Raw genomic sequence first — 288358 nt, forward strand, 5'->3', positions numbered from 1 at the left:
ATTTATTTAAAAAAACTCACTAACCAAGAAACAAATTAACCACTGACCTTAGGTTCTTGAGTATCATGCTACTCTCCATAAAACACTTCAAAACTTCTTCAGGGGTAGTAAGCAATATAAAAATGCACAGTACAATAGAATACAATGTTCTGTTAGTTTTACTTGTTTGACAAATCATTGTGCTGTTTCTTCTGCTGATGCCACTTGCTTTTATTATGTTTCATAATCTTTGTTATTCAAATATGAAATAAACATCAGCATGACAATTCATAATATAACATAATTTATAAATGTTATGTTTATAATATAGCTAGGATTAAGCTAAAATGTAATAGAAAATAAAAGATGTGTCACTTGTCTTGTACCTATTGTTTAAGTTATGGAAGCTTGCACTACTACTCCTTCTTACATACCAGCCCTGTGGGTCAGATAATATATCTATAAAAATGCCCTCTATTGTAAAGGCAAATACTAGCATTATTCTCCAGTCTAGGATTTTTTATTTGAATTCTGGGACTTGTAGTTCTGGTTTTATACCTGGCAAAAACAAGATCAAAAGTCCCAGAATTCAAAGAGAAGAAAAATGGGACTGGAGCAGCTAGTCATGCATGTACCTGTGAAACTTGGGAGGGCTTTACTTTTGGTATTGATATGAAGTATGTAGTTTGTTTGAGAAATGAATTAGACCATGATGTAAACATTTAAACGCAGCTGCTGCATGCCAAGCGTCAAACCTTCTTCCAGCCTGGCTTTTAGCCAACATCTTTTTTCCCTGTTTTTTAGAACCCATATTTGTAGTGTTTAAACCAAACCTACAAGAACCAGAATGCAACATAGAGTTGGTTGAAAAGCCAGTACTGTCCAGAGGTGGCCAAACCAAAAAACGAATGGGGAAGCCAAGCAGAGCAGAGAGAAGAGTCGGTTCTGGTTCTAAGAGCTTGTGCACGAACCAAGCTCTGAAAATATTTGACATGCAAATCATGCAACAAAAAGCATGTCACAACATGGTAAGGTATCTTCAAAATTCAGTGATAGCTCTTAAACGGAAATTTAGAAACATTATTGCCCCTGCAGTGATGACAATGCTTTCGGTGAACTAAAAGGCAAGTTCAGCTGTCAATTGTAACCTATATATATATCCCAGATTCTTATTATACCCAGGGAAACATTATAATAAATTAAGTGAAATAACAAGATACTTTTTGTACAGCATCAGGAATGCGTCAGGATGTTATCAAACAACTGGCAAAAAAGTCACTTTTTAAAAAAGAATTGTATTGTCCTCATCCCCATACCTGCTTGACCCATTTATCAATGACAGCCACTCCAGCTCTTCCACCCCCACTAAGGAGTAGGAACAGATGGAAGCCATTCCTTTTTTCTAGGGTTCTTGGAGCACTGCTTTTGCCCAAACCATCAGACATAGTGTGCAAGTGGTGTACTTAATCATAGAAATTCTTCATGCTTAATTTGTAGCCATTCAAGCACAGGGGACCATACTTCTGCCTTATTCTTGCACTTTTGCTTTCCTGAGTCCGTTAAATATACTATCTTTCCTTGTGTCAACCAGTCCAGTAGGTCAGGAGGTTCTTGATTGACCCATTTTCTACAAATAGTATGCCTTGCTATAATTATAGCTAGCTCTTCATCTACCTCAACAAAACCAGGCAGGCACTCACGTTAATCTCTTTGTTGATAATTTCAAATATTGATGCAGTTACTTTCTCCCAGAATGTTGTCAATCTCGAGCATTCAACATACATATGGAGATCATCCATCTTGGACATGTTACACTTCTTGCAGCAGCATACCATAAATGTTTGAAAGATTTAACGGAGTCCAATAGGCCCTGTGTAAAGTAAACAAATGATTCCTTTTCGGTGCAGCAGAAGTAATAACCTTGTAGAAAGTGCAAAAGGAAACTTGCCATAATGCTTCCCACTGGTCACTAGGCAAGCATCGTTCCCAGGTTGAATATAGTAGTGGAAACTGAGGGCCTTCTGCTTGACACATCAGTCCATACCACCTTGCAACTTTTTTCTTAATCCCGCCGAGTTGTAGAATAGCTTCATTATTTTCTGGGGACCGCAGTTCGCCTCTCTGTGCCATTGTCCATGAGGCCAATTGCAGATACTTAAATTTAGACAGGCTCCCAACTGACAGTGCTTAATTCCACTCATGATTTTAAAGAATTTCCATCCAACAAATCACCCATTTGTGGATTCCTGACACTCGGAGCAGAACTTCATGTTGTCTTTTAAGCACTCAGGAGTATCAGGCAAGTTCCAAATCGGGGCAAGCAGGGAAACCTATAGAGTTGACCATAGCTTTTGGAAACTCATCCACACAGATAGAGCTGCTACTAAAACTTTCAACCTGACCTATTTGTAATATTTGGCATCTCCAAACTAATATGAGAGGCAAACTTCATCCTTTCATGATCCCAAAGTAGCCTCAAACATCCTGTCCATGTCATCACAGCCCTTATTAACTGATGTACCTAAAAAGGACCATGATGCGCCTAAATTGGAATGCCATGCAATAATATTTAAAATCTGGAAACTGCAGACCACCCTTCTAGAGCTTTTGTCATAGCCTTTTCCTTGATATTCCAACTCCTCGTGATGCCCAGATGAAGTTATTAATGCTATCCTGAACCTTTTGAAGTAAAACCTTTGAAAATGTTAATGGGATACAACTAAACAGAAAAGGAAACTTGGGGAGAATACTCATTTCAACCGAATATCATGAGAGGTAAGTTCTGCCATCTTTTCAGCAGAATCTTCTAAATTACAGCCGCAGGTGATAGTATTTTATCAAGTTTTAACTGACTAAAGGATTTATTATTAAAGTCATATTGTTTAATGTACAAGGGGAAGGGTTTATTGATTTTTATTGTATTTTCACCTGCGGTCCGTGTTTAGAGGCCATTGGTGGTAAAACTGGTTGCTGAATCCCTCCTTCCCTCTCCTTTCTTGAGCACCTCAATTTTAGCTGGCTTACCGGTTGCGCCCTCTCTCCTCCCGGTGGAGTATTGCATTGGCTCGTTTCGGAGCACATAGACAACAGCCATTTTTCCACTTCCACATTAGCACAATCACTGATGCCATATTTGGCGGTCAGCGGTCTAGCTGCTTTACTCTCCTGAATTTGGAACACATTTAAAGCCGGCGATGCTGCGGTTGCGCAGCAGAACCTTCTAAATTACAGCTGCAGGTGATAGTATTTTATCAAGTTTTAACTGACTAAAGCATTTATTATTGAAGTCGGATCTTTTAATGTACTAGGGGAAGGAATTATTGATTTTTATTGTATTTCCACCTTCGGTCCGTGTTTAGAGGCTGTTGGTGGTAAAACTGGTTGCCTGAACCCCTCCTTTCCTCTCCTTTCTAGAGCACCTCAATTTTTGCTGGCTTATTGGTTGGGACCTCTCTCCTCCCGGTGGAGTATGTAAAATTTTCTAGCATAGGCGTCAAGAATTTTTAATTCTATTAAGGACACGGAGGCAAGGATTAGGCTTCTCCTTCTTTGCTGTTTACTAACGTAACCAATGACAGCAGCCAATCAGAAGCATATTAAACAAAAAAACTACAAATCCCAGAACCCTGAGCTGACATCACTTCCTGCACGTCAGCCCCAATGTCTCCAACTATATAAGCAGCGAGGAATCATAACGCGTCCTCTTTCTTTGCTCTGAATATCAATCGAAAATCACTAATCCCATAAAAAACTGTGGCAAATAAAACAGGAGAACAGTCTCAGAACTTGTTGCGATGTAGAAACTTGCAGTACTGCGTAGACAGCCTGAAATCTTCCCATCATCCAGTCTTCTGATCTGGGGCTGCAAAGAGGAAAGAAATATTCTCGTCATAGACATTTGTTGAATACAAACCACCACCAAAAAAACAATCAAAGCCACTTAGGCAAGCTATCCTTAATTGATCACATCAATGAAACACATGCAACATAAAAGAGTAACCATTCTTTTGTATCAACCTGCAGCACATAAGACATCAGACCGGTTAATTACCCATGACAAAAAAGAGGGCGGGTATGAATACTAATAGGGCGGGATAATCCTCGCCTCCGTGTCCTTAATAGAATTAAAAATGCTTGACTCGAATGCTAGAAAATTTTACATTCTATGGCAGGACCGGAGGCTCTGATTATGCTTGTTTAAAGCTGGTGTATTACAATGGAAGCCACATCAAGAATAGGTTTATAATAAAATCTCTTAAAAGTGGAATCCGTCGACCAGTCTGACGCTCTCATTATGTCTTGCAATTGAGAACCAAGGCTGAAAGATTTGGATGCCATTGCTCCCCTGACAGAGTGTGCCCCAAAAATGGAAGTGTCGATACCAGCTCTGACAAAATCCACTTCACCCAGCGTGACAAGGTAGCCGATGACACAGGATGAAATGGCTTTTGAACAGCAATAAAAAGTTGACCCCCAGCAGGTTGTCGAAATTCCCTGGTGCGATTTTCATATTCTCGCAGACATTGCACAACATACAGTTTAGGATTGTCAGAAAAACTAGAACAAGTTACTTGCCTTGAGAAAGTCTTCGTCCTCCGGGCTATGGAGAAAGTTACACCGTCAGGAGAATATACTCTACCTGCAATATCCAGAGCGCGAACATCTGACACTCTCCTACAGGAGAGGAGGCATAAGAGAATAGTCAGTTTAGCGGACAACTGCTTCCTGGATAAATCTGCATTGCAAGGCCATTTATGCAAAAATTTTAAGATGATATCCACATCCCATAAAAATGCATACTTGGGTTGAGGAGGATTTGACAACCGGATACCTCTCATTACCCTGCTCACCAAGGGATGTTCCCCCACGGGTTTCCCGTCCACAAAAACGTGTCCAGCAGATATAGCTGACCTGTAATTATTCACAGAACAGTAGCTCAAACCTTCCGAGGCTAGTTTGGCTAAGAAGTTAATCACATCTGTAATGGGGACCGCCAAGGGATCCAGGTTCCGTGGGTTGCACCAACCCACCCACCTGCGCCAGGCAGATAAATATCTTATATGAGTGGAGTCTGCCTAGGAGGCAGAGATGAAGGAGATAACGCTCTCCGAAAGGCTTGGCAAATACCAGCGTATAGAAATATTACAAACTGGTCCTCCGCCAGTCTTTTCATGCTTATCACGGCCAAGAAAAGGCTAGCAGAGAACAGGGTCAGGGGCCCCCTGCACCGCCCATGCATTTGGCATGGGCAGTGCATGGGTCCCCTGCCCACACCCTCGCAATGTTCACTGTTTGCTGTGCAGACAGTGAGCATTGCGAGGGTGCTGGTGCCCCCTGTGGCAGTGCATTGCCACCTGCTTGATTAGGAGCCGGCGACAATGCTGCCGCAGCTTTCCCCCTGGGCTGAAGGGTGGAAACCTAGTTTTCTGCCCGTCAGCCCAGCAGGAAAGTCGTAATAGGTCAGCAGGGAGGTAGCCAGTATGGCGGCAACCTCCCTGTCGGACGTCCAGCACACATGTCATCCTGGCCGCTGAACTCCTATTCAGGCCCTTAGTTTGTTGCACCGGCTTCCTCCACCTTCTTTCTTCTCCTCTACTACATCACCACTCCCTCCCAGCTCATTCCACCTCCCTGACCAATCACGAACCACCCCCTAAAGCCTCATCCAGATCTCCTGTTTTGAACCATTCTACAGTCTCTGTCCACTCTCTCCTCTTGCACCAGCCCTGTAGTTGCAGATGGAACTGACTACACATTTAATACTAGGGCAACAGCAGGTATTCTGCAGATACCTTAGTAGAAATATGTGTATGTTCACAAGTATTCATCCGTTTTGCGTTTGTAGTGTAAGAGGTGCACTCACATAATTGATGGGCGCAGCGAAAACTGGGAGCGCAGTCTAAGTGGTGTGAGTTCAGGGTGAAATGTGTGCCCATATGAGTGTAGAGTGAGACGTGGGCCCATGTGAATGCATTTTGTTAGGAGTGTGTGCAGGGTGAGCAAGGTGACTGTGTGCAGGAGTGTTGGAATTCCTATAGCCTTTCAGGACATATTGTTTGGGGTCAAGGACAACAAGTTTTCATGTTTATTTTGTCCTTGGGACAAGTGGGCCCAACTCCCTGTCACAACCTTCTTTGGCTCATAGTTTACAGGGAAGGGAACTGTCTGCGGTTGAGGTAATATTTAACTTGTCTTTATTTATGGTTCATTAGTGCAAAGCCTTTATTATTAGGGTGAGCACTCTAAATAAATGTATTGAGGTCACACTGCACTACTGACCGTGGTCCCGGTAAAAAAAGTGTACACACGTTTGAAAAGTTTATTACGAAGCTATGTATAATGCTCCCAGAATGCTCTCTGATTAGATGCAAATGCTTGAAGAAGCTTGTAAGCAAGATTGATGATTCTTAGCTTTCAAAATAAAATATTCAGGAAAAAATGCAAGTAGAAAAAAAAAAAAATGTTGAATTACAGTGACATTTTAGGTACTATTTATTTGAAGCATCATTTAGTAAAATGTATTCATGTATGCTAGTATTTCCCAAAAATAATCATAATGAAAATCAGTGTAACCACTTTCAACATGATTATGGGAAACATGAAAATAAACAGCACTGTCAAAGCCAACCAATCCAACATTGGTCGTCAGTCCTTTGGTTTAGTCATTTCGTGTCTTGTTTTGACATGGCTTTTGTGATACTTTATTGTTGTGGGAGCTGCCAGGCCCTCAATATTGTAACAAACATTAGCAGAAAGCAAAAAAGGTTTTTTTGGTCTCGAAAAGCACACATTTCCACAGTAGTTCCGGGTACTCAACAAATGTACTTTGTGTGCCAATATGCTGCTTGTGGAACAGCAGAATGCAATCACTCACAGTAAAGCCAACCGATATATAGATAGAGAAACAGAATTATAATAAAAACAAAATGTCTTGGTTAACGCCATACCTAATTAGGGGCTCAATTCTTACAGAAAGTCACAAAAGTGCACCCATGGTATATGTCTTTGAATTAGTGGCTTTCGTGAAATCACAAAAATGTACAGAAATAGATTAGGAAATCATACCCCAGAAAATATTTGTGAACTGTATTTTAGCACAAGCAAATATGTATGTGTAGTTTTGCTCATGTGAGAATCTATTGAGTGTTTACAAGTTCACTTCTCCTCTTACCACTTTTTCCTAACCCTGGAAGAACTTCTACTTCTGCCCTTGCCAGAGATAAATTTCCAACATTTCTCAGTATGGGAAAAGATTAGAGAAGAGCTAGTGAAAATCCTTCAATCATGCAAGTTAGTAGGTTTTCACAGACTCAAAGGCATTCTAGCTCTGGAACTATTGTTTACTGTTTGCTCCAGCCCCAGTGTGTAGATCAGTTAAGCGTGGAAAAATAAGGAAATTGTATAGTAGGGCCTGAGATGGCATAATCAGGGAGGCTATTATCAGGGCGCATACATAATGAAATTGCTGCCATAATTTGTCGCAGCTCTACATGGCACCAAATAGACAAATATAATTTTTACAGGACAAGTAGATTTAAGATGCAACCTGCCCCATGGAGAAGTAGATATTTTATTAAACTCCACACCCCTGCATGTGATGCCGGGTGATTAGTGTGTGAGGTGAGCATGCAGGATGAGAAGTATGGGTGAAGTGTGAGCTGTATGACAGACAGGTGAACTGAGTAACCTTGTGTGTGCAGGGTGAGCGGTGAACGTGTATGATTGCAGTGACAGGAGTGAGTGCAGAATAATTGGTGTCAGTACAGGATGAGGGCTGTGCCCATTAGATTTTGACTGCAGAGTGAGGGGTAAGACTGTACGATGAGCTGTGTGTTCTTGGGATTTCCACCAGACCGTTGTGCCCATATGTGAGTGCAGGGTAAGCTGTGATTGTGAGGGATGAGCAGTGTGGGTGATGGGTGAGTGGCGTGCTTGTGTGAGGAGTGGTAAGCGATGTGCCTATCTGCCCACTTGGCTTTGCCTGCCTGAGATGGGTACCACTTTCTGACACTAAAGGGTAATGAATCGTCCTTAATTCTTGGAACAGGAAATTAGTGTGTGGGGAACAGACGGAATCCACATTTTATTTTTGGCAGTTTCGCAAAGCGCAATTGTTGCCCGCTAATGTTCACAACAGGTGCAGACTATACGTTTTTTCTTCCTATGACACATTTAAAATTTGTCAGGATTTAGAGAGCCAAGACTGGGATTTAACCTGGTTCCCAAAGTTATATGGTCGCAATTTGTAGCCGTTAAGACACATGGCCTCCTGTGAACGATCGGCTCGATTTGGGTTCTAATTTCAAGGAGGACCGTGATGTGAAACAGAGCTAAGTGTCTGGCTAGAGCCTGGCAGGGGCTTTCAATGACTCTAGTACTGACTGATATCGCAAATATCTATTGAAAAGGAAAATATACAGTTTTGTGTAATTTCCGGATTCTTCTGGGACTAAAAAAAGGCTACTCAGTTAACTTGGTGAGAAGGCTGAAATTGTAGTGAAAACGCTTCAATCCCTGGATAAAATGCGAACATTTTACGCTAGTCTGAAACAATAATGCGTCCTACTAGGTGTTGTAACCGAACACTCGTAGAACAAAGGGAGTCACATGCAATCCCCACCCTCCTGTGCTCACACGTTACAGCAGAGAAAGCAGTAGAACTAGCTGTACGTGGCGACCCCAATTTTCGAGCCAAACCCAGAGTTTTGCCAATGTTAATGCACCCGGAACATCTTAGAGACCCACCCATTACCTGAACTAGTGCAACAAGTGTAGCACGTGCTGATCGACAAATAGCATTCCTTAACACACCATATAAATACACTTTCCTGGAAGAGAGGAAAAGTAAGAATGAAACGCAAACATAGAAACAGAGATGACAAATAAGCAAACGAAGCCTCCAAGCAGGAAGCGGATTCGAAGGCGAAAACACGAGCACGTGACCCGGAGGCATGTGATCAGGAAGCGAGCGGCTGGTCAGTTGCAATCACAAGTCGCTCACACGCTAGCGGCTTCAGGAAGATCGCAGGGTGCCGGGTACTCTGAGCCCCGCGCACCGGCATCGGTGAGTAACACAACGGGATGTGTGGCAGAAATGAACGTCCCGGACACTTTACTGAGTGTCAGCTCGGGAGAATAGAAAAATGATTTTCTCCAAATTTGCATTGTTTTTAGGTACCACACACTGCTGTACTTTTATTTGTAGTTTTAAAACCTCATATAAAGGCTCATTTTATTGCTTTCAGAATATACATCTGTGTTTGGAAAATGTTCTTGGATGTTGCACGGTACGTGTGTTTACGAGCAACAGTGTAACTTGTACCTTGTTCGACTTGTGACTTTTTAAGATGTGAAAAATAAGTAGTTTTCATTCCGTATAGAGTAGCCGTTACCATGGCATTTCAAGACATCGATTGCACGGTTTCAACAAAAAGGTGATATGGGCCTGTTGACTGAAAACGTACTTTCTTTGGGCGTTCCGACTATTCCCCTTGATTGGAAGTGCAAACGAGTTGAGACCTTTACACACTAGATTGGCAGTTGCCTTACTATTCACTACACCCACCCTCTTCCGGATTCGGTGGCTCAAGTCTTCCTAGATGTCCCAGCAGACCTCTTACCTCTTCTGACCCGTCATACAGGACAGTCGTGATGCGGCCAATTTGAAAATTCACTGCTGCTTGGACACACCACCAGTTCCATTGGCCAGAGTTGCCATTTGCCGTCAAACGTTTTTCTTCAGTGAATGTTTGTAAGGAAATGCCTCTTTTTTTTGTCATTGTCACCCACCCAAAGTTTTGGGATCGAGCTGCTGGTTTCTTGACTCAGAGTGCACTGTGGCCTGCTAACCAGACTTCAGTACCAGTACGTTTGACCCTTAAAAGTATAATAGTAAATTGGTTATTCCCAAATGGCGAACCTTAAGTTACCTATACATCCCCAGTCTAAGGTACTAAAGGTACCCAGGGCCTGTAAGTTGTCAGAGCCTGCAGCACTTGTGCCTCATTGAATATGACAAAGTGAAACATGTCTCCCAGCCTGCCACTGCAGACTGGTAGCACTGTAAAACTATCGCAACTTTCAATTTAAAACAATGGCAAAGCCCAAACCTCCCTCTTTAAAATGTATAACTCACCCCTACAGCAGGCTTATTGTGTCTTAAGGCAGTGTGCAGCATATTAAAAAAACAGAACATGTATTTTACCTTTTCAAACTCTCAATTGCTGTTTTTACTGTGAGAAAGGCCAGTAGGCCCATTGGTGAGTATAGGCAGTGCTTAATTTGTGCTTGTTGTTTCTGGTGCAGAACAATAGCACTTATTTTTGAGGACCTGCACTTATTTTTCTTCCTCAAGCATTTACTGCGAGCAAAAGATATATGGGAAAGGCGAAGGAAGAGAAAAACAAAAAAGCGTCACATTGGGAGAAAGCAGAAAGGTGCAAGAGTGAGCTGAAGGGGCAGGGAGTGGTTTTAAATGGGTTGAAGAGGCCTGAGATGGCTTCAGGATTACGCTGCCTCAGCATTCTGTGTTCAAACATTTAATTGCAGCAGCTGCATGTTTAAGAGGAGGGCTTTGGGCACCGGCACGTCTTTATTTACAAATTAAGCACTGAGTACACATGACTACTGACCAATCAGCAGTACTACTTCTTAATAGGACTACTGGAGTTGGTACTTCAAGGTATCAAACAACTTGCTATATTAAAGTTGGCTTGATACCCAAGTCAAATTTAATGTACTGTTTACTACACTACACTTTTGGAAAGTTGCCACTCTGTTGCCCAAGTTTCTCAGTGGACATTTGCAGATGCTGGCCAAGAGACAGTATTCTGCCCGCCTTGGGAGATGTTTAACCCTCTCCTGCAACAGGTAACAATAGAGTCCTGCCCCTGGAGGAGGTGTTGCCTCCTTCTACCAGGAAGCCCTATGGAGTGTTAGCCCAAAAGGTGAACTTCAAAGGGGAAGCTGCCTTGAAGGGTAAATGTGAACATTTGAGAGTGGCTGCTCTTTTGTCTGGGTTAACAGGTTGTTGTCGGCGTCAGAAGGGAGAAACACTGGGCAAACTGTTTTTTCCATGGACCTGCACACCAAGAGAATGGTGCAGACATCTTGAGAGTGGGCAGAATGGAGCACTCTGGGATAACGGGATGCCACACTTCATAGGGAGTTGTCGTCAAATGGAATTGAACCAGGGAGCCCCAGTGGCGGTGGCTGCAAATCTCAAGGGGAGGGGCTGGGGGAGGAACGGGGAAGGGGGGGAATAAATAAAAAAAAACAAGTTTTAAAAAAAAAAAAGTACCTTTTCCCATTGCCGCCTCCTGCCGCATTGCTCCTCTGGTCTTGTGGTGTCGCAGCATTCCCTGGGACACCAGCACAGGCTCCCCAGCAATCGTGGTGCTGCTTTCATACTAAACCTAGCAGGAAAGCAGCACCAGGATTGCTCTGAGCAGCTTGGACTGCGCTTAGACACACCCCTGGGGAAACCTAAGTGCGAAAACACACATGCGCACTTAGTACAATCCACTCCTTACCATTCCCACCTCCAATCCCTGAACCTGCTGTTTGCTGAGCTAGCGGATGAAAGATAAAACAATAATTAAATATCGTTTTATCTTTCATCTCCTGGCTTAGACAGGGGTTGCAAAGGAGCTGCCCCTGGGTAGCCCATTGGCAAGTGACTGCGACCTCCTCTAAGGGTAAATTCGGGGCATAAAGGAGAAACTCCTGGACTCCAGAACTTGCTCCAACTGGAGCAGAGAATCAAACAAAAACTGCCCTTGGACCTGTCAAAGAGAGACTGCACCACAGTTGGGCTGTACCTGCTGCTCCTTGGGATAGCAAAGGAAAGGACTGTCCCTGTGGTGTCCTGTGTGAGTAGAAGTCCTCGGGCCCCAGCCAGAAGAGAGACTCCCATAGTCAGCTGACTTCCTGTTGCAGCCCAGGGCCACAAAAGCTGAAGAACTCGGGCTGGAGAGTTGGTAGCTGAGATCACAGAATCTTCAGTCCTCACCCCAGGGCAGCTTTGAAGCCCAAGACCCGACGCTCAAAAGTTGCCCCTGTGTTTGCTGAATTTGGGGAGTTTTAGGATTGCAGTTTAGTCACCCAGGAGTTATTTAAAAAAAGAAAGGAGCTGCCGACCTTGTTTTGCCTGGCGACTGGACTGTTGATGATCCTGAGAGGTGTTTGAGGGATGTTGGACCCTGTGGCCAAAATCTCCCCACCAAGACCATGGGCTAAGGAGTAGGCTCAGGAAGACCACTGTCAAGCTCACAGGAGTTTTAACATCTCAAATATCCTTTATCCCATGCATTATAACCACTCCATAGAAGTTAATGACAACTGGCCACTAACCCTGGAAGTGTTCTGGATTCTACTTTTCTTGCAAATATAACTATTCCTTTGGCCCTTTGTTGGCTTCCTTGCCTAGCTACCTGCCGTAGTTGGTCGCCCAATGTACTTCTGAGTAACTGCATCTATATACGTTTTTGCTGCTAAAGTTTGTCATATTTGTTGAATTTCCAGTGCTTGTTCACGGTTGTGTGAAAAATATTGATTTATTATTTTTTTAAATTGATATCTCCAGAGCCCCCTGGTTTATCTTTTTTGTTTTGGTGTTCATAAATTCATAAACAGTCTATTTTTACAAATTGCTTTCAGGTTTCTTGAGAGTTGAGATTCTTTCTTCAATTTGTTTTTTGTGCTGTTTAAATGCTTTACACCTGTTCCTTTGTGTAAGTTAATTCAATTCAGTTTCTTCATTGCATGACTTGTTAAACCGTTGCACTACAATGCACAGTTAACCAAAAAGAATTGCAATATGGCAACCTGTTACCCGTCAGTTACACATTTGGTACTCATTCCTTACAGAGTTTATTACACTGTTAGGACTCCTCTAGATGTCGTCGCTTTTACCAACTTATGCCTTTTTGTTATTTTTATATGTTAAAATTAGTTAACACTCAAAGTAATAAAAGGGTACGTTATATCGATGGCAAATGTAAATGCAATATAACTGAAATATAATAAATACTAATATTCCTGAATCAAGAGCTAACATTGCGTCAGCAGAAGCACAAAATCAAAGATCTGCCAAGGGTCAAGACCGTTGTCTCGATTGGCCTAATTGTTAAGCTCTAGCCTGTGGGCTGAACTCTAGGGCTACACGGCAGAACCCAAAAACAGTATCCGGCTGCTCACACCTCTTTCCCTTTCTCTCCTAGGGCCGTGGTCTCTACTCCTTTTGAAAATCGCTAATGGAATTTCCCCAGAGCCCAGAGGTCCCTGGAGTCAAAGCAGGCCAGGACTGCCTTCCTACAGGACCTTATGCCTCTGGCGTTCCACCCTCTTCGTAATAGATCTCCCCGATCCTGCAATAGGGTGGGTCATAGGCACAGAATATGAATAATATCCTCCTGCCCTAAGTGACATAGCTGGCAGCTCTCTTGCTCTTCTCCTCGCTTCCATGCCAGATAGTAAGCTGTGACGGGTAATAACCCTAGCCTGCACATCATTAACTGTAATCTTGTCCTATCCTTAGAAGGTTTGCTGAGGTAACTCTGAGGTTTGAGCTGAGTGTAGGTTTGAAGAGTGATTCAGCCATGTTTACATAGTGCCAGACTAGCCTTATCCTCAAGCAATGAAAGCCATTTACTGCTCATTATTACTATCCTTGTGAACTCCTGGTAACTGATAGGTAAATCCCAGGCAGTTGTTAGATTTAAAGAGCTCAAGGACTGCAGCAAACAGTTTTGTTCTTGGGAACTATACTTTAAATCTGATTCGTACCATAGGTAGTGGGCCAGTGAATCCCTCTTTGCAGACCTGAAGTTTTGACAACACAAAGTAAAGGCTGTCATCCATGCCTGAGCTTGCTTAATGATCCCAAAATCCAGTCTGATTTGGGCAGGCGCTAAGTGGGAGGGGAGCTGGAAAATTGCTCTGTAGATCTTAAGAAGCATTTGTCCAGTAAATCACTGTCCCTCCCCTTGAGACTCTCACCCCCATGCACCAATGTTGGCAGAATCTTTGCCTGTGCTGCCAGAAGGTTCTGTGACAATGTTAGCCTTTTTTAGTTTTGTAGCAAGGGACTTAAGGCCTGCATTCAGTGGATTACTCTTCCTTCTGATTTCTCCCAGTTGGTCACAATATCTTCTGTTCCCGTTGAAGTATACTCCAAGATATTAAAAGCTGTTGGTTGACTCCATCCTTTCCGCATCTAAGAACCACGTTAGATTGTGTGCTCTTGGGCCTTTCATTGAAAGAATCTGCTTTATTTGTATTACCAAGCCATTCTTAATTGAGAATGCAGATGTGACATCAAGAAGGCACTGCAAACCAACCTTTGTGATGCTTATCGGAACTAAATCGTCAGCATTCAACAGATTTGAGAGCCGAAGGCCCCCCAACTTTGGTGGATGGGAGTTAACTAAGTTTAGTCTGGAGATAAGAACAGATTGAATAATGTTGGTGCAAGGGCACAGCCCTGCTTTTGACCCTGCATGGTTTTAATTCGCCTGGGTAGGTGAGGGCCATCCCCAATTTTTACTCGGACCCATGTGTCTTTGTGCAGAAGAGCCAAGGCCCTTAAGAAGGCTGCCCTGTATACAGAATCAGGCCAGTTTTCGCCAACGTTTTCCCCTATCGACTTGGTCAAAAGCAGACTTATAATCGATAAACCCCAGGTAAATTGGGTGCCTGTTTGCCTCTGCCTGATTAGATAGTAAGGAGAGTGCCATAAGTTTAACTGAGGTCCCAGTATGTTTCATATCCCCCGTCTGACTTGGGGAGGATAATATTGTTGGCCTCTGCTCACAACTGTAGCCCCTCTCATAGAACTCCTTTGAAGTATTTCACATCATTGTCAGTGAGAGCTACCAAGCAATAGTTCCCAGTGTCTCCCTTATCTCCGACCTTGTAGATTGGTACAAGAATCGAGCCATGCCATGATGATGTAATACAATTCACAAGGAGAAAAGTAGCAAAAAGCGGAGCCAGGTGACTAGATCAGAAGATTGGATCCTCTTTATAAATGGCTGGTGGAATACCACCAGGGACTATTGCCCCCTCTTTAGGACCTTTTGCTATTTGCTTCTGAACTCTACTGGGAGAAGTGGAACACCATGATGCCAGTGATTGCAGCTGCTGAGGTGGGGTGACGATAGATCGATCACTGCCGTAATCACCCAGTATGTGTTGAGATTAACTTTCTGAGACTACAGTGTGAAATGATGGAGGTATTGGTACCAAGTTCACTCTGAGGTGTTTGAGGAGGCCACTTTGGAGGTGGCTATGCCCAATACATTTATTGTACCCCAGAATTTAGCAGAATTGTTGGACTTACTATCATACAATTATTTGGCCCAAAATGAGTTCCAGCTTGCCACTCGGAGGGTCTTTTTCTTTGTTTTTAATTTCCTTGCCTCCCTCAATTTATAAAGAATTCTCAAATCCGTAGACTACCTTTTTAGGCCTCTCCATAGTGTGTTTACCCTCTTTTTAGCGCTTTTTCTCAAATTATTGCTTACTCCTCCTGAAGAGAAATCTGTGATGTTTAAGCTTCTCTAACTCCTGGGATGACCCTGTTTCCCATTGTAACAAAAGGTCATCTTCAGAAGTGTGAAAGAAAAGACTTGTTTAGCCTCTGCTGCTAAAGGTTTCAAAGGTATTGGTGGTGCACCTAATGAACTTGAGGTCAGTTGTGTGCTCTTTTGAAAAATAAGTCTGCTGTGCAGTCAAAAACATCCACCCTGGCGTTTATAGTAATCTCCTATTGGCAGTGGTTGTTGTCCAGTCTAGCACCAAAGCCAAAGGAAGATACAGTTGCCAGAAGGGGAAGACTGGCAAAGGTATAACCGATTAATGAACTGTTGCTGTTAAAAAGGAGAGGCCCTGCAGCTTGTCCAGGGCAAAGCAGCCTTGCTCTAAGGCCAAGGTATTTGTGGTTGCTTTGTAGAACCCGCCCTTTGTTGTCAGCTTTGCACCTCCCAGGGTGAGCTTGAGGTGGTGTCATCCAAAGGCTGTCTTGTGCCTCTGTGACCTCACTCACATGTAAAGTACTCATTAGCCACATATTAAAGCCGCCTGATATCACAAGGTCTCTTCTGACACCTTCCGACGCTAAACCTATTACAGTATCAATCAACTTGTTCATTAATGCTGGCCTTGCTGCAGCATTTGGATGAATATACACATTAACCAAGGTGCTTTTCTTTAAATACCAGTTAGAGGTTCTCAGAGATAAGTAGACTACTTGAAGGCTGGCCGAATCACTAGTTTTCTCCCAAGATTCAATTTGGCTGTTAATAGATACATAAATAGCAAGACCACCCATGCTACACTCCTGTTTTAGTTGCTGGATTAAAATGGGTTACATAACCCTTCAAATGTTGGGCCTCCTCGGACCAGGTCTCTTGTAACAGAATGATATGAAAAGTGCGAAGGTATCCTAGAGTATCTGGGTCTCCTAATTTATTTGCAAGCTCATTGATGTTCCAGGAACAAACTTTAAATGACTGAACAGAGGCGGCTCTTAATTTGAAATTTTGTCAGCATAAAAGGCTAGTCTAATTTAAGACCCATATTTCAGCCACCTCCGTACCAGGAGTGTGCTCCTCATCACGCATGCTGTGAAGCCAAATCATTATGCACTCTAGTTTGCTGTGAAGTCGAACAAGGGTTTTACTTTGGGCATTTCTTAACAGTGAATAAATAGATTTGTAACACCTCAGTGTGGAAAACTCCTTCCTCCTGCATTCCAGGACATGCAGGTATCCAGGATAACTTAACATAGTTATAGTAATCTTCCAATGCTTAAAGATCACAGTGCAACCCAGCACCTTCTGTGCGAGATCCACAGATCTCCAGGTGACTTTAGTTGTTTCATTAATCTGACTAGGCCCTGGGATGATAAATTCTAGGGAGGCAATGTCATGCGTTCTGGCTTCTCTATGTGGACCAATTGGTTGAACAAGCTTGAGGATGTTGCACCGATTTAAAATGTCAAATAAACCTCTAGACACATGTTCTGGATGGAAAAGCATGCAAGGTGATTCAGTTGTTGCTTGCAGGGCAGCTTGCAAACCAGTACCAACTCTCTGGGTTTAGTGGACTCCCCTGACCTTGGGGAAGGGGGCTAATGAAACTCTTATCGCCACGGTTTGCATCGCCTGGCGGTTTTGAGGAATCTCATAAGAGTAACAGTTATAGCTGTAACATCCAACATTGTTGCTGGAGGTCTTGCTTGAGGAGGCAGTAATGCCCTCAGGATGAATAAAACCTGACGACACAAGCGTTATATTTGAGGCCAGAATGCTTTTTGATGTGGGGGCTCACATGGTTGATGGGGTTGATTGCTTGAGGATTTTGCGCTGTTGTGTTAGTTTGATGCACAGGTGAACAGAGCCTCTTAGATGTTGCATTTTTAGGTGAAAGAGGGAGGCTCTCAGTCTGAGTATTTGATACTAAAGTTGTTCTCCCTTGTTTGTAATTCGTAGGAGCCGTTGTATGGGGAGCCTGTTGGTCGCACTTTCGATACAGCACTGGCAGTAGAGGCTACTACCGGATCAAATGCTTGGGCCGCAGAGTTGGTCTTCATGTTCACACCCACTGAAATCTCCTCTAGGCTGATTCGGGATTCAGATCTAGTTGGTCCTGGGCACCATGTACTAGCTGTGGTTTTTGCCTGAAAGGTTGGGTACATCGCCAAATTTTGAATCAGAGTTGCCCCTTTGTTACGCCCCTTACCTTTTTTTGTATCTCTTCCTCTTTTGCTCCCCTTCTGTAGTTGAGCCCTCTGCGCCCGGGACCTGCAAACCAGATTGAGGAGGATGAATATTGTCTGAGACACTGCCGTTGCTTAACACCGTCTGGCTAGAGGTAGATCTGAGACGCCCTCTAGGTGAAGTCCCTCCTACACCATCAATCGGCACCTTGGGGTCATCGTCCAAACCATCCTGAGTTCCAGCATCATCTATTTCTTCTACTTCTTTATTCCCCAGTACTTTGGCGTCATTGCTCAAACCACCCTTCGTTCCAGCATCATCTATTTCTTCTACTTTTTCAATCCCCAGTATAATTTTTATGAGTCTTTGCATTGACAACTACCTTCAAGTCGCCCACTAGCTTTGACATCACCTCTGGGAGCTGGTTAATTTGTCTTGTATCGGTGAGCATCTACAACCCTGAACTGGCCCCTGAGCATCAGACTGTGCCCTTATTATCAGATCATTAAGATCTGTGATCTTTTCGTCAATGCTTGCAACATACATAGCTAAGGTGTTTAGGAGGCTAAACTGTATGTCCATCTTATTAGCTTAGTAATTCATTGCCTCCACAGAGTTCTGTAAGATGCCAAGTGCTTCAACCCATTAAAAACTCTTGAGGCCCCTGTGGATCCTCACTATCAACTGTAGAGGGGATAGAGTTCTTCAGTGCTTCATTGCCATGTTAGGTAGCATGAGCTCCCATTCTTTGGAATGCAGTTATTACATATCTTTAGCTGGTGTTCGTAGTTCCTACTCAGCGCAAGCCGACTGAGTTAGACCATTTCCCTGTATCTTTTTGCATTCGCTGTGGTCTGTTTCCTCAAATGTTAGGGGCAATCCCTTCAGTTCAGTTTGTACAGTTTGACTAGGGCCACAACATCGTATCTGGTGGGGCTTTGGGATCTCTGGCCCAAGAAAGACCCGTTTTGTTTCCTCTTCTTCTGTCTGTGAAATTAAATGAGACAAGTCTTCGCCTCCCAGTGACGAGTTGAGAGGGGCGTGCTGGGTTTCCCCCAGTTGCAGATTTGAGATCCAAATCTCTTGGTGCTGATTCAGGCTGTTTAGAGTGCCCTTTATGCATGCCGCTGATAGAAGCGCTCTTGTAAGGTTCGTCAGGCTACTCTACGTCCCTATGCTGATCAGAGCTATGGGAGGGCAGGTTCCAGTTGTTTTTTGTGGGGGGCCTTATGGGAGGAGCGGGGCAAAGTCATGGCGCTCTGCCGTCCAAGCAGGAGACAATGTCCTTGTGTGAATGATCACAGTAGGGCTCAATTGGACAGGCAACACCTTAATGTTGGCATTGGTAGAGAAGATGTCAGCACCAACTTCATTTAAGTAGTTTTATTTGGAGGTGATTTTTGGCTGGTCAGGTTTTAAAGTTATCCCTCCTGGAACTTTGGCAGCCCTCCTCACTGGCGTAGTTGCATCAGAATCATGTGGTATTGATGGCATAGTTGGGGTTAGTGGTGGAATCTGTTCTCGGGAGGCTGTATAGGCTGCTAATTGTCCTCTTTTTCCTCCTGTTTTGTGTCAATACAGGCCCTCTGGGCTTACCGGATTTCATTATGTGGATTTTGTCAAGGTAGTCACTGTCTAGTTATCCAGCCTCCGCTCCTTGGCACTTAGATGAGGAGAGGTAGACCCCCGCAAAACGTGTGATAATCTTTGAAGGGAGAGGATGAGGGTTCCGTGAGGTAACAGGCTGCAGGGAGAGATGCAAGCCCCATCAGTGGGCAACCAGGTTTCCGATCACCTGGGGGTTCAGGGAGTTTGATCCTTAAGGCGAATCTTTGGCCGAACCCCTCTTACAGCCATTTTGACCCCTCTTTGAAGCCAGTTGAAATATAAGATTGGAGTAAAACTATCATCTGACGGCCTGGAGTCTTCCACTCCCTCTTCTGCTGACCCACTGTAGCTGTCCATGGGCTGAGTCAACTGCGCCTCTTCACACCTCCCTTGCGCCATTAGCATACCGCAAAATAAATATGTCTCGGAGGGGACATGAGCATGCAAATGAAGGATTTTGCCCCCTCGTCCTTCTTGTATTCATTTTATGCCCCCTTTTTTTCTGTAATCCACTTACTTCCATCAGCTCTAGCTGTTCTGCTTTTGTACCGCGTCCTGCGACACCACACCCCCTTATCAATCCATAAGGTGATCCTTGTATTGTATTCCCTTCTATAAATCTTGTAAACTTAGAAGGGGGGGCATGAGCACAGAGACACAAAACCATGCAGCACCACTCACAACTCCCCTTTTCAGATATTTCAGAGACCCAGAGTGTCCAATCTAAAAGGATTATATACCCATTTATTTGTTCCTTTAACTGTTCCTTTTATTTATTGACTTCTTTTTTTCAATCAGTCGGGTTTCAAGGTGGCACAGGGAGCTGTCTCATGGTGAGCAACAGATAACCATCCTCATAAAACTTAATACTAAAATGTGGGGCAAGCGCAGTGCATCTGGTGCGACTGAGTGTCCACCGTCACTAGACTTGTGACTTCCAAGAAGGTTTTTGCCGCAGGAAGGGGGGCTCAAGGTAACAACGGAAAGCCAAGAAGATGGTAGCGGGCCCCTGAGGTTGCAAACTTCACTGGCTTGGTGCTGGTTACTTCCGCCCCACTCTAAAGGGACCCATGACTCCGAGACTCACCTCCATCAGTCCATGCTGAGTTCTCCTCGCTGCATAATTTTGGATGGCTGTCAGGATCCTGTTTGTCTGCCCTCCTGGGTCTGTGAGGCACATGGGATGCCCTCCTGGGGCTATAGTGTCTATGGGGCCACCTTTAGGGATCATGTGGCAATAACTCACCCGATGCTGAGGGCCAAAGCCAGGCAGATAGTGGCTAGGCGGAAAGGTCAGAGCCTCCCCTACTGCAGCTCCCTCCGCGACAGCCTCCACACCACCTCACGTGAACTCTCCCGTAAACAGCAACACACTGTTGCCAATTAACCAGTCCAACAGTCATTAGCACAAACCACTCAATTTTGGAATTGAACTATGATTTGTGCAGGTCTGAGTGCTCAAAGCCACAGCTATGCAGGTTTGAGCTTAGGTTCCACAAACAAAGCCTGACTGGTCCAAAAAGGGTTGAAAGTGTATTACTTGGTGAGCATCTCACAACCACACCATGTGATACACCCCATTTCCTCACAATATCCAGTCTATTATGGACATGCCTTTTGACAGGAATCTCTTGTTTGGGGACAAGTCAAATTCTGCTACAGAGTGGCTGAAGGAGCGCAGGGCCTCAACACGCCACCTGGGCTTATCTGCTCTTCCTCGCCAGTCACATCGGCCCTATCGCTCCTTTGATGGCTTTGGCAGAGGTACCCCATGCCCTGTGCCAATTCAGTCCTAGTTGGTGCCCAGCAATTATATGGCACCCACAGCTCCCGCTGTCAGGGTCAGAAAGCCACTTGATCCACTAAACCTTCTCCAACGTCCTACTTCCTACAAACTCACCTGCTAAATCCTGTAATTTAGCAGAGCCACCCTTTTGGAGGCAGGATCCGATGATTCTTGCAGGGTTGGCACACTATCACATCAGACAGATGGGTCCTGCAGATAGTGTGGAAGGGGTGCACCTTGTCCTTTATTTCCACTCAGCCGCACCTTCCACCATCCTCAGAATGACTGATGAAGGTCCATCTGTCTGTTGTATGTCAGGAAGTGCAAGCCATATTATCCAAAGAGGCTATTGATAGTGCCTGTGCCAGAAGTACGTCGTGGTTATTATTACTTCTACTTTTTAGTGTAAAAGTAAGGAGGCCTTCATCCTGTTTTAGACCTGTGCCCTCTGAAAACCTTCCTTCGGTGATGCTCACACTGGCCCAGGTCTTGGCAGCCCTAGACCGTTGTGACTGGATATTAGCATTAGCCCTGCAGGATTCTTATTTCCATATACCAGCCTTGCAGGCCCATTGTTGCTACCTGTGGTTCAGGGTGGGACAGAAGCATTTTCAGTTTGTTGTGCTTCACTCTCACAAGTGCACATCGATTGTTCAGTAAAGTGATAACTCTAGTAGCAGCGCACCTTCACAGTTCGGGCCTTCTAGTCTTACCCTACTGGACAATTGGCTGCTAAAGGCGAGTTCACTTCAGGCACTCATCAACCATCTACAGACTATGGCAAACCTCCTGTCATCTTTAAGAATTATGATCAGTGTGCTGAAATCAGACTTGACTTCTTCTCAGACACTCTCCTTTATTGGAGCCATTCTAACATGGTTCGGTTTTGAAAGAAGAGTGCAGGATGGTTGCCCAGTGTCCTGATCTTTCAGCCTCTGTCATGGATTTCACTGAGTTCTAGCCTGAGGCTAAGGTGACTTATGGCCTTCTGCATTCTGCTGGTTTAGTACACCAGGTGGAAAATGTGGGCTCTGTAATGGGATCTGAAGTGTAAACATCAATAGGACATCTCCGACCATGTCCAGATCTCGGAGGAGGCTGAAAAAATATGTTGTGATAGTTAATGAACTGCGATCGGGTTCTGATGGGCACCTGGGAGAGATGGCTATCAGAGGACTGTAGTCTCCTGCAGAAACCTGGCTCCAAAACATCCTTCTAGCACTGCGGGCCATCTATTTGGCATTGAAAGTCTTCCTTCTATTCATCAAAGGTAGGCTGGTACCAGTGCTTAAGGACAACACAACTCCCAAGTGGTACTGCAACAAGCAGGGTAGAGTTGGGTCCTAGGTCCTCTGCCAAGAGTACATATGCCTCTGGACATGGGTGGACCACCACAAAATCTTCCTGATAGTAAACACCCTGGCAGGATCTTTGAATGCCAGCGGAGACAAACTCACCCGTTGTCACCTAATGGATCATAAGTGACAGGTAAACCGAGAGATGGCGCAAGGTCTCTTTTATGAATGGGGAGCACCTTGGCTCGATCTGTTAGCCACCGTGGAGAACTCACACTGTCAGCAATTCTCTGCATTGGAATTTCGAAGGCATCTTTTGCTAGGAGATGTGTTCTACCTAGAGTATGTGTCAGGACTCGTGTACTCCTTCCTGCCAATACTCTTCTGCTCCGAGCTCTGAAGATCCGGTCTGACTGGGCGCACATCAATTTGTTTTCTATGCGTGACTGGTTTACAATCTGTCCTAATTTCCCCTGTATTGTGCTTAAGCATACAGGGGCAACCCTCTTTCCCCCACTCCCTTTGCGTCTTTTAAAAGTTAAAAACTCAGCTACACCCTCAGAGGGTAAGCAGAGTATGTTTTTGAGACTGCTGAATCTGCTTTAAGGTCTAAAAACTGGGTTTAGAAAGTGTATGTTATCCTTGTTTATTTTTTTTTTTGGGGGGGGGGGGGATTAGAAAAAGGGATTTGGTAAAGTGTGCAAAAAGCAGTATTGAAGTGGGTCAGATTTGGGCCTAACTGCAGGCTGACCTAGGACCAGCAAAGTGTGGATTGAGCCTGTCTGTATCCAAGGTGATTATGTTCTTTAGGAGCAAGTCACTGCCCCCTGGCCATCAGCGTGTGCATAAGGTCACACAGCCCTTATATAAGGTACTATTGGACGTTACATCTGTACTCTGATACTTATTACTAAAAGATAAAACATCAAATTAGAAAGCTGCAACACACCTAGCTTGAAACAAACACCAATCAAGAGAAACTTCAACTACATAATTGGAACAGATTCTACAAGTCAGCTATTAAAAAAGCTAAAAAAAAATAAAATTCAGACAGGATTCAAAATGCTAAATGTGCAAATAAAGAATTCTATAAAATTCTCAATGAATTTTGTAAACCAAACTGCCTAGAATGGGCTCATCCCATTACTCAAGAATTCCCAAACTGGCAAATTATAAAAAAAAAAAAACAGGCACATGGACTACTACTTAAAACAAAGGAAAACCACCAGAACCCACCTTTAAAAAAAAAAAAAAAAAAAGAAAACTCCAAGAATAGACTAGCCCAGCCTCTGCATTCCTTCCAACAAATATCTCACAATGAATTTATGGATCTGGTCAAAGTAAGCAGGACTGCTGGCAGCCCTTCTGACCCATGTCCACCACAAACCTTGAATAAACTTCTTCTAACTAACTATGCTGCCACACCAGTAAGAAGAATCATCAACAATTCCTTATTTACAGGAATATTTCAAGAAGACCTAAAAATATCATACATACGCCCTTTACATTACGAAGAGAACAAACCTGGACCCACTTAATCCCGACAACAAAAGACCGATTACAAATGGCTCTTTCTTGGGCAAACTGAAAGAAAGAGCAGCATTTAGCCTGTTGTCACAAATCATTGAAGATAATTCTACATTTTAAGACTTCCAAACAGGATTTGTTGTGGTAGAAGTACAAAATCTGCCCTCATTGCCATCTGGGAGGTTCTAAAGAACACAGTTGACCAGAACAGGGTTGCTGCACTACTTCTCTTGGACCTCTCGGCTGCCTTTGACACAGCTGACCATGAGCCTCTGGTACAGAGACTCTACGAAATTGGCATAGAGGGCACTTCTCTCGATAGGAAGTGATCCAATCTTCAAAACAGAGCAAATGTTATCTATACCCACCTGTCTCATCGAAACCGTACTTCCCAAAATCAGAGGTCCCTTAAGGCTCTATCATCTCACCCATGCTTTCCAGCATCTGCATGAAGTCATTACCGGCAGTGATCAATGATTTTCACCTCACCTGATACAACTATGCAAATGACACAAATACTTCTAAACTGGAAAGCCCTAAAGACATTGGAAACTCACATATTTTCAGTTGCCTCAGAGCCTTTGATCAGTGGATGACATAGAGCCATCTAAATTGAATGCTTCCAAAATGAAAATACTCACATGTGGAAAATGGAAAAATTATGACCTATTCACCACCTGGCCTGACGATGTGGGAACACTTCCTAAAGTATCTAAGAAAGCAAGAAATCTCAGAATTACCATAGACTCCAAGCTATCAATGAATGTCCAAGTGGACAAACTAGCAAGATCAAGCTTCATTACTATAAAAACTCTGCGATGCATCTCCCCTTCTCCCCCCACCTGAGATTTCCACACAAGATCCAGGCTACTATCTCTCATGTTCTGTCTAAACTCAATTATGCCATTAGCCTCTACCAAGGATCTTCTTTAAGAGCTAATAAAAGACTACAATGGATTCAAAACTCTGCTGCCAGACTACTCCTGCATCTAAAGCCTCAATCCCACATCTCCCCTGCCTTGAAGGCCCTACATTAGCTACCAGTTGCCAGAAGATCCACATTCAAGCTGCTTTGTATTACCCACAAAGCGATACATGGAACAGGGCCACTCTTCATCAGGAATAAAATCACCAAATACATTCAACAAAGGCACCTCATGTCAAAATCCTACCGTACAAGAAAAAAAACATAGGTGGCACATCCTTCTTTGTTCAAACAGCCAACCTATGGAACTCTTTACCCCCAAAAATAAGATAGCTATCTTCAGAAGACTACTCAAGAGTTGGCTCTTCCCCACATAACCACCATACTCATACACAAACATACAGCATATCCCTACGCATATAAGCATTTATTTCGATTATATGTGTGTATCTAGATATGTGTATAACCCTGTATAAATGTGTATAGTAATTATGTTTATAAATAAATAGGTATTAGTTATTTCTGCTTAACAAATGTACCATATTACTTATGGTTATTATTCTATGTTCAACGTATACAGGTGACTGCATAAAGTAATTGTTTAATATAACTATCTACAATTACTTCACTATTTAACTAATACAAAAATAAGCTTAAAGTACATCAACACTTGAAAGTCTGAGTTTATGAAATGCAACTTAAATCTATATATATTACCTTCCTTATACATTTATACCTTCCATGTATGTGTGTATGTATCTTTATATTCATGTCTTTACTCCTAATTCAGCATCTCCAATGTACTATCGTATCTCACCCTATTCCTCTCTCAATATATTCTCTAACTACAACTTCAAATTCATCACAAACCTCATTTCCCCCCAATGCACTACCCTTTTTCTCACCCTATACCTCTTTCAATATATCCTCTACCTCTACTCTGAGTCTTGCCAAACCTTTCTACTACCATGATCCCCAAATTAACACTTTCTTGACTATTCCATCCTCTACCCTGCCTTGCATCATCTCAAACCTCTTTTCATATTCAGATCCCCAAAAACGCCTTTCTAAACACTTTCCTTTGACTCCTCCTCTCCTTTACTCGTACAAAACCTCCTCCTATTGCAATGATCTAAAATTTAAACACTTTTTAAACCCTTCCCTCTTCTATCCCTCTACTATCCTTTTCAATCCAACTAGCAGACTCTCATTTCCACCGCTCAGATTAATTTCATATTTCCCTATACTAATTCACCACTAATCTTTTTTGATTTTTTGTTTTTAGTTCCGGAGTAGCATGCCACTCACTGAAAAATACTTTGATGCCTTGTCAGGGGTAGTAAGCGCTATATAAATGTAAACCCTCCCCTCTTCCATACCTCCACTCTCCTTTTTTCAAGTCACCTAACACTCACACGTCCACCGCTCAAATTAATCTCATATTTCCCTATACTAATTCACCATTAATCCTTCTCGGGTTCTGGAGTAGCATGCTGCTTGCCGAAAAGCACTTCAATGCCTCATCAGGGATAGTAAGCGCTATATAAATGCAATTACGCAATCCAATTAAAGTGTTGTGGATGACTCAGAGGTGTTTTAAGGCATAGGCAAGTGGGTGATTGCCCAGGGTCCCACCGTCCAAAGTCCCCCCCCACTTCCCCGGTAAAGTGAATTGGATTGATGAGTAACGTTGCCCATAAAAACAGCTTCTTTTTCTAATTTGGTAGCAGAGTATGCTTAACAGAATCTTTTCTCTCTCTTCATGCCTCACCTTACTTCCTTTTTTCTTTATACCTTACCGCTCTTTCTCTCTCGCTATGTAAACTGTCTATTCACCGCACTATTAGTTCACTACCTTACTGCTCTCTCCTTCTACATCAGTTCCCTTTACTTCGCTTCTCTAAATATATTCCCCCTTTTTTTCTTCTATCAACTCCTTTGTCTCTGTGAGAGACAAAAAAAATATATATATATTTCTCTGGACTTCCTTCTCCATTTCAGGTCACCCCTCCACCTCGGCTATCTCGCTTAACCTTTTTCTTTATAGATCTCACTATCTCCCTCGTTCTCTCTACACCAAGTTTTCCTTTCTACCCTTCACTGCACTGTCTACATTTCTCACTTCCCCACTCTCTTAACTCCTGTTTTTGTATACCTCTTCTCATTTCTTCTCTCTCTATGCTGCATCTCTTTGTTTTAGCTCAAATTTCTCTATTTATGGCTGATTTAATATTTAGCTCTCCCAAATTACCCCCCTTTTCTTCATTACTTCTTTCTCATCCTCACTCAGAGGAAAATTGTACTCCTCTGCCCCCTCTACATTTCCTTTTCCCTATCTCTTTCTCTCTCTACTGCACTTGTTCTCTACCCACATCCTCCTCTTTCTACTTATCTTCATCTTTCCTTCTGGCTACATCACTTTTATCAATTTACTTCACTTCTTTCCCTAGCACGCATGTTCTTCTACATCTTCTCTATTTATAACCCTTCTCCTTATACCCACATCTCTTGATTTACTGTTCTCTGTACATTTCCGGCCTGCTCCTCTTCCCTGACACATCCATTTCTCTTACTTAGCGTCGTCCCAGGTAACTATCTAGCCAGAGATGTGCACACATAAAAAGAGGAAAAAAGTGACAAGGCAGGGAAAGAGAAATTAGGAGAAAGTTATTACATTTTAACCAATGGAATGGTGGAAACCCTAGGAGCAGCACTTTGATTTTCAGTGTTGCAGCAAGAAAGCCACGAGTGAAGGGAGTTAATTAAAAAAATGTGCTGACTAAAGCTGAAATTTGAGATGCTAAGTGCTGCCTTATTTTAATTATTTGCCGTAGTCCAGTAAACATTTCGCAACCCACCCATACCATGTTTTTCCTATGATGGGAGTAACAAGTTTGTTTGCCACTGATCTAATAAAAATCTAGATCCAGACTTAAAAGGAAATGACTTTATCAATGCTTGTTCAAGCTTCCTTTTGGTCCTTTTTGGCTGACAGACACCATTCAGTTTTAGCGTCCTGTTGTGTTTCATGTGTACCCATTTTTGAAGGTTTAACATATTACTCAATATTGTATGTCATCATGAGGTCTTGAATGAACCAAAAGATGGTAATACATTTAAAGTTTTTCCAAATAGGTGGCCCCAAAATAAATATTACCCGGGGATCCACAAATTCTTAAGATGTCACCAAGCGGACTGTCTTTCGTGCTCGAACTTACCTCATGATCAGTCTTGTGTCACACAGAGCAAACCCTCCCTTCTCAGCATAGCAGAAGTTGCAGACTTTCTAAGTAAACAATCTTGGCTGTGTTTCTTGCTGTCCTGCCAGTGAGGAACCAGAGAGAACACTGATATTAAACCAGAATAAATGTTAATGACATTTAAAACTGTGGTGTAATAACCAAAGCAAACACGGACCAATAGGTGATTGGGAGCTTTTGTAAGCCTTGCCTACAGACAACTATAGATGTTGTTGAAAACCTTTTGTCACTAATCCATAAAGTTATGTAAATGTAGAGGCCTTAATGCCAGTCCCATATCATTGGATTGTATTTCTTTCATGTCTATCATTTACCTGCTACTCATTCTATTCCATTCCATTCATTCTTTTTTATTTGCACCACCTCTACAGCATTTCTTCTTTTTTTTTTTTATTTTTTATTGGATAATTTGTGTGTTTCCACAGCTTGCATTCAGAGAACTACTTTGTTCAGCAGTCTAAGGGACTGCATGCGTTTTCTTGCTCTCTACTTCGTGTCCTTAAATACCTGCACTGCTCATAATTTGTGATCTTTTCTCATCAAACACCGCTCGTCCATTGGTTTGCTTTTATTTTATTTTTTTTCCCTCCTCCTCCGTCTCAGTCTCCCAACCCTTGTCATGTTGCTGGCGTTCCTAAAAAAAAAAATATATATATGTCTAAAGCTTTTTTGAATGGTTTGGCAACTGCAGTTTCCTGCTGGACCACGTCTTTTTCAAAAGGCACTTTTGTGTAGGTTCAAATTATGTTTTAAATTTACCTATCCAAGATTGGCCTTCACTAGCTTACAGCAGTAAAAAACAGAAACTAGCAACAGCATCAGACTATATACCCACATGTGTGGGACGCATGCACACACATAAATCATCACACTGGGCCTCCGTAGTGTCATGTTGCATACAATTGCACGCATGATGATGCATATGTGCGCGGATGTGGGAGAAAAGCTGGCCATAGAGGTAAGAGCAAGACAAGGCATGCACTGCCATTGTGTGCGTAAAACCAATTGAAAAAATGTAGTCCCCTGGGCGTGGAAAGGTACAAGTCATACAATTAAAAGGATGGCAAAGAAGGTATGCTACAAATGAGGGACAACTAGAGGAACAGAAGAAACGTCATAAAATATAATGGATGCAGTTTAGATTGACAGGAATGCCACCCAATGGAAAAGTGGTAAGCAATGGACTGACCCTAAGGTCAATGTAATTATTGCTGTTGCTCACAAGGAGTTGTTTGACAACAGACCGCTACATTATGTTTGCAGGCAAGTCCTAAAATTAGACCATGAATTAGTGATTCTCGGATTTGCTTCTAAAGCATGGAACAGCATTCTACCTTCCATATGTATAAGCCGATGTGTAATAGCCTTCAAAAAAGAGCTTAAAGAACTCCTTCTCCAGCAACACATTAATCTTTTCTCTCTCTAATTTTCACATTTCTTTATCAAGTGTTATATAGCTGAATTTATACTTACCCTCATCACAGCTTTATGTTGCCCTCGCTTCAGAACATAGGTTTCCAGAACTGTATGCTTACTACCTGGAAATTGCAGTGTATACAACCTATAAACGTACTGTCTTTTTATTTTTGCATAATTGATTTTTAAAGTTTATATTATTGTACTTTTTTTTTTTTTTTTTTTTTTTTTTTTTTTTACAAATGTCATGTTTTTTTTTTTTTTCCTGCGTGGATGTCTTTGTTCATGCTTATGTATGCCCTGCTACTCTGGCTCGTATACCCTTTGACTCTCATGGACCTTGTACATTCAGTATAAACCACTCAGCAAATAAATAACCAAGTAAACTCTATGAAAGCTAACCAGATTTTCAGTGCATTCCCCTGACCTTTTCTCTGCCACTGTGCATCCCCCCCCCCCCCCCCAACACACGCACACATACTTCGAACTGGGGCTCAGTCTCCTCTGAGATCTCCTGCTGCCAGACTTCGTCTGCAGGTAGATTTAGATCCATATTTGATGTTCTTTCAAACTTCACAGTAGAGCTCGTCAGTGTGATCTGTTGTCCATCTGGAATTTTAATCACTGAGTTTAACTTTTCCTGCACCCACCTAATCCTCTGAAGAAGCCTCTGAATTAATCAACCATGTCATCTTCCGCTGATTTATCTCAGGGCTCGTACTTTATTAATTTCAGGTTGGGGAATTCAGATACCTGAACACTTTAAGTCTAACAGGTCCAAAGGTGTCTATTCCCCCGACTGGAAGATAGACCCCCAGGTGGTACTTTACAGTGATGAGATGTTCCCCAAAATTGATACAGTGCACCACCTGTCAAAGGTAAGTAAGATCTTGACTGCGTTACACCTGGCTAAAAGTACTGAAAATAATTCTTCACAATGGATGACTATTGGAAAAGGGGATTGGATGCTGGCATAGCTACAAAAGGCAGTCGTTTAAAAAACTTGGATAATATGATCTCCAGATACATTTTTATGCACAGTTTTAGTAAGACTTCTTTGGTCTATTTCCTCTGTCTACCACCACACACTCTACACTCATCACCTAGTTTATTTTATCATGTCCATCTCTCTTGCTTTATAGTTGGGAATATACTATATGAATCCACATACTTACAAATGTACATTCAGTATTTTTTGTTTCTATGTGAGTTTTTATACACTTCTACTGTGTGTTAATAGACTGCTGCCTCTTAGCTACTGTTGTGTGTTGTATTGTTCATGAACTCAAAAGCTGGTGTTGGATTCAAGAAGATTTTTTTGATAAACAGAGTTTATTGAACAAGTGACAAAGATGCACAATTGACACGTATATTAAATCACCAAAGAAGAGGCTGCAATTGTACAAATCATCGACTCTCCAATAAAACAGCAGAATTATAATAGACATTGTCAATTCCAACCCCGTGGCACTCTCAAACAAACTGATGTTTGAACCATCCACAATTGAGAGGAAATAGTAAGTTCTCGAGGGTCCATAAGGCTGCCTCGCAAATCCTTATCATCCTTGGGACCTATCTAACCCCCCCACCAGGATCGGAGATGTTGCAGAGTGTCGGGTGAGTTGATTATCAGAGTACGGTAGATCTGTGAGATTCCTCCTCATCCAAGGGTTCCTCATTAGGAGTTTGGCTTCCAGAGGACTACGTTCCGGTAGAGTTTCGGATGTCAGAACATAAATGTGGGGGGCATGCTGAATTTGAAGATATTTATGAAATTGGGTAGTTGTAAGGACATATGTGTCTTGAAGATCTTGAAAGGAGTGTGAATGGGTCCTGGAACAGATATCTCCCAGCTGTGTAATGCTAATAAGGTCCCATGCATTAAAGCTTTGAAGCGTTGCCCTCCTTCAACCAGGTATTGTGCCAAAGAGGGGTCCGTTGTGTGAGTTTTGTGTCCCACTGCATGTGCCGAAGAGCCACCCGCCAGGCTAGGAATATCACTCTAGTTACCTGAGGCATGGAGTTAGGGACTGGGGAGCTATAAAGCAGGGCATTTAAGCTTTGAAAACTCAATAATGACAATTCTAGACTGTAAGTAGGGTTGAACCACCCCCCCCCCCCATTAAACCAATCGTGAATATCAAGAAGGTGGGAAGCCAAGTAGTAAAGATAAAGGTTGGTCATTCCCAGGCCCCCGTAATAAGGACTGGATGACAGTATGGGAAGGCAAGACGCATTCAGGACTCATGCCACAGAAATGTTCTTGCAGTCCCCTCCAGTTCATGAAACCAGGACCAGGGCAGGTGGAGCAGTAAGTTCTGACATGAATAGGAACTATGGAAAAATCCTTATCTTGAGTGATTCACCCCATAACATTCAAAGGAGGGGGTTGCCATCTCGTGAGATCAGCTTTAGCCTTACAGACTAAAGACTGGAGATTGAGAGTCCAGGTGAGTTCTGGGTGTAGAGTGACCCAAATGTACAAATATTTGAAGCTGAGCCGACGAATGGGAATATTCGTCTGCCAGTCAAAACCGTCCCTAGATGGGGCCAAGGGAACCAGTACTGTCTTGGAGGGGTTCATCCTAAGACTCAAGGCTGCCTCGAAGCATTTCAGCGTTTGAAGACACTGGGGACCACTTATGGCAGGGTTCGCAAGATATAGAAGGACCTCATCCACATATAGAGCTATGCGGTCTTCCTGGCCATCTCCACAGTTACTTTCCCTATACTGGACATCTGTACGAATTAGTTGGGCCAGTGGGTCAACTGCCAAAGCAAAGAGGAGTCAGGATGGTGGAAAACTTTGCCTAGTCCCTTATCCTAGTGGAAAAGGTGCAGAAAGGACCTCATTAATCTGGACACGAACTATGGGGCTGGAATAAAGGGCACAAACCATGCTGCGAAATCCAGGTCCAAAATCAGGCAGGGGCAGCGCCAATTGAAGATAACCCTAGTCCATTGTATCGAATGATTTTTCAAAATCGATAAACCAGAGTACTAAATCATGGGTCAGTTGATGATGGTGGGCCAGGGCCACATGGAGCAGTTGAAGGCAATGTCTTTAACTACGGAAGGGCATAAAGCCACACTGATTCAGATGTATTGAAGTTGTGAGGACATGTTTGAGGCGATTAGCCAGTGCAGTGACAAAAATGTTGACCTCAGCGTTGAGGAGTGAAATTGGGCGGTAGTCCGTTCATGAAGGATTCGAGAAATTTAATTCAAACTGCAGCTTGGGATGATGTACGAGCAGGGAGCCTGCCTATCTCAGTACACTTGCTGAGTATTCTTAAATGTATGTAGTCTCTTATTTTGTCATCTATCTTCCTTGCTAAAACCACAGGGTTCACCCATTCAGATACTTCAATTGGGTCTTTGCACCTTATTCACACAGTCAATTTAACTCTTCTCTTAATGCCCCCTCAGGTGATATTGAACACTCCTCACCTTATTGACACACTGCATTACACCCACCGTAAGCATAAACCCTCCCAAACATCCCAGCTTCCTTTCAAACACATCCGGAAACTCATCCTCCACTTAAAGCCATTTTTTTGGTCATAAGAACTTGATCATGATGATGAAGTTCCAACACAATTCCAAATGACTGTTATTTTTTCCAACCCTGTTATCTTTCACCTTTTTGAACCACATTTATTATTTGCTTAATGCATGTATTAAAACTTCCCAGCAGAGCCACTTTTCTCCACAGTAACTCACCCGAGACACAGTGACAACATTTAGCTTCACACTTGTGAATCATTTAAAAATTCTATTTTTTTATGAGCTTATACGACAGACAGGATTTAGCCCATATGTCCACCTCTTCATTAAATATTGTGACATTATATTTAGGACTGCAGTTTTCAATAACATGAATCACTTTGGTATGATTATTCTCACTCATAACCACAAATTCATCTTCTTAACTACTTCCATTTGTTCTCCTTGCACCATTGTTCACATCCTTAGTTTAACTATGTCATATCTGTATTCCTGAGAAGAATGCGCCGTTTTCCTGAATTCAAAACAATTAATTTGTATTGCCAGTCACTGAGTGTAGTTGATTTCTAAATGCTACTACACCTAAAATATTTTACCCTGTTAGATGTAGTAGGCTCTAAACTTGATTTTTGTTTGTTTGTCCTTGTCAGTTCCTATATCTGGTGTTCTTTTCTCCAACCACCACACTAGCATCATCCTGCAACATATTCACCTATTTGGCGGTACTCTCAATCTTCTTAGCAATTCTTACATCTTTGTCCAATGAGGGTTAATTCAAACTTGGAAGCGTTTCTAGGATTTTAAGATTGTTTGTCCTATTTATTAATGGATCTCTGTTAATTTCCTCAGATAGATTTTTAAATTTAGAAGTTGATGCAAGGGTACACAGGACAGAAACATTGTTTAGTAGACTCACCTGGTTACTATTTGCTTGAAAGAAGGTCTCTCCACGAACACGTTTATGTTGGCGTTATGATTCTCCACCAAAGCCCACATGGCCTGTATGTATTTGTCTCCTTGATTCTCAAGGCCTGGATCAGCCTCACTTACTATATCCCTCTTTGGTAGTGGAATTTGCTCTAAAACATTTCTCCCTTCTGGTCATAGATTGTGTCTTAACAATGCTGATTTACTTTCAGGAACAAACTCTTTCACACCCATCTCCTTATCTTCTCGAGTTAAACTTCAAATGCGTCCCCTCTGTCCCCTCAATACACAATGGTTCATCAGGGTCTGAAGAAAAATGGGATCTGGAACTCCTGAGTCTTTTCTAACCATTGCGATATTCTAGTCAATTAGGTGTTGCAGAAGTATCCAAAACCATAAAACTTTCCTGACAATGCATTTTCCATGATTCTTTTCCCTTCAACGTGGGTTCCATCAAGGAGAGGCTTCTTGAAATAAAGGTTTTGAAGGCCACATAATATCCAAATATCTGTTTCAAAACATATTGTTTTCATAATACAATGCCTGGGGGATTGCAATTTTTATTCCTCCATGCACCACCTGTGAAGACTCTGCTTTGAGTGATTCCACTGCAGAGTAAGAGTGAAATTGCTGTCAATCACATGTCATGTTTTTTGATCTTCAAACACAAGAAGCTCTGTTCTGCGTATGGGAGAATACTTTTAACTTCATTGATGATGATGATGTCAAGGTGCACGTTGTGCAAGTATTTTTGTCCCTACGGTGCCAGGCTATGACTCTTCAGGAAAGCCTTGCTGGATTATGTACTTGTCTTTGACGTCGGACAAAAGCCTCATAGCTTGATCACCAAGTCCCAGTTTTCACCTCACAAAATTGCTTACTGAAACAGAGTGACTTCCATATTCTAACACAGACATAAGTTCACTGCTCAAGACAGCTTCCCAGGATGCTCCTTACTACCAAAGCAGCTTCCACAGACTGTCTTTGCTGGAAAATTATAATTGCTTGTTGTCATTCCCTATACTTGTCACCAGTTTCATAAACTTCAAAAGCTGGAATGTGGTTGAGAAGTTTGAACTCCATTGGCACACCCAGCACAGCAACAACAGCCATCTTTCCAAATTCCTTCCAAACTTTGTTTTCTCCACATTCTAGATCCCAGCTACTCCCTACTCTTTATAAACACATGAAATGTAACAGAAGTGTGCATGGTATTGTATGTTTTCCTTAAATGTTTTTGATCACTTTTTACATTTCCTTTAGCCATAATGTGGGTTTCTTTTTTTATTGTTGACATCACAACTAATATTTGCAAGTGTGTTTGAACTGTTAAAACAGGTAGTGGGAAAAATCCAATAAGTCTGGCTTTGATGTGCTTTTGTGTGTCCCTCTGTTTGCATGCATTAGTACAACAGACAGCAGTTGTTTTGGTCTATTTGTAATGTAATAAACCTTAAGCATACTTGTTCCTGGATCCTACACATTGTCTATAGTTAAAGTCACTTTGGAGAGAGCTTGGTGCCAAATGATGTGGCCGTTTTTGATGACACTCTTGAGACTCAAACATTAACTGGGCTGTCCTGTAGCCTCCATTGACTTTTTTTTAAATACTTTGCAAAGAGTAGTTTAATAACTATTGAAATGGGTTTGTGTTACAGATAATATTTTTTAGAATGAAAACTCTCCCTATACAAAGTTTGAAGTGAGCTTTTGGACTTCTCCCATTTGCATCCCCATTACCGCTCTGGGACCCATTAGTGATTGCTCCTTTTAGGCATGCTTATGTTCATCCTTGGGCTCATTCCTCCTACTTTTAGGTGGTTGTGAAGTATTGAAAAGGACCAGGTGCTTGCACCTAAAAGATGTCACTCCCTGAACCTTGTGCGGCAGCATAGGTGAAGTCATGAATTAGTGCAGGATCAAAGGTGGCCTGGTGCATGGTGACTTATTGATGTCATATGCATTGGTGGCATTCACCTTATTACAGAAGCACACTTGGGACCACCAGAGACTCTCGCAAGGATACATTTATTTCTTCGTATCTGCTTGAGCAGTCCATATTCCACATCCTCAAGAGTCAGCCAAGACAGCCCCTAGCATAAAGGGTATCCATTGTTTTTTTTCTTTTTGCCATCTCATGTAAGTTCTTTGCAAACAATTAAATGGGGGGAAAGTAATGAAAGCAGAGAATTCCCGCCAGCTTTGGTGTTGGAGTGCCTATGTTTTAGGTGGATGTGCTCAAGCAAAATGCTGTTGCATGGTGAAGAGAGCCAATTGTTGACAGGGGTGACTCACTGCCCCTCGTGGTGGGCTTTGGTGGCCGAATATAAATTGAGTGACATTTGAACAGAATGATGATTGAAGAGGGAGACTGAAAGCCCGTGTGTGTAGGCATTTGTATCTAAATTGGACTTTGTGTCATCAACACTGCACTAAACTCTGCATCATCTACACACTCACATTAAGATTCATCTGCAGCAAAGAAGATCCTTGTAAAGAAAACCTACAGGATCTTGCAAATAAATGGCTATCCTCTGTATATCGTACAACAACAAAAATGAACAAGTTTTTGCAGTTACTCTGGGAAGTATTTATTTGGAATACCAACAGCAGAAACAAAATTGACAGAATAACATTTGTAGTTGATTATCATCCATCAGCTCCTAATTACAAAAAATAATGCAAGAAAACATTTCTCTTATTATCCAGCTGGTATAAACTAAAACAGGTTATTCAAAATCGCCAGTAATTGCTTATCACTTAGCTCCCAGTTTATGAGCTCTTACTGTGAGATCTGATCTAAAACAAGCTATTAAAAATGCAGAGGTTCACTGCTGTGATTCTAAAATTCACATCACATGTGAATATCTTTTACAAACATCATTAGTAATGAGTTGTGTTTTACGCATAACTTAAAGCATAAGACAGCATCTTACATGTCGAGCAAAATGCATTATTTGTGATTCAGTGCTAAATCTGTTAACAAAAAAAAAAAAAAAAAAACTGTTTGTAAGCCATACTGTAAATTACCTCTGTACAAGATTCAAGAATGACAAATCTGCGAAAATTAATAGGAAACTAGACCGGACTGTAGCCCATCGTTTTAGCTTTGTGGACCATTTGCTGTCTGAATTGAAGATTTTCGCAGAGCAAATGGAGCAAAATAATACTGCCAGAGAATGTGCTGCATAATCTGCCTTTTCTTGCTGTATAATTTAGATTTCTTTTAGGTAACCTTTTCACATAATCTTAGTAACCCTGACAAAGCTGACAATGTGCATGTGATTTGTGGACTGTTATTGTGATTATAAAACCTATATCATACAGTAAAAGGTGCTATTTTCTCCATATTCCCTGTGAAATATGGTCATTTAGATAACAAAAGTCTGTACAATAAAGGTACTCAAGCATGTAATATATATGTGTGTGTGTGTGTGTGTGTGTATGTATATATATGTGTGTGTGTGTGTGTGTGTGTGTGTGTATGTGTATATATATATATATATATGTGTTCAATGGCATGTGTAGCTGCAGATACACATGCTGTGCACATCCCGCCATCTAGTGTTGGGCTCGGAGTGTTACAAGTTGTTTTTCTTCGAAGAAGTCTTTTCGAGTCACGAGATCGAGGGACTCCTCCCCTTTCGGCTCCATTGCGCATGGGCGTCGACTCCATCTTAGATTGTTTTCTTTCCGCTATCGGGTTCGGACGTGTTCCTTTTCGCTCCGCGTTTCGGTTCGGAAAGATAGTTAGAATCTCGGAAAATTCGATGGTATTGTTTGCTTTCGGTATCGGGTTAGTTACAACAGATCGACACCGAATTTTGAAGAGCTCCGGTGGCCCTTCGGGGTTTTCGACCCGACCACGTGCATCTTCAAGGCTAATGGAACGGACCCCATTCCGCTTCTGCCCCGAATGTCACAACAAGTATCCTTACACAGATCAGCATCTGGTCTGTAATTTGTGTTTGTCTCCCGAACACAAAGAGGATACCTGTAAGGCCTGTCGAGCGTTTCGGATGAGGAAGACATTAAGAGACCGAAGGGTGAGAAGACTACAAACTGTGTAGGTGCCGACAGGACAAAGACACTTGGAGGAGGAAGAAGAAACCTTCTCCATCGAGGATTCGGACTCGGACGAGGTCGATCCCGAAAAGACGCCAAAAACCGTGAGTAAGACGTCGACACACAAAACACACGGAAAGTCCAATAAAGCCCAGGGGACGCCACCGCCAGCAGGCCATGGCTTAACCCGGAAAGTAGGTGACCGACCATCGGCAATGAAAAAGGGCACGCATGTGTCGAAGGCATCCGACTCCGGTCGAGATACAGGCACAGAGCAGACTCGACCCCGAGAAAGCGGGTCAGAGCAATTTCGGCACGAGAGGGCAGCACCGAAGCAAGTCAGCATCGAGAGATCGGAGCGCCGAAAATTAAAAAAGTGGCGTCGGAGCCAAAAAAGACTGCCGAAAACGTTTCCATAGCGAAACATCCGGCCTCGGAACCGAAATAAAGTTCCTACACAGAGGAACAGGGACTGTCCTCACAAATGCAAAGACATAGCTTCGGACAAGAGCTAGAGTCAATGGAGCCCGATTACACTCAAAGAAGGCTCCACATCCAAAAAGACACAGGGAAGATAAGTACTCTTCCCCCAATTCGGATGAAAAGAAGACTTGCCTTCCAAGAGAAAGACAAGCAGCCACAGGCAAAGGTGGCAAGACAAGAAACCCGGCCACCATCTCCACCACGCTCAACACAACCATCACCGATAGCCACTCCACCACTGATGCAGTCTCCAACTCATACTGGAATGAGTCAGGATGATCCCGACGCATGGGATCTTTATGATACGCCAGTATCAGATAACAGCCCAGACTGTTATCCAGCGAGACCGTCGCCACCTGAGGACAGTACAGCCTACACACAGGTGGTGTCAAGAGCAGCGGCGTTTCATAATGTCACCCTGCATGCAGAGCCTATTGAGGATGACTTTTTATTTAACACACTATCGTCCACACATAGCCAGTACCAGAGTCTCCCTAAGCTACCTGGAATGCTAAAGCAATCCAAACAGGTGTTTCAGGAGCCTGTGAAGGGCAGGGCCATAATTCCAAGGGTGGAGAAGAAATACAAGCCGCCACCAACAGACCCTGTATACATAACGCAGCAATTAACACCAGACTCTGGTAGTAGGGGCAGCTTGCAAGAGAGCGAACTCACACACCTCAGGAGACGCACCACCTCCAGACAAGGAGAGTCGCAAATTCAACGCTGCGGGGAAAAGGGTTGCAGCACAAGCAGCCAACCAATGGCGCATTGCCAACTCACAGGCATTGCTGGCGAGATATGATAGGGCTCATTGGGACGAAATGCAACATTTCATTGAACACTTGCCCAAAGAGTTCCAAAAAAGGGCCCAACAAGTGGTGGAGGAAGGACAGAGCATCTCGAACAATCAAATACGCTCTGCAATGGATGCAGCGGATACAGCTGCTAGGACATTAAATACAGCAGTGACCATAAGGAGACACGCATGGCTGCGTACATCAGGATTCAAGCCGGAAATACAACAAGCTGTGCTGAATATGCCATTTAACGGACAGCAGTTGTTTGGGCCGGAGGTGGACACTGCCATAGAAAAACAAAAAAAGACACAGATACGGCCAAAGCCATGGGCGCACTCTACTCCCCACAGAGCAGAGGCACATTTCGAAAATCACAGTTCCGAGGGGGGTTTCGAGGACAAAGCACGGAACCCACAACCTCACAAACAAGACCCACTTATCAGAGCCAATATCAGCGGGGAGCGGGGAAGTTTTTGGGGTCACTATAGAGGGGGACAGTTCCCAAAAAGTAGAGGGAAGTTCCAAAGTCCCAAAACTCCACAGAACAAGCAGTGACTTCAACGTCACAAATCCCCAACACATAACACCAGTGGGGGGAGACTAACCAAGTTCTACAAACAATGGGAGGAGATAACAACAGACACTTATGGTCCTAGCAATTATCCAGCATGGTTATTGCATAGAATTTCTAAAATTCCCTCCAAATGTCCCACCGAAAACACACAATATGTCAAAACAACACATGGATCTTCTACAACTGGAGGTCCAAGCGTTGTTACAAAAACATGCAATAGAACTGGTACCAATTCATCAGAGAAGAACAGGAGTTTACTTGCTGTACTTTCTCATACCCAAAAAAGACAAAACTCTAAGACCTATATTAGATCTCAGAACATTAAATATCTACATAAAATCCGATCACTTTCACATGGTGACACTGCAGGATGTAATCCCATTGCTCAAACAACAAGACTACATGACAGCACTAGATCTAAAGGATGCATACTTCCACATACCGATACATCCTTCACACAGAAAGTACTTACGGTTTGTATTCCGAGGAGTATATTACCAATTCAAAGTGTTGCCATTCGGGATAACAACTGCCCCAAGAGTTTTTACAAAATGCCTGGCAGTAGTGGCTGCTCATATCAGAAGGCAGCAAATAAACGTGTTCCCGTACCTAGACGATTGGTTAATCAAAACCAACACGCAAGAACGGTGTTCACAACACACAAAGTATGTCATAGAAACCCTCCACAAACTAGGTTTCTCACTCAACTACAACAAGTCACACCTTCAGCCGTGTCAAACACAGCAGTAGTTAGGGGCGACAATCAACACAACAAAAGGGATTGCCACTCCAAGTCCACAAAGGGTACAAGCATTTCACAATGTAATACAGGCCATGTACCCAAAACAAAAGATACAAGTGAAGATGGTGATGAAACTACTAGGCATGATGTCCTCTTGCATAGCCATTGTCCCAAACGCAAGATTGCACATGTGGCCCTTACAACAGTGCCTAGCATCACAATGGTCACAGGGTCAACTTCAAGATCTAGTGTTGATAGACCGCCAAACATACACCTCGCTTCAATGGTGGAACAATATAAATTTAAACCAAGGGCGGCCTTTCCAAGACCCAGTGCCTCAATACGTAATAACAACAGATGCCTCCATGATAGGGTGGGGAGCACATCTCAACCAATACAACATCCAAGGACAATGGGACACTCAGCAGAGACAGTTTCACATAAATCACTTGGAACTACTGGCAGTATTTCTAGCGTTGAAAGCATTTCAACCTATAATAAGCCACAAACACATTCTTGTCAAAACAGGCAACATGACAACAATGTATTATCTGAACAAACGGGGAGGAACACACTCGACACAGTTGTGTCTCCTGGCACAAACAATATGGCATTGGGCGATTCACAACCACATTCGTCTAATAAGACAGTTTATTCCAGGGATTCAGAATCAGTTAGCAGACAATCTCTCGGGATCACCAACAGATCCAAGAATGGGAGATTCACCCCCAAATAATAAACACTTACTTCCAAAAATGGGGAACACCACAAATAGACCTATTTGCAACAAAAGAAAACGTAAAATGCCAAAACTTCGCATCCAGATACCCACAGGATCAGTCTCAAGGCAATGCGTTATGGATGAGTTGGTCAGGGATATTTGCATACGCTTTTCCCCCTCTCCCACTCCTTCCATATCTGGTAAACAAATTGACTCAAAACAAACTCAAACTCATACTCATACTAATAGCACCAACTTGGGCAAGGCAACCTTAGTACACAACACTTTTAGACCTATCAGTAGTACCTCATGTCAAACTACCAAACAGGCCAGATCTGTTAACTCAACACAAACAACAGATCAGACACCCAAATCCAGCATCGCTGAATCTAGCAATCTGGCTCCTGAAGTCTTAGAATTTGGACATCTAGACCTCACACAAGAATGTATGGAGGTCATAAAACAAGCAAGGAAACCAACCACAAGACATTGCTATGCAAATAAGTGGAAAAGATTTGTTCATTACTGCCATGATAAACAAATACAACCCTTACACGCATCTGCTAAAGACATTGTCAGCTACCTACTGCAATTACAAAAGTCAAAGTTAGCCTTTTCATCCATTAAAATACATCTCACCGCAATTTCAGCTTATCTGCAAATTACGCACTCAACATCACTTTTTAGGATCCCAGTCATAAAGGCTTTTATGGAGGGTCTGAAAAGAATTATCCCACCAAGGACGCCACCAGTTCCTTCGTGGAACCTTAATATTATCTTAACACGACTCATGGGTCCACCGTTTGAACCCATGCACGATACAATATTTAACATGGAAAGTAGCATTTCTAATTGCCATCACATCTCTAAGAAGAGTAAGTGAGATCCAAGCATTTACTATACAAGAACCCTTTATTCAGATACACAAGCATAAAGTAGTTTTACAAACAAATCCAAAGTTCTTACCAAAAGTCATATCACCGTTCCACTTAAATCAAACAGTAGAACTACCAGTGTTCTTTCCAGAACCAGATTCTGTAGCTGAAAGAGCACTACATACATTAGACATCAAAAGAGCGTTAATGTACTACATTGACAGAACAAAACAAATTTTAAAAACAAAACAATTGTTCGTTGCTTTCCAAAAACCTCATACAGGGAATCCAATATCCAAACAAGGCATTGCCAGATGGATAGTTAAATGCATTCAAACCTGTTCTCTCAAAGCAAAAAGAGAACTGCCTATAACACCAAAGGCACACTCCACTAGAAATAAAGGTGCTACCATGGCCTTTCTAGGAAACATTCCAATGACTGAAATATGTAAGGCAGCCACATGGTCTACGCCTCATACGTTTACCAAGCACTACTGCGTGGATGTGTTAACAGCACAACAAGCCACAGTAGGACAAGCAGTACTACGAACTTTGTTTCAAACAACTTCAACTCCTACAGTCTGAACCACTGCTTTTGGGGAGATAACTGCTTACTAGTCTATGCACAGCATGTGTATCTGCAGCTACACATGCCATCGAACGGAAAATGTCACTTACCCAGTGTACATTTGTTCGTGGCATGAGACGCTGCAGATTCACATGCGCCCACCCGCCTCCCCGGGAGCCTGTAGCCTTTTGAAGTTGATCTTGAACATTTGTAAATTTGTAAATATATTGCTTTTAAACCACATTATGTACATACATATTTACTCCATTGCATGGGCACTATTACTATAATACACAACTCCTACCTCACCCTCTGCGGGGAAAACAATCTAAGATGGAGTCAACGCCCATGCGCAATGGAGCCGAAAGGGGAGGAGTCCCTCGATCTCGTGACTCGAAAAGACTTCTTCGAAGAAAAACAACTTGTAACACTCCGAGCCCAACACTAGATGGCGGAATGTGCACAGCATGTGAATCTGCAGCGTCTCATGCCACGAACAGATGTACACTGGGTAAGTGACATTTTCCATATATATATAATTTATTTTTCAAAAACAACACTGGTGAGACATTCAAAAAAGTCTATAAGTTAGATTAAAAAACCTTCCACCATCTTTTTGTGCACACATACTCTCATGTTGGTCTATCTCTACACATTTTCATTTTGCTCTCGTACTCTCACAAGTTTACCCACTCTCACACTGACACACATTTATATGCTCCTTTACACTTTCTTATAGATACATTCAGACCTGTACACTTTCATTCTTTCATTACCCAATCACACACTCATTCACTCCCATTCAAAAAGTGTGTGATATAATTTTACTTTCTTAATTTTCACCTACACAATCAAGTTACCCCTCTTTCATCTGTGTTCATTGACACTCCTACTCCATATTCTTGCTTACACTTGACATAGTTTCACGTGCATCCTTTCCTTGTTATTCTTGTATTTTCATGCTCTCAACTATTCACTAACATGATCAATTTTCCTCTGTCACTCAACTCTACACACATTAACATCCCCAGCAAAGAGCACATACTCAAATGGTACACCAATACATATGTATCTACTAATTCACACACACATTGACATACTTCGAGTCATTCACACCCTCATTCGCTCCCACTCCTTGACACACATTCACAATCACTCCCGTTCATAGACCATGGTATAAACACCTACACAGACAGATTCACATGTGTTCACACTATTTCACTCTCACGAAGTTGCGATTCACTGGAATGTCCTGTAATGTTGACAACATGGGAAGCAAATTAATGTGGAAAGTTTCTCTTTTATCTCATCTACAGTGTTGAAGAGGGTAGCTCTTTGAAGCCAGTAAAGATTGAAGGCTGGCATGGGTGGAGTAAGCCAGTCACCTATTTTTCCTGTTGTATGTCACCCATTTTCCTGTTATATGTCGCCCACGTAGTGATGTTACACAGGTGTTTTCAGCAGAGAATGCACAAAACAATGTAAAAAGTATCACAGTGCCAATTAACAACTTCTTTTTGCACCACATGTGCTCTTGCAAACGGCTAAGCTGTCTCTAGCAAGACCTAAAAGTATTTCAAAGGAACTAGGCATTTCCATTAAAGTAAATACGAACAAAATCTTTTAAAGTGTATCTTTACTTCTGAAAGTAATTTTGAGGAACAAATATTGACCCAAGTTCCCTTGCTATTTAGGCGGTTCTGCGCCGGTGATTCTAGTCCTTCCAGACCGCCTTTGTGCCATTAATTGTTCAGTTAGTCTGCCAACTAATACGTGCTCACCAGAGAGTCATTGTGTGTGTGTAATCATGCGACCATTTCTTATTCTGGTGAAAACACGGGTCAAAACAAACTTCAGTTCGTAACTTACAGTAATGCTCCTGATAGCATTAAGATTGCTGCTAAATGTGCTGTTTTCTTTTATTTTTTTTCGAATTCCTTCAGAACTGAAAATCAAGAGTTTATAGTCTGTCTTGTTTTTATCTATTTAGTGGAAAGGAAACCCAGTGGTGTTTCGTTAATCGTTGCAGCATATGCAAACAAACAACGTTTTTAGGGTTTTTTGTAGTTTTGCTACAATGGAGCAAGAAAGAGACTTTCACAAGCAAACCACTTGGCTTCGAATACTGGCCAGCAGGAAGGTTTGAGTACATCAGGTAATCATAGTACAATGTAGATTTTCCTAGTAATTTATGACGGAAAGTCTTAATTTTATTAAAGACACGGAGGCGAGTATTATGCTTCTCGATCTTGCTTTATTTTGAATAGCAGCAGTCAAGAAAACTACATTTCCCATGAGGCTAGAGGAACAGACAGCCAATGGGAAAAGAAAACGTATCGGCATGACCACCAATAATAACACCGAACATACTATAACCACTGTACTTGACTGCAACCAGCCCTCTTTCTTGATGCGAGGAGGCTAGTCTGTGTGAGAAAATAACGGAATAATAGAAACAACAATGGCAACTGCCAAAATGAGAGAACACAGTTCTTGGCAAAAGTTCATCCATGGCTTGAGGAGTGGGAAAATCCAGGAAGATGAGTGCAGCTTGTGTCGAACATTAGGTAGATGGAAGCTCAAACTTGGCGATGTTGGAGGTATCATCCGACGATCAGGAAGAGTTCTGAGATTGGCTGGATGTTGCTGTGGGAGGGAAGAAGAATCAACAATGATTAAAGAATCTGAGGTGGGATAATACTCGCCTCCGTGTCTTTAATAAAATTAAGACTTTCCGTCATAAATTACTAGGAAAATCTACATTTTATGGAAAGACCGGAGGCTCCTATAATGCTTTTTTAAAGCATGTTAATTATTATTGAAGTTGCTGTATGAATTGGTTTACAATAAAAAGTTCTGAAAAAACATAATCATTAGACCAGTCAGCCGATCTCCGAATGTCCTCTAGTCTGGAACCTACCCAAAATGCTTTGGAAGCCATGGCACCTCTGTAAGAGTGAGCACCAAACACTGACGTGTCTATACCTGCTAAAGTCATGACCCAGCGCACCCATCTGGCTAGAGTAGCGGATGATACGGGTTTATGGGGTTTGCGGAAAGAAATGAGGAGTTAGGATGAGGACGTTCTGAGGTTGGCTGTGCGGTCTTCGTAGACTTTGAGACATTGTCCTACACATAGTTTGGGTTGGTTCGGAAAATAAGGGTAAAACACTGAACTTATATTTGTTTTGGTACGTCTGTTAATAGTAAACAAAACACCTGTAGGGGAAAATTGACGGGGTGAAATATCGAGCGCTTTGACATCTGATAAACGTTTAATAGAGACTAAACATAGCAACATTGTGAGTTTGGCTGAAAGCATTTTTCGAGAAAGATTTGTATTGTCCTGCCATGAAATAAATAAGTTTAAGACAACATTGACATCCCATAGTTTAGAATATTTGGGTAACGGAGGGAAAGAAAACTTTACTCCCTTAAGAAGGCGGCAGATCAAAGGGTGTTCCCCAATCGGTTTTCCGTTGATGTGGGCGTGTTGTAGGGAAATAGCTGACCTATAAAGGTTGACTGTCCTGTAAGACTTACCTGCACCGGCCTGGGCAGCAAGGAAATTTATGATGTAATTTATATCGGTTGAAAAGGGATCGATATCCCTTCCCATAAACCAGCTTGACCAAAGAGACCATGCGGAATTGTATGCCTTCCTTGTGCCGGGAGCCCAGACGTTATTAATGAAGTCTGAAGCTTCTGTCGAAATCGCGATGGGAGGTTGGGAATGCCTGAAACCTTCCAGGCTGATAGTGGGAGCGTATTGTTGAGGATGGGGAGAACCAATAGGATTCCGAAGAAGCGAAGGGAAAATCGGAAGGAGAACTGGAGAGTTGATAGTTAATTCGAGGAGGGGGGAAACCACGCTTGAGATTGCCAAAAGGGAACTACCAGAATTAAAGAAGCTTTTTGGCGTCTGACTTGGGCGAGAACTCTGGCAATCATTAGGAATGGAGGAAGGCGTAATTGAGTGTGGATGACCAGTCTTGAAGGAAAGCGTCGGAAGCCAGAGCCGAAGGATCCGGGTGCCAACTGAAAAACAGAGGGAGTTGGGTATTTAGACGAGACGCACATAGGTCTATTTTGAAGGGACCCCATTTGTGAAAGAGAGTTTGGAAGACTGAGGGGTGACGTTTCCAATCGCTGGAATCTCTGAGAAAACGAGAATGCCAGTCTGCAACATCGTTGAGGGAGCCGGGAAGATACTCTGCCAACAGGGAAATTTCATTGCGAAGGCAATATTCCCAAAGGCTTTTTGCCAGATCTGCTAGGGGTTTTGATCTGGTGCCCCCTAAATGGTTTATGTAGCGGACAGCTGACACATTGTCCATGCGGAGGAGGATGGTACACTAGACTCTGTTTTTTGCGAGGCTTTTGATTGCAAAGGAGCCCGCAAGCATCTCTAAATAATTTATATGCAATTTGGACTTCTCTGAAGACTTGAAACCTCCAGTCGAGATTGCGCCACATCGGGCGCCCCAGCCCGTCAGACTTGCATCTTATTCTAACACAAGATCTGGGGCTGACGGAAAGATAGTCTTGCCGTTCCAGGCATCTAAATGGTCTATCCACCATTGGAGTTCTAAGCGGGACTCTTGGTCGAGATTGATGGTCTCTGAATAGGAAAGTCCTCTTCTGAGGCTAGCGCCTTGAGACCCGCACGGGTGAGTATCGCGCTTTATAAATGCTAATGATTTGATTTGATTTGAGGTGTCGGATTTTTAATCTTTGAAGGGCCCGATAATGAAGTGGACCGGGAAAAATGGCTTGAATTGAGGAGGCGAGGAGACCCACAACTCTGGCTAGGGAATCTGAGAGAGATTTGAGAGCTCTGAAGCAGTTCAGGATCTCTGATTTCGTGGATCTTACCTTTTGTTGTGGAAGCTGAAGGATAGCAGTCGAAGAATCGATTGTGAATCCCAAAAATTCTATTCTTTTTGAAGGAGTAGAGACAGATTTTTCTTTGTTGATAAGAAAACCCAATTGGGATAAGAGAGAACAGATAATTTAGAGGTGGCGTTGAAGGGAGGGACCGTCCTGGTGCATTAGCAGAATATCGTCTAGGTAAATGAGCAATCTGATTCCCAGGGACCTGAGGTGAGCCGTAACCGGTTTCATTATCTTTGTGAAGCACCAGGGTGCTGAAGAAAGGCCGAACGGAAGGGAGGAAAACTGGTATGTTCGTCCTTGCCATTGGAATTGGAGGAATTTTCTGTGGGATACGTGGATGGGTACGGATAAGTATGCATCTTGAAGGTCCAAACGAACCATGTCATCTTGAGGGAGAAGAATATCTCTTAAGTGAATAATGGTTTCCATTTTGAAATGTCTGTATACAACAAAGCGATTTGAAATTTCTTAAGTTGATGACTGGTCTTGATTTTTTGTTCTTCTTTTGGACTAAAAAGAGGGTACTGAGAAAACCGGAAGGATCCGGATGAGAAATCTGTATGGCTTGTTTGAGAAGAAGTGACTGAATTTCTGCTGAGATTAGGGGCGCCATTTCTGAAGAGAAAAAGAGGGGGGAGGAAGGGACTGTTGATGGAGAACTGAATAAAGTTCTATGGTGTAGCCCTGAACTGTGTTAAGTACACATGGGTCCGAAGTAATACTTTTCAATTTTTCTATGAAATGGCGGAGAAGGCCCCCTACAGGAGGAAGACCATAATTGGGGCTTACCTTGTTGGTAATTGAATCTGGAGCCACGTTGTCCACGACCACGGGTGCCTCTGCCACGCTGGGGATAGAACTGAGGTTTGTAGGATTGTGAGTCGTAGTTGGAATTCTAGGAGCCTCTAGATCCTTGTGATCGGAAAGAACGGCCGGTAAAGCGGCTCCTGCCTGTACCGGCCTTTCCAAAAACCCGTTGGTGGAACACTTTTTTAATAGATTGTTGTGCCTTGTCTATGGAGGCGAAAGTGGAGACAAATTTCCCTAAGTCTTTTATGAACGAATCCCCAAAGAGGAGTCCGTCTGCCTTTATGCCAGGGTCGATGAAAGCTAGATTGGCCAATTTAGGGTCTAATTTAAGTAAGAGACCTGTCCGTCTCTCGTGAATGATGGCTGAGTTGGCGTTGCCGAGGAGGCAAAAGGCTCTTTGAATCTACAAAGACAATTCCGAAGGATCAATGTCTATATTCTCGGTTTTGGCTGATTCCGCCATATCAAAGATCCTGGCCAACAGACCCACCAGATCTAAAAGTTTGTCCTGGCAGTTGCACCAGGCTTTATCGACGCCCTTGCGGGGATCTTTACCGAATTTAGAGAAAAAGGTAAGAAGGGATTGGTCAATAGAGGGGGTAGAGGTAATATTAGAAGAAAGGGAAGGTCTAGGACATTCAGATTTTAATTTGGCCCTTGTGGGTTTGTCTAGTGGGAGTCTTAATCTGGAGGAAATATAGTCGGCTACGTGAGAAGAAGGTAACCATTCAGAAGAGTTAGGGTGGTGAAGGAAAGAAGGGTTAAACATGGGATTTCCGTCTGGGTCCAGAATTTGTTTGGCTGTGAATGGGTTAGTAGGCAAATCAAATTTAGTTTTCTTGGGGGGAGGGGAGGATTGAGATTGGGAGCCCCATATATCTGTGTCATCATCTAGATCATCTAAGTCACCCATGTCATTGTCTGTGTCAGAGATGTGAGAGACAATAATCTTTTGTGGCGCAGCTAAAACATGTTTGGTCTTTTTGGAACATTTAAGTTTGGATTTCCCCTCCTTAGAAGGAGGCCTTGGAGGAGACTTGTCCTCAATCTGGGGTGAAGAAGTTTCACCAGTCGAACTAGCGCCATCAGGGGTGACTGTATTGTGGGCATTTTGGGCAGATAAATCCTTAATTTTTATTTTTCTGCATTCCCCCGCAGAATGGGCCAGTAAGGGTTTGGAAACCATATCCTGTATGGAGGATTGAAGGTTTTTAGTAATTTTGCCCATTGAATTAGTAATGGATTTTGCCACTGAATCATTAATAAAATTGTCAAGGTCTTGGTTAAAGACGTCGTCTTCATTATTTGAATTATCAGTCATGTTGTTGTGGGTGTAATTTGGAAGAGAAAGGGTTAAAAGTAGGGAACAGAGGCAGAAACAGAGAGAACACGCCCTCGGGGCGTTACCGGTGCGAGGTGGCGGGCTAGTTGTGAAGAGGTCGACGAGACGAGGCAGCTGGTGAAGCGGCACGGATATGGAGCAAAATGCTGCTGTTTTTCACAGAACGCACCCGTCTGAGGTAAGAGACGGAGCAACGGTGAAGCGCTGAACAGCAAAAGGCCGTTAGAACGCTTGCGCGTTCCTCAGAAAGGCCGGGGAAAGGGAGGCAGATACACGGGGGGAGCGCTATGACGAAGTTTAAGGTACAACGCGGCCGCGCAGAAGCAAAGCGCCATACAACAAATATTAAGAGCAAAAGCTAAACAGTAAATACAAAGAGAAACGCGCACATATAATAAATGCGAAAAGACTTAGAACACTTATCTTGGCTGCGAGCAGCAAGAAAGAGGGCTGGTCGCAGTCAAGTATAGTGGTTATAGTATGTTCGGTGTTATTATTGGTGGTCATGCCGATACGTTTTGTTTTCCCATTGGCTGTCTGTTCCTCTAGCCTCATGGGAAATGTAGTTTTCTTGACTGCTGCTATTCAAAATAAAACAAGATCGCGAAGCATAATAGGAGCCTCCGGTCTTGCCATAAAATTTACAAATCACTGGCACCCGCATAAGTGTCAGACATTTGAATGGCTAGGGATACTCAAGATGGAATGAATTATTTTGAGATCAGATTGTGTATTAGATTTATTAAATGCAAACCTAGTCTATACAGTTTCTACCTGTTTTCAATTCCTGTCCTTTCTCCTTTCTTTGCTTTTGTTGGTCTTTCAGTGGGTCAAACAATTATGCTAAAAAATAATCTCCGATCTGTAAAAGAGTGCCGGGGTCTACTGTAACGATGTTACAAATTGAGCATTGCTCCATTTTGGATTTGAACTCCATCTGCAGCAGTGTGAGGGTATCAGGCAATTCTACTTCACTGTTTAATAAAATGTTCACCCTCAGCACCGAACAATTTTGCAAATAGATTTATTGCCTCATTTATTATTTTTTCTTTCCATTTTTGTTGTCCTAGCTTTTTTTTTACTAGGTATGTATTTCACATACTCTGATCAAGAACAAAAAAATAGTGCCCATTGTCTCTGTTTCCATGGTAGAACGATCCTGTCAGCGATGTCCCCGTCTTCCCTGACTGCCTTGCTGCTACTGGCTGTGCCTTGCTTCTCATTGGATAATGGGCTGGTTCGAACTCCACCAATGGGGTGGATGTCTTGGGAGCGTTACAGATGCAACACCGATTGCAAGAGGGACCCTGAAAACTGCATCAGGTATAGTCTTTGTAAACAAAAAAGTTAATTCGAAATGTAATTGTCAGAAAGCTGAGTACTAGGTTTGTGGATCAGAGTGGCATTGAAAACGTTGAATTTTCTCAGTAGAGCAGCACACCCGACGAACAAGAATGCCATTTTTAATCTACACAGAATTATCTTCTCTCCTCTCCTTTTTCATTCTGAAACGGTGGTTTTGTGGTTGATGCATGTGATGGTGAGTCACACATCGTTTCAGACACTGGGCCTGTTAGTTACCGCTTTATTCACTCAAAGTATTCTCTGTGGATTTTTTTTTTTTTTTTTCTTTTTTTTTTTTTTTCTTTTCTTTGGTTGGTTAACAGCCCCACAATCCAATACAAGTCATTTTTATTTAGACATTTTTAACGGAATACACACAAAATATTTTCTTGCTGTTATGTATCTGTTTTTGCATAAATCCTGTTTATTTGGAATTATAGGAATTATTTTGCCATACTACATTGTTCTTTGGCACAGGTCAGTTGTATATGTGTGCTCTCAGTTGATTACATGTTAGTGACTGCATGTTTTTTTTTTTTTTTTTTCCCCAAGCAGAAAAGGTGGTAATAAAATCATATTGGGGCATTTCACCAAAACGTCTGTATTGCAATTATGCATTGGGGAGTTTGATGGCTACTCTGAAATGTCATTTGAATACATGCCCTGCTCATTGTATTTTTTTGTCCTCCTACATCACGGATAGGTCTACAAATTTCATGCTGTGACCCACGCTACATCCATATCTTTTTTTTATTTTTTTTTATTCATACAAGGCCGCTCGACCCTGGATCGAAAAAAATGCTCCAAGGTGTAATCATTGTACCATCTCATTTTGTCCACCCTCCAGTGCTCAACCAGTGACCATTCCTACTCAATGTACGTCTAGCCACATCTAATGAATATGTGTATCTTACAGAAACTGTCCAATCAGCAGTTGTTGGGGGGGTTCAGTTCTTATCCACTTTTACAAATTTCTCTTCTTGCTAACAGTATCAGATACAAAAGCATTTTTTTCTCATCCTTTCATCGATCTCCCATCATTTAAAAAAGACTAGGGTAGGGATTACCTTAATCTAAAATGTGAAGATTTCACTCCATTCAACGCTTACCCACATCACTCCAGTACATTGCCAGCTTTGGACAGTTTAAAAATGTGTGTATTGTCTGCTGTTGTTAGGCCACTCCTCCTGCACCTCATCTCCATGTTCTCTTTATCCTTTGACATCCTCGTCGGAGCCCAATAGCATTTGTGCAGGGTAAAGAGATGATTCCTTCTTAAAGTAGCTGGTCTGACAGTGCCATAAAGTAAGTTTAAAGATACTTGCGATACTTCTTCCAAATCCACATGTGCAAGTCCTTCTTTCAGAGCTCATCTGCTGGTTTCTATCTCTTTGTGGCAATAACCAGCTGCCAGTACCAGGATGATGCTTCATTTGTCCTTGATTTGGTGATTTGCAGATACACCTCCATCTGACATGTTCTACCTTCTGCCCTTTCTTGACTCCTTAGCCAGGGTAACCTTGGGAAGGACCCTTCAGATTTCTCCACCACTTGCCTCAATGGCAGCACCTCGATTTCTTACACCAGGTACCCCCAATGCCTAATCTTGTCCTTCCTGATTGGACAGCACAACTTGTCCTTCAAACACTCTGGCTGTCTAGGCAAACTTGCTGTAATAGGTGATCGCCAGCATCGCTCTGACTTCAAACTGCAATCTCGCTGCTGCCTGTGCTACCTTTAACCTCACTTTCTTTAAAAAATCTACGCCAACCAAACTTATACAAAAAAAAATCAGCATTCTTTATCATGCTGTTCAGCATCCTCCCCAGTGCATCCTTAACCAGCCTGTCTATCAACACCCCTGCATTTTTTTCAGCTGAATGTCCCATCAGTATAGCTGCAAGTCCAGTAACCCTATGCCCCTTTTAGTTAACTTTTCCCTCTGCTTTTTCCAGACTATTCTTTCTCCCTTGCAACCCAAAATAAAACTCGTAATGTTCCTTTGTGCTCTTTTCAGGGTATCCTTTTCAAAAGTCTAAGTTATATATTCAAACAGAAAAGTGTACTTTGAAAAAATCATCATCTTCTCTAACTTCATTCACCCACACAGTCAGTGGGAGATTCATACATCTTTTTAACAACACTCTAGTTTCCCAGCTGCAATTCCAATTCATGAGCTCTGTTTTTACATCATTCACCTGAAACCCAGAATATGACCCAAAAATCGCCACTTCCTCCTTAATCTGTTTCAGTGTCTCATCTACTTCGACTATATACACCATGAAATTGTCTGCTTATACGGTTACTTTCATCCCAAAACTGTTATAGGAGAATGGTAATATTCTTTTGTTGAGCCTCAGACTTTGTGCAAATGGTCCTATATACAAATTAAACAGGACTGTGGATAATGGACAGCCCTGTCTAGTACCACTTGCTCTGTTAATTTCCAATTGACCAGGAACCTTGATTTAGGTACTCTATAGATTGACTAGATAAACCCACAAAACTTATCACACAGCCTGATATGTTTAAATACTTCACACAAATAGCACCAATTCATCTGGTCATAGGCTTTGGCCGCGTTTTAATGTTCTTACCGCCAGTGGTAGTGAATTAGCCACAGCCTTATCGGTTGCCCCCAACAGCATGTGAGTTAGTTCAGGCAAATGCCTCCCTGGCACAAACCCCTTTTTGTCCTCCTCTGTCAACTGAGTCACTTGTTGAGCCAGCCGCCTTGCCATAACAGCAGCAAAGACTTTATAGTCACAATTCAACCGAGATATAGGTCTCCGTGACTCACAATTAACTACTGACTTCTTAGGCGTCAAAATAAGTCTGATGGTGGCCTCATTCCAAGTTGTTGAAGTCTGCCCCTTCCCCTCCTAAATTTCATTAAAAAGTTTTCTCCATACTGGAACTATCACCTCTCACATGCTAAAATATAACTAAGTTGGTATCAAATCTAGACCCTCTGCCTTCCCTTGCTTACTAGATATTATTTCCTGGGACAGCCTCTGCTGCAGCTCATTACTTAATTTCTTAAAGTTTTTCTCCTCAAGCCACTGCCTAATTTGTACTCTGCCTGGTGATTTCTTTTCCTAATATACATTCCTAAAAAAACTCAACAAAGACTTTACCAATTACTTCCTTTGTATTGCAGACGGTACCTGTACTTTCATCCCTTACCTCTTTTATGTACTACATATTCCAGTTTGCCTTTGTCTTCCACGCTAAACTTTTCCCACTCATCTCTCCATACTCTAAGCAACTAAGCTTACTTGCCTTCCACTTCTGTAAGGGTTCTCTTTCCCAAAAACATCTCAAGTTCCTCCTGAGTGGCTTGAAGTTCATCTTCTATTTTTTTTCGTTTTCCCATTACCAGACCGCTCTTTTCCAGCAGCCTTTGTAGCTCCCCAGGTCTCACTTCCATTCTACACACCTTCTCTGTTCTCGCCTCCTTACAATGACACTTCCAACATGTAATCTGCCCACTCAGAAAAGCTTTGTACACATTCCGTATTACATGGGACCTCGCTGAGCTTAGATTTACCTCAAGAAAGGTCCTTCATTTATATTTTTAATTCTGGATTTCCTCTTCCACACTCAGTATTTGCCTGCCCATCAGACTTCTCCTTTCTACCCTCTCTTCTTCCACTCTAAGTTCCATATATGCTATCGAATGATCAGATATATGCATTGGTCGGTGTTCAAAGCACCTCACCTTATCCATCGCCCTGCTGTCAATCAGGAAGTAGTCTGTGGGAAAAGTGCCCATCTTCCTTGGAATAGTATTTATACCCTCTTATCTTTCCTTCTCTCACTCTCCATGCATCCAATAGCCCCAAATCCTCTAACATGGAAGACAAGAAAGCATGAGATTTGGGAGAAGTCAGCATGAACTGGGGACCTGTCTAGTCCATTGTTCATCAGGACATAAAAATCCTCTTCTATCAATATAGGGGATTCATAATCCAATATGGCTCGAAACGCCTCCCTCATCAGATCCAGATCATTTACATTAGGCCCATAAAAATTACCCATACAAGACCATTTGACTTTTTCCTTACACTCACAATTACCCATCTCCTGTTAACATCTCAACCCCTGCGTCCTCCCTTACTAAACTCATCACTCCATTTGTGCAGCATGCCTGATCAGTGGAAATAACTTGCCCTACTCCGGGCTCTTTCTTGAAAAGTGGCAAAACATTCTTTCCTCAGGAGATTAGTTTATTTTAACATTGTAATCACAGTTGCATGGTCTCTAAGATCCTGTATCACCAATCGTTGTTTTCTGCGTACCCTCAACCCATTCACATTCCACGTCAGTAATGACCCTACCTGGTTTGCTGTCATACAGAGACAATCTGATCTTCTCATCCCTGTGTGTTCAATCAGACACATCCTAATTTGCATACATATATCTGGAGACTTTTTTTTTTCCTTTTCACCCATATGCTCCCCACACTGTGCACCCCATACCTCCACCTTACCCAGGGCCCTGCCCCCAGGGAACCCTCTAAATACTACTTTTGGCATTTTTCCGAATGTCAAATCTGAGCCATGTCTGTGGAGCTCTTACAGCAGCATATACTAACACTTGTGGGCCGCTCACTAGCTCTTATCCTTAATGTCTGAAATAAACTGGGCGACTTCCTCGGGTTCCCTGAAGATGTACATTGTATTTTTATACATAATCTTCAACAACTTTGGGAGCTTTATCTGAGGCTTTGCTCGCCTCTGTCAACTCTTGCATCTTCTTCCCCATTGTCCAGAGTCTGTCTAGAGAGGTCAGACTGTATACTGAATTTTACCCCCTACACGGGGAACATGCCAGCCAGCTAGGCGCTATGTCGGGAGGCTGTGTACAGGACTGGGCATGAGTGCAGAAGTGGGGCACCTTACATAATTTTAAAGGTTGGATGAGAAGTTGTGGTAAAGTGGAGTGTGATGAGCAGAGTGCACAAAGGTGCGAGAGGAGGCTAGAAGGGTGGCATCCTTACCAGCTCCCACGATGAATGAGCCCAGATGCTGGTCACTTGCAGCCCGCTTTGGTGCAGTGTGTCTCACCACAAGTCAAGCCAGACAGCGTCAGCACGTGTGAGCTGCATTGGAGCAGAAAGAAAGTTGTTGATAGAGACATGTTTGGCAGGGAACGAGTTGTTTAAGAACCAGGGTATCGATACTGTTAGTCAGCAGTATCCTGTGGGGCAGATGGTCGAAGGAGTGTAGAATCTGACTGGGGCTTAGAGTGGAGTGTGGAAAAAGGGAACGTTTGCTGATGAACCTTGAAGAAAACGTAGGAGAAGGTGAAGGTGGAGGTATAAAGACTGCAAAGTTGCTTGAGAGCACAAAGAACTGGCAGTGTACTCAGGTACAGTTTGAGGTCCGGAAATGTGGGGGAAACCAGGCTGGATAACAGTTGAGGGCTGTGAGAGGTAGAGGAGGGAACGTCAGGGTGGATAATGAGATGCAGAGACCAACACAAAGACATTCCAAGTCAGCCAGTAAAAGACAGCTAGCTCAGAGGCTAAATCAGAGAATAAGTAGTTCCCTGATTAAGAAAACTGCATCCCTAAGGTCCTGCTTCAAAGTTGACACAGAGTCCAAGAGGGTTAAAGGGCTAGAGGGTGTAAAGATCAGGGCAAAGATGGTGGAAATGGCTCAGAAGGGTACAGAGAAGAGAGGGAGTAGTGTGGGCCCAGTATTGGGAATGACATAAAAGTCAGAGAAAGGCTCGGGAGGGCAGAGTAGTAAGGGACTCAAAGATTCTGACATTTCTGTTTCCAAACAGAGGGGAATAGGTTTGCATTTCTTCTAGGGGAGGAGGCGGGTGGTGGTGCATGTCAACCAGGAAGGCCAGGAGGGTTGAGAAAAGCAGGGAGAAGGTGAATTGCGAAAGGTGTCCCTTGGTGCGTGGAGTTGTGAGGAGTTTGGAATTCATATGATTCTGCAAGATATTTCCCTGTAAATGAAGAAGGGATTTGAGATCCCAGTGGCTAATCAGAAAGGGATACAGGAGACCTATGAGATACTAGAGGAGAAGCTGGACAATTTGTCAGTGAGAACGGAGGTTCTTGAAAAAAAGGTTTGTGAGCTTAGTAATTCGACTGAGGCAAATACATCAGAGCTTCAGGCAATGAAACAAAAGAATACAGAGATGTTGGATAGAATGGGAAGACTAGAGAATAATACAAGCAGCAACCATATAAGGATTTTAAATGCAACTGAGGGGGAAAGAGGGGGGGGGGCTTGAAGGTGTTTGAGTTGCTAAAAAGTACAGTACTACCAGACAGTGCAGGATTTGACCTCAGCCATGAGATTCAGAGGGTCATTGGGATTTATTTAAACTGATGCAGGGGTGGGAGAAAACAAAGATAGATTCAGGTTAATTTTTTGATCTATCTGATGAAGGAGCAGATACCTGGTGCAGGGTTGAAAGCAAAGTCTCATGCTCTGCTCATTGTGGGTGGATGAGGAGTAATTACTGCTTCCTAAAGACCACTTCTCCACTTTCTTCCTGTGCACATACAGATTTGGACATTCCAAATTCAGTGTGATCGATCGACTAAACTAAAATTAAAATTGAACTCTGAGACAGTAAAAGACAAACCAGTTATCCCACTAATTTCTTCTTCTATGGTGGTGACATGGTGGTCAGGGTAGAAAGTTGTCTTGAACATTTTCTTTTATACAAAGAAAAAACTCACATGTCCAAATATTAGATCTGTAACCCAAAGCAAATCTGATAAAATGAATTAGGAATTACATATGGCTTAGGTGTTGTAATGGTGTAAGAAAATACCCCTTTTTGCGTGGTCACCCCCACATTTTGCTAGGTTCTATTGCCAGTTGTTGGACTCTGCATTCAGCATATATGCTCTGACCTCAGAAAATATGTTTCATTTGTATACATCTAATTGGCATATTTAACTTACCTGTAAGTCCCTAGTGTATGGTACAAATTGTACCCCGGACCTGTAAGTTAAATATCACTAGTGGACTGCACCACTTATTCGGTTACCACAAAAGTGAGAAGGTAAAACAAGTCTCCAGGCCTGTTTTAAAACTACACTTTCAACCTGTCTAGATAAACCTTTTGACAGGCCTAAACCTTCCTTTAAATACTTATGTCACCCCTAAAGTAGGCCTTAAAACCCCATGGTAATTTAAAGTAAGTCATGTAAAACAAAGCTTTTTTCACTGTAGCAGGTCTGTCTCTCCCATAGGCTCACACTGGTTTATACAATTCCATATAATACATGCTAAATTCTGCATGGGAGTAGCTAGAAAAGTTGTTCAATCCAAAGTTACGATAAACTTGGGCTTTATACTGATATTAAGGAACAGACACTTTAAAAAAGTATCCCTTTCTGCCCAAAACCAAAAGGCTTTCCTGCCTGTTTCCAGCTGTCACCCAGCTCCCGATGACTCCACTGAAGTGAGATGTGGATTACTCCCAGACAGTGGACAAAGAGCTTTGCGTACGTGGAGATGTCTTCTTTGAGTAAGACGGCCTGGTGGCAATGCCCGGGCCTTTCCTGAGCTTCAGTGGATGCCTGCAATGTCCCTGACAGATGTAGCTCACACTGGGGCCTACCTCCCTTTTGTCTTTTTAGTCAGGCTGGCTCCAAACCCAGTGGGAAGAAGAACGGCCTCAGTGCTAGTTTAGAGTGACTTAAGGGAGGGTTTGCCCATTTTGATTGCCAGTCCTCTGTGTGGGTATAAGGAGCTCTGTGCCAAGGGAAGAAGAGTTCTGCCATGTTGGTTTTGGGTAGAGAAGTGCAATGAGGAATACTTTGCTGCCAGGCAAACATGAACCCCTGCCATAGTGAGTCAGGTTGTCCTTTAGAACTTTTTCATTATTGTTTAAGGAGGGATCAGGAGAGCACCCTACCCGTAAGCTAGTGCCAGCCTTAAATGTGGCACCCCGAAACACATTTTTTAGGACACTACTGGACCTGTGACAGACAGAGGAAGGGCTGGGCTGCCCTTGCTATAAAGAGACCTGTGGGGAGAACCCCAACTATTAGACAAGTCCTATTTGTACCGAGGACAAAGAAGTGGACTGCAAAGTTTGGTTGCCTGACCTCTTAAGCTACAGAGACACAAAAGCTTCAAGAAGCCCACTTTCCTGAAGGGACCTAGCTGACCAGTTTCAACTGGACCTGCCCTGGACCCTGCTAGTGCCTTCTGTTGGAGTGAGTGCTGATCCTCAAGTGCTGTTCCTAAGGTCCTGGAACCCTTGGATGGTGTCCGACTGTTCTCTTCCTGCCTAAACGTAGAAATCTGGGACTTAGAAACTTTTTGCAAACTTTCTGCCTGGAGAACCATCGAGGGACCGTAACCAGCCCGCCAACTAATCTGCCTAATGTGCATCGCCAGTAGACCTGACTATGTCAAAACTCTTGCTTAGTTCTTCTCAGTAGCAGTAAATTAATTTCCGTGGGCCAGAAGTCAGTCGGAAGCCAATTATGTTTTCTGCTACAGCCAGGAGAGTTGGTCCACTGAGTCTTAAGTCAGAAGGTAGAAATCTTCAGAGAACCTGACGCCTAGTAGCATCTAATCAAAAGCGATGACTTCCTGTGCTTGAACTCTGGACTCTTCCCACCTTCATCAGCGACTTCACTGAGACTTCGTCAATCCAGCTTCCATGAGCCAGTCTTAGGATCCAGTCTACAGTCTTACCCCGCTGAAGATTTTCCCTTCTCTAAAATGTTGTCAGATCATCCATAGTCCTTGAAGCTGCAGTGATAACCAAGTCAGTGCTTAATTTGTGCTTGTTGTTTCCGGTGCGGAGCACTGGTACTTAGTGAGGGCCGGAGCTTAGTTTTCTGCATCCGGCATTTACTGCAAACGACTCATATGGAAAGGTGGAGGAAGAGAAAAATGAAAAAGCGTTCAAAAGGAGAGAGCAGAAAGCTGCAAGGGTGAGCTGAAGAGGCAGGGAGTACTCCGGCTGTGAATGGATTGAAGAGGCCCGAGAAGGCTTTAGGATTATGCTGCCTTAATGTTCTGTGTTTGCACATTTATTTGCAGCAGCCGCGTGTTTCACAGGAGAGTTTTGGACACCGGCTCGTTTTTATTTACAAATTAAGCACTGAACCAAGTGCCATCATAGGTGATAATGATGGGGTTCCCCATTCCACAGTACAGTGGATCTGTCTGCTATGGGAAGGAGGCCTCAAATGCTCTCGACTCTTTTGGAAGACATAGGAAGAGTCAGTGCATAGGTTAAAAGCGGCGGAGTGAATGTGGAGTCTGTGTACAACACCATTATAATAAAATGTGAGAGTCCTACCAAAGTTGTGAGCCTTTTTGTTTACAAAACCCTTCAGTAACATCTCAGAATATACATACAGTAGAAATGGGATCAAAAGTATAAAAAAAAAAGCTCAGTAATTAAGTACAAAACACTGACAAAGCCTGGGTCCCGATTGTGAAATTATATCCTGTTTGTTCCTAAAAGCGAGAAAATGCTAAATTATGCCAATGCAGTTACAACAATGGACAGGTTGAAATAATTGTTGCCGTCTGTACTGGTTAGGATTGCTAACTCAGAAAAAGTGACAGTTGAATGTAGTGCGACAGTGACTCGAAATTGCAGTTTGGGAAGTGGAGTACCAGGTTCCAGGAAGTTCAGAGTGCCTGCTGGTGTAGGGTTAGATGGTTGTGTTGGTGTCAGTACCTTAGAATGAGGGTGCCTAGAGCATGTGGCTTTAGAGGCTGTGGGTCACTGACACTTCCCTGCTGGGGAACCAGTCTTAATGATGAAGGAAGATGACTGCCGGCTAACATGAACGTGCAGCCTCTGTTTATCGAGGCAGCCCTCCTCTGGTATTTGACGGATAGGTAAGGCAAAGGGTTTGTACCTTTTGACCTGTTGAGCTGCCTAGAGGTGTGCTTGAAGACAAAGGCAGCAGGGTGGACCAAAAGAAGTGTAAATGAGCAGCCCTCATCTCTGTGTTCTGAAAGCACCAGTGGATGCGGGTTTCAGTTTTTTTGTGGCAAAGAGGTGTTTATAAAGCTGGAGGAAAGTTGCAATTTAAATTTGGGAGAGAATGAATACATACGACTCGATTCCTTGTGTGCAAAAGGCCGCTTTATTGGAACAGGTGCCCCTGACCCCCCCTAGGCCTTTGCCTTACAAAACTAAAACCTCACTAGACAATGAAATAACCTAACCCCTACCCCACCCTCCACCCCACCCTCGTTCTCTCTTTCCCTTCTCCTCTTGTTTCTTTAATTTTCCCCATCCTACCCTCTACTTTGAACCTGTCCTCTAATGAGCAGTCCCCTGCCTATCATGTCTAAGTAATGCTCCTTCCCCCTCTATTACCTAAATTGCCCTGCCAACTCCGTCCTCCACCTGAGCTTTTAATATCTGCCCTGCAGCTGCCACCGCCACCAAGAAAAGTCCCCGACTTTCCTGCCCCCCCAGGGCTCCTTAAATAGTGCTTTAACCTGCTCCTTCAGCTGCAACAAATAGAACTCCATCCCCACAAATGAGAGATGAACCCCATCGTCCCGAAAAAACTCTGAGTCCTCGAAGTGTAAATCCGCGTGTTCCAAAAAGGTAAAACCTTTCTCCACGCAAAAGCCTTTCATTTCCTTGTTGAATTTCCTCCTGGCCCTTTCTATAGCCCCCGGCTTCTTGGCCCCTCTCCAAACCCGACGCGGAACAAAACCCGTGAAAATCACATGACAGCCCCTCCACTGTTCTAACAAGACCTGCAATTCTCTCTTCATAACTTTCATAAGATTAAGCCCTGTGTTGACCACTAAGTCGTTTTCCCCTAAATGAATACACACCACATCAGGACAATGGCCCTTCCCCTTAATCGCCTGCAAGCGCGGCAAAAGCTCGCTCCATTTCATCCCCCCCTTTCCCAAACCAACGGACGCGGTATCTCACTGGGTCCAGACCCAAATTGTCCCCAAGAACAGTTCTCCTCGCTTGGCGCTGAGCCCATTTAATAAAAGAGTGGCAGATCATCCATATGGACAGGTACTCCGCTTCCGGACCCAGGACCACACCTGAAAATAAAAAAGGAAGTAAAGACACATACCCATTGCAAACCAGTCTCCATTCCTCTCACATATCTCAGAAAGCAATCCGAACGCCACCTGCTCAAAGCCTTCAACTCCTCCCGGCCCCAACCTTTATTTCCTGCTTCTGTTGCATCCCCTATTCGAAAAGAATGAGTTCCAAAACGTGAGGCATCCAACCCTAGGCGAGACAAACCCTTCCGCAATACGCCTAAAAGCTGGAAAGGCTGTAACCCGAGTCCCGTCGGCGTGACAGAAAACCGGACCATCTAGAGGCCCTCCCTCCATGCGCAATTTCCTTTCCAATAACCCCGGACTTATAGACCGGGCGGGATAGCGTCGTAGAAAAACCGTTGCCCCGCCACCTTTCTGGTCCGTTTTCGACTTTCTAATACCCACAACCACACCTTCCTCCACCGGCTGAACCTCGCTCCACAGAATACCCAAGCGCCCAGGAAGTCCCAGCAACTCCGAAACCCTGAAGGCCCCAAAAAACAACCAGGACATTAAAGTCTGGAAAAGCAGTGCTTCGCCAAGTTGTGGCATATGTCCCCCAAAACCGGGAACAGCCGCTTTAACAGCGCCACCGATATTGGACGTCTCACTCGCCCAGTAACCCCTAATTCCCTTGCCCATGCGTCGAGGATCCTCTGTCCCAACTCCCCCCGCAGATGGAGGGTACCCCCACAAAAGCTTACCCATAAACCCCAGCGCCGCTAACTTACCCGCTATTGTAACTCTTGTTTGACCTTTCTCGATCAAACCCATAATAAATTGAACTACATCCTCTACTACCTCTTCCTGCCTCACCCGTCGCCGTGCCCCGGATCCTAGGAACTCCTCCCAGGCTCGCGCATGCTCCTTCCTTGTAGACTCCGCCAAGGAATTCATAACCAGTCATAGCATCCTGCCGTACCTACTCCCCACATCGACTCGGGCATGCGAATCCTGCGAAGCGCCACCCCCGTGGCTAATCCATGGAACCGGTCCCACTGGGAACGAGACAAAGCATCTGCAATGTCATTGTTAACACCCGGCACGTGCCTCACTCTGAAATATATATCATTTTGCAGGCATTGCAGCACGAAAACGCGCATCAATTGCAAAACTCGCGCCTCCTGCGCTGTTTGTCGGTTCACCATCTATACAACCGCAAGGTTGTCCACACAAAAAAGAACCCTCGAGTGTCTAAGCTCAGATCCCCACAAGCACACCGCTACAACCAGCGGAAAATGCTCCAGAAAAGCAATACTGTGACCCCCATTTTTCCATTCAATCGGCCACTGCTCCGTACACCAACACCCATCCCAATAAAGCCCAAACCCCGACGACCCCGTCGCATCGGAGAACAGCTGTACATCCCACTCACAGTCTCTCCACTTTCTCAATGGAATTCCGTTGAATGACTCCAAAAACTTGACCCACATTCGCAGGTCCTTGCGGACCCCCACCTGTAACCGCACGTGATGATGTGGCAACTCCCGACCCGATAACGCCAACGCTAACCTTCTGCAAAACGTCCGTCCTGCTCTTACCACATGGCAGGCAGAATTCAGATGTCCCAACAACACTTGGACACCCCGCACCGTCACCTTCCGCTTGCTCAACATTTCATTGATTCTGTACACCATGTCTCGTTTTTTGTCCAATGGCAACTGTGCCTGCCAACCTGCCCAATTCAATTCCTAAAAATGACAGCGCCGTACATGGCCCCACTGTCTTGTTGGGAGCCAAGGGCACACCTAGGTCTCCCATAATTTCCACAAATTGGCCTAGCACCGCCGCACAACGCGGGCTGGCCACCGGTGCCGCAAAAAATAAATCATCCAAATAGTGTGTCACCCCTTGGTGACCCGTTATGTTCACAAAGATTCACTGTAACGCCGTACTGAAACATTCGAAAAGTGCACAGGAGCTTGAGCACACCATGGGAAGCGCCTTATCCACATACCACTCTCCTTGAAATTGTATGCCCACCATCTCAAAATCTGCCGGGTGAACGGGAAGCAGCCTGAAAGCAGATTAATGTCAGTTTTTGCCATCAGCGCCCCTTGGCCCAGGTGTTCCACCATAGCGACCGCCACATCCACGGATGCGTAAGATACCTTAGTGTACGCTTCCGGTATGAAATCATTGACCGACGCACCTTCTGGCCACGACAGGTGATGTATCAGCCTGAACTGGCCACTCTCTTTTTTGGGCACTACTCCAATAGGTGACACGATGAGGTTCGGCATCGGCCAATCTGAAAAAGGGCCAGCCATGCGACCCTCCGCCACCTCTTTCGCCAACTTTTGCCAAACCAACCCCTCCTTAACGCATACCGAACGCAGATTCTCAGCCCACCGACGCTCGCGAGGCCCCTCGTACCCCAGCCGAAATCCGACGCGAAATCCCCGGAAGAGCAAATCCGCATCCCCCGCTCTGTCATACTGCGCCAAGTAGGATTCGAGCCGCTTAACCGGAGTATGAGCCCTTTCCCACAACCCCTTGCCGCTGACCATCCCTGCCCCCCATAGTTTGGGGTTTGCCCGCTGCTACCGTACTGCCCCTGTGCCCCACCCATGCTGGCGGCACTCTGCTGGCCACTGCAGCTTGTAACCGGATGGCGTCCTGCGCACTTCGAGCACTCGTGCCAGAACTTACAATATTCCCTAGTGCAAGCCCTTTGTTGTAATCCCAACATGCCCCAGATCGACGGGACCTAGAAGTGTTGGATCTCCCCGGGCTAGAGCCCCCAGACCCCCTCTCGAAAGGGCCGATAAGTTATAGGCAATCCACTTGCCGTGAAAACAGTTTTCCCAAATTTTGCCGGGACCATGGTGTGTTGCCACAGATCTGAATCAATCTCACCCCACTGAACCCCGGGGTTCGCGGCCATGCGTGCCCGGAACTCCTCGTCGTATTGCCTCCACGCGTAACCCCCATAATTGAGGTGAGCTTTCCTGATAATATCCATATACTTAAACAAGGCCACCGCCCTCTCAGGAAAACGCTCACAGTACACACTAGCAAAAATCAAGAAGGCAGCCGTCCAATTTTTTATATTAACCGGCACCTTAGGCCTTTTTTGAGAGCTCCCACTCCTCTTCCTTAGAGCCCTCCTTCGCCCTCACCTCCCGGTGCAACAGTTTTAGCACATCCACATATTCCCCTTTCCAAATTTTCTCCTTTGTGGATTGCATCAAATGCGCCCCCAACGGCTTCGCTGTGCCCATATAAGGCAACTTAACTCTTTTGGGGGCCGGCTCCCCTTCCTTCTCGTCTTTCGCCATCCCCATTTGCCCTGTGCGTTGAGTATCGCTACCTGACGGTCCGTCCCTACTCCCTTTCCCCTGTTCAGCATCTGTCCCCCCCCTCCTTGACAGCACCGGCCTCCGTGATCACCCCGTGTCTTGCACGTACACACCTTTCACCAGGCGCACCAAATCCTCTCTCGCCTCCGATGCTACAGAAATCAAAGAACACGATGACTGCTTACCTGGAGAGAGCAGCGGTGGCCGCTCCTGAACCGACCGCGCCTCCACTCCAGCCCGTTCCTTCACTCGTCCGCTCCTCTCCACCTGTAACGACTTAGGGACAGGGTTAACGTCCCCCCGCCCCTTCCCGCGCTCCCACCACTCCACCTCTGTCTCACTGTCAACCAGCTCGCCCTCTTCAAAACTCACATCCGACTCGACCCCGTGTTTCCCAACCTCACTCTCAGCACCATTCTTACTGCATCCACTGCAAACTTCACAGCTTGCCGACCCTACTCCCCTCCGCCGTCGCATACCTGACGGGCCCGGACGTTGTTCCCCCCGGGCACCTCTTTGGGGGGCGCAAGACCTACTCCACCACACCACCCTGAAGGAACTTCCGCAGCCTCCTGCTGTTCTCCTCGCCATCCTGCAGATGTGATCCGGCCGGCCGCACCAGGCCTCACCTTCTCTTCTTCCCAGGGTGACCGAGCCGCGCTGTGCTCGTCTAGGTCCTCTTCATCAAAATCCAAAGTGTCCTGCCATATAAGGTCCGGTGTGCCATAAGGTGAAAAATCCTCCACTACCCCCCAGCTCCTCAAAACCCCCTCCTCCTAAAGGATGGATGCCCCCCCACCAGTTTTGTCACCACCCACTGCTTCCTTCCTGCCCTGGCCCTTATACACCTTCCTAGCCCCCCTGAATTCCTGGCTGCTAACCCTTCCTCGTCACTGCTGCTCCATTGCAGCATAGTCGGCCATTTCTGGGAAATAGGAACTTTTGGGTCCCTGGGGCCCCTCATCTCGCCACCTAATCCTTGGCCCCCATCCCCCTCTGCTTCACTCGAACTGGCCCCCCCGCCCTACACCAGCAGTACGGGGACCACTGATGGAATCACCCCGCTGCCCTCCCCCTCCCTCCCCTTCCTTGCTCCCACAAACTCCTTGGGCCTACCGGCCCTCGTATTACTTTTTGAAACTCCCACTTTTGTGGGAGAGCGCACCGCTATCGGGGAACCTCTCCCCTTGTGCGCCAAACCCAGCGGCTGCAGCGTTGCCCGAGGGCACCCCGCCCCCGGGGAAGACCTCGGGCCTCCGCCTCCATGATTCCTCTTCCCGTCCCACCCATGTCCCTCCCAGGGCGCGCCCTCCCTACTCGAGCTGCCCGCCCCTTTCCCACCTCTCCTCACCTTCAAACACGCAGCTCCAGCGTGCAGTGGCGAGCACGCCATAACTGCCGGCGCGACAGGCGGCCAAGCGCCAGGGCGTCCTCCCTCAGCAAATCGAGACGGCCGGCCTTCCGAAGCAGCGCCAGGGCCGCTCGCACCTGCTCATCCTGGGACATTACGCTGGACTCCCACGATGCTGTGAAGGCCGCAGCAACAAGTAAGTAGGCACCGCAACCCCACAATCCTAGGCTTCAGACGGTTTTGCACCTACAGCGCTTACCGCGATCGGCTTCGACTATTCTTTTTGATCGTTGTTTTTTTTTTTTTTTTTTTTATATCTACGCCCAAACCGACAAAAATGCAAAAAACACATGCAGCACTGCGAAAAAGAACCCTGATGCACTAGCCCACCCTGGCCACCAGGTCACCTTTCGCAAAATGGTGACGGTGGCCACAAAATGTCCGGCTTTATTTCTGGACCACCCATCAAGGTAGACAGCCCCGGGGCTCAACCGAGTCGAGGGAGAAACCATCTCGCCCAAAGATCCCAGGGGGGTGGGGGGGGCTCCTCGTTCCTCCTCCTCCCCCCCGGAATCCCCATTCCAGGACTTTACAGTTCAACAGCGGCCTCTGTCATTCTGAATGTATAGAATCCTTGGAGTCACAAATCCTAACAACAAAGTTGGATTAGAGTTTCCTCCTCAGAGCGTTTTTCTTTTGGAGGAGGGTGGGGAGGAGGCCCCATCCTATCTTCTTACGAGAATGCATTGTGTTTGCTATTGCCGTATTGCAGTTTTCCACGTACACCCTCCAGGCACCTGCTCAGACAAGGCCAAGAAACGAAAGAAAAGTGACAGTTGGCATCAGGCATTCTCGACCCTTCATATGGTACCTTCGCTAACACAGATTTTTTTGCCACCAGGCAAGAGTAACAGCAGCATGTTCCAGTGTTTCCAGTGCACGTTATCCTCACAAACATTCCCAAGCATACCAAAAACAAACTCAAAGTGGCCTCCAACTGATTCAGTTGACTGGATTTCACCTGTTGAGGTAATTAGGCTTCACCAGTAACCACAGTTACTGTGCCTCCCCACCTGGAACTGCGGACACCAGCCAGAACCCGTGCAGGAGAGGCTGAAGAGTGGGGGATACAATTTCGAGAATACAGGATGTAGAGAGCAATGGACTGTCTCTCGTTGTTGGGAACACAAAGGGGTGTCCCTGAAGAGTACCAGCGTTGCATTTTGAGGACCCATTGTGACCAAGGCCCCACAAATGGGTGTCGACAGCAAAAGGACGAGACACTGTCCAAACAAAAGAAAAATGGTAAGCTGGCACAATTGCGTAGGTGTCGGTCCGTTGTCCTTAATGCTGTTTATATAGTAGGCAGGTAGGAAAAACTCTTTAACTAGTGACATGCATAATTGAAAAAAAGTGCAGAGGAGTGTGTTTTCTTTTAGTTCTGCGTTAAGAAGGCAGTTAATGTGCAATATTTATGAAACAATTTATATATGTATGACCAGGTATCAACCTTGCATTCCTTATCAAGGGCACACCAGAAAGCGCATGCCACTCACACCCTCGCATTGCACAGTTTTTTCTTCAATAATTTAACTTCCAATGTTTCATTAATATTTTTATTGAAGTTATAAAAGTTGTCATGAGTGCTGTAATATTTGGGATAATTAGCAGTGCATTGCGAGGACGCGTAGCTATAGTTACCTTAGGGTGCGAGTTAGTTACTTGAAATAAATCTTACTCAATTTTTTTCATCTATTTCTTAACTATAACGTCCCTTTAACCTTTGTTTTTTTTTTCAGTGAATTTATTTTTTAAAATGTTTTATTGTTAAGTAATTTTCCTTACTATACGTTAATCCAACCTCCGCAGCGCACGGCCATGGATGTGCGTGCCTGGGGTTGGCCACAGGGTCGGGTCTTTTCTGTGGGCAGGATGTTCAGCCCACCCGCTGAAACTACCCAACCCCATGCGCAACAGGGATTGGCCTCGGCCTGATTTAAAACCAGGCCCTGCAGCCAACCCTTTATAACTACCCAATGCCGCACTGCTGGGGTTGTCCCTGTGGCCAACCACAGTAATAACCCAACACTGCGCTCAACCTTTGACCTTTCTGGAAGCGGAGCTTCAACTAGGGCACCTGCTACGTTTATATTTGTAACTGCTTCCTGTTGAGGCATGGCGCCCCTCCCCCAGCCGGTTTCGGCCCCAGGGACCCCATCCCCGGTGGCCCAGCACCAACATCGAATTTTTTTTATTTTGTTTTAAGGGAGAGGGGTTGCCGTACAGCCCCTCTCCCCAGCCTATTTCAGCCCTGGGGACCCCATTCCCCGAGGCCCGGCCTTTTATTATTTTTTTATATATTTATTTGCGGAAGGGGGGCCATGGGATAGGTTCCAGAGGGCCAAATTTGCCCCAGGGAGGCGGGGTCATGCGGCACCCCCTCCCCTTTCCTAACTTGGCTGGGCCTCATGGGATAGGGTTCCTGTGGCCAAAATCGGCCTGGGGAGGGGTTCTACACAGCCCCCCTCCCTTTTTAGCAATGCGGAATTGGATGCCTACGGGGGGTTGGCCACTGGGCTTGGCTGCAGGTCAGGCACTGCGGCCAGCTCCTTACCCGTACAGCCAAAGGCCATGCACCGCAAGGGTTGGATTAACGAGTGATACTGAAATGTATCTTAACGTTAAAACAACCCTAGAAATTCACTCAAAAAAAACAAAGGTTACAGGGTTGTAATAGTTAAGAACTGGAATTTAAAAAACTTAGAAATTAACCCCCAAAAAAACTGAAGTTTAGAGGCACGTTATAGTTGGGCTCAGGTTTTACATGCAGACAACCTTAGAAATTCAACAGGTACAGTTCTACTGATCTCAAGACATTAATTACCCTTTGGAAATTGGTTAGGTTTGAAACAGCATAGGTTTTGGTTAGTGTACTTCATGTGCTGGTGAGCTGTTCAGTCCAATGCGTGCACAGTTGTGTAGCATCTGCAAAGGATTGTATTTAATGATGGCACTGATGTGTTCACGAAGTGTATGTAGAATTTATATCAAATTGCACATGTTCATACCTTATTTTATTTTAATGTAATCCTGTTCTTTCCTTTCCCCCCCAGGTTAGTTTTTTTGTAGTTAAGTATATTGGTATAGTACTCTAGGTGATCTAGTTTATTTTTCATCTCTAGTTTACTTTTCATGGTTTGTTGGTGTATTATGTCCACCTTGTAGTGAAAAGGCTTGACTAAGTAAACATTTTTGACTTTCAAAATGTTAAAAATAGTGAAATTACAGAATAGCAATGTTTTTTATTTTTTTTGTAGTATTCACACTTTTAAAGAGTATGTTCACTCATTCGATTATGCTTGGTCATCTACAAAGCACAACTTTGAGAATTATTTACTCTTCCCTGTCTGTTTCATAAAAGAGATTCTGTAATGAGTCTAAGCTATATTTGCCGCTGCACAATTTCCCAGTAGATGTCACCTTGTTCTTTCTTCACAGACAGTTTTAATATGATGAAGGCTCAGAGACATCAGAGACAGCTGCCTATGGTGCTTGTCTCGGATTCCGGCTGTTTTTCTCCTTCATAGATGCTGACCAACTAGAAGCGAAAATCATTTTGTTATCGCATTGAGACCTGTGCTATTTATGCTTTGTCATTAGTAGTATATTGGAATGTTGGGCAATTCATTGGAGACCATGGAGTACCAGAGGACGAATGGTTCATATGAACTTGTACTCCAACTTTCCAATCTTTATCTTTTTTTCTGACGTTTTGTTTAGAACATTCTACTCCTGCTGAGTGGAGTATTCTGGTAGCACTATAGTCCGACCTCTGGCTGTTCTGGCTTATGCCTGCACCTGGGACCTGGGCAGACGGCATTTAATGACCTATATGGCCTTCGTCAGCGCATTACATGCTGCTACCTTCTAGTTGATACCTTCCTCTTAACTATTTCGTTAATCCCTCAGGCACAGTCTTGCTTGATTTGAAGCATGCTGTCTGCCAGGAGCTCATATTGGAAGTTGTAGTAGTCAGCAAACTAGGGCAATATCTCTGTTTATGTGCAGTTAACATCCAGTATAGCCAGAGCTACATTTGTGACAGCGTAAGATAGAGATCACGATATTAGCATCAGTACTTTGTGGTTAAATCTACCCAGTGCTCCATTTGTAAAAATATATTTAAAAATAAGTGCCCAAATAGTTCTTAGAAGTCCTCTGCAGCGTTTCTAAATGTTGAGGTTTCCGACTAGCAAGGCTGTCTAGTTGTTGTAAATACATCCTGGAAACACGCCGCACTTGATTATTTGTTGAGTTTATTCTTACAGCAACCTTGTGACCAACCTGGCCAGTCCCACAGAGTGAATGAAACTCACATTCAGTCCTCCATCATCTCAGAACACTCCCAACAATGGGCATTACAGAGTAAACATGTTTAAACATCTGCTTGAGTAAACATGTTTAAACAACTGCTTGAAACTAACACATTTAACCTGTCTTTATCGTACTAGTCTAGATTCCACTCGATAATTCTTTCACCCTCCTATGTCTGTTTTTCTTTTTACTTCATTACTGCTTTTTCAAGGGTTGATGGTGAAAAATAAGCCCCAGTCAATAAAAATGAGTTTTGGTGCCAACCACCTGAAACTACCTATAGAAATTATGCACTGAATATGCCTTACACTTTACTTAATGAAGACAGTCCAATTCTGCTACTGATTGCGCTTTGGTAGGAGAGAGGTGTGGGAGGTGTAGAAGTATGGGTGAGTGACCAACAACACATTACTGTTTCTTTTCAGTGGATTTATGAGCTTCTGCTAATCTGTTATGTCAGGGAGTGAGTGTTTCGAACTAAAAATGAGGCTCTTGTTACTGTTGCTAATTGTAAATTACCTTTGCTCACTATTTGGCTTTAAAAAATCAAATATCAACATGTCCTATCTTGCTTTACATAGCAGGCAGAAAATACTCATCTAAACGTGCGTTGTGTTTAACTGTCTGTTTTAGGTAACAACTTGAGTGCAATCTTGAAGTGAATAACATGAGTCAGTAGATTCAGCAAATCAGTATAGTTGGCAATAGGTGGGGCGGGCAGGTATTGACTTGTTACCTAACGTGCAGAATGGTCCAGTGATTATGAAGATGGGGCCATGTGTTTGACTAAGTGTTGTGGAGAAACATTTTCTTTAAAGGTCTCGTCCAGTGTAGATAAGAAACAGTTCTCTTCATCTAGTCCTGCACTGTTACCAATCACAAACGATAGGCATTTTAGAACGTGTGATGACGTCAGCTTGGCCTTTGAGACGTATTATGACATATTTCGCTGAATCACCTTTTAACAGCTTTCTTTGACTGAACATCAAGTTGACCATGTCAACAGCTCTCGATTAACTTTGTTCAAAGGTTTGTTATGCTCTCAACCCTAGTTCAAACCACCCAGAATGTGAAGTGTTTTTCACTTAGCTTTTTGTTGTACACAAGGCATTGTTGCATCAGCTCTCCCTGATTGTCACCAAGAGTCACGCCTACTCAGGATTTCATATAACTAATTAGTGTGCAGTTGATACAGTGAAATCCATGGTATGTACAGATATCTTGAGGATCGTCATTCTGGGAATACTGAATGCCGTACTCGGTCCGGCCTGCCTTGACCATCTTCAGGTAACCTCGCATATTGTGGGATATTGCTCGTATAGCGGTGATTTAAAAGGAAACCTTCAAAACAAGAAGTAAGACGTGTATTTCCACAAATTGGAAGGGAGGGGAAGTTCAATCTTAATATCACAGACGAGGAACAGAAACCTTATGGTAACAGATGCAGCGTTTTAGCTTAGGGATTCTTGTTGGTTCTATAGAGTGCGCCATTCTCTGATTTCCCCACTAGGTCCTAGCTGATTCTGTAAGCATTTGTTTATTGCAGCCTCTGCATCTTGTACTTGAAAATTAAGCATGCTACTTGACTTCATTATACGTTGGATCTCAAACTGCATTGGAGGATACTAGTGTCATGTTATTGCCTTTCAGAGGTAGTCTGTCTACTCATTTATTTTTTTAAACCCAGAATGCTCCATAAATGGAGAAAGAACCTGAATCTCTGTCAGGCATAAAAGGTACTGCAAGTCCGTGAGTGTGTGGGGTAGTCACACAACCATTCTGTTTTGTACTTTTTAAGCATGGTGAATGAATAAATGAACCAGAGATTTATAGAGTCATCTGCTACCAGTGGGGCTGCAATTTGATAGTGTTGCACTTTGATATTGAAAAATGATTAAATCAAATGTTTATATCTAGGGGCCCAGTGGCTAACGTTTACTTCCATGGAGTACGGCACATGGTTTATTTCAACTTGTAAGATGTCCCTTCAAAACATATGTTGTGTCATGTAAATAAGTGGTCTAATTTCATTGGTCCTGAGGTCTTTACATGCATTCAGTGATTTCTCCTCTTAATGAGACAGATACTGTGAAGTGAGCCACCTCCGCGCATTTATGTAACATTACATCAGTATGGGACTATTAGTAGTTTTTAAAGGATAGGGGTTAAGTAGTTAGAAACCGACATCTTCCACGGGTATTCATGCATCATAAGCTCTTCTTCCCCCTCACTGAACATGCTCCAATCAAAACGACAACTTGAGACTCTAAATTCATTCCGTCCTACCACGCTTACATTGTAAAAGGAATTATGATGGAATCCCGTCCTATGGTAGCTGATCATGAGTTAATTTTTCTTATTCTACCCTAAAATCCAGAAGGCTTGAGTGACCTGTGATACTTACCAACCTGAGTCAGACTAGAACAATTCACCCCATTCCGGTCGCCAAACCACAGTCACTTCCAGTAGGTAGATACACATATCTGTTTCGATGGAACCTCAGCCTACTTTTTAGATTGCTCACTTTCCCAAGGACTTAATCTTTTTTCACTATTATTTACGTGCAAGGGAAGAAGCAGCCCCTAAACGTTTTGAAGTGCAAGGTACGCTGTCAATTAAGTACAGCTATTAGGTTTTCTTAAAAGGGACATCTGCCTCATTTTGTGAGTGCACTTTGCCTGCAAATGATTTATTCACTGAGTGATTCAGAATAAATGCGGGTTCCTGGTCTTTGCATGGTGCAAACACTAGATGTTCAAGTTTCTGGAAACAATGATGTTTGAGAGGTATCAAAGCTCTGGATGTCCTCTCTCTCTTAAGCTTAAAGTGAAATCAGAGTACAAGAAATATTTTAGTAGATCTTTTCACTTTCAAACCCAAATGTAGTGGGTGTTAGCCTTTCTTCTGGTAGAGTGGATGAGTGATATGGTGGAGCTTACAGGTGATATGGTGGAGCTGTGTAAAGATTACAGGTTTATTACATCCTGCATAATGGAATACATTATTTGAGTCATCATTTGTTACATTTAAATCTGTGTATCTGTTCAACCTGTAGTGAGCATTTGTTAAAAAGCATGGCCGACCGGATGGCAGAAGATGGCTGGAAGGAGCTTGGCTATCAGTACGTGAGCATAGACGACTGCTGGTCTCTGAAGACGAGGGATTCCCAGGGGCGGCTCCAGCCTGACCCAGAAAGGTTCCCAAGTGGCATGAAAGCCCTTGCAGACTATGTAAGTAAACCGTTGTTATAGAGAAAATGTGTTAGCTATCTAGTAGAATCAGTCAGATAACATAATTGGAGCATGAACCTGGTGTAGCTTGTTGGACACATTGTAATATTGTAACGTGTGTTTCAGGTATCGGGGGGGTGTCTGCGGAGAGACATATTGCATACTGAGATTATCCTGGTTAACTTTTGCTGAGTTTGAAGGTGAACATCCTGCTGCATTTTCATACTAAGGCTTTATGTATGATTCGTGAATGCAGCGTGCTCCTCCTCCATTGTTCTGTCAATACCTGAGCGCGACTGGGTGGACAACCAAGGCACAAGCAGATAGCGTGTGTCAGGCTTTTGTTTTGATTTATTAGCTGTTGGGAGGTGGGACTGAGAGACATGGAGCTTTCTTTGTATCCAGGCAAGGTATGGGACATAAAGAAACCCCTCCTACCTCAGTGACTTTCCCCAGATTATTTCTGAGGGTCCCTTTATGAGTTAGAGCACAAGCCCCACGCTGTCCTGCCCCCTTCCATTCTTGTTCCAAACCCTTTATTGGCGAAGCCCTTCTTTTATCCCAGCTGAAGGTGGCTGGTCGGTAGATGCTTGCATGTTCACAGCAATCTTCAGAACCTCCGGTGAGGACAGACCTGTTAGTGGAGACGGGGGACAACCCTCCAGACCGAATCCTGCTCCAGAGAGAGACGGTGAGTACCTGTATGATAACCAGAGAGAGTTAGACCACACCATTTAGACTATTTAAAAACAATTGCTCTTTGAGACATTTGGAATAGAGGCAGGATTACTGTTCCCGAAAGCTAAAGCTACCAGAACCACCAAAATGCTCTAAGGCTTATGTGTTTCTGATTTACCTCATGAGTTGTCCAAATGGTGCCCTCAGAGTCTATAGATGGTACAATCTTCCTTAAAAGGTTTTATTATCATCACTTCTTGGGTGAATCTACTGGCAAATGTATGCTGAACACTAATGCAGGTGAGTCTCTGCAACTGTGAAGCCACAAACAATAAGGGGGCAGACAGAATGTTTTTACTATATGCCCTGCAGACATAATAAACGTGTGTTTTCTATTCACTGAAGGTGCACTATTTTTGTTGATGGAAGATTGTACATCATGACTCATCTCTTGCTCGAGGATGTACTATACCATTGTCTTGTGTTGTGTGTCTAGGACAGATGCCCAATCAACAGGATGAAGGCTGAGAGGCGGATTAAAGCTGAATGTTATGTATTTTCAGAGTGGCACCAAAAAAAAACATTTTCATTGCTGAGGTATCTCATGTTTTGCTCAAATAACTGTTTGTTCCTAAGGCACGTGCTAAACAAATAAATATTGGAAAAATAAAGCAATGAAAACTCCCCAGTTTAAGCTGTTAAAAAGTATACTGAATTAATGAAAAATACTTCTTATGTTCCGAAATAGTTTGTTTTATAGACCAAAATTAAAGCCAGAGATCAAATTCATGGACAAACCACAATTAAATTGGGGTTATGACTAGTGTCTCATGAGATTTAATCATATATTTATATAAATTCATTGTATGTTTTACTTGCACTGAAAACACAGTGTTGGAGTTAGTTTATACAGGGAGTTGAACTGAATGCCGTTGATGGCACTCCTCAGGTTAATAAATAATGTTGAATTTGAGACAGTATGAGAATATGTAGAAATGCTAGATTTTAGACTGAGGCTAGCATTAGGGTACACTGTAGAATTACTCAGTCATTTATTCTCCCAGAATCTGCATCAGATGCGGTCTCCAGTCTAATGGGCAACAACATGACACTGAAAGTAGAAATGTAGCAGCACATTTGGGATTCCTGTGTGTTCAAATATACAAGTGCCGCCTCTTCTTTACCACCCCTTCTCGGCAGAGGCAGAGTGCATGCAGGCCCACTAGACTAGCACCCATAGTCCCAATCACTTTGTTTACCTAAACTGTTGTTTCGATTGAAGACTCAATTCCCGTGATTAGTGACTTGGATGGTCTAATGATGCTGACCATTTACATAACTGGATCTCTAGACCCTTAAGTATTGTATGTTTTTTTTTTTTATCACAATTTAGCAATACTCTGCTTGCCCTTACAAAGATACACAGCTGTTGCAGGATGAGACTCAGTGGCCCTGGACCCATTCAGATATTTCTTCAGGCCACTAACCCAAGCAGGCACCGTCTAAGGCAATAGGTCTATTGAAAGTGTTTGGTATTAGTTAGGTGTCTTTGGATGTGTTGCTCCAGCTGTGCATGAAGAATAATCCCATAATTTTCTACTCCTGAAGGACAACAGTCCTGAAACACATGTTTAGAGATACACACCACTGGCTGCACCAACCATGGTGAAAACTAAAGACTTTTACTGTAGTAGGTTTTACCATGCACTGTGTTTACCATGAAGCAATTGAGCGAACTAAGTGCTAGGTATATGAGGCAGTGTTATCCCTTCATTATATGCAAGGGTATTTAGTCGGTAGCACTGATGGTTCAAAGTATCCGCTCACTCCCTAAACAAAAAAAGAAACATAACACACATTAAAATGTCATTGTTTCAGCATAGTAAATAGGAAAACAAATGGGACAATGTGTCCCTCCACAAAATTACATGGCCATGATGGATAGCCCACCAAGCAGTTGCAGAGCGTGAAACAAATATGTGCAAGCTAGTGGCTGAAAAGGGCTGAGCCAGAGTCCTCTCACTCACTGTAACTCTTATTGTACTTTATTGAGGCACTGATGATATAAGGTTTTCCTGACTGCTACAGCTGTGTGACCAGAGCTCAAAATAGTAGAGCGGTTTTGTTTTGTGGAGGCTTTCCCATTTTGAGAGAGGGTGGTATTTTTGAATGAGTGCAGTTAACGTTAATGTCCATAGTAACTATACACCCACAAAAGGGCCTCCTTGCTAGAAACTGACCACAGTGCTCTGTTTCCTGTTTCTGCTTCTACACATGTTGCTGAAAGGGGATTTAATTTATGTGCAGCAGGTTAATGGAGCCTCATAGTTCCTTTGTGTATATAAATATATACATATGGTTACTAACAACTCCATCAGTATTTAATGTTGAAGAACCTAGACAGTTCTGCATACTGCAACTAATCATACCAGTAACCAAAATTAGCACCACTATGCATGACGATTTGGCTTGGATGTCTAGCATGAGCTTTGTCTTGGATCATCTCACGTTTCACAACACGCTGTCACTCACTGGTAAAATTATAAAATCTTCTGTTCTAACAGTTTGATTTAAGTGAGTCCAAAAACTCAGCTGAAACTTTGCCCATTCCTGCTACAGACAAATGCTCCTCAGAAGGAAGTAGTGCTTGTTAAATTAATAACTAAACTAATGTTGAACTAATATGAAGATGACGATGATGGCGGTGCACTACAGCTGGCATCATGTCTGCTGCCACTACTGGTGTAGTACAGTTTAATGTGCCCCACACCAAGGAATCGTGATGACAGGTCATCGCTACAGCACTAGTACCACCCATTTTTACCCTTCTTGCACATCTTTAACTAACCTGTAGTAGTAAACCCTCCCATAACCGAGTACCATTGTGAGGAAATGCCTGCTTTAGGTTTAAATGGCTGGGGGTTACATGTGCTTAGAACCACTGATTAAGTTCTGCCTCTCGCTGCTTCAGACATGCAGGTGGGAGGAGGGTTTTAAGTTTTTTTACAAAAAATGTTATCTTCCATGTGGACAGGTGGAAGACATCCTGTTAAATCAAGTTTCTTTTGAAGCTTGCTGATATATACATTTAGACACTGTTCAGAATATTAAAAATTATTAGCAAATTACTAAAGTATATATAAATTGAGCAAAATTGAAAACTGAAAATGTTAGAACATTCTATAAAGAATTTGAAATTGGAGGCTAAAAATTATTAGTATCATTAGTTTGATTTGTTGGAGCAGCACAAGTACACACAACATAATATAGTATAAACGATGGGTAGCTTCAAGCACTGACAAAAGGAGAGCTTGCATTAGGGCAAATAAATGATATGATAGAGGCTTATATATTGCTTCGTCTTTTAAAACAGATTTAAAAAAAAAAATCCAACCTCCCCATTAAAATTAAATTTTTTTCTATATTGTTTGTGAATAAAATATGTAATCATTTGTGTATTTCTTTAATGTATACTTGTTCTTGTTTCTGTGTTTTTGTATATTGTTTTAAGATTCAAATAATAGAAATTGGTTAGGCTGTGGTCACTGAGTGATGACTCATTGTGGGCCCCCAGATTTCAATAATGGTTTAGTGTGGGTCACCGACAGTCACCAGGCTAAGAATTGCAGCTTTAAAGTACTTTAATGAACCAGCTCTAAAATACAGTTTCTATTTGTAATCAACCCAGAAGCTACCAACATATTTTTCTTTTTGGATAACTGCTGTCTCTACCATCAACTTCCGCAGCAAAACAGACAGAAGCACGAAATTGGAGGAGATAGAGTTTGTATTTGAGAAGTTGACAAATCTGGAATTCCAAATTTGTAGTGGCTGTTTGAGCAGCTGCACATTCGAAAGGGGATGTTTTACCACTTCCGTGGGGGCCTGCCCCTGGAAATTGGGAAATGCCTTTTGCTTCTATGGATTATCACATGTGTGATCCATAGAAGCACACACTGTACTGTTTCTAACCCCTAGGATACTTTGGAAGGGGTCATCAGTATTCTCTAACGTACTTTTTCCCCTAAGCTATCCTCTACTGACTACTCCTTTTGTGCTCCTTTGCAAAGTGTGCCAGAGGGAGCATGTATCCGAAGCCTGTTGGTGTAGGACAGACAGTGGTATCAGGATTGGACATACTTCCCCTGCATCTAGGTTAGACTTCATTCACCCATGTGGGGGGCCTTAAGTTTCCTCTTAAAACATACTACTTCATAGATGTGGGCTACGTGCTCTCAGGTGGTACGCACTGCCCTAGATTGTACCATTCCTGAAGTTTCTCCTACACAAACGTACTTGCCCCACAGTTTCATCCTCAGCTGGTGCCCGAGGTGTATTTCAACCGAGAAAGCACCCAAAGAGGTAGAAACTGCTACTCCCAGAATGCAGCAGATCTTGCTACTCCAGCACAGAGCTTGCTGGACAAAAGGAGATGAGCACAGGGCCTTTTCATTTCTCTCTATGTGGGAACTTGACATAAGGTCATAGTAAATTCTGAAAGCATAATAAAGCAAAAATAAAGCAGCCTCTTTACAGCACACTAGTGTGGATCTTTGGAAAAAGCATGACAACCCCATGAAGCACAGAAACTGACTTCCAGTGTATATATAGACTTCTACACCCCAGCTTGTCTTCTTTTTACACACTTGGCAATATTTTCCATCCTACTGTATTGTATGTTTGAGATGGGCTGCACTTTTAAAGTCTTTCCACGTGCAATATTACTGATATCAAAGCAGAGATAAAAGGGGTGATCCTCTAGACCCTTCCCGGCACATAATGAGATAATCGGGAAACTCATGCAGTTTGTGTTTATTCTGCAAATGGATGTAGGGCTGGTGTACAGGGCAGCCTGCTCAGCAACACTTGTTGATTGGGTAAGCCTCTGCATCTCCAGTAGTTATGGCTGTAGAGAGTGTGTGGCATTAATCCTACCGCAATCAAAGGTACCCTTCAGGCTTCTGGCTGAAAGCACGAGTTAGGCCCTAGAGGGTGTAATGGCGCAAAATTGATTTTTCAAATTGTTTTTCCAAACATTCTTTTTATTGAAAGTTTTTGCAATTGTAAAATAGATACAGGGAAAAACAGCAAGGACAAACCTCCATTAGAGGGTGAATAGCATCAACCAGTACCAGACATCGCAGGTATTACATGCTGTTTAAAGAACAGTGGATGTCCCTGTAGATCAAGTCTCGTGACCAAAGAATTACAAAACAACAAGAACCAACTAAGGAACTAGGAATTGGGTGGGATCAGAAGCTACACAGCAGGTAGTGAGGAATAATAAAAGCAGTAGAGGGGCCAATGGTATTGATATGAGTGCCCATCCCCAGGGCGTAATGGAACTAGGAGAAAATGCTCGAATATAAGGGGGGGGGGGGGGGTCATGTGCCACCCATTCAGGAATGCAGCCAAAGCCCACATATGTAGTGAGGAGCAGGTGCCCGGGGGCATTACAAGGAGACAGCCTGTGAGGTGAATACCGGGGTCCGGTCAACTGGAGTGGTGAGTTGTAGAAAGTGATAGAGTATGGTGTCTCATGCAGGGGTCAGGGGATGCCAATATATGCGCCTAGCCTCCTTATAGTGGAAAGTCGTGCTCTCTGCAGTTCCCCACTTACACACCACCCCATACCATGCTGCTGCCGATGGGTGCCTTCCAGTGTATGGTAAGTGTACGTTTGGCTAATAGTAGGGCCAGGGTAGCAAACCGGGTATGAACCACCTGACTTGTCAAGCATTTAAAGATGTCCAGTGCGCAGACCTCCTAGATGTCAAGGTCAGTGAGTTCTGTGACATCCCATAGAATGGTGTGTATATCCTGTCAGAAGGGGTGAAGGTCATGGCATGACCACAGCATGTGTCGGAGATCTGCCTCACTAAGTCTACAACGAGGGTAAGCCAAATACGCAGTAGGGAAGTATCCGTTATGTTGCGCTGGAATGAGGTATGCAAGGTGTAAAATGAGAAACTGTGTATTTTTAAATCTCACATTTCTCAAATGCCATAGCCTGAGTCCACTTCTTATCATTGAACACCCTTCTGATGTCGTCCTCCCACTTAGTTCAGAGGGGAACTAATGAAATGCAGTGTGGCCGTGGAGCCCTTTGTATAGCCAAGTGATCAAGCGATTACCAGTTCCGAAAGTGAGCAGGGTCTGCAGAACATTGTGTGGGAGGCTCCTTACCTCGTGTTCCCCACAACCTATAGCATATATTGTGCAGATGGTGACAGGTGAGGAACTGCCCAGCTGGAAGGTCAAAGTTTGCCTGGAGCTGGGGGAAGGAGAGGAGATGGCTGTCCCAGAAAAGATCCCTAATTGTGGTGGGAACTGACGCTCCTGCCAGGCACGTAATATCCTGCTGGAGTAAGAACCTGGATAGCATGGGAGGCTCACTAATGGAAAGCCAGGAGTGTATGAAACATGACGTGTAAGAGTGCGGAGCCAGCCTTCGCAGACACCCGCACCTCGCAGCTGGAGTGCCTGGTGAGGGTAGGATGATTGGTCCGGGAGGAGGAGCCCCTTGATAGCGGAAGTGGTGAATGGTGACAGATTTCACCAAGGTTTTTTGCCTGCTGTCCACCTAGCCAACCATTGTAGTTGAGCTGCCAAGAAGTATAGATCACATGAAGAAGACCCTAGCCCGCCCTTGTGTGAGGGTAGTTACAACTTGCGTAAAACAACTCTGTGCTGCCCCGCTCCCCAAATCAGTTCAATAAGTAAGGAATCTAGATCTTAAAAAAAAAAAAAAAAAAAAGCTCAGGTGGGATTATGGGAGAGTAGTAAAGAGGGTGAGGTAGGCTAATCATCTTTGACAGTGCGATCCTCCCCGTCGTGGTCAAAGGTAACTTTGCCTAAAAGGCTACTTGGAATATAACCGAGGTAAGCACCGGAAGCAGGTTACATTCGAAAAGATTGTTTGAGAATGATATAGGTGAATTCCTAGGTAAAGCACTGCAGCGGCACCAGGCAAGGAGTGCGCCATCCATAATGATTTTGCAGGGGGTTAGAGAGTTGTGAAGTGGGTACATAGCGGATATGCCCCAATTGACCCAGAGTCTGGACACCCTGGCAAATGACTGTAACACGGCGTGGATGGGGCGGGGGTCTTCCGAGCATCACAGAGGAACAGGAATAGGTCATCTACGTAGAGTGAGAGCACGTGTGTCCTACCTTCAAGGGGGGATACCCCATTGTGTGCACCATCCATCGCCATTGCAAAAAGCAATAGCGAAAGGGTGCATCCCTGCCTAGTGCCATGCTCTATTGAGAATGTTTCTGAAATAAAGCATCCCACCCGCACCTGTGAAAGCGGCCCTGTATACAAAAGTTGTGCATAAGCCAGAAAGCGAGGATCTATGCCCATATGCTGGAGGACACAAAAGAGGTAGGGCCTGTATAGGGAATCAGATGCCTTTTCCAGGTCCAGCACCAGGCACACCGGAAAAGGATATCGGTCGCGCACCTGCTCCTGAATGTGGAAGAGGCGGCAGAGATTATGTAAGTGCTGCATCCTGGGACAAACCTGTTCTAATCTGGATGGATGAGATCCGGTATGATCTTGGCATATCTGATGGATAATATCTTTTCCAAGATCTTGCAATCAGCCCCCAGTATATCATTGGGATGGTAGGACGCAACATCTGTAATGTCCCAGTGGGACTTGAGGAGAGAGATCAACAAAGACTCCCTTAACCAGGAGGTTAACTCGCCCGGTCAGAAGGGATTCGTTGTACATAGTAGCCAGACAGGGTGCGAGAATGTCAATAAATGTACTGTAGAATTCAATGGGAAGGCCGTCCAGGCCTGGGGTTTCATTCCTAGCTAGGTCTTCGACGGCCTGTTGACATCCGCAGGAGTTATGACATCGTCCAAGGAGTGTCACAAAATTTATGTCAATTATATTGACCAGTCCATATATGGATTCTACAGTATTAGCTGCCATTGTGTTGTCAAGACATGAATATACTGTGAAATGTAGATTTACTATTCTTAACTTCCCTTGTTAATATAGCAGTAGCCCGTATAGTGAAGTCCAAGTGCAGGCCGAAAATAAATCTTCAATATTCTCATTCCCCACCCTCCACTGAACCAAAACAGGAAGAGAGCTTCTCCCTGAGCCAAACGTTCAAAATGTTCAAAAGGTCCTTGTCTGTAGGACTAGAGTTGCTTTCCAGCCTAGGTGACTGCTAGGGGAGACAGTCAGTTCCAAAAAAAAAGTAGGCTGCTTGCACCAGTGTCCATGAAGCTTACTGCATGTGGTATGGAGGCACTTCTTGTTAGGAGAATATTATTTATTCTCTGTTCTTATCATAGGTAAATTAGTTGACGGCAACAAGATATTATATGTGATTTCTTTTCTCACTTAATTCACTGGTCGTTTGTTTTGTCGTGGTTGAAGGGCTTCAAGATTTACAAACATCGTGGTCACTTCCAAGGGTCTTGGTTTGGTTATCTGTAATGCCCTGCTATGGTGTCCAGTGCTTGCGGTTGGAGGTCCTAGCCCTTTGCTTACCACCTAGAGCCACCGAATTAGATGTATGGACACTTCTCATCATGTTTGCTTCCCTGGGCTTGCCCTATTACAGTTTTCGTCTCTGGGTTCTTCTTGGTGCATGTTTTCTTTTTTCATTTGTTTGTACTGTTTATCAACTTTTCCTGAGGGGCAATGATCTCTTAAACTTTATTTTTTCTTAATTGTTCTTGTTATGTCAGCAGAAAAACTCTACTTGGTGCTTGAATGGAAAAAAAACATTTGTGTTGTTGGCAAGCTTCACCTTTCACTGCCCCCATTCTTACTGCTTGTTACAGTTGTCTCTTTTTATACTTTATGTTCAGTAGAGCGTCTACCTTTTGCCTCCTTTTTTCCTTTCCTGTATTCTTCGCCCTGCAGTCTGTCCTTTACTGAATGGAGCAAGGGGTTTGCTTCTCTGTTCTGCCCAAAGGTACTCCGCATCTCTTAATTCAGAGCCTGGCTGCTTCTGCAATGATTTCATAGTAAGTTATCTTTAACTTCACTTTCAAAGCTCAAACTGTTTAATCTGTTTTGCATATTTAGTTCTGCACTGGCATTGTAGAGCAAGTAAAACGGATACAATCAATCTAATGATGTAAAGTTGATATCTATGACTGTTTAAAGTAAAACCATCAAGTTGGAAAGTCCTCTGTTGCCCCCCTCTAATCATGTTCCACAATGCGGAACAAACCAGAATTCTTTATTACCTGACCCTTACCAAGGTGCGTATATGTTCTGTCTCTCTCCTGTTCAATGCCCCCCCTCTCTCTCTCTCTCCTGCTAAGCTTTTCCCCCCTGGTTTCCTTTGACGGTAATCATGTCTTCTCTGGCTCCTCAGCACTGCTATAGGACTCTTCCTTATTGGCTGTCCTACCCCCTCAAATGTCACCTTTCTCATACACTAAGCTGCAGTGCTTGTTTATCCTGCTCTATGCATCGCCTGTCACTCTTGATACATTTACGACATCAGTTACCCTTGCCCTATAATGTCTGCATTGAAATATCCTGTACCCTACCTGCCTGGGCACTACTAAAATACCCAGAGGGTGGTCTGGTGACATCCTGGGTCTACCCTGTCCCCAGTGATGTTTTAGTTGTCTTTCAACTTTTGACCAACTCTGGTCTCAATGTATAGACTTTTCTGATAAAAACAGCTCAGATCCTCCAACTGTTTGCTCCTTTTAGCCAGATGTGCATTTTCATGCAACGTTTTCAGTGTTGTGGTAACTGGTTTCAACATGGCACCCAGTCACCTAGTTAAGATTTTAGAGTTGGCACCCTTTCCTGGCTAGCCATCATTGGTCGCAGACATTAGAAACCGGGAGAAGTAGTGCATGCTGGAACAAATAGAATCATTGAAGCTGCAACCCTCCTCATTTGTGTCAATTCTTCCAATATCTTAGGGAAATGGGAAAGGCATAAAGAAGTGAGACAAGAGCATCTTTTCCGCAATGCCCCTGAAGCCAAGTTCTGGAGCAGAAATGGTATGTGAGAGAGCATTCCCAGAACTGCAAAAACCTCTATCAGTTCACATGGGTGGCATCTGTGACATTGGCCAAAGAGTTGTGAACAATTACAGATTTAGATAATAGTTATGTGATGACGCCAGCCTCTACATAGTGAATCTCTCAAATGTGAACCACACTAAGGGGGAAAAATGTTGTATCTGGAGTTTTATTTTTTTCCAGAGAGGTGCAGCCAAATGCAGCTAGATGGTTTTGAACAGCTCTGTCCTTCTTCCATACCGCTCCAGAAGTGACCGAGCGGAGTCACATGTTAGCACCACCCCAATGCGCTGATATCAGTTACTTTTTTCCCATGTCTTCTGAAGATAACCTGATGCTACGCTGCCAAATTTTTCTGTTTTCTGAAAATTTCCAGTGTGCTAGGAAGAGTGTTCCCAGCAAAACTACCAGATTCAAGTCTTACTGCATCTGGAGGAAGCAGATGTCTCCGGTGCCTAGGATCGGGACATGACTCTAATTTGTATGATAAGTGCACCCCCATGCACCATCCGAAGGCATATTGAGAAAGAGAGGTGAAGTTGTATGTTCCCAAACTCAAAAATAAGTTGTTGCCTTCACATAGATCCCGCTCCAAGTCATGGGCCTGAGCTATGGCATGCTCATGAGGTCATTCTTACCCCAGTTCAACTTCCCATTTCAAGTCCTCAAGTAATTCAAAATCCAAATGAAAACATAAAAAACATATCATGACAAGATCATGTCCCGCCACTTTAACTCCAAAGACAAGGCACAAAGGTGTCAAGGTTTAAATCGCACTTCATCAAGGACACTGGCCATGGAACCAGTCCCTCAGCTGGTCTCGACGAGAATTCCCCTGGCCGTCTTCGACCCTGCAACAGATTGAGGCCTTTAAACAAGTCATGCTGCAAATTCTGAGTGACCATCTGGCTCCCACTGGTGCTTCTTTAGACTGCCTCAAACCACAGAAGAGGGGATGGACCTGCCAGCTGCCACTGGTGGGCCCCTACCCTGTGCCTTCTGTCCCCTTAGGACCTGTTGTGGGAACCATAGCAACCCCGATTTAGACTTTCATTCCGGCCCAATGATCCATGCTGTGTTCATGCTGCACCGTTGTGGTTGATGATCTGGTGCCAATGCCCATGTGAGACCCTGAACTGACATCTGCTTGAGCTTGATCGATGTCACAATATTAAATTAACAAAGGGCAATCTGTTGTCATGCAGCTTGGCTCTACTGAATTGCAGTTAATGATGATGATTGCGAAGGGGATTGCCTGCACCCGCCAGTGCTTATTTTGTAAATAAAAACGTGCTGGTTCCAAAGCCCTCCTCTTTTACACGTGGCTGCTGCAATTAAATGTGCAAGCATGGAATACTGAGGCAGGGTAACCCTGGAGCCATCTTGGGCCTCTTCAATCCATTTACAGCCACTCCCTGCCCCCTTCAGCTCACTCTTGCAGCTTTTGGCTTTTTCCCTTTGTGAGGCTTTTTCGTTTTTCTCTTCCTCTGTCTTTCCCCTATCTGTCTTTTGCTCTCAGTAGATGCTTGAGGCAGAAAAATAAGTGCCGGCCCTCAAAAATAAGTGCTGGTGCTCCGTACCGGAAACCACAAGCACAAATTAAGCACTGGCGCCTACCCTCAATATACTGATGATGCCTTATACCTTGATTTATGAAATGCCAGGACGCTTGATACCTCTTGGAGACAGAGCTTGACTTGCAATATAAGCCACCAACTGAATATAATTTCTTAATAAAACCATTCCTGCTCCAGTTCCAGAAATTTAGCGGCTGTTCCAGAAGGCTGGTGTATAGACTGAGATAGCTTTCCTAGCCAGGGATGCTGCAGACAAACAACATGCACTCAGCAAGTACACCTACTCCTCACCTGTGATACCGTCCCACAAACTGCTTTAGGTTCTCCTCAGCGTTGCATTCCTTACCAGTGGGAGGCAGGATCTGGCTCTTCTCAGACCTGCGATTAATCACATCTGGCACACATCAGACATCAAAAGGCTTTACCCTGTCTTTTCTCTCCCCCAGCGCAATATCCCTCCCACACTAAAACATATTTCGGAAGAGCATCTGCTCGTCCTCTTGCAGGAGACACTCCTATTGCTCTACAGAGGCGCCATAGAGAGGGTACCAAACTCGGAGAAAAACAGGCATTGTTATTTTTGCTGTTGCCTTGTCCCTACAAAGGACAGCAGCCTCAGGCCTCTGTTGGACGCCTGTCTCAAGTATGCCTTCCTACAAAAGTACAAATTCATCATTCTAACATTTGCCCTGGTCCCATCTGCTCTGGACCTGGGAGACTAAATGGTATCCTAGGTAGAGCAGGGCACATACTTTCCTATGCCTATCTTGCACTCCCACCGGGGTTGACTGTAGTTCATGGTGGGCCAGGTGCATTTTTAGTTTGCTGTGCTCCTTGTTGAGCTCCACCTGTGCCCGTAGGGTGTTCACAAAAGTAATGGCAATGGTTGCTGCCCATCTGGATCCCGGAGTTATTGCATTCCTGTGGCCTGATGACTGGCTGATGAATGTACATAAGTTTCAGATCCCCGTCCAGACAATGACAAACCTTCCTTTCAAAATTGTTGGATTTCTTAAAAAAAGATGCCACCTGACTCCTCCGAGGCTTCCGTTCATTGGGACAATCCTGGACACTGTGACGTGCAGGGCTTTCTCTCTGAAGCAACAGGTCTGTGGTGGACGGCTGGCTCCCCATCAAGCTACTGGATCTGAAGGCCATGTGTCTGGCCTTGAAGGTCTTCCTGCCTTCAATCAAGGTGGGGGCTGATCCAGGGTCTCACAGACACATCCATGTGGTACTGCAACAAGGATATGGATTGGGGTTTTGGGTCCAGTGCCAGGAGACTTTACGTCTCTGGAGGTGGCCGTAGCACTGGGGCATTTTTCTGGTCACCAACCTCCTGGGGGTGTCCCTGAAAGCCAGATCAGACGTCACATGGAAGATCATGAGTGGTGTTTACTTCATGAGGTGGTACAGACACAGAGCATCTTTAACCGGTGGAAGAAACCCTGGCTAATCTTTTTGCCACCTTTGACAATGTGCATGGTTAACAATTTTGTGTCTTAGAGTTTTTGAAAGGACACTGCTTGAGAGATACAATCCTGCTGCAGTGGAACATGTGGCAACTGCTTGACTTTCTACCACTTCCCCTCCTTCACTGTGTCTTGAACAAGGTAAGAATGCCTGGGCCGAAGTCTTCTAGTTGGCCCCCAGATTGGTCAAGGAGAATATAGTACCCAAAACTCCTGAGCATCTGTCTGCTTATCAAGCTACCAGTTTGGCAGGCCCTTCTGACTCAGCTGTAGGTCATGGTCCTCCACCTGAACCAACACAACTTACACCTCCATGTGTGGATACTGAACAGCAGTAATTGACTGTATTCTATTAGCCACCCAAGGAGGTGGATATCATCCATGTCACTAGGCACTCCTACATGACATTCATTTATGCCACATACTGAGAAACATTTGCACCTGGTGTGGTGCCCGGGACACGGCGCCATTACAATTGAATCAATTAAAAGTCATTTTGTTTGTTTTGTCTTTACCCTAATTAGGCCGTGCAGTGAGCACTATTGTAGGTTATTTGTTGACCCTTTCAGGCTTTCTGTGTTTACCTGGTCAACAGTTCTTATTTAATTATCTGTTGTGATGAGATTTATTAAAGGTCTGCACACTTGTTACCTCCCCGACTGTTTGTGAGGCCACAGTGGGACATTAAACTGCTGGCCTGTGGCAGAAAAGCTTCAAGTCATGGGTACTTTCACTATTCCAGAATTCTACCTGTTGCTGCTGACAGCTGTTTCCTAGGATTTCCACACAACTCTAAGGAACTGTTTTGGGTGCTGTAGCGAAGGAGATACGGAAGAGGTCCAGGGCAGTCTACTACCTATGTCACACCACCAAATCCAGGAATATTTTGCAGATATAGGTTTTCTTTCAAATGTATTACGAATTCAATAATTTATTGTGCTATCAGTAGCAAAATAATAAGATTAAAAAGCAAGCCTTCTCTGTTTTGACCATCAAATTGCTATTTTTTTGTGTTTTTTCATGTAGTGTCTTTCATAGTTTCTGGTTCGGATGATTAGACTCACGCACCTTACTTATTGATATGTTTATTAAAGTTCAGCCATGTGTTTTTTGCAAGGAATACCATTTAAGGAGCAGAAACGGGTGCTTTCATAGTTGGTTACAAATAAAAACAATGTTTTATTACTATGAAATTCTGGTCTTATGGGTGTTTAAAAAAACGAACAATCCTGCTTATTCCTTCCTTTCCCAGGTGCATTCTAGAGGACTTAAGCTTGGCATCTACAGCGATATTGGGAACTACACATGCGGCGGCTACCCTGGCACCACACTGGACAAAATCAGCATCGATGCCAACACATTTGCCGAGTGGGGAGTTGACATGTTGAAATTTGACGGCTGCTATTCTAATTCATCGGTTAAAGCCATAGGTCTGTTATAATGTTTGTCCCAACGCACATCACATGCTTGTGAATGTTATATTTATTTGTTGTAGCTGCAGTTTACATACTGATATAATGGCTTTGCTCTTGCCAGCATTCCTTACGTCATAACATGCAGTTGGACAACAGCAGCATTTGATATTTTGTATCATACCCATTCCTATGGGAGCCTAAACAGGTCAACGTGGCTTGAGCCAAAAAAATGCTGGACTGGTAATGATTTTAATATGAGCAGTACAACAAGGAACTAACCAGGGTGTATGATGATAAGATGAGGAGACAACTCTCCGTGATTAGATAAAGGAATGCAGTGCTCCAGTACACAAGCATTTAGACAACTTTGATGGTATTTGACACTTGCTTTACCTTTTATTATTTGAGTCCAAGGATATGTTTTCTCGGCCAGGCCAGGCATCAAAATTGAAGTAGGACAGAGCCATCTTGAGGCTTCCTTTTACGCAAGCACCAAATCCTTGTACATGTGAATCTGTAGAGTAAAAGGAACATGGAGTCTTCCTATTTGTGATGGTTGTTTACATGAAGCAAATCTCAAGTGGACCACGAAAGCAAAGCCAGGCAGGATTTCCTATCGATGCAAAGCACTTCATGCAGTCGCCTTCCATCCCTGCATCATACAATGGGCAGCAGCAGCTGTAAGGGCTTCCATCGCCGTGCCTGCGGTGGACTATTTAATTGCCAGTCATGTCCCTTACTAACAGTTAGAAGTTTCATCGTCCAGTCTTTCTTCATGAAATGAGTGCTCACCCGGAGTCATTAACCTTACCTGAGATTTTTTGTTTTTTTCAAATTAACTCCTCCTCTTGCAGTTGCCAATAGGACCTTCCAGACTTGCATGGCTTCCTACATATTACCAAACCGTGTTTGTCTTGGTTAAGGGCAGGCAATCCAAAGACTGTCTCTAGGAAGCCATGGACTCGGAGTAGTGAAGATTACCAGTAAGTAATTTGGACATTAGAGCCACATCAGTTGTAATCATCATAGTCTTTACTTGGCGAGGATATGGCAGGCACCATCCACATGCATGAAGATAAGTTTGAATATTATATACCGTGTCTCACTTGTACTGTCTTGAGCATCATGCACTGGTTTTAGTCTTCTTGTATGTATTTAGTAGGTTCGTCCATTGAGGGCTTCTGTCTGTGGCCTCAATACCAATAAAAAATGTGCTAAATGCCCCCTTTCTTTTTCTGCACCACATTAACTCTTTACTGGACTTGGGTATCACAAATTACATCTATGGTCCTAGGTCTATCGATTCCCTGCAGGACCTACTTGTTCTGTCCGCTCAACAGAAGCTTGCCTTCCCAGATAAAGCGCATTAACCTTCTTGGCAGTTTTAGATTCTGTACTCAACTGGGTATCAGATGGAGTGCTATGCTTCCACAGTGAAAAAACCCTCAAAAGGTGTCCTCTCCCTGGTGAAGCTAAACACCAGAATATCTGTGTTTTGGCGCATTTATCTGAAATGATTTGGGCTCAGCCTACCAGTTGCAGCAAACCAACCAACCAGAGCTTTTCTTCTCTACCCTAACTCCAACCCTCGGTCTTTACCTTTTTTTGTTCATTATGCATACTTATTGCTTGTCGTAGGTTACCACATTTGTTGTTTACAGGATGTATGTGCTCATTTTGAGTGGAAAAATATAGTCCTGTAATAGTACTGTATCAAGAGTATTGACCTCTGCAGTATTGTGAAGGTAGATATATAGGTGAGCTATTATTAACTATTTGCTACATTCTCGGGGATGTATATACTGTCATGATGTGGAGGCAGTGTTCTGAAACAGTAAATCTATACTGATCTCTGTACGCTCTCTGCACCATATTTCGGTAAACAACTTTAAGGATATGATATTTAAAACTAAATTTGTTTGGTAAAACCACCAATGATGGCCGCTGGTCTTCTCAGTTAGAATATAACCCGTAAGTGTAACATAATTGGCTTTACTTCTTTACTGACCCTGGACTCCTGTACCCTTTTTTGTGCTAACATTCCCAAATAGACTCCGGTTCAGCGACTGAGAACACAACTTTCTGTCATCCACCCAGGGATCATTTGCACTTTTTTATATTGAAGTCTTACATTTTACAACCTCCCATGTCTTCAGTGTGTGCTGAGTTGGATCGTCACTGTGACACTCCTAGCCTTTTATATTGTTTTAAATGCTATTGAATTGTCAGTTTTAAATTTCACCCATCTCATCTCTTTCTCATAATTCTCGTTCTTTTGTGATCGACTTGATTAAAAATCTTTTGGCTGGAAAAGGGAACACTTCACTATTGGAGCAGAGTGAAGACGTATTTGCATATGGCCGGTCCCAACACTATGTGGCATGGTGTGCAGAAAAACCATGGACTGGTCGGGCTATTTTAAGCATTTCATCCATCACTTTTTTATATACTTCATTTCGCCAGTATCAACTCTAATAGCGCAAATTGATACTGGATACTCAGGTGTTTTGGTCCATATATTATAATTAATAAGCAGTGTTCTATCAACAATAATGCCAGTTAGTGATTTTATTTTCATTTTAGTTGCCTTCAGTAGTTCATCCGTTTCACAGGCCCAGGTCCTATGGATGAATGTGGCATCCGGTGCCCTACATTTAGAGCCTATCAGAATACATTCTATGTATTTTCTGGGGGTCCATATAGGTTAGGTGGAAAAAGTTAAAATTAGTCAGTTTAACTATAGCATTACTAGAATTCTCTTGCACCCAGGTCCATGTGCTTTCCCAATCATTATCTATTTAAATTGTCTGTAAATCACCCTCCCGTTATTGTTGCGTTTGTTCTGCAGGGCCTTCTTGCTATATTGTTTCCGGGCGCTATGGAGATGTGATCCAGTCCACGACTCCCTCCCATGATCAGTAGTGCCTCCATGGTTTCCAGTGTGGCATTGGGGCTGGGGAAGCCAGTCCAGATTTTGCTGGTTGTCCTGGTCAGCCTCGCATATTGAAATAACTATCCAGTCACACTCTAAATGCCCCCAGTGCCTCCCCATAATAGATGCCCCCAGGGCACGACACCCCCCTTCAATCCTTTTTGCTACTGAAAGGTCCTTGCTAATTTTTGTATGCAGCTGTAGCCACCACATTTCCAGTTTCCATGAGAAAAGGAGTGTGTTCCAGCACTGAATTGACCGCTGCCTCCCACACTGGTGCTGTCTGCCATATTATATGTGTCCATCTTTTGGGCACATTTCCACCCTTGATGAAGAGCTCAGCAGCCATTTCACATCCTTTGAGCAACCTTTTCCCCCAGTTGTCCATGCCATTGCTCTGTTTAACAGCATGCTGCAGCTGCACCGCAGTGCATTCTACATAACCCCAGATCAGGTAGGCCCAGTACACCTCTTTCTCAGTCTATTTTACACACGTTCAGACTCGCACTGCTCCTGTTCTTGGACCAAACCATTAAGCTGTCCAGCTCTGTCAACGTGTTTTGCTGCATAACTTGGCATTGAACAGTTGAAATCCTATCTGCTAGACAGAGTAGGGCTGTGTAGAATTGCATAGATCTCTTTTGGCCCTGCACCCCACACCCCCATAATGTATTCATGTTGCTTATCAGTGGATTGTGTGATTTTCATACCGAGACATCTTCGGCTCCTTATACGTCATTAGATTTTGACTGTTTTACATTTTCATGGTTTTCTTAGGTTATCCAAAGATGAGCAGTGCTTTGAATGCTACGGGGAGACCCATTCTGTATTCGTGCAGCTGGCCAGCGTATGAAGGTGGACTCCCGCCAGAGGTACAGCTTCTTCTTGCAAACACGTTGTTTCATTGGTGACAGCCATGTCCCAGCCCTCTCCCCAGTCGCTGCACGTGCATGATACTCAGTAATGCTTCCTTAAAGCGGCCTGCCTTGCGTGTACACCGATCGGAGGAACCTCTTGCTCTCACATTAAAGTAGACACCAACCCTATTGCACGGTGATCAGAGGCAGTTAAAGAAATATGAGCGCAACAGACTTACTCAAACGTTGAAGCAAAAAGAAAACAAAATTAATTGACAGTATTTTTATTGTAAGAGGAGGGTGTATGTGTATTTATCTTTATAGACACGCAGATAATCACATGTACATCAAGGAATGCAGAGACCTATTAGTGATGTTTTGCTTTGTTTTCTTAGAGTTCTTGATTCTACAGGGTAGAGTATAAAAGCTAAATCAAACTAATCTCCAAATCTGTGATTAAAACCAATCCCAGCCTGTAACTGGGATAATTATTAAAGTGATGGCTAAGGAATGCTTACTATGCATGTCTGTGTAGGTGGGTATTCTTGCCAATATAACTTATGGGTTGATGCCGCTCTATGGTCACATGTTTTCAGACTGTAAGCAGAAAGATTTAATCAAGGCAGACTCACCTTTTTGGGTTAGCACTCATTCTAACTATACCTCTTAGGGACTGATGAACCTACACATACCCCCACTAAAAAGATGACGATCACTGTACATCTCCCCTAAGCATCTCTGATTTTTAAAAAATCTTTCATGCTCTTGTCTCCTTAGACAGAGTTCCAACAATGTATTTTTCCTCTCAACAATAAGCTGATTTTACCACAATGAAGCCAATCTGTGGTGTATGGTGAACTTTAGAAATAACTCTCCCTTATCCCCCTGCATCACTTACTGTCCACTCACCTCCCAAACTAGTTCCTTATTCACTCAGGAGTCTCCCGTCATCATTAAATGGTTACTCTGTCTCATACAGTAGACACGCTGTCTCGGTCAGAGTTCATCGACAGAGAATACATTGTCACAGTTTAACATCAACCTTCGTCTTCCTCACTTGCAGGTCGCTCTTCCTCATTTGCCGCTGTAAAAATATTTGTTGCTCAGACTCGCCTTGCTCACCGGAAAGTGTCTCATCTTTTCTGATGAATGATTCTCATTCAAAGGCGCTGTCACTTCTGATTTATCTGACTCATTTTTAGGTCTAACGTAGCTGTCTTGCAAGCCTATGTAATACAAAAAAAAATCATAAATGAAAATTATGTACACATACATATGTAGCGGGACTGTTGGTCATCCTTTCACCACTGGTCTGGTTAACTGCCATTAACATTTTGATTCTGTTCACACCCGCATACAGCATGGTTCAATGGATAAGCCTACCTCTGCCTTTGGCTCTCTTGCTCTGAGTCGCAGCTTGCAGGCCACTACTTTACTTTGCCAATGCTCTTATCTTTCCATTCTATATCGTTTTTTTATTTTTTGTAGTCACCCTTATTTGTCAAAATTGAATCTTCTAGTTGGAATAATTCAATGTCAATAGGACCTTTTGATAGCAACAATAAGTACCGTATTTTTCTATGATGTGCGTTAAAACTTGAGTATCTCTACCTTTCCAAAGTATGCCTGCCTGCTAGTAGAAGACAAGAGGTGTCCTTACACCACTGAGAGCCTGTTTCCTTACATGCGACACTAGTTGATGGATCACTGAACCCTCAAGTGATTAAAGCATTACCTTTCCTCGCTCTACGTCTCTCGTTTGTTTCACTTAATAGGCACGATTATTGTACATCAGCAAGTACTGTTGGACCCCTTATCCACTCCTGTGGACTCACACCCTCCATGTGTCCCAGATATCAACAAGTCCTGAAGAGGACTCTATAGTACATAAGTGTTCAAAACTTCATCGACATCTCAGCTCACAACTACGTTTAGGCTTAAATTCCCTCTACTGGACTGTAACAGTCTGCAACAAGAAAAAACACACTAGAAGTCTTTTAGTTTCTGTATATACAACCAAGTCTTGTTTGTGTTTTTCACTGTGGAACACAGTGCACTATAGTTGTTTTATTTATTGTCTATATTGTTTATTTCTATTGATGTTCGTTACATGTGTAAATTAAACGCACTCAAGTGTATACAGGGACAACCTCCTCTTGCTGCCAAGTGATATTCAAATTAATGCCAGCTAAACCACTATGTATGTCTCCTAGGAAGCAAATTATATGGATGATTTTGTTTACTACAAGCCTGTGGGCGCCATATTTAGGCAACAGCATTTTTTCTTTCTATTTTTGTAGTATACACTTATTTTTTTAACTGCATGTCTTCAAATGTTGCAATAATCATAAACAGTTCTTGTTTGGATGTTAACACGTAGCAAATGTTTTTCAGAACAATGGCTATAAGTTGTCGTTATCTACATTTTTAAATTCAAACGCCAATAAACATAGAATTTTCCCATTAAATGGTTTTAATTACAGGCTTCAATCGATGGGTTTTTATTAGCGACCTGCAATTGAATTTGATGGGATATTTTAAGAACCAAGCATTGGGTAGATTTTGGCACGTTAGATGTCAAGTTCAAGTCATTTTCAGCTGGTTAAGCAGAGGATGTAAAATTGTCAAGTGGAATTTACACTCGAAACGGTGAAATCCTCACCCATGATGTCTACGTCAAGCAAATCACAACATATTGAAAGTAATATCCAGCACAATTGAGGCTCTGACTTAAGGAGTGATAAACTTGTTTTGCATGAACAAACTTTGCTGTGGACGAGAATACGTTGGTTAAAGTATACACACTGTTCAGTCCAGCAATACAACCAAATCCAAAGTACTTAGAACTCGCCATAAGAAGGCGTGATTCCAGGGCGACAACGACAGGAATTTTATGTGGTGTGCTCAGCCGCATCAACAGTAAAAAGACAGTTCTGTGCAAGCAACTGATCAAATCAAGAGTTTTGTGACAAGTTTATCCCTAACTGGGATTACTGCAAGAAGGTGCTGACTGAGCTGTGAAGCAAAAGGTCCAGCGTTTCCCTTTCCACTAATCTACTTACTCAAGCTTTTGGTTCTCCTTTTTAGTTCAGGATCTTGCTTGGTTGTTATGCCTGCAATATTTTTCAAGGATATGATACTCCATCTCATCGATCAACAAGGACTGGCAACCTGCAGATCAAAGCCATCTGCCAGAATCGAACAAAACTGTTGCTGCGTCTGTGTGAAAGTACCTGCCAACCTGGTGCATTCCTTTGGCCCACTTTCACTTGTAGACATTCATCCAGTTAGTTGATGACACAAGTCAGAGTTTTGAATAAACGCTCTTAACACAGTAAAATGCATAAAATCAATCTAAGGGATACCACACTACATAGGCAGACCCAGCACCATCGGCTACAGTGTTGTCATGACCGAAACGTTCAACAGTAGATCAGCTACAAGATTTGGATATTGGAATTCGATATGTGATATCTGGCCACAGGAGATGGAGTGGTACTGAGAAGGCTGGAATACAGTTGACCTTCTTACTGGTAGGCTGTAATTGATGAGTCCAGGTTTTGTGGATGGTGTCTCACAACAAATCTATGAATGTGGGGTCAAAACTGGGAAACTCTAGTCACATCCAAAGAGGATACTTTTCACTTGCAGGTGGCACAAGCATTCACTGATTAAATGATGGCTGTTGGAAATTACCCTTTTTGCAGGGTTATCCCCAAACGTTTTGCCTTCTTCCTCCTCCTATTTTTTTCAGGTCTGTTTTTGCTGGTTTATTGTCTCTGTGCGGACTTTACCACTGCTAATCAGTGCTAAAGTGCAAGTGCTCCCTATAGAAATTGTACTGTTGATTGGTTTATCCATGATTGACATATTTGATTTACTGGTAAGTGTCTAGTAAAGTGCACAGGGCCTTTAAATCAAATGCTACTAGTGGGCCTGCAGCACTGGTTGTGCCACCCACTTTAGTAGCCCTGTAAACATGGCTCAGACCTGCCACTGCAGTGTTGGTGTTTGCAATTTTAAACTGTCAATTCGACTTGGCAAGTGTACCCACTTACCAGGCCTAAACCTTCCCTTTTACTACATGTCAGGCACCCCCTAAGGTAGGCCCTAGGTAGCCCCAGGGGCAGGGTGCAGTGTAAATTTTTAAGGTAGGACATATACTAGTGTGTTTTATATGTCCTATCAGTGAAATACTGCAAAATTCGGTTTTCACTGTGCAAGGCCTGTCTCTCACATAGCTTAACGTGGGGGCTGCCTTTAAATATCCTTAAAGCACAGATTACCCTTGAGAGCAGATAAAAATGTGGAGTTTAGGGTCTCTGAACTCACAATGTAAAATACATCTTTTTTTAAGTTGGCTTTTAAATTGTCTGTTTAAAAATGCCACTTTTAGAAAGTAGGCATTTTTTGACTCTGCCTGTTTGTAGATTCCCTGTCTGGGTCAGTTTCACAGTTGGGATGTTCACACCTCTTCTCTAGAATGTGACATGAAAGGGAGCGGGGGTGTAGCCTGCATATCCTGATGAGCCATCTGAGCTAAAGGGGAGGGAGGAGTGGTCGTTCACACCTGAAAGGACTGTGCCTACCCTCACACAATGCAGTCTCTGACCCCCTGGTGTGTCTGGGGCCTGGCCTGGACAAGGAAGGATCTTGCAAACACTTGAGACTTTGCTTTGAAGTTTGCCAACTTCAAAAGCAGAACAAGGTATAAGGAGACCGAAAACCCCAGACTCTTAGAATCTTTCTGGAATCAAGAAGAACCTCTGCCCAGGAGAAGAGCTGAAGGAGAAGTACTGTCCCTTTGCTGTGTTGCTTTGCTGGACTGGTCTGCAGTTGCTGCTTGTGCCTGAAAAGAGTGCAGAGGGTGAACTTTGCTGTGTGTCCCGTTTGAGAAAGTTCTCTAGGGCCTTGGAGTAGAGCTTGCCTCCTGTTGGAAGTCTCAGGGCCACCAAAGACTTCAGTTTCCTCGACCTGCAGCACTGGGAACTGTGTTTTGTGCTGTTCAGGAGGAGAAACCACTGGGACGCCGCCAACCAAGCCGCTGGCTGCACCGTGACCTGCCGACGCCGCACAGAGTCTCATTGCCCCGCTTCGCACCGCAGCCCTGGTCTCACCGCCGCCGCCATCAGACGACTTCACCGACCCGCTGCTCGCACCACAACCTGTGGGCCCCGCATTCCGGCATCGTCTGCTCACACCGCAGCCTGGGCCTCCCCAATGACACCGCTCCTGCTGACACCACTGCCGCTGCCTGCACCCTGGCCTGTGGACACTGCTCATGAGGAGCACAAAGCACTGTCCCGCACAGCAGCCCCGGTCCACCGATGCCAGCACCATCAACTCCAGTGTCGTCACCACGCATCTCTGCCTGCACCGTGGCCACCTCTCGTGAGGGTCACGAAGCACCGTCCCATCCTGCACCGCTGGCTTGGGCCTACTGACAACAGCGCATCCGCAACGACGGCGCTGCTGCCTGCACCGTGGCCTGTGGACACCCCACTTTGCACCGCCCCACTTCACACCGCAGCCCTGGTCTTACTGACGCTGCTGGACGCCGTAACTGAGCTGCTGCCTGCACCGTGACCTGTGGGCACCGCACGTCGCATCGTCCCGCTTCGCACTGCAGCCTCGACGCCATCCACGCCAGTGCTCCTGACTTCATCAGCCTGGAGTTTGATCTGCAACGCATGTAACACCGAAAACACCTGCACCGACTCTGGAATCGACACTGCAACATCCGCGACGCCACTCTCTGGAGCTCACCGCAAGGATCACAACGCCCTCCAAATCCAAGGTACTGTTTGCGGGTCTTCCTGACACCGTAGCTGGCCTGCGGCCAGCCTGAACTGTTGGTTTTGTTGTTCACGACACCGGGATAGCCCCAGGTGGAGCTATTGACTTCAAGGAACTGTATTTTTGAATAAATCTTGCAGAATTCATATTTTTATTACTGTATGTTGGATTTTTATCGTATTTGGTCTTGTTCTAAATAGATAAATATTGGCTATTTTTCTAATATTGGTGTGGTGTCCTTTTGTAGTGTTTTCACTGTGTTACTGTGTACTATGTGCAAATGCTATAGACATTGCTTCTGAGATAAGCCTGACTGCTTGTGCCAAGCTACCAAGGGGGTGAGCAGGGCTTATCTGAGCGGGTATCTCCCTTATCCTGACTAGAGTGGGGGTCCCTACTTGGACTGGGTGCAAACCGACTGCCAACTAGAGACCCCATTTCTAACCTTGGTTGTCAGCGGTGAGGATAGGACTTGCATTTGCACTGTGAATTTAACAGTCGTTCATATGGTATTTCCAAAGGCCAAATATTACATGGAAGTCAATGCCTCTCAAATACCTATTATACCTATTTCCTGTTTATCAGAGAATCTGCAATGCTATCAATAGTCCTGAGAAATAAACTGATGAGAATAGTTGGTTTGCTAATCTACCCAGATCAGAGTGAATTTATACGTGATGGTTTCATTCAGCACACGCTATGAAACCTTCATAATTTTCCCTCCTTAACCCAGTGTTTGAAAGATCCTTTGGTGAGGACGTTCGTTTTTTATTAATACTTTATTGAACTTTTGGAGTTCTCATTTTTTTCAATGTCACAATAAGGCCACATAAACGTTAAAGCTTATTCATTGAGGTACATTATGGCCAGGTTTCTTCAAGCCCATACATTCATTAGCCTGCAAGTTCCACTCCAACCAGTTCCAGCCACTCTGTATCAGAATGATATATTCCTGGCCCCATCAGTTCCAAATTCTCAGTGCTTTCAGGTGTTCCCACCTTCGGTAGGTGTACTCGACCATACCATCACTTGACTGTTTCCAGGCCTGACACTGAAATGAGTGTGGGATGCCAAGTCTGTTCATAATAGGTTAGTCCATTGTGGAGAGTTGCTGTTAATTTTTCCATAGTATAAAGATTCCAGGTTTTATACCACCATATTTATAACATTGGCTGTTCAGAGCGTCCCATCGGTAGGCCACTCTCAACCTGCAAGCCAACATTAGCTGTGATAGGAGTCTTCCCACCGGTGCTGCCATCAAATACCAGCCTTCGTCATCCACCTTCCACAGCAACATTAGAGGAGAGTCAGTTGGAAGATGGACATTGGTGATCTCTCTAATTTTCTGCACCACATGGGCCCAAAAACATCATTTACGTACCTTCCTCGTCACACCCACGACAAGAGATACCAAAGCCTCCATTAATTGCTTTGTCGAGTTTGTGCCATGTACCACCCGAGCATTATTTTATATGCCAGTTCCTGATATAAAAGACGATGATTTTCTTAGATACTGAGAATGTTAGAATATAATTATCTATTCTCCTTCCTCTGAAAAGTAAACGTATACCACGTTTTTCTAAACCACAAGGAAATCATTTGGGCAGCCACTGGCTGGTGTTGAAGAGAACATGTGTTTTGTCTATTACACATTAGAAAGGATACTTGCAAGTCTCTTTTCATTGGCGATGAAGCCGCTTACTCAATAGATCGAGTGAACACCCTTCGGCAGGTTGTATGAAGGCCCTGAGGTATGGGATAATATCTTGTAATTCTCAAATAATGTTTTGTTTTTGCGTTATCCGAGATAGTTTGGCCCTCAAGTAATAAAAATACTTGATTTAATTGATCAGTGTTGTATAATCTCATTTTTCCCAATACAGGGGGTGGCCTAGCAACTTCCTAGAATACCAAGCTGAGAACAGAAACTCTCTTTAAGATTTCCCTTTTAATATTACTATCTTAATGTAAGATCTCTCCTGTCTAATGAATTCTGTAAGCTTGCTATACAGCCCAGTTATTTACTTTAGGCTGATGGGGAGCCCAGATTTTCCAAGAATAAATGTTATCAGTTGACTTTTGATGAGGGTCTGGGAAAGGCAAATTTAGAAACCTGTTACTAGGCATATTGATTTCAGTCAATGACTGCATATTTTGACCCAAGAACTGTTTGGAGCAGCGGGTAATCTGCTGTACACTCTTTATGATGGGTGGGACTCTTGTGTTTACAGTCGGGTAATGCAGACCACATTCTATGCCTGGAGGAAGACTTCGAAGACGATAGGATTGTCTAACCGCCATAAGGATAAATGGCGTTATGTTTTCGAACCTGGCCTTGCTGCATCAATTTAGTAGCACGGTTTGCGTAGGCATTTATAAACTGGGCACCTCCTGTCCAATGGACATTTTGTCCCTTTTCAGACCAACTAACTCAATTCAAGCCTTAAAGCCAATTCGGTTATATCTGCAATTGTGGAATGCCATCCGCCTCTAGCTTAAGAGGGTGAATCTAATTTAAGACTTTTGTTCATTAGAGGCTAAAGCGATGACTGCGAGGCATGACTGCTATGGTACTTTCCAGATTTACAAAACTCTTGTAATTAATTCACATTCTTCTTTTAAGAAACTTGAGGATACAAAAGAAACAGATCTAGGGGCATTGTCAGAAGAAGGTTGAATGGATGCATGTGTGCTGCTTATGGAAGCTGACATTTCCGCACAGCATGGGGAAATTAAATTATTTTAATGTGTTGCGCTACACCAGGGCAAATATAGGTGGACCACTTGCTTAGATGTCTACAGGACCTTACAGAGATGGGTCACTTACTAAATACTGTGTTAGGGTGTAGTATTCTTCACTCATCTTATAATGGGGTGACTCATTCTTTTTGAGGTGGTGAGCCGGTCGTTTACCCTGACCCTGAGAAGTGCTTTGCTCACACTCCTCAAAGCCCTAGATTCTGGCTAACCTATGAAATTGTTAATAAACATATTGTTGATTATTTCTTATTGGTAGGATAGCGAGCCACTGGATGTGGGTGATATATCCAATTGTACCTTGTTTAAACCAGTAAGAATCCTATTTTACTGTGATGTCCATTAAAACGATAAAGGTTTTTTTAAATTATCAGTTCGAAGTACATCTACTTACAAAGAAGCACGCGTACTGTTCCATTAAAAAAAAAAAAATAGTGGTTCATTTTATTAAAAATTTCTGTTTCACAAATATACCGCGCAATTTTGGTGGTAGAATGTGTTCTATTCTGTATTTTTATTTTTGCAGAAGCTTGTAATAACAAATGTAAATTAAAAAAACTATCTATTGCACCAGCTTTCAAAGGCCAGATCTATTGATTCTGCAGCACTTGTTAATTTTTGCCTGCTTTCAGAATCGTCTGAATACCTGCTTCTCTTTCTCTCCTTGCTCCACTCATAGCTAAGGGCGCAAACTCTTCATATCCTAAGTGTGCAGGGGTCGATAGGGACTAGGAAATCCTCTCACATGACTTTGTCTGGTACGCACGGCCCTGCGGCACTGGCCTACCTGTGCCTAGCAGGTGACTGTAAGCGGGTGGTGCTGTGCCAGAGGGGTCTGGCAACCTAATCTCGTGGAGATCTTTGTGAACGTCATGTGCTGGGGTGGAGGCAGTCTTCCGTAGGGCATGGTCACTGGCAGTTACCAAATAGACCTGGCTATGAAGGCCACGGTGAGGCAGCTGTGTTCTAATAGGTCGATTCTTTTCGCCTGAAATCTTGCAGCCGGACTCCAAAGAATGTTGCAGGCCTAGTCTCCCCATTTACCGCCACATGCTAACTTTGAAATCTGGGCTGACTCATCCTGTGGGACCCAGTGCGGCTGCTTTAAATTTGTCTCTTATGAGACCAGACGGTTATCATTTGTTTAACATGAGCACCCTCATTCCAATAACCGACAACGGATGTCTCTTTCTTTCTACCTCACTCTCTATCTTCTCTCATCTTGAATGTAACTCACTGAACAACATCTAGAACAAATGTCTGCTCTTCTCCGGTCATTCCCTGAGTGTCCACTAGGGACTCCTGGAATAGTTAGCCATAACCCGTTCCTAAGTGTGGGTATCTTTAGCAAACTCTCTTCTTACCCCATGCTGATCAAATGGGCATTCTAGGCCTAATCAGAGCGAAGAAGGTTGGGTTTCTTTCTAGAAGCATCTTTACATACACTGACCTGATATTCTGTGTTAATCGTAAATCGAGCAAACAGTGTGAACAACCATGTTTTTTGAACATGTGATTGATCCAGAGAATTGAAGCACAGATATCCTCTCTCGTGCTAACACACATAACCTTACAGACAATGTCTTTGCTACAGTAGTTAATTTGTGCCTAGTTGCTGGTGCTAAGTACTGGCATTTAAGGCCAGATATACAAAGGATTTTTTGTAGTTGGAAACAGCCCAATTCGCAGAAACGGGCTGTTTGCAACGGCTAAAATGCTTTTATAAATATACAAAAGCACAAATTGCAATTTGGTCAAATATTACTAACTCACAATTTGTGTTAGCGATTCAGTATTTAGAAGTGATGTTTTGGGGTGTCCCTTCCAAATACTTAATCTGTATGGTATGTATTACTGTTTTGTGACAGAATTCTGGTTGCAAATAGATAACACTTTACAACCAGTTTAAAACTGGTGGTAACCCATTTGCAAATGCGTCCCCTTGGGACTCCTTTCCCTTTGGGAGTGTTAAGCAGGAACCACTGCGTGCTCTCAAAAAATTAACATGAAATTTAATTTTCTGTGTTTTTTTTTTATTTTTAATATTCAGCCCGTTTTCCTTAAAAAAAAAAAAATTGTTTTATTAAAAAAAACAATCACAGACATAGGCCCTCATTCCAACCGCGGCGGGCGCCGGTCGCCGCCCGCCTGGCTGGAACCGCCATATGGCCGCTCCGCGGTCTGAAGACCGCTGGGGCCATTCTGACTTTCCTGCTGGGCCGGCGGGCGCTAGCCAAAATAGCGCCCGCCGGCCCAGCGGGAAAGAGGCCTGCAACACTGAAGCCGGCTCCGAATGGAGCCGGCGGTGTTGCAGGTGTGCGACGGGTGCAGTTGCACCCGTCGCGCTTTTCACCGTCCGCTAAGCAGACAGTGAAAAGCATACTGGGGCCCTGTTAGGGGGCCCCAGGACACCCGTTCCCGCCAGCCTGTTCCTGGCGGTAAAAACCGTCAGAAACAAGCAGCGCCGCCATGGAGGATTTGGGCAACCGGGGGAAATCCGGCGGGAAACCGGGGGAAATCCGGCAGGAAACCGCCAGACCCGGTTTTCTGACCGCGGCTTTACCGCCGCGGTCGGCCCAGGAAGCACCGCCAGCCTGTTGGCGGTGCTTCCGTAATTTTAGCCCTGTCGGTCTCGGACCGCCAGGGTTAGAATGACCCCCATAGTTGTCTGCTGATCCCAGGAGGCCAAGATCCTTGTGATAGCGCAGATTCGTAATGGATCACAAATTGGGGCCTACGTCATTAATATTCATGAGGTAGGTCGATTTGTGACCCACTAGAAATCGCTAATTACAAGCTGTATGTTTTCTTACATAAGGAAGTGTCATTTTCCTAATTGCGTTTCAGTAAGAATCACAATTTGTAAATCGCAGTTCCTACTTTTTGCACATCTGCCCCCTAAATCTTTACTATGGCACTTGCTTATGACAGTTCACCACACAGTGGCGCTGTCTCACTCTTTTTTAACACAGGATATGACCAGGTCTTTATCAATGCAAAACACATTAGAAATGTTTCTAGATAATACAAGTGCGCGCAGGACAACTTTGTGACTTGGAATAGACTAAATGGTCACATCTTTAAGGATGTGATGACATTTGGCAGTTCTGGCGGGAGCTGTGGGTGGTGCAATCTGCAGTGGCGACCTGTAAAGCTCCCCAACGCCAGTTTTTTCTACAAATTAAATACTTATCTGTTTGGGTGTTGGGTTGAAATAAGACTCCATCATCGCCCATTGACATATTGTCCTCTTAATCAAAAATGACATCTACAAATGACAGCTCGAGGGTACTTGGAAGAACTAAAGGAAATAAATTTGACATCTAGAGAGAAATGACAAAAACTCACTCCAAATACTCTTCATTCCCACGTCAGGAATGGTCAATAATATTCATGAAGACAAGATCGGTTTTTTTTCAGTGTACTAATTAATCAAACCCACACCTCACTCAAAACAAAAATTAGTCGGGTAAAGAACAATATGATATGGACATAGCTAATCCCCACTGCATCAATAAACACTCATATCCTACTGAATTAAGATACAGCTGCGTCACTCTGACTAAGTTTTCCACTAAGATGATTTGCAACACGAGAGATACTATTGAACAACAAGTGTAAACGCCAGGGAAATCATGAGATCTAGCGGTCACCATTCAAATGAATTGATATAAGGACTCCAGGTACATCCGTAGCAAATATGAGATCATCATCCCACATTGACAGTACCATTTCTGCCTTAAATAACCCACAAGGTAGTGAATTATAATTGGATATCATCAATACACCCATGAGTAAATATATTGTACCTAACATTTAAAAATTGTCATGTACAGCCTCTTTTCAAGTAATCACATTGATAATCCAAATAGCTACTGATCTTTACCAGTCTGCTGTTTTTCTGAAATACTTGAATATTGTGTGATGGAAATTCGATTTTCCAGACCTCACAGGACTCTGTTCCAAGGCTCCAGTGTAATTTACTGCATCCGCCTAAAGACCTCCTTGGATCCCCGTATTCTCACACCTCTTGAACTGCTTATAATTACAATTTGTGCAATCTTGTCTACATGTGCCAGGTCTACCGACTATTACATTAGTCAGCATATTAAAGTTACACCCAAAGACCTCAAGTATCTTCAAATGACAGAATCTTTACAACCAATAGTCCATACAGTATCAGTGTGAATTCTCATGATTGCTGTGTACCACCGTAGTAGGCCACAAACCTTTTAAAAGCCTTTATAAAGCCTGAAACTCACATGCCACTACTGAAGGAAAAATATGTTGACTGACTCCTTGGAAACTGCTAATAGAAGACTCATGTTGATTACAATTAAATGACTTGTATAATATTCAACTTTCAGGGTGAATACTAATTTTTGTTTCAATCTAATCTGTGCAACAAATTGAGCCGCATGAAGTGTGAATAATTCTTATATGTACGTCACCTTGTTGGACATGAAAAATACTGTAAAGAAAGCCCAGTATCAACTAAAGATGTTATGGAAAATTAAATACTTTATTCCAAAGCAAAAAGTAAAGACAGTGGTACAAGTTATGGTCTTCAGGAGAATTGACTATGAAAACATCTGGCTAACGGGCCTCAATAATCAGGATTAGTTCTTAAAAGCGGTTTCTTGTGCACCACATGTATTTGAATGCACCGTCTGCAAATTTCACATCACCTCTGCATCAAAAGAATGTTGCTGACCCCGAAAGGTGCCAATTAAAATTTGCTAAAGTTACCCACAAAGAACTCCAATTAGGCACACCATAACGTCTTGGGCTGAAACTCCCGATCTCTAGAGGTGCATGCATGCCCAGATCTAAGAGCAGCGTGCCTCCAATCTGCATGGTTTACAAAACACAAAACCCTGGAGCAGGCCTTCTCAAGAGTTACCCCTAAGCTCTGAAACCCCTGTACCTCTCCATTGGGAAAGCACCTACTGTATGTAGATAGCTTGAGACCAAACTCATAAGCATCTTACCCAAGAGTCGCACAACGAATGGGAACCATCTTGTTTAACATACAATCAGTGTTTCTGTTGAAGGTCCCACTGCACTGCACCAGTTGTTTATGCCATGTATATGGTTCTGGTGATAACCCACAGTAGTACATACTTTTTAGAGTTCATTATTTTACTACAAAACATGCAAACCTGATACACGAATACCATAAACTTTTACTAGTTACATATTGCTTTGCATGGTAGTACCAAGTCTTGACAGAAGAGCTTTACTGAATTGTTAACCAGTTTATTCAGTGATGTTCCCTTGTGACTCTTGTAAAGCCCTATTGTACCTTTGTTGCTTCCAGATGTTTGTATTGCGAAATTTCACTATGGTTAATTATTTTACTCTTACGTTCTTAAGTCACCACGTAAAAGAGCTCTCATTTTATTTTATGACATCGCTTCACCAGTTACAGAGTTATGTAAATTAGTAAGCAATTCAGAGTGTAAATTAAATCATAATAAATACGATCCGTTGAAAGTTTAGGCTTGGGTAAAAACAGAGGTTTAGCTTAATATGGTGATTCACCTAAACAAGTAGAACTCCCTCCTAATGTTTATACTTTTTTCTGTGTAGGTGAACTATACGTTGCTTGGAGAAATCTGTAATATGTGGCGGAACTATGGTGATATCCAAGACTCTTGGGACAGTGTCTTGGATATTATTGAATGGTATGGAAAGAATCAAGATATCCTGCAGCCTGCTGCTGGACCAGGGCGATGGAATGACCCAGACATGGTAAAAGACCATAGTTGAATGCTTCTGTTTCGATAAAGTGCTCATATTAAATGTGGTAGAGACACTAGAGACTACAAGCCATTAAAAGGGTCTGTGTGCTCCCAGATTAAAGATATTGTGCTGTGGGTTTACCTTTAAGACCTGTGACCTTTGGCCCCTGAGCCTCGCTAGAATTATTCCTTATGTTGTGAAAGCTTGAACGTTCATAATGTTTTTATACGCCTACAGAATTACTTTAAATGTGCCTGTGATGCTTTGGTTCAGCATAATGTGTTTGTTCCGCTTTAGCAAAGCGTTTTCTCATGCTAGTGTTCTACTTTGTATAAATGTTATTCTGACAACTGAGTATCACTAGCATCTGGGAAAATGAGCGCTGCTTGTTCACATATTTTGTACTAACTGCAAAATATTGCAAGAGCTGTTTGCTAAAACATGGGTTGGAGCGGAGATTGTTGTGCTGTAAAAGCACAATGTGTCTGCGAAATTACACTGCTAAAAGGCGAGGGCTGCATTCACTGAGGACAGTTAAATGGAGATGCACATCTTTGAGAACATTTCCATAAATAAGATGATGTACGATGTTGTTATTCTGTCATTACACAGTGATAAGCAATTTATTTGCTTATAGTTTCTTATTATGTGCCTGGGCTACAGATCTCATTATTATTATAGTAATAATTGCTTGCCCTTCTTTTACTCTAGTAGATGATAATGTTTAGGAGATGCATAATTGTCGTGTTCCTCGACTTCCCAGAACCAAGTTGGGTGCACTAAAAATGTCCTTTTAAGGACCCTGGCATGTAGGAGCAATCACTATACTGACCCATCCTTGAGGAAAGTCTTACAAGTGGGAGTGTGGGACACAAGTGGGGCATATTCACCAGCTGCATTTTGAAGTACGTTTAATCGTACTACAATTGTACTCCTAAGAGTGCTACAAAATGCTATTCCCTCACCTACCTCTCATATTTTCTAGGAGGAGAGCTTCTTATATGTGAGTTCTCTACTTCGTAGTAAATGTGGCAGTGATCGGGGGAGTGGTTGAGAAAAGGGGCATACTTACTACTAAATGGGGGAGGGGGTTATTTAGGAGAAACGAGGAGCTTGTAAGGTGAGGGAGTAGTTTATGGAGGGACAAGCACCCACCCAAAAAGAGTCAATTAATTGCCATTCATAAACTGCACTTCTAATGGTACAATAGGCAAAAGGGACCCAAACTGTTGTAAATCATATCAGCTCGGAGCTGTTGTAAGTCCTGCACCACACATGGCCAGCCACTGGTACTGCAACATCTTCCTATAGAAAATAATGGAGTTATCAAGCTAAATTAAAACCCTATGTGAAATAATAGTACATTAAATTATTTAACATAATTTCAAATATAAGTGAATATAATTCAATGTTAACAACATCTAAAATAAAACATTATCCAGTTGTGTATGTTAACAACTATACATTAATTTCGATAATTAATGCATTACTTTAGGTAGAAATCTATTTTTCAATTTATAAATCTGAAAAATAATTTGTTTAAACTAAAGATTTAATTCAAAGTTAATAGTGCTGCAGCATTTTATTTTATTCTGTTTTACATTTAAAATATACACATACAAATATGTACATTAATATGTAACATAAACCTATGGTTAATAACTTTTTTTGAGTTAACTAAACTTTTTTTTTTTTTTTTTTTTTTTAAACTTTTTCCTATACTTTAGTATAGGGAGACTCCACAGTCGAGTGGAGATTTCTCTTTGGGAAAGTATAGAGAAAATGTAAAAAGTTTTTATAATCGACTTAACTCTGCTTCTTTTTTTGGGGTGGTAACTTGCACTCAGTAATTTTGTGCCATCCCTTTTCTGGGGATGAAGACATGCAAGTATAGACATTTGAGTAGCTTTACAGTAAGACTTTTGTGAATAGCCAAAAGTAGTAAAGTTTCTCAAAACTGTAAGATTAAATTACTTATGTTATTTACTCACAGTTGTAAGTTACCTTTGTGACTGGCGCCAATGTCTGTTTGCTCTGCTGGCCTACAGGATGCACAGCTACAATGGCCCAGAGAAATCTACAGCTCAAACCACATTCCTTGGCTCGCATCAATGATGTGTTTGCATAAAGAAAAGATAGTGTTTCCTAGCATTAATAGAAACATGAGAAGTAGCTCTTCAAGGACCTACTCATCCCCAGTCAGCAACATTGTTACATTTTGGGAGTGTGTATTTAAAAGGGTATCTGTGAGTGGGAGAAGTTTGAAGACCGGTATCCAGTTTGATATAAATGTTAGAACTGTTTCCCTAAGAGGGGAGCTAATTAACCTGTCTGCATGACTGTTTTAGGACTATCTGGACTTAGGAGGCTTCCTAGTTTAATCACAACAGAATCCCATTCACTAAGCTCCTCATTACAAATTGGCCAGTTTACCATGAAAGGTTAATAGGGGACTCGAACTGCTGAGTCTAGCTGGTGTTGTACACCTACTTCCAGCCATGACGAGGTATATTCTGTGAACTAGAGACTAGCTGTGTCCACCTAGAAACACAGCTGAAAATTGGCATGGTTTCCTAGATTGTAGGAACTATTCCAAATGACATTTATCATCCAATCTGTGCACGTGGTAATTGTTGATTGCTATGTCAGGCTGTTGCATGGATGGGGGGGCATTACCTGCTGCCCCTGTAGTGTTGGAGTGGGTCTGGCAGGGTCCAGGCTAAGTGTGTGCCTACAGTCTGTCTAGAGGAATCACGATTTAACCAGGCCCGGCATTCTGGCACCCAGGAAATGCAAATGTGGGAACACAAGGAAACGTGGATCTTTCAGATCTGTATACCCCTCTCCCCAGCCAGGCGCTGCTCTGGGATACAGACCTCTGAGGGCCTAAGCGCTTTACTGTGGATTAAGTTACAATGTGAAATTTGCTGCCTTCAGATTTTATACTAATGGTCTCTTTCAAGAATTTAAATCCATGTTCAGATATTCTTTAGAAGGCATACCATAGGCGGTTAGGTTCTGTCAGAGAAATAATTAACTTTAATTTGAATGAGGACAAGTGTGCTTTATATTTATTATTTGAAATTAACTTGGCAGAAGTGGAAATTGACTTGTTTTTTAACTTGTGGGTAAGTGTTCTTTCAATGTGGCACCAGAAATAGTGAACTGCAGGAGTCTTTTTATATTATCTACTCCCTGCCTCCCCGGAGACCTCTAAATATCAAAATATTGATTAAAAGTTAGGTTAAAATGCCCATTGCAGTTCTGTCTGCACTTCACCCCAAGGGTTGACATTTTCTTCAGATATTGTTGGCATGCGCACATGGTAGTGTTAGTCTGCAGGCCACCACTCTCTTTTTACACTATGACTCTCTTACAGGCCGCTTTCATTTTTGAATGATGACTCTGGGAATTATTCCAACCTCACTGAGTCTGGCTTCTATGCAATGCACTTACTAACGTTTGCAGGTATCCCTGAACGCGAACTGTCAACCAACAGTTATGCAATGGCATGAGTGGTTAGGGAATTGTAATGAATATTATTTGCTTTAAAGGTGTACCCTCTCTTAATCATCTGACAAAAGCAGCTCAACATAGCAACCGTTGACAAGGTCAGTGGTTTCAAGTTACAGGATTGCAATTCTGCCTGTCTGCACCTTCATATTGAAAGTTTGGAGCTATGACACACTTATTTTGATAAAATGACCTTTCAATTTATAAGATCTCATCGAGCATGTAAGAGGCGGAAGAGTGTTCATCAGATATAGAAACATCTACCTTGTTTCAGTTTGAAAATCAAACTTTTTTTTTAACCATGTGGGCCATGGGCACATGCCTTGATTGAGACTTTGGTACATATAAACCAGGTTCTTTGTTTGAGGTTTCTCTCATGATCATATTTGTGGATCTAAGTGTAGAAATTAGCAGTAGTGACTGATTCTGAACATAGGCTAGGCTAGTCATTTGAACAACATGCCTCCTCAAAGCTGTGCATCATAACAGAGACAACTAAAAAAAACAAGATATCCCTCAACGGAAATAGATGATCGCAAAGTGTATAAGACATCAGAAGTGAACAGTAATGTTAACCAATATTCAAGTCTGTAACTAAGCAACATTAGTATAAGGAACAATGAGCCATATGTACGAAATTTCAATTTTGTGATTCCTAAATAGCGAATCCTAAGAAATCCCTAGTTGGGAATTGCAGATTGAAATGTACATAAGTAGCGATTTGCTAATGGCTATTCCTACAGTGCCACAATCGCTATTAGGAAATCGCAATTTAGGAAATCACTAAGGGCCAGATGTAGGAAGGCATTAGCGCCTTGCAAATGGCGAAAAACGCCATTTGCGAGGCGCTAATGCCCTCACACGATGCTGAAACACATATTGCGAGTCGGTACCGACTCGCAAAATGTGTTTCAGACTCCCAAATAGGAAGGGGCGTTCCCTACCTATTTGCTAGTCGCACCGCGATGTAGGGTTGATTTGTGACCGCGAGAGCGGTCGCAAATCAACCCGCAGTTACCATTCACTTGAAGTGGATGGTAACTCATTCGCAAATGGGAAGGGGTCCCCATGGGACCCCTTCCCCTTTGTGAATGCATTAAAAAATATTTTTTCAGAGCAGGCAGTGGTCCTATGGACCACTGCCTACTCTGAAAAAACCCGAAACTAAAAGGTTTCGGTATCTTTTTCTATTTGCAGCTCGTTTTCCTTTAAGGAAAAGGGGCTGCAAAGAGAAAAAAAAAACTGCTTTATTCAAAAGCAGTCACGGGCATGGTGGTCTGCTGTCTCCAGCAGGCCACCATCCCCGTGAGTGCCTAGACTCGCTATGGGGTCGCAAACTGCGACCCACCTCATTAATATTCATGAGGTGGGTCTTTGCGACCCCATAGTGAGTCGCAGAAGGTGTCTGAGACACCTTTCTGCATACCAATTTGCGAGTTGCAAATTGCGAGTCAGAAGGACTCGCAATTTGCAACTCGCAAATCGGTTACTACCTACATCTGGCCCTAAATTACGATTTCCAGTACGAAATCCCAGAACTGACACATATGGGCCTTGTGCACTTCAGAAATTAGGTACAGCGCTGCATATTTCCCAGTAAACAGTAGGTGGCGCTTCAAAACAGTTTAGGAATTAGAAACCCGTTTATAAAAATAGAAATGCGAAATTACACATACAAGCATAGAGGGTTTGTGACAATGCACTGGAACTTACTAGTTTTGTGATGGCGCTTACCACTTATGTTGACAAGTACCAGAGTTCTGTGCAAACAGTGACTGGTGTTGGATATTTTCAAGACAAGTCATGAATCGGAAATTCAATAGTAAAACATATGCCTTGTAAACATTTAAGGGGAGTGCAATCGCTCCGCTTTACAGTAGTACTTCCATTATAAGAATATACCAGTTTTTTTCAGCTGTAGGGGAAGTCAGAAGTGTTTAAGAAAATGTGGTATGTATGGTGGCACCCCACATGCCATTACCGCGCATACATATACGACGACATTTCCATTGTAAAGGCATGTATGGTAAAGGCCTACGCAAGGTAAACGTTTAAGATGTAAGTATATATGTATAACCCATATATACATATCCGAAGAAAAGTCTGTGATCCACTGGTTACTTATATCTTTCGGGGCTCCAGCGAGAGATGGCAGCAGAACACTGTATAAAAGTATGAAGTAATGGCAACCAATCCTTGCCACCACAAAGAAGAAACTTGCACTCCCAGATACATCTTAGTGAATTTTTATTCAGCCCCTTCTGTTCCAGTTTGAAAATATTCAGAGTGCTACAGTTACGATTTTCCTTTATCATTTCACCAACAGGGAAACTCGATTTGAGATTGTTAGGATGGTGGCTATGTGCATGCAGAATGCTGTTCCCTGCAGTCTCCTTTTCTAAAAAGACAGGTGTTAATTTTGTCTCCCTCTGTTTGCTCCAGTATGTCCAAGAATTCCATCTTAGATTTATGAATCTTGTGTGTAAAACTCAGATTCAGAGTGTTCCTCGAAATGAAATACAGGAAGTCTTGTAAGACCTTATGTGGACCAACCCAGATCATAAATAGGTCATCTATATATGTGGTCTAGAAAATTAGATGTTTTGTTCACTTTTCATTTGTCAGTCCAAACATGCTGTGCCTCCCACCAACCAAGGAAATTGCCAGCATAACTAGGTGCGAAGCAACTTCCCATAGCAGTCCCTGTAGGCTGCCTATACCATTGATCTTGAAATGGGTAAGAATTATTTTCTAGGCAAAAGTGTAACATATCAAGCAACATCATACAGTGGTAATACTTGAACAGAGGCCACACGTTTAAACCACATGGTCCTCTTCACGGCCATAGAAACAACCCAGTGCTCAACAATCATTAAAAACAATTAAAGTTACTTTACGTTAAAAAAAAACATAGAAATTCACGGGGAAAAAAAACCTAAAGGTTACAGTTACGTTATAGTTAGGCTCACATTTTTTATGTATGAAATCATAGAAATTCAGCTGTTATAGTTATTTCAAGTAACTATAACTCATGCCCTAAGGTAACTGTAACCGGGGAATTAACATGGGAAACACAAATTTGTTGACCCCTCGCTATAATTGCACCCTCTTTTTCTTGGACCCTGGTTGGCGGATGATCCTGAAACTTTCCGTGAGCAACAAGATCCCATAGGACACTTTTTTGGGGAAAATTTAATCAAACTGTGTCAAAGATATAGGCAGGTCAAAAAATGCTTTTTCTGTGGAAACTAGGTCCTAACTAGAACTACCTGCTGGTGAACACCAGTATGTAACACATATTACCTACTGGCAGTCGCCAGTAGGTAGTTATGGTTAGGACCATGTTTCCATATGCTTTTTCTATGGAAGTAGGTAGTTATAGCTAAGAACATGTTTCCATTGAAAAACCTTTTTTGACTTGCCTAGGTCTTTGACACCGTTTGACGAATCTTAATGAAATGTTCCAAAAAAAGTGCCCTGGTGATTCTTGTTTCAAACGTAAAGTTTCTGGGTGATCCGACAAGCGGGGGCTGAGAAAAGGGGGGGGGGGGAAGTTGCGATTCCCATGTTAATTCCCAGAGGACCTTTGAACAAGGCCACAGCCCAAAACACCTGACACAATCACACCAAATTTGGCAGAAAGCTAGGTTTCGGCACGTAGATTAAGCTTTCGCTTATTTGGTGTAAATTTGTCCAGTAGTTTAGGAAATATTAAAGGGAAAACAAATTTGTATATCTGAGGTTGCGATGACTTCCTGAAGATTAAAAGTTTATGCACGGCAAATGCACAGCTCTGATTGGCTGCCAACATTTCAACCAGGAAGTGTGGGCAGCCATCTTGGGACTTGGCTTCAGCTGAGTGCCACAAAAAAGTAAACAAAAAATAGCTAAATAAAAGACAAGGGGCCAAGGTAGAGTCACGCTGACCCCTTAGCTCAGGTGCTTGGGACACAGAGGGACCCCCCCCCGCAATCCACCGGGTTACACCTTAATATAAAAAAAGAGCAGGTTCCTGCACTTGTTTTGTAGAAGCCCCCCGGGTGGCCCACATCCCAAGGGCAAAATTTTTTTCTGATGCGGGGGCGCTTGTCCTACCCCTGCAGCCCCGTGGACTACACCCCCAAAAAAATTAAAGCAATGCCCCGGGGATGTGGGGGCTGCCAAGCCCCTTCCCCCCCCCCCCCCCCCCCCCCCCCCGAAGTCCCTGGGACCGCCACCTCCCTGGGGCACTTGTTGAAATGGATGTGGCGGGTGGAGCCCGGTAATCCAGCAGCCCCCGGGACCAGTGTGGGGAGGCCGCATGGCCGCTCCGCAGCCCTGAGGACCACACCTCCCTGGATGGCCCCGGAGACCTCCCCAGGGCAGTTTTCATAATGAGTGCACAGGGGGCTGCATGCCCCTACCCCTGTGCAGCCCCGGGGACTGCCACCTCCCTGGGGAAACTTTCAAAATGATTGCGGTGGGGTCCTCTCCGGGACAGTTTTCAAATTGAGTACAGAGGGGTTGCGCAGCCTACCCTGCAGCACTGGGGACCACCACCTCCCTGGGCAGTTTTCAAAATGAGTGCAGGGGGCCGTGCAGTCCCTCCGAACTCCAGGGACCGCCACATCCCTAGGGCATTACTGTAATTTTATGCAGAGGGGCCACACGCCCCTGCAGCCCCAGGGACCACCACCTCCCTGGAGCAAACATTAGGAAAAGTAAAGGGGGTCCGTTTCAGACCCTTGCAGCCCCAGAACTACCACCTCCCAGTGGCTATTACGTTGGAGGAGAGCTATGCGGCCCCCTTCAAGGAGCCACAGATGGCCCTGGGGACTGACACCCCCCAGGGTTGGCTCCTGCTATGTCTCTGGGTGCCCACCTACGGGATATAGTGTTTGCTGTGGCTTGGAGGCAGCTTTACAGCTGCTGCCAAGTCACAGCAAATACTCATCTCACAGTGAGCAAATAAAAGTTGTCAAACAGCTCTCCCTCGCTGGGAGCAGAGGTTTCTTCTGTCTCCCTGCCGGCAAAGTTGCTGGCAGGGAGGAAGAGGAAACTGGTCTCTGTGACATCAACGCTGGCTCTCGCAGGCGGCAGGGATCCAGCTGGGGCCATGTGGGCCTTCAGGCTCCCTCCACAGTCTCCACTATTGTGCCTGGGTGCCCTGAGGGGACTCCCAGGTCACATGGCTGGGCCACGGTGCCAAAATTGACCTGGGGAGGAGGGCTGTGTGAGACCCCCCACCCCCAAAAAAAAATTAGTATTTAGGCCGTGCCCGGGGGTATGGGATCCACAGGGCTGAGATCAGCGCCTCGGTGGGGGACGATGCAGGGTTGGGTTCCTACAGGGGTCGGCCGCAGGGCGTGGCCAAAGATCATGGCAGTGGTGGTTGGTTATGTCCCTATAACCTTTGGGTTTTTTCAGTGAATTTCTAAGATTTTAAAAAAATTCTATTTCCTAACTATAACGTCCCTGCAACCTTTGGCTTTTTGAGTGAATATATCATTGATAATGATCCTGATGCCTTTTGGGTGCCTTTTTAAAGTTTGCACTTGGTTACCATCAGATCCAGGTCGATGGTAATAGCATTTCCTAAGTGCTGACTGTGCAGTTAGGAAATGCTTTGTACATGCGATTTCCTATTTTGTGAATCTCTTAATGCGATTTTTAATGGTTAGAAATAGCATTTTACAACACCGCATAAGCCTTTCACACATGAGGCAGTTTTGCATTTCTTAATGACCTAAAATAGCGATTCAGACCTTTCAGAAATGCAAAAATGGTTCATACAGATCGGCTGATATTTGCTCATCAGTTACACTAAAATCTGTTTCAGAATCATCTGTTTTTGATGAGTCAGCATAGTAAAATCTCACACCCAACATTGATGTTGAAGGCATTACATTGAAACGACTTTAACAACAACACACAATAACGTGCATTGAGTGCCCCATAAATTGAGGCAGACAAGCCCGGTTCGCCTTAAAGACCTGAAATTTTTCAAAGATGGACAATTTCTGTCCTATAATTGAAGCCATTTCAATTCAACAAAATGACTACCGAATTGTCATTCTCATGAGAGCACCCAAGACTGCACTTTCACACATAAAAGCATTACGGTACGCTGAGACCAGACTCATCACTGGGTGTAAAAATATATACAGATAAAACCATACAACTCCAATATTAGGAACGTTTGGTTGGTAAGAATTAAATTCAAGCTTATGTACCTAACTTTCAAAGACCACAGACCTCAATAACCAGAATGTGTTTACTCTATCATAAATCTCTTCAGATGTGACAAAAAAACTCAGAAGCAAATAAATGCTTTGTCTGGAATTAAACAGATTATAATCTCACTCGGTTGAAAGGGTTTGATATTCCAGGAAGCATTCTCTCTTTCCGGAAAAAAACTGCACTCACCTCAATGTGTAGCTGATTCTTCCCTCAACCCTATTCACCTAGAATTGAAGGACAATTTGTCAGTTATCTCAGATACTCAATTTCGCCCGATTGTCTTTTCCCAGCTTCCTTTTTAAGCTTCTTTTTTCATGCATCTTGCATTTGAAGTTGTAATTCTTCTTTGTTTCGTATCTTTAAATGTTCTTTGAAGACCTTGGTCTTCTATGGTTTAATTGTAAAGCATACCGGTATCCTCCTGCCCCCAAGTCAGAGCAGCTCTGAATATGAAGGAATAAATAACTTATGACAAAAATATTTGTAGAAACCTAAGCTGCTCAACCAACATATGTCTCAGAACCACGAAGAAAAAAACAAACATGGTGTATGGATTTTTGTCTGGGGATCATGCAGCACTCTGTAGTTACTAGACATGTTTTGTCTTTTTAGACACTGTTTACCACTAGTGTGGATGCGTTCCAGGAGGATAACCAATATGCTGCCTTTGGGCATTTGACTCTCCAGTTGCACCAAAATTGAGCAGCCAGAGTTTTCTTTATGAGGTGGTTAGGAATGGATACTTATGTGGTGTGAATAGATCATAAAACACAAACTGACAGTGGAGTCGGTGCCTTAACTTTAAAGAGGAATCGTGGAATTAAGAGTTAAAGTAGGGCAGCTACAACTGTCACACCCAGAAAAAACTAGCAGGAGTTCTGACCTTCCGGATAAGAGCCTGCATCATAAATCTCGGGAGGGTCACGTTCAGTGTGCATCAAGGGCAATCTACTGCAGGAATCGTCAGACTCTTCGCTTCAAGAACTTCAGACTCTTATCTCTTTGATCTCTGATTTTGTATGACTCACTCACCTGCAATTAATTAACACCCTAATTTTCGGAAAAAAATACTTGCCAACTTATACCAATCTTCCCCTGTGGCATCCGAAGCAATTATCTTTACATGCATACCACTGTGTTTATTGTGCCAAGAAAGGTATTTGGACCCTGGTCACTGCATTGCAAGCCCATACTAATATGTTACCTAGTATCTCAATATTTTTCATCACCAATCTTGTACTTAGTGTCTCCTACCTTTCTGCAAGACTGCCAACCTGGTGCTACCAATATAGCTTTGGAAAATGAACCAGCTGATCACTTCTATTGGGATTGTGCTTCAGTTTGTTTCATATGAAACAAAGGCTGTAAAACAGCTTTTACTTAAATACACACTCTAAATTATAAGCCAACAAAGTCTTGACTGTGCACAAATATCTACAAAAATCTCAACCTACACTAAAACCTCCCATCTATCACTGGCCCCCAAAAATACTCTTACTGAACTTATTATAGTAAAATACCCCAGTTCTAAAATTTTTAGAAATTGTGTTTGGCTGGTGTAAAACTGAAGAGTTGAAGCTGCTCGGTGCAACTATACATTGTTATTGTAATGACCCAAGGCCATTAGTGGGCTGGCAGCCAAAAGTGCAGTTCTCTCACATAACATTCTGGTCCGTAGGCAAAGGCAGCATGAGCTCAAAGGAAAGAGCAGTGCAGGTCCTGCCAATCTAGGACAATAGGCCCAATTTAGAAATTGGCAGAGAGGGTACACCAACACTGTTGCACCAAACTGGAGGTCCACCTGCCATCTTTAGAGTTGAGCAGACCCACAGTATGTCAACGTGAGACTACTTGATCTCTGCTTCTGACATACATCTCTATCAATCCAAAAGAGTAATAGCCGTCAGAGGGTTTTTGCCATTTGACTTCCCGTCCTATTTAGAGCGGGTGGACAAATGCCAATTTTCACAGTCCCTTATCGCCAGGTAGAACCTGGAGGTAGGAGACAGTAAAAGTTGTAAAATGACTCCCATTCCACGGGAAAACTCCCATGGCAGGGAGTTTCATTTAATAAAAAAAAAAAAAAAAAAATTTCAAAAACACAGTCCCTCTCTGGGATTTTGTTTGAAAATAAAAAATACTGAAAGTTTGTTGTACAGCTCCATCATGATGATGGAGCCATCTGTCAAACTTTCAGTGCATTTACAAGGACCACCATGGCAACGGTTCTTTTTAAATGCAAGAGGTGTCCACTGGGCCGACAGACATCTCTAAATTTGTGGGATGTCGTACCCTTGCCATGGTGAAATTAAAGTACCATGGTGGCAGTGCATGCTCGTACACCAAAGTATAAATCGGGCCCCAACTAAGAAGAGTGAAGGTGAGATAGAGGAAGAGGGAATATTTAGGAATTAAAGGTAGTTCAAAATATTAACATTGAGATACTTCTGTAAGGCTGAGATTTTGAGAGGCCATTGTGAAGTCTTTCTTTTTGCAAAATATGTCTTTATAATCGGTCTTTGCATGGAACCTCTTTCAGAAGCCTCACAACCACTTTTACTCAAAGTATTCTTTGCATGCCACAGATAAATGTAATATTTTGACAACACCAGTGACGTGTACCATGTGTAATTCATTAACAGTTGCTGGTTCTTGTATTTTCGCACCTTTTGTGAATTGTATGTGTAGGAAGTTGGCTCTGTATATACTATTTCAGAGTAAGAAATAGTGTGCACAGAGTCCAAGGGTTCCCCTTAGAGGTAAGATAGTGGCAAAAGTAGGTAATTCTAATGCTCTATTTCCTGGTAGTGTGGTCGAGCAGTAGGCTTATCAGAGGGTATTGTTAAGCATTTTTTGTTCACACCCAGGCAATAAATGAGGAACACACACTCAAAGACTTACTCCAGGCCAATAGGTGTTTATATTGGAAAATATTTTTTCTTCGTTTATTTTAAGAACCACATGTTCAAGATTTACATTCAACACTTTAAATGCAAGGTACTTCACTTAGACACTTTAGGAACTTTGAATAAAAACAATATCATGTACAGTCTTTGTAAAAATGGCAATAAGCTATTTCAAAAGTGCACACAGTGCAAAAATCAACAATTCCTGGGGGAGGTAAGTAAAGGTTAGTTTTGGAGGTAAGTAAAACACTTACAAGTCTCAAGTTTGGGGCATAGGCAGCCCACCGTTGGGGGTTCAAGGCAACCCCAAAGTTACCACACCAGCAGCTCCGGGCCGGTCAGGTGCAGAGGTCAAAGAGGTGCCCAAAACACATAGGTGCCTATGGGGAACAGGGGTGCTCCGGTTTCAGTCTGCCAGCAGGTAAGTACCCGCGTCCTCGGGAGGCAGACCAGGGGTTTTTTATACAGCACCGGGGGGGACACGAGAAGGCACACAAGGTACACCCTCAGTGGCACAGGGGCGGCCGGGTGCAGTGAGCAAAGCAGGCGTCGGGTTTTAGGTTGAAAACAATGGAGGGACCCGGGGGTCACTCTAGCGGTGCAGGCACAGGGGGGGTCTTCCGGGGCAGCCACCACCTGGGCAAGGCAGAGGGTCGCCTCGGGTCGCTCCTGCACTGAGGTTCAGTTCCTTCAGGTCTTGGGGGCTGCGGGTGCAGTGTTGGTTCCATGCGTTGGGTCCCTTGTTACAGGCAGTCGCGGTCAGGGGGAGCCTCTGGATTCTCTCTGCAGGCGTCCCTATAGAGGCTCAGGGGAGGGTCGTCTCTGGTTACTCACGGGCTCGCAGTTGCCAGGGAGTCCTCCCTGAGGTGTTGGTTTTCTGCAGGTTGAGCCGGGGGCGTCGGTGCAGAGTGTAGAGTCTCACGCTTCTGGCGGGAAACGTGAAGTCCTTGGAAGTTGCTTCTCTGTTGCAAAGAAGTAGCTGGTTTTGAACAGGGCCGCAGTTCGCGGGAGTTTCTTGGTCCTGTAGTCCAGGGCAGTCCTCGGAGGCTTCATAGGTCGCTGGTCCCTGACGATGCGTCGCTGGAGCAGGTTTTCGAAGTTGGAGACAGGCCGTTAGGACTAGGGCCAAATCAGTTGTTGTCTTCCTCCTTTTCTGCAGGCTTGTAGGTCAGTAGTCCTTCTTCTTTCTTCAGGTTGCAGGAATCTGATTTCCTGGGATCAGGGGAGCCCCTAAATACTAAATTTAGGGGTGTGTTTAGGTCTGGATGGGCAGTAGCCAATGGCTACTGTCCTTGAGGGTGGCTACACCCTCTTTGTGCCTCCTCCCTGTGGGGAGGGGGGCACATCCCTATTCCTATTGGGGGAATCCTCCAAACTCAAGATGGAGGATTTCTCAAGGCAGGGGTCACCTCCGCTCAGGACACCGTAGGGGCTGTCCTGACTGGTGGGTGACTCCTTCTTGTTTTTCTCATTATCTCCTCCAGCCTTGCCGCCAAAAGTGGGGGCAGTGGCCGGAGGGCATCTCCACTAGCTGGGATGCCCTGGGGCGCTGTAACAATAGGGGTGAGCCTTTGAGGCTCCCCGCCAGGTGTTACAGTTCCTGCAGGGGGAGGTGAGAAGCACCTCCACCCAGTACAGGCTTTTTTCCTGACCACAGAGTGACAAAGGCACTCTCCCCATGTGGCCAGCAACATGTCTGGTGTGTGGCAGGCTGGCAGCAACTGGTCAGCCTACACTAGAAGTCAGGTATGTATTCAGGGAGCATCTCTAAGATGCCCTCTGGGTGTATTTTACAATAAATTGCACACTGGCATCAGTGTGCATTTATTGTGCTGAGAAGTTTGATACCAAACTTCCCAGTTTTCAGTGTAGCCATTATGGAACTGTGGAGTTCGTGTTTGACAAACTCCCAGACCATATACTCTTATGGCTACCCTGCACTCACAATGTCTAAGGTTTTGCTTAGACACTGTAGGGGCATAGTGCTCATGCACATATGCCCCCACCTGTGGTATAGTGCACCCTGCCTTAGGGCTGTAAGGCCTGCTAGAGGGGTGATTTACCTATGCCACAGGCAGTGTGAGGTTGGCATGGCGCCCTGAAGGGAGTGCCATGTCGACTTAGTAATTTTCTTCCCACCAGCACACACAAGCTGTGAAGCAGTGTGCATGTGCTGAGTGAGGGGTCCCCATGGTGGCATAAGACATGCTGCAACCCTTAGAGACCTTCCCTGGCATCAGGGCCCTTACTTACCTGAGTGCCAGGTTTATGCCAATTGTGGAGCCAAAGGTACAGTTTAGGGAAAGAACACTGGTACTGGGGCCTGGTTAGCAGGGTCCCAGCACACTTTCAAGTCTTAACTTAGCATCAGAAAAGGCAAAAAGTTAGGGGGTAACCATGCCAAGGAGGCATTTCCTTCCAGTATGTAACTCATCTTTCTATAATTTTTACACCATATCTTAATTTTGCCTGTCCAAAGCCATCTTTATCAGCTTATTGGAATTTGGTACGGAGATACTGGTTAGCATTGTTAACCCAAACTGCGGCCTTTACATGGTTTAATTGCTTGGACTCGGAATTACTGGGTCTTTTTCCAGTCAGTTTTCCAGTAATTGGGCAAAAAACACTGACCTTTTCCATCTGCTTTGAGCATGTGGAAAATATCAGCGAGGAATGGGCGATGAGGTGAGATTAAAGCATTGCAGGGCATGCACGTGCCTGTCTCGGTGAAGCATTGTCTGCTCCGTAGTGAATCCTGCACGATACCGGCAGTGCTGCTGCCCGCACGATTCTGGACCTATATCTGAACCATAGCCTCATAATTTCAATGTGGGGTACTTCACCCAGAGATGTAGGTCCAGGTAAAGTTAGCCAACTTGTAGTGAGGGCCGTTGTCCTAATACACGTAGCTCCATTACCCATTCCAACTGACCCACACCATAGAACTATTCTCATTTTCCCTGCTAGATGTTTAGACTTTGTTAGCTCTTCTTTATGTGATGATGCATTTGTGATCTGGGCTTTTATGCCCATTCGGGCCAGTCCAGTCTATAAAAAAATCCTTAGCTGAACAAATACATTAATAGGTAATGGTTTAGCCTGACAAATTGCCAAAGTCCCAAAGTGCAGTTTCTCTGCCCATAACACTTAAAAATTGGTTACCATCAAAGAGCCTGAATGCCAGTGCCCTAGCTTTTAGATGTGAAAACGTGCCCGTCTAGGATTACTGTTTGAAGTGCATTTCTGCAAATTATAGAACTCGCAAAAGATATACAGGTTGTACTTAAGCAAATCTGTAGTTTATTTCCTAGAGTATGTCAAAGAATAAATCCTATTTCTACAGGTTTTTCAGCTGCTGAAACGGGCTGCCTTTGTAAATGTGACACACACATTATCATATTTAACTTTTGTTAAACTTCTCCATGAGAAAATAGTTTTGCCATGAGAGGCTCTACTCACTCTACACCCCCATTACATACAGGGATGTTGATCTCCATCTGTCCATTGGAAACACACCGACAACTTCTATTGGCAGAAACGTTCTGAATGTCCGATACCCGCTGTAACAGATAAGTAAATATCCACAAACTTAGAGGTTTGTGGGTATTTACCTACCTTTCCAGGAAGTGCACCCAGAAATATAAAATGTAACCTCCAAATGCAGAAAAACTGCCAATTTGTCAGTGATGCTTCGGAAGCTCTATATTATTGTCTTCTCCATTTCTCCAGGTTTAACATGGCCCCGTTGTAACACTCACTGTGGTGCATGTTGTTTCCATTTCAGCTGATCACTGGTGACTTCGGCCTCAGCTATGAGCAGTCTAAATCGCAGATGGCGATTTGGGCCATCCTGGCAGCTCCACTCTTTATGTCTAATGACTTACGGACAATCTCAGGGGGTGCCCGAGACATCCTGCAGAATCGACTCCTGCTTTCTATCAACCAGGATTCCCTCGGGAGACAGGGGCGACTCCTCTTTCAGGTACCTAGGTTATCCCAATATTATACGTTTCACTTGACCTTTACTTGACATGTTCTCTTAATAACTGATTCCGTTTCATTACATCACCTGTAGAGAGATCTGTTAAAATGTTTCTTTTGAAAATAATTGTTACACAAAAATGACGTTCCCTTAATCTGAGTGAATGACAAATGATGAATGACTGAGGGCAAGTCAGATGGGCAGAGGACACGGTGCTTTTTTTTTTTTCTTTTGGCAATGCGTCAATTGAAGGTGAAGTTGCTGTCCAGGGTGAATCAGAATGTTTTGGCTTTGGGGGGAAAAGTTGGGGTTTGAATCCATCCAGATTTGCAATGTTGAGCCACCTTTGGGCTAGTTGTTGCATGTGGTCCTTGTCAAAAAGTCAGATTTTTGTTTTGGTTGTGCTCAGTTTAGTATCACGTAGCTGCTTTACATCCAGGTTTGAACATGATGCAGGCAGTGATTGAATCATTGGATGTCTAGCGGAGTGGAGTCATCTGAGCAGTTGTCTCCTCCGCATACTGGTGTATTGTGATGCTATTATCAGTGAGTGAAGTCCTGAAGGACTCCATATAAAGGTTGAAGATGGCAAAAGGCAAGATGAAACCCTTGATGGCTCTACTAGTGATAGGAATATTCTAGGACTTGGACGTGCCCACGTGAAATAACTGTTATTGATTGGATAGGTAAGAGGAAAACCAGGGGAGGGATGGGGTTGTCAGTGTATCTCCTTCAAGATTGTAGGGTCTAGTGGATGGGATGATTCACTGCAGGTGTGGTGGTTTAGCGGTTCAGTATTATCAGTTGGCGGGGTTTATCTGTGCAATGCGCAAACATTAGTATCAGTGAATGGCACTTTTCACTCTGTGAAAATTTGCAATAAATTGTCTCAATTGCCTTATGCAAAATTCCCAATTTTGGTTGTAAGCCATGGAAACTGTAGGTCTCAGTGCTAGAATCCGTTGGCATATTTTAGTATTTCACAGACAAACTTCCAGCTTGCGAATTTTTCAAGTCCTTTGTCACAAACTGATTTTATGGAATTACTTTCAATGTAAATAGTCCCTCTTTCTTGTAATCTCTGATCCAAATCAAGTGCATAAGTTTTGTAGATATTTAGGTTCCAAATAACCTTTGTTTTGTAATCTCTTGGAAAATAATCTGTGAATTCATTTGAAAGATAAAGTTAATTTATAACTAATTGGCACTAATAACTTAATTTCCCAAGTGATCGGTCACCAGCAGGAACAGTGGCAGAACCTGCAAACTGAGGATTTGGACGAAATGTCAAAGATTAATAGAGGGACAAGGCAGCTTTAATGGGAACCTGCTTTGTACCTAAGCAACCCTTTATTCGAAGAACTAGAAAATAAGAATTGGGAACTGGGGGAAGGCGTTTGGAAAGAAATTGGCAAAGCCAGTAAACATTTTAAATTCAGAGTTCCTTGTTAACTCCTTCTTGGAGAAAGTACCAAATGCCTAGAGCTCAACAGCTTTCCCTCTCAAACAGAATTCTGATTGGAGTTGTGGATTTATGTAAATAGAAAGAAAAAAACAAATTAGCTGCATCTGTTACCCAGGTGGTGTTGATGAGCTGTCATTCTGAAAACGTTCTTCAGTTATTGAGTTAGTTTCCTTGTAGGAAACTTTAGTATAATCTTAAAATGCTGCATTTGTGTATTAGATTATTTTGGCCAGTTTACAAAGGCATGTGACAGTGCATAAAATATACTCCAAATTGCCTTTCTGATTAGGCCCTGCAGTCTCTCATCCGCCGCAGCAGGGAACAGTATAAACTAATAATTTCACCTTTAATTCGTCTTTCTATGAGTGCTTTTGTGAAGGCAAATGCAGAATTTCACCTTATATGTGATTTAACCTTTTGTCCATGTAATACCTTTGGATTCATTTAATTCATTGTGTACACACTGAGGGCCTGATCTAGTTATTGCCTTGCTGGTTACTCAGTCACAACGGTGGCGGATATCCCGTCTGCTGAACTCTAAATCCCACAGGATACAATGGGATTTATATTTCGGCAGACAGAGTAACCAGTCCCACAACATCTAAATCAGGCCCTTAATCCTTTAATGGTAGCATTTATTTAGGGACAAATAAAGTAATCGTCACAACTAAGTTTCCTTCGCCTTCCAACCAAAACCACGTTCCAGAAAGGTATTTGTTTATTAGCTTTGAGGCTCAAGGGAACAACTAGGCCTTTCTCGCTAGCTAAAATGTGGGACTTCTTAACAGCATTGTATTTTCTGTTCAAAATATAAAGCTAAAAGGGCCATCCATTACATTATAGTAGGTCTCAAAGCCCCTAGTGAAATCATCAAACAAGGCCGCATTCTAGGATACCTATTCTGAGTGCTGTTGAGGATGTAGGAGTGGGTAAAAAAGAACTTTTACTTTTCTCTACTCTGGATGTTCTCTTTAAAATAAAACAAAGTCTGCTCTTTTGTCACTTCATAGAGTTAGTGGTGTCAGCAAATGTAAACAGCACTTCTTTGCAAAGCAAGATCTCACTTGTGCTGTTACCCACAGTTCAGCAAGCTAGCTATTGAATATGTGGCTTTTGGCCTTACATCCATGCAGCTCGTATGTATTTACATCTCCTGCACAATGGCTTTTAAATTTAGGTTTGAAGGACATTTCCGAAGCGTTTATCTTCGTCTAGTTGTACAATAGCATGCACTTCCGCTCAGGTTTTGGAAAACCTGGTTTTCCATATGGCCTGCTTATCCAAATAAAACAGTATCTCTTCTTTATGGCTTGACTGTTGTGTTAATTCATATTTTGGTTGGAGTTTATTCATTGGGCTTTAAAGAAAGAGGCATTTCTGTTCATCAGAACAGACACGTGTAGGTTCAGCAAAACTACAAAGAAAATAGTGATACATTTATGGCGATTACATGTATGATCTGCATGAGAAACTTCTTTTTCTCGCTCATCTTCCCAATAATTATCACATTTGCTGCTGTTGATTTTATAAGTACTGTGCATGTGGTTTTTGAATAGCACCTTAAAAGAAAAACAATTACAAAATGTATTACAAAATTTACTTTTCTATTAATGATGTCTTATGAGATATATGAAAAACAATTTATTTTTCAAAAGAATGCTTCCCGCAAACCCCTGTTCTTTAAAAGGAATAATTTTTTCTCCTCTAAACAAATCGACATTTGATTATAGAGTTAAAATTTGCCGAGTTCCGTTTACTAACCATAATCTGTTATTTCATAGAAAAAGCCTCTGGAGGTGTGGAAGCGAGAGCTGGTAAATAGACAGTATGCTGTGGCCTTCCTGAATAAGGGCACGGATGGGACACCCCGGCGATATTCTACATGTTTATCAATGCTCGATGTCATCACATGTACCACTGGCTATAAAGTGTACGACGCCTTTGCAAAAGAGTTTGTGGGACAGTTCGGAATGAACACAACCATGGATGTAACCATAAATCCAACAGGAGTGGTTCTCTTGTTTATAGTGCCTACGTGCTAACTTGGTGGGCCTAGCCGTGGTGTAACTTGTACTCATTGTTGGCTGAAATACAGTACTGTAATGAGGCAAATGACTGCAGCATCCACCATACCGTGACTTCCAATCCTGGGAGAGGTTTAATGGGCACTGGTAGTAAATTGAGAGGAAAAATTTAAGGCATCACATTTCGAAATGAGGTAGTTCTACATGCTATGGATACAGCGTTCTTAGGTTTGGGCGATATCGTATCTACTTTCTCTGGATGCATCTGACCCGTAATGGGGATTGCGGCCTATTGGTCAAAACATCTTCTTTGTAGGAGACTCTAATTAATTTTGATCAGGAGGTGGAAGGTTTGTCTGGTGGGGTTTATGCTGTTAATACTGTTGCTACCATTAGCAGAAGTAGGACTTGGACGATTACAAGTCTGTGTGACCTAAATGTTGTGGGAGACTTTGGCAATTAAAGCTCTCCCACTGATTTCCAAATTAAACTGTTCCCTTTACATAATACCAGTCACATACATACAGGAGATTTGTTTCTGCCACAGTCAAATTGTGCCTAAAGTCAGTGAGAAAATTGAACTGTCCATTGAAGGTGAAAAAGCTTTGCAAGGAACCGTTCCGTTTTGGCTCTTATTTTTAGAAATAAATTGGGAGTTAACATTAAGGCAATAAGTTATGTGGTGTAAGTGATCCACAATCTATTGATTGTACAAAACTGGTTCTCTGTTTTGCGCATATTGTTGAGACCGATCCCAAGCATAAAGAGAGAACATTTTGATTTTCTTTTTAAAGACTCATCAACTGATGAGCTGGAGAAACATTTTGAGGTTTCACTTTGATTGAAAGCCTGATCTAAAGTGCCAATTCTGATGTCATACACTTAGTTTCTTTAAAAAGCATTACGTACTATTATACTGAAACAATACAGAGCAATTCTGATTATTTTTACAATAAGTAAAAACACAGCTGCATGAGAGCTGCCCATTTTCTTTACCAATAACATACATTTACTAAGAGGACATAGTGAGTCCAAAAAGTGGAAGAAACTCTCTAGGCCTTTGGATGACTATACAGGTGGTTGTTTCTTTTTCTGAGTATAATTGCAAAACTGTACCAAACTATGACATTGTTTGGGACATAGCTCTTTGGGAGAAATAAGATTAATTGATTGACATATGTAGATACGTTCTTCATCCTTTCTTTGACCACTACAAGCCTGAGAGAGAAAAAATCATACTGATAATTAAAGTAAGTTCAGCTGCCAGATAGAGAAAAGTAACATGTGCTTTGGTGGGTTTAGGGGTGAGTATGATTTCTTTTCTTTGTTACAGTAAGGCAGCTTCTGGATGTCAGCCAGGTTAAGGTGTCTTTGTGTTGCTGGTCATAGTGAATCGAGGTTTTGTGTAGGATCCCATATTAAGTGGTTTGGTGTATACTTTACCCTCAAAAACAATTTCTGATGTCTCTCACAATCAAGTTATACACTCTGGCATTGCATATTCTTGACTGAAATCTTCAAACATTGATGCCATGGAGCACAAATCAAGCATGTATGTGGTGACCACAGTTGTGCCTTTAGGCAAAATTGTGTAAATTGTTTTAAATGTTCATGAATGCACAGCCAATCTAGGTAGCAAAATGGTAGTCATGTCTTTAGGGATTATGACACTAGAAAATAGTGTAACGCTTACTGAAGTGATGCCTTTGAATCTAGCATATTTCTTTGGTCAATTAATCAAATTGTTTGGTCTCATATTTCAGGTGAACACCTTCATTTGGAATGTCATGTTTACATGTATTATAATGTAAAATGGGAATGTTAGTAGATATTGTCATAACTGTATGACACTGAGATGTAACGAAAATAAATCGAAATGTCGATCATCCGACCTGTTTCAATGATTTGAACTCTGTATTATTCACAAAGTACCTGGAGTCCTTGATGAAACACATGCATTGAGAGAGGAGAAGAAATGTGATGTGTAAAGGAGAAGTAAATGTAGATGAATAAAAGATGGGAGGAGGGAATGACCGCAGGGTGCAAAAGAAGTTATTGAGATCAGATGGTGAAACCAAAAGGAGGATGAAAGAGAAAGGGAACCCGGTAAAAAGAAAAGAAAATTATGGTTGAAGTGAAGGAAAAATCAGTATGAGCAATGGAAGTGGCTAGGACTGTGGGAAAAAGTTTAAACTGTCATAGTGTAAATGCTTTTAACATAGTGCCAGGGTTAAAAATAGAAGGGTGTGAACAAATGTGCTCTTTTTCACTACTTCACTATTGTTGCCATCAGGAAAGCTACCAGTAACTGACCTAGGCTATGGCAGCTAGACCCATGAGAAATTAAAACAGATTGATTTGTGGCTGAGAGGTCACGGATTAAAAAATTTCTTATACAAGGAGAAAACCATTCAATGATTTTAGTGGGCAGGAGCAGCTGGTGAAAGACTGTTCTTACAACCTTGATGTGGAGGTGGAGAGTGCAGCACTGACATCACTCCATATCACAAAAAATGCAGCTGATCGAGTTTTCCTTCAAAGCACAATAAGATTCTGCTTCTGTGTTCTGCTGCCAATGTCTCGGAAAGGTTCATAAATACATGTGCAGGTCAATGGCCTCTTGAATTCAGTGCTGCCTGCAGTTGCAGTGATCAATGAATTTGAAGCTCCATTGAGTCAATGCAATACTTCCGGAAAGGTTATAAAGCTCTTGGTTTGGTCTCCACAAGACCTCTTCCTTCTTCTTTTCTGTTTCTTATGTGGCAACCTGGTCCGGTGCGCACGGTTGGAGAAGAGTGGTGCAAGTGGGTCTTCTACACATTAAATCCGATTGACTTAGACCTGTTGGATTGTAGGGACTATTGCAGTAGTTGCGGAGCATCATATGCTTCGGCAAGTGAGATGTGATCGGCCCCTCACTCTGAGGTACATTTTCTTTTATCTTGGCCTTGAACCTTCAAGTCTAATTTTATTATGTTATTGTATTGTGTTTGTGAAGATGAGGTGTCGTAATTTGTGTGCTGCTTGCTTTGTATCTTTGTATGTTGGTAGCATGGTTATAGAGTGAAGGCTCTTTTTGCATGTTATACCTAGTGTGGGTATCCTACTTACATTATTCCTTTGTGGTATCTCAGTAGGGTTTACAAATATACTAAACATTCACTTCAGTACGAGTATCATTACTTGCACATCCAACCAATTTACACCAATACAAAGAAACACATTCACCACAATGTCTGACATTAAAGACTTGTCATTGTGCACAGCTACAAGCTGCTCAGGGAGGTATTGTCACCAGGCTTGCACGCTGTTTGGTCTCGGACAGAATGGGGGCTCCATACCATAACTAAACACTACACTTGTTTGAGCGCTCCAAACCACAGGCTGACAACAATACACACATCCAGTATACAATGCCCATATAAAAGTATGATATTTTCAATCCACCAACATTGAATACATGCACTTTTTAAAGGAGCAATCATTGTTTTTTTTTTTTTTACAAAGCTACTGCATTTATGTGGGAGTCCAAGGATGTCTGAGTCTGTATGGTCTGCCAGAGATCTTTTCACTTGTCGGGGAAGCAAAATGGAGAAAGCTCCATGTGTACAATATTCTCCTGGAATGTCTGTTTCTTAAATCTGCTTCCATGGTGAGCAGCAATTTGAAAACTGTGGTATCTTGTATTTCCTGTGTTGGTTCATCCCTGGCCCAGGTCCCCTCTGACCCTTATCATAATGGGCTCTCCCACCAGGATTCCAGGAGGAGAGCTGAGACTGTTGGAGGAGATCTGAGGGTGACAAGGACTGTGTGATGTGAGGTGGCTGGGGCGTTGCATTATTAAACTTATTTCACTGTAATCGCTTTCCTGTGTGATCATTGGCCATCTCCACACTGGCGACAAGGATGGGATCCTGTGATGCAAAAGAACACGCCAAGTTGTGAACAGCACATACGGACTGTGAAGAAGGATTAATTGAGCGCTGTGGTCCTGAGACAGATTCCGGTGAGGCAGTGTCTTTTACTTTTCACAAGGGATGGTAAAATTTAAATGTAACCCTGCAGTGTAGAGGCAAAGTCATCGGATGTGAAAGCTTGCGTAACAACACAAGTGAACATCTGTCCTTTTAGCCAGCACTCTCGCACTGGAACATTAAGGCAGTCTTGCCACATTTAATTAAGGGACATTACTATTTCTGTCCAGCTCAGAGTGTGAGGAAAGGTGTAGTGGCTACGAATGTCAACGGTTTGTTACCTGGAAGTCTCTATATTGAGCAGCTAAATCGTGGAAATAACTCTCCAGCTAAAGATCAAAGGTGTAAAGTGGTTTAAGTCCGAATTATATTAATAATGGTGCCACGGGGAATTCCCCACAAAGGCCAGCAGCTATAAATCTGCAGCACGCTCTGGGCGTTTCATTTAGAATGTTCATATCACCTCAGGGAATTCCTCTCAGCTGAGGCAGAGCGCACGCACTTTGCATGTATAACCAAGGAATAAACAAATAGTTCAAGGAATCTTCATGCCAATATGACTTAAACAACTGCTGTATTTCAAAAATGTGTAACATTTTATAGAACTGAACCTTAATAAGGGACATCGAGTCGTTTTTCTCAAGCTACAGCTGCCATTTCTCCATAATAGAATTTATGTGCTATTAGCACCATCTAGTGGACAAACTTGAAAGGTGTCAGGCAGCAAGAAAATAATATAGGATGTTTCAGCAGACCTCTGTGTCTGAATCAAACACATTAGAACAGTGGGCACTAAAGAGATAGAGTGATCCACACACTAGAAATATTCAGAGTACAAAGGAAAGAAATGTTTGCATAGTTAACAACAGTCGTATTACTCAAATTACAAATAAGATTTGAAGGCACCCTTATGTATTACAATACAATTACATATGCTGTGTGTATTGATTACTTCAGAATTTAATAATAGAATATTCATGTGAAGTGCAAATAAATGTAATCAGTATATATTTAAAATCAAGTGAAGAGCTACAATTGGATAAAATATGAGGTTGTAGGTGCATATATGTGTCAAATAGTTTACTACACAGGGATTTGACCAAGCACATAACTCAAATAGCATCTAACCACATAGTCTCCCACCATGCAAAACATCACGCAACCTCCATTCTTCTTAAACACCCCAGGGGAACCATCAATGACATGGAATAAGTGGAAAAAGGTTTTTAATAACTACCTTATAGTGTGTGGTCCTAATATAAATGTCGAGAGAAAAGTTGCACTACTAGCACACTGTTTGGGAGCGTAAGGACAGGAAGTCTTAGAACACCTTCCAGGTTTGTCAGATGAGGAAGGAAACTATTTGAATGCATATGAAATATGTATAAAGAAGCTAGATAAACACTACCTACCCAGGATTAGTACAATTCTAGAGAGGTATCATTTTGGCAAACGCTCACAGAGGGAGGGGGAGAGGACTTCGTGTCTGAGCTAAGGAGATTGGCTTCATCCTGTAAATTTGGTGCAACCTTGGAAGAACGCATTTGTGACCAGTTCTTATTAACATGCGACATTGAGAGGGTCCGTGAGGAGTTATGGCTCAAGGATGACCCCCCAACCCCCAATGAGTTATTAATAGTATCAAAACAGGTAGAACATATGCTTTCGTGTGTAAAAGAACTTAGAGTTGAGAGTAAAAGTGTAACATCTGAGAATAAAGCAGAAGTAAACGTGGTGAAAGAGAAGAAGAAGGAAACTCAAAATACACCTGATAAAGAGTTTAGAGGACAGTGTTTCAGATGCGGAATGACAGGTCACATGGCCTACTGGAAAGAGTGCCCAGCATGGAGGGCAGTATGTAAAGGGTGGGGCAAGAAAGGTCATTTTGTCGCATGTTGTAGATCTAAGAAAAATGATAAAAAAAATAACACTGTCAAAGTTTCTGAGGTTTATGATGAAATTGTGTTGCAAGTGAACGATTCAGGCGAAGGTAATCCCAAAGACATCATAAAAATAGATAACACTGAGGTTGAAGCAATGTTTGATTCATGTTCACGTCTAACAATCATTTCTGACCAGGTGTTTTGTAGAAATTTTGCAAACAAAGTAAAATTGTATGAAATGGACATACAACCTGGCGGGTATGGGGGTCAGCCAGTAGCCATGAGAGGATACTTTTGGGGAACTATTCAATATGGAGAAACAGAAACACAAACTAAAGTCTATGTAGCAGAAAGGGGTGACAACATTTTAAGCTGGCCTGTTCAAAAAAACTTAGGAGTTATCTTGGACCCTAATGTATCACCTCAAATCAAAGTTCAAGACGTACAAGAAAATTACTTTGTAAATACATTTCCAGACGTTTTCACTGAGAAACTGGGATGCCTCAAAACATAAATTCACAAAATAAAACTGAAGCAGAATGCAATCCCAGTTGTTTCTAAAGTCTGAATACTACCATTAAGTATCCTAGATGCTGTGAGGGATGAGTTAGAGAAACTTTGTAAGCATAATGTCACTGAACCAGTTGAAGCAACGGAGTGGCTTGCTCCGATTGTAGTGGCTCGCAAAGCGGATAATAAAGTGAGATTATGTGTGGACTTGCGTGCACTAAACAAGGAAGTGGTAGTAGACAGATTTCCCCTACCTACTATTGCAGAAATGTTCACCGCCCTAAAAGGAGCAAAGGTCTTTTCAACCCTAGATCTGGCCTCGGCATATTACCAAGTCAGATTACACCCAGATTCCCAAGACCTAACCTCTTTTATCACACCTATGGGTGCATATAAATTCAAACGTATGCCTTTTGGATTAATTTCAGCATCCTCAGTCTTCCAAAGAGCTATGACGTAAATCCTAAAAGGTATTCCAGGCGTTTTCTACTACCAAGATGATGTGCTAGTTTGTGGAGCAACCAACATGGAACATCAAGCTAGGGTTGAACAAGTCCTCAAAAGATTTAAGAAATTTGGCCTCACAGTGAGAGCGGACAAATGTCAATTCGCATGTCCAGAGATATCCTACCTAGGACACATAATTTCAGGCAAAGGGATCGAACCGAAGGGAGATCTTGTGAAATCAATAATAGATTTATCAACTCCATCAAACAAAGATGAACTTCGATCATTTCTTGGGATGGTGGAATTTTCCAGTAAGTTCATTTCTAACTTCTCTGAAAGAACATTCCACATGAGATCACTTTTGAAATCCATAACAGAATTTATGTGGGACTCCTTGTGTGGTAAAGAATTCCAGGATGTGAAGCAGTGCCTCAGGAATGCACCCAACCTCAGTGCCTTTATACCAGGGAGGAAAGTGATAATGACCACAAACGCCAGCACAAAAGGTCTGGGAGCTGTCCTATCCCAAGTTAATAGTAAAGGAGAAGTCACCATGGTGTTTGTCTCAAGATCATTGAGAGGAGCAGAAGCCAACTACTCGGTGATAGAAAGAGAGGCATTGGCTGTATATTGGGCCCTCCAAAAATTTAAAAACTTAATTTTGGGTAGTGAATTCAAGGTCAGAACTGATCACAAACCGCTAAAGGAGATATTTGAGAAGAAAGGTCTAGATGCTATATCAAGTCGCATTAGGAAGTGGATAATCAATCTGCAGGAGTACACATTCACAGTTGACTACATCCCAGGTGTAAAAAACAAAGCAGCAGACTGCCTATCTAGATTACCTCCCAGCACAGATAGTGTTGGGGATGACAAACAACTTTCAGAGGAGGAAGATGTTGTGCTCTCGAATGTCTGCGTAATATCTGAAGGGGTGATCACAGAAGCAGAATGGAAAACAAACCTCAGAGAAGATGAGGATCTGAATTTGGTCAGGCAGTACTTGAACAGCAAATGGCCGTCTAAAACCCAAATCAAAAACAAACTGAAGGCATTTTGGTGTGTGAGGAATGAATTAGCAGAACATGATGACTGCTTGTTTAGAGGTACAAAACTGATACCCCCAAGTAATCTAAGACTGAAACTTATAAACAGAGCTCACGAGGGTCATTTTGGCGTGTCCAAAACCAAAGAGAGAATACGAATGGACTTTTGGTGGCCTGGTATGGATATCCAAATTGAAAGATGCATAAGGGAGTGTGTACCCTGCAATGAGAGTGACAAAATTCTAATTACAAGAAAACCACCAATGCAGTTGCGTAAACTCCCAAAACACCCCTGGGATGGACTGGCACTGGACATTATAGGGCCCCTACAAGGTGAACAGGCCACACCATATATCATAGTTGTAATTGATTTGTACTCTAGGTGGCCTGAAATAAAAATCACAGCCGACATCAGCTCCAGTAGTGTCATAAAATTTTTAAGTGAACTATTTGCAAGAGAAGGATTACCATCATCAATACAAATGGACAATGGTGTCCAATTCTGCTCAAATGAAATGCAAACATACATGAAAGAGAATGGCATAACACAATGTCGTTCAGCTTTATACCACCCAGAGACCAATGGAGCCGTTGAACGATTTAACAAAACTTTAAAAGAGATCATTCAGCTTGCTAAAGTAAATTCCCTCAACTGGAAGATGGAAATAGCCAAAAGAATTATTGAATATCGCCTGACTCCACACCAAAGCACTCAGAAAACACCTTTTGAACTACTTAAAGGGAGAAAGCCCCATTCACATCTACTTCCTTCATGGATGAAATGGGGAAAAGGATGGGTGACGATAAACACGAAACAGCCATGGAGATAGCAGGAAATCTGAAAACAGGAGAGGAGAAAGGAGAAATATGACAGAGATAATCACACAAAAGACAATAAGGTTTCGGTAGGTGACTGGGTAAAGGTCAAGGCTCACACGGGAAGCGCTAAGGACTCGAAATTCAGAAGAGCAATGAGAGTGGTCAAATTGTTCCGCAATGCTGTGAAAACTGATGATGGCAGAATATGGAACCTAGGGAGGATGGCTATAAACAAGCCTTCCTCAATTGGATATACATCCCACAATGCCTGTAGAGGAGGATCAAACAAAAACAAACCACATGGAATTGTGGAATCCTCGTCAACACCACGTGAAAGTGAAGGCACCTCCTGGAGATATCCCTGTAGAGTACGAACACGACCCGTTCGACCACCGATATATTTAATGGACTATGTCTGTAACTAAAAAGAACCTCAGATTATTCTCTGATTTGTGCAGGGTGTCTATTGGATGTTTTCCTTCATTCCTCATTATATGTTAACAGCCGTGGTTATTTGATGTATTACACATATGGTTAAAAAGCGTCACATATTCCTTTTAGATTTAATTAAGTTCTAGTTCTTTCCCCTGCTCACCCCTTTTCCCTACTCTGTGATCATCGGTAACTAACTTGTTTCTGTAATGAAAGGGGGATGTGTGGTATCTTGTATTTCCTGTGTTGGTTCATCCCTGGCCCAGGTGTCCCCTCTGACCCTTATCATAATGAGCGCTTATCATTTCACTGTCATCGCTTTCCTGTGTGATAATTGGCCATCTCCACAAAAACCAACAAGTTAATTGTGGCAAAACAACAGAAGACCCAAAAGGGTTTTTTGGGAGTAGCAGTTACTCTTTTGAAAATTAACTTGTACATGATCTGAGAGTCAACTTTCATAGATCAGGTCTGAGAAAGAGAAACTAGTTAAATCCAGCTACTAAATGTTTCCATCAAGTTGGAGAAACAGGCTGGAGCTACCTGCCTTCCACCCCTTGTGGAACATAGGTAGCACCACAGGAAAAACTGTGACGCTGGGTAAATTATCCATCATTTATTTGAATATAGCTGGGTTGAAGCATTTATTGGGTGAATGAGAAGTTATTTCTTGACAAGCTGGAATGTATGTTGTCTACAAGAAACTTGGCAGTGGAATCCCCACCACTACAACCAAGATATTGTGAATACTTTGTACCTGAGCTGGAGGCAGCTGATTGGGGATTTACATATCTGCATTTAAAATCAAATCAATACAAATTACAACAATTTGTCACCACTTTTAGGTGATATACCCTGTTTCAATAGATGGGTCAAAATTGGTTGCACTGGTGGCTTATCATAAAAATATATTAAAGTACACATAGAGGAGCGAGGGAAAAACAATTCACACAACATTTGTTAAAGCGTTGAGAGATGTAATTTTGAATAATACATGCTGTGAAGTGATCTTAGCAGGAGATTTTCATTTAAATTTAATGTCAGACGATACTAGTGACACTGTGGATGGCTGAGATCACGTAATGGGCATTCCCACTGCAGACCAGGTCCAACAAAGAAAGGATTTATCACACAGTTGAGTCTTAGCACTTACATTTAAAGTATGCAATTTGGTTATTATCAAGCATGCTGTAGTGGACACCCCATGTAATTATGCAGGTTTTTTCATGAACGCTGTGCTGTTTTATCTATCCTCTGTTTCTCTTTGAATCCGGGCGTTATTGTTTTCACTTGGGATAAAAGTGATCATTTCCCAGTGTTATTGTTGTTAAATATAGATATTGAAAGGGGTGCCCTTTAGCTGCATAAGTTTAATATGAGCTTTGTCAGCTAATAAAAGGCTAAAAAAAGAATTCCGGAATTGAAAACTTTTAGAATGCTGGAAGATCAAACCCATTAATACCATATTTCAAACATTCTTAGAAGACCTAACTGATAGCATTTGGTTATTAATGTTGTCATAATTAATGGTTGAATTAAAATAATTATTCTCCCACAAAGGAAGCATATCCCAACTAATACAAAATGTTTGAAAAACACTTTCTTTTTTTTTTTTTTACTCATTGCTAACATTTCCTTGGGGGAACATATGCAGTGAGGAATATACTCAGTTACAGGGGATGCCTTCAATAGATTACATGGGCAGAATGAGGATGGTAAAAGAGATCTGTAGTTTGGGCAGCCAAGCAAGATATCATAGTGAGTTAATGGTTTAAAATAATGGCCTTCATTCTTAGGACTGTTCCTTGACAATGTTGGGTCTTCTTTAATGACGAGACCAATTCCATCACTCATGAAAAGCGGTTGCGGTATATTGAGCAGCAGTACATAGACACCAATTTTACATGATCTACATTTTGCGTGCTTGAGCGACTTTATCCTCAATTTTAGTCTTGATGAGCATGATTCATCTTTGCTTTCTAGATCCCTGTATTCAGTTTTGTGCCAAATGAATCTGAAAGTGCTTCTTAAATGGAGTCTGTGTTAATGGGTATTATATAGTGGAGTGCTTCAATGCTCATCTTTTCCTGAATCTTCAAGGACTTCCAAACTTCACTCAATTTCCAAACTAGGTAACCCTGAAAATGGTGCAAACTGTTATTTAATTACACTCATATGTAGAGGCCAAAGCCTAAACAAAATTGCTTCTGGAGGAATTCAAAGAATGGGTTAGTGATTGAAAACCTCTTCAGTTGTGTCAGACTGAATTGTGATTACAACTGCAGTACCACTGAACATTTAATAACATTTTCCACGATTGCCTACAATTTTATCCATGTCATCATAACCATGCTGTATGTCTGTTTCATTGGCTACAGTGTATCTTTTGTTGACATAAGCAGAGGATTTTCAGGGTCTAAACCACTGACCTAGGAAATGAAAGTATAATACTGAAGGCAACCAAAACTCTATATCGTGATGTGGATTCAAATAAAATGCCCAAATTGAGATCAGTTACGAAATCACACCTTCACCAACAAAGGATCCACAGCAGGAATGCATCCCAGCACCTTTGGCTTTCAGTCTTCATACTGCAGACATGGTTGCAACCTTGGCCCATGCCAGGATGTCTCAACTGGAAAAACTGGGAACGATCTTCACTTGTTGCAGTAAGCAAATTACTCTGGAATTCTTGATGTTAAACGCATTGGAGTACAAAGATTATTGAATAACATGCTTGTCTATAATGACACCAATAAGCTGCCTCTGAGCTGTAATAGAATGTTTTATTTTTTTTCTCCCAAAAAACAAGTTAGAAGTTGGGTCGTTTGGCAGATTGGCCAGGATTTGATTCATACAACCTGAAGTTATAATTATAATTTCAGATCTTATGCCCGCTCACCTGCCACCTTTGTTTTCACATAGTTAACCTACAAATATAAATATCTTCATTCACGTACTCATTATGACAGCTGGTTGGGAATCTTTTTTATTTATTTTTTATTGCAAGAGTTCATTCATCATACAAATAATGTTGATTTTCCTAGTAATTTATGAAGCAAAGTCTTAATTTTATTAAAGACACGGAGGCGAGTATTATGCTTTAGTCTTTCCTTTATTTTCAATAGCAGCTGCAGTCAAGAAGAGAACTACTGATCCCATAAGGCCAACCACAACGGCCAATGAGGATCAAAAGGTAGTTCAAAGAAAATGCATCAATCACCAACAAACCGACCTAATAATACCTATCTTGACTGGGAACAGCCCTCTTTTCTTGTGTGAGCTTAAACCGCAGAAAACAAAGGAACAATTAAACTACAAACACAAATAGCTAAGCCTAGAGCTAAAAGTTCTTGTAAAGAGTAAATCAGTCTTTGAGCCAACTCTGGAAGGGTGTTCTGAGATGATGGAGAGAAGATTGTAGAGGCGGAAGTGGTCAGGAACGAAACCGCCGAAGAGACGAAGGCAGGAGCCTTATGTCGTTGACTGTTGTCCCGATGTAGAAGCTGAGAGGGAGGGAGACAAAATAGTAGAATTAATTTTGTAGCAGCGGGATAATACTCGCCTCCGTGTCTTTAATAAAATTAAGACTTTCCTTCATAAATTACTAGGAAAATCTACATTTTATGGCAAGACCGAAGGCTCCTATTATGCTATTTTAAAGCGTATTAATCACGTTGAAAGAGGCATGTTCAATTGGTTTCCAATAGAAAACTTTAAAAACATTGTCATTGGACCAGTCAGCCGACCTGAGAATATCCTCTAAGCGGGAACCGGCCCAAAAAGCTTTGGATGCCATGGCTCCCCTAGCCGAATGGGCCCCAAAAATGGAAATATCAACACCAGCCAGAGACATCATCCAGCGGACCCAACGAGCTAAGGTAGGGGAGGACACGGGTTTGAAAGGCTTCCTGAAGGAAATCAGGAGCTGGGTAGAAGAAGAATTCCTCAGACCGGCTGTCTGTTGTTCATAAACTTTTAAACATTGACCTACACAAAGTTTAGGCTGATCTGGAAAAAATGGGTAAAAAACCGAAGAAATGTTAGTTTTTGTACGTCTGACCACATTAAACAAAACCCCAGAAGGAGTGAACCGACGAGCTGTAATGTCCAAAGCTCTAACATCAGATAAGCGTTTGAAAGACACCAGACATAAAAGCATAGTCAATTTGGCTGAAAGCTGCTTCAACGATAAAGAGGCATTATCCAGCCATGACACAAAAAATCTTAATACAGTATTAACATCCCATATAGAACTATATTTTGGCTTTGGAGGATTGGAAAATTTTACTCCCTTTAAAAGGCGACATACCAAGGGATGTTCTCCAACAGGTTTTCCTTGTAAGAACACGTGTGACGAAGAAATAGCCGACCTATACAAATTAATAGTGTGGAAAGATTTACCTTTGGAAGCTTCTGCTGCCAAAAAATGTATAACCATTGTTACATCTGCTGTAAAGGGATCAACCTGTTTTCCCCCACACCAGCAATGCCAGAGATCCCAAGCTGATCTATATGCTTTCTTTGTTCCTGGAGCTCTAGCCATGTCCAGGAAATTTGAAGCTTCTGTCGAAATAGAAGTGCCAGGCTGGGATTCCCTGAAATTTTCCAGGCTGAGAGAATGAGAGCATTCTGGAGAATTAGATTGCGACATAGGCCTTGAGGATTGGTTAGAAGGTCGGGGATCGGAGGAAGTAAGAAAGGAGGTTCTATTGATAGTTCTAGGAGGGATGGAAACAACACCTGAGCATGACAAAAGAGAATTATGAGTACTATGGAAGCCTGTTGGCGTCTGACCTGCGCTATAACCCTGGAAATCAAAATGAAGGGGGGGAAAGGCGTAATTGAGGGAGGAAGACCAGTCCTGAGAAAAAGCATCGAATGCTAGGGCTAGCGGGTCTGGATGCCAACTGAAGAAATTTGGTAGTTGTGTGTTGAGGCGGGAAGCGAATAGATCTACCACGAAAGGACCTTTCGCCAATTCCGCTAAAGGCTTGGACCTTGTGCCCCCCAAGCGGTTGATGTAGCGAACCGCGGAAATGTTGTCCATCCTGAGTAGAACGGAGCAGGAGACCCTGTCTCTTGCAAGGCTTCTGATTGCAAAGGAGCCGGCAAGCATCTCTAAACAATTTATGTGCAGTTTTGACTCCTCTCGCGACCATAATCCTCCAGTCAAGACTGTACCACAACGGGCCCCCCAGCCCTGAAGGCTTGCATCTGATTCTAATAAAAAAAAAAAAAAATACTAGATCTGGGGCTGATGCAAAGATGGTCCTGCCGTTCCAGGCATCTAAATGGTCTATCCACCATTGGAGTTCCACTCGAGAGCCCTGATCTAGTTCTATGGAATCTGAATATGCCAACCCTCTTTGGAGGTGGTGAATTTTCAACCTTTGCAATGCTCGATAATGTAAAGGACCTGGGAAAATAGCTTGGATTGAGGAAGAAAGAAGACCTACGACTCTTGCAAGGGATCGGACAGAGAGTTGAGAATTGCGAAGAATAAGAAGAATTTCTGACTTCATAGATTTTATCTTTGAGGAAGGGAGAAGAAGAGAAGCCGAAATGGAATCTACGCGGAAACCTAGAAATTCGATCCTTTGGTTCGGTTCTAAGGAAGATTTCTCGTAGTTTATGATAAAACCCAGATCTGTAAGTAGCGTGCAGGAAAGACGCACCTGGGCCAGAAGAGAGGGGCGATTTTGATTCATCATGAGGATATCGTCCAGGTAGATAATCAACCTGACACCCCGAGCTCTGAGGAAAGCTGCCACCGGTCTCATCAGCTTTGTGAAACACCATGGAGCAGAAGAGAGACCGAAAGGCAGAGAAGTAAACCGGAAAGTTTGACCGGCCCTTTGGAATTGAAGGAATTTTTGAGAGATGGGGTTGTATGGGTACAGTTAGATAAGCATCTTTTAGATCCAACCTTACCATCCAATCTCCTTGTAGAAGGGTATCCCTGAGATGAATGGTGGTTTCCATCTTGGAGTGTCTGTAAAGAACGAACTGATTGAATTGTCGAAGGTTGATAACTGGTCTCATATTTTTGTTCTTTTTCTGTACCAGGAAAACTGAACTGAGAAACCCTGAAGGATCTAAAGGACAAGGGATTATCGCCTGTTTCTAAAGCAAGTCTTGAATTTCTAGGGAAATTAGGTCTGCCATTTGTAAAGAGAATTGAGGTGGAGGAGAAAAAACAGTTTGCAAAGGCTCTGCGAATAGCTCTATTACGTATCCTTGAACAGTATTTAACACCCATGGATCTGATGTGAGTTCTTTCCATTTTGACAGGTAAGTTAAAATACGACCCCCCAGAGACTGAGAAACCATTGGTTGACTTACCGGTTTGAGAGGTGAACTTGGAACTTCGGTCCCTCTGTTCCTGAAGCCCCTGTGCCTTTGGGGATAGAATTGTGCCCTGTAGTCTTGAGATGTTGTGTTGCCGTAGTAACCCCGGGAACCTTGGTTAGCATAGGTACGGCCGACAAAGCGGTTCCTGCCTCTGCCAGCCCTGGCAAAAACATGTGTCGAAAACATCTTCTTCAACGATTGTTGAGCTTTATCAAGGGATGAAAAAGTCGCCACATATTTACTCAACTCCTTGATAAAGGAGTCACCAAAAAGCATGCCTTCCGCTTTGACCCCGGGGTCCGAACCGGCCAAGCTGACCAGCTTAGGATCAAGTTTGAGGAGAAGGCCTTTTCTGCGTTCGTGCGTAATGGAAGAGTTGGCGTTCCCCAGCAAGCAAATGGCACGTTGTGCCACAAGAAAAGTTCCGATGGGTCGACCGAAGCCTGTTCCAATCGAGCTGATTCTGCCAGGTCAAAAATCCGAGTTAGGGGGCCTACCACGTCTAACAGTTTGTCTCGACAAGAAGACCATGCTTTATCGACCCCTTTGCGTGGGTCCTTGCCATATTTAGTAAAAAAGGTTATGAGAGACGTATCAATGTTTAGCCTTAACCATGCACTTTTTAGGTGTTTTATTCAATAAACCCTCCTTTGAAGGAGGCCATTGAGGAGCCACGTCCTCTGCCACGTGTGAACTCTTGTCACTTGCCTTTAGCGTCGGTTTAGTATTTTTTGAAGGATTCAGACGCTTTCTGCCTTCCCCCGCAGATTGGGCCAGCATGGTTTTTGACACCAGAGACACCACAGAATTTTCTAAATTTTTTGACAATTTTTGCCATGAAACAGCCATGGCCTGCTCAACTGAGGACTGAATGAAGTCATTCAGGTTGTCTTTGAGGAGATCTTCCTCCTCCTCCTGAGACAGCATTGGAACGTTAGAGCTGTCCATGGTAATATTTTCTACCCTAAGAAGGAACAAATTGCCAAATTGAAACTAAAAAATCGAAACTGAAAGCGAAACTCTGAAGAAATATGAGTCCGGTGTTGTTAAACAATAAACAAGGCTTGAAAAAGAAATAGTTTCCAAGCGCCTGACAGCCGGAGCCGTAGGGCACAAGAGTTCACTTAAAGGGCAATCCCTGGGGAGCGACCGGGGTTTAATGAAGCCGTCAAGAGACAGGAGGTGTAAAACAAATTCCTACTAGCGTTCAAAGTAAATAGCGTGAAGAAACTAATGGACTGACTCGGCAGGAGCCGAGATAATCCTTTCACGGGCGTTTGGAAAGAGACGCTGAATGCGAGGGTTGAATAGTTTTCTCCTCAGTGTGCGCTGAAATAGAAGCGCACGCTGAGGAGGGAATGGTTATTTGGAGCAGACGCGCTCGCACTGCACATTCAAAATTGCAGCTACAAGCCGGCTGGGAAGAAATAATTTTAAGCACCAAACACAGCAAAAAAACAACATATAAAGTAGAAACACATATAATAATACCTATGAGCCTAAATATACAATAGTCATAGTAAATGGATGTACTTATCTTGACTGCAAGCAGCAAGAAAAGAGGGCAGTTCCCAGTCAAGATAGGTATTATTAGGTCGGTTTGTTGGTGATTGGTGCAGTTTCTTTGAACTACCTTTTGATCCTCATTGGCCGTTGTGGTTGGCCTTATGGGATCAGTAGTTCTCTTCTTGACTGCAGCTGCTATTGAAAATAAAGAAAAGACTAAAGCATAATAGGAGCCTCCGGTCTTGCCATAAAATTAATGTAATACTATACTAATATAAAAAGGTCATACGAAAAACTAGTAGCATCGCAACATCAAGCGAAATGCATCCATCGTATTGTCATTATTGCTCACAGCCCTTAGCCTCAGATATTCTGCAATTCTACCGCCTCAAATCTAAAGTAACTTACAACCCTGACTCAGATCCCCATAAATTATGATATTCTTAAGTGATCCTGACCTGAGCGCATAGCAATATTCTAATTCTTTGATTTTAACATTTTGGACCACCATTGTGTACATGTTGGAACAATTGCCAGTTGTGGAGAATGAATTGTCTGGCTACAAGCATGCACGCACGCACACAATCTTTTTTGCAAGAGAGATGAAACACTAATATTGGGGGAATACCCCAAAACTGCTAGATGTCTATTGGTTGGTCTAACCCTAAAGTGTGTGTACAGTGCATCTGAAGCTCTGCCTGGAAGGAGGTTATTTGAGGGCACTCCCACACGATATGGGTCCAATTGGCTCCACTCACAGCTGAGCACCTAAAGCATTTATCAGGAACTTGAGGATTAATTTTGTGCAAAAATGCCAGGGTTCTATAGAGTAACCACTCTGCATAAAACTGCATCCTACATAAATTTGCTCCTCTGATTAAACAAAAATTTAGCATATTTACCCTGTTCCAGATCTCTTCCATAATTGGAGACCTTTGTTAGACTGCCATTTGTCTTGCACTTCAGTTATAGCATCTTGGCTTTTAATTGTCTAAAGAATCTCACCCAGCCACTAATAGATCTACAAGTAGTGAAGCCAATCCACTCTTCGACTCGGTCCAAGCTAGCACAGATTCTATTACCATAAAAGGTGCTTAAAAACTGTCCACGCATCATTGTTTTAAACAAAAGCCTAATAGAATGCTTTATCTTCGCCCAGGTCTCCCAATTAGCTAAATGTAAAAAAATCAGCTATCTGGGTAAATCCACAAGATGCACACCTGGCATTGATGCTCTTGTCCAGTAGAGGATAGTTAAGGTGGGTTGCACCCTTGATGACCGGGATATTGTAAACATTGCACAGATGTGTTTTACATTTAAGAAGCCATCCTAGGAACTTATATCTCACTTTTTAGGGGATTTTGTGAGGTGGAGAAAATCGTCAATTTTGTTTTCCTGAAAAATCTGGTTAATAAAAAGTTGTCTGTGTGCATTCGGTGAGTCTTTTTTGAGAACCTATACGAGTTATGAGCAAAGGTAGCAAAATAATATAATTTTAAATCTGGCTGGGCAAGGCCTCCTTCTCTTGCTGGCTTGGAAAGCAGTTCCATGGCTAAACTGGGTGTTTTATTTGCCCAGATAAAAGCAGTGAAAATGCCCTCTAGATCCTTAAACTTCATTTGAAGAGTGCCTGGGATAGCTGAAAAGAAGAAAGTGCATAAAAGTAAGACTGACATTTTTATCAGGACAACATGGCCCATTACTGACAATGGCAGGTCAGTCCACTTTGCGAAAAGACCCTTAATCTTATGTACCAGAGGGGAATAATTCAGTGTGAAAATGACACATTTTCCGTAACACATATTCCAAAGTATCTTTTAGGCTGAGAATTAGTCAAGTTGTGAAATTATGTAGGTAAAGTGTCCAGTGTACAGTCATTTAGCAAGATTTCCTTGTACACTTTGTTAATCTAATATCCGCCCAGCTCGTGGAATTCTTGAAAGATTTTCAAAACCTGATTCAAGTTTGCGCGACCTGATTTTTTAAATAATGCTATGTCACGAGCATATAGTTTAATGCAGGTCATCCTGTTAATGGGAGCACAACTTTCGGATCATTGCGTATTGCCGTGGGTAAGTGTTTTAAAAAGTGCAGAAAGAATTGACAAGGGGCATTCTTGCCAGGTAACTCTGACAATTTGGCAGGTCCCGATATTTTGATAATTATTATTTGGGCAGTGGCTCCCATATACAACTGTGATATGCTCTGAATTAAGCACTCTGGGAACCCGAACTCTCGCAGAACAGCAAAAAGGCTGGCCTTAGACACAAGATCAAAAGCCTTCTTGGAATCTAACAAAACATACCTGAGCGAGGATACGATTCTGCAAAAAATTATCTAACGCTTCAATTAAAAAATGCGTGTTGGAATATAGTCACTGAGGAATAAAACCACACTGACCTGGGTGGGCCATACAGCGTAAAGTTTTACTCATGTGGTTAGCCAGAACTTTAGCAATTATTTTGTAGTCTACATTTAGGAAACTAATAGGCCTGTATGAGTTAACATTTTCTTTGTCCTTATCTTCTTCCAGAAAACTAACCACCGCTGCTGTGCGGAACGAAACAGGGGCTTGCCATCCGTTAAAATATGATTAGCCAGTTTTACAAGGTGAGGACTTAAAGCTGATACAAATTTCCTTAAAACCTCTACAGGTAGCCCATCTTCGTCACCGCCCTTCCCGCTGGCCAGAGAGCTCACCACTTCCTCAATCCCTGAGAGGGGGACTACCACTAGTAGGGCCCGACTCTTGCTGACACCAAGCTTTGGACGGGACTGCTGGGATAAAAAGTACTAAAGATGAGCAATATTAACTTGTTGTTCTACTCTGTATAATGGTTTACAGTGTTTACATTTTTTCCAGAAATCTGAGCGGACTCTGTGAGACGAGTTGAGTTTGATCATTGAATAGCAACGTAACCATATTCTGAGCTTGGTGTTCTCGGTTCTGCCATGCTAAAAAGTTCCCTGCGTACTCTTTCTCTTCATAAATCCTTTGAAGATAGGCGGTATTGGCAGTATAACTGCAAGCTTAGTAAAAATCATACATATTCTTTCTTGCCTGACTAACGGTCACTTTATTGTGGGCATTCATATTACGAGAATATGCCAGGCTGGCTTGACGCAGAGCAGACTTCAGCTCTGCCCGTTGAGCGATTAGCGCTTTTCTTTGCTTAATAGTGTGAGAGGTTATTCGGCCTCGAATTGTTGCCCGGAGGGCATCCCAGACTACGTCTATGCTCGCAGAGCGGTGTTAAGCTCAAAATAGCTTATTATCTCACTATCTAACATCCTGCACCATTCTTCGTTTTCTAAGTTTATTTGGTCAAAGTGCCACTGTGAAGGAGGTTTCTCTACCTTGAACCCTGCTAAAACCATTTCCACCAGCAAATGATCTGAGGAGCTACTCAGAATGTGTGCATAATTACTTAATTTCACTTCACGCGAAAATAAAAAATAATCCAACCTGGAAGCTGAACTGGTATTTACCCAAGCCTGGGTTCAAAACACAATTTAAATCCCCTCCAATAATTACTACCCTGGGATGGCCAGGTTCAACAATTAGGATAAGATCGTCAAGAATGGGGCATAAAGTGTAGCTATTGTCAATGTGGAACTATTCAGCGGCCCACTGATAACAGCCATCTACTGTTCTTATCTGTTTGAGAATAGTTGACCTGTAGCAGAAAATATCTGCTTAAGTATATTGCCACCCCTCAATGAGCAGTTTGTGCGGATGATAAATATTGGTGACCTGCCCAGTGCTTAAACAGCTTGCATTTCTGTTCCTTTGCATTTCTTGAATTAAAACTAGACCTGGCGAATGACCTTTTACCCAATCTTCAATAACTCGGGCGTTGCGCTTATTTAACCTATTAGCATTTAATGTAACAGTCCAAAACCCATATTTATCGGATTTGTTATCCACTGTTATCATAGTATTACTAGCCAGAAAGTCCAGATGTACACAAAAAGTACTTTGCCCCAGAAAAGCCCCCCATCACAGATAAATATCAGAATGTGTCTAATCACCATAAGAGTGACAATGAACTCATATGCACAATACTTTCCAGATGCCTAATGATCCCACAGTATGACAGTGATTATTAAAGTACAGTGTGCTGTGGACACATCATAAAGTATGCCCCCTTAAGAATAACTGTTTTATTGACCCTAATTGACACTAAAGAAAACTCTAGCTAGGTCTGTACCTTTTGGCCACCTTGGTCGCAATTAAACTTTACCTCTGAAACAGTGCCAATTGCTCCAAGCTCAACCCTGCACTCATACCATATCAGGTATTCATCCAATGGCCACACCAGCTACTGTATGATGATTACGATAACATTTCCTTGTTTTCCCCAATGCTTAACCCCAAATCATCGCCAACATGCACCACCCCGCCACATAGGACACACTTGAGGGAGGGTATATTAGCCCACGGCTCCCACCCACGGTACCCCATTACTGCACTGCATTGTGCTCAAGGTCCACCAATGTGCATGGTGTCCCCCATTCATACCCCGTCCCCCAAACACACAATTAGGCACACGTTCATTAGTGCGCATAACTCCGTCTCAATACAAGCCTGGACCCAATAACATCACATGTATGTATGTATATATGTGTATATATATATATATATATATATACACTTCTTTTTTTTTTTTACTGGAGAAGGGGCACCACAACACAAGTACTTTCTGGTCAATTGATGAAGGGGACCTTAGCTAGACAAACTCTGCCAGGGAACAATTCACAAGATAGCTACCCTCAGCAAACTTTGGGGAATGCCAGGGATGATGGGGAGTAGTTCATACCGCAAATGTTTGAGACTATCTTAACAGAAATCATACATCTGAAATTCACCAAGGCACAGGAAATTGTAGCTATCCATGAACGTCTGGAAAAAATCGAGAAAGTCATGGTACAGGTCCCAAGTAGGCTTAAGGAAGCATAGACTAGAATTTCGGACCTGGAGGATAAAGTGTCCTTTATGCAACAAACCAGCTGAGAAAGAATGGGCATCTTCCGGAAGACAAGCTGCAAGATCTAGAGAATTATAATAGGCACTCTCAAATCTCAGAATTATAGGGGTGCCGGAAGGAGTCGAAGAGCATCAGGTGTCTGAATGGGTGGACTCCGAATTGAAAAAGACAATACCAGAGTTAGCAGGCGAGTTGACAATCACTCGTGTCCACAGAGTACCTGCTAATAGACTCCCCAACGCTAAGTTCCCTTGCACAATATTAGTAAATTTTGTGGACTTCTGGGTCAAAGATCGTATTCTGGCAAGGGCTAGAGAAAAGAAAATACTCTCCACTCCTGAGGCACGCCAGTTTAAGATCTTCCTTGATATGTCTGTGCTCGCAGCGCAGAGACAGCTAGAATTTATCCAAATGACTGACTTGTTTAAAGCCAAAGGCACCCAAGCATCCGTTTTTCTACAAGCCAAGCTGAGTCCTGCTGAAGGTTCAATTTAATCTTTTTTCAGATACTGGAGAAGCTGGTTCCGAATCTTGAGAGCCCTACAGCTGTTCCAGTCATGAAAGTTATTAAAGATAAATTTCTGCCCTCTTACCTATGTGCTTGTATCCTTTCCTGAGAACATTTTGCTAGGTTGGACACAGCACATTGTAATATACACAGGAAATGTTTTAATCTTTCTGAACATACTAGTGACAAGTCAGACTAGGGTTTGGCTTTTAAAACAAAATCTTGCAATGTGGTTAAATGTCTAAAATATTGCTGTTTGAAGAATGGTAACAGCTCTAGTCTGGAGTTACAACCGGGAAGTTCTTCTGCACTAAACTCTTGGGCTTAATATGTGGCATACGCTGCATCTAACCTTAAACTAGAGGGAGACTTCCTGCTGCTTTGTCCAGTGTTGTGCAACTCAAAAGCTGTATGACAAACTAGTGATTGATCTGTTCAAGGACGGTGAATTACACGGACTTTGGCTAAAAAGAGCAGCTTCATATGTTATCTCCTCTTATGTGGTTAGGATGCAGCAAGGATATTTAACAAATAATTTAATTCAGTTAATGAGAGCAAGTTAATTTACATCCTTTCTAATGCCTTTTACCGAAATTAAGGAATATAATTTTGTTCCCGATGAGGAAGAGGTACATTATAGCCTTTGTTTTAATGTTTGCTGAAATGTGCCAAATACTTTGTTTTTGTAAGCCGCTTTAAGCTGCATGATGATCTTAGCTTAGGCCCCTTTATTGTTTTATAATATGGGGCATGTACAAGACAAGAAGTGATCAATAGTTGTCTTAATAGCGGCAAACTATTTCTTTTATCAAGGGTAGTAAATATTTTAAAGTTACTGACAGACATTTGGAGTGATAAATGTTATTTAATAATGGTCTGTGCCTCTTTTTCCCCATTTTTCATTTTCATTCCCTTTTTTAAATGTTTTACATTTGAATTTTAAATTTCTGTTCCAGTGATTATGGTTTAGATTCTATACATCTTTTAGAGGAGGTAAAACTATTCAGATTTTGATGCAGGTGTCATGATTGTAAATACTCACACAATAAACCTTTGTCTTCAAATTTCAATACACACATCCTATAACCGCAAGCCTATAGGCTCCTTACAACTGTAGTTTCTACAAGACTTTCCAGTTTTACACACATGCAGTTTCTTGAGGAATACATACCATAGCCAGACATAAACCAGTCCTGCAGTGGCTTCCTCAGATCACCAATGAAGTACAACAGACACCAGAAAACAATTAGCAACTGTACAACTGAATGTCCCACCACACCTTCAGTCCGGCTATACATAAAAGCGACAAGCTGTTGTGACACCGTAGGCGAGGGTCCTCAGTCTCTTCCCTAGCAACAACATGACACATCACAGCAAGGGACAACTGCCCACAATTCAAAACCACTTCAAGTGTGACTAACACATACCACAAGACAGTCAGATTGACTCGATCACTTACACATCACTTTGCTCAACAAACATCATTGCCTCACTCATTAAGCTTACACCATGCACAAAGTCTGTGCTCATCAATGTCACAACCATAATGCAACACAAAAACAGAAAAATACCACACGTATTTATGACACCCATTCATCCCACGAGGTGAAAGACAGATCCAGTACATCTGACTGCACTGCTCACCAAACGTTCCTGAGCACAACCGTGCAATTACTAACTTACACAAGTTAGGCATGGTGCTTTGGATATATTAACATTGGCACGTAGAATAGCATAGTAACTGGTCAACTGTAATTAAGACAAAAACACGTTTTACTTTGTTAGATGCTCCAACTTCTTCTGCAAAAGAAAACATCTGCACATATTCCGATGCCAACACAACAATCAGCACACAGTTCCGTCTCTGGTTTTATAATTATTACTCACCCTTGGTTAGAATTAGTACCAAAATGTATAATTTTAGAGACAAACATGAATAGCGTCTTTGCCATTCAATGTGTATCTGAGGAAAAAAAGCAAATCCCTTCTATTATATCCGAGGTGTTTTTTTTTTTTGCCAGTATAATTGAACATGTAATTTGTTTCCAAATAAAATATCCCTACTTCAGGCTGGTAATACTTGTCTCATCCAGTGAGGAATTACTTCTATAAATTTGTTATTCCTCCCCTTCCAAATTTTCATCTGAAATTTTCATTTTTTAAATTTTAACTATTTGATTATTCAGTATTTTACAAGGATTTTGGATTTTATCTTTTTCCCTACTTCCCTTGTTCAACAAATGCATCAGTCACTCTCTCTGAATTGTTTTTTACTTGTTGCCATTTGTCATTTTTAATGTCCAGAATGTAATTTCTTTAAAAAGATAAAGTATGATCTTATTAATCCTAAATTCGATTTTGTGTCTATTTTCTAATATAAGCTGCATAGTGTAAGTCCTGAATTTTAACTAGCACTAACCTCATCGTATTTCTTTGCTCAAATAGAGCACATCACGTATGTCTCTCTCTTCTTCCTGTAGGGGATGCAATGGGTGTATCTCAGTTGTCGTCCCAGGGGTCATTCCTTCCTTTCTTGCACATGTGCAGTTTCAATTGGCCAAAGTCCACTGCCCATCTTTCTGGCAAATTTTCTCCGTCTATAACCAGTAGGTTATGTTGTTTAGCCCTGGGATTCAAAATTATTCCTAACTCCCCCTGATCTCTCCAACCTAACACTTTCTCTACCACATATACCTTAATATATGCCACTACATCATTTAATGTAACCTTAACTTTGCAGAATGTATGTGTGTTGTGTGCCTTTCAGGTTTCTTGATTGATATCGGCTATTTCCCGCTCTTCCAAACTGAGGCCCTCATTATGACCCTGGCGATCATGAGACCTCCGGGGCCGCGGTGGAGGGCGGACCGCCGCCAAAGCAGCAGTGCGGCCTCCACATTATGACCCTGGCAGGCGTGCCACGGTCCGACTGCCAGCGCCACCAGTCGACAGTTTAGTGGTGCTGGCGGTCTTAATCTGCCAGAGCAGTGCTGCAAGCAGTGCTGCCCTGGGGATTACGAGTCCCCTCTCCACCGGCTTTTGCATGGCAGTCCCACTGCCATGCAAAGACTGGTGGAGATGGGGTGCCAGGGTCCCCATGGGGGCCCCAGCACTGTCCATGCACTTTACATGGGCAGTGCAGGGGCCCCCATGGACAGCCACATCGTGCTTTTCACAGCTGTCGCACCCAACGCACCGCAACATTGCCGCCGGCTCGATTACGAGTCGGCATCAATGTTGTGGTGAGTTTTCTGTTGGGCAACGGGCGAAAACGCTGTTTCTGCCCGCTGGCCCAGTGGAAAACTTATAATCGGGCCAAAGGGTGGAAAACCGGAGTGGCGGTTTTCCGTCCTAAAGAGTTTGGCGGGTGGCCTCTGCCGCCGCCAAACTCAAAATAAGGCCCTGAATGTGTCTCCAATTGTTTTCAATAAATCTCTCTTTGCTAATAACTGTCCTGGGAGAACCTGAGTCAGCCATAGTTTCAGCTCCCACTCAATGAGTTGTACCACACACTAGAGGTGTAGGCAATGGTGTGCCTTCTAACTGCGTTTGTTTTTTCCCCATGTTGATATAAAACCATGTTCCTTTAGAGTTCCTTCACTATTCCTTCACCTTCTTTCATACTTTCAGAGATGCAAGCTACCGTCACCCTATTCCCTTCCCCCCACTTTCCTAGATTATTCACTCTATCTTGTAAAGTATCCATATTCCTCCCCAGTTGCAGGACACTTGGAATTTGAAAATGTGCGAGAAGGTGCTATAATTTGAGCACATATTACTTTTCTCTTAAAAGTCACGACTTTCGGGGCTTTTGCCAGATTCAGAACCTGAAGCCTGCAAAACTACAAGGATCTGTATAACAGACACATGAGCCCCCCAAATTTTTTGGACTGGTGTTCAATAGAGTGAACTTCAGCTATACACAGTCACTGCAGAATGTACATTAATCTTCGGAGCTGAAGATGAAAATTCTTACTTGTGGCCAGTAGATTGAATACTGATCTGTGCAATAACTGGCTTTTCTGCCACATTGTGCTATTCACATTGAAGATATGCATTGATTTTTTTCTGTTGTGATGGTCAAAACATGATAAATAATGCTCAGACATCCCCCAAACCATGTTTGTTAGCACTGTGAAATGTCCCTGCGAGGTCCATGGATTCAATTACATTTTCTTTCTATGCTATTTCGAGCAAAGGTGATGTGCAACCACAGTTCAAGGTCACAGCATTCTCTTCATTGTGAGCAAATTTGTTTGTCACATTACACGTCGCAGTAAGTTGTGGAAACAATGTGTTGCTTTGAGTACCTTTTCATGGATATTTTGTTAGTTTTTTAAAGGCAAAACATTCATCTTTCCAGCAGTCATGGGCATTCACAGCAGAAAATATCAAGTACAGTAAATTATAGGCATTTTATAAATATTGTTTATCAGGTATTAACATGATAAACAGGTGTTACCTGATCTGGCCCAAATGAATTTACTTGGTAAAACTATTGATTTATTCCATGTCAATACCAAGCGTTGCTAGTAGATGTCACCTGAAGAACGTGGGATGTCTAATCAAATGGAACATTGAAAAACAGAAGGCACTATAGTTTCCAAAAAGCTGCTCCTCTAATTGATCGACTAAAATACTTCTCACCACCTTCACTAATGCTAGAGTAGGTGTTTTAATACAAATATTAATGAATATTCATGTATTCTAAGTAATGGATTTGCTTAGAAAATGTATTAATATAGAGAAAAATAATGCACGCATTTGAAAATGTGTCCACGTGAGTGGCTGTCAATGTTCACAAAGTGTACTTATTAATGACTTATCAATATGAAATATTGAGCTTCTGTTTGATTAATGTAGTAATATGTCATATTGAAGGTTATGCATTACGTCTTAGCTTTATTGATTGTAGGCTTTAACTTAGCGGAGGTCTTGGCCTAGTTGCACAGCTTCATGTCAAGCTGTCTTTCTTAGGCGTTTAATAAAATGTTTGCTTAGAGAATTAAACTGTGATTTTCCATTGTGCTGACCTAATGTGCTTGTGACTAAGGTCTTTTTCATGAGAACAGTTTGCTAGAAGATGCTGTTCCTGTTGAATGTAGCATTGTAAATGTAATGTGTGTAAGACTGACTTTCTCAAGAGAAAACAATAGAGACACTGACTAGAGTATAAGCTGCAACAATATTGTTACCTGACAAGCCGGATGAGGAGGACATCATGAAAGAAGCCAGTCATCGACATGTGAACTGGTAGAAACTGCAGATTTTATGTTTTAGTTTAATTGGACAAAGTGTGAACATGCAATCCCTTGACCAAGAGGGACTTGGGAAGTAGTTTTAGGAAATCTAACTTAGCAAGACTGCAGAGAGAGACGATGCGCTCATTCATCCCCATCTTCTGTCCTGAGAAGACGTACTTAAAGACTTTTGCCAATTCTGAACTTTGATGCTGAATCCTGATGCCTTGCTGACCAGACTGATGTCCTGATGACAAAGACTGTCACAGTTTGCTGATCCAAACTGAGGATAAGTATACCCACTGATGAGATTGTTTGCTATGTCTACTTGCTTTTCTTTCTAGGTACCAACCGTGCTATTTTGATAGAGCCATAGTTAGATGTTTTTCCAAATTTGTGTTGACTAAATTGTTTTGCATGAAGCCCAACATGCTGATGCTAATCTGGTGTTAGTTAAGGATCCTTTCTAGGGGGCGTGGTCTGACCACGATCTATGATGGCCGCCTAGGAGGCGAACTCCGTAAGGCCGCGGGACGAGGGCGGCGGCGCTGGGGGCACACCGAAGACCCCCCAACCATTCCTGGAGTGCGCGTGGTGGGTCGGAGGAACAGGGGAGCCGCCGACTCGAGCAGGAGATGTGCGCTCTCCCCTGAGAGGCCGGGGGGAGAGCAAAGGACGAGACCGAGGCCTGCGGCGGGATGGAAAGCCGCGGCCTCGAGTAGAAGAGTGGCCCGACACAGGAGACACGCCTCCCGGAGAGTGGCTCGGGGTAGGAGGCGCGCCTCCTTTTATTGTGAACGCTAGATGGCGGACGACCAGGAACCCACCCGCCCACCCTCGCAGACCTCAGCGGAAGGCGACCGTTCTTCCCCCGAGCCTGGGGTGAGCGGAGGACGAGCCAGAGGCCCGCGGCGTGGGAAGCCGCGGCCTGGAATAGAAGGGAGGCCCGGCCCTAGAGGCGCGCCTCCCTCCTTCGTGGATCCCGGGGGCAGTGGACGCCTGAGAGCTACCCCGCCAGCCCCAGCAATCTATCCAACTCAGCTGGGGACCAGGAGGGCCCTACAACGGCAGCCCTCGCAACTCTTACCCCTCCACCTCCATCCTACGCCACAACGGAGGCCCGCGGGGGGGGGACTAACCTGCGGAAAAAAACAAACAAAAAAAACCTAAAGAACGAAAAACAAACAAAATAGAATAAAGAAGAACTAAGCAGAAAAGAAGAGGAGAAAAAAAAAGAAAAAGGGGGAAAGACAGAAAGAAAGAAGGAGGGGAAGAAGGGAAGAAAGAAGATCGTGGACAGCAACAACAGTCGTGCCCTCGAACACCCAGGAGGCCCAATCTAGGAGGCGAACCTCATCCTCACTCCTACTCCTTCTCCTTCTTTGCGGCCTTCTTCGCCAACACAGGGGTCAGTGAGCGGCAGGGGACCTCATTTCTATACAGACCTCTCCCCTGGAACAGTGAGAGATTGCCTGAGATTGCACCCGTATCTGGACTTGCACTCTGCCCAAGCATCTGGATGTCTGCTCTCTGAGGTCGTCTTGCAAGACCCAAAAGTACCCCTCCCTTCCTACCTCCCCCCTCCTTCTTCATCTCTATGCTCTCTGCATCTGCTGTGACAAGGACCGGTATCCTCTGGACCTCTACCTGCACGGGGGAACCTGCAATGCCCAGGGGCAAGACGACGGGCAAAACATCGGGTAAACCAGCCCGCCAACTACTCTTCTCCAAAGCCCTGCGTCAACAGAAACACCCCCCCCACAGAGGGCCCCCTACCCCCTGTACCAACATGACAGATGACACGAAAGGTGCGTCAATGGACCGTATATTACAGGAGATATCGGCGGTGGGTCGCAAATTGGAGGGTATGGACAATGCCATGGTGGCGCTAACGGCAGAGACAAGATCTATGCGCCTGGAGATAGCGGGCTTCCAGTCACAAATCTCCGGGCTGGACCACCGGGTGGCGACAGTGGAAACCTAAGTTGCCTCCTGGACCGACAGAGACCAGGAACTCCTGCACCTTCGCAGTAAACTAATTGACCTGGAGGACAGAAGCCGCAGAAACAATATCTGCCTTCTCGGATTTCCGGAAGGCATTGAGGGCGGGGACATACTCTCCTACCTATGGGACACACTCCCCAAGCTGACAGATAAAACATTTGATCCTCCTTTGGAATTTCAAAGGGTGCACAGACTTGGTCCCAAGAGACCAGATGGAAAGGGCCGCCCTTGCCCAATCATAGCCTGCATGCTGCGCCATGGGCAGGCTCGCCAACTGCTACAGACAGCCTGAATGCAAGGTCCACTTTGGTTGGGCACTCTGGAAATCCGACTTTCGTCTGACTTCTCCAAAGAGACTGCAGAACAAAGGAGAGCTTTCCTTTCCCTTCACCCTCGCCTTCATCACTTAGATGTGAAATTCGGCCTATTCGAGCTGGCCAGGATATGGATCACCAAGAACGGGGAATCACGGACCTTCTACGACCCGGAGGACCTGAGAACATTCCTAGAGGGACTCCATGACCAGACACAATCCATGGAAACAACAGTCCAGACCCCACAGGACACACGGGCCTACCCTCGGGAGCCGGCCATCCAGAAACTGTACTGGATTCTGACGGACGAACAACCATGGATCCCCAAACCAGGGGAAGAGACCTAGAGAGACTAACAAAGCAATGACGACAGGGGCCAAGTACTCCAGGCGGTGGCGATGTACACACAGCTGTCGGATAGAGACAAATCCCGATCCCCTTTGAAACCTACAGTGCCCTCCACCTGAGGCCAAAAGGGCACGTCGCCCTTCGGGGCCTTCGCTATCGTAAACCATGGACTGTCGCAGATGCGCCAAAGGGATCCTACGGCGGAGAAGACCAGATGGAGATGAGTACTTGTTTTTGTGCACCCCTAAGACATTATAACACTGAGAACCATTGCCTCTGATAGGCCTCGATTGTTTTTGATTGTTCTTGATTGTCCTTGCTTATTCCCACCTGTTTCCGTATATCCTTCCTTGCTCTCTCTCCTCCCTTTGAGATTCCGAAGTCCCCCCTTCTTTTTTAGTAACACCACCTCTATTTCATCTGTTTCATCTAGAAAAACGATTTTGCACACCCCCTAGGAACTGTTTAGAACTGTTATACTGTTTCCATTTATTGCTAATTCGTCCTGGTTGGGTTTGTTTTCCAATGAGTGCTGTGGAGGGCCCACTGTGGGCAGTAGTGTAGAGTAAAGTAAAGTAGATTATAGATACAATTGCCCACCGTATAGGAGCATCGTAGCTCCGTAGATAAAATTATGGTTCATGGTCCTAACGGCTAAATCCCCCTAGATACGACCAAGGTACTGACCCTATCTCCCCAAGAAACCCTGCATATCCACGCTGCGCTTTCTCCTGCTTCCTGCCCCCTTCCCCCCCCTCCCTTTCTAAAGGCACAGCACCCTCCCATCTCTAGATCTAAGCTATCATAGGAGCAGTAAATGCCCTCTGCACAACCCCCACCTTGGGCCTCTCACCTCCCTCCCGTGTAGCCCAGATCCATGCGCAGACGGAAGTGTCTGCATAGGGGGTGACCTGGATGCCATGCGTGTGCTGCTTCCTCGGCGCGGGGCCTACTGGCCGGTCGTCGGTGCTCAATTGGCCTAGGTTTTAGACCCGCAGGTTAAAGTTCGCCAACACCGGGGCTTTAGTCCCGATCTCCTTCTTTCTCTTCTAATCTTTTTTCTCTCTTCCAGTCTTGCTTACTGGTTCCCTCTCTCTGCTGATTCTTTTCTCTTCCTCTTCTCCTTATCCTACATAGTTATTGTCTTCTTCTTCCCCCACCCTTCTTTCCAGCCCCTAGAGCCCTTCCTAACCCCTTCCCTCACTCTCCTGCCCTACCCTTAATGCCCACACCCCCGGGTGGGTTTCCATAAGAAGCGGGGATATCCAACACGAACAAGGCACCAGCAGTACCCCTACGGATCATATCATGGAATGTAAATGGCCTCACCCAATTCATTAAGCGAAAAAAAGTTCTATCCTATCTTAACTCCAAACAGGCCGACATTGCCCTACTACAAGAGACGCACCTGGACAGACTAGAATCCGATAAACTACAGCGTGACTGGGTTGGTACCGTCCTGTTTAGCTGTAACCCACCTTCACCCAGCATGGAGAACACTCAGAGAAAATGCGGGGTGGCGATCTTACTGCGCAAAACCCTCCCTCATACGGTCATCAAATCATGGATCGAACCTGAGGGCCGCTACGTATTTGCCAAACTGAAGATAGGAGACTCTACACTGTGTGTGGGCTCAGTCTATGTGCCAACGGGCCCCAAACACCGCTTTTTTCTACAACTCAATCGACTCCTGACTGAGATAGGGGCATCCCGCTATGCAATAGGAGGTGATTGGAACATAGCCAGAGACGCGGTACTAGACAGAACGGGACCCCTGGACATAAGTAACCATGCAGACAGAGCCCTACAGACCGACATACTCTCGGACAACGGCCTAGTGGACCACTGGAGGCTGACCCACCCGGCAGAAAGATAATTTACTTATCTTTCACCGGTACACAGCACTCAATCCCGACTTGATTATTTTCTTCTATCTCACAATCTTGTAGCCCATACTCTCGATGATAGCATACTGGAAGGAGGCCTCTCAGACCATTCTCCAATCAGTGTAGCCATCCAGTTGGGCCTAGTATCTCCGGGCCGCAAACCCTGGAGATTTGCAGTCCATCGCTACCGATCCCCCCCCCCCCAAGGTAAGCTACAATTGCAGGACCATGCAGCCACCTTCGCCCAAGGTAATCTAGGCACTGCTGACTCTAACCAAATCATGTGGACCGCAGCCAAGGCTTCGATACGGGGCCAGCTCATGCGGGATGCCGCGCTGGCGAACAAAGATAGAAAAGAACAACAGGCAGCACTGGAACTCGACATTCGCCGACTTACTAGGCAATACACTGCACACCCCTCCCTTTCAGGACTCCGAAACTTAGATCGCGCCCAAATGGCCCTTAATGAGCTTTATACTACCCAGGCTGAATACGCCCTACAGAGGTTACAAGGGAGACACTACGAACAAGGCGAGAAGGCTGGACATTTGCTGGCAGACCAACTTCACCAAAGAACAGCCGCTCTGGCCATCCCGTCTATTCGTTATTCCTCCGGGGAAATACTAACACACCCGCAAGCTATCGCAAATGAATTTGCGTCGTTCTATGGGCACCTTTACACACCGGAAACAATATCCAGTCCGGCGCAGACTGCAGCCTTCTTAGAAGGCCTTGACCTACCCTCCCTGTCAGATGAGGGTCGCAGTCTCTTAGAAGGGGAAATAAGCAGACAGGAAATAGTCATCTCCGACCTCCCCTACCACAAATCGCCCGGGGAGGATGGATTCCCGGCGGAATTTTACAAATGGGTAGGGAAAGAGGTGATCGATATCCTGCACGAGGCCCTAAACGAAGCCTGTTCATCACAGACACTGGGGGCCATATCCAATAATGCTACGATAGCCAACATACCAAAGCCCGGGAGAAACCCCCTGCTGTGTGGCAGTTATCGACCCATTTCCCTCCTAAACGGAGATATCAAAATCCTAGCAAATGTCCTGGCAAATAGACTACGCAAAGTTATACCGTCCTTAATTCACCATAAACAGGTGGGGTTTGTACCGGGCCGCACCTCTATGAACCATCTGCGCACCTTATGCCATACCCTTTGGACCTCGAGGGACTCGCCAGAGACGGCGCTGGCCCTGTCTTTAGATGCGGAAAAGGCAGTGATCGCATAGAATGGCCCTACCTGTTTGCGGCCCTGGAGAGATTTGGTCTGGGAGGCAAATTTATTTCAATGGTGCGGCTGCTTTATGGCCAGCCCGCGGCTAGATTAAACTGTGGAGGCTTCCTCTCGGACCCCTTCCCTATCCGTAGAGGTACACGACAGAGCTGCCCCCTCTCGCCCCTCTTGTTCCTGCTGGTGATGGAGCCCCTGGCCGAGCTATTCGAATCTCCCCCCTTATAACCGACCTTTCATTACCCGAAGGTATTTCCAAAATCTACCTATATGCCGATGACTTCCTATTAACTCTCACTGACCTAGAACGCTCCACACCAGCTCTGCTGGAGGTCATCGAGGGATTTGCAACCCTCTCTGGTTATCGCATTAATTGGGATAAGAGTGAGGCGCTTCCCCTCTAGCGAGTAACCACAAAAGCAGCACTTCTAGGCTATCCATTCCGCTGGACGCCGAAAAGCCTTAAATACCTGGGAGTACTAGTCAACCGGGCCTGGTGCACACGGTGGCGGACAATATCAATCCCCTCATTGCACGGACGAAACTTGATTTTACAAAATGGACCCAATTGGGCCTTTCCATGTGGTCAGGATGGTTATGGTACCCCGCTTCACCTATATCCTGGGACTCCTCCCCTTGCAGGTGTCCCCTCCCACGCTATGAAGCATATATGCCCTCATCAGATCATTTGTGTGGGGCCCAATGCGACCACGACTATCACCTGCCAAGCTCCTAGCCCGTCGCTCCCACGGGGGCATGGGGCTTCCATCGGTGGAGCATTACTCATTAGCATTACAGCTGTCCCAACTGTCCCTTACATTGTCCAAATTGCCAGACCCGCCTCAGTGGATTGCAGTGGAAAGGCAGCTGTTATCTGTGAATGAGGGACTCAGGGGACCTTACCGTGACGACCTTCCGTCCTCCAACTTGGTGAATCCTATTTTGAAGGCAAATAGGGCAGCCTGGCGAAGGGCCCCCCGACTACTTGGGGTCCATCCCCTCATCCACGCTCAGGCGCCTCTGAGGCGCAACAGCGGACTTCGGATAGGCGGTGAGGTGCTCAATTGGCCGCAGTGGAGGAGGGCCGGCATCCTCACTCTTTCTCAGGTCCTGGAAAACAACGCACTCAAATCCTTCCCCAGGCTGCGGGAGGAATTTGATCTTCAGCCGAGTCAAGAGTGGAGATACCTACAACTCAAGCACTGTATCTCCCAGGGGACCGATACTATCCGACGGGGGTCCCAGTCCCCACCCATAGTGACTTACTTGCAGCGGTGGGGAAAACAGAGGGAGTTATGGCAGGTCTTTATGACCTAATCATCCGACAGGTCTACTCCCAGCCTCTCTCGGACAAGCTACGTTTACAATGGCAAATCCGATTGCAACAGACCCTAGACCCAGACGACTGGGAAGACATCCTAGAAGCCTTGGACAGAGATACCGGGAGGCATGTTTAAAGTTCTGCCTCTTTAAGGTCTTGCACGACTGGCACTGGTCCCCAGCGAAACTACACAGGACAGGGCTTCTCCCGCATGCGAAGTGCTGGCGATGCCCAGAGACATCCTGTGACTTAAAACATATCTTAACCGACTGCCCAACAGTCCGACCACTCTGGGACGCTGTGAGTTCCACCCTGGCAGAATCTATGTTACTTCTGTCACCACTCCCCACCTCCCCCCTCCCTCATACTCTTACAAGTCACGACCTCCCTCCCAGACCTCTCTAGACCACACAAAAGACTGCTACGCACTGCATTAGCCACCGCAAAAATCTGCATACTCCGTCATTGGCGGTCAGAGGCCCCTCCAACCCCGGAAGAATGGATTGTAGCCACGACCCGCACAGCCATGCACGAAAGAACCATCTATTACCTGCAAGACCAAGCCCAAATATTCAATCAGGTGTGGGCTCCCTTCCTTACAGTGGGAAGATAGTAATTCACTCGAAACCACCTCCCCCACCTTCCTCCCCCTCTCCTCCCCCTCCCTTCCCTATTCCCTCCTCCCTCTTTTCTCCCTCTTTCTCTCCTCACTAGCCCCCCCTTTTTTTCTTTCCTTTTCTTTTCCTCTTCTTTCTTTTTCTCTTTCTTAATTTCTCCTGAGACTAGATACTGGTCCCTCCTATCTTCTCAAGCAGACCTTTTTTGCAGATTTCTCTTTCCGAGCCATTAGAAGGACACTTAGTACTAAGCTTGAGCTGGCCGAGCGAAGACAGGAGATCTATGTCCCACCATCCTAACTGTGCAACTACCTTGACAATATACGGTTCTAGGGCATACTATCATCTTGGCGTTGCGACCTGCAAGGCAAAGATGTCCCTACGGTGCAGGCGCCCTATGACCTGTTCCCAATCTAGATATCGACACAGCGAGAAGCCCATCCCTATCCCTAGGGAACCAGATGACCGTGCATTGAAGCCCTCGCTACCCGACTAGTTTGCTTATTTGCTTATTCTCCTTAACCTCTCTCGTTTATACCCAGAGTGCCCGATGACGCGATACTTTGTTTATTCTCTATCTCTTATCTCTACCTATATCTTTTCTTAAGCCTCCTTCCTTCTTTCCCGTCTGATCTGATCGATACAACATGTTTTCAAACCACGCCTGACAATACCCTATTGTCTTATCCTTTTTCCTTATCCTTTGATGTACAATTGTTCACAGATGCCGGGATCTCGATCCCACCTGGTTTTGTACTGTATTGCAGTCATATAAATATATATATATTTTTTTTTAAAAGGGATCCTTTCTAATGAAGTCTGCTGTATGGAGTAACATTTGATGTCTTTCTTTGCCGAATCTAAATGTATGTAATATTGTTTGCGCAGTTGTTCTTGTTATTTTACCTAAAGGTGTGGTTATTCATGACCTTTCGGTCATGGTGTGTGATAATTACTGATTGCTATTGATTACTAATGCTATTGATTATCATTGATTATTGATTGGTTAATAATTATTGATCTGCATGTACAGGATATACGGCGGGAACTTCCTAAATGCGAGTCAAAAGGTTCATTGACCTATTTGCGTCCCCTTGTAAGTTTACTCATTAAGGTCAGACGCGCCAACAGACCTGGTAGCAGACTGATGGTTTGTCTCCTTAGGAGCCCATCATAGAAGCCTGATACATGGTACTGAGAAATAACAGGGTTTCACAGATGTGGTAACAGCTTGATGGTTTATCTCTTTAAGAGCGCCCATCATAGAAGTTCATGGAGATGGTGGTATTCTGATGGTCATGTCTTTTGAGAGTTCATTATTATTGAGATTTGACTTTATTTTTTCAATTATGCAAATTGGAGAGAAAATGAGCCCCCAAGTCCTGAAATGACTTTCCCAGAATCTTGGAGCCTGCTAATGGGTGTTTGAAGATGTCCTCGGTGTTCTAGTGATAGTGTGGAAGAAGTAGGTTTTTCTCTTGCTCAGCTTATGCAAATTGCAGGTGAATTGTGATGTTTGTGAGGGTTTAGAGAGTTTGCGTACTCCAAGTGAAGTTGCACAAGGTGTGTGTGTACTTCGAAGTAGGGAAGTCATCGAACTTCACGTATATGGCACTTTGTGTTCAAAAATTGTGCACGTGGTTGTTGATGTACGGACCCTGGGTGGTCTAAGACTCCTGAGTATGTTGAAAAGTGCATGAGACACTTGCTTTTTGTTATAATTTGTCTGGTTTATTAGGTCGATCAGGCGTGGTCAACAAGTCAGAGTGTGAGTCAAAGTGAGTGAAAGAATTTTTCGACTGAGATCTGGCGAGTCCTATGTGCACCAGGACAGACCCACTAATCAGTTGAGAGTAAAATTTGCGGGTCAAATTTTGCTTGCGAATCAGGGAAGTTGAAAATGAAGGAGTAGCTGCAAAAACAAGAGCCGTCAGTGAAAAATCCATAAAGTTTCTGAAGCGAATATGTAACCTCACCTGTAGCAAACCGCCAAATTTGTTTTTGATTTTTGGTTAGTGCTCGCAATATTTTGCAAGTGTCGTGTGAATCTGTGTTTGAGAGGACAAGCCGCAAGACTTTGTCAGCTGTAGTACCTGTGAATGTGACGTCATTGGAGCGGCGCTGGGATAGGCTGGTTAGTGAGAACGGTCGCGCACGGATTGGCAGCCGTCCGAGGGGCACAATTGGTTGAGAAAGTGGGTGAAGAGAATTCTGGGATTAAAAGTCACTTCCTGATTTGATTTTGAATAATAAGAAAGGTCGAAAAGATGAAAATTTTCAAAGCTTTAAAGAGTGCCTTAAGGGGAGATATGTACATTACGAGTATAGGGGAGGTTACACCGCCAGAAGGTACACTAGCTTACATTGTAATGGAAGAGAAGGGTGTTATGCCATGTCTTTGGCTACAGCAATGGTGCAAGGTGACGGAGAAAGATGGATACTTAGCATTTCCTACAAATGGAACGTTCAATTTGAAGGTTTTAGAGCATTTAAGGATGGTGCTATATGAATCAAAGCCCCTTCCGAGACCAGCACAGTTTGAGGCATTAGTGATCTGGGAGCTGGTAGCCAGACCGCAACAGCAACAGAAATTCAAGAGGAGAATGAGAAAAGCAGAAAAGAAATTAACGGAGGCTAGGTGGGAGAGTGTTCAGAGACTTTGGAGAAACGAGACTGTGCATGGAATTAAGTTGTTTCCAGCGATTACACAAGACATTGATAAAGAAGGAAGGAAAGCCACTAGAAAGACTAATAAAAGCCCTTCCGAGAGCAGGGAGGCTAGATCGTCTTTGACAGTGGAGGAAGAATCTGATGGTGAGTTTATTTTACAGTTATTGAGAAATCATCCATCACCATATGCAGGACATGAGAGTGGTCCGAGTACCAGTGCTGATCCTTCAGCTCCGACAGAGGTTAATGGGACAGCAAGTCCTGTGAAGGTTAATACTAGCCTGCCACAATCCGATGCAGAGTAAGCTATGACTCTTCAAAATCGCCTTGTTTTAGACATTCTTTTAGCAAAGGATGGCAGAGTTTGCAAAATGCTTAATTCTAGGCACTGCTGTTCGTTCATTCCTGATAGTAAAGAAATTAGAAGCTTACTTACTAATCTGACAATGAAAGTGCTGATTTGAAAAAACTGAAATAACCAGGTGTTTGGGAGAAAGTTGGCAAAGGTTTTATTTCAGTGGGAAATTGGCTCAGCAACAGTGGGAAAGGAATTTTATTGGAAATTATACAGGGAATATTAATTATTGTGGTTTGCCTGATTGTAATATGTAAATTGTGTAAAAGGATTAAATTGAAGAAATCAAAGAATAATCAGAGGAGTGAAGAAAAGGAAAGGGAAAAATTGTTTAGGAAAAATTAAAAAAGGGAACAAAAATCTAAAGGAAATGAAATGACAGAATTTTAGCTGATGCAAAAATTTGTGAGTGATAGTTTAGTTTGATGACACATTTAGTCATCAGAGGAGGGATTGCTAGAGCAGGTGTTTTAATAAAATTATTAATGAATATTCATGTATTCTGAGTAATGGATTTGGGTAGAAAATGTATTAATATAGAGAAAAATAAACACGCATTTGAAAATGTGTCCACGTGAGTGGCCGCCAATATTCACGAAGTGTACTTATTAATGACTTATTAATATGAAATATTGAGCTTCTGTTTGATTAAGGTAGTAATACATCATATTAAAGGTTATGCATTATGTCTTAGCTTTATTGATTGTAGGCCTTAACTTGGCGGAGGTCTTGGCCTACTTGCACGGCCTCATGTCAAACTGTATTTCTTAGGCGTTTAAAAAAATGTTTGCTTAGAGAATAAAATTGTGAATTTCCGTTGTGTTGACCTAATGTGCTCCTGACTAAAGTCCTTTTCATGAGAATCGTTTGCTAGAAGATGCTGTTCCTATTGAATGTAACATTGTAGATGTAATGTGTGTAAGACTGACTTTCTCAGGAGAAAATAATACAGACACTAACTAGAGTATAAGCTGCAACAATATTGTTACCTGACGAGCCGGATGATGAGGACGTTACGAAAAAAGTCAATCATCGACATGTGAACCGTGAACTAGTAGAACCTGCAGATTTGATGTTTTAGTTTTATTGGACAGTGTGAACATGCGATCCCCTGACCAATAGGGACTTGGGAAGTAGTTTTAGGAAATCTAACTTAGCAAGACTGCACTGAGAGAAGACACTCTCATTCATGCCCATCTTCTGTCCTGAGAAGATGTGCTTAAAGACTTTTGCCAATTATGAACTTTGATGCTGAATCCTGATGCCTTGCTGACCAGACTGATGTCCTGATGACGAAGACTGTCACAGTTTGCTGATCCAAACTGAGGATAGGTATACCGACTGATGAGATTGTTTGCTATGTCTATTTGCTTTTCTTTCTAGGTACCAACCGCACCATTTTGATAGAGCCATAGTTAGATGTTTTTCCAAATTTGTGTTGACCAAATTGTTTTGCATAAAGCCCAACATGCTGATGCAAACCTGGTGTTAGTTAACGATCCTCACTAATGAAGTCCGCTGTATGGAGTAACATTTGATGTCTTTCTTTGCTGAATCTAAATGTATGTAACATTTTTTGCGCAGTTGTTCTTGTTATTACTTTGCATCGTAACCTTAGAATGTGTGATTGTTCAAGCTTTGATTATCATTGATTATTGACTGGTTATTAGTTATTGATCTTCATGTACGGGATATATGGTGGGAACATCCTAGATGCGAGTCAAAAGGTTCATCTACCTATTCGCGTCCCCTTGTAAGTTTACTTATTAAGGTCAGACGTGCCAACACTAACAAGGAGAAAGAGAACTCAGTATTACTAGGAAAAGATCTATCCATGAGTTCAAAATGTATATGGGAAACATTCCACATGAGCTAACACTTTGTCGCAATAATTGGGGCGAGACAGTGAAATCACGGCAAACATGCCAAGAATTTGGAGAAGTCTGCTTTAATGAAAGTGGTGTACATAACATAAAGAGAAGAAACCTAGCCAATACTGTACAGCCTAAATAAACCTCACTATCCATGAAAGCGTAACCAAACCACAAAACACATGATCGTCCCCAAAGCATTTCCTATATTATCCTTTGACGTCCGAATCGTAAGCTACCCGTTTTTTTTCTTCTCTTTAGCCGGTCTCTGGGTGTTTCCATTGTTTCCCTTCCAGAACTTTTGCTATAACTCTCCATGACCCCATCCATAACCCCTCCAGCTGCCCGTGCAATCAGTAGCGAAACAAAACATCATGGCCACAGCCCGTCATTACAAAACCCGCCAGCCCACAAAACCATAACAGCACACCTGATCACCGACAATTGCAAGGACACCCCAATATCAAACACTTAATCTACAAAAGCAGTTTTCCCAAATCTGTATAATAGACCTTCTCTTCAAAGAATAGCCCAACTTGGCCCACCTGGCTCTTTAGGGAAAGGAAGGCACAAAGCATGCTGGATCCACGCATGTCTGAACAACGCAGTCGGAACAACAACCGCGTTGTTACCACTAATGCCTTTACCATGAATGTCTTAACGATTTTTCAGTGGAAAGGCATTCCTGGTAAAGGCATGCGTGGAATGGCATGCATGGTTCCAGCAGGCAGCAACCCCTGACCCCCAACCCCTAAAACTACTGTGACCCCCACCCTGCCTCTAAAACACAAAACTACCCCGAACCCTCACCCCGCCCCTAAAATCTAAACTACTCTGACCTCCCACCCCGCCCTTAAAACTTAAACTACCCCAACCCCTCCACCCCACCACTAAAACGTAAACTACCCCAGCTCCCCACCCCACCCCTAAAACTACTGTGCACCCACCCTGCTCCTAAAACCACCCCCACCCCTAAAGCTACCACCATCCCGCACCTAAAACTACCCCCCAATACTGCCCCAGCCCCACTTACATGACCGCGTCCGCTCCGATCCGGAGTCTGTTTTCCTCTGCCTTAACCACTCGTTGTTCCGGACATGCGTGGTTAAGGCAGAGGAAAACAGGGTCGTTGTTCAGGAAAGCATCATTCTTCAAGCTGCTTCCCCCACCAAACTAAAACGCATTGCTCCAACCGAAAGAAAAGATGGAGGGGGCGTGGCTCAACGTTAACTGCCAATGGGATAAACTGGTGACTGACGTAAAAGGCAAAAAGGACCTGTTCGATAATCCTGAAAACCCCACTCTACGTAAACCCGACCAAACCCCTCTTGGCCCGCTTCCTAGGCCACACTGTCTGTCTAAGTAGCAAAGTGGGAATAACTCCCGGGGTTGAGGTCACAACATAATCCGATGTTGCTGCCTGATAAATTGACTCCGTCCACAGTTCCTCTTTCCGTATTTACAGATATCTCCTCCCACCTAGCAACAGTGGAGACTCTCTTCAAAACAGAAGAGTAAATGACGCACGGATTCACTCATCCCTTCATGAGCGCTACCATCATACTTTAACCCAAAAATGGTCCTCGCGATGTTTTTTCCCCTACACCTCTCTTCAGGGCTGCTTTTTAGGAGACTTACAGTGTTTACAGTGTTTGGCTAATTTGACACGGTGCAGGAATAAAGTTCCTCAGATGCACTCAGATTGGATTTACATGCCAGCCTTGTTTTTTTCAGTCAGATGTGGAATACTGCCTCAGTAGCAGCCCCTGCGTAGCAGGGGTCCCTATCCTTCACGGGCCCCTATTCTTGATGAGGCATATGAATTTCTGCGAGATGTGGGAGTCTTGGGGGTGGGGGGGGGTAGGCTCACAGCAATCTGCAGGGGAGCCTCATCATTTTGGGTTACACAACACTGGTTTCTGTCAACTAAACTAGCCCACAAGGCCACTTCAAATGAAATACAAACGCACTACATCAATTTGAACAGCGTGAAACAAAATCTTGCTCCCTGTGTGGTAGACCTGGCCACAGCACCCTTAATGACATTGTGGAAAATTACCTGTTTCTTGTACAAGGAACTTAACACCAATTTAATTGTACTTGATTTATCGACCCCGGAAGGCTAAAGGATGATTTAGATTTGCTGTGTTTCTAATTCAGGTTCTGCAGAGCACACACATGTCAACAAAAAAACTCTTAATTCTTCAAGCCTCGTGTGTGGTTGCAAATAAACACGAATTATCATTTTCAGTCGCATCTTTTTTACGTTTTCTCTGTATTATGGCTTTGATTTTCATAGAACATTGGTCTAAAGCAGGAATATACGTTTAGTTAATTTTACAAAAACATTCATGTTATTAAAATGCTTCTGTTTTTCCAATAGATACTTTGTGCTGTTTTTTCATATGCTGACAGGTGTCTGACTATTTTATAGAAGTTTAAAAGAAGTATTCGAAGTCTAAACGCACAGTTAGGTTGTGAATGCAATGCCAGAAATTTAAAAACATTTAAAAAAAAAATCCAAATGCAATCAAAGGCTTGTGGTGTGATTTCTAGGCGCCTTATTAAATTTCATGTCTCCAACGTATTATTTATATGTAAATACAGGCAGCAAAAGTCAAGGTTCGCCCAAAGTTTACAAAGAAAAGGCATTTTTTGTGTTTTTAATAATTATAGTGCCACTTGACGGATCTGCACTAAACTTCATAGCAAGTTTTGTGAAGTTCTGTCACTGAGGTCTAAAAAAAAATGTTGGGGTCCCATAAGTGCCTTTTCCCGTTATAATTCCAATAGGATTCTTTGCTCCTCAACAAAGAAAAAATGGCTGAAAGGAATTACACCAAATTTGGCATGAAGGTAGAATTTTACTCACAGTGCCTTTGTTTGGCTTGGTGTAGGCCACTGAAATTCACCAATTATAGTTATTTCAAGTAACTATAACTCCAGCACTACATAACTATCATTTGGCATTGCACTGCTCAACCCATCACATATTACATGTGCCGGCTGGGCTAGGGCCCGAAATCCACAGCTACCCATTTAGCAAAAAAGTCAATTTTGAGTGGAAAAGTGTGATGTATTCAATTTGGATTTTAAGCCGTTTACTGTCTAGGGCACTAGGCCTACCAACACAAGTTAGATACTATTTTTATCAGGATAGATAGGGGAATGCTGGGTGGAAGGAAGTTTGTGGCTCCCCACAGATTCCAGATCTTTTCATCACAGAAATGTGAGGAATATATATTTTTTTAGTCAAAGTTAGAGGTTTGCTAGGATATCTGAGTTACAAAACCTGGTCAGAGCCACACAAGTTACCCCACCCTGGATTCCCCCAGGTGTCTAGTTTTCAAAAATGTGCACGCTGGGCTAGGTTTCCCTAGGTGCCGGCTGGGCAAGGGCCCCAAATCCACAGCTACCCACTTTGCAAAAACAGGGTCCGTTTTGAGTGGAAAAATGTGATGGATCCATATTGCATTTTGGGCCTTTTCCTCTTGCAGACACTAGGCCTACTTACACAAGTGAGGTACCATTTATATTGGAAGACGTGGTAGCATAGAAAAGTAGAATGTTTGTTATTATCAACTGGATTTTGCTGCATTTGTGCCTTCCAACTGTTAGCCAGTGTGTAAGAAAGAAGACATTTTGAACAATAACCTCTAAATCGTATGCTAGTACGATAACACACACATTCAGAGATGTATATATATCAACACTGCTCCTAAACTCCACATCTTGTGCCCATTTCACAATAGCATAGTTTTCCTTCCTACCCATTTTCACCCTGCATATTTTTCCATATGACTTGATCTGTGCTTAGTACACAATGAAAAATCATTGTACAGTGCAGGTCAGTTGTGGGCTGTGTGTTTCTTGGGGTCTTGGGGAACCTACAATCCCTATATATTACCACAACCAGAAAGGTCTAGTGGACATAATGGTATATTGCTTTTGTGAAGCAGGCATTGTGATAGTTACAGATGAAAACGTTGTCACAGTTGGCATTTTTTTGCTACTCTTTTCCATTATTTCTTTATTGCAACAGTTAGTTTCTCTGGAAAAACCTTGAGGGATGTAAACATGTGACCTTTGCTGAATTCAGAATTGTCTACTTTTCTGAAGTCTATGCCATTTTCGGATCACCAATGGGTTTTATAATAGTTTCTACCACAAACCGGAAGTCATTTGAGAGAACAAAAAATAGAAAACATGGGGTACCTCTTTTAAAAATGCCAAAACTGCAGCAAAAGTTAGGCTTTTTTTAAATTCAGCTCAGCATGTAGCTGATTTTAGCACAGCAAACCTCTAATAGATGTCATTTTTAGGAAAAAACAGACACTTTTATCCAGAGCACCACTTACTATTTTTCCCCCAAACCCCGTTTTTACTTGATAAAATTGCTGCCTAGCTCGGTCCACCATGCTATTTAATCTACAGTAAAGTTCCAAAGAGTGGTTTGGTGGGGGCCTTTATGAGGTGAAAACATATTTCACAGGGAACTGTGATATATTTTCCATATTCCAGGGTCCCCTATGAAACTTTGGTTTATATACCACAGAATATGTTGTGCAATAAACCCCAGCAAACATGTAAAATGGTTATAAAGTGGATTATTATTTTGGGTTGATGAGAGTCCACCACAAGTAATAATGTCACTAGCTTGTTAGGTCTAATAAAGGTTTTATTCATTTAAACCTGCGCTCAGCCCCTAGTAGCTATGGCACAGAGCAGAGAAGGCTTAACTTAAGAAAATATGTAAAGCAAATAGAAGTACGAAAACAGTTAAGATGTCAAAAACACAACAGAATTCAACTCTAATTGATGAAAATTAAGATAAAGGTAATAAACTTGAAAAAAAAGCAGCAATGCGGATCAACTGGTCGCAGTAGACATGGATCTAGGTATGATTTGAGGCTGAACACAATGGAGCATGGGTTGGATTCACTAACCAGGTTTGACCCGGTCTGAGGATTTACCTTGGGACTTGGGGCCTCGTTATGAGTGTGGTGGTCTGAGGACTTCCCAATTACAACTTTGGCAGGTGGACCCTCCTAAAGACCGACGTCCCTGCCAGGATCATAGATTCCAAAGGGGTCACGGAAGTCAGGCTTGCAACCAGCGATTGGAGTGCTGAACTCAGCACTGCCTGGCTAATTACAACCCCACTTTCCACCAGTCTTTTCATGGCAGGGACTCTGCCATGAAAAGGCTGGTGGAAAACTAGTGCCAGGGGCAACAGAAGGGCCCCTGCATTGCCCATGGCATGGGCAATGCAGGGACCCCCACTGCCAAACACCGTCTGAAGGCACACTGTCTGCAGTGAAGACAGTGCACTTTCCAAGGGTGCTGGAGAGCTAGGATATTGATTTCGGATCCCTTAAAGAAGCCAAGTCCAATATCCCAGCACTGTTCTCACTGGTCAGCCAGGCGGGAACATTGTAATAGGCTCGGGGGATGTCACAGCCATGCAGTAGCATCCTCCCTGTGAGTTTGGTGGTCCCGTGGTGGGATCACCAAACTCATAATGAGCACCTCAGTCTTTTTTCTGGAAGTCAAAAACTTCACCGAAAGTCAGCCGGCTGTATCCGAGAAGGGGTCCGTGATGTCAGATAGGCATTGGACAGTTAAAGCTCTGAGTGGAAAATTTAAACATTTGCACCCAGGGAAGTTCTCTTGCAAGCCAAATACTTTTGGTGCCTTCACCCAGTGACGTTTTCTACGTTTGAACTTGATCACTTTATTGGAGCTCAGATTCCTCCAGCGGGGCAGGGTTTCAGACTGTGGACAAGGAGAACTCCACAAGGCCAGATACCTTCTCCATGAGGTCCCACTGAAATCGATTGGATGCTGTGGAAAAGCTTGGAGTGGGAGAAACCTAAATCTTCAGTCCAGTGACAGTGTACCTTGGTCAGATTGACTTGACACATTTTCCCCAGACCTCCGGAGGTCTTTATAACCAAAAATATTCTAAGTCCTAACTTTTTCAGGAAGTTAGGAGGGGTACACTTTGACCCAGCCCATTGTTCGAGGACCTTAGGATTCACTCCAACAGAAGCCTCCAGCATGGTCCAGTGCAGGTCAGGCTATAACTGGTCAGATGAGTTCTTTCAGGAAACAATGGCTTCTTGTAGCTTGTCATGACCCTGCCACTTAACAAGAGATAACCCAACTGAGCCTTGGAGGCCACTTATTTCACTCGAGTACAAGTTGCGGGTGTAGTTTCAGCCCTTTAGGACTTCTCACAGATTTCAAACAGCAGGTGAAGTCCTTCTTCTGTTCTTCCACAGGTCCTGATTATTATGAAGAATGTGGCCTAGCACTAGCCTGTGGGTAGGTATGACTCCTGGACACTGCCTAACCAATAGGGAAACAGTTCCCGAGGTAAACCTGCCCACTTTTGCAGCAGTTCTTGTGCCTGTATGCCCTACTACAAACAATTCAACAGTGCCCCTTGAACACAAAGTTCAAGGGATATTGCAGTGTATTTTTCCATTTGTATAAAGCTTTCCAACCTCTTGTAATGGTCCAAAACACTGCCTCAAACAGATCATTGAGTAATTACTACATTTGTAGTGCATTGATGGTAGAACAGTGTTGGTAGTAGTCAGATCTATTTGTGGTGTTATCCAGATTTGGAGATGTGACATGTACACTTAACATACATCTGAATCTGTAAGCAAAGGAAGTTGATATTTATTTAAAACATTTATATACAAACTGGTCTACAGCGTGGCATAGGGTTTAGTTGGGTGCAGCAATTGAGAAAGGATGGAATATCAGTCAACAGTTAGAAAATTTGTAGGAAACCGGCTCTCTATATGGTGCACTAAAATGAAGTACACTGTGCAGAGAGTCCAGTGGACCCCCAATTGATATTGCAGAGGCAAAAGTAGATAACACTAATGCTCTATTTATGGTGGTGTGGGGGAGCAGTTAGGCTTATCAGAGGGTAGTGCTAAGCATTTATTGTACTCACATTAGCGTTAAATGAGACACACACTCTAATAATAAATCTGAGACCAATTTGGAAAAATAACAATTCTTTTTATATATGTTTCAAACCCAAGAACTGCGTAATCACTTTGAGTTTAAAGAATAAATACTTTGCAGACTCAAAAATGGACACTGCAGTTTTCAAAGTTCAGCAAACACAAGGTTAACAACGACTTACAAAGCCAGTCTCAGGGAGTTAAGGTAAGTACCGGACACTGATCAGGACCACACCAACAGGTCACAACGGGCGGCACTGGGGTGGCCGGATGCAGAGGTGCAGTAAGGCATTGGGTCCCCAATGGTTTCCTATGGGAGATTGACCCTGTGACAAACAGGCTGGAGGCTCTGGCTGGAAAGCCAGTCAGAGTCAATATTCAGGTAGGTAGCAGACTTGGGGTGCTCGGGACGTAGGTGAATCTTTGGTTCTCTTCTCCTGTGTCCAGGGGTGACAGATGCAGGGGTGTGTTTTGTTGTCCGGTTTTCTCATCTAGGAGCACTCGCAGTCAGGGGATCCTGTCAGTTTTGGCTGCAGGCGTCATGGGGAAGTCTGGCAGTGATGGACCCAGGGTGGGCTTGAGCTCTCAGTAGCCGGGGGACATCGTTGGCACTGATGACCCACCTCACCTGGGGTCAGGGGACACTGATGCAGTGGTTGCTGTAGGTATCATGTTTTCTCTCACCACCAGAATTTGGGCGAGGGGACCTGCAGGCAAGGGCTACAGGTGACTTGGAGGAGTCCAGGAGGGGTGACACTCAGGCGAACGTGGGCTCAGGACAGCTGGGGAGTCTGCTAGCACCGTTGGTGGGCTTCTCACTGGGTTGAGGTCACTGAAGGTGTTGGGTTACCAGGCTGCAAAGTCCTTGTTGGATACTTTGTAGCTGAGCAGGTCCGCTGCTCACGGGTGTCTGAGTCTTTTTAGAAGGTAGGCAGGCTTCCTGGGTTTCTTGAAGCTGCAGCACATGCCTTTTGGTATGGAGTCTGGTGAGGTTAGCAGGCAGGCCGGAAGGGCTGGTACTGGGTCAGCTGATTCTTCCTCCTCTTCTTCTGCAGGGTCAACTTTTCTTTGTCCTTCTTCTTTGTAAGTAATCAGGATCTGAGTTCCAGGGTTCAGAGGTGCCACCTAAATACACAATTTAGGGGTGTTACAGGGAATGCCAGGTGCTAGCCAATGGGCTGACCACCTTTACGGTGACTATATCCTTATTATGACCACTTCCGCTGGGAAGTGGGCATAACCCTAACCCTAGTGGCCTAATTCCTTCCAAGCAAGATGGAGGAATTTGAAAAGTAGTGTCCACTTCAGCTTGTCAACTTTAGCTGTGGGACTGGCATGAAGTGAGCACTCCTTCTAATTTAACTGATTTTCCCACCTGTGCTGTTGTCAAAAGTGGGGTCAGAACATGGGGGACGCTCATCTCTGCCATCTAAAGGGATCTGGGTTGCATTTCAAAGGCGGCAAGGCCTTTGAAGCTCCCTGCCCTGGAATGTCCATCCTGCTCTGGATGAGGTGTTATCACCTCTGCCCAGAGCAGGCCTTTGTTTTGGGCCTCGGAGAGCATGGGCCCTCAACTCAGGGACCAGAACTCAGTCTAGGGTGGCTGCACTGGTTTATACCAGTCACTGAACACACCAGTAGCTGGGTAGGGCTTCAGGGGGCACCTCTACGGCCCCCGTGTGCATTTATTAATAAATCCATCACTGGGGTCAGAAAGGGGTTATTATTCTGAGATGTCTGATACCAAACATCCCAGGATTAAGAGAGGCCATCATGTAGCTGGGGAACTTGTAATGACCAGTGTCCAGCACATGCATTTAAAATGGCTTCCCTGTGCAATTACTATGTCTCAGAATCAACAGAGACACAGCAGGATCATATCTGCTCATGCATATATGCCCTCACTTGTGCCTGGATGCACCCAATTTTAGGGGTGACTTACACTTGGCACATGCAGTGACAGTGGGCCTGACACACATAATTATTTGTGTATTCTACGTTAAAAAAAATTAAGACTGGTGTCCAGATTGCTTGAAGGAATCCTAAACACTGGTAATTGCACTGGCTGAATTCCACTTCACTACTTTTTGACCACTATGCCACTCAGGACACAGGCAGCAGATATGCAAATCAGTATTGCTCCTGCTTCAGTAAAAAATAGTCCAGCTGTGTTGCCGGACCGTGTCCTCTCCAGAAGGTGCAGCACAAGCAAATAAGCAATCCCTGACCCGTTTTTGCCTTTTGGACCTCGTGAGCAAAGTCCGCTTTAACATTCCGACTTTAAACATTTCTCACTTTAACCTCTCTCAAGATACCATTATTGGATTTCTCTTCTCTATACCAAAAACATGAAGGAATACCAAATGATGGTAAGGCAGAGCTAGTAGTGTCACTGTGTTGTTTCCAATGAGGCAGGACACGTGTGGTGTAGGCATCAGTTGTTTTTTTAGTGCAGGTAACACATCTCTTGGTTCTTCAATGCAGGTAACAATCATTCATGAAAATGCATTGTAATGACACTTGAGAAGCTCAGCTGGACTCTGCACAACAGAGTTTGCAATTCAGGCATGTTTGCCAGTAAATGCCCCTTCATTTCAGTTATTGGTACTCTGGAAGCACAACACCTGAAAATAAAACACTTCATCTCCTCTCCAACCGATGAGAATATGTGATGGTGACAATGTACGAGTCCCCCTGTAGGTTGGATTGTGTGCCTCACTCTTGTGGACACAGACTCCTTGGGCTGCTGATGAAAAAGGACTACTCTAAGGGTGTGTCCTGTGGTGTGAAATCATTGCTAAACAGATGACAGCATTTTTGAGTCAGAGCAATCACTTTCTGTGTAGCCCCACAGGGTGCTCCATACACAGAAACACTAACTGGAGACAACTGGTGTTGCAATTGATTTTCTCCCGTTAAGTGCACCCTGATTTTTCACTTTTTGGAGCACTCGGTTTTTACTGTGAGTCTCATTACATGTGTCTCACCCCCAGTAATCACATGGCAAATTAACTGCACGTGTTTACTGCCAGTGTTCGCCTTTCAAGGTAAGTCCACTGTGACGCAACTAAGGTAAGGGGCACTTGGCTGGTTACATGTGAACATGTGTACACATGTGAGGGCGTCGCATTTGAGACTATAGTCATGAACAGCCCAGTAACTGCTCACAGGTAGCCTGGCACAGAGAGAACTCTACGGGATTAGATATTGACCTGGGATAGGCCTTTCAATGTTAGTGTACACTCATATGGAAAGTCAGAGTGACTCACTGTTTTGTCTGCAGTGACACTTCATAATACACATAGGGGGAAAGTTGCCTTAGAGTATAGCTCTGCAACCCTTTGGCCTACAAAGTCCAGTGACCTATCAAAATGAGGTGGAACATGTGCAACCAGAATCAAATCGGAGAGTTCCACAAAGGTATCTGTACATTCTATGGGTCATCCAGAATTATTTCCAGCAGCAGGAACACAGGCCTCCCTCACAAAAGAAGCAATTAACATTGCTTGCCTCAGCTTATGAGCAGGAAAGGGTGGGGATAAAAATCTGTATCTGTTAATTACCTGTCCCACTGTTCCAGTCCTGGGGCTAGCCAGGCCCACTGAATAAAGGAGGAAGCCCAGACAACTGGAGCTGACATAGGAGGGGGGGCCTCTTTGAAAGTTTAGTGAGAAATGCCCTGACAGTGATGTCAGTGAGAGGCGGCGCTGAGACCCCAAGAGCAGATGTGACCAGTGACTCCTGACTGACGCCATGTTGAACTGTCCCAGCATGCTGTGCAGGAGGGTTGAGACACGGGTTGAGAGGTGATGTTGCACCCTAGACCTGGCTTCTAGAACCTTCCATCCCCCTTTTAAAAACTTGTGCACAGGGGACAGAAAGGGCTCTTGGTGCTTTTGTACTTTTTGCCCTGGGACTGCCACAGCCATGGACAGCTGGAAGGAGGATTCACCTGATGCCCAAAAGGACTAAGATCTTTTCCCCAGTTGACCCCAGGACCAGAGGGTTTCTCCAAGGGCCAGAGAGGCTGACCGCCTTACACCTCCTGAGGACAAATTTTGGGTAAAACCTGGACTTCTGCATCCAGAAACAAAGAGGAGGAAAGCTGGTGCAGGGAGCAGGGGGAACCAGCACCTTGCTCAAGGTACACAGCTTTGTATTCCAAGAGGCCTTCTGGAACTGATCCTGGTGGCTAGAGCTTGGCACCAGGAGTAAAACAAGCCCAGGATCATCTAAAGTGGCCCAACAGGCCCCAAGTTATGGTTTTAAAAGTTGGCAACCTTTGACCCTTTTTCCAAAACAGAGCAGTTAGGGCTCTGTTGATCGATCAGGGATTACCACTGAGGTGTGGCAGGACCTCGGGTCCAAGCTGGTGTAATTTATTTATTAGCGCCAGGGAGTGGGCATGCGTGATGCCCCTCCCTTCATCTTCAATCTTCTCCAGGTGCCCATCTCCCTGGGGACCAACTCAAGAGGATGGGGGGAAGGTCCATTGCACTCCCCCAGTTGTGGTCGGCCTGCCCTCTGCTGCCCGTGTCTGGTGGGAGCGGGCAGCCACCAAGAGAAAGCACACCTTGCCCAGAGGAGCAGGCAGTAGAGAAGAGTTGCTGGCTCCTGCAGCAGTAAAGAGGATGCTGCTCCAGTGGGTAGCCAGCAGGGGTAGCCTGGGGTGGGTTCCCTGAGCTGCCCCCAGCAAATTTAAGGCATGTCGGGTGCCTGGGTGGGATGGAAGAAACAAAAGAAAAGGAGCCACGTGGCCTAAAAAATGAAAACAGCTCTGCTCGAAGTAGCCAGAGAGTCGCTCATGAAATATTCACTGCTCCAAGCTGATATGCCCCATAATGCCCTGTGGGGCATTCTCATTTACATATTTTTCTTGCCTCGTGGTGGCCCCAGGAGGACAGGGGGACCACCAAAAAAGTGTTCCAGGGGACTGTAGGAGTTACAACAGTGCTCAGATGTATTGTTTGCAAAACTGACCCTAGGTTGCGGAGTCAAGGAATCCATGACCCTCTGAGATTTCCACATACTTTTTAAAAGCACTCTTAAGGCTGGAACTTTTGTTCTACAGCTGTGTCCTTTAGTGGCTAGGTTTGTGGCTGCATTTCATGTGCTTTGAAAGTGTATAAGGAAAAAGTAGACTCAGGGAGTGCAGTGCTCTCTATGGACTGGTTTTCTAGGTGCATTTTCCATAGTCTGCAAATGGTGCTTTCTGGGGCTGATTTAATAATTGCATCATTTTATGTGGCTTGGAAGTATATAAAAAGTCCACAAACATGTTATGTTGATTTTAAAATGTTCCATTAAAATAATATTGCTGACAGTGATTACTAATGAAGGTTGATATGCTTTGTAGATAATAATGCAATTTACTAATCGTTATTACTGATTGTTGCATTTACTCACAAAATTAAGGTGTTTTTGATGTGGCTTGTTGTTCTGGTAATATGGTGAACCCTTGATAAAGCCAATAGGTCTGTATTATCTAAAGTGATGCCCCTCTATATTGTGATTTTCTATCTGACATAGGTGTGGGGGGGGGGGGAGGGTATTGTGATTTTCCTGGGTCATGGTGATGTCTCTTTCATCTGTTATTTTCAATCTGTCTTATGCAAATATTTTTGTAAATTAATACATAGTATTTAGAAGTGTATGTGAATAAATGTACTTTTATAAAGAATAAGGACTGACTGGGCCATTATTTATTGAGTGTTATTATCGCAGTGCAGCAAATGCTGATTACCAGCACCCACCACCTACACTGAGTAGGCCCTGGACTGCTCTGCTTGCTACCCTGAGAGAGTCAAGTGCTACAATAAGGTGCTTAGTTCCCAGTAAGGGGAAAACCAATAACCCAATTTCCTACAACTGGTATTATTCATCCACCTCCCTCTTCCTGCCTATCCAGGGTTTGGAGGTGCGCCATCTTGTACTGGAACAAATGACTCTGCTATCCCTACAGCACATGGATCAAAGCAACAATCACATGACTAAATCTCTGGCGAATCACCTAGCTGTGCCTACCAACCACCTTGGTATTTCTGTGAGATGTCCTTTGTTCTTCGAGGAAAAAACAGTGTTCTTGCAAAAGTGCCCTTGTTCCCACTCTCATCTATTCTGTATGTACTAAATAACAGGATGATCATAAACCCACAAAGTTATGGAGTGGTCTTTGTGCGTGTATTTGGTGTATACCCCTAGAAACAAGTGTTGAATCTATGTATGTATGTGGTATGTCTTTGATGCACAACTAGCCAAAAGACATGGGAACTAGTCTTAGGCGTGCTGGATATGCACCTGATTTTTAATATAGCTACTGTCAATGTGAAAGTCTTTCACTGAGTTAACCACAATAATAATAATATGTCACCATAATATCATTGTCACAATGTTGTAACTACAAATAAATTTAGTGATAAGTATATTGTTTTAGTTGTTTTAATGATAATGTTGATATTTTGTATTTTATTTTTGTGGAAGTATTTTATTTGAGAATATGAATATTGGTATTGTTTTATAATAATTGAAGGGTTTATTTGGATATCGGGTGGGTAGTGCTTTATTTAAAATATGTTTCTAATATTATTGGGACTAGAGTGAGAATAGTAAATTTTAACATCCCAACACAATCCCTTTCCCCCCCGCCCACCCCTCCTTTTATGCTCTTTCCAAGTGCTCCTTGGACTGGACAGTGTAGTAAATCTGACTCCCCAAATATATGCACTTTCCTCTGGATCAGTGTTTTCATTCAGTTTTCTTCCCCCTTTTTGGTGAAATTTGAGGCTTTGAATCGGGTTAGACAGCAGAGGTTGGTATGAAGTCTCATGCTTTTCATCATTTACATCTGTCCTCTGGAGAAATTGGTGAGATCATCTTGCTTTAGTTCTATGAACTGTGCATGATACTCAAATGATCATAGCCATGGATAGGTCCAACAAAACTGAGGTGTTCTGGATTAACCATACTCAATTCTTCTAACTTCTCCCTTCCAACTTTTGACCCCCCCGACCCCTTAGTCTGATCTCCGTGGCCCAACTAAGACAGTAAAAAATCTTAGGGCCTGATTACAAGTTTGGTGGTCCATGCACCACATGGCGGTGGTCCAACCGACATCTACTTGGAAGTTGGACCACTGTATTACATTGTTGGGCGGTCCCATAGAGGAAAGACCAATTTAGTCCCGCCGACACTGCCAAGCAGCGCAGACCACCGCCATGACCAAATAGGCCAACAGAGGAAGTGTTTCTGACGGACACTTTATGATGTTGCACACCACCAATGAGACCGTGGCAGTCCAACCTCCACATTCCAACAGGTGGAACGAAGAGTATAAATGGAGCAATTCACCGGCAGGCAGCATAACATGTCCTGTTCTGCTTTGGAGCCCAACACACATGTCCTGTCGCTGCTGCTGCTCATTGAAGGTGCCCAAAATCCATGCTGCCGTGGACGCAACTGACGGTAAGTACTCACAGCTACCTGTGTCATTAAGCTCAACAACAGATCGTTGCACCGTTTTCCACATGATATGGGGGTCACACTACGTGCACCAAGTACACGTGTCAATGTGTCCACAGTAGGAGTCATTCACAAAGAATGACACATTCACAGCCACAAAACACCTCCTTTGGGCAGGCCACTTACACTGCACTGCAACACTCCACAAAAACACGTTTGACCATCTCAGGCACAAGGGCAGTGAAGTGTACACATTATTGTGTCACACAACATCAACATCACATCTACCAATTCAACTGACACCCTCACATTGCACACATGCCATGGACTGTTGTCAGATTGAACAAACATATGTATGGATGTGTCATAGAACATAAACATCCCTCCCATGTAACAGCCCTGAAATGGACCCACACATCACTCACATTGCAACACAATGGAAGGTCAAAGGGGTGCACAATAGTTTGAGAGACAAATATCCAAAGCTCACTATATTATACAAACAATACCTGCGCAATTGGGATGGGTCATTGGGAGCATTCATGGAAGGATGCTGCCCTGGGACATATTACACTTTGCACGTGCCCCTAAAACAACATTTGCACAGACTCTTCATGTATCTCAGGAACAAACAATAGTAGAGCCAAGTAACATGCCTATCTGCATACTGTGGAAGTGCAAGTCAAGAAAGCAAATACAACAGCAACAGCTTGGGACATACATCTAAATGAAGTAGCTACAAGGTACACACATCAAAATGGACACATGTTAAGTGAAATACAAAGAAAGCTAGCACAGGTTAACACCCTCCATGTGTGGACAAACAAAACTTCAGTGTCCACACATGAGATTAACAAATAATCCATATCAGGGGGACATGTCTAACAGAATACATGCTGACATTGGACAACACAGGATGAAATACTTACAATACCAAACACAAAACAATGCAATAGCACCTTATTTGGATTAACACTCACATATCCATACAGTGAACATCTACCTATGTCTTAGCTGACACCAGCACTGCCTACAAGTCAGATATTGCAAACAATGGCAAATGGATCAGCAAGCAGACTGAAACACACACAACTGTAGGCATACAACACAAGTTAGTGAGAACAACGTAAAGGTAGAAAAGGAATTGCAAGACCCACGTGTACCCAAAAAACAACAATTTAGGTTTATTAACTCAAAATATTTAGAGGAAAGGCCATTGGCTAGTCCAATTAGATGTCCATGTACATTATAGTGCCCACACTTGACTCCAATTACTGCCAGGGAACCTCAACAGGAAGGTGCATCAAGTGGGCAGACAGGCACCTCAGAGATCATCCTTGGGTTGGGTTGGGTGGCTTCGGATTTCGGGTGGGTGGGTTTGGATTTGGGAGAGGGTCTTTTCTTTGGAGGGGTGGGCTTATTTATGGGGGAGAGGTATGGGTCCTTGCACGGAGGCAGGCGTTACAGGGAAGGACTTTGATGTGGAAGGGGCGGGTTGGGATGTGGGTGGGGGCCTCTTAGGTTTGGGAAATGGGGTGGAGGGAACAAGGAAAAGGGCAAGTGAAAAAAAGAAACGCTTCTTGGAAAAACAGGGATGGTCTGCAGAAGGAGTTGGGGATTTAGAGGTTGAGGGAGTGGTTGTGTTATGTGTGGGAGTAGATGGCTTGGATGTTTGTTTGTGTGAGGTATGCTTCTGTTTGGGTAATGTCTGTTGTGTGTGTGAGTGTGGGTGTTTGTGTGTCTTGGGGGGCTGGATGGTGGATGTGCTGGGTGATGTGGGATTGGTGGATGTGTGTGTGTCTGTGGTGATGATGTCTGTGGATATAGTGGATGTGTCTGTGTGTGTTGGGGTGGTGTCTGTTGGCATGGTAGATGCATTTGTGTGTATGTGTTGGGGTGGTTTCTGCGGGTATGGTTGATGTGATGGATGTATCTGTAGATGGTGTGCTGGTGTCTGGATGTATGGTGAGTGTGGTGGATGTGTCACTGACTGTTGTGGTGGTGTCTATGGATGTGGTGTGTGTTGTGGGGTAAGTGGGGGTATCTGGTGAAGTGGTGACTAATGTGGTATTTGTGGGTGTATGTTGAATGCCTGCATGCCGGTGCATCTTGTGGTGTTTGTGTGGATGTGTGCTGCTTGTGTGTGTTGAGGTGGGTGTGTTTGGATATGTCTGTGTGCTTGGAACAGGTAGGGGAATAAGAGATTGGGACTGGGAAGAGGGAGGTGGAGAGGAATGTGGGGGGGGAGACTGGCTGCCATCAGTGAGGAAACCAGAACCTGAATAGATCTCTGTAGACAAGGCATGGCACTATGATGCCTTCCAGGAAGTCATTGGTCTGCTGAAGTTGACTGGCAAACCCCTGGATGGCATTCACAATTGCAGTCTGCCCCACAGAGATACTCCTCAGGAGGTCAATAGCCTCCTCACTCAGGGCAGCAGGAGTAACAGGGGCTGAGGCTGAGGTGCCTGCGGCAAAGGAGATGCCCACCCTCTTCGATGAGCCGGCACAGCCAATTGTGTGGGGAGCAACAGGGAGGGTGGCGATAGAACTGGGGGTAGCAGACAAAGATGGTACAGGAGCAGGTCCTGATGGGTCCACCACCACTAGGGAGTGGCCACTGGAGAAAGAATCCGATGACGACTATGTTGATCCGGTCTCCTCTGTGACACTCTCCTCACCCTCGGGGCCACTGGGTCCCTCCGTGTTGGTGGTGTCATGACTGGAGGTTCCATGTCCAGATGCTTCCCCACTTGGTTGTGCCCTGTCTTCCTCGCTTGCGTGGGCTGATGCTGCAAATACAAAGGGGAAAAGGGTCACTACAATTGAACAACAGTTTTGATTATCAAACTTTACGATAATGTAAAGCAGGCCCCAGCAACATACTGCATCAAAGTGCCTCCTACATGTACTATACCATATGCATGCATGCCATCTGACCTGTCAACATTTGCCCACAGGAAAATCAGGTTCTCAGACAACTACAATTGCATGGCTGAAGTTGTCTAATCACAGTAACCATTGAACAAGTAGGAGACCATATCACCTTCAAAGCGTTGCCTCATGGAGTATACCTCAGTTACCTGTTGTCACACAATTGTAGACCAATGCTATGTTCATTAAAACAGATCACACACAAGGTCATGCAGATATCTATTTGTCACATACACAATAACACAACACTGAGAAATTATGCTCTTAAAACCTGCCATGTTACTGACAGCAGTACATTAGCCTTGAGAAGGTGATGTGGAAATACTCATGTCAAACTGGAAACCTATCAACAATGCACACTTCACCATGTGTAATTTGTCCTAATGGGTCAAGGAGGTAGTACTAATGTTGCTCAGATATGCTACATATTTGGCATGGAAACGTACACTGTAGACAAAATGTGCAAATTGTTAGGGAGATGTGGCTCAACTATCCACAACACAATGCATCAAATCACCAGTAATTTCTGGCACCCCTTACAATGACATGCTCTGATTGCATCAGTAGATGCCTTTAGTCCTTTGTATGTTGGAGAGGCCCATAGACTTGCAAGTACTTGTAGAAGACCCTCAACATGTTGCCCAATGGGATGCTACATCACTGTCTCCATTTTAGTCCTGCAAACCAAGATGTCTGTGAATGAATGGTTGTCCCCAATCACATGTGACTTCAACATAACTGCAAGTCACTTCATGATGCATGCCAACAGTCAGGTAACAAACCTTCCCATTAGACTTGCAGTGCACCTTTCCTCATGATGCCACATCAGTGGCATCGAAATGCACATTGTGTGTAAAAACTCTAGTCTTATCCGCCATATCCCTCATTGCCACTGCAGTTGTACATGCCAAATGACATGCTATGATGGGTGAGGATATGTGTGAGCCAACAATCGAGCCAACAAACACTCCTGTCTTTGGCACCACATGAAATGTAGCCCAATTGCAAATGTACTATTCAAAACACATATTGTCATGCATGTATATGTGAGGGAATACAGAAATCATTCAATGAACACATGTAGACCATGCATGAAACAGCAGTGTACACATTTTGTCAAAAGCGAAAGGGATACATACTATTGGCACAAGGAATAATGGCAACAGTGATGGCACATAAATCATGTCAATGGACATTCCTCACCTACCAATTGAAACTGTTGATCTGAAGGTGAACCCAATGAACAACGTATGCCCTGTCACTTGTATGATGGCCATCTTCACATTACAGACTGGAGTGAGGCACCAGCACTCGTTACATACTGAAGACAAGTGGCCTCTGGGGGGCAGATGCCAATTTACTTATTTGACCAGGCACATGGCTGAGGACAGTGATCCATCACTTATTTTTCTTTGGCATGTAACACTGAGGAGTAGTGGTCTGTAGTAGAGCACTTATGAACACTACAACAGCAAACATTACTTCAACATTACATCAACATTACATCACTGTACACAGACAAGTGTTGCCCCTGGAAAGCAAATTGTTTGTGGATTGTACACAGTTGTGTCCTAGGTCCCTAGGCCAATGTGCATGGCACATCAGTATGCACCTCATATCTACACAAACACTCATTTACGGTGTCACACATGGTGTCACAAATGGTTCATGGGTCAGAACCTAACAAAACTTGGCAATGTGGCAGGCAGGAACATGACCTGTACTCACCCCCTTGTGGCTGCTGTGTTCCCGTCAAATGCCCATCAAGGCCCAGGTATGCCACCGCTAGGATGCGGGCCACTAGGGGGGTCGTGGTCCTAGGTGTGCCCTGCCTATGCTGGGAGCACAGCCCCAGCTAGACCTCCACGATCTTCCGGGCCCAGCATCTCAGGTCCTCCCACCTCTTGCGACAGTGGGCACTCCGCCGGGTGTAACTGTGGTTACGGGCAATGGCTCTCCATATCTCCTTCTTCTAATGGGCATTTATCTGTATGGATGCAAGAGACAAATCGAGGGATTAGAATCACAAGTTTTTGCCCAAAAGGTTGTGTGCCACACGTCACAAACCCCAAGCAAAAATGATCAATCTGTCAACACACTACCCGTGTAAAGCACACATGCCAGTAAGTATAGGGACATGACTACACACTATTCTATCCATCTGCAGGCTAACCCACTACCAGGCTTGTGGCCTACAATGACTAAGCAAGCCTACTGACATCAGGTAGCCCATGCTCCAGTAACATCTATTGTGATGTGAGCCACAATGAAACACTACACACCTCTGTGGCTTCTGAAGGGTAAACTTCTTAGGCCTGACACATTTACACTCTGAGAGTTTGACTCACTGCATACAGTCCCTACAGGCAACTTCCATAGTACAGACTTCACCCCTATACTTGAGTGACAATGAAGGGGCAGGCATGGTGGGTACAGAGGTATCTTCTCTGTGCATGTGTGGACTTGTGGCCTACCAAGGAGGGTGGGGTATGTACCTGTACCACAGAGCACTCCTTCGGACATATGTGTCTAAACTATAGAGATGGTATCCAACATACAAAGGTATGTATTGCACAATGTATGCTATGTAACCAAGCTACTGACTCATATGCCATGGCGTCCAAGGAATCTACACACTGTCTGCAATGTGGGTCTGTCATTTCTGCAATAAGCCTGTACAGGACAAATATGACTTCTGTGAAGGTGACAACAGAGCTGTGGGAGTAAGGGATCTGTCATGAGTCAAATACACACATTGACAATGGTGCAAAATGCACATATGGACTAGTTCAGTGATTTACCTCAGTACCCATTCCTAATCTAGTCAATGGACGGAGGCATTCAGGGCAAGTGTTGTAACTAGAGCCTCATATTGGCCATATGACAGGATCTGCTGAGGTACTGGGAATGAGTACAGTGGCACAGTGGCACAGTTATATGGCCACAGTGACTCTCCCACAGTCTGGAATATGTCCCATGCTGGCAGATTCATTTGAGAGGCCCTGGTCTCTGCAGGCTGAGCATACAGAACCTACATGTCTCTCACATTTCCATCACTTCCATACATGATAGTACATCATGTGGCCATCAGCAATGTGGCTTGTGGTTTTTATGGCAACCTGAAGGACAGAGTGAGTAATGATATGCCTTCCAGACAACAGTTTGGCAAGGCCAGATGTGGTTCGAAAAATCTGTGGCACTATACACATTGCTTACAAGATCCTCAAATGACTCGGACAAGATGCATACACAGTTCATGCTGTCAGGCACATACATGTTGTCTACCATTTAAAATTATCATAAAGAAAGAAATGTCATTGTATGGCAGTAAAGTCTCTCCTTGCCTATTATGTGCATCCAACACAAGGAGAATCTAGGACCCCAAAAAACATCACAAAACACAATGTAAATGAACACAACATATAGTACTGCACTGTGTACATCCCATTGATGCCACACAGACTGAAACAACAGGCACATAATAAGTCTAACTGGAACACAGGGGCACATTGTAGCCTGTGAGGAGGGAAAGGATGGTGTTGAACAGAGTAAATTGTGCACATGAGGTACCTACCTTCTCCTCTGGTGAGCTGTAGAGCTGTCCATACAAGGGAAGGACTTCATTCACAAGCCTCTCCAGCTCATCTGGAGAGAAGGCAGAGGCCCTTTCAACTGCTGGACGTGCCATGATTGCTCCCGGAGGTGGCACACAGAAGCTGAATTAATGAAGGTGTTGCTGGCAGCAGTGTCAGGAGTCAAGTGACTGATTTTGCAGAACATGGCAGACACGTACGCTACGTAGTTCATCATCGCTGAAGGACAATGCCATTGGACAGCGACCGCCACAGGCAATAATGTCAGCCTATGGCTGTGTCTGCCGTGGTTGGAACTGCCTATCGCTCAGACGACTTCCACCAGCGGTCATGGGGAGTTCCTAATGTCCAGTGGAGTAGGTCAGGCATCCGCCATTTTGGCTGTTTGAAATACTGTATATGGCTCTGTAAACTGTGTCACACCTACAATATATGTGTCGGTCATCACAAACATCCTTATTCTATCTTGTTATGTAGGTCTTACTACGCAACCACCAGTGTAGTGTGTTGCAGGGCACAGATGGCCTATGACAGTGGTGTATGGGCCACCACCACCAACAGTATTTTTGGCGGTCGCAAAATAGTCACATTTTGAGGGGAAAATGTGTAGCAGTTACTTGGGTTTTGCCCCAATCCATGTTGTGGACCATTGTGTTGACAGCCATGGGGGTCACATGTGACCCTTGTGTACTTGCCAGCTGGGATGTGTACTGTGTGTCATGTCTATGCAGTCAGAAATGCTTTGTCATATGATGTTGTTGGCATGCATCATTTATGTTGCTGTGGACACACTGACTAATGCTACAAAACATGTATTGTCACATATAGGTACTTTGGGAGAGGGAGGATACAACAATCTCCTGTCTACTGTCCACTGCCAGACCTTCAGACCATGGAAGAACACCACGTCATCCAGTTATACTGTCTGATTAGGCAAACAATAGTGAACTTATGCCATCAGTTGGAGCCAGATCTGATGCCAGCTAACAGTAATCCAACCTGCATACCATCCATTGCACAAGTCATGCCAATATTGCACTTTTTGGCCACAGGGTCCTTCCAACATACAGTGGCCCTAGCTGTTGATGTGTCCCAACTTATGTTCAGTCTGGTGTTCAAGGATTTCTTCTCTGCTATGTTAAAACTCATTGACAGCTATTTTATGTTTCCCCGACGTGGGGATTTAGCCAATGTGAAGGCTGACTTTTAAGGTTTTGCCCACCTCCCACATGTGGTGGGGGCCATTGATGGCATACATGTTGGGTTGGTGCCACCACAGGCCACTGAACAAGTCTATCACAACAAAAGAACTTTAATTCCATCAACATGAAAGTTGTCTGTTTGGCAGATCTCTACATCTCAATTGTGTGTGCCAGTTATCCTGGATCAGCCCATGATTCCTTCATAATGTGGAACAGCACCATAACCCAGCTGATGTCACAACTGCACCCTGAGAGGGCCTGGCTGGTTGGTAAGTCAAGTCTGCCCTGATTGTGTGTGAGCAATGTCAGGTGCTACAATCATGAAGTGAGTGACTAATTGTTGCACTTTTGTCCCATTCCTGAACAGGAGACTCAGCATATCCAAACCGTCTGTGGTTGTTGACACAGCTGAGAAATCCAACTACTCCAGGGGAAGTCCACTTCAGTGAGGCCCATGGAAGAATATGACAGGCAATGGTGTGTGGTTTTGGCCTCGTGAAGTCCAGATTTCAGTGTCTGGACAGGAATTGTGGAGCCCACCTCTACTCACCTGGAAAAGTGTGTGAGATCACTGTGGCATGCTGCATGCTCCACAACACATCCCTGCGGAGGAATATCATGTAAATCCTTGATGAGGGCGAGCCTTTCTTGCCACCGGGTTAGAATCCTGAAATGCTAACTGAGGATGGCAGTGATGAAGAGGAAGGAGCTGACTTGCGAGAAGATCTCACCCACAGCTACTTCTCATGAGTGTAAGTATGTCATGTGATGTCCTGACTGTCACTGTACAATGAACTGTAGTTGTGAGAATGTGTGGAGTTGAGTGTTTTGGAAACTGCTAGGAAGCTGATACCCTGCACTATTCAGCCAAATGCTGCTTAATAAGATAGCTTTTGACACTTCCACACCTTGATGATGCTGCTTTGTTTGTGTCAGTTTCCTTGCAATGTACTTTTTTCCAGATGCTTGCTATGTGACTTGTGCCATGTGTATGGTTTCAAGCCTATACTCCTTGTTTTGTTTATTGTATAGGTACCTTCACCATGATATCTTCATGTGGGCATTTCAGATTTTTGACATTGGCAGGTATGTGATGCTGTTCTGACATACAAAGTGGACATGGATTTTTCCAAGTAATGTAGGTCGCAGAGTTTGGGTGTATGAGATGTGTCAAGACAACTTGCACAGTGTTTGTTTGGAAGTTCAGAAGTGCCCATTGAACTTGTTTTGTGTGCTTTGGTGGGCCTGATGCATCATGTGTGTTTTATCATGTGGTCATCAAATATGTAGTCCTAGCTTACGACCAAGTCATTTTTCCTTGACATTGGCTAAACACTCCTTTTGTATGACCTGTATACAGCTGTAGATGGGTTTCATCATTGTAGGCTACAGTGCTTGTACAATAACACTGACATATGTTTGTGTCATACCACCAGATGCATGGGCATTGGATTATGATGGCACTGTGATCAGGGACTGTTGCACTGCCATCTGTCTGTATCTCAGATTATGTAATGTTGAATTACTTTAGTGTGACTTGTGATAAGGCTCAAGCTGCTGACATCAACATCATCAATGTTTGCCTATTCTACAGGACAATGTCTGACAAATCCCTTCCTTACGTGTTCTGGGGTTCTGTACCTGCCAATATGTTCATTTACTCAGTATGAGTCAGTCATTCATGATGTCCAATAGTACAGGCATACTGACAGCCTATGTGCTGAACACTGTAATAAATTTTAGTTTAAGCAAACACTTGTATGTATGTGTTTATGTGGGAGGGTTGTAATCCTGAGATGGATACTGTGTTTTTGGACAAGGAAACACTGTGCTGGTGTTTGGAGTTACAGAAATAGGGTCTGCTGGAAGTTGCAGTCAGGTCACTCCCTCTACTACACACACTTGACAAATGTTCTCCACCCCAGGTAAGTAAACTTCATTTGAGAGTTCACTAACAGGTGTATTGGGGCATGTGACCACTGTGCTGGGGGTTGGAGTTACAGAAACAGGGCCTGCTGGGAGGTGCATGCAGGTCACTCTCTACTACACACACTTGACAAATGTTACCCCCCCTAGTTGAGTAAACATCATTTGGGAGTTTACAAACAGGGGTCTTTGGACAAGTGAACACTGGGCTGCTGGTTGGTGTTATAGAAACAAGGCCTGCTGGGAATTGCAGTTAGGTCACTCTTTCTAATGCACACAACTTGACAAACGCTCTCCCCCAAGGTGAGTGAACGTCATTTGAGAGTTCACTAACAGATGTATTGGGGCATATTACCACTGTGCTGGTGGCTGGATTTACAGAAACAGGGTCTGCTAGGAGTTGCAGTCAGGTCACTCTTTCAACTACACACACTTGACAAATGTTATCCCAGGTGAGTAAACCTCATTTGAAAGTTCACTAATTGATGTATTAGGGCATGTGACCACTGTGCTGGTGGTTGGAGTTACAGGAACAGGGCCTTCCATTAGGTACAAACAGGGGACTCTCTCAACTACACACACTTGACAAATGTTCTTCCCCCAGGTGAGTAAACTTCATTTGATACTTCACTAACATGTAATGGGGCATGTGACCATTGAGCTGGTAGCTGGAGTTACAGAAACAAGACCAGCTGGGAGTTGCAGTCGGGTCACTCTCTCTGCTACACACACTGGACCAATGTTATTCCCCATGCGAGTAAACTTAATTTGAGAGTTCATTCTCAGATATATTGGAGCATGTGACCAATGTGCTGGTGGTTGGAGTTACAGAAACAGGGCCTGCTAGGAGGTGCAGTCAGGCCTCTCTATTTACTCCCCAACACTTGACCACTGTTGTGTTTTACATATCTGTTTGCAGGCTGCATTTAGGTTTGAGCATACATTTTCATTTTGGGACATACCATGGATTCTGGAATGTGTTTTTGATATTGTGAGATTTACAGGCCCAGTTTGGACATTTGGCATGTGATGGCCCTTAGCAACTGTGATGTTGGGTCCAATGATACAAAAGGATGGAGTTTAAACTCAGATACTCTAGGTATTGAATGTTGGTGAGGTACATGAACAAGACAGTGGATAAAGGTGAGCTGTGAGCATGCGTGACATTGCATTTTTGTGACATTTTTTGTGTTGTAACTTATCAGACTCTAATCCCCCAGGTATTCCTGTCAGGCCCTCAGGATGCAGGATGGCCAATACCTTCTTCTCCCAGGTAAAGAGTATTAATGGGTCACTGGGAACATTGGGAGGGCCACTGCCAGTCTTCTTTGCCTGCAGGTGGTGCCTGGAAACCAGGGAACGGACCTTGTCCCTGAGGTAGTTCCACCTCTTCCTAAGGTCCTCCATTTTGAGCAGGGGGGTGCCTATTGCATTCACTCTGCTGGTGATCCTGTCCCTCATTTCCATTTTCCGACTAAGAGGAGTGGCTGGACTAGTGCTCCAAATAATTGTGGCTCTATTCTTATGATTTCATCCACTATGACGCTTAACTCATCTTGTGAAAATTGGGATTTTTGGAATGTGACATGGTGAAAAAAAATAAGGGTGACAGGGACTTACTTAACATGAGAAGTGCAATAGGGTGTGAATGGACAAAAATGTGTGCAGAGTGTTCTATGCGTTTGTGAAAAAAGGGGTGCCTAATCTAGGTACTATACAAAAAAAGATGCTCTGGCTTCTTTGTCTTGCATTGGACTTGCAAAGGATTGTGGTCTGCAAAGGGGTGTGTTTTATAGTGCGCTTTGCAGGTGTGTCCACTTGACCAATGTGTGTCAACTGTGGTGTTTTTTAGTTCATTCAATGTGCAGTTGTCTGTTACTTTGCTGACATGAACCGCCATGGTTGACCGCCATTGGCTGACTGCCACAGTGATTGTGTAATTGTAATATGCTTGTGATTGGCCGCAGCGCTGGAGGTTGGACCCCCTATATCCAGGCTGCTGTGCCGCTAGCGGTCTGCCTTTTTTCCCTCTGCAGTCCTCTCTGTATAACTCGTAATAATATGGTGGTCTGGGGGACTGCCGATGTGGCGGTCTTTTCAGGACCGCCAACATGGAGGTCTGGCGGTCCAACTGCCAAACTTGTAATCAGGCCCTTAGTTTCTATTTGGAGTAGGATCTATCTCTCGAAGAAGAGGTTAACCATTTGTCCTTCACGGAGTGGTCAGGGCCTTCATTTTGAATTGCTTGGATTATTGTAATTCTCTTTTCCTAGGTTACCTCCTTGGGGCTGTTGAAAAGACTCCAATAATTTCAAAATAATGCAGCTAAGGTGGCTCTTGGCTTACCCTGTCATTCATCTGCCTTCTCCTCATCTTCTGTACACTTAATTGTCTTCCAGCGGCTAAGAGGATTATTTTTAAATCCCTCCATTACGTTCACAGAGCCTTTTATCAAGCAACCTCTTTCTCAGGAAAATGTTAATTCCATATGTTCCCAGTCATTCTGTTTGCTCTACTGATGCATCTATATTAGTGATACGTAGGTTTTATCAGGTTCCCATTGAAGGTAGAACCTTTTGGTTGCAGCTCCCAAAATGTAGTACGCTAATAAGGTAAAATTACATAAAATTAGATAACTATTGCATTCTCAGAAGGCCTTGAAGACTTGGGTATATGGGCAGTATCTTTCTCTTGCTCTGTCCGACCTTAGTTCTCCTCCTTTTTCAGCACCAGAACACTTATGTACGTATTTAAGCTTAATAAAACTGTTAACATTAACATTAATTGGAATTAAAAGAGTAAATTTTAACCCCTCTCAAAATATGCATTGCTACCATTGTTTGTGGGTGCTGGAGACAAAATAATAAATCTGCTCTCCCACCAAAAATGAGCATATTTCCCAATGCTTGTGGAACTAGAGGTACAATAATAAATGTGACCCCCCAAATGTATGCACCTTCCACTATGTTGCTGAGACAGGAGTTACTAAATCTGATGTTCCAACCACCATCAAATTTATATATTTTCCCCAATGTTTGTTGTCTTGGATCTATATTCGCAAATCGTATTACCTATGCCCTACAATTGTTTTAGAATTCTAACTACTGTTTTAGCTTTGTAAATGTTATTTTTTTTTTTATATTCTCACTGATGTTTTATTTTTTTCATACTTAAGAAGTTTATTAAACTATGTAGAAAAGTATATAAATATAGTATATTATAATTTTAAATATATTTAGCAGTTGCATAAATATTGTGTATGTATTTCGAGCTATATTTTTATTTCTTAATTGTGATTAGATATTTCTTCAGCGTTGGTTTTTAAAATGCCATTTTATACTTTTTGTATACTTGTAATAATATTTATGGTGTGAGAATTAATACATTTGTTGTAAAAATGTGTAGGATTTTTATAATTAAAAATATTGATCACATATTTAGCATGTTTATGTATTTTAATTAAAAATATACCTTTTTATTTTTGATAGAAAAGTAGTTTTAAATGTCATGTACATTTTCTTAATAATGACACTTTTTAAATAGTTTTAATTAGCAATATTTAGGAATGTATAGGAATACATATGTTTTAAAAATATTTTACAGTGCTCTCTGGACATTGTATTTGGATGCAGATATTATTTTTTAATTCAATTATTTAATTTATCTTACCATAATTTTATAGTCAATATTTTTGGTAGTAGATATTTTTGAGTAAATCTTTCGGTCATTTATTTTTTAAGTATAGAAACGTAATATTTTACTGATATATATTTTGACCTTGTTATATGAGCAGGTTGATATTTTTGAAGTTGACATTTATGGCTATAAAGATCATATACTCTAGAGAGGTAGGAGAATCTACTTGCCCCACTTATCCATAACATATATTCACACAAAAATAGGGCCAGAATTTCTTACTATTACATGTGTTTTCTTTGTGTATTTTTGATGCCTACTCTACTACCATGATTTTGCACTATCTCTAAGGGATATTACCTTAATGGATGGAAAAGCCTTACCCACTTGATGCTTCGTCATTGGCTATTCCAACCCACCAGGTGAAGATGATACAGATCCAGTGGTCTCAACCGTAAGGCCAGGGGGGAACTAGCTCCACCCGGGGTGGGAGGCTTATGATAATAAGGGGCATATGTATACTTGTGTTGCGCTGAATTTGCGTCATTTGTTTTAGGCAAATTCCGTGCAAAACGAACATCATATTTATACTTTGGCGCTAGACACGTCTAGCGCCAAAGTTATGGAGTTAAAGTCATTTTTTGGACATTGGAACCTACTTTGCGTCAATGAGATGCAAAGTAGGCGTTCCAGTGCAAAAAATGACTCTATGGCCTTAGCCCCATATTTATCCCCCCGTGCTAAAATCACGCACGGGAGGGAGGTGATTTAACCCTTTCAAATATCAGCCTAAATAAAGACAATCTTTGGATAGATAATGAGATAATTTTAACTTCAATCTTTTTTCTTCACAGGTACCAGGAGAGTTATTATCTAGATCTCCCTACCCCGGGTGGAGCTAATTCCCCCCTGGAGTTATGGTTGAGACCACCGAGTCAATATTATCTAAACCCGGTGGGTTGGAGTAGCCAATGATGATGCATACTACAATCAAGTGGGTGTGGCTTTTCCATCCATAAAGGTAATACCCCTTAAAGATAGTGCACAATCATGGTAGTATAGTAGGCATCAGAAATACACAAAGAAAACACATAATAGTAAGAAATTCTGGCCCTAATTTATGTGAATATAATTTATGGATATAAACTCTGGACCTAAGTTGGACACCCCGTCTTTTGCACACATCAGCACTCCTAAATAATTTGTATACAGAAAAAGAACCCTTGACCACTGGATGTCGTGCTCTACTCATGGATGCTCACTACCCTTCAAGATTTGTGATGTCACACAATCTCCTGATGTTCATTTCTCCTGTGTAACTTAGCATGTATCCAGGCACAGGATATTGCAAAGCCGGTTCAGTGATGTCCCTAATCTCATCCCTAGATCTGCACAGTGAATGGGAAGGGTACTCTGAAGACTAAAGGACAGATGTTTGTGTCAAAGTGGATGCAAGTGGAAAGGCCTCTGTAAAATGCTCATTCCATGTAATGCCCCTTAGTTTGGCAATTGTGAGGAATTTTGAGTCAGGATGGGATATGGATGGCCTAAAAAGGTTGGTGGAGGTGGGCCACGTAGCCCTCTCTCCTTTAAAAAATACAGGCCTGAGATTGAGTCACCAGGGGTTGATGTGGCTTGGGGAGGAGCACAGTGCAGCTCCTCTCCCCTTTAAAAAAAATATGGCCTTGGAGGATGGAGTCTCCAGGGCCTGATAAGGTTCAGGGAGGGGAGCCATGCAGCCCCTCTCCCCTTTTAAACAAAAATGGCGCGGGGGCATGATGGTTATAGGGCCCCTCCCCTTAGATTTTGGCACCGGGGGATGGTGTCCCAAGGCCCAAGACAGTTTGGGGGGCACGCAGCCTTCCTCTCATTATTTTATTGTATTTGGCTCTGGGAGATGTAATCCCCTTGGCATAAAAAAGGTCTAGGAGGGGACTGCATGGCCCCTCCCCTAATATATATTTTGGCCTCAAGGGATGGGGTTTCAGGTCCTAAATACAACTCCTGTGCATGCCAAATGATATGCACGATGTGGGGTTGGCAGCCTGCTGTGGTTTGGCCACAGGCCCTGGTGGCCCTGTGACAAGCTCCTGTGCTGCTCGCAGCCAAAGGCTGTGTGCTTCATGGGGCTGGCTGCCTGCATGGAGTTGGAAGCAGGGCCAGGCTCCAACACAGGCCCTGTGGCTAACTCCACACCACACACTACCAAAGGATGCAGAGACTGGCTGAAAGCCAGGCCCTGTGGCTGACCCCACGCCATGTGCAACAAAAGGTTGTGCACAGCATGGGGTTGGCAATAGGGCACGGCCAGATGCCATGCACGGTGGTGGTTGGCTTTACATGTGGTAGTAAAATCTTACTTTACATAAAAAAAAAAAGATTGAAACAACTTTATAGTTATGGTGTGATAGAGTCTATTTTTGTTTTTAAAAAAACCTTAGAAATTCACTTAAAAAACGAAGATTAAAGTAACATTATAGTTAGGTGAATATGACAATGACAACATTAACATTTAGAATTTAAGAAACACAGAAATTCACCAGTTATATTTAGGAGAGCCAACTATAACTCTTCAATTCTGCCAGGCACTGCTTATGACTTCATATATTACATCACTCATTACATATTCTATGACATCACAGATGACATCTCATATGGCATTATTTTTAGTGACTATATATATATTTAGATAGTTAGATAGTTAGATAGATAGATAGATAGATAGATAGATAGATAGATAGATAGATAGATAGATAGATATGGCCACTCTGTAGTTAGAGTGAGCAGCAATAGGGATTTTGCTGAATTTTGTCCCTTAATAACTTTGCACCAGTTTGAAGAATATTTGCAAACATTTGCAGACCTGCTGACCCCATTTAAGATTGGGAGGACTATAAGTTTTGCGGCATTTGGTCAAATTAAAACAGATGGGGGACAAAACAAGCTTGAAACCAATGCAATTTTCATAGACTTTTGTATTTACTAAACTGCTAGCTGGATTTTCTTGAAATTTGGCACTATGGCAATTTATGGTGCACAGATGATTCTGTGGGTTAGTGCAGGTAAGTTGGGTAAGTAAATATTAAGTCATACTTTTTTTGTGATATCTTTGGTTACGATAGTACTGCAGTACTATTGCGGTGTATAGCAATGATAAAGGATTATCTGATTGGCTGATCTGGTCTTTTCCAAAAGATGAAGGCAGCCATGTTGGGTTTTACAGAACTTTCCCAGTGTTTTGTGAAAGGCCTTAAGAAAAGGGATAAAAATAAGTGCTGAATTGTAATTTGTATTGCTATCAGTTTAGTATAGTGGTGATAGGTAGGGAATAATATTAGCAAATGGCTATAAGTATTTTTATGAAAGATACAGAGTACTGCGGTACTATCGAAAAAGTTTCTAGAGAGAAGCGTGGTACCACAAAAGTATTTATAAAAATAGAAATCACACATTCAAACATTTATTCATATTGCTATTAGGTTGGCTCCTAAAAGAGCCTTTGATTATAAGTGCCCTGTTTGGAGTTATATATGGTTCAGCATGAATTTGCGGATGTTATTTATGAAGACATTATTGCCATGTAAAGTAGAATGTACACCATCTGCACAATATAGAGAAGCTTTTGTAAACAAGATGGTTAGGTGATACATAGATAACATGCTGTTATCTTTTAGGAAGGCTAACTTCATTATGTTCATTTGCAAGTGCGTTGTCTCATACTTTCCCACGTTTGCTAATGAGTAGTTTCCTTTTATCCTTTGGCAAATATTTGAAAACTCAAAATGGGTGTGAGGAAATAGTCATTAAAGATTTAAAAGTAACTTTCATCTCTATTTCAATTCGAACACCAGCGAGGTGACCAATATCATTTCCTCCACAAAGAAATACAATAGGGATGCTGACAAGCAGTAAGAGATGAAATGAGAGGTAGGATATTATTCCACCATAAACCTCTTTGAGACACCCATGGTATTTCTACAGTTGGCAAATCCATATTATGCTTAAATCCCTGCTTTTTGGCATAACCTCTCACCCAAAATATATAGCTGCATACAATTATCTACACACAAACCATATTTTTAAAGACTACCAAAAACATTCACCAAAAACTGACAATCTAGTAAACTAAAACATGTACGTAGTGGCCTACAACACTATTCAATTAGATAATATTTAACAAATTACACTTATGAAAGAAACAGTTGTGGTTGACTGTGGTTGGTAAGAATGGAATACTAATATACCCCAAACAGTAATAAAGAAGCACATCGATTAAGAAACAGACAAGATTGTATACTTTTTTAAAGTTATGTTATTCTTACTGTTAAATCAGTGAAATTTAAGGTCATATGACTATATTAACCAATAGAGTCTAGTAGTAGAAGGGAAAGCCACTATTTATATGTTATGTATTTGGTGATTTATTCAAAACACATGTGAAAAACAGATTAACTTTAATCAAAGTTATGTTATTTCTGCTGCTGCATCAGTGAAATGTAAGGTTATATGACTATGTTAACCAATAGAGTATAGTAGTAGAAGGGAAATCCACCATTTATATGTCATGTATATCGTGATTCATTCAAAACACATGTGAAAGACAGACTAACTTTAATCACATGATAAAACAAACTAATAGTATACTATGTAACAAATACTAATGAGCTGTAACACAGATTGTAAATGAATTATAATTTGCATTAGGTTACAAACCTAGTCCAATACAACTACACTTATACAAACACTACTTAGATTAGTTGAACTGCTGTATTAGGGCTGAAGTCCAATTAAAACTTGGAGATATAACTCTGTAGTTAATAGTGTTATAGTCGTAGGAAAAATAATAGCAGTACTTACTTGTATTGAAGGTATACAGAAATAAAGTACTATTATATTTGACCAGGAAAACATGTTATGTGTTCAGATAATTTGTGATTTATAGTTTACTGTTATTATCACTAATGGTACTGTTGTTTGCTTTTCTATTTCTATATACAGGTATAACTACAGTCACCACAATGTCTTCTAAATATTAAAAAAAGAAAAACAAAATGCAAATGTATTCTAAACATATTAAAGAAAACTTACCAACACCTAAAAATGACAAAGCAGACACTCAACAAAGGAAAATAGAAAGGATATTATTACATGCTTGCAAAATGAGAAAACACTTTTGCTGATATGCCTATGCATGCAAAAAAGATTCCTAGAAATTGTATTATTTGTAGAAAAGACACTTACACAAACTTGTGAATTGTTATCTGTTGTGCATTCATATAAGCATGGACTGCAGTAGAAATAGTACATGTAAACAGTTTAAAAACTGAGTGCTTGGCAAATTACTCCAAAATTATTCCACTTCCAAAAACCATACTGCCTAACTGAAAAACAAGCAAATTGTTCACATAATTGCGAAAATGCATTTGGTTTGAAAAGAAAATATTTCATTTTAGCTTTGAATCGTATGAAAACACTGGCACGTTTAATTTTAATATATAAATTATACTTTGGGAAAAACAATTGAATCTGTCAACTTTTTCTAATATATGTGGAGGGTGTTGGACACACACACCCAGTACAGAACCATTCTTTCAGGAAGAAGCTTACGATACATACACAAATTGGGTCCTGGCTATAAACAATGAAGGACATTGCTATGAAGTCACTCTGTTTTAAGGTTAGAAAAAAACTAAGAAATAAAACGGATCACGCAAACCAGGATTTTGAGGAGAAAGTTACATAATATCCTGTTTACCTGTGAAATTGCATCTCCATATGCAAGATTCAGGCAACATCTATTGAAAAGCTAAAAAATGTATCACTGTTTAAAAAAAGTACACTTGCAAGGAAAAATAAAGATTCTGAAAACATTGGACAACTGCCCATTTAGAAATATTACACACCTTACAAGGCCATTGTTTAGGTTGCCTTCAAAATGATATGTGTAATTTAACTTTTCATGACATTAAAATGCTTTCAACTCATCATTCAAGGTATACAAACTCTTCTACAAACTTTATACTTTGTTAAAGGTCAAGCAATAGGCTTGGAACAAATTAATTACAATCTCCTACACTCTAATCTGAGAAGATCCTATTGATTACAAAGTTTATACAATCAAAATACTTTGGTGGCAACTCTGAAGTTTCAGTGTCTACAAATATTGTTTACTCACGAAGTACAATGGATAATCCAATTATGGACTTTAAACAGTATGCTTTGGATATTTTATAAATCAATGACACCATTTCTGAAATTCCAAATAAAATGTGCATTTCCTGCAGGCACACACATTATGATAAACAAATTAAATAGATAGATTTATTTAACCGCTTGAGTGCCTTGGACGAGGTGATCTCGTCCAAGGCACCAGTTCCCGGGTGCCTTGGACGAGATCACCTCGTCCTGCACCCGGGAACTGGGGTGAGCACTCCCCCCATGGGCTCCCCACCCACACCCCCCGGTCGTGGATGGAAGGGGAATCCCTTCCTCTTCCACCCCTGACCCCACCGCCTCCTGTGACGTCAGCGTGCATCGCGCGCTGACAATCACAGAGGGGCCTCCTCCATCGCGCTGGAAGCTCAGCTCACGTGGAGGAGGCCCGGAGAGGCTTCAAAGGGAAGGAAATGAATTTCCTTCCCTTTGAAGTCTCTCTGAGCGTTTCAAAAGCTGGATTGCAAAGCAATCCGGCTTTTGAAATGCCCACTAGACTCCAGGCATTTATTTATCTTTTTGAAATTGGCATAAGGGAGCGACCCCTTGGGAAAGGGTTGCTCCCAGGGGGGTCATTTTTTTTTTAAGGTCTTTTCTGCCCCCCCTGGGGGCAGAAACCTCTAAGCACCAGGGATTATTATTTTTTATGTTTTGTTTTTGTTTTTTTGTTTTTTTTAGAGGTGGGGAGCGACCCCTTAGGCAAGGGTCGCTCCCCTGTGGGGCAAATTACATTTAGGCCATTTCTGCCCCCCTTGTGGGCAGATTGGCCTATTTTTATGAGGCCAATCTGCCCCAAGGGGGACAGAAACCACTAGAAACCAGGGAGGTTTTTTTTTCTCGTGAATTTCACGCAAGGGGAGCGACCCCTTAGGCAAGGGTCGCTCCCCTGGGGGGAAAATTTATTCTAGGCCATTTCTGCCCCCCTGGGGGGCAGATCAGCCTATTTTAATTAGGCCTATCTGCCCCAAGGGGGGCAGAAACCACTAGGCACCGGGGATTTTTTTTGTTTTACAGATGGGGAGCGACCCCTTGGGCAAGGCTCGCTCCCCTGGGGGGCAAATTGTATTTAGACCATTTCGGCCCCCCTTGGGGGCAGATCGGCCGATTTTAGGTCAATCTGCCCCCAAGGGGGGCAGAAACCACTAGGCACCGGGGATTTTTTTTTGCGCCAATGTCATGCAAGGGGAGTGACCCCGTAGGCAAGGGTCTCTCCCGAGGGAGGGTTGGGGGGGTGGGGGTCAAATTTATTTTAGGCCATTTCTGCCCACCCTGGGGGCAGATCGGCCTATTGTTATTAGGCCGATCTTTCCCTAGGGGGATAGAAACCTCTAGACGCCAGGGCAAATTTTTTTTTGTCGTTTTTTTTTTTTAGAGATCAGGAGCGACCCATTAGGCAAGGGTCGCTCCCCTAGGGGGCAAATTGTATTTACACCATTTCTGCCCCCCTTGTGGGCAGATCAGCCGATTTTAGGTCAATCTTCCCCCAAGGGGGCAGAAACAACTAGGCACCGGGGATTTTTTTTTTGTGCCACTGTCACGCAAGGGGAGCGACCCCGTAGGCAAGGGTTGCTCCCGGGGGGGGTTGGAGGGGTGGGGGAGCAAATTTATTTTAGGCCATTTCTGCCCCCCCTGGGGGGCAGGAACCTCTAGGCGCCAGGGCAATTTTTTTTTTGTGTTTTTTTTGTTTGTTTGTTTTTTTAGAGATGGGGAGCGACCCATTAGGCAAGGGTCGCTCCCCTGGGGGGCAAATTGTATTTAGACCAAGGGGGGCAGATCGGCCGATTTTAGGTCAATCTGCCCCCAAGGGGGCAGATACAACTAGGCACCAGAGATTTTTTTTTTGTGGCAATGTCACACAAGGGGAGCGACCCCGTATGCAAGGGTCGCTCCCCGGGGGGGCTGGGGGGGCATATTTATTGTAGGCCATTTCTGCCCCCCCCGGGGCCGGCTGAGCTAGAGCCCCAAATCCACAGGTAGGCACTTTGTAAAAAACACCTCTGTTTTCTGTGAAAAAATGTGATGTGTCCATGTTGTGTTTTGGGCGATTTCATTTTGTGGGCGCTAGGCCTACCCACACAAGTGAGGTATCATTTTTATCGGGAGACTTGGGGGAACGCTGGGTGGAAGGAAATTTGTGGCTCCTCTCAGATTCCAGAACTTTCTGTCACCGAAATACGAGGAAAATGTGTTTTTTTAGCCAAATTGTGAGGTTTGCAAAGGATTCTGGGTAACAGAACCTGGTCAGAGCCCCACAAGTCGCCCCACAAGTCACCCCATCTTGGATTCCCCTAGGTCTCTAGTTTTAAAAAATGCACAGGTTTGGTAGGTTTCCTTGGTGCCGGCTGAGCTAGAGCCCAAAATCTACAGGTAGGCACTGCGCAAAAAACACCTCTGTTTTCTGTAAAAAAATGTGATGTGTCCGTGTTGTGTTTTGGGGCATTTCCTGTCGCGGGCGCTAGGCCTACCCACACAAGTGAGGTATCATTTTTATCGGGAGACTTGGGGGAACGCTGGGTGGAAGGAAATTTGTGGCTCCTCTCAGATTCCAGAACTTTCTGTCACCGAAATGTGAGGAAAATGTGTTTTTTTAGCCAAATATTGAGGTTTGCAAAGGATTCTGGGTAACAGAACCTGGTCAGAGCCCCACAAGTCACCCCATCTTGGATTCCCCTAGGTCTCTAGTTTTAAAAAATGCACAGGTTTGGTAGGTTTCCCTAGGTGCCGGCTGAGCTAGAGGCCAAAATCTACAGGTAGGCACTTTGCAAAAAACCCTCTGTTTTCTGTCAAAAAATGTGATGTGTCCATGTTGTGTTTTGGGGTATTTCCTGTTGCGGGCGCTAGGCCTACCCACACAAGTGAGGTATCATTTTTATCGGGAGACTTGGGGGAACGCTGGGTGGAAGGAAATTTGTGGCTCCTCTCAGATTCCAGAACTTTCTGTCACCGAATTGTGAGGAAAACGTGTTTTTTTAGCCAAATTTTGAGGTTTGCAAAGGATTCTGGGTAACAGAATCTTGTCAGAGCCCCATAAGTCACCCCATCTTGGATTCCCCTAGGTCTCTAGTTTTCAAAAATGCACAGGTTTGGTAGGTTTCCTTGGTGCCGGCTGAGCGAGAGCCCAAAATCTACAGGTAGGCACTGTGCAAAAAACACCTCTGTTTTCTGTCAAAAAATGTGATGTGTCCATGTTGTGTTTTGGGGCATTTCCTGTCGCGGGCGCTAGGCCTACCCACACAAGTGAGGTATCATTTTTATCGGGAGACTTGGGGGAACGTTCGGTGGAAGGAAATTTGTGGCTCCTCTCAGATTCCAGAACTTTCTGACACCGAATTGTGAGGAAAACGTTTTTTTTAGCCAAATATTGAGGTTTCCAAAGGATTCTGGGTAACAGAACCTGGTCAGAGCCCCACAAGTCACCCCATCTTGGATTCCCCTAGGTCTCTAGTTTTAAAAAATGCACAGGTTTGGTGGGTTTCCTTGGTGCCGGCTCAGCTAGAGGCCAAAATCTACAGGTAGGCGCTTTGCAAAAGACACCTCTGTTTTCTGTCAAAAAATGTGATGTGTCCACGTTGTGTTTTGGGGCATTTCCTGTCGCGGGCGCTAGGCCTACCCACACAAGTGAGGTATCATTTTTATCGGGAGACTTGGGGGAACGCTGGGTGGAATGAAATTTGTGGCTCCTCTCAGATTCCAGAACTTTCTGTCACCGAAATGTGAGGAAAATGTGTTTTTTTAGCCAAATATTGAGGTTTGCAAAGGATTCTGGGTAACAGAACCTGGTCAGAGCCCCACAAGTCACCCCATCTTGGATTCCCCTAGGTCTCTAGTTTTCAGAAATGCACAGGTTTCGTAGGTTTCCCTAGGTGCCGGCTGAGCTATAGGCCAAAATCTACAGGTAGGCACTTTGCAAAAAACACCTCTGTTTTCTGTCAAAAAATGTGATGTGTCCATGTTGTGTTTTGGGCCATTTCATTTCGTGGGCGCTCAGCCTACCCACACAAGTGAGGTATCATTTTTATCGGGAGACTTGGGGGAACACTGGGTGGAAGGAAATTTGTGGCTCCTCTCAGATTCCAGAACTTTCTGTCACCGAAATGCGAGGAAAATGTGTTTTTTTAGCCAAATTGTGAGGTTTGCAAAGGATTCTGGGTAACTGAACCTGGTCAGAGCCCCAACAAATCACCCCATCTTGGATTCCCCTAGGTCTCTAGTTTTCAAAAATGCACAGGTTTGGTAGGTTTCCTTGGTGCCGGCTGAGCTAGAGCCCAAAATCTACAGGTAGGCACTGCGCAAAAAACACCTCTGTTTTCTGTCAAAAAATGTGATGTGTCCATGTTGTGTTTTGGGGCATTTCCTGTCGCGGGCGCTAGGCCTACCCACACAAGTGAGGTATCATTTTTATCGGGAGACTTGGGGGAACGCTGGGTGGAATGAAATTTGTGGCTCCTCTCAGATTCCAGAACTTTCTGTCACCGAAATGTGAGGAAAATGTGTTTTTTTTAGCCAAATATTGAGTTTTGCAAAGGATTCTGGGTAACAGAACCTGGTCAGAGCCCCACAAGTCACCCCATCTTGGATTCCCCATGGTCTCTAGTTTTCAGAAATGCACAGGTTTCATAGGTTTCCCTAGGTGCCGGCTGAGCTATAGGCCAAAATCTACAGGTAGGCACTTTGCAAAAAACACCTCTGTTTTCTGTCAAAAAATGTGATGTGTCCATGTTGTGTTTTGGGCAATTTCATTTTGTGGGCGCTAGGCCTACCCACACAAGTGAGGTATCATTTTTATCGGGAGACTTGGGGGAACACTGTGTGGAATGAAATTTGTGGCTCCTCTCAGATTCCAGAACTTTCTGTCACCGAAATGCGAGGAAAATGTGTTTTTTTTAGCCAAATTGTGAGGTTTGCAAAGGATTCTGGGTAACAGAACCTGGTCAGAGCCCCACAAGTCACCCCATCTTGGATTCCCCTAGGTCTCTAGTTTTAAAAAATGCACAGGTTTGGTAGGTTTCCTTGGTGCCGGCTGAGCTAGAGCCCAAAATCTACAGGTAGGCACTGCGCAAAAAACACCTGTTTTCTCTCAAAAAATTTGATGTGTCCATGTTGTGTTTTGGGGCATTTCCTGTCGCGGGCGCTGGGCCTACCCACACAAGTGAGGTATAATTTTTATCGGGAGACTTGGGGGAACGCTGGGTGGAATGAAATTTGTGGCTCCTCTCAGATTCCAGAACTTTCTGTCACCGAAATGTGAGGAAAATGTGTTTTTTTTAACCAAATATTGAGGTTTGCAAAGGATTCTGGGTAACAGAACCTGGTCAGAGCCCCACAAGTCACCCCATCTTGGATTCCCCTAGGTCTCTAGTTTTCAGAAATACACAGGTTTCGTAGGTTTCCCTAGGTGCCGGCTGAGCTATAGGCCAAAATCTACAGGTAGGCACTTTGCAAAAAACACCTTTGTTTTCTGTCAAAAAATGTGATGTGTCCATTTTGTGTTTTGGGCCATTTCATTTCGTGGGCGCTAGGCCTACCCACACAAGTGAGGTATCATTTTTATCGGGAGACTTGGGGGAACGCTGGGTGGAAGGAAATTTATGGCTCCTCTCAGATTCCAGAACTTTCTGTCACCGAAATGGGAGGAAAATGTGTTTTTTTAGCCAAATTGTGAGGTTTGCAAAGGATTCTGGGTAACAGAACCTGGTCAGAGCCCTACAAGTCACCCCATCTTGGATTCCCCTAGGTCTCTAGTTTTCAAAAATGCACAGGTTTGGTAGGTTTCCTTGGTGCCGGCTGAGCTAGAGCCCAAAATCTACAGGTAGGCACTGCGCAAAAAACACCTCTGTTTTCTGTCAAAAAATGTGATGTGTCCATGTTGTGTTTTGGGGCATTTCCTGTCGCGGGCGCTAGGCCTACCCACACAAGTGAGGTATCATTTTTATCGGGAGACTTGGGGGAACGCTGGGTGGAAGGAAATTTGTGGCTCCTCTCAGATTCCAGAACTTTCTGTCACCGAAATGTGAGGAAAATGTGTTTTTTTAGCCAAATATTGAGGTTTGCAAAGGATTCTGGGTAACAGAACCTGGTCAGAGCCCCACAAGTCACCCCATCTTGGATTCCCCTAGGTCTCTAGTTTTAAAAAATGCACAGGTTTGGTAGGTTTCCCTAGGTGCCGGCTGAGCTAGAGGCCAAAATCTACAGGTAGGCACTTTGCAAAAAACCCTCTGTTTTCTGTCAAAATATGTGATGTGTCCACGTTGTGTTTTGGGGTATTTCCTGTTGCGGGCGCTAGGCCTACCCACACAAGTGAGGTATCATTTTTATCGGGAGACTTGGGGGAACGCTGGGTGGAAGGAAATTTGTGGCTCCTCTCAGATTCCAGAACTTTCTGTCACCGAATTGTGAGGAAAACGTGTTTTTTTAGCCAAATTTTGAGGTTTGCAAAGGATTCTGGGTAACAGAACCTGGTCAGAGCCCCATAAGTCACCCCATCTTGGATTCCCCTAGGTCTCTAGTTTTCAAAAATGCACAGGTTTGGTAGGTTTCCTTGGTGCCGGCTGAGCTAGAGCCCAAAATCTACAGGTAGGCACTGCGCAAAAAACACCTCTGTTTTCTGTCAAAAAATGTGATGTGTCCATGTTGTGTTTTGGGGCATTTCCTGTCGCGGGCGCTAGGCCTACCCACACAAGTGAGGTATCATTTTTATCGGGAGACTTGGGGGAACGCTGGGTGGAATGAAATTTGTGGCTCCTCTCAGATTCCAGAACTTTCTGTCACCGAAATGTGAGGAAAATGTGTTTTTTTAGCCAAATATTGAGGTTTGCAAAGGATTCTGGGTAACAGAACCTGGTCAGAGCCCCACAAGTCACCCCATCTTGGATTCCCCTAGGTCTCTAGTTTTAAAAAATGCACAGGTTTGGTAGGTTTCCCTAGGTGCCGGCTGAGCTAGAGGCCAAAATCTACAGGTAGGAACTTTGCAAAAAACACCTCTGTTTTCTGTCAAAAAATGTGATGTGTCCATGTTGTGTTTTGGGCCATTTCATTTCGTGGGCGCTAGGCCTACCCACACAAGTGAGGTATCATTTTTATCGGGAGACTTGGGGGAACGCTGGGTGGAAGGAAATTTGTGGCTCCTCTCAGATCCCAGAACTTTCTGTCACCGAAATGCGAGGAAAATGTGTTTTTTTAGCCAAATTGTGAGGTTTGCAAAGGATTCTGGGTAACAGAACCTGGTCAGAGCCCCACAAGTCACCCCATCTTGGATTCCCCTAGGTCTCTAGTTTTAAAAAATGCACAGGTTTGGTAGGTTTCCTTGGTGCCGGCTGAGCTAGAGCCCAAAATCTACAGGTAGGCACTGCGCAAAAAACACCTGTTTTCTGTCAAAAAATGTGATGTGTCCATGTTGGGTTTTGGGGCATTTCCTGTCGCGGGCGCTGGGCCTACCCACACAAGTGAGGTATAATTTTTATCGGGAGACTTGGGGGAACGCTGGGTGGAATGAAATTTGTGGCTCCTCTCAGATTCCAGAACTTTCTGTCACCGAAATGTGAGGAAAATGTGTTTTTTTAGCCAAATATTGAGTTTTGCAAAGGATTCTGGGTAACAGAACCTGGTCAGAGCCCCACAAGTCACCCCATCTTGGATTCCCCATGGTCTCTAGTTTTCAGAAATGCACAGGTTTCATAGGTTTCCCTAGGTGCCGGCTGTGCTATAGGCCAAAATCTACAGGTAGGCACTTTGCAAAAAACACCTCTGTTTTCTGTCAAAAAATGTGATGTGTCCATGTTGTGTTTTGGGCCATTTCATTTTGTGGGCGCTAGGCCTACCCACACAAGTGAGGTATCATTTTTATCGGGAGACTTGGGGGAACGCTGTGTGGAAGGAAATTTGTGGCTCCTCTCAGATTCCAGAACTTTCTGTCACCGAAATGCGAGGAAAATGTGTTTTTTTAGCCAAATTGTGAGGTTTGCAAAGGATTCTGGGTAACAGAACCTGGTCAGAGCCCCACAAGTCACCCCATCTTGGATTCCCCTAGGTCTCTAGTTTTAAAAAATGCACAGGTTTGGTAGGTTTCCTTGGTGCCGGCTGAGCTAGAGCCCAAAATCTACAGGTAGGCACTGCGCAAAAAACACCTGTTTTCTGTCAAAAAATGTGATGTGTCCATGTTGTGTTTTGGGGCATTTCCTGTCGCGGGCGCTGGGCCTACCCACACAAGTGAGGTATAATTTTTATCGGGAGACTTGGGGGAACCCTGGGTGGAATGAAATTTGTGGCTCCTCTCAGATTCCAGAACTTTCTGTCACCGAAATGTGAGGAAAATGTGTTTTTTTTAACCAAATATTGAGGTTTGCAAAGGATTCTGGGTAACAGAACCTGGTCAGAGCCCCACAAGTCACCCCATCTTGGATTCCCCTAGGTCTCTAGTTTTCGGAAATGCACAGGTTTCGTAGGTTTCCCTAGGTGCCGGCTGAGCTATAGGCCAAAATCTACAGGTAGGCACTTTGCAAAAAACACCTCTGTTTTCTGTCAAAAAATGTGATGTGTCCATTTTGTGTTTTGGGCCATTTCATTTCGTGGGCGCTAGGCCTACCCACACAAGTGAGGTATCATTTTTATCGGGAGACTTGGGGGAACGCTGGGTGGAAGGAAATTTGTGGCTCCTCTCAGATTCCAGAACTTTCTGTCACCGAAATGCGAGGAAAATGTGTTTTTTTAGCCAAATTGTGAGGTTTGCAAAGGATTCTGGGTAACAGAACCTGGTCAGAGCCCCACAAGTCACCCCATCTTGGATTCCCCTAGATCTCTAGTTTTCAAAAATGCACAGGTTTGGTAGGTTTCCTTGGTGCCGGCTGAGCTAGAGCCCAAAATCTACAGGTAGGCACTGCGCAAAAAACACCTCTGTTTTCTGTCAAAAAATGTGATGTGTCCATGTTGTGTTTTGGGGCATTTCCTGTCGCGGGCGCTAGGCCTACCCACACAAGTGAGGTATCATTTTTATCGGGAGACTTGGGGGAACGCTGGGTGGAAGGAAATTTGTGGCTCCTCTCAGATTCCAGAACTTTCTGTCACCGAAATGTGAGGAAAATGTGTTTTTTTAGCCAAATATTGAGGTTTGCAAAGGATTCTGGGTAACAGAACCTGGTCAGAGCCCCACAAGTCACCCCATCTTGGATTCCCCTAGGTCTCTAGTTTTAAAAAATGCACAGGTTTGGTAGGTTTCCCAAGGTGCCGGCTGAGCTAGAGGCCAAAATCTACAGGTAGGCACTTTGCAAAAAACCCTCTGTTTTCTGTCAAAATATGTGATGTGTCCACGTTGTGTTTTGGGGTATTTCCTGTTGCGGGCGCTAGGCCTACCCACACAAGTGAGGTATCTTTTTTATCGGGAGACTTGGGGGAATGCTGGGTGGAAGGAAATTTGTGGCTCCTCTCAGATTCCAGAACTTTCTGTCACCGAATTGTGAGGAAAACGTGTTTTTTTAGCCAAATTTTGAGGTTTGCAAAGGATTCTGGGTAACAGAACCTGGTCAGAGCCCCATAAGTCACCCCATCTTGGATTCCCCTAGGTCTCTAGTTTTCAAAAATGCACAGGTTTGGTAGGTTTCCTTGGTGCCGGCTGAGCTAGAGCCCAAAATCTACAGGTAGGCACTGCGCAAAAAACACCTCTGTTTTCTGTCAAAAAATGTGATGTGTCCATGTTGTGTTTTGGGGCATTTTCTGTCGCGGGCGCTAGGCCTACCCACACAAGTGAGGTATCATTTTTATCGGGAGACTTGGGGGAACGCTGGGTGGAATGAAATTTGTGGCTCCTCTCAGATTCCAGAACTTTCTGTCACCGAAATGTGAGGAAAATGTGTTTTTTTAGCCAAATATTGAGGTTTGCAAAGGATTCTGGGTAACAGAACCTGGTCAGAGCCCCACAAGTCACCCCATCTTGGATTCCCCTAGGTCTCTAGTTTTAAAAAATGCACAGGTTTGGTAGGTTTCCCTAGGTGCCGGCTGAGCTAGAGGCCAAAATCTACAGGTAGGCACTTTGCAAAAAACACCTCTGTTTTCTGTCAAAAAATGTGATGTGTCCATGTTGTGTTTTGGGCCATTTCATTTCGTGGGCGCTAGGCCTACCCACACAAGTGAGGTATCATTTTTATCGGGAGACTTGGGGGAACGCTGGGTGGAAGGAAATTTGTGGCTCCTCTCAGATCCCAGAACTTTCTGTCACCGAAATGTGAGGAAAATGTGTTTTTTTAGCCAAATATTGAGGTTTGCAAAGGATTCTGGGTAACAGAACCTGGTCAGAGCCCCACAGTCACCCCATCTTGGATTCCCCTAGGTCTCTAGTTTTCAGAAATGCACAGGTTTCGTAGGTTTCCCTAGGTGCCGGCTGAGCTATAGGCCAAAATCTACAGGTAGGCACTTTGCAAAAAACACCTCTGTTTTCTGTCAAGAAATGTGATGTGTCCACGTTGTGTTTTGGGGCATTTCCTGTCGCGGGCGCTAGGCCTTCCCACACAAGTGAGGTATCATTTTTATCGGGAGACTTGGGGGAACGTTCGGTGGAAGGAAATTTGTGGCTCCTCTCAGATTCCAGAACTTTCTGTCACAGAAATGTGAGGAAAATGTGTTTTTTTAGCCAAATATTGAGGTTTGCAAAGGATTCTGGGTAACAGAACCTGGTCAAAGCCCCACAAGTCACCCCATCTTGGATTCCCCTAGGTCTCTAGTTTGCAAAAATGCACAGGTTTGGTAGGTTTCCCTAGGTGCCGGCTGAGCTAGAGGCCAAAATCTACAGGTAGGCACTTTGCAAAAAACCCTCTGTTTTCTGTCAAAAAATGTGATGTGTCCACGTTGTGTTTTGGGGTATTTCCTGTTGCGGGCGCTAAGCCTACCCACACAAGTGAGGTATCATTTTTATCGGGAGACTTGGGGGAACGCGGGGTGGAAGGAAATTTGTGGCTCCTCTCAGATTCCAGAACTTTCTGTCACCGAATTGTGAGGAAAACGTGTTTTTTTAGCCAAATTTTGAGGTTTGCAAAGGATTCTGGGTAACAGAACCTGGTCAGAGCCCCATAAGTCACCCCATCTTGGATTCCCCTAGGTCTCTAGTTTTCAGAAATGCACAGGTTTGGTAGGTTTCCCTAGGTGCCGGCTGAGCTAGAGGCCAAAATCTACAGGTAGGCACTTTGCAAAAAACACCTCTGTTTTCTGTCAAAAAATGTGATGTGTCCACGTTGTGCTTTGGGGCATTTCCTGTCGCGGGCGCTAGGCCTACCCACACAAGTGAGGTATCATTTTTATTGAGAGATTTGGTGGAATGCTGGGTGTAAGGAAATTTGTGGCTCCTCTCAGATTCCAGAACTTTCTGTCACGGAAATGTGAGGAAAATGTGTTTTTTTAGCCAAATATTGAGGTTTGCAAAGGATTCTGGGTAACAGAACCTGGTCAGAGCCCCACAGTCACCCCATCTTGGATTCCCCTAGGTCTCTAGTTTTCAGAAATGCACAGGTTTCGTAGGTTTCCCTAGGTGCCGGCTGAGCTATAGGCCAAAATCTACAATTAGGCACTTTGCAAAAAACACCTCTGTTTTCTGTCAAAAAATGTGATGTGTCCACGTTGTGTTTTGGGGCATTTCCTGTCGCGGGCGCTAGGCCTACCCACACAAGTGAGGTATCATTTTTATCGGGAGACTTGGGGGAACGTTCGGTGGAAGGAAATTTGTGGCTCCTCTCAGATTCCAGAACTTTCTGTCACAGAAATGTGAGGAAAATGTGTTTTTTTAGCCAAATATTGAGGTTTGCAAAGGATTCTGGGTAACAGAACCTGGTCAGAGCCCCACAAGTCACCCCATCTTGGATTCCCCTAGGTCTCTAGTTTGCAAAAATGCACAGGTTTGGTAGGTTTCCCTAGGTGCCGGCTGAGCTAGAGGCCAAAATCTACAGGTAGGCACTTTGCAAAAAACCCTCTGTTTTCTGTAAAAAAATGTGATGTGTCCACGTTGTGTTTTGGGGTATTTCCTGTTGCGGGCGCTAAGCCTACCCACACAAGTGAGGTATCATTTTTATCGGGAGACTTGGGGGAACGCGGGGTGGAAGGAAATTTGTGGCTCCTCTCAGATTCCAGAACTTTCTGTCACCGAATTGTGAGGAAAACGTGTTTTTTTAGACAAATTTTGAGGTTTGCAAAGGATTCTGGGTAACAGAACCTGGTCAGAGCCCCATAAGTCACCCCATCTTGGATTCCCCTAGGTCTCTAGTTTTCAGAAATGCACAGGTTTGGTAGGTTTCCCTAGGTGCCGGCTGAGCTAGAGGCCAAAATCTACAGGTAGGCACTTTGCAAAAAACACCTCTGTTTTCTGTCAAAAAATGTGATGTGTCCACGTTGTGCTTTGGGGCATTTCCTGTCGCGGGCGCTAGGCCTACCCACACAAGTGAGGTATCATTTTTATCGGGAGACTTGGGGGAACGCTGGGTGTAAGGAAATTTGTGGCTCCTCTCAGATTCCAGATCTTTCTGTCACCGAATTGTGAGGAAAACGTGTTTTTTTTAGCCAAATTTTGAGGTTTGCAAAGGATTCTGGGTAACAGAACCTGGTCAGAGCCCCATAAGTCACCCCATCTTCGATTCCCCTAGGTCTCTAGTTTTCAGAAATGCACAGGTTTGGTAGGTTTCCCTAGGTGCCAGCTGAGCTATTGGTCAAAATCTACAGGTAGGCACTTTGCAAAAAACACCTCTGTTTTCTGTCAAAAAATGTGATGTGTCCACGTTGTGTTTTGGGGCATTTCCTGTCGCGGGCGCTAGGCCTACCCACACAAGTGAGGTATCATTTTTATCGGGAGACTTGGGGGAACGCTGGGTGGAAGGAAATTTGTGGCTCCTCTCAGATTCCAGAACTTTCTGTCACCGAATTGTGAGGAAAACGTGTTTTTTTAGCCAAATTTTGAGGTTTGCAAAGGATTCTGGGTAACAGAACCTGGTCAGAGCCCCATAAGTCACCCCATCTTGGATTCCCCTAGGTCTCTAGTTTTCAGAAATGCACAGGTTTGGTAGGTTTCCCTAGGTGCCGGCTGAGCTAGAGGCCAAAATCTACAGGTAGGCACTTTGCATAAAACACCTCTGTTTTCTGTCAAAAAATGTGATGTGTCCACGTTGTGTTTTGGGGCATTTCCTGTCGCGGGCGCTAGGCCTACCCACACAAGTGAGGTATCATTTTTATCGGGAGACTTGGGGGAACGCTGGGTGGCAGGAAATTTGTGGCTCCTCTCAGATTCCAGAACTTTCTGTCACCGAAATGTGAGGAAAACGTGTTTTTTTAGCCAAATTTTGCGGTTTGCCAAGGATTCTGGGTAACAGAACCTGGTCAGAGCCCCACAAGTCACCCCATATTGGATTCCCCTAGGTCTCTAGTTTTAAAAAATGCACAGGTTTGGTGGGTTTCCTTGGTGCCGGCTCAGCTAGAGGCCAAAATCTACAGGTAGGCGCTTTGTAAAAGACACCTCTGTTTTCTGTCAAAAAATGTGATGTGTCCACGTTGTGTTTTGGGGCATTTCCTGTCGCGGGCGCTAGGCCTACCCACACAAGTGAGGTATCATGTTTATCGGGAGACTTGGGGAACGATGGGTGGAAGGAAATTTGTGGCTCCTCTCAGATTCCAGTACTTTCTGTCACCGAAATGTGAGGAAAACGTGTTTTTTTAGCCAAATATTGAGGTTTCCAAAGGATTCTGGGTAACAGAACCTGGTCAGAGCTCCACAAGTCACTCCATCTTGGATTCCCCGAGGTCTCTAGTTTTAAAAAATGCACAGGTTTGGTGGGTTTCCTTGGTGCCGGCTCAGCTAGAGGCCAAAATCTACAGGTAGGCACTTTGCAAAAAACACCTCTGTTTTCTGTCAAAAAATGTGATGTGTCCACGTTGTGTTTTGGGGCATTTCCTGTCGCGGGCACTAGGCCTACCCACACAAGTGAGGTATCATTTTTATCGGGAGACTTGGGGGAACGTTCGGTGGAAGGAAATTTGTGGCTCCTCTCAGATTCCAGAACTTTCTGACACCGAATTGTGAGGGAAAACGTTTTTTTTAGCCAAATATTGAGGTTTCCAAAGGATTCTGGGTAACAGAACCTGGTCAGAGCCCCACAAGTCACCCCATCTTGGATTCCCCTAGGTCTCTAGTTTTAAAAAATGCACAGGTTTGGTGGGTTTCCTTGGTGCCGGCTCAGCTAGAGGCCAAAATCTACAGGTAGGCGCTTTGCAAAAGACACCTCTGTTTTCTGTCAAAAAATGTGATGTGTCCACGTTGTGTTTTGGGGCATTTCCTGTCGCGGGCGCTAGGCCTACCCACACAAGTGAGGTATCATTTTTATCGGGAGACTTGGGGGAACGCTGGGTGGAAGGAAATTTGTGGCTCCTCTCAGATTCCAGAACTTTCTGTCACCGAATTGTGAGGAAAACGTGTTTTTTTAACCAAATTTTGAGGTTTGCAAAGGATTCTGGGTAACAGAACCTGGTCAGAGCCCCATAAGTCACCACATCTTGGATTCCCCTAGGTCTCTAGTTTTCAGAAATGCACAGGTTTGGTAGGTTTCCCTAGGTGCCGGCTGAGCTAGAGGCCAAAATCTACAGGTAGGCACTTTGCAAAAAACACCTCTGTTTTCTGTCAAAAAATGTGATGTGTCCACATTGTGTTTTGGGGCATTTCCTGTCGCGGGCGCTAGGCCTACCCACACAAGTGAGGTATCATTTTTATCGGGAGACTTGGGGGAACGCTGGGTGGCAGGAAATTTGTGGCTCCTCTCAGATTCCAGAACTTTCTGTCACCGAAATGTGAGGAAAACGTGTTTTTTTAGCCACATTTTGCGGTTTGCCAAGGATTCTGGGTAACAGAACCTGGTCAGAGCCCCACAAGTCACCCCATATTGGATTCCCCTAGGTCTCTAGTTTTAAAAAATGCACAGGTTTGGTGGGTTTCCTTGGTGCCGGCTCAGCTAGAGGCCAAAATCTACAGGTAGGCGCTTTGTAAAAGACACCTTTGTTTTCTGTCAAAAAATGTGATGTGTCCACGTTGTGTTTTGGGGCATTTCCTGTCGCGGGCGCTAGGCCTACCCACACAAGTGAGGTATCATGTTTATCGGGAGACTTGGGGAACGATGGGTGGAAGGAAATTTGTGGATCCTCGCAGATTCCAGTACTTTCTGTCACCGAAATGTGAGGAAAACGTGTTTTTTTAGCCAAATATTGAGGTTTCCAAAGGATTCTGGGTAACAGAACCTGGTCAGAGCCCCACAAGTCACCCCATCTTGGATTCCCCGAGGTCTCTAGTTTTAAAAAATGCACAGGTTTGGTGGGTTTCCTTGGTGCCGGCTCAGCTAGAGCCCAAAATCTACAGGTAGGCACTTTGCAAAAAACACCTCTGTTTTCTGTCAAAAAATGTGATGTGTCCACGTTGTGTTTTGGGGCATTTCCTGTCGCGGGCGCTAGGCCTACCCACACAAGTGAGGTATAATTTTTATCGGGAGACTTGGGGGAACGTTCGGTGGAAGGACATTTGTGGCTCCTCTCAGATTCCAGAACTTTCTGACACCGAATTGTGAGGAAAACGTGTTTTTTTAGCCAAATATTGAGGTTTCCAAAGGATTCTGGGTAACAGAACCTGGTCAGAGCCCCACAAGTCACCCCATCTTGGAATCCCCTAGGTCTCTAGTTTTAAAAAATGCACAGGTTTGGTGGGTTTCCTTGGTGCCGGCTCAGCTAGAGGCCAAAATCTACAGGTAGGCGCTTTGCAAAAGACACCTCTGTTTTCTGTCAAAAAATGTGATGTGTCCACGTTGTGTTTTGGTGCATTTCCTGTCGCGGGCGCTATGCCTACCCACACAAGTGAGGTATCATGTTTATCGGGAGACTTGGGGAACGATGGGTGGAAGGAAATTTGTGGCTCCTCTCAGATTCCAGTACTTTCTGTCACCGAAATGTGAGGAAAACGTGTTTTTTTAGCCAAATATTGAGGTTTCCAAAGGATTCTGGGTAACAGAACCTGGTCAGAGCCCCACAAGTCACCCCATCTTGGATTCCCCGAGGTCTCTAGTTTTAAAAAATGCACAGGTTTGGTGGGTTTCCTTGGTGCCGGCTCAGCTAGAGGCCAAAATCTACAGGTAGGCACTTTTGCAAAAAACACCTCTGTTTTCTGTCAAAAAATGTGATGTGTCCACGTTGTGTTTTGGGGCATTTCCTGTCGCGGGCGCTAGGCCTACCCACACAAGTGAGGTATCATTTTTATCGGGAGACTTGGGAGAACGCTGGGTGGAAGAAAATTTGTGGCTCCTCTCAGATTCCAGATCTTTCTGTCACCGAATTGTGAGGAAAACGTGTTTTTGTAGCCAAATTTTGAGGTTTGCAAAGGATTCTGGGTAACAGAACCTGGTCAGAGCCCCATAAGTGACCCCATCTTGGATTCCCCTAGGTCTCTAGTTTTCAGAAATGCACAGGTTTGGTAGGTTTCCCTAGGTGCCAGCTGAGCTATTGGTCAAAATCTACAGGTAGGCGCTTTGCAAAAGACACCTCTGTTTTCTGTCAAAAAATGTGATGTGTCCACGTTGTGTTTTGGGGCATTTCCTGTTGCGGGCGCTAGGCCTACCCACACAAGTGAGGTATCATTTTTATCGGGAGACTTGGGGGAACGCTGGGTGGAAGGAAATTTGTGGCTCCTCTCAGATTCCAGAACTTTCTGTCACCGAATTGTGAGGAAAACGTGTTTTTTTAGCCAAATTTTGAGGTTTGCAAAGGATTCTGGGTAACAGAACCTGGTCAGAGCCCCATAAGTCACCCCATCTTGGATTCCCCTAGGTCTCTAGTTTTCAGAAATGCACAGGTTAGGTAGGTTTCCCTAGGTGCCGGCTGAGCTAGAGGCCAAAATCTACAGGTAGGCACTTTGCAAAAAACACCTCTGTTTTCTGTCCAAAAATGTGATGTGTCCACGTTGTGTTTTGGGGCATTTCCTGTCGCGGGCGCTAGGCCTACCCACACAAGTGAGGTATCATTTTTATCGGGAGACTTGGGGGAACGTTCGGTGGAAGGAAATTTGTGGCTCCTCTCAGATTCCAGAACTTTCTGACACCGAATTGTGAGGAAAACGTGTTTTTTTAGCCAAATATTGAGGTTTCCAAAGGATTCTGGGTAACAGAACCTGGTCAGAGCCCCACAAGTCACCCCGTCTTGGATTCCCCTAGGTCTCTAGTTTTAAAAAATGCACAGGTTTGGTGGGTTTCCTTGGTGCCGGCTCAGCTAGAGGCCAAAATCTACAGGGAGGCGCTTTGCAAAAGACACCTCTGTTTTCTGTCAAAAAATGTGATGTGTCCACGTTGTGTTTTGGGGCATTTCCTGTCGCGGGCGCTAGGCCTACCCACACAAGTGAGGTATCATTTTTATCGGGAGACTTGGGGGAACGCTGGGTGGAAGAAAATTTGTGGCTCCTCTCAGATTCCAGAACTTTCTGTCACCGAATTGTGAGGAAAAATTGTTTTTTTAGCCAAATTTTGAGGTTTGCAAAGGATTCTGGGTAACAGAACCTGGTCAGAGCCCCATAAGTCACCCCATCTTGGATTCCCCTAGGTCTCTAGTTTTCAGAAATGCACAGGTTTGGTAGGTTTCCCTAGGTGCCGGCTGAGCTAGAGGCCAAAATCTACAGGTAGGCACTTTGCAAAAAACACCTCTGTTTTCTGTCAAAAAATGTGATGTGTCCACGTTGTATTTTGGGGCATTTCCTGTCGCGGGCGCTAGGCCTACCCACACAAGTGGGGTATCATTTTTATCGGGAGACTTGGGGGAACGCTGGGTGGCAGGAAATTCGTAGCTCCTCTCAGATTCCAGAACTTTCTGTCACCGAAATGTGAGGAAAACATGTTTTTTTAGCCAACTTTTGCTGTTTGCCAAGGATTCTGGGTAACAGAACCTGGTCAGAGCCCCACAAGTCACCCCATATTGGATTCCCCTAGGTCTCTAGTTTTAAAAAATGCACAGGTTTGGTGGGTTTCCTTGGTGCCGGCTCAGCTAGAGGCCAAAATCTACAGGTAGGCGCTTTGTAAAAGACACCTTTGTTTTCTGTCAAAAAATGTGATGTGTCCACGTTGTGTTTTGGGGCATTTCCTGTCGCGGGCGCTATGCCTACCCACACAAGTGAGGTATCATGTTTATCGGGAGACTTGGGGAACGATGGGTGGAAGGAAATTTGTGGCTCCTCTCAGATTCCAGTACTTTCTGTCACCGAAATGTGAGGAAAACGTGTTTTTTTAGCCAAATATTGAGGTTTCCAAAGGATTCTGGGTAACAGAACCTGGTCAGAGCCCCACAAGTCACCCCATCTTGGATTCCCCGAGGTCTCTAGTTTTAAAAAATGCACAGGTTTGGTGGGTTTCCTTGGTGCCGGCTCAGCTAGAGGCCAAAATCTACAGGTAGGCACTTTTGCAAAAAACACCTCTGTTTTCTGTCAAAAAATGTGATGTGTCCACGTTGTGTTTTGGGGCATTTCCTGTCGCGGGCGCTAGGCCTACCCACACAAGTGAGGTATCATTTTTATCGGGAGACTTGGGAGAACGCTGGGTGGAAGGAAATTTGTGGCTCCTCTCAGATTCCAGATCTTTCTGTCACCGAATTGTGAGGAAAACGTGTTTTTGTAGCCAAATTTTGAGGTTTGCAAAGGATTCTGGGTAACAGAACCTGGTCAGAGCCCCATAAGTGACCCCATCTTGGATTCCCCTAGGTCTCTAGTTTTCAGAAATGCACAGGTTTGGTAGGTTTCCCTAGGTGCCAGCTGAGCTATTGGTCAAAATCTACAGGTAGGCGCTTTGCAAAAGACACCTCTGTTTTCTGTCAAAAAATGTGATGTGTCCACGTTGTGTTTTGGGGCATTTCCTGTTGCGGGCGCTAGGCCTACCCACACAAGTGAGGTATCATTTTTATCGGGAGACTTGGGGGAACGCTGGGTGGAAGGAAATTTGTGGCTCCTCTCAGATTCCAGAACTTTCTGTCACCGAATTGTGAGGAAAACGTGTTTTTTTAGCCAAATTTTGAGGTTTGCAAAGGATTCTGGGTAACAGAACCTGGTCAGAGCCCCATAAGTCACCCCATCTTGGATTCCCCTAGGTCTCTAGTTTTCAGAAATGCACAGGTTAGGTAGGTTTCCCTAGGTGCCGGCTGAGCTAGAGGCCAAAATCTACAGGTAGGCACTTTGCAAAAAACACCTCTGTTTTCTGTCCAAAAATGTGATGTGTCCACGTTGTGTTTTGGGGCATTTCCTGTCGCGGGCGCTAGGCCTACCCACACAAGTGAGGTATCATTTTTATCGGGAGACTTGGGGGAACGTTCGGTGGAAGGAAATTTGTGGCTCCTCTCAGATTCCAGAACTTTCTGACACCGAATTGTGAGGAAAACGTGTTTTTTTAGCCAAATATTGAGGTTTCCAAAGGATTCTGGGTAACAGAACCTGGTCAGAGCCCCACAAGTCACCCCGTCTTGGATTCCCCTAGGTCTCTAGTTTTAAAAAATGCACAGGTTTGGTGGGTTTCCTTGGTGCCGGCTCAGCTAGAGGCCAAAATCTACAGGGAGGCGCTTTGCAAAAGACACCTCTGTTTTCTGTCAAAAAATGTGATGTGTCCACGTTGTGTTTTGGGGCATTTCCTGTCGCGGGCGCTAGGCCTACCCACACAAGTGAGGTATCATTTTTATCGGGAGACTTGGGGGAACGCTGGGTGGAAGAAAATTTGTGGCTCCTCTCAGATTCCAGAACTTTCTGTCACCGAATTGTGAGGAAAAATTGTTTTTTTAGCCAAATTTTGAGGTTTGCAAAGGATTCTGGGTAACAGAACCTGGTCAGAGCCCCATAAGTCACCCCATCTTGGATTCCCCTAGGTCTCTAGTTTTCAGAAATGCACAGGTTTGGTAGGTTTCCCTAGGTGCCGGCTGAGCTAGAGGCCAAAATCTACAGGTAGGCACTTTGCAAAAAACACCTCTGTTTTCTGTCAAAAAATGTGATGTGTCCACGTTGTATTTTGGGGCATTTCCTGTCGCGGGCGCTAGGCCTACCCACACAAGTGGGGTATCATTTTTATCGGGAGACTTGGGGGAACGCTGGGTGGCAGGAAATTCGTAGCTCCTCTCAGATTCCAGAACTTTCTGTCACCGAAATGTGAGGAAAACATGTTTTTTTAGCCAACTTTTGCTGTTTGCCAAGGATTCTGGGTAACAGAACCTGGTCAGAGCCCCACAAGTCACCCCATATTGGATTCCCCTAGGTCTCTAGTTTTAAAAAATGCACAGGTTTGGTGGGTTTCCTTGGTGCCGGCTCAGCTAGAGGCCAAAATCTACAGGTAGGCGCTTTGTAAAAGACACCTTTGTTTTCTGTCAAAAAATGTGATGTGTCCACGTTGTGTTTTGGGGCATTTCCTGTCGCGGGCGCTATGCCTACCCACACAAGTGAGGTATCATGTTTATCGGGAGACTTGGGGAACGATGGGTGGAAGGAAATTTGTGGCTCCTCTCAGATTCCAGTACTTTCTGTCACCGAAATGTGAGGAAAACGTGTTTTTTTAGCCAAATATTGAGGTTTCCAAAGGATTCTGGGTAACAGAACCTGGTCAGAGCCCCACAAGTCACCCCATCTTGGATTCCCCGAGGTCTCTAGTTTTAAAAAATGCACAGGTTTGGTGGGTTTCCTTGGTGCCGGCTCAGCTAGAGGCCAAAATCTACAGGTAGGCACTTTTGCAAAAAACACCTCTGTTTTCTGTCAAAAAATGTGATGTGTCCACGTTGTGTTTTGGGGCATTTCCTGTCGCGGGCGCTAGGCCTACCCACACAAGTGAGGTATCATTTTTATCGGGAGACTTGGGAGAACGCTGGGTGGAAGGAAATTTGTGGCTCCTCTCAGATTCCAGATCTTTCTGTCACCGAATTGTGAGGAAAACGTGTTTTTGTAGCCAAATTTTGAGGTTTGCAAAGGATTCTGGGTAACAGAACCTGGTCAGAGCCCCATAAGTGACCCCATCTTGGATTCCCCTAGGTCTCTAGTTTTCAGAAATGCACAGGTTTGGTAGGTTTCCCTAGGTGCCAGCTGAGCTATTGGTCAAAATCTACAGGTAGGCGCTTTGCAAAAGACACCTCTGTTTTCTGTCAAAAAATGTGATGTGTCCACGTTGTGTTTTGGGGCATTTCCTGTTGCGGGCGCTAGGCCTACCCACACAAGTGAGGTATCATTTTTATCGGGAGACTTGGGGGAACGCTGGGTGGAAGGAAATTTGTGGCTCCTCTCAGATTCCAGAACTTTCTGTCACCGAATTGTGAGGAAAACGTGTTTTTTTAGCCAAATTTTGAGGTTTGCAAAGGATTCTGGGTAACAGAACCTGGTCAGAGCCCCATAAGTCACCCCATCTTGGATTCCCCTAGGTCTCTAGTTTTCAGAAATGCACAGGTTAGGTAGGTTTCCCTAGGTGCCGGCTGAGCTAGAGGCCAAAATCTACAGGTAGGCACTTTGCAAAAAACACCTCTGTTTTCTGTCCAAAAATGTGATGTGTCCACGTTGTGTTTTGGGGCATTTCCTGTCGCGGGCGCTAGGCCTACCCACACAAGTGAGGTATCATTTTTATCGGGAGACTTGGGGGAACGTTCGGTGGAAGGAAATTTGTGGCTCCTCTCAGATTCCAGAACTTTCTGACACCGAATTGTGAGGAAAACGTGTTTTTTTAGCCAAATATTGAGGTTTCCAAAGGATTCTGGGTAACAGAACCTGGTCAGAGCCCCACAAGTCACCCCGTCTTGGATTCCCCTAGGTCTCTAGTTTTAAAAAATGCACAGGTTTGGTGGGTTTCCTTGGTGCCGGCTCAGCTAGAGGCCAAAATCTACAGGGAGGCGCTTTGCAAAAGACACCTCTGTTTTCTGTCAAAAAATGTGATGTGTCCACGTTGTGTTTTGGGGCATTTCCTGTCGCGGGCGCTAGGCCTACCCACACAAGTGAGGTATCATTTTTATCGGGAGACTTGGGGGAACGCTGGGTGGAAGAAAATTTGTGGCTCCTCTCAGATTCCAGAACTTTCTGTCACCGAATTGTGAGGAAAAATTGTTTTTTTAGCCAAATTTTGAGGTTTGCAAAGGATTCTGGGTAACAGAACCTGGTCAGAGCCCCATAAGTCACCCCATCTTGGATTCCCCTAGGTCTCTAGTTTTCAGAAATGCACAGGTTTGGTAGGTTTCCCTAGGTGCCGGCTGAGCTAGAGGCCAAAATCTACAGGTAGGCACTTTGCAAAAAACACCTCTGTTTTCTGTCAAAAAATGTGATGTGTCCACGTTGTATTTTGGGGCATTTCCTGTCGCGGGCGCTAGGCCTACCCACACAAGTGGGGTATCATTTTTATCGGGAGACTTGGGGGAACGCTGGGTGGCAGGAAATTCGTAGCTCCTCTCAGATTCCAGAACTTTCTGTCACCGAAATGTGAGGAAAACATGTTTTTTTAGCCAACTTTTGCTGTTTGCCAAGGATTCTGGGTAACAGAACCTGGTCAGAGCCCCACAAGTCACCCCATATTGGATTCCCCTAGGTCTCTAGTTTTAAAAAATGCACAGGTTTGGTGGGTTTCCTTGGTGCCGGCTCAGCTAGAGGCCAAAATCTACAGGTAGGCGCTTTGTAAAAGACACCTTTGTTTTCTGTCAAAAAATGTGATGTGTCCACGTTGTGTTTTGGGGCATTTCCTGTCGCGGGCGCTATGCCTACCCACACAAGTGAGGTATCATGTTTATCGGGAGACTTGGGGAACGATGGGTGGAAGGAAATTTGTGGCTCCTCTCAGATTCCAGTACTTTCTGTCACCGAAATGTGAGGAAAACGTGTTTTTTTAGCCAAATATTGAGGTTTCCAAAGGATTCTGGGTAACAGAACCTGGTCAGAGCCCCACAAGTCACCCCATCTTGGATTCCCCGAGGTCTCTAGTTTTAAAAAATGCACAGGTTTGGTGGGTTTCCTTGGTGCCGGCTCAGCTAGAGGCCAAAATCTACAGGTAGGCACTTTTGCAAAAAACACCTCTGTTTTCTGTCAAAAAATGTGATGTGTCCACGTTGTGTTTTGGGGCATTTCCTGTCGCGGGCGCTAGGCCTACCCACACAAGTGAGGTATCATTTTTATCGGGAGACTTGGGAGAACGCTGGGTGGAAGGAAATTTGTGGCTCCTCTCAGATTCCAGATCTTTCTGTCACCGAATTGTGAGGAAAACGTGTTTTTGTAGCCAAATTTTGAGGTTTGCAAAGGATTCTGGGTAACAGAACCTGGTCAGAGCCCCATAAGTGACCCCATCTTGGATTCCCCTAGGTCTCTAGTTTTCAGAAATGCACAGGTTTGGTAGGTTTCCCTAGGTGCCAGCTGAGCTATTGGTCAAAATCTACAGGTAGGCGCTTTGCAAAAGACACCTCTGTTTTCTGTCAAAAAATGTGATGTGTCCACGTTGTGTTTTGGGGCATTTCCTGTTGCGGGCGCTAGGCCTACCCACACAAGTGAGGTATCATTTTTATCGGGAGACTTGGGGGAACGCTGGGTGGAAGGAAATTTGTGGCTCCTCTCAGATTCCAGAACTTTCTGTCACCGAATTGTGAGGAAAACGTGTTTTTTTAGCCAAATTTTGAGGTTTGCAAAGGATTCTGGGTAACAGAACCTGGTCAGAGCCCCATAAGTCACCCCATCTTGGATTCCCCTAGGTCTCTAGTTTTCAGAAATGCACAGGTTTGGTAGGTTTCCCTAGGTGCCGGCTGAGCTAGAGGCCAAAATCTACAGGTAGGCACTTTGCAAAAAACACCTCTGTTTTCTGTCCAAAAATGTGATGTGTCCACGTTGTGTTTTGGGGCATTTCCTGTCGCGGGCGCTAGGCCTACCCACACAAGTGAGGTATCATTTTTATCGGGAGACTTGGGGGAACGTTCGGTGGAAGGAAATTTGTGGCTCCTCTCAGATTCCAGAACTTTCTGACACCGAATTGTGAGGAAAACGTGTTTTTTTAGCCAAATATTGAGGTTTCCAAAGGATTCTGGGTAACAGAACCTGGTCAGAGCCCCACAAGTCACCCCGTCTTGGATTCCCCTAGGTCTCTAGTTTTAAAAAATGCACAGGTTTGGTGGGTTTCCTTGGTGCCGGCTCAGCTAGAGGCCAAAATCTACAGGGAGGCGCTTTGCAAAAGACACCTCTGTTTTCTGTCAAAAAATGTGATGTGTCCACGTTGTGTTTTGGGGCATTTCCTGTCGCGGGCGCTAGGCCTACCCACACAAGTGAGGTATCATTTTTATCGGGAGACTTGGGGGAACGCTGGGTGGAAGAAAATTTGTGGCTCCTCTCAGATTCCAGAACTTTCTGTCACCGAATTGTGAGGAAAAATTGTTTTTTTAGCCAAATTTTGAGGTTTGCAAAGGATTCTGGGTAACAGAACCTGGTCAGAGCCCCATAAGTCACCCCATCTTGGATTCCCCTAGGTCTCTAGTTTTCAGAAATGCACAGGTTTGGTAGGTTTCCCTAGGTGCCGGCTGAGCTAGAGGCCAAAATCTACAGGTAGGCACTTTGCAAAAAACACCTCTGTTTTCTGTCAAAAAATGTGATGTGTCCACGTTGTATTTTGGGGCATTTCCTGTCGCGGGCGCTAGGCCTACCCACACAAGTGGGGTATCATTTTTATCGGGAGACTTGGGGGAACGCTGGGTGGCAGGAAATTCGTAGCTCCTCTCAGATTCCAGAACTTTCTGTCACCGAAATGTGAGGAAAACATGTTTTTTTAGCCAACTTTTGCTGTTTGCCAAGGATTCTGGGTAACAGAACCTGGTCAGAGCCCCACAAGTCACCCCATCTTGGATTCCCCATGGTCTCTAGTTTTCAGAAATGCACAGGTTTCGTAGGTTTCCCTAGGTGCCGGCTGAGCTATAGGCCAAAATCTACAGGTAGGCACTTTGCAAAAAACACCTCTGTTTTCTGTCAAAAAATGTGATGTGTCCATGTTGTGTTTTGGGCCGTTTCATTTTGTGGGCGCTAGGCCTACCCACACAAGTGAGGTATCATTTTTATCGGGAGACTTGGGGGAACGCTGTGTGGAAGGAAATTTGTGGCTCCTCTCAGATTCCAGAACTTTCTGTCACCGAAATGCGAGGAAAATTTGTTTTTTTAGCCAAATTGTGAGGTTTGCAAAGGATTCTGGGTAACAGAACCTGGTCAGAGCCCCACAAGTCACCCCATCTTGGATTCCCCTAGGTCTCTAGTTTTAAAAAATGCACAGGTTTGGTAGGTTTCCTTGGTGCCGGCTGAGCTAGAGCCCAAAATCTACAGGTAGGCACTGCGCAAAAAACACCTGTTTTCTGTCAAAAAATGTGATGTGTCCATGTTGTGTTTTGGGGCATTTCCTGTCGCGGGCGCTGGGCCTACCCACACAAGTGAGGTATAATTTTTATCGGGAGACTTGGGGGAACGCTGGGTGGAATGAAATTTGTGGCTCCTCTCAGATTCCAGAACTTTCTGTCACCGAAATGTGAGGAAAATGTGTTTTTTTTTAACCAAATATTGAGGTTTGCAAAGGATTCTGGGTAACAGAACCTGGTCAGAGCCCCACAAGTCACCCCATCTTGGATTCCCCTAGGTCTCTAGTTTTCAGAAATGCACAGGTTTGGTAGGTTTCCCTAGGTGCCGGCTGAGCTAGAGGCCAAAATCTACAGGTAGGCACTTTGCAAAAAACACCTCTGTTTTCTGTCAAAAAATGTGATGTGTCCACGTTGTGTTTTGGGGCATTTCCTGTCGCGGGCGCTAGGCCTACCCACACAAGTGAGGTATCATTTTTATCGGGAGACTTGGGGGAACGCTGGGTGGCAGGAAATTTGTGGCTCCTCTCAGATTCCAGAACTTTCTGTCACCGAAATGTGAGGAAAACGTGTTTTTTTAGCCAAATTTTGCGGTTTGCCAAGGATTCTGGGTAACAGAACCTGGTCAGAGCCCCACAAGTCACCCCATCTTGGATTCCCCATGGTCTCTAGTTTTCAGAAATGCACAGGTTTCGTAGGTTTCCCTAGGTGCCGGCTGAGCTATAGGCCAAAATCTACAGGTAGGCACTTTGCAAAAAACACCTCTGTTTTCTGTCAAAAAATGTGATGTGTCCACGTTGTGTTTTGGGCCGTTTCATTTTGTGGGCGCTAGGCCTACCCACACAAGTGAGGTATCATTTTTATCGGGAGACTTGGGGGAACGCTGTGTGGAAGGAAATTTGTGGCTCCTCTCAGATTCCAGTACTTTCTGTCACCGAAATGTGAGGAAAACGTGTTTTTTTAGCCAAATATTGAGGTTTCCAAAGGATTCTGGGTAACAGAACCTGGTCAGAGCTCCACAAGTCACTCCATCTTGGATTCCCCGAGGTCTCTAGTTTTAAAAAATGCACAGGTTTGGTGGGTTTCCTTGGTGCCGGCTCAGCTAGAGGCCAAAATCTACAGGTAGGCACTTTGCAAAAAACACCTCTGTTTTCTGTCAAAAAATGTGATGTGTCCACGTTGTGTTTTGGGGCATTTCCTGTCGCGGGCACTAGGCCTACCCACACAAGTGAGGTATCATTTTTATCGGGAGACTTGGGGGAACGTTCGGTGGAAGGAAATTTGTGGCTCCTCTCAGATTCCAGAACTTTCTGACACCGAATTGTGAGGAAAACGTTTTTTTTAGCCAAATATTGAGGTTTCCAAAGGATTCTGGGTAACAGAACCTGGTCAGAGCCCCACAAGTCACCCCATCTTGGATTCCCCTAGGTCTCTAGTTTTAAAAAATGCACAGGTTTGGTGGGTTTCCTTGGTGCCGGCTCAGCTAGAGGCCAAAATCTACAGGTAGGCGCTTTGCAAAAGACACCTCTGTTTTCTGTCAAAAAATGTGATGTGTCCACGTTGTGTTTTGGGGCATTTCCTGTCGCGGGCGCTAGGCCTACCCACACAAGTGAGGTATCATTTTTATCGGGAGACTTGGGGGAACGCTGGGTGGAAGGAAATTTGTGGCTCCTCTCAGATTCCAGAACTTTCTGTCACCGAATTGTGAGGAAAACGTGTTTTTTTAACCAAATTTTGAGGTTTGCAAAGGATTCTGGGTAACAGAACCTGGTCAGAGCCCCATAAGTCACCACATCTTGGATTCCCCTAGGTCTCTAGTTTTCAGAAATGCACAGGTTTGGTAGGTTTCCCTAGGTGCCGGCTGAGCTAGAGGCCAAAATCTACAGGTAGGCACTTTGCAAAAAACACCTCTGTTTTCTGTCAAAAAATGTGATGTGTCCACGTTGTGTTTTGGGGCATTTCCTGTCGCGGGCGCTAGGCCTACCCACACAAGTGAGGTATCATTTTTATCGGGAGACTTGGGGGAACGCTGGGTGGCAGGAAATTTGTGGCTCCTCTCAGATTCCAGAACTTTCTGTCACCGAAATGTGAGGAAAACGTGTTTTTTTAGCCACATTTTGCGGTTTGCCAAGGATTCTGGGTAACAGAACCTGGTCAGAGCCCCACAAGTCACCCCATATTGGATTCCCCTAGGTCTCTAGTTTTAAAAAATGCACAGGTTTGGTGGGTTTCCTTGGTGCCGGCTCAGCTAGAGGCCAAAATCTACAGGTAGGCGCTTTGTAAAAGACACCTTTGTTTTCTGTCAAAAAATGTGATGTGTCCACGTTGTGTTTTGGGGCATTTCCTGTCGCGGGCGCTAGGCCTACCCACACAAGTGAGGTATCATGTTTATCGGGAGACTTGGGGAACGATGGGTGGAAGGAAATTTGTGGATCCTCGCAGATTCCAGTACTTTCTGTCACCGAAATGTGAGGAAAACGTGTTTTTTTAGCCAAATATTGAGGTTTCCAAAGGATTCTGGGTAACAGAACCTGGTCAGAGCCCCACAAGTCACCCCATCTTGGATTCCCCGAGGTCTCTAGTTTTAAAAAATGCACAGGTTTGGTGGGTTTCCTTGGTGCCGGCTCAGCTAGAGCCCAAAATCTACAGGTAGGCACTTTGCAAAAAACACCTCTGTTTTCTGTCAAAAAATGTGATGTGTCCACGTTGTGTTTTGGGGCATTTCCTGTCGCGGGCGCTAGGCCTACCCACACAAGTGAGGTATCATTTTTATCGGGAGACTTGGGGGAACGTTCGGTGGAAGGACATTTGTGGCTCCTCTCAGATTCCAGAACTTTCTGACACCGAATTGTGAGGAAAACGTGTTTTTTTAGCCAAATATTGAGGTTTCCAAAGGATTCTGGGTAACAGAACCTGGTCAGAGCCCCACAAGTCACCCCATCTTGGAATCCCCTAGGTCTCTAGTTTTAAAAAATGCACAGGTTTGGTGGGTTTCCTTGGTGCCGGCTCAGCTAGAGGCCAAAATCTACAGGTAGGCGCTTTGCAAAAGACACCTCTGTTTTCTGTCAAAAAATGTGATGTGTCCACGTTGTGTTTTGGTGCATTTCCTGTCGCGGGCGCTATGCCTACCCACACAAGTGAGGTATCATGTTTATCGGGAGACTTGGGGAACGATGGGTGGAAGGAAATTTGTGGCTCCTCTCAGATTCCAGTACTTTCTGTCACCGAAATGTGAGGAAAACGTGTTTTTTTAGCCAAATATTGAGGTTTCCAAAGGATTCTGGGTAACAGAACCTGGTCAGAGCCCCACAAGTCACCCCATCTTGGATTCCCCGAGGTCTCTAGTTTTAAAAAATGCACAGGTTTGGTGGGTTTCCTTGGTGCCGGCTCAGCTAGAGGCCAAAATCTACAGGTAGGCACTTTTGCAAAAAACACCTCTGTTTTCTGTCAAAAAATGTGATGTGTCCACGTTGTGTTTTGGGGCATTTCCTGTCGCGGGCGCTAGGCCTACCCACACAAGTGAGGTATCATTTTTATCGGGAGACTTGGGAGAACTCTGGGTGGAAGGAAATTTGTGGCTCCTCTCAGATTCCAGATCTTTCTGTCACCGAATTGTGAGGAAAACGTGTTTTTGTAGCCAAATTTTGAGGTTTGCAAAGGATTCTGGGTAACAGAACCTGGTCAGAGCCCCATAAGTGACCCCATCTTGGATTCCCCTAGGTCTCTAGTTTTCAGAAATGCACAGGTTTGGTAGGTTTCCCTAGGTGCCAGCTGAGCTATTGGTCAAAATCTACAGGTAGGCGCTTTGCAAAAGACACCTCTGTTTTCTGTCAAAAAATGTGATGTGTCCACGTTGTGTTTTGGGGCATTTCCTGTTGCGGGCGCTAGGCCTACCCACACAAGTGAGGTATCATTTTTATCGGGAGACTTGGGGGAACGCTGGGTGGAAGGAAATTTGTGGCTCCTCTCAGATTCCAGAACTTTCTGTCACCGAATTGTGAGGAAAACGTGTTTTTTTAGCCAAATTTTGAGGTTTGCAAAGGATTCTGGGTAACAGAACCTGGTCAGAGCCCCATAAGTCACCCCATCTTGGATTCCCCTAGGTCTCTAGTTTTCAGAAATGCACAGGTTTGGTAGGTTTCCCTAGGTGCCGGCTGAGCTAGAGGCCAAAATCTACAGGTAGGCACTTTGCAAAAAACACCTCTGTTTTCTGTCCAAAAATGTGATGTGTCCACGTTGTGTTTTGGGGCATTTCCTGTCGCGGGCGCTAGGCCTACCCACACAAGTGAGGTATCATTTTTATCGGGAGACTTGGGGGAACGTTCGGTGGAAGGAAATTTGTGGCTCCTCTCAGATTCCAGAACTTTCTGACACCGAATTGTGAGGAAAACGTGTTTTTTTAGCCAAATATTGAGGTTTCCAAAGGATTCTGGGTAACAGAACCTGGTCAGAGCCCCACAAATCACCCCGTCTTGGATTCCCCTAGGTCTCTAGTTTTAAAAAATGCACAGGTTTGGTGGGTTTCCTTGGTGCCGGCTCAGCTAGAGGCCAAAATCTACAGGGAGGCGCTTTGCAAAAGACACCTCTGTTTTCTGTCAAAAAATGTGATGTGTCCACGTTGTGTTTTGGGGCATTTCCTGTCGCGGGCGCTAGGCCTACCCACACAAGTGAGGTATCATTTTTATCGGGAGACTTGGGGGAACGCTGGGTGGAAGAAAATTTGTGGCTCCTCTCAGATTCCAGAACTTTCTGTCACCGAATTGTGAGGAAAAATTGTTTTTTTAGCCAAATTTTGAGGTTTGCAAAGGATTCTGGGTAACAGAACCTGGTCAGAGCCCCATAAGTCACCCCATCTTGGATTCCCCTAGGTCTCTAGTTTTCAGAAATGCACAGGTTTGGTAGGTTTCCCTAGGTGCCGGCTGAGCTAGAGGCCAAAATCTACAGGTAGGCACTTTGCAAAAAACACCTCTGTTTTCTGTCAAAAAATGTGATGTGTCCACGTTGTATTTTGGGGCATTTCCTGTCGCGGGCGCTAGGCCTACCCACACAAGTGGGGTATCATTTTTATCGGGAGACTTGGGGGAACGCTGGGTGGCAGGAAATTCGTAGCTCCTCTCAGATTCCAGAACTTTCTGTCACCGAAATGTGAGGAAAACATGTTTTTTTAGCCAACTTTTGCTGTTTGCCAAGGATTCTGGATAACAGAACCTGGTCAGAGCCCCACAAGTCACCCCATATTGGATTCCCCTAGGTCTCTAGTTTTAAAAAATGCACAGGTTTGGTGGGTTTCCTTGGTGCCGGCTCAGCTAGAGGCCAAAATCTACAGGTAGGCGCTTTGTAAAAGACACCTTTGTTTTCTGTCAAAAAATGTGATGTGTCCACGTTGTGTTTTGGGGCATTTCCTGTCGCGGGCGCTATGCCTACCCACACAAGTGAGGTATCATGTTTATCGGGAGACTTGGGGAACGATGGGTGGAAGGAAATTTGTGGCTCCTCTCAGATTCCAGTACTTTCTGTCACCGAAATGTGAGGAAAACGTGTTTTTTTAGCCAAATATTGAGGTTTCCAAAGGATTCTGGGTAACAGAACCTGGTCAGAGCCCCACAAGTCACCCCATCTTGGATTCCCCGAGGTCTCTAGTTTTAAAAAATGCACAGGTTTGGTGGGTTTCCTTGGTGCCGGCTCAGCTAGAGGCCAAAATCTACAGGTAGGCACTTTGCAAAAAACACCTCTGTTTTCTGTCAAAAAATGTGATGTGTCCACGTTGTGTTTTGGGGCATTTCCTGTCGCGGGCGCTAGGCCTACCCACACAAGTGAGGTATCATTTTTATCGGGAGACTTGGGGGAACGTTCGGTGGAAGGAAATTTGTGGCTCCTCTCAGATTCCAGAACTTTCTGACACCGAATTGTGAGGAAAACGTGTTTTTTTAGCCAAATATTGAGGTCTCCAAAGGATTCTGGGTAACAGAACCTGGTCAGAGCCCCACAAGTCACCCCATCTTGGATTCCCCTAGGTCTCTAGTTTTAAAAAATGCACAGGTATGGTGGGTTTCCTTGGTGCCGGCTCAGCTAGAGGCCAAAATCTACAGGTAGGCGCTTTGCAAAAGACACCTCTGTTTTCTGTCAAAAAATGTGATGTTTCCACGTTGTGTTTTGGGGCATTTCCTGTCGCGGGCGCTATGCCTACCCACACAAGTGAGGTATCATGTTTATCGGGAGACTTGGGGAACGATGGGTGGAAGGAAATTTGTGGCTCCTCTCAGATTCCAGTACTTTCTGTCACCGAAATGTGAGGAAAACGTGTTTTTTTAGCCAAATATTGAGGTTTCCAAAGGATTCTGGGTAACAGAACCTGGTCAGAGCCCCACAAGTCACCCCATCTTGGATTCCCCGAGGTCTCTAGTTTTAAAAAATGCACAGGTTTGGTGGGTTTCCTTGGTGCCGGCTCAGCTAGAGGCCAAAATCTACAGGTAGGCACTTTTGCAAAAAACACCTCTGTTTTCTGTCAAAAAATGTGATGTGTCCACGTTGTGTTTTGGGGCATTTCCTGTCGCGGGCGCTAGGCCTACCCACACAAGTGAGGTATCATTTTTATCGGGAGACTTGGGAGAACGCTGGGTGGAAGGAAATTTGTGGCTCCTCTCAGATTCCAGATCTTTCTGTCACCGAATTGTGAGGAAAACGTGTTTTTTGTAGCCAAATTTTGAGGTTTGCAAAGGATTCTGGGTAACAGAACCTGGTCAGAGCCCCATAAGTGACCCCATCTTGGATTCCCCTAGGTCTCTAGTTTTCAGAAATGCACAGGTTTGGTAGGTTTCCCTAGGTGCCAGCTGAGCTATTGGTCAAAATCTACAGGTAGGCGCTTTGCAAAAGACACCTCTGTTTTCTGTCAAAAAATGTGATGTGTCCACGTTGTGTTTTGGGGCATTTCCTGTCGCGGGCGCTAGGCCTACCCACACAAGTGAGGTATCATTTTTATCGGGAGACTTGGGGGAACGCTGGGTGGAAGGAAATTTGTGGCTCCTCTCAGATCCCAGAACTTTCTGTCACCGAAATGCGAGGAAAATGTGTTTTTTTAGCCAAATTGTGAGGTTTGCAAAGGATTCTGGGTATCAGAACCTGGTCAGAGCCCCACAAGTCACCCCATCTTGGATTCCCCTAGGTCTCTAGTTTTAAAAAATGCACAGGTTTGGTAGGTTTCCTTGGTGCCGGCTGAGCTAGAGCCCAAAATCTACAGGTAGGCACTGCGCAAAAAACACCTGTTTTCTGTCAAAAAATGTGATGTGTCCATGTTGTGTTTTGGGGCATTTCCTGTCGCGGGCGCTGGGCCTACCCACACAAGTGAGGTATAATTTTTATCGGGAGACTTGGGGGAACGCTGGGTGGAATGAAATTTGTGGCTCCTCTCAGATTCCAGAACTTTCTGTCACCGAAATGTGAGGAAAATGTGTTTTTTTAGCCAAATATTGAGTTTTGCAAAGGATTCTGGGTAACAGAACCTGGTCAGAGCCCCACAAGTCACCCCATCTTGGATTCCCCATGGTCTCTAGTTTTCAGAAATGCACAGGTTTCGTAGGTTTCCCTAGGTGCCGGCTGAGCTATAGGCCAAAATCTACAGGTAGGCACTTTGCAAAAAACACCTCTGTTTTCTGTCAAAAAATGTGATGTGTCCATGTTGTGTTTTGGGCCGTTTCATTTTGTGGGCGCTAGGCCTACCCACACAAGTGAGGTATGATTTTTATCGGGAGACTTGGGGGAACGCTGTGTGGAAGGAAATTTGTGGCTCCTCTCAGATTCCAGAACTTTCTGTCACCGAATTGTGAGGAAAATGTGTTTTTTTAGCCAAATTGTGAGGTTTGCAAAGGATTCTGGGTAACTGAACCTGGTCAGAGCCCCACAAGTCACCCCATCTTGGATTCCCCTAGGTCTCTAGTTTTAAAAAATGCACAGGTTTGGTAGGTTTCCTTGGTGCCGGCTGAGCTAGAGCCCAAAATCTACAGGTAGGCACTGCGCAAAAAACACCTGTTTTCTGTCAAAAAATGTGATGTGTCCATGTTGTGTTTTGGGGCATTTCCTGTCGCGGGCGCTGGGCCTACCCACACAAGTGAGGTATAATTTTTATCGGGAGACTTGGGGGAACGCTGGGTGGAATGAAATTTGTGGCTCCTCTCAGATTCCAGAACTTTCTGTCACCGAAATGTGAGGAAAATGTGTTTTTTTTTAACCAAATATTGAGGTTTGCAAAGGATTCTGGGTAACAGAACCTGGTCAGAGCCCCACAAGTCACCCCATCTTGGATTCCCCTAGGTCTCTAGTTTTCGGAAATGCACAGGTTTCGTAGGTTTCCCTAGGTGCCGGCTGAGCTATAGGCCAAAATCTACAGGTAGGCACTTTGCAAAAAACACCTCTGTTTTCTGTCAAAAAATGTGATGTGTCCATTTTGTGTTTTGGGCCATTTCATTTCGTGGGCGCTAGGCCTACCCACACAAGTGAGGTATCATTTTTATCGGGAGACTTGGGGGAACGCTGGGTGGAAGGAAATTTGTGGCTCCTCTCAGATTCCAGAACTTTCTGTCACCGAAATGCGAGGAAAATGTGTTTTTTTAGCCAAATTGTGAGGTTTGCAAAGGATTCTGGGTAACATAACCTGGTCAGAGCCCCACAAGTCACCCCATCTTGGATTCCCCTAGGTCTCTAGTTTTCAAAAATGCACAGGTTTGGTAGGTTTCCTTGGTGCCGGCTGAGCTAGAGCCCAAAATCTACAGGTAGGCACTGCGCAAAAAACACCTCTGTTTTCTGTCAAAAAATGTGATGTGTCCATGTTGTGTTTTGGGGCATTTCCTGTCGCGGGCGCTAGGCCTACCCACACAAGTGAGGTATCATTTTTATCGGGAGACTTGGGGGAACGCTGGGTGGAAGGAAATTTGTGGCTCCTCTCAGATTCCAGAACTTTCTGTCACCGAAATGTGAGGAAAATGTGTTTTTTTAGCCAAATATTGAGGTTTGCAAAGGATTCTGGGTAACAGAACCTGGTCAGAGCCCCACAAGTCACCCCATCTTGGATTCCCCTAGGTCTCTAGTTTTAAAAAATGCACAGGTTTGGTAGGTTTCCCTAGGTGCCGGCTGAGCTAGAGGCCAAAATCTACAGGTAGGCACTTTGCAAAAAACCCTCTGTTTTCTGTCAAAATATGTGATGTGTCCACGTTGTGTTTTGGGGTATTTCCTTTTGCGGGCGCTAGGCCTACCCACACAAGTGAGGTATCATTTTTATCGGGAGACTTGGGGGAACGCTGGGTGGAAGGAAATTTGTGGCTCCTCTCAGATTCCAGAACTTTCTGTCACCGAATTGTGAGGAAAACGTGTTTTTTTAGCCAAATTGTGAGGTTTGCAAAGGATTCTGGGTAACAGAACCTGGTCAGAGCCCCATAAGTCACCCCATCTTGGATTCCCCTAGGTCTCTAGTTTTCAAAAATGCACAGGTTTGGTAGGTTTCCTTGGTGCCGGCTGAGCTAGAGCCCAAAATCTACAGGTAGGCACTGCGCAAAAAACACCTGTTTTCTGTCAAAAAATGTGATGTGTCCATGTTGTGTTTTGGGGCATTTCCTGTCGCGGGCGCTGGGCCTACCCACACAAGTGAGGTATCATTTTTATCGGGAGACTTGGGGGAACGCTGGGTGGAATGAAATTTGTGGCTCCTCTCAGATTCCAGAACTTTCTGTCACCGAAATGCGAGGAAAATGTGTTTTTATAGCCAAATTGTGAGGTTTGCAAAGGATTCTGGGTAACATAACCTGGTCAGAGCCCCACAAGTCACCCCATCTTGGATTCCCCTAGGTCTCTAGTTTTCAAAAATGCACAGGTTTGGTAGGTTTCCTTGGTGCCGGCTGAGCTAGAGCCCAAAATCTACAGGTAGGCACTGCGCAAAAAACACCTCTGTTTTCTGTCAAAAAATGTGATGTGTCCATGTTGTGTTTTGGGGCATTTCCTGTCGCGGGCGCTAGGCCTACCCACACAAGTGAGGTATCATTTTTATCGGGAGACTTGGGGGAACGCTGGGTGGAAGGAAATTTGTGGCTCCTCTCAGATTCCAGAACTTTCTGTCACCGAAATGTGAGGAAAATGTGTTTTTTTAGCCAAATATTGAGGTTTGCAAAGGATTCTGGGTAACAGAACCTGGTCAGAGCCCCACAAGTCACCCCATCTTGGATTCCCCTAGGTCTCTAGTTTTAAAAAATGCACAGGTTTGGTAGGTTTCCCTAGGTGCCGGCTGAGCTAGAGGCCAAAATCTACAGGTAGGCACTTTGCAAAAAACCCTCTGTTTTCTGTCAAAATATGTGATGTGTCCACGTTGTGTTTTGGGGTATTTCCTGTTGCGGGCGCTAGGCCTACCCACACAAGTGAGGTATCATTTTTATCGGGAGACTTGGGGGAACGCTGGGTGGAAGGAAATTTGTGGCTCCTCTCAGATTCCAGAACTTTCTGTCACCGAATTGTGAGGAAAACGTGTTTTTTTAGCCAAATTTTGAGGTTTGCAAAGGATTCTGGGTAACAGAACCTGGTCAGAGCCCCATAAGTCACCCCATCTTGGATTCCCCTAGGTCTCTAGTTTTCAAAAATGCACAGGTTTGGTAGGTTTCCTTGGTGCCGGCTGAGCTAGAGCCCAAAATCTACAGGTAGGCACTGCGCAAAAAACACCTCTGTTTTCTGTCAAAAAATGTGATGTGTCCATGTTGTGTTTTGGGGCATTTCCTGTCGCGGGCGCTAGGCCTACCCACACAAGTGAGGTATCATTTTTATCGGGAGACTTGGGGGAACGCTGGGTGGAATGAAATTTGTGGCTCCTCTCAGATTCCAGAACTTTCTGTCACCGAAATGTGAGGAAAATGTGTTTTTTTAGCCAAATATTGAGGTTTGCAAAGGATTCTGGGTAACAGAACCTGGTCAGAGCCCCACAAGTCACCCCATCTTGGATTCCCCTAGGTCTCTAGTTTTAAAAAATGCACAGGTTTGGTAGGTTTCCCTAGGTGCCGGCTGAGCTAGAGGCCAAAATCTACAGGTAGGCACTTTGCAAAAAACACCTCTGTTTTCTGTCAAAAAATGTGATGTGTCCATGTTGTGTTTTGGGCCATTTCATTTCGTGGGCGCTAGGCCTACCCACACAAGTGAGGTATCATTTTTATCGGGAGACTTGGGGGAACGCTGGGTGGAAGGAAATTTGTGGCTCCTCTCAGATTCCAGAACTTTCTGTCACCGAAATGCGAGGAAAATGTGTTTTTTTAGCCAAATTGTGAGGTTTGCAAAGGATTCTGGGTAACAGAACCTGGTCAGAGCCCCACAAGTCACCCCATCTTGGATTCCCCTAGGTCTCTAGTTTTAAAAAATGCACAGGTTTGGTAGGTTTCCTTGGTGCCGGCTGAGCTAGAGCCCAAAATCTACAGGTAGGCACTGCGCAAAAAACACCTGTTTTCTGTCAAAAAATGTGATGTGTCCATGTTGTGTTTTGGGGCATTTCCTGTCGCGGGCGCTGGGCCTACCCACACAAGTGAGGTATAATTTTTATCGGGAGACTTGGGGGAACGCTGGGTGGAATGAAATTTGTGGCTCCTCTCAGATTCCAGAACTTTCTGTCACCGAAATGTGAGGAAAATGTGTTTTTTTTAACCAAATATTGAGGTTTGCAAAGGATTCTGGGTAACAGAACCTGGTCAGAGCCCCACAAGTCACCCCATCTTGGATTCCCCTAGGTCTCTAGTTTTCGGAAATGCACAGGTTTCGTAGGTTTCCCTAGGTGCCGGCTGAGCTATAGGCCAAAATCTACAGGTAGGCACTTTGCAAAAAACACCTCTGTTTTCTGTCAAAAAATGTGATGTGTCCATTTTGTGTTTTGGGCCATTTCATTTCGTGGGCGCTAGGCCTACCCACACAAGTGAGGTATCATTTTTATCGGGAGACTTGGGGGAACGCTGGGTGGAAGGAAATTTGTGGCTCCTCTCAGATTCCAGAACTTTCTGTCACCGAAATGCGAGGAAAATGTGTTTTTTTAGCCAAATTGTGAGGTTTGCAAAGGATTCTGGGTAACATAACCTGGTCAGAGCCCCACAAGTCACCCCATCTTGGATTCCCCTAGGTCTCTAGTTTTCAAAAATGCACAGGTTTGGTAAGTTTCCTTGGTGCCGGCTGAGCTAGAGCCCAAAATCTACAGGTAGGCACTGCGCAAAAAACACCTCTGTTTTCTGTCAAAAAATGTGATGTGTCCATGTTGTGTTTTGGGGCATTTCCTGTCGCGGGCGCTAGGCCTACCCACACAAGTGAGGTATCATTTTTATCGGGAGACTTGGGGGAACGCTGGGTGGAAGGAAATTTGTGGCTCCTCTCAGATTCCAGAACTTTCTGTCACCGAAATGTGAGGAAAATGTGTTTTTTTAGCCAAATATTGAGGTTTGCAAAGGATTCTGGGTAACAGAACCTGGTCAGAGCCCCACAAGTCACCCCATCTTGGATTCCCCTAGGTCTCTAGTTTTAAAAAATGCACAGGTTTGGTAGGTTTCCCTAGGTGCCGGCTGAGCTAGAGGCCAAAATCTACAGGTAGGCACTTTGCAAAAAACCCTCTGTTTTCTGTCAAAATATGTGATGTGTCCACGTTGTGTTTTGGGGTATTTCCTGTTGCGGGCGCTAGGCCTACCCACACAAGTGAGGTATCATTTTTATCGGGAGACTTGGGGGAACGCTGGGTGGAAGGAAATTTGTGGCTCCTCTCAGATTCCAGAACTTTCTTTCACCGAATTGTGAGGAAAACGTGTTTTTTTAGCCAAATTTTGAGGTTTGCAAAGGATTCTGGGTAACAGAACCTGGTCAGAGCCCCATAAGTCACCCCATCTTGGATTCCCCTAGGTCTCTAGTTTTCAAAAATGCACAGGTTTGGTAGGTTTCCTTGGTGCCGGCTGAGCTAGAGCCCAAAATCTACAGGTAGGCACTGCGCAAAAAACACCTCTGTTTTCTGTCAAAAAATGTGATGTGTCCATGTTGTGTTTTGGGGCATTTCCTGTCGCGGGCGCTAGGCCTACCCACACAAGTGAGGTATCATTTTTATCGGGAGACTTGGGGGAACGCTGGGTGGAATGAAATTTGTGGCTCCTCTCAGATTCCAGAACTTTCTGTCACCGAAATGTGAGGAAAATGTGTTTTTTTAGCCAAATATTGAGGTTTGCAAAGGATTCTGGGTAACAGAACCTGGTCAGAGCCCCACAAGTCACCCCATCTTGGATTCCCCTAGGTCTCTAGTTTTAAAAAATGCACAGGTTTGGTAGGTTTCCCTAGGTGCCGGCTGAGCTAGAGGCCAAAATCTACAGGTAGGCACTTTGCAAAAAACACCTCTGTTTTCTGTCAAAAAATGTGATGTGTCCATGTTGTGTTTTGGGCCATTTCATTTCGTGGGCGCTAGGCCTACCCACACAAGTGAGGTATCATTTTTATCGGGAGACTTGGGGGAACGCTGGGTGGAAGGAAATTTGTGGCTCCTCTCAGATTCCAGAACTTTCTGTCACCGAAATGCGAGGAAAATGTGTTTTTTTAGCCAAATTGTGAGGTTTGCAAAGGATTCTGGGTAACAGAACATGGTCAGAGCCCCACAAGTCACCCCATCTTGGATTCCCCTAGGTCTCTAGTTTTAAAAAATGCACAGGTTTGGTAGGTTTCCTTGGTGCCGGCTGAGCTAGAGCCCAAAATCTACAGGTAGGCACTGCGCAAAAAACACCTCTGATTTCTGTCAAAAAATGTGATGTGTCCATGTTGTGTTTTGGGGCATTTCCTGTCGCGGGCGCTGGGCCTACCCACACAAGTGAGGTATAATTTTTATCGGGAGACTTGGGGGAACGCTGGGTGGAATGAAATTTGTGGCTCCTCTCAGATTCCAGAACTTTCTGTCACCGAAATGTGAGGAAAATGTGTTTTTTTTAACCAAATATTGAGGTTTGCAAAGGATTCTGGGTAACAGAACCTGGTCAGAGCCCCACAAGTCACCCCATCTTGGATTCCCCTAGGTCTCTAGTTTTCGGAAATGCACAGGTTTCGTAGGTTTCCCTAGGTGCCGGCTGAGCTATAGGCCAAAATCTACAGGTAGGCACTTTGCAAAAATCACCTCTGTTTTCTGTCAAAAAATGTGATGTGTCCATTTTGTGTTTTGGGCCATTTCATTTCGTGGGCGCTAGGCCTACCCACACAAGTGAGGTATCATTTTTATCGGGAGACTTGGGGGAACGCTGGGTGGAAGGAAATTTGTGGCTCCTCTCAGATTCCAGAACTTTCTGTCACCGAAATGCGAGGAAAATGTGTTTTTTTAGCCAAATTGTGAGGTTTGCAAAGGATTCTGGGTAACATAACCTGGTCAGAGCCCCACAAGTCACCCCATCTTGGATTCCCCTAGGTCTCTAGTTTTCAAAAATGCACAGGTTTGGTAGGTTTCCTTGGTGCCGGCTGAGCTAGAGCCCAAAATCTACAGGTAGGCACTTTGCAAAAAACACCTCTGTTTTCTGTCAAAAAATGTGATGTGTCCACGTTGTGCTTTGGGGCATTTCCTGTAGCGGGCGCTAGGCCTACCCACACAAGTGAGGTATCATTTTTATCGGGAGACTTGGGGGAACGCTGGGTGTAAGGAAATTTGTGGCTCCTCTCAGATTCCAGAACTTTCTGTCACGGAAATGTGAGGAAAATGTGTTTTTTTAGCCAAATATTGAGGTTTGCAAAGGATTCTGGGTAACAGAACCTGGTCAGAGCCCCACAGTCACCCCATCTTGGATTCCCCTAGGTCTCTAGTTTTCAGAAATGCACAGGTTTGGTAGGTTTCCCTAGGTGCCGGCTGAGCTATAGGCCAAAATCTACAGGTAGGCACTTTGCAAAAAACACCTCTGTTTTCTGTCAAAAAATGTGATGTGTCCACGTTGTGTTTTGGGGCATTTCCTGTCGCGGGCGCTAGGCCTACCCACACAAGTGAGGTATCATTTTTATCGGGAGACTTGGGGGAACGTTCGGTGGAAGGAAATTTGTGGCTCCTCTCAGATTCCAGAACTTTCTGTCACCGAATTGTGAGGAAAACGTGTTTTTTTAGACAAATTTTGAGGTTTGCAAAGGATTCTGGGTAACAGAACCTGGTCAGAGCACCATAAGTCACCCCATCTTGGATTCCCCTAGGTCTCTAGTTTTCAGAAATGCACAGGTTTGGTAGGTTTCCCTAGGTGCCGGCTGAGCTAGAGGCCAAAATCTACAGGTAGGCACTTTGCAAAAAACACCTCTGTTTTCTGTCAAAAAATGTGATGTGTCCACGTTGTGCTTTGGGGCATTTCCTGTCGCGGGCGCTAGGCCTACCCACACAAGTGAGGTATCATTTTTATCGGGAGACTTGGGGGAACGCTGGGTGTAAGGAAATTTGTGGCTCCTCTCAGATTCCAGATCTTTCTGTCACCGAATTGTGAGGAAAACGTGTTTTTTTAGACAAATTTTGAGGTTTGCAAAGGATTCTGGGTAACAGAACCTGGTCAGAGCCCCATAAGTCACCCCATCTTGGATTCCCCTAGGTCTCTAGTTTTCAGAAATGCACAGGTTTGGTAGGTTTCCCTAGGTGCCAGCTGAGCTATTGGTCAAAATCTACAGGTAGGCACTTTGCAAAAAACACCTCTGTTTTCTGTCAAAAAATGTGATGTGTCCACGTTGTGTTTTGGGGCATTTCCTGTCGCGGGCGCTAGGCCTACCCACACAAGTGAGGTATCATTTTTATCGGGAGACTTGGGGGAACGCTGGGTGGAAGGAAATTTGTGGCTCCTCTCAGATTCCAGATCTTTCTGTCACCGAATTGTGAGGAAAACGTGTTTTTTTTAGCCAAATTTTGAGGTTTGCAAAGGATTCTGGGTAACAGAACCTGGTCAGAGCCCCATAAGTCACCCCATCTTGGATTCCCCTAGGTCTCTAGTTTTCAGAAATGCACAGGTTTGGTAGGTTTCCCTAGGTGCCGGCTGAGCTATTGGTCAAAATCTACAGGTAGGCACTTTGCAAAAAACACCTCTGTTTTCTGTCAAAAAATGTGATGTGTCCACGTTGTGTTTTGGGGCATTTCCTGTCGCGGGCGCTAGGCCTACCCACACAAGTGAGGTATCATTTTTATCGGGAGACTTGGGGGGACGCTGGGTGGAAGGAAATTTGTGGCTCCTCTCAGATTCCAGAACTTTCTGTCACCGAATTGTGAGGAAAACGTGTGTTTTTAGCCAAATTTTGAGGTTTGCAAAGGTTCTGGGTAACAGAACCTGGTCAGAGCCCCATAAGTCACCCCATCTTGGATTCCCCTAGGTCTCTAGTTTTCAGAAATGCACATGTTTGGTAGGTTTCCCTAGGTGCCGGCTGAGCTAGAGGCCAAAATCTACAGGTAGGCACTTTGCAAAAAACACCTCTGTTTTCTGTCAAAAAATGTGATGTGTCCACGTTGTGTTTTGGGGCATTTCCTGTCGCGGGCGCTAGGCCTACCCACACAAGTGAGGTATCATTTTTATCGGGAGACTTGGGGGAACGCTGGGTGGCAGGAAATTCGTGGCTCCTCTCAGATTCCAGAACTTTCTGTCACCGAAATGTGAGGAAAACGTGTTTTTTTAGCCAAATTTTGCGGTTTGCCAAGGATTCTGGGTAACAGAACCTGGTCAGAGCCCCACAAGTCACCCCATATTGGATTCCCCTAGGTCTCTAGTTTTAAAAAATGCACAGGTTTGGTGGGTTTCCTTGGTGCCGGCTCAGCTAGAGGCCAAAATCTACAGGTAGGCGCTTTGTAAAAGACACCTCTGTTTTCTGTCAAAAAATGTGATGTGTCCACGTTGTGTTTTGGGGCATTTCCTGTCGCGGGCGCTAGGCCTACCCACACAAGTGAGGTATCATGTTTATCGGGAGACTTGGGGAACGATGGGTGGAAGGAAATTTGTGGCTCCTCTCAGATTCCAGTACTTTCTGTCACCGAAATGTGAGGAAAACGTGTTTTTTTAGCCAAATATTGAGGTTTCCAAAGGATTCTGGGTAACAGAACCTGGTCAGAGCTCCACAAGTCACCCCATCTTGGATTCCCCGAGGTCTCTAGTTTTAAAAAATGCACAGGTTTGGTGGGTTTCCTTGGTGCCGGCTCAGCTAGAGGCCAAAATCTAAAGGTAGGCACTTTGCAAAAAACACCTCTGTTTTCTGTCAAAAAATGTGATGTGTCCACGTTGTGTTTTGGGGCATTTCCTGTCGCGGGCGCTAGGCCTACCCACACAAGTGAGGTATCATTTTTATCGGGAGACTTGGGGGAACGTTCGGTGGAAGGAAATTTGTGGCTCCTCTCAGATTCCAGAACTTTCTGACACCGAATTGTGAGGAAAACGTGTTTTTTTAGCCAAATATTGAGGTTTCCAAAGGATTCTGGGTAACAGAACCTGGTCAGAGCCCCATAAGTCACCCCATCTTGGATTCCCCTAGGTCTCTAGTTTTCAGAAATGCACAGGTTTGGTAGGTTTCCCTAGGTGCCGGCTGAGCTAGAGGCCAAAATCTACAGGTAGGCACTTTGCAAAAAACACCTCTGTTTTCTGTCAAAAAATGTGATGTGTCCACGTTGTGCTTTGGGGCATTTCCTGTCGCGGGCGCTAGGCCTACCCACACAAGTGAGGTATCATTTTTATCGGGAGACTTGGGGGAACGCTGGGTGTAAGGAAATTTGTGGCTCCTCTCAGATTCCAGAACTTTCTGTCACCGAATTGTGAGGAAAACGTGTTTTTTTAGACAAATTTTGAGGTTTGCAAAGGATTCTGGGTAACAGAACCTGGTCAGAGCCCCATAAGTCTCCCCATCTTGGATTCCCCTAGGTCTCTAGTTTTCAGAAATGCACAGGTTTGGTAGGTTTCCCTAGGTGCCGGCTGAGCTAGAGGCCAAAATCTACAGGTAGGCACTTTGCAAAAAACACCTCTGTTTTCTGTCAAAAAATGTGATGTGTCCACGTTGTGCTTTGGGGCATTTCCTGTCGCGGGCGCTAGGCCTACCCACACAAGTGAGGTATCATTTTTATCGGGAGACTTGGGGGAACGCTGGGTGTAAGGAAATTTGTGGCTCCTCTCAGATTCCAGAACTTTCTGTCACGGAAATGTGAGGAAAATGTGTTTTTTTAGCCAAATATTGAGGTTTGCAAAGGATTCTGGGTAACAGAACCTGGTCAGAGCCCCACAGTCACCCCATCTTGGATTCCCCTAGGTCTCTAGTTTTCAGAAATGCACAGGTTTCGTAGGTTTCCCTAGGTGCCGGCTGAGCTATAGGCCAAAATCTACAGGTAGGCACTTTGCAAAAAACACCTCTGTTTTCTGTCAAAAAATGTGATGTGTCCACGTTGTGTTTTGGGGCATTTCCTGTCGCGGACGCTAGGCCTACCCACACAAGTGAGGTATCATTTTTATCGGGAGACTTGGGGGAACGTTCGGTGGAAGGAAATTTGTGGCTCCTCTCAGATTCCAGAACTTTCTGTCACAGAAATGTGAGGAAAATGTGTTTTTTTAGCCAAATATTGAGGTTTGCAAAGGATTCTGGGTAACAGAACCTGGTCAGAGCCCCACAAGTCACCCCATCTTGGATTCCCCTAGGTCTCTAGTTTGCAAAAATGCACAGGTTTGGTAGGTTTCCCTAGGTGCCGGCTGAGCTAGAGGCCAAAATCTACAGATAGGCACTTTGCAAAAAACCCTCTGTTTTCTGTATAAAAATGTGATGTGTCCACGTTGTGTTTTGGGGTATTTCCTGTTGCGGGCGCTAAGCCTACCCACACAAGTGAGGTATCATTTTTATCGGGAGACTTGGGGGAACGCGGGGTGGAAGGAAATTTGTGGCTCCTCTCAGATTCCAGAACTTTCTGTCACCGAATTGTGAGGAAAACGTGTTTTTTTAGACAAATTTTGAGGTTTGCAAAGGATTCTGGGTAACAGAACCTGGTCAGAGCCCCATAAGTCACCCCATCTTGGATTCCCCTAGGTCTCTAGTTTTCAGAAATGCACAGGTTTGGTAGGTTTCCCTAGGTGCCGGCTGAGCTAGAGGCCAAAATCTACAGGTAGGCACTTTGCAAAAAACACCTCTGTTTTCTGTCAAAAAATGTGATGTGTCCATGTTGTGCTTTGGGGCATTTCCTGTCGCGGGCGCTAGGCCTACCCACACAAGTGAGGTATCATTTTTATCGGGAGACTTGGGGGAACGCTGGGTGTAAGGAAATTTGTGGCTCCTCTCAGATTCCAGATCTTTCTGTCACCGAATTGTGAGGAAAACGTGTTTTTTTTAGCCAAATTTTGAGGTTTGCAAAGGATTCTGGGTAACAGAACCTGGTCAGAGCCCCATAAGTCACCCCATCTTGGATTCCCCTAGGTCTCTAGTTTTCAGAAATGCACAGGTTTGGTAGGTTTCCCTAGGTGCCAGCTGAGCTATTGGTCAAAATCTACAGGTAGGCACTTTGCAAAAAACACCTCTGTTTTCTGTCCAAAAATGTGATGTGTCCACGTTGTGTTTTGGGGCATTTCCTGTCGCTGGCGCTAGGCCTACCCACACAAGTGAGGTATCATTTTTATCGGGAGACTTGGGGGAACGCTGGGTGGAAGGAAATTTGTGGCTCCTCTCAGATTCCAGAACTTTCTGTCACCGAATTGTGAGGAAAACGTGTTTTTTTAGCCAAATTTTGAGGTTTGCAAAGGATTCTGGGTAACAGAACCTGGTCAGAGCCCCATAAGTCACCCCATCTTGGATTCCCCTAGGTCTCTAGTTTTCAGAAATGCACAGGTTTGGTAGGTTTCCCTAGGTGCCGGCTGAGCTAGAGGCCAAAATCTACAGGTAGGCACTTTGCAAAAAACACCTCTGTTTTCTGTCAAAAAATGTGATGTGTCCACGTTGTGTTTTGGGGCATTTCCTGTCGCGGGCGCTAGGCCTACCCACACAAGTGAGGTATCATTTTTATCGGGAGACTTGGGGGAACGCTGGGTGGCAGGAAATTTGTGGCTCCACTCAGATTCCAGAACTTTCTGTCACCGAAATGTGAGGAAAACGTGTTTTTTTAGCCAAATTTTGCGGTTTTCCAAGGATTCTGGGTAACAGAACCTGGTCAGAGCCCCACAAGTCACCCCATATTGGATTCCCCTAGGTCTCTAGTTTTAAAAAATGCACAGGTTTGGTGGGTTTCCTTTGTGCCGGCTCAGCTAGAGGCCAAAATCTACAGGTAGGCGCTTTGTAAAAGACACCTCTGTTTTCTGTCAAAAAATGTGATGTGTCCACGTTGTGTTTTGGGGCATTTCCTGTCGCGGGCGCTAGGCCTACCCACACAAGTGAGGTATCATGTTTATCGGGAGACTTGGGGGAACGTTCGGTGGAAGGAAATTTGTGGCTCCTCTCAGATTCCAGTACTTTCTGTCACCGAAATGTGAGGAAAACGTGTTTTTTTAGCCAAATATTGAGGTTTCCAAAGGATTCTGGGTAACAGAACCTGGTCAGAGCTCCACAAGTCACCCCATCTTGGATTCCCCGAGGTCTCTAGTTTTAAAAAATGCACAGGTTTGGTGGGTTTCCTTGGTGCCGGCTCAGCTAGAGGCCAAAATCTACAGGTAGGCACTTTGCAAAAAACACCTCTGTTTTCTGTCAAAAAATGTGATGTGTCCACGTTGTGTTTTGGGGCATTTCCTGTCGCGGGCGCTAGGCCTACCCACACAAGTGAGGTATCATTTTTATCGGGAGACTTGGGGGAACGTTCGGTGGAAGGAAATTTGTGGCTCCTCTCAGATTCCAGAACTTTCTGACACCGAATTGTGAGGAAAACGTGTTTTTTTAGCCAAATATTGAGGTTTCCAAAGGATTCTGGGTAACAGAACCTGGTCAGAGCCCCACAAGTCACCCCATCTTGGATTCCCCTAGGTCTCTAGTTTTAAAAAATGCACAGGTTTGGTGGGTTTCCTTGGTGCCGGCTCAGCTAGAGGCCAAAATCTACAGGTAGGCGCTTTGCAAAAGACACCTCTGTTTTCTGTCAAAAAATGTGATGTGTCCACGTTGTGTTTTGGGGCATTTCCTGTCGCGGGCGCTAGGCCTACCCACACAAGTGAGGTATCATTTTTATCGGGAGACTTGGGGGAACGCTGGGTGGAAGGAAATTTGTGGCTCCTCTCAGATTCCAGAACTTTCTGTCACCGAATTGTGAGGAAAACGTGTTTTTTTAACCAAATTTTGAGGTTTGCAAAGGATTCTGGGTAACAGAACCTGGTCAGAGCCCCATAACTCACCCCATCTTGGATTCCCCTAGGTCTCTAGTTTTCAGAAATGCACAGGTTTGGTAGGTTTCCCTAGGTGCCGGCTGAGCTAGAGGCCAAAATCTACAGGTAGGCACTTTGCAAAAAACACCTCTGTTTTCTGTCAAAAAATGTGATGTGTCCACGTTGTGTTTTGGGGCATTTCCTGTCGCGGGCGCTAGGCCTACCCACACAAGTAAGGTATCATTTTTATCGGGAGACTTGGGGGAACGCTGGGTGGCAGGAAATTTGTGGCTCCTCTCAGATTCCAGAACTTTCTGTCACCGAAATGTGAGGAAAACGTGTTTTTTTAGCCACATTTTGCGGTTTGCCAAGGATTCTGGGTAACAGAACCTGGTCAGAGCCCCACAAGTCACCCCATATTGGATTCCCCTAGGTCTCTAGTTTTAAAAAATGCACAGGTTTGGTGGGTTTCCTTGGTGCCGGCTCAGCTAGAGGCCAAAATCTACAGGTAGGCGCTTTGTAAAAGACACCTTTGTTTTCTGTCAAAAAATGTGATGTGTCCACGTTGTGTTTTGGGGCATTTCCTGTCGCGGGCGCTAGGCCTACCCACACAAGTGAGGTATCATGTTTATCGGGAGACTTGGGGAACGATGGGTGGAAGGAAATTTGTGGCTCCTCTCAGATTCCAGTACTTTCTGTCATCGAAATGTGAGGAAAACGTGTTTTTTTAGCCAAATATTGAGGTTTCCAAAGGATTCTGGGTAACAGAACCTGGTCAGAGCCCCACAAGTCACCCCATCTTGGATTCCCCGAGGTCTCTAGTTTTAAAAAATGCACAGGTTTGGTGGGTTTCCTTGGTGCCGGCTCAGCTAGAGGCCAAAATCTACAGGTAGGCACTTTGCAAAAAACACCTCTGTTTTCTGTCAAAAAATGTGATGTGTCCACGTTGTGTTTTGGGGCATTTCCTGTCGCGGGCGCTAGGCCTACCCACACAAGTGAGGTATCATTTTTATCGGGAGACTTGGGGGAACGTTCGGTGAAAGGACATTTGTGGCTCCTCTCAGATTCCCGAACTTTCTGACACCGAATTGTGAGGAAAACGTGTTTTTTTAGCCAAATATTGAGGTTTCCAAAGGATTCTGGGTAACAGAACCTGGTCAGAGCCCCACAAGTCACCCCATCTTGGAATCCCCTAGGTCTCTAGTTTTAAAAAATGCACAGGTTTGGTGGGTTTCCTTGGTGCCGGCTCAGCTAGAGGCCAAAATCTACAGGTAGGCGCTTTGCAAAAGACACCTCTGTTTTCTGTCAAAAAATGTGATGTGTCCACGTTGTGTTGTGGGGCATTTCCTGTCGCGGGCGCTATGCCTACCCACACAAGTGAGGTATCATGTTTATCGGGAGACTTGGGGAACGATGGGTGGAAGGAAATTTGTGACTCCTCTCAGATTCCAGTACTTTCTGTCACCGAAATGTGAGGAAAACGTGTTTTTTTAGCCAAATATTGAGGTTTCCAAAGGATTCTGGGTAACAGATCCTGGTCAGAGCCCCACAAGTCACCCCATCTTGGATTCCCCGAGGTCTCTAGTTTTAAAAAATGCACAGGTTTGGTGGGTTTCCTTGGTGCCGGCTCAGCTAGAGGCCAAAATCTACAGGTAGGCACTTTTGCAAAAAACACCTCTGTTTTCTGTCAAAAAATGTGATGTGTCCACGTTGTGTTTTGGGGCATTTCCTGTCGCGGGCGCTAGGCCTACCCACACAAGTGAGGTATCATTTTTATCGGGAGACTTGGGAGAACGCTGGGTGGAAGGAAATTTGTGGCTCCTCTCAGATTCCAGATCTTTCTGTCACCGAATTGTGAGGAAAACGTGTTTTTTGTAGCCAAATTTTGAGGTTTGCAAAGGATTCTGGGTAACAGAACCTGGTCAGAGCCCCATAAGTGACCCCATCTTGGATTCCCCTAGGTCTCTAGTTTTCAGAAATGCACAGGTTTGGTAGGTTTCCCTAGGTGCCGGCTGAGCTAGAGGCCAAAATCTACAGGTAGGCACTTTGCAAAAAACACCTCTGTTTTCTGTCAAAAAATGTGATGTGTCCACGTTGTGTTTTGGGGCATTTCCTGTCGCGGGCGCTAGGCCTACCCACACAAGTGAGGTATCATTTTTATCGGGAGACTTGGGGGAACGCTGGGTGGAAGGAAATTTGTGGCTCCTCTCAGATTCCAGAACTTTCTGTCACCGAATTGTGAGGAAAACGTGTTTTTTTAGCCAAATTTTGAGGTTTGCAAAGGATTCTGGGTAACAGAACCTGGTCAGAGCCCCATAAGTCACCCCATCTTGGATTCCCCTAGGTCTCTAGTTTTCAGAAATGCACAGGTTTGGTAGGTTTCCCTAGGTGCCGGCTGAGCTAGAGGCCAAAATCTACAGGTAGGCACTTTGCAAAAAACACCTCTGTTTTCTGTCAAAAAATGTGATTGTCCACGTTGTGTTTTGGGGCATTTCCTGTCGCGGGCGCTAGGCCTACCCACACAAGTGAGGTATCATTTTTATCGGGAGACTTGGGGGAACGCTGGGTGGCAGGAAATTTGTGGCTCCACTCAGATTCCAGAACTTTCTGTCACCGAAATGTGAGGAAAACGTTTTTTTTTAGCCAAATTTTGCGGTTTGCCAAGGATTCTGGGTAACAGAACCTGGTCAGAGCCCCACAAGTCACCCCATATTGGATTCCCCTAGGTCTCTAGTTTTAAAAAATGCACAGGTTTGGTGGGTTTCCTTGGTGCCGGCTCAGCTAGAGGCCAAAATCTACAGGTAGGCGCTTTGTAAAAGACACCTCTGTTTTCTGTCAAAAAATGTGATGTGTCCACGTTGTGTTTTGGGGCATTTCCTGTCGCGGGCGCTAGGCCTACCCACACAAGTGAGGTATCATGTTTATCGGGAGACTTGGGGAACGATGGGTGGAAGGAAATTTGTGGCTCCTCTCAGATTCCAGTACTTTCTGTCACCGAAATGTGAGGAAAACGTGTTTTTTTAGCCAAATATTGAGGTTTCCAAAGGATTCTGGGTAACAGAACCTGGTCAGAGCTCCACAAGTCACCCCATCTTGGATTCCCCTAAGTCTCTAGTTTTCAGAAATGCACAGGTTTGGTAGGTTTCCCTTGGTGCCAGCTGAGCTATTGGTCAAAATCTACAGGTAGGCACTTTGCAAAAAACACCTCTGTTTTCTGTCAAAAAATGTAATGTGTCCACGTTGTGTTTTGGGGCATTTCCTGTTGCGGGCGCTAGGCCTACCCACACAAGTGAGGTATCATTTTTATCGGGAGACTTGGGGGAACGCTGGGTGGAAGGAAATTTGTGGCTCCTCTCAGATTCCAGAACTTTCTGTCACCGAATTGTGAGGAAAACGTGTTTTTTTAGCCAAATTTTGAGGTTTGCAAAGGATTCTGGGTAACAGAACCTGGTCAGAGCCCCATAAGTCACCCCATCTTGGATTCCCCTAGGTCTCTAGTTTTCAGAAATGCACAGGTTTGGTAGGTTTCCCTAGGTGCCGGCTGAGCTAGAGGCCAAAATCTACAGGTAGGCACTTTGCAAAAAACACCTCTGTTTTCTGTCAAAAAATGTGATGTGTCCACGTTGTGTTTTGGGGCATTTCCTGTCGCGGGCGCTAGGCCTACCCACACAAGTGAGGTATCATTTTTATCGGGAGACTTGGGGGAACGCTGGGTGGCAGGACATTTGTGGCTCCACTCAGATTCCAGAACTTTCTGTCACCGAAATGTGAGGAAAACGTGTTTTTTTAGCCAAATTTTGCGGTTTGCCAAGGATTCTGGGTAACAGAACCTGGTCAGAGCCCCACAAGTCACCCCATATTGGATTCCCCTAGGTCTCTAGTTTTAAAAAATGCACAGGTTTGGTGGGTTTCCTTGGTGCCGGCTCAGCTAGAGGCCAAAATCTACAGGTAGGCGCTTTGTAAAAGACACCTCTGTTTTCTGTCAAAAAATGTGATGTGTCCACGTTGTGTTTTGGGGCATTTCCTGTCGCGGGCGCTAGGCCTACCCACACAAGTGAGGTATCATGTTTATCGGGAGACTTGGGGAACGATGGGTGGAAGGAAATTTGTGGCTCCTCTCAGATTCCAGTACTTTCTGTCACCGAAATGTGAGGAAAACGTGTTTTTTTAGCCAAATATTGAGGTTTCCAAAGGATTCTGGGTAACAGAACCTGGTCAGAGCTCCACAAGTCACCACATCTTGGATTCCCCGAGGTCTCTAGTTTTAAAAAATGCACAGGTTTGGTGGGTTTCCTTGGTGCCGGCTCAGCTAGAGGCCAAAATCTACAGGTAGGCACTTTGCAAAAAACACCTCTGTTTTCTGTCAAAAAATGTGATGTGTCCACGTTGTGTTTTGGGGCATTTCCTGTCGCGGGCGCTAGGCCTACCCACACAAGTGAGGTATCATTTTTATCGGGAGACTTGGGGGAACGTTCGGTGGAAGGAAATTTGTGGCTCCTCTCAGATTCCAGAACTTTCTGACACCGAATTGTGAGGAAAACGTGTTTTTTTAGCCAAATATTGAGGTTTCCAAAGGATTCTGGGTAACAGAACCTGGTCAGAGCCCCACAAGTCACCCCATCTTGGATTCCCCTAGGTCTCTAGTTTTAAAAAATGCACAGGTTTGGTGGGTTTCCTTGGTGCCGGCTCAGCTAGAGGCCAAAATCTACAGGTAGGCGCTTTGCAAAAGACACCTCTGTTTTCTGTCAAAAAATGTGATGAGTCCACGTTGTGTTTTGGGGCATTTCCTGTCGCGGGCGCTAGGCCTACCCACACAAGTGAGGTATCATTTTTATCGGGAGACTTGGGGGAACGCTGGGTGGAAGGAAATTTGTGGCTCCTCTCAGATTCCAGAACTTTCTGTCACCGAATTGTGAGGAAAACGTGTTTTTTTAACCAAATTTTGAGGTTTGCAAAGGATTCTGGGTAACAGAACCTGGTCAGAGCCCCATAAGTCACCCCATCTTGGATTCCCCTAGGTCTCTAGTTTTCAGAAATGCACAGGTTTGGTAGGTTTCCCTAGGTGCCGGCTGAGCTAGAGGCCAAAATCTACAGGTAGGCACTTTGCAAAAAACACCTCTGTTTTCTGTCAAAAAATTTGATGTGTCCACGTTGTGTTTTGGGGCATTTCCTGTCGCGGGCGCTAGGCCTACCCACACAAGTGAGGTATCATTTTTATCGGGAGACTTGGGGGAACGCTGGGTGGCAGGAAATTTGTGGCTCCTCTCAGATTCCAGAACTTTCTGTCACCGAAATGTGAGGAAAACGTGTTTTTTTAGCCACATTTTGCGGTTTGCCAAGGATTCTGGGTAACAGAACCTGGTCAGAGCCCCACAAGTCACCCCATATTGGATTCCCCTAGGTCTCTAGTTTTAAAAAATGCACAGGTTTGGTGGGTTTCCTTGGTGCCGGCTCAGCTAGAGGCCAAAATCTACAGGTAGGCGCTTTGTAAAAGACACCTTTGTTTTCTGTCAAAAAATGTGATGTGTCCACGTTGTGTTTTGGGGCATTTCCTGTCGCGGGCGCTAGGCCTACCCACACAAGTGAGGTATCATGTTTATCGGGAGACTTGGGGAACGATGGGTGGAAGGAAATTTGTGGCTCCTCTCAGATTCCAGTACTTTCTGTCACCGAAATGTGAGGAAAACGTGTTTTTTTAGCCAAATATTGAGGTTTCCAAAGGATTCTGGGTAACAGAACCTGGTCAGAGCCCCACAAGTCACCCCATCTTGGATTCCCCGAGGTCTCTAGTTTTAAAAAATGCACAGGTTTGGTGGGTTTCCTTGGTGCCGGCTCAGCTAGAGGCCAAAATCTACAGGTAGGCACTTTGCAAAAAACACCTCTGTTTTCTGTCAAAAAATGTGATGTGTCCACGTTGTGTTTTGGGGCATTTCCTGTCGCGGGCGCTAGGCCTACCCACACAAGTGAGGTATCATTTTTATCGGGAGACTTGGGGGAACGTTCGGTGGAAGGACATTTGTGGCTCCTCTCAGATTCCCGAACTTTCTGACACCGAATTGTGAGGAAAACGTGTTTTTTTAGCCAAATATTGACGTTTCCAAAGGATTCTGGGTAACAGAACCTGGTCAGAGCCCCACAAGTCACCCCATCTTGGAATCCCCTAGGTCTCTAGTTTTAAAAAATGCACAGGTTTGGTGGGTTTCCTTGGTGCCGGCTCAGCTAGAGGCCAAAATCTATAGGTAGGCGCTTTGCAAAAGACACCTCTGTTTTCTGTCAAAAAATGTGATGTGTCCACGTTGTGTTTTGGGGCATTTCCTGTCGCGGGCGCTATGCCTACCCACACAAGTGAGGTATCATGTTTATCGGGAGACTTGGGGAACGATGGGTGGAAGGAAATTTGTGGCTCCTCTCAGATTCCAGTACTTTCTGTCACCGAAATGTGAGGAAAACGTGTTTTTTTAGCCAAATATTGAGGTTTCCAAAGGATTCTGGGTAACAGAACCTGGTCAGAGCCCCACAAGTCACCCCATCTTGGATTCCCCGAGGTCTCTAGTTTTAAAAAATGCACAGGTTTGGTGGGTTTCCTTGGTGCCGGCTCAGCTAGAGGCCAAAATCTACAGGTAGGCACTTTTGCAAAAAACACCTCTGTTTTCTGTCAAAAAATGTGATGTGTCCACGTTGTGTTTTGGGGCATTTCCTGTCGCGGGCGCTAGGCCTACCCACACAAGTGAGGTATCATTTTTATCGGGAGACTTGGGAGAACGCTGGGTGGAAGGAAATTTGTGGCTCCTCTCAGATTCCAGATCTTTCTGTCACCGAATTGTGAGGAAAACGTGTTTTTTGTAGCCAAATTTTGAGGTTTGCAAAGGATTCTGGGTAACAGAACCTGGTCAGAGCCCCATAAGTGACCCCATCTTGGATTCCCCTAGGTCTCTAGTTTTCAGAAATGCACAGGTTTGGTAGGTTTCCCTAGGTGCCAGCTGAGCTATTGGTCAAAATCTACAGGTAGGCGCTTTGCAAAAGACACCTCTGTTTTCTGTCAAAAAATGTGATGTGTCCACGTTGTGTTTTGGGGCATTTCCTGTTGCGGGCGCTAGGCCTACCCACACAAGTGAGGTATCATTTTCATCAGGAGACTTGGGGGAACGCTGGGTGGAAGGAAATTTGTGGCTCCTCTCAGATTCCAGAACTTTCTGTCACCGAATTGTGAGGAAAACGTGTTTTTTTAGCAATATTTTGAGGTGTGCAAAGGATTCTGGGTAACAGAACCTGGTCAGAGCCCCATAAGTCACCCCATCTTGGATTCCCCTAGGTCTCTAGTTTTCAGAAATGCACAGGTTTGGTAGGTTTCCCTAGGTGCCGGCTGAGCTAGAGGCCAAAATCTACAGGTAGGCACTTTGCAAAAAACACCTCTGTTTTCTGTCCAAAAATGTGATGTGTCCACGTTGTGTTTTGGGGCATTTCCTGTCGCGGGCGCTAGGCCTACCCACACAAGTGAGGTATCATTTTTATCGGGAGACTTGGGGGAACGTTCGGTGGAAGGAAATTTGTGGCTCCTCTCAGATTCCAGAACTTTCTAACACCGAATTGTGAGGAAAACGTGTTTTTTTAGCCAAATATTGAGGTTTCCAAAGGATTCTGGGTAACAGAACCTGGTCAGAGCCCCACAAGTCACCCCATCTTGGATTCCCCTAGGTCTCTAGTTTTAAAAAATGCACAGGTTTGGTGGGTTTCCTTGGTGCCGGCTCAGCTAGAGGCCAAAATCTACAGGGAGGCGCTTTGCAAAAGACACCTCTGTTTTCTGTCAAAAAATGTGATGTGTCCACGTTGTGTTTTGGGGCATTTCCTGTCGCGGGCGCTAGGCCTACCCACACAAGTGAGGTATCATTTTTATCGGGAGACTTGGGGGAACGCTGGGTGGAAGGAAATTTGTGGCTCCTCTCAGATTCCAGAACTTTCTGTCACCGAATTGTGAGGAAAAATTGTTTTTTTAGCCAAATTTTGAGGTTTGCAAAGGATTCTGGGTAACAGAACCTGGTCAGAGCCCCATAAGTCACCCCATCTTGGATTCCCCTAGGTCTCTAGTTTTCAGAAATGCACAGGTTTGGTAGGTTTCCCTAGGTGCCGGCTGAGCTAGAGGCCAAAATCTACAGGTAGGCACTTTGCAAAAAACACCTCTGTTTTCTGTCAAAAAATGTGATGTGTCCACGTTGTATTTTGGGGCATTTCCTGTCGCGGGCGCTAGGCCTACCCACACAAGTGAGGTATCATTTTTATCGGGAGACTTGGGGGAACGCTGGGTGGCAGGAAATTCGTGGCTCCTCTCAGATTCCAGAACTTTCTGTTACCGAAATGTGAGGAAAACATGATTTTTTAGCCAAATTTTGCGGTTTGCCAAGGATTCTGGGTAACAGAACCTGGTCAGAGCCCCACAAGTCACCCCATATTGGATTCCCCTAGGTCTCTAGTTTTAAAAAATGCACAGGTTTGGTGGGTTTCCTTGGTGCCGGCTCAGCTAGAGGCCAAAATCTACAGGTAGGCGCTTTGTAAAAGACACCGTTGTTTTCTGTCAAAAAATGTGATGTGTCCACGTTGTGTTTTGGGGCATTTCCTGTCGCGGGCGCTATGCCTACCCACACAAGTGAGGTACCATGTTTATCGGGAGACTTGGGGAACGATGGGTGGAAGGAAATTTGTGGCTCCTCTCAGATTCCAGTACTTTCTGTCACCGAAATGTGAGGAAAACGTGTTTTTTTAGCCAAATATTGAGGTTTCCAAAGGATTCTGGGTAACAGAACCTGGTCAGAGCCCCACAAGTCACCCCATCTTGGATTCCCCGAGGTCTCTAGTTTTAAAAAATGCACAGGTTTGGTGGGTTTCCTTGGTGCCGGCTCAGCTAGAGGCCAAAATCTACAGGTAGGCACTTTGCAAAAAACACCTCTGTTTTCTGTCAAAAAATGTGATGTGTCCACGTTGTGTTTTGGGGCACTTCCTGTCGCGGGCGCTAGACCTACCCACACAAGTGAGGTATCATTTTTATCGGGAGACTTGGGGGAACGTTCGGTGGAAGGAAATTTGTGGCTCCTCTCAGATTCCAGAACTTTCTGACACCGAATTGTGAGGAAAACGTGTTTTTTTAGCCAAATATTGAGGTCTCCAAAGGATTCTGGGTAACAGAACCTGGTCAGAGCCCCACAAGTCACCCCATCTTGGATTCCCCTAGGTCTCTAGTTTTAAAAAATGCACAGGTTTGGTGGGTTTCCTTGGTGCCGGCTCAGCTAGAGGCCAAAATCTACAGGTAGGCGCTTTGCAAAAGACACCTCTGTTTTCTGTCAAAAAATGTGATGTGTCCACGTTGTGTTTTGGGGCATTTCCTGTCGCGGGCGCTATGCCTACCCACACAAGTGAGGTATCATGTTTATCGGGAGACTTGGGGAACGATGGGTGGAAGGAAATTTGTGGCTCCTCTCAGATTCCAGTACTTTCTGTCACCGAAATGTGAGGAAAACGTGTTTTTTTAGCCAAATATTGAGGTTTCCAAAGGATTCTGGGTAACAGAACCTGGTCAGAGCCCCACAAGTCACCCCATCTTGGATTCCCCGAGGTCTCTAGTTTTAAAAAATGCACAGGTTTGGTGGGTTTCCTTGGTGCCGGCTCAGCTAGAGGCCAAAATCTACAGGTAGGCACTTTTGCAAAAAACACCTCTGTTTTTTGTCAAAAAATGTGATGTGTCCACGTTGTGTTTTGGGGCATTTCCTGTCGCGGGCGCTAGGCCTACCCACACAAGTGAGGTATCATTTTTATCGGGAGACTTGGGGGAACGCTGGGTGGAAGGAAATTTGTGGCTCCTCTCAGATTCCAGATCTTTCTGTCACCGAATTGTGAGGAAAACGTGTTTTTTGTAGCCAAATTTTGAGGTTTGCAAAGGATTCTGGGTAACAGAACCTGGTCAGAGCCCCATAAGTGACCCCATCTTGGATTCCCCTAGGTCTCTAGTTTTCAGAAATGCACAGGTTTGGTAGGTTTCCCTAGGTGCCAGCTGAGCTATTGGTCAAAATCTACAGGTAGGCGCTTTGCAAAAGACACCTCTGTTTTCTGTCAAAAAATGTGATGTGTCCACGTTGTGTTTTGGGGCATTTCCTGTCACGGGCGCTAGGCCTACCCACACAAGTGAGGTATCATTTTTATCGGGAGACTTGGGGGAACGCTGGGTGGAAGGAAATTTGTGGCTCCTCTCAGATTCCAGAACTTTCTGTCACCGAATTGTGAGGAAAACGTGTTTTTTTAGCCAAATTTTGAGGTTTGCAAAGGATTCTGGGTAACAGAACCTGGTCAGAGCCCCATAAGTCACCCCATCTTGGATTCCCCTAAGTCTCTAGTTTTCAGAAATGCACAGGTTTGGTAGGTTTCCCTAGGTGCCGGCTGAGCTAGAGGCCAAAATCTACAGGTAGGCACTTTGCAAAAAACACCTCTGTTTTCTGTCAAAAAATGTGATGTGTCCACGTTGTGTTTTGGGGCATTTCCTGTCGCGGGCGCTAGGCCTACCCACACAAGTGAGGTATCATTTTTATCGGGAGACTTGGGGGAACGTTCGGTGGAAGGAAATTTGTGGCTCCTCTCAGATTCCAGAACTTTCTGACACCGAATTGTGAGGAAACGTGTTTTTTTAGCCAAATATTGAGGTTTCCAAAGGATTCTGGGTAACAGAACCTGGTCAGAGCCCCACAAGTCACCCCATCTTGGATTCCCCTAGGTCTCTAGTTTTAAAAAATGCACAGGTTTGGTGGGTTTCCTTGGTGCCGGCTCAGCTAGAGGCCAAAATCTACAGGGAGGCGCTTTGCAAAAGCCACCTCTGTTTTCTGTCAAAAAATGTGATGTGTCCACGTTGTGTTTTGGGGCATTTCCTGTCGCGGGCGCTAGGCCTACCCACACAAGTGAGGTATCATTTTTATCGGGAGACTTGGGGGAACGCTGGGTGGAAGGAAATTTGTGGCTCCTCTCAGATTCCAGAACTTTCTGTCACCGAATTGTGAGGAAAATGTGTTTTTTTAGCCAAATTTTGAGGTTTGCAAAGGATTCTGGGTAACAGAACCTGGTCAGAGCCCCATAAGTCACCCCATCTTGGATTCCCCTAGTTCTCTAGTTTTCAGAAATGCACAGGTTTGTTAGGTTTCCCTAGGTGCCGGCTGAGCTAGAGGCCAAAATCTACAGGTAGGCACTTTGCAAAAAACACCTCTGTTTTCTGTCAAAAAATGTGATGTGTCCACGTTGTATTTTGGGTCATTTCCTGTCGCGGGTGCTAGGCCTACCCACACAAGTGAGGTATCATTTTTATCGGGAGACTTGGGGGAACGCTGGGTGGCAGGAAATTTGTGGCTCCTCTCAGATTCCAGAACTTTCTGTCACCGAAATGTGAGGAAAACATGTTTTTTTAGCCAAATTTTGCGGTTTGCCAAGGATTCTGGGTAACAGAACCTGGTCAGAGCCCCACAAGTCACCCCATATTGGATTCCCCTAGGTCTCTAGTTTTAAAAAATGCACAGGTTTGGTGGGTTTCCTTGGTGCCGGCTCAGCTAGAGGCCAAAATCTACAGGTAGGCGCTTTGTAAAAGACACCTTTGTTTTCTGTCAAAAAATGTGATGTGTCCACGTTGTGTTTTGGGGCATTTCCTGTCGCGGGCGCTATGCCTACCCACACAAGTGAGGTATCATGTTTATCGGGAGACTTGGGGAACGATGGGTGGAAGGAAATTTGTGGCTCCTCTCAGATTCCAGTACTTTCTGTCACCGAAATGTGAGGAAAACTTGTTTTTTTTAGCCAAATATTGAGGTTTCCAAAGGATTCTGGGTAACAGAACCTGGTCAGAGCCCCACAAGTCACCCCATCTTGGATTCCCCGAGGTCTCTAGTTTTAAAAAATGCACAGGTTTGGTGGGTTTCCTTGGTGCCGGCTCAGCTAGACGCCAAAATCTACAGGTAGGCACTTTGCAAAAAACACCTCTGTTTTCTGTCAAAAAATGTGATGTGTCCACGTTGTGTTTTGGGGCATTTCCTGTCGCGGGCGCTAGGCCTACCCACATAAGTGAGGTATCATTTTTATCGGGAGACTTGGGGGAACGTTCGGTGGAAGGAAATTTGTGGCTCCTCTCAGATTCCAGAACTTTCTGACACCGAATTGTGAGGAGAACGTGTTTTTTTAGCCAAATATTGAGGTTTCCAAAGGATTCTGGGTAACAGAACCTGGTCAGAGCCCCACAAGTCACCCCATCTTGGATTCCCCTAGGTCTCTAGTTTTAAAAAATGCACAGGTTTGGTGGGTTTCCTTGGTGCCGGCTCAGCTAGAGGCCAAAATCTACAGGTAGGCGCTTTGCAAAAGACACCTCTGTTTTCTGTCAAAAAATGTGATGTGTCCACGTTGTGTTTTGGGGCATTTCCTGTCGAGGGCGCTATGCCTACCCACACAAGTGAGGTATCATGTTTATCGGGAGACTTGGGGAACGATGGGTGGAAGGAAATTTGTGGCTCCTCTCAGATTCCAGTACTTTCTGTCACCGAAATGTGAGGAAAACTTGTTTTTTTAGCCAAATATTGAGGTTTCCAAAGGATTCTGGGTAACAGAACCTGGTCAGAGCCCCACAAGTCACCCTATCTAGGATTCCCCGAGGTCTCTAGTTTTAAAAAATGCACAGGTTTGGTGGGTTTCCTTGGTGCCGGCTCAGCTAGAGGCCAAAATCTACAGGTAGGCACTTTTGCAAAAAACACCTCTGTTTTCTGTCAAAAAATGTGATGTGTCCACGTTGTGTTTTGGGGCATTTCCTGTCGCGGGCGCTAGGCCTACCCACACAAGTGAGGTATCATTTTTATCGGGAGACTTGGGAGAACGCTGGGTGGAAGGAAATTTGTGGCTCCTCTCAGATTCCAGAACTTTCTGACACCGAATTGTGAGGAGAACGTGTTTTTTTAGTCAAAGTTTGAGGTTTGCAAAGGATTCTGGGTAACAGAACCTGGTCAGAGCCCCACAAGTCACCCCATCTTGGATTCCCCGAGGTCTCTAGTTTTAAAAAATGCACAGGTTTGGTGGGTTTCCTTGGTGCCGGCTCAGCTAGAGGCCAAAATCTACAGGTAGGCACTTTTGCAAAAAACACCTCTGTTTTCTGTCAAAAAATGTGATGTGTCCACGTTGTGTTTTGGGGCATTTCCTGTCGCGGGCTCTAGGCCTACCCACACAAGTGAGGTATCATTTTTATCGGGAGACTTGGGAGAACGCTGGGTGGAAGGAAATTTGTGGCTCCTCTCAGATTCCAGAACTTTCTGACACCGAATTGTGAGGAGAACGTGTTTTTTTAGCCAAAGTTTGAGGTTTGCAAAGGATTCTGGGTAACAGAACCTGGTCAGAGCCCCATAAGTCACCCCATCTTGGATTCCCCTAGGTCTCTAGTTTTAAAAAATGCACAGGTTTGGTAGGTTTCCCTAGGTGCCGGCTGAGCTAGAGGCCAAAATCTACAGGTAGGCACTTTGCAAAAAACACCTCTGTTTTCTGTCAAAAAATGTGATGTGTCCACGTTGTGATTTGGGGCATTTCCTGTCGCGGGCGCTAGGCCTACCCACACAAGTGAGGTATCATTTTTATCGGGAGACTTGGGGGAACGCTGGGTGGAAGGAAATTTGTGGCTCCTCTCAGATTCCAGAACTTTCTGTCACCGAAATGTGAGGAAAACGTGTTTTTTTAGCCAAATTTTGCGGTTTGCAAAGGATTCTGGGTAACAGAACCTGGTCAGAGCCCCACAAGTCACCCCATATTGGATTCCCCTAGGTCTCTAGTTTTAAAAAATGCACAGGTTTGGTGGGTTTCCTTGGTGCCGGCTCAGCTAGAGGCCAAAATCTACAGGTAGGCGCTTTGCAAAAGACACCTCTGTTTTCTTTCAAAAAATGTTATGTGTCCACGTTGTGTTTTGGGGCATTTCCTGTTGCGGGCGCTAGGCCTACCCACACAAGTGAGGTATAATTTTTATCGGGAGACTTGGGGGAACGCTGGATGGAAGGAAATTTGTGGCTCCTCTCAGATTCCAGAACTTTCTGTCACCGAAATGTGAGGAAAACGTGCTTTTTTAGCCAAATTTTGCAGTTTGCAAAGGATTCTGGGTAACAGAACCTGGTCAGAGCCCCACAAGTCACCCCATATTGGATTCCCCTAGGTCTCTCGTTTTGAAAAATGCACAGGTTTGGTGGGTTTCCTTGGTGCCGGCTCAGCTAGAGGCCAAAATCTACAGGTAGGCGCTTTGCAAAAGACACCTCTGTTTTCTGTAAAAAAATGTGATGTGTCCACGTTGTGTTTTGGGGCATTTCCTGTCGCGGGCGCTAGGCCTACCCACACAAGTGAGGTATCATGTTTATCGGGAGACTTGGGGAACGCTGGGTGGAAGGAAATTTGTGGCTCCTCTCAGATTCCAGAACTTTCTGTCACCGAAATGTGAGGAAAACGTGTTTTTTTAGCCAAATATTGAGGTTTCCAAAGGATTCTGGGTAACAGAACCTGGTCAGAGCCCCACAAGTCACCCCATCTTGGATTTCCCTAGATCTCTAGTTTTAAAAAAATGCACAGGTTTGGTAGGTTTCCCTAGGTGCCGGCTGAGCTAGAGGCCAAAATCTACAGGTAGGCACTTTGCAAAAAACACCTCTGTTTTCTGTCAAAAAATGTGATGTGTCCACGTTGTGTTTTGGGGCATTTCCTGTCGCGGGCGCTAGGCCTACCCACACAAGTGAGGTATCATTTTTATCGGGAGACTTGGGGGAACGCTGGGTGGCAGGAAATTTGTGGCTCCTCTCAGATTCCAGAACTTTCTGTCACCAAAGTGTGAGGAAAACGTGTTTTTTTAGCCAAATCTTGAGGTTTCCAAAGGATTCTGGGTAACAGAACCTGGTCAGAGCCCCACAAGTCACCCCATCTTGGATTCCCCGAGGTCTCTAGTTTTAAAAAATGCACAGGTTTGGTGGGTTTCCTTGGTGCCAGCTCAGCTAGAGGCCAAAATCTACAGGTAGGCACTTTTGCAAAAAACACCTCTGTTTTCTGTCAAAAAATGTGATGTGTCCACGTTGTGTTTTGGGGCATTTCCTGTCGCGGGCGCTAGGCCTACCCACACAAGTGAGGTATCATTTTTATCGGGAGACTTGGGAAAACGCTGGGTGGAAGGAAATTTGTGGCTCCTCTCAGATTCCAGATCTTTCTGTCACCGAATTGTGAGGAAAACGTGTTTTTTGTAGCCAAATTTTGAGGTTTGCAAAGGATTCTGGGTAACAGAACCTGGTCAGAGCCCCATAAGTGACCCCATCTTGGATTCCCCTAGGTCTCTAGTTTTCAGAAATGCACAGGTTTGGTAGGTTTCCCTAGGTGCCAGCTGAGCTATTGGTCAAAATCTACAGGTAGGCGCTTTGCAAAAGACACCTCTGTTTTCTGTCAAAAAATGTGATGTGTCCACGTTGTGTTTTGGGGCATTTCCTGTCACGGGCGCTAGGCCTACCCACACAAGTGAGGTATCATTTTTATCGGGAGACTTGGGGGAACGCTGGGTGGAAGGAAATTTGTGGCTCCTCTCAGATTCCAGAACTTTCTGTCACCGAATTGTGAGGAAAACGTGTTTTTTTAGCCAAATTTTGAGGTTTGCAAAGGATTCTGGGTAACAGAACCTGGTCAGAGCCCCATAAGTCACCCCATCTTGGATTCCCCTAAGTCTCTAGTTTTCAGAAATGCACAGGTTTGGTAGGTTTCCCTAGGTGCCGGCTGAGCTAGAGGCCAAAATCTACAGGTAGGCACTTTGCAAAAAACACCTCTGTTTTCTGTCCAAAAATGTGATGTGTCCACGTTGTGTTTTGGGGCATTTCCTGTCGCGGGCGCTAGGCCTACCCACACAAGTGAGGTATCATTTTTATCGGGAGACTTGGGAGAACGCTGGGTGGAAGGAAATTTGTGGCTCCTCTCAGATTCCAGATCTTTCTGTCACCGAATTGTGAGGAAAACGTGTTTTTTGTAGCCAAATTTTGAGGTTTGCAAAGGATTCTGGGTAACAGAACCTGGTCAGAGCCCCATAAGTGACCCCATCTTGGATTCCCCTAGGTCTCTAGTTTTCAGAAATGCACAGGTTTGGTAGGTTTCCCTAGGTGCCAGCTGAGCTATTGGTCAAAATCTACAGGTAGGCGCTTTGCAAAAGTCACCTCTGTTTTCTGTCAAAAAATGTGATGTGTCCACGTTGTGTTTTGGGGCATTTCCTGTCACGGGCGCTAGGCCTACCCACACAAGTGAGGTATCATTTTTATCGGGAGACTTGGGGGAACGCTGGGTGGAAGGAAATTTGTGGCTCCTCTCAGATTCCAGAACTTTCTGTCACCGAATTGTGAGGAAAACGTGTTTTTTTAGCCAAATTTTGAGGTTTGCAAAGGATTCTGGGTAACAGAACCTGGTCAGAGCCCCATAAGTCACCCCATCTTGGATTCCCCTAAGTCTCTAGTTTTCAGAAATGCACAGGTTTGGTAGGTTTCCCTAGGTGCCGGCTGAGCTAGAGGCCAAAATCTACAGGTAGGCACTTTGCAAAAAACACCTCTGTTTTCTGTCAAAAAATGTGATGTGTCCACGTTGTGTTTTGGGGCATTTCCTGTCGCGGGCGCTAGGACTACCCACACAAGTGAGGTATCATTTTTATCGGGAGACTTGGGGGAACGCTGGGTCGCAGGAAATTTGTGGCTCCTCTCAGATTCCAGAACTTTCTGTCACCGAAATGTGAGGAAAACATGTTTTTTTAGCCAAATTTTGCGGTTTGCCAAGGATTCTGGGTAACAGAACCTGGTCAGAGCCCCACAAGTCACCCCATATTGGATTCCCCTAGGTCTCTAGTTTTAAAAAATGCACAGGTTTGGTGGGTTTCCTTGGTGCCGGCTCAGCTAGAGGCCAAAATCTACAGGTAGGCGCTTTGTAAAAGACACCTTTGTTTTCTGTCAAAAAATGTGATGTGTCCACGTTGTGTTTTGGGGCATTTCCTGTCGCGGGCGCTATGCCTACCCACACAAGTGAGGTATCATGTTTATCGGGAGACTTGGGGAACGATGGGTGGAAGGAAATTTGTGGCTCCTCTCAGATTCCAGTACTTTCTGTCACCGAAATGTGAGGAAAACGTGTTTTTTTTAGCCAAATATTGAGGTTTCCAAAGGATTCTGGGTAACAGAACCTGGTCAGAGCCCCACAAGTCACCCCATCTTGGATTCCCCGAGGTCTCTAGTTTTAAACAATGCACAGGTTTGGTGGGTTTCCTTGGTGCCGGCTCAGCTAGACGCCAAAATCTACAGGTAGGCACTTTGCAAAAAACACCTCTGTTTTCTGTCAAAAAATGTGATGTGTCCACGTTGTGTTTTGGGGCATTTCCTGTCGAGGGCGCTATGCCTACCCACACAAGTGAGGTATCATGTTTATCGGGAGACTTGGGGAACGATGGGTGGAAGGAAATTTGTGGCTCCTCTCAGATTCCAGTACTTTCTGTCACCGAAATGTGAGGAAAACGTGTTTTTTTAGCCAAATATTGAGGTTTCCAAAGGATTCTGGGTAACAGAACCTGGTCAGAGCCCCACAAGTCACCCCATCTTGGATTCCCCGAGGTCTCTAGTTTTAAAAAATGCACAGGTTTGGTGGGTTTCCTTGGTGCCGGCTCAGCTAGAGGCCAAAATCTACAGGTAGGCACTTTTGCAAAAAACACCTCTGTTTTCTGTCAAAAAATGTGATGTGTCCACGTTGTGTTTTGGGGCATTTCCTGTCGCGGGCGCTAGGCCTACCCACACAAGTGAGGTATCATTTTTATCGGGAGACTTGGGAGAACGCTGGGTGGAAGGAAATTTGTGGCTCCTCTCAGATTCCAGAACTTTCTGACACCGAATTGTGAGGAGAACGTGTTTTTTTAGTCAAAGTTTGAGGTTTGCAAAGGATTCTGGGTAACAGAACCTGGTCAGAGCCCCACAAGTCACCCCATCTTGGATTCCCCGAGGTCTCTAGTTTTAAAAAATGCACAGGTTTGGTGGGTTTCCTTGGTGCCGGCTCAGCTAGAGGCCAAAATCTACAGGTAGGCACTTTGCAAAAAACACCTCTGTTTTCTGTCAAAAAATGTGATGTGTCCACGTTGTGTTTTGGGGCATTTCCTGTCGCGGGCGCTAGGCCTACCCACACAAGTGAGGTATCATTTTTATCGGGAGACTTGGGGGAACGTTCGGTGGAAGGAAATTTGTGGCTCCTCTCAGATTCCAGAACTTTCTGACACCGAATTGTGAGGAAAACGTGTTTTTTTAGCCAAATATTGAGGTTTCCAAAGGATTCTGGGTAACAGAACCTGGTCAGAGCCCCACAAGTCACCCCATCTTGGATTCCCCGAGGTCTCTAGTTTAAAAAAATGCACAGGTTTGGTGGGTTTCCTTGGTGCCGGCTCAGCTAGAGGCCAAAATCTACAGGTAGGCACTTTTGCAAAAAACACCTCTGTTTTCTGTCAAAAAATGTGATGTGTCCACGTTGTGTTTTGGGGCATTTCCTGTCGCGGGCGCTAGGCCTACCCACACAAGTGAGGTATCATTTTTATCGGGAGGCTTGGGAGAACGCTGGGTGGAAGGAAATTTGTGGCTCTTCTCAGATTCCAGAACTTTCTGACACCGAATTGTGAGGAGAACGTGTTTTTTTAGCCAAAGTTTGAGGTTTGCAAAGGATTCTGGGTAACAGAACCTGGTCAGAGCCCCATAAGTCACTCCATCTTGGATTCCCCTAGGTCTCTAGTTTTAAAAAATGCACAGGTTTGGTAGGTTTCCCTAGGTGCCGGCTGAGCTAGAGGCCAAAATCTACAGGTAGGCACTTTGCAAAAAACACCTCTGTTTTCTGTCAAAAAATGTGATGTGTCCACGTTGTGATTTGGGGCATTTCCTGTCGCGGGCGCTAGGCCTACCCACACAAGTGAGGTATCATTTTTATCGGGAGACTTGGGGGAACGCTGGGTGGAAGGAAATTTGTGGCTCCTCTCAGATTCCAGAACTTTCTGTCACCGAAATGTGAGGAAAACGTGTTTTTTTAGCCAAATTTTGCGGTTTGCAAAGGATTCTGGGTAACAGAACCTGGTCAGAGCCCCACAAGTCACCCCATATTGGATTCCCCTAGGTCTCTAGTTTTAAAAAATGCACAGGTTTGGTGGGTTTCCTTGGTGCCGGCTCAGCTAGAGGCCAAAATCTACAGGTAGGCGCTTTGCAAAAGACACCTCTGTTTTCTTTCAAAAAATGTGATGTGTCCACGTTGTGTTTTGGGGCATTTCCTGTTGCGGGCGCTAGGCCTACCCACACAAGTGAGGTATATTTTTTATCGGGAGACTTGGGGGAACGCTGGATAGAAGGAAATTTGTGGCTCCTCTCAGATTCCAGAACTTTCTGTCACCGAAATGTGAGGAAAACGTGCTTTTTTAGCCAAATTTTGCAGTTTGCAAAGGATTCTGGGTAACAGAACCTGGTCAGAGCCCCACAAGTCACCCCATATTGGATTCCCCTAGGTCTCTCGTTTTGAAAAATGCACAGGTTTGGTGGGTTTCCTTGGTGCCGGCTCAGCTAGAGGCCAAAATCTACAGGTAGGCGCTTTGCAAAAGACACCTCTGTTTTCTGTAAAAAAATGTGATGTGTCCACGTTGTGTTTTGGGGCATTTCCTGTCGCGGGCGCTAGGCCTACCCACACAAGTGAGGTATCATGTTTATCGGGAGACTTGGGGAACGCTGGGTGGAAGGAAATTTGTGGCTCCTCTCAGATTCCAGAACTTTCTGTCACCGAAATGTGAGGAAAACGTGTTTTTTTAGCCAAATATTGAGGTTTCCAAAGGATTCTGGGTAACAGAACCTGGTCAGAGCCCCACAAGTCACCCCATCTTGGATTTCCCTAGATCTCTAGTTTTAAAAAAATGCACAGGTTTGGTAGGTTTCCCTAGGTGCCGGCTGAGCTAGAGGCCAAAATCTACAGGTAGGCACTTTGCAAAAAACACCTCTGTTTTCTGTCAAAAAATGTGATGTGTCCACGTTGTGTTTTGGGGCATTTCCTGTCGCGGGCGCTAGGCCTACCCACACAAGTGAGGTATCATTTTTATCGGGAGACTTGGGGGAACGATGGGTGGCAGGAAATTTGTGGCTCCTCTCAGATTCCAGAACTTTCTGTCACCAAAGTGTGAGGAAAACGTGTTTTTTTAGCCAAATTTTGCGGTTTGCCAAGGATTCTGGGTAACAGAACCTGGTCAGAGCCCCACAAGTCACCCCATATTGGATTCCCCTAGGTCTCTAGTTTTAAAAAATGCACAGGTTTGGTGGGTTTCCTTGGTGCCGGCTCAGCTAGAGGCCAAAATCTACAGGTAGGCGCTTTGTAAAAGACACCTCTGTTTTCTGTCAAAAAATGTGATGTGTCCACGTTGTGTTTTGGGGCATTTCCTGTCGCGGGCGCTAGGCCTACCCACACAAGTGAGGTATCATGTTTATCGGGAGACTTGGGGAACGATGGGTGGAAGGAAATTCGTGGCTCCTCTCAGATTCCAGTACTTTCTGTCACCGAAATGTGAGGAAAACGTGTTTTTTTAGCCAAATATTGAGGTTTCCAAAGGATTCTGGGTAACAGAATCTGGTCAGAGCCCCACAAGTCACCCCATCTTGGATTCTCCGAGGTCTTTAGTTTTAAAAAATGCACAGGTTTGGTGGGTTTTCTTGGTGCCGGCTCAGCTAGAGGCCAAAATCTACAGGTAGGCACTTTGCAAAAAACACCTCTGTTTTCTGTCAAAAAATGTGATGTGTCCACGTTGTGTTTTGGGGCATTTCCTGTCGCGGGCGCTAGGCCTACCCACACAAGTGAGGTATCATTTTTATCGGGAGACTTGGGAGAACGCTGGGTGGCAGGAAATTTGTGGCTCCTCTCAGATTCCAGAACTTTCTGTCACCGAAATGTGAGGAAAACGTGTTTTTTTAGCCAAATTTTGGGGTTTGCCAAGGATTCTGGGTAACAGAACCTGGTCAGAGCCCCACAAGTCACCCCATATTGGATTCCCCTAGGTCTCTAGTTTTAAAAAATGCACAGGTTTGGTGGGTTTCCTTGGTGCCGGCTCAGCTAGAGGCCAAAATCTACAGGTAGGCGCTTTGTAAAAGACACCTTTGTTTTCTGTCAAAAAATGTGATGTGTCCACGTTGTGTTTTGGGGCATTTCCTGTCGCGGGCGCTAGGCCTACCCACACAAGTGAGGTATCATGTTTATCGGGAGACTTGGGGAACGATGGGTGGAAGGAAATTTGTGGCTCCTCTCAGATTCCAGTACTTTCTGTCACCGAAATGTGAGGAAAACGTGTTTTTTTAGCCAAATATTGAGGTTTCCAAAGGATTCTGGGTAACAGAACCTGGTCAGAGCCCCACAAGTCACCCCATCTTGGATTCCCCGAGGTCTCTAGTTTTAAAAAATGCACAGGTTTGGTGGGTTTCCTTGGTGCCGGCTCAGCTAGACGCCAAAATCTACAGGTAGGCACTTTGCAAAAAACACCTCTGTTTTCTGTCAAAAAATGTGATGTGTCCACGTTGTGTTTTGGGGCATTTCCTGTCGCGGGCGCTAGGCCTACCCACACAAGTGAGGTATCATTTTTATCGGGAGACTTGGGGGAACGTTCGGTGGAAGGAAATTTGTGGCTCCTCTCAGATTCCAGAACTTTCTGACACCGAATTGTGAGGAAAACGTGTTTTTTTAGCCAAATATTGAGGTTTCCAAAGGATTCTGGGTAACAGAACCTGGTCAGAATCCCCACAAGTCACCCCATCTTGGATTCCCCTAGGTCTCTAGTTTTAAAAAATGCACAGGTTTGGTGGGTTTCCTTGGTGCCGGCTCAGCTAGAGGCCAAAATCTACAGGTAGGCGCTTTGCAAAAGACACCTCTGTTTTCTGTCAAAAAATTTGATGTGTCCACGTTGTGTTTTGGGGCATTTCCTGTCGAGGGCGCTATGCCTACCCACACAAGTGAGGTATCATGTTTATCGGGAGACTTGGGGAACGATGGGTGGAAGAAAATTTGTAGCTCCTCTCAGATTCCAGTACTTTCTGTCACCGAAATGTGAGGAAAACGTGTTTTTTTAGCCAAATATTGAGGTTTCCAAAGGATTCTGGTAACAGAACCTGGTCAGAGCCCCACAAGTCACCCCATCTTGGATTCCCCGATGTCTCTAGTTTTAAAAAATGCACAGGTTTGGTGGGTTTCCTTGGTGCCGGCTCAGCTAGACGCCAAAATCTACAGGTAGGCACTTTGCAAAAAACACCTCTGTTTTCTGTCAAAAAATGTGATGTGTCCACGTTGTGTTTTGGGGCATTTCCTGTCGCGGGCGCTAGGCCTACCCACATAAGTGAGGTATCATTTTTATCGGGAGACTTGGGGGAACGTTCGGTGGAAGGAAATTCGTGGCTCCTCTCAGATTCCAGAACTTTCTGACACCGAATTGTGAGGAGAACGTGTTTTTTTAGCCAAATATTGAGGTTTCCAAAGGATTCTGGGTAACAGAACCTGGTCAGAGCCCCACAAGTCACCCCATCTTGGATTCCCCTAGGTCTCTAGTTTTAAAAAATGCACAGGTTTGGTGGGTTTCCTTGGTGCCGGCTCAGCTAGAGGCCAAAATCTACAGGTAGGCGCTTTGCAAAAGACACCTCTGTTTTCTGTCAAAAAATGTGATGTGTCCACGTTGTGTTTTGGGGCATTTCCTGTCGAGGGCGCTATGCCTACCCACACAAGTGAGGTATCATGTTTATCGGGAGACTTGGGGAACGATGGGTGGAAGGAAATTTGTGGCTCCTCTCAGATTCCAGTACTTTCTGTCACCGAAATGTGAGGAAAACGTGTTTTTTTAGCCAAATATTGAGGTTTCCAAAGGATTCTGGGTAACAGAACCTGGTCAGAGCCCCACAAGTCACCCCATCTTGGATTCCCCGAGGTCTCTAGTTTAAAAAAATGCACAGGTTTGGTGGGTTTCCTTGGTGCCGGCTCAGCTAGAGGCCAAAATCTACAGGTAGGCGCTTTGTAAAAGACACCTTTGTTTTCTGTCAAAAAATGTGATGTGTCCACGTTGTGTTTTGGGGCATTTCCTGTCGCGGGCGCTAGGCCTACCCACACAAGTGAGGTATCATGTTTATCGGGAGACTTGGGGAACGATGGGTGGAAGGAAATTTGTGGCTCCTCTCAGATTCCAGTACTTTCTGTCACCGAAATGTGAGGAAAACGTGTTTTTTTAGCCAAATATTGAGGTTTCCAAAGGATTCTGGGTAACAGAACCTGGTCAGAGCCCCACAAGTCACCCCATCTTGGATTCCCCGAGGTCTCTAGTTTTAAAAAATGCACAGGTTTGGTGGGTTTCCTTGGTGCCGGCTCAGCTAGACGCCAAAATCTACAGGTAGGCACTTTGCAAAAAACACCTCTGTTTTCTGTCAAAAAATGTGATGTGTCCACGTTGTGTTTTGGGGCATTTCCTGTCGCGGGCGCTAGGCCTACCCACACAAGTGAGGTATCATTTTTATCGGGAGACTTGGGGGAACGTTCGGTGGAAGGAAATTTGTGGCTCCTCTCAGATTCCAGAACTTTCTGACACCGAATTGTGAGGAAAACGTGTTTTTTTAGCCAAATATTGAGGTTTCCAAAGGATTCTGGGTAACAGAACCTGGTCAGAGCCCCACAAGTCACCCCATCTTGGATTCCCCTAGGTCTCTAGTTTTAAAAAATGCACAGGTTTGGTGGGTTTCCTTGGTGCCGGCTCAGCTAGAGGCCAAAATCTACAGGTAGGCGCTTTGCAAAAGACACCTCTGTTTTCTGTCAAAAAATGTGATGTGTCCACGTTGTGTTTTGGGGCATTTCCTGTCGAGGGCGCTATGCCTACCCACACAAGTGAGGTATCATGTTTATCGGGAGACTTGGGGAACGATGGGTGGAAGAAAATTTGTAGCTCCTCTCAGATTCCAGTACTTTCTGTCACCGAAATGTGAGGAAAACGTGTTTTTTTAGCCAAATATTGAGGTTTCCAAAGGATTCTGGTAACAGAACCTGGTCAGAGCCCCACAAGTCACCCCATCTTGGATTCCCTGAGGTCTCTAGTTTTAAAAAATGCACAGGTTTGGTGGGTTTCCTTGGTGCCGGCTCAGCTAGACGCCAAAATCTACAGGTAGGCACTTTGCAAAAAACACCTCTGTTTTCTGTCAAAAAATTTGATGTGTCCACGTTGTGTTTTGGGGCATTTCCTGTCGCGGGCGCTAGGCCTACCCACATAAGTGAGGTATCATTTTTATCGGGAGACTTGGGGGAACGTTCGGTGGAAGGAAATTTGTGGCTCCTCTCAGATTCCAGAACTTTCTGACACCGAATTGTGAGGAGAACGTGTTTTTTTAGCCAAATGTTGAGGTTTCCAAAGGATTCTGGGTAACAGAACCTGGTCAGAGCCCCACAAGTCACCCCATCTTGGATTCCCCTAGGTCTCTAGTTTTAAAAAATGCACAGGTTTGGTGGGTTTCCTTGGTGCCGGCTCAGCTAGAGGCCAAAATCTACAGGTAGGCGCTTTGCAAAAGACACCTCTGTTTTCTGTCAAAAAATGTGATGTGTCCACGTTGTGTTTTGGGGCATTTCCTGTCGAGGGCGCTATGCCTACCCACACAAGTGAGGTATCATGTTTATCGGGAGACTTGGGGAACGATGGGTGGAAGAAAATTTGTAGCTCCTCTCAGATTCCAGTACTTTCTGTCACCGAAATGTGAGGAAAACGTGTTTTTTTAGCCAAATATTGAGGTTTCCAAAGGATTCTGGTAACAGAACCTGGTCAGAGCCCCACAAGTCACCCCATCTTGGATTCCCCGAGGTCTCTAGTTTTAAAAAATGCACAGGTTTGGTGGGTTTCCTTGGTGCCGGCTCAGCTAGACGCCAAAATCTACAGGTAGGCACTTTGCAAAAAACACCTCTGTTTTCTGTCAAAAAATGTGATGTGTCCACGTTGTGTTTTGGGGCATTTCCTGTCGCGGGCGCTAGGCCTACCCACATAAGTGAGGTATCATTTTTATCGGGAGACTTGGGGGAACGTTCGGTGGAAGGAAATTTGTGACTCCTCTCAGATTCCAGAACTTTCTGACACCGAATTGTGAGGAGAACGTGTTTTTTTAGCCAAATATTGAGGTTTCCAAAGGATTCTGGGTAACAGAACCTGGTCAGAGCCCCACAAGTCACCCCATCTTGGATTCCCCTAGGTCTCTAGTTTTAAAAAATGCACATGTTTGGTGGGTTTCCTTGGTGCCGGCTCAGCTAGAGGCCAAAATCTACAGGTAGGCACTTTTGCAAAAAACACCTCTGTTTTCTGTCAAAAAATGTGATGTGTCCACGTTGTGTTTTGGGGCATTTCCTGTCGCGGGCGCTAGGCCTACCCACACAAGTGAGGTATCATTTTTATCGGGAGACTTGGGAGAACGCTGGGTGGAAGGAAATTTGTGGCTCCTCTCAGATTCCAGAACTTTCTGACACCGAATTGTGAGGAGAACGTGTTTTTTTAGTCAAAGTTTGAGGTTTGCAAAGGATTCTGGGTAACAGAACCTGGTCAGAGCCCCACAAGTCACCCCATCTTGGATTCCCCGAGGTCTCTAGTTTTAAAAAATGCACAGGTTTGGTGGGTTTCCTTGGTGCCGGCTCAGCTAGAGGCCAAAATCTACAGGTAGGCACTTTGCAAAAAACACCTCTGTTTTCTGTCAAAAAATGTGATGTGTTCACGTTGTGTTTTGGGGCATTTCCTGTCGCGGGCGCTAGGCCTACCCACACAAGTGAGGTATCATTTTTATCGGGAGACTTGGGGGAACGTTCGGTGGAAGGAAATTTGTGGCTCCTCTCAGATTCCAGAACTTTCTGACACCGAATTGTGAGGAAAACGTGTTTTTTTAGCCAAATATTGAGGTTTCCAAAGGATTCTGGGTAACAGAACCTGGTCAGAGCCCCACAAGTCACGCCATATTGGATTCCCCTAGGTCTCTAGTTTTAAAAAATGCACAGGTTTGGTGGGTTTCCTTGGTGCCGGCTCAGCTAGAGGCCAAAATCTACAGGTAGGCGCTTTGCAAAAGACACCTCTGTTTTCTGTCAAAAAATGTGATGTGTCCACGTTGTGTTTTGGGGCATTTCCTGTCGCGGGCGCTATGCCTACCCACACAAGTGAGGTATCATGTTTATCGGGAGACTTGGGGAACGATGGGTGGAAGGAAATTTGTGGCTCCTCTCAGATTCCAGTACTTTCTGTCACCGAAATGTGAGGAAAACGTGTTTTTTTAGCCAAATATTGAGGTTTCCAAAGGATTCTGGGTAACAGAACCTGGTCAGAGCCCCACAAGTCACCCCATCTTGGATTCCCCGAGGTCTCTAGTTTTAAAAAATGCACAGGTTTGGTGGGTTTCCTTGGTGCCGGCTCAGCTAGAGGCCAAAATCTACAGGTAGGCACTTTTGCAAAAAACACCTCTGTTTTCTGTCAAAAAATGTGATGTGTCCACGTTGTGTTTTGGGGCATTTCCTGTCGCGGGCGCTAGGCCTACCCACACAAGTGAGGTATCATTTTTATCGGGAGACTTGGGAGAACGCTGGGTGGAAGGAAATTTGTGGCTCCTCTCAGATTCCAGACCTTTCTGTCACCGAATTGTGAGGAAAACGTGTTTTTTGTAGCCAAATTTTGAGGTTTGCAAAGGATTCTGGGTAACAGAACCTGGTCAGAGCCCCATAAGTGACCCCATCTTGGATTCCCCTAGGTCTCTAGTTTTCAGAAATGCACAGGTTTGGTAGGTTTCCCTAGGTGCCAGCTGAGCTATTGGTCAAAATCTACAGGTAGGCGCTTTGCAAAAGACACCTCTGTTTTCTGTCAAAAAATGTGATGTGTCCACGTTGTGTTTTGGGGCATTTCCTGTTGCGGGCGCTAGGCCTACCCACACAAGTGAGGTATCATTTTTATCGGGAGACTTGGGGGAACGCTGGGTGGAAGGAAATTTGTGGCTCCTCTCAGATTCCAGAACTTTCTGTCACCGAATTGTGAGGAAAACGTGTTTTTTTAGCCAAATTTTGAGGTTTGCAAAGGATTCTGGGTAACAGAACCTGGTCAGAGCCCCATAAGTCACCCCATCTTGGATTCCCCTAGGTCTCTAGTTTTCAGAAATGCACAGGTTTGGTAGGTTTCCCTAGGTGCCGGCTGAGCTAGAGGCCAAAATCTACAGGTAGGCACTTTGCAAAAAACACCTCTGTTTTCTGTCCAAAAATGTGATGTGTCCACGTTGTGTTTTGGGGCATTTCCTGTCGCGGGCGCTAGGCCTACCCACACAAGTGAGGTATCATTTTTATCGGGAGACTTGGGGGAACGTTCGGTGGAAGGAAATTTGTGGCTCCTCTCAGATTCCAGAACTTTCTGACACCGAATTGTGAGGAAAACGTGTTTTTTTAGCCAAATATTGAGGTTTCCAAAGGATTCTGGGTAACAGAACCTGGTCAGAGCCCCACAAGTCACCCCATCTTGGATTCCCCTAGGTCTCTAGTTTTAAAAAATGCACAGGTTTGGTGGGTTTCCTTGGTGCCGGCTCAGCTAGAGGCCAAAATCTACAGGGAGGCGCTTTGCAAAAGACACCTCTGTTTTCTGTCAAAAAATGTGATGTGTCCACGTTGTGTTTTGGGGCATTTCCTGTCGCGGGCGCTAGGCCTACCCACACAAGTGAGGTATCATTTTTATCGGGAGACTTGGGGGAACGCTGGGTGGAAGGAAATTTGTGGCTCCTCTCAGATTCCAGAACTTTCTGTCACCGAATTGTGAGGAAAAATTGTTTTTTTAGCCAAATTTTGAGGTTTGCAAAGGATTCTGGGTAACAGAACCTGGTCAGAGCCCCATAAGTCACCCCATCTTGGATTCCCCTAGGTCTCTAGTTTTCAGAAATGCACAGGTTTGGTAGGTTTCCCTAGGTGCCGGCTGAGCTAGAGGCCAAAATCTACAGGTAGGCACTTTGCAAAAAACACCTCTGTTTTCTGTCAAAAAATGTGATGTGTCCACGTTGTATTTTGGGGCATTTCCTGTCGCGGGCGCTAGGCCTACCCACACAAGTGAGGTATCATTTTTATCGGGAGACTTGGGGGAACGCTGGGTGGCAGGAAATTCGTGGCTCCTCTCAGATTCCAGAACTTTCTGTCACCGAAATGTGAGGAAAACATGTTTTTTTAGCCAAATTTTGCGGTTTGCCAAGGATTCTGGGTAACAGAACCTGGTCAGAGCCCCACAAGTCACCCCATATTGGATTCCCCTAGGTCTCTAGTTTTAAAAAATGCACAGGTTTGGTGGGTTTCCTTGGTGCCGGCTCAGCTAGAGGCCAAAATCTACAGGTAGGCGCTTTGTAAAAGACACCTTTGTTTTCTGTCAAAAAATGTGATGTGTCCACGTTGTGTTTTGGGGCATTTCCTGTCGCGGGCGCTATGCCTACCCACACAAGTGAGGTATCATGTTTATCGGGAGACTTGGGGAACGATGGGTGGAAGGAAATTTGTGGCTCCTCTCAGATTCCAGTACTTTCTGTCACCGAAATGTGAGGAAAACGTGTTTTTTTAGCCAAATATTGAGGTTTCCAAAGGATTCTGGGTAACAGAACCTGGTCAGAGCCCCACAAGTCACCCCATCTTGGATTCCCCGAGGTCTCTAGTTTTAAAAAATGCACAGGATTGGTGGGTTTCCTTGGTGCCGGCTCAGCTAGAGGCCAAAATCTACAGGTAGGCACTTTGCAAAAAACACCTCTGTTTTCTGTCAAAAAATGTGATGTGTCCACGTTGTGTTTTGGGGCACTTCCTGTCGCGGGCGCTAGACCTACCCACACAAGTGAGGTATCATTTTTATCGGGAGACTTGGGGGAACGTTCGGTGGAAGGAAATTTGTGGCTCCTCTCAGATTCCAGAACTTTCTGACACCGAATTGTGAGGAAAACGTGTTTTTTTAGCCAAATATTGAGGTCTCCAAAGGATTCTGGGTAACAGAACCTGGTCAGAGCCCCACAAGTCACCCCATCTTGGATTCCCCTAGGTCTCTAGTTTTAAAAAATGCACAGGTTTGGTGGGTTTCCTTGGTGCCGGCTCAGCTAGAGGCCAAAATCTACAGGTAGGCGCTTTGCAAAAGACACCTCTGTTTTCTTTCAAAAAATGTGATGTGTCCACGTTGTGTTTTGGGGCATTTCCTGTTGCGGGCGCTAGGCCTACCCACACAAGTGAGGTATAATTTTTATCGGGAGACTTGGGGGAACGCTGGATAGAAGGAAATTTGTGGCTCCTCTCAGATTCCAGAACTTTCTGTCACCGAAATGTGAGGAAAACGTGCTTTTTTAGCCAAATTTTGCAGTTTGCAAAGGATTCTGGGTAACAGAACCTGGTCAGAGCCCCACAAGTCACCCCATATTGGATTCCCCTAGGTCTCTCGTTTTGAAAAATGCACAGGTTTGGTGGGTTTCCTTGGTGCCGGCTCAGCTAGAGGCCAAAATCTACAGGTAGGCGCTTTGCAAAAGACACCTCTGTTTTCTGTAAAAAAATGTGATGTGTCCACGTTGTGTTTTGGGGCATTTCCTGTCGCGGGCGCTAGGCCTACCCACACAAGTGAGGTATCATGTTTATCGGGAGACTTGGGGAACGCTGGGTGGAAGGAAATTTGTGGCTCCTCTCAGATTCCAGAACTTTCTGTCACCGAAATGTGAGGAAAACGTGTTTTTTTAGCCAAATATTGAGGTTTCCAAAGGATTCTGGGTAACAGAACCTGGTCAGAGCCCCACAAGTCACCCCATCTTGGATTTCCCTAGATCTCTAGTTTTAAAAAAAATGCACAGGTTTGGTAGGTTTCCCTAGGTGCCGGCTGAGCTAGAGGCCAAAATCTACAGGTAGGCACTTTGCAAAAAACACCTCTGTTTTCTGTCAAAAAATGTGATGTGTCCACGTTGTGTTTTGGGGCATTTCCTGTCGCGGGCGCTAGGCCTACCCACACAAGTGAGGTATCATTTTTATCGGGAGACTTGGGGGAACGATGGGTGGCAGGAAATTTGTGGCTCCTCTCAGATTCCAGAACTTTCTGTCACCAAAGTGTGAGGAAAACGTGTTTTTTTAGCCAAATTTTGCGGTTTGCCAAGGATTCTGGGTAACAGAACCTGGTCAGAGCCCCACAAGTCACCCCATATTGGATTCCCCTAGGTCTCTAGTTTTAAAAAATGCACAGGTTTGGTGGGTTTCCTTGGTGCCGGCTCAGCTAGAGGCCAAAATCTACAGGTAGGCGCTTTGTAAAAGACACCTCTGTTTTCTGTCAAAAAATGTGATGTGTCCACGTTGTGTTTTGGGGCATTTCCTGTCGCGGGCGCTAGGCCTACCCACACAAGTGAGGTATCATGTTTATCGGGAGACTTGGGGAACGATGGGTGGAAGGAAATTTGTGGCTCCTCTCAGATTCCAGTACTTTCTGTCACCGAAATGTGAGGAAAACGTGTTTTTTTAGCCAAATATTGAGGTTTCCAAAGGATTCTGGGTAACAGAATCTGGTCAGAGCCCCACAAGTCACCCCATCTTGGATTCTCCGAGGTCTTTAGTTTTAAAAAATGCACAGGTTTGGTGGGTTTTCTTGGTGCCGGCTCAGCTAGAGGCCAAAATCTACAGGTAGGCACTTTGCAAAAAACACCTCTGTTTTCTGTCAAAAAATGTGATGTGTCCACGTTGTGTTTTGGGGCATTTCCTGTCGCGGGCGCTAGGCCTACCCACACAAGTGAGGTATCATTTTTATCGGGAGACTTGGGAGAACGCTGGGTGGCAGGAAATTTGTGGCTCCTCTCAGATTCCAGAACTTTCTGTCACCGAAATGTGAGGAAAACGTGTTTTTTTAGCCAAATTTTGGGGTTTGCCAAGGATTCTGGGTAACAGAACCTGGTCAGAGCCCCACAAGTCACCCCATATTGGATTCCCCTAGGTCTCTAGTTTTAAAAAATGCACAGGTTTGGTGGGTTTCCTTGGTGCCGGCTCAGCTAGAGGCCAAAATCTACAGGTAGGCGCTTTGTAAAAGACACCTTTGTTTTCTGTCAAAAAATGTGATGTGTCCACGTTGTGTTTTGGGGCATTTCCTGTCGCGGGCGCTAGGCCTACCCACACAAGTGAGGTATCATGTTTATCGGGAGACTTGGGGAACGATGGGTGGAAGGAAATTTGTGGCTCCTCTCAGATTCCAGTACTTTCTGTCACCGAAATGTGAGGAAAACGTGTTTTTTTAGCCAAATATTGAGGTTTCCAAAGGATTCTGGGTAACAGAACCTGGTCAGAGCCCCACAAGTCACCCCATCTTGGATTCCCCGAGGTCTCTAGTTTTAAAAAATGCACAGGTTTGGTGGGTTTCCTTGGTGCCGGCTCAGCTAGACGCCAAAATCTACAGGTAGGCACTTTGCAAAAAACACCTCTGTTTTCTGTCAAAAAATGTGATGTGTCCACGTTGTGTTTTGGGGCATTTCCTGTCGCGGGCGCTAGGCCTACCCACACAAGTGAGGTATCATTTTTATCGGGAGACTTGGGGGAACGTTCGGTGGAAGGAAATTTGTGGCTCCTCTCAGATTCCAGAACTTTCTGACACCGAATTGTGAGGAAAACGTGTTTTTTTAGCCAAATATTGAGGTTTCCAAAGGATTCTGGGTAACAGAACCTGGTCAGAATCCCCACAAGTCACCCCATCTTGGATTCCCCTAGGTCTCTAGTTTTAAAAAATGCACAGGTTTGGTGGGTTTCCTTGGTGCCGGCTCAGCTAGAGGCCAAAATCTACAGGTAGGCGCTTTGCAAAAGACACCTCTGTTTTCTGTCAAAAAATGTGATGTGTCCACGTTGTGTTTTGGGGCATTTCCTGTCGAGGGCGCTATGCCTACCCACACAAGTGAGGTATCATGTTTATCGGGAGACTTGGGGAACGATGGGTGGAAGAAAATTTGTAGCTCCTCTCAGATTCCAGTACTTTCTGTCACCGAAATGTGAGGAAAACGTGTTTTTTTAGCCAAATATTGAGGTTTCCAAAGGATTCTGGTAACAGAACCTGGTCAGAGCCCCACAAGTCACCCCATCTTGGATTCCCCGAGGTCTCTAGTTTTAAAAAATGCACAGGTTTGGTGGGTTTCCTTGGTGCCGGCTCAGCTAGACGCCAAAATCTACAGGTAGGCACTTTGCAAAAAACACCTCTGTTTTCTGTCAAAAAATGTGATGTGTCCACGTTGTGTTTTGGGGCATTTCCTGTCGCGGGCGCTAGGCCTACCCACATAAGTGAGATATCATTTTTATCGGGAGACTTGGGGGAACGTTCGGTGGAAGGAAATTCGTGGCTCCTCTCAGATTCCAGAACTTTCTGACACCGAATTGTGAGGAGAACGTGTTTTTTTAGCCAAATATTGAGGTTTCCAAAGGATTCTGGGTAACAGAACCTGGTCAGAGCCCCACAAGTCACCCCATCTTGGATTCCCCTAGGTCTCTAGTTTTAAAAAATGCACAGGTTTGGTGGGTTTCCTTGGTGCCGGCTCAGCTAGAGGCCAAAATCTACAGGTAGGCGCTTTGCAAAAGACACCTCTGTTTTCTGTCAAAAAATGTGATGTGTCCACGTTGTGTTTTGGGGCATTTCCTGTCGAGGGCGCTATGCCTACCCACACAAGTGAGGTATCATGTTTATCGGGAGACTTGGGGAACGATGGGTGGAAGGAAATTTGTGGCTCCTCTCAGATTCCAGTACTTTCTGTCACCGAAATGTGAGGAAAACGTGTTTTTTTAGCCAAATATTGAGGTTTCCAAAGGATTCTGGGTAACAGAACCTGGTCAGAGCCCCACAAGTCACCCCATCTTGGATTCCCCGAGGTCTCTAGTTTTAAAAAATGCACAGGTTTGGTGGGTTTCCTTGGTGCCGGCTCAGCTAGAGGCCAAAATCTACAGGTAGGCGCTTTGTAAAAGACACCTTTGTTTTCTGTCAAAAAATGTGATGTGTCCACGTTGTGTTTTGGGGCATTTCCTGTCGCGGGCGCTAGGCCTACCCACACAAGTGAGGTATCATGTTTATCGGGAGACTTGGGGAACGATGGGTGGAAGGAAATTTGTGGCTCCTCTCAGATTCCAGTACTTTCTGTCACCGAAATGTGAGGAAAACGTGTTTTTTTAGCCAAATATTGAGGTTTCCAAAGGATTCTGGGTAACAGAACCTGGTCAGAGCCCCACAAGTCACCCCATCTTGGATTCCCCGAGGTCTCTAGTTTTAAAAAATGCACAGGTTTGGTGGGTTTCCTTGGTGCCGGCTCAGCTAGACGCCAAAATCTACAGGTAGGCACTTTGCAAAAAACACCTCTGTTTTCTGTCAAAAAATGTGATGTGTCCACGTTGTGTTTTGGGGCATTTCCTGTCGCGGGCGCTAGGCCTACCCACACAAGTGAGGTATCATTTTTATCGGGAGACTTGGGGGAACGTTCGGTGGAAGGAAATTTGTGGCTCCTCTCAGATTCCAGAACTTTCTGACACCGAATTGTGAGGAAAACGTGTTTTTTTAGCCAAATATTGAGGTTTCCAAAGGATTCTGGGTAACAGAACCTGGTCAGAGCCCCACAAGTCACCCCATCTTGGATTCCCCTAGGTCTCTAGTTTTAAAAAATGCACAGGTTTGGTGGGTTTCCTTGGTGCCGGCTCAGCTAGAGGCCAAAATCTACAGGTAGGCGCTTTGCAAAAGACACCTCTGTTTTCTGTCAAAAAATGTGATGTGTCCACGTTGTGTTTTGGGGCATTTCCTGTCGAGGGCGCTATGCCTACCCACACAAGTGAGGTATCATGTTTATCGGGAGACTTGGGGAACGATGGGTGGAAGAAAATTTGTAGCTCCTCTCAGATTCCAGTACTTTCTGTCACCGAAATGTGAGGAAAACGTGTTTTTTTAGCCAAATATTGAGGTTTCCAAAGGATTCTGGTAACAGAACCTGGTCAGAGCCCCACAAGTCACCCCATCTTGGATTCCCTGAGGTCTCTAGTTTTAAAAAATGCACAGGTTTGGTGGGTTTCCTTGGTGCCGGCTCAGCTAGACGCCAAAATCTACAGGTAGGCACTTTGCAAAAAACACCTCTGTTTTCTGTCAAAAAATTTGATGTGTCCACGTTGTGTTTTGGGGCATTTCCTGTCGCGGGCGCTAGGCCTACCCACATAAGTGAGGTATCATTTTTATCGGGAGACTTGGGGGAACGTTCGGTGGAAGGAAATTTGTGGCTCCTCTCAGATTCCAGAACTTTCTGACACCGAATTGTGAGGAGAACGTGTTTTTTTAGCCAAATGTTGAGGTTTCCAAAGGATTCTGGGTAACAGAACCTGGTCAGAGCCCCACAAGTCACCCCATCTTGGATTCCCCTAGGTCTCTAGTTTTAAAAAATGCACAGGTTTGGTGGGTTTCCTTGGTGCCGGCTCAGCTAGAGGCCAAAATCTACAGGTAGGCGCTTTGCAAAAGACACCTCTGTTTTCTGTCAAAAAATGTGATGTGTCCACATTGTGTTTTGGGGCATTTCCTGTCGAGGGCGCTATGCCTACCCACACAAGTGAGGTATCATGTTTATCGGGAGACTTGGGGAACGATGGGTGGAAGGAAATTTGTGGCTCCTCTCAGATTCCAGTACTTTCTGTCACCGAAATGTGAGGAAAACGTGTTTTTTTAGCCAAATATTGAGGTTTCCAAAGGATTCTGGGTAACAGAACCTGGTCAGAGCCCCACAAGTCACCCCATCTTGGATTCCCCGAGGTCTCTAGTTTAAAAAAATGCACAGGTTTGGTGGGTTTCCTTGGTGCCGGCTCAGCTAGAGGCCAAAATCTACAGGTAGGCACTTTTGCAAAAAACACCTCTGTTTTCTGTCAAAAAATGTGATGTGTCCACGTTGTGTTTTGGGGCATTTCCTGTCGCGGGCGCTAGGCCTACCCACACAAGTGAGGTATCATTTTTATCGGGAGACTTGGGAGAACGCTGGGTGGAAGGAAATTTGTGGCTCCTCTCAGATTCCAGAACTTTCTGACACCGAATTGTGAGGAGAACGTGTTTTTTTAGTCAAAGTTTGAGGTTTGCAAAGGATTCTGGGTAACAGAACCTGGTGAGAGCCCCACAAATCACCCCATCTTGGATTCCCCGAGGTCTCTAGTTTTAAAAAATGCACAGGTTTGGTGGGTTTCCTTGGTGCCGGCTCAGCTAGAGGCCAAAATCTACAGGTAGGCACTTTGCAAAAAACACCTCTGTTTTCTGTCAAAAAATGTGATGTGTCCACGTTGTGTTTTGGGGCATTTCCTGTCGCGGGCGCTAGGCCTACCCACACAAGTGAGGTATCATTTTTATCGGGAGACTTGGGGGAACGTTCGGTGGAAGGAAATTTGTGGCTCCTCTCAGATTCCAGAACTTTCTGACACCGAATTGTGAGGAAAACGTGTTTTTTTAGCAAAATATTGAGGTTTCCAAAGGATTCTGGGTAACAGAACCTGGTCAGAGCCCCACAAGTCACACCATATTGGATTCCCCTAGGTCTCTAGTTTTAAAAAATGCACAGGTTTGGTGGGTTTCCTTGGTGCCGGCTCAGCTAGAGGCCAAAATCTACAGGTAGGCGCTTTGCAAAAGACACCTCTGTTTTCTGTCAAAAAATGTGATGTGTCCACGTTGTGTTTTGGGGCATTTCCTGTCGCGGGCGCTATGCCTACCCACACAAGTGAGGTATCATGTTTATCGGGAGACTTGGGGAACGATGGGTGGAAGGAAATTTGTGGCTCCTCTCAGATTCCAGTACTTTCTGTCACCGAAATGTGAGGAAAACGTGTTTTTTTAGCCAAATATTGAGGTTTCCAAAGGATTCTGGGTAACAGAACCTGGTCAGAGCCCCACAAGTCACCCCATCTTGGATTCCCCGAGGTCTCTAGTTTAAAAAAATGCACAGGTTTGGTGGGTTTCCTTGGTGCCGGCTCAGCTAGAGGCCAAAATCTACAGGTAGGCACTTTTGCAAAAAACACCTCTGTTTTCTGTCAAAAAATGTGATGTGTCCACGTTGTGTTTTGGGGCATTTCCTGTCGCGGGCGCTAGGCCTACCCACACAAGTGAGGTATCATTTTTATCGGGAGACTTGGGAGAACGCTGGGTGGAAGGAAATTTGTGGCTCCTCTCAGATTCCAGAACTTTCTGACACCGAATTGTGAGGAGAACGTGTTTTTTTAGCCAAAGTTTGAGGTTTGCAAAGGATTCTGGGTAACAGAACCTGGTCAGAGCCCCATAAGTCACCCCATCTTGGATTCCCCTAGGTCTCTAGTTTTAAAAAATGCACAGGTTTGGTAGGTTTCCCTAGGTGCCGGCTGAGCTAGAGGCCAAAATCTACAGGTAGGCACTTTGCAAAAAACACCTCTGTTTTCTGTCAAAAAATGTGATGTGTCCACGTTGTGTTTTGGGGCATTTCCTGTCGCGGGCGCTAGGCCTACCCACACAATTGAGGTAGCATTTTTATCGGGAGACTTGGGGGAACGCTGGGTGGAAGGAAATTTGTGGCTCCTCTCAGATTCCAGAACTTTCTGTCACCGAAATGTGAGGAGAACGTGTTTTTTTAGCCAAATTTTGCGGTTTGCAAAGGATTCTGGGTAACAGAACCTGGTCAGAGCCCCACAAGTCACCCCATCTTGGATTCCCCTAGGTCTCTAGTTTTAAAAAATGCACAGGTTTGGTGGGTTTCCTTGGTGCCGGCTCAGCTAGAGGCCAAAATCTACAGGTAGGCGCTTTGCAAAAGACACCTCTGTTTTCTGTCAAAAAATGTGATGTGTCCACGTTGTGTTTTGGGGCATTTCCTGTCGAGGGCGCTATGCCTACCCACACAAGTGAGGTATCATGTTTATCGGGAGACTTGGGGAACGATGGGTGGAAGAAAATTTGTAGCTCCTCTCAGATTCCAGTACTTTCTGTCACCGAAATGTGAGGAAAACGTGTTTTTTTAGCCAAATATTGAGGTTTCCAAAGGATTCTGGTAACAGAACCTGGTCAGAGCCCCACAAGTCACCCCATCTTGGATTCCCCGAGGTCTCTAGTTTTAAAAAATGCACAGGTTTGGTGGGTTTCCTTGGTGCCGGCTCAGCTAGACGCCAAAATCTACAGGTAGGCACTTTGCAAAAAACACCTCTGTTTTCTGTCAAAAAATGTGATGTGTCCACGTTGTGTTTTGGGGCATTTCCTGTCGCGGGCGCTAGGCCTACCCACATAAGTGAGGTATCATTTTTATCGGGAGACTTGGGGGAACGTTCGGTGGAAGGAAATTTGTGGCTCCTCTCAGATTCCAGAACTTTCTGACACCGAATTGTGAGGAGAACGTGTTTTTTTAGCCAAATATTGAGGTTTCCAAAGGATTCTGGGTAACAGAACCTGGTCAGAGCCCCACAAGTCACCCCATCTTGGATTCCCCTAGGTCTCTAGTTTTAAAAAATGCACATGTTTGGTGGGTTTCCTTGGTGCCGGCTCAGCTAGAGGCCAAAATCTACAGGTAGGCACTTTTGCAAAAAACACCTCTGTTTTCTGTCAAAAAATGTGATGTGTCCACGTTGTGTTTTGGGGCATTTCCTGTCGCGGGCGCTAGGCCTACCCACACAAGTGAGGTATCATTTTTATCGGGAGACTTGGGAGAACGCTGGGTGGAAGGAAATTTGTGGCTCCTCTCAGATTCCAGAACTTTCTGACACCGAATTGTGAGGAGAACGTGTTTTTTTAGTCAAAGTTTGAGGTTTGCAAAGGATTCTGGGTAACAGAACCTGGTCAGAGCCCCACAAGTCACCCCATCTTGGATTCCCCGAGGTCTCTAGTTTTAAAAAATGCACAGGTTTGGTGGGTTTCCTTGGTGCCGGCTCAGCTAGAGGCCAAAATCTACAGGTAGGCACTTTGCAAAAAACACCTCTGTTTTCTGTCAAAAAATGTGATGTGTCCACGTTGTGTTTTGGGGCATTTCCTGTCGCGGGCGCTAGGCCTACCCACACAAGTGAGGTATCATTTTTATCGGGAGACTTGGGGGAACGTTCGGTGGAAGGAAATTTGTGGCTCCTCTCAGATTCCAGAACTTTCTGACACCGAATTGTGAGGAAAACGTGTTTTTTTAGCCAAATATTGAGGTTTCCAAAGGATTCTGGGTAACAGAACCTGGTCAGAGCCCCACAAGTCACGCCATATTGGATTCCCCTAGGTCTCTAGTTTTAAAAAATGCACAGGTTTGGTGGGTTTCCTTGGTGCCGGCTCAGCTAGAGGCCAAAATCTACAGGTAGGCGCTTTGCAAAAGACACCTCTGTTTTCTGTCAAAAAATGTGATGTGTCCACGTTGTGTTTTGGGGCATTTCCTGTCGCGGGCGCTATGCCTACCCACACAAGTGAGGTATCATGTTTATCGGGAGACTTGGGGAACGATGGGTGGAAGGAAATTTGTGGCTCCTCTCAGATTCCAGTACTTTCTGTCACCGAAATGTGAGGAAAACGTGTTTTTTTAGCCAAATATTGAGGTTTCCAAAGGATTCTGGGTAACAGAACCTGGTCAGAGCCCCACAAGTCACCCCATCTTGGATTCCCCGAGGTCTCTAGTTTTAAAAAATGCACAGGTTTGGTGGGTTTCCTTGGTGCCGGCTCAGCTAGAGGCCAAAATCTACAGGTAGGCACTTTTGCAAAAAACACCTCTGTTTTCTGTCAAAAAATGTGATGTGTCCACGTTGTGTTTTGGGGCATTTCCTGTCGCGGGCGCTAGGCCTACCCACACAAGTGAGGTATCATTTTTATCGGGAGACTTGGGAGAACGCTGGGTGGAAGGAAATTTGTGGCTCCTCTCAGATTCCAGATCTTTCTGTCACCGAATTGTGAGGAAAACGTGTTTTTTGTAGCCAAATTTTGAGGTTTGCAAAGGATTCTGGGTAACAGAACCTGGTCAGAGCCCCATAAGTGACCCCATCTTGGATTCCCCTAGGTCTCTAGTTTTCAGAAATGCACAGGTTTGGTAGGTTTCCCTAGGTGCCAGCTGAGCTATTGGTCAAAATCTACAGGTAGGCGCTTTGCAAAAGACACCTCTGTTTTCTGTCAAAAAATGTGATGTGTCCACGTTGTGTTTTGGGGCATTTCCTGTTGCGGGCGCTAGGCCTACCCACACAAGTGAGGTATCATTTTTATCGGGAGACTTGGGGGAACGCTGGGTGGAAGGAAATTTGTGGCTCCTCTCAGATTCCAGAACTTTCTGTCACCGAATTGTGAGGAAAACGTGTTTTTTTAGCCAAATTTTGAGGTTTGCAAAGGATTCTGGGTAACAGAACCTGGTCAGAGCCCCATAAGTCACCCCATCTTGGATTCCCCTAGGTCTCTAGTTTTCAGAAATGCACAGGTTTGGTAGGTTTCCCTAGGTGCCGGCTGAGCTAGAGGCCAAAATCTACAGGTAGGCACTTTGCAAAAAACACCTCTGTTTTCTGTCCAAAAATGTGATGTGTCCACGTTGTGTTTTGGGGCATTTCCTGTCGCGGGCGCTAGGCCTACCCACACAAGTGAGGTATCATTTTTATCGGGAGACTTGGGGGAACGTTCGGTGGAAGGAAATTTGTGGCTCCT

General features: G+C 44.4%; 1 protein-coding gene across 2 annotated transcripts; it reads left to right on the forward strand.

Moving 5' to 3' along the window:
• The first annotated feature begins 8921 nt into the window (after nt 1-8921).
• Nucleotides 8922-129715, forward strand: LOC138261408 (alpha-N-acetylgalactosaminidase-like). Of its 2 annotated transcripts, XM_069210332.1 has the most exons (9): nt 8939-9043; nt 30252-30394; nt 50979-51149; nt 74295-74469; nt 89469-89646; nt 93341-93435; nt 107566-107727; nt 124141-124338; nt 127585-129715. In XM_069210332.1, the coding sequence occupies exons 2-9, from the start codon at nt 30351-30353 to the stop codon at nt 127843-127845; spliced, it is 1284 nt and encodes a 427-aa protein (XP_069066433.1). In that variant the 5' UTR covers nt 8939-9043; nt 30252-30350; the 3' UTR covers nt 127846-129715. The 2 variants fall into 2 exon arrangements, with proteins under 2 accessions (XP_069066434.1, XP_069066433.1); XM_069210333.1 differs by lacking the exon at nt 30252-30394 and having other exon boundaries at nt 8922-9043.
• The last annotated feature ends 158643 nt before the right edge of the window (nt 129716-288358 follow it).

The sequence above is a fragment of the Pleurodeles waltl genome, chromosome 10 (genome assembly GCF_031143425.1).
Source record: "Pleurodeles waltl isolate 20211129_DDA chromosome 10, aPleWal1.hap1.20221129, whole genome shotgun sequence".
Classification (NCBI taxonomy): domain Eukaryota; kingdom Metazoa; phylum Chordata; class Amphibia; order Caudata; family Salamandridae; genus Pleurodeles; species Pleurodeles waltl.

Excerpts from the sequence above, each read along its gene's own strand:
- LOC138261408 (XM_069210332.1), top strand. The coding sequence starts at position 30,351 with ATGAGATGTTCCCCAAAATTGATACAGTGCACCACCTGTCAAAG. Across the intron at positions 74,470-89,468 it reads TGAAAGCCCTTGCAGACTAT|GTGCATTCTAGAGGACTTAA; the intron begins GTAAGTAAACCG and ends TTCCTTTCCCAG. Across the intron at positions 124,339-127,584 it reads AGGGGCGACTCCTCTTTCAG|AAAAAGCCTCTGGAGGTGTG; the intron begins GTACCTAGGTTA and ends GTTATTTCATAG.